Raw genomic sequence first — 288358 nt, 5'->3', positions numbered from 1 at the left:
ACTTAACAAAACAATAGGACACATGTCCTACTCTTTAAATACCATCCAACCTGCCACATGAGCCTTTAGGCCGTAACTTAAGTGTGACTTATAGCAATTAAAAAGGAAGGTTTAAGCCTGACAAAAAGTTTATTTTTCCAGGTCAAAATAGCATCTTAAAACTGCTCTACAGACTGCAGTGGCAGGCCTGGGACATGTTTTACAGTGTTACTTTAGTGGGTGGTAAAATGAGTGCTGCAGCCCATTCTATCATTTAATTTACCTGTATACCCATATACTAGGGAGTTATGTTTACATTAACTGTGCCAATCAGGTATATGGTGATCTTGCCAGGTTTTCAAGGTAAAGCCCAAGTGTTGTACACCTAGTTAGCAGAAGTAAAATGCACAGAGACCCAAAAGCCAACAAAAATGGAAAGCAAGAAACTAAGTTGACCCTGCAAAAGGAGCCCAGTTCAACACTATTTTTGGCAAAATTAATTAGAATGACAAAACATGTTTCTTGTGTGCATAACTTTTAAGTGGAACGTCATGGCATGTTGAATCTATGTACATTACATGACAAATTCCCTTTTATGTGCGTAAATTAAGAAACACACAATCAGGAAGTAAGTTGTAAAAAGTGAGGCAAACATTAAGGCATGTTTTTAAATTCTGCAAAAAAACACAAATTGTAGACTATTGTTTGTGCCAACAAAATGTGCTACAAGCATACAGCATAATTTAGAACAATAAAAAGGTCTCATATATACATTAGTAACAATCATTTGCAGTCACATTTTAAGTTAGGCATGAGATAATCAAGGCATGATCCTACAAATCTTTCTAAGCACAGGTAAATTTTAAAAGTGTTTAATATTTTATATTTTCCTGCAACCTTCTGAAGATAGTACATGTCCAAACCATGGCAAAAAAAAATAAACTGACCACCATTAAACTTTCTAATGATGAGGACTTGATGTTCACCTCCTCTGCATTACCCCTGGGATGGTTAGGAAGTGAACATCTCTTCAGAAAGATTCCCCCCTTAAAAACGATTACGGAAGAGTGTCCCCAACACCTTAAGATAATTTTTTGGTCACTGTGACGCACAGAGCTTACATGGCACTGATGTCACAGAGACTGACTTTAAACCAGCAGGTGACATTAAGATCTGATTGGTTTCACTTTGATCGGTACTCATGGGCATAACTCTGCCTTCCAAGCGCTAGATTCTAAAGATAGGTCAATAAAGGAAAAGGGGTAGGGTCAACTCTGCCATGCATTGAGCCATGCCGCAGCCCAGAATGGGTCTTCCAGCCTTTCAGCCCACAGGCAGGGCTAAAAGTCTACTAAACATCTTGGAAACAGTTAAAACAAGAAAGGATAGGGACGACCGTCCTCAGCATTGGGATGGGCCCCATGCTAGTAGAGGCCAGAAGTCTGTTGGCCCAGTTAAGGTTGCAGATTGGGTGGATTTATCCCCAGTCTGGTCCCCCTGGAGAGGATGGAAAGCCCAGCAGACACCAGGGAAAAAGTACAAAACAGAATAGAGGGTTGCCTGGCAGGCTTCGGGCTGCACCTCCACCCAAGAATCAGCAGCATAGTCTACTTGCCACCCACGTTGTGGATTGGGGGTTTTTATCACCAATCTGCCCATGCAGGCACAAAACCAGTAGATATCAGAGGGAAAAAGTAAAATAATCAAAGATGTGGGGGCAGGATAAGTGTTGGAACGCTGGGCAGTAGGAATTATGTGTGTTTGCACATCCTAGAACTTTCACTCACATATATGTGAGGAAAAATGTGTGTGTTCAGTCAAATGTAAGGGTGCCAGGGGTAAAGAAATGTAGTGGGATCCATGCAGCTGACACCACCCTGGACTCCCGTGGGTGTCCAGTGTTCATAAATGTCTGTGCTCAGTCGATTTTTCTTGATGGCGACCAAACTCGGCCCAAACTCCTCAAGTTCCCATATCACCAAAATGGGCCATATTTCATGATAAAAATTTGATTTCTCCACGTTGTGCTTCAGGTTGTTTCTGTCGTGGGTGATAAGCCAATCCACAGAAGTGAGATACCATTTTTATCGGAGCAGTGTGGAAACACAGAATAGTAAAACATTTTTTTTTTAAATTAGCAATTGAATTTCTCTCCATGTTTGGCTTTCAAATGTAAGCTAGTGTGCAAGAAAGAGCGCATTTTGCAAAATGCTCTCTGAATCACATGGTCGTATGTGTAACCCCAAATTCAGAAGTGTACAAATACCCACTATTCCCAAATCCAATATTTTGTGCACATTTATGCATAGCTTTCCTTCATACCAATTTTTATTCCTTAGTTTTTAACATTTTAATTCTGCACGGTACGTACCTAATGAAATATCGTTATATACAGCACCTGAGTTTTTGCCTCTGGGTAGCACATGTTTTGGACCATCAACAAATATGTATTCCTTTAATCGAAAGGGTTTGATGGATTTAATTGTATACTAATGTGCAAACCATCCTTTGGGGCAAAAAAATATTACAGATGAAAATGTTGTCAGCTATTTCTATATTTTTACCTTTGTTTATTTAATTTTTATTTCAATTGTTACTTTTTTTGGATAAACATAATCTCCACACACGACCCCTTTCTAAATTCAGAATTTTGTCTAGTTTTGGGAAACACGTATTCCAGGATTACCTAAGAGTTTCAAACCTCTTTCCACCATAAACTGCAATTGGGTTGAACACAAAAAGGTACAAACACAGTACCACTTATAAAAAGTTGAAAAATTGTGGTAAAATGTTGTACAACTATGCTTGTTCCATAAAGCTGGGTAGATAGTGATCTTAGGAAAGCAAACCTCTGTAGATTCCAAATATAGTAGAAGAATAAATACCCATTCTTTGACGCCACATTTTTCCATTTAAAAAAAAAAACAAAACATTTTGCTATATTTTTTTGCTTTTTCTCGCTTCCCTCCAGGGAAATCTACGTCAATGGATACCTCTGGAATTCCCAACATGTGTGGAAAAAGTACACACATTTGTCCTTGATGACTTTATTGGCAACAAAAGCTTAAGAGTGAAGTGTCCAAACATCAAAAAACGGTGTTCAGCACTAGGGCGGGAAAGTGTCAGCAGCAAAGGGATTAACCAAGGGGCATATTTATACTCCGTCTGCGCGATTGTGCGTCAAAAATTTTGATGCACAATCAGCGCAAACGTTGCCCCGTATTTAAACTTTGACGCCCGCGGACGACAAAATTCCGCCGTGTGCGTAATTTTTTGGATGCGGCAACCCGCCTTGCGTTAATTATATGCAAGGTAGGCGTTCCCGTCCAAAAAATGGCTTAAACGGCAGGGAGGCGGAGCCAGAAAATGACCATAGCCCGATTTTCTTCAAAAATGAACGCCTGGGTCAGGGCAGGCGTTAAAATGGGGCAAACACACCTGTATTTAATCAGAACACACATAACAAACAGCAGAGCAGCAGAGCAGCAACAGGGAGCCATGGAGGTGATTCTAATCCAGCGTGCACGCAGACGCAGAGCCCAGCAGCAACAACACCAGCTACAATAACACCACAGGGACCCCAAAGGCAGCGCAGAAGGCAGGAGAGGATATTCCGCCCAAGAACAACCCTTCAGGGCCACAGGGAACACAACATTATACAGAGGTACCGGTTGAACTGGCAGGCCGTTCAGCAGCTGCTGCGAAACATTGAACAGCAGTTGGCCCCCACTTTGGTGACACCTGCACCATCCCAACAGAAACAAAGCTGCTTGCCGTACTTCACATGCTGGAAAGTGGCTCTTTCCAAACAACTGGTGCCCTGGTTGGCGGAATATCACAACCATCATTCTCCGCCTTTTTGCTTAAAGTACTGGATGCCATCATTCGACTGACACCCGACACATTTGCTTCCCTAACACACTGCAGAAGCAGCAGGAAACAAAACAGGGGTTCTACGCAATCAGTGGCTTCCCACACGTCCTTGGTGCAATCGACTGCACACATGTATGCCTTGTGCCACCCGCTGCAACTGAACACCTCTACCGCAACAGGAAGCACACACATTCCATCAACGTGCAGGCCATTGTCGATCACCAGGGATTGATCACCAACATTGTGGCTAAATATCCTGGGAGTGTACATGACTCACACATCTTCCGTCACTGCACCATCAATGAACACTTCCAGGATGGACGGTATGGCAATGGACTACTTGTTGGTAAGTAAAAAAACCTACTTATATACACACTGCACAGCAACCCTCTAGGACACACAACACATACACCACAACAGCAACATGTGAACAGGAACACACTGAGGTCGTGACATCACTAGCCATGTTTCTTAAGTCACCACTGAACTTGTCACACATCGGAAATTACTGTACAGCCTAATGTGAAGACGTCAATGAGTGTAGTTGCCTAAATGTCACCTTGCAAATTGCAAGTGTCCCAATGACCTTTACATTAATACATTGCATATGTGTCAAGGTATGGGATGTCCAGGGTACTTTGATATGAACGTGTTAACAACACTTTCAATTATAACTGTGCATGGAACTATCATCTCACCCCTAGTGAAGACACACGGACATCTGTATCACAAGTCACAATGCTAGGGAGAGCAGACTGTACTGCAAATCCCAAAACATACTGCTGACAAACGGTTAGCAGACAAACACTCGTTCAGCCAAGGAAACAACACAATGCAGATGGTACAGCCTACAAGCATAGGATGTCACATTAGTACACAAAAGAATCACAGACAACACAAGACAACTACTGCCATTAAAGGTCTTTTCAATAGTGTCAGCTACATCAACATGATCCCATTCATTTTCTCTTGCAGCTGATCAGGGGTATGGCATCCAGCCATGGATTATGACACCATTTGGCAACCCAAGTACTGCTGCAGAGCGTGCATACAACGACGCCCATAGGAGGACACGCAGCATTGTCGAGCGGACCTTCGGCATCCTCAAGTCAAGGTTCCGCTGCCTCGACATCACTGGTGGTAGCCTCCTATATTCCCCCGAAATGGTCCGTAGGATCATCCTCACATGTGCAATATTGCACAAAATTTGTATCAGAAGAAACATTCCCCTCCTGGAACCAGAGCCACACATGCCTGAAGAGGAGGAAGAGGAGGATGCTGGCCTGCAACAGGAGGGGGAACTACAGAACACAGATGCTGGTATACGCAGGCGGCAACAGATTGTAAATAATTTCTTCTGAATATAATCACCTTCACCACTTTAGTTAACTAATTTAAATAAACACCTATTCTAATCACCATATCATGGTCTGGCTATTCCTTTTTGCACACCTTCATCTCTACTTATCAGAATAAGAGTGTTGCCTCATGGAGCATTGCTGAGATACTGAGTAGGATACGGAACATCCCAGAGCTAATGTGATGCCTAAAATACAATGGTCACATACACACACACTCTTAATGACATATATCATGGACATATCTCCTTTGAAGGCCAATAGCAGAGGACCACAACTATTTCACACATACATGTTGAAAGCAAGGTCCAACGCAGCATATGGGACACAACTATGACACCATCACTCAATAAGGGGAAAACTACCCTCATACATGAGGCAGTCAATGTGCTTTGGCATCACTAACAGGAATGTTTGACAAGACCCTTGACAGCAGTTAGTCCAACTGCATCCAATATTTGCAAGGAATATCTGTGACCAGAGTTCCATAGAAGCAGAACATAGACAGCACAAGTGCCACACATATGACATGCATTGCGCACATGACATTCCATGCACATGTCAGCCCATTTCCTAACTCCTGACACACCCATGCACTTGGTCACAACCCACCTGTCGGAAGAGGTCCCTGGAATACTAAGATGTGTACCCTGATAATACCTCCTCTACACACACAGACCAACATTAGCAAACCAGTGTCCTACACCCTTTCCTAAGGTATGCCATTGTCATATAACATCTTACTGCATGGACATCAGGTCAATTTATACACTGTCTTCTAGTTTCAAAGCCCTGTTAGCACATGTAGATTGCTTCCCCTTGTGAAAATGTCTGTTGGCCCTTAGAATGCAAGTCTCACCTACAGGACTGGTGAGAAACAGATGCAGCCCACACCTGTGATCACCTCCATGCACACCACCCATTTCAAAAAGCACTGCCTCTGATGATGCCTGGAACAGCATAGGAGTTGCCATTATGTCAAATACACCGTCAACCATTGATACTAACTAAGCCGTGTAACACAGCCCTTGGGTCACCTTCAAAAACACAGGACGTACACAGTTTGACATGTCAACTGTCTAGTTTGTCCTCCAAACAATCTCAGTCAGACCACTGATTATGTAACTTGTCCAGTAGCTGGCTCCTGAATCACCTTGCATTCTGTCAGCCTGACTGGCAACTGTCTGTGCGTCACACTAAAGTATCCCTGTGTCTACATATGTACCACACTTGCGTTAGCAAACTTGCCATTCATCAGGGGGCATTGGGCATGGCCTTCTTCCATGCATACCCAAATACATTGTATAGCATCATTTGCCTTTTAACTGTACCATTTGAGTTACATCCTCTTGGAAAAGCAAAATTCATGGGCCATCCCTTGTCTGGGTTGCATATATGCATGAATGACAAAGTGTGACAGTGTCCCAGGATCATAGGCAGGCAATGGGTACCGGGCTTTCAGCACAACCAGCAACATCTGATAATGTACATGAATAATACACAAATGTCAGAACCATGACAGTTCACACACAGCATCACAGTGCGCACAACATAGTGATGGGCCGTGTGTGGTGAAGAGCTGCGAGAATAAACAGCACAGAGGCTATAATGTTCCCAGATGCAGTGGGAAGTGCAGAGGCCAACCTGTGTACAAATGTTGTAATGACACCTGCTGGAACATGACAATTGAGACATTATCTCACTCAGCACACCAAGGTTGCCCTGTTGACTGTCTCATTACACGTCTTTAGTGACAGGGTGGGACCATCCACATGTTGGTTCACATGTCCACATCTACTTTACTCACATTGATCAACAAAGGATACTCAGTAGTTACAGGAATAGCTGCCACTGACTCATGATGAGTCCTGGTCCGAACTGTGACAAATTACACCCCAAAAAATCTACAGGATCATCATTGGACCACACACATGAACAAGACACCTATGTGCAATTGATCACTGGAAATATGTGGACACGTGCTGTCTTGTATGCTGGTCCACCACAGCCACTTGATAGTTGGGGCTTACTTCTATGGCCTCAACTGTGGTGTCATCATACATATGAGATTGACCCTTGTCTGTCTGTGCAAACAACATGGTACCCACTTCCTCAATGCATGTGTATGACTCACTGTGGGATTCATCAACTAGTGCCTAGGAAGCTCTTACCAATACTCTAGGACATAGGATGTAGAAAATGTGGACCATTGACATGAACATGCGTCTGCCATCCATCTGGTGCATGCTATGTCACATGTGGTGTCTACGTGACCCTAAAACCTGGAAGTATTCTTTACGGGTGTTGTTACATGTATGACTAACACATGCCCTTGCTCATTCCAAATTTGACTTGCATCTTATGATTGAACACATGGAAGTCACATTCATACAACCATATGTACAATAATGCTTCATGTGAAATACACACACACTTGGTCAACTAACAAATTAGTTGTCAAAGCACACACTTTGAGCCAAAGGCATTTAGGTATTGTACATATGTGCGTCACATTGCTATCCTCTCCTTATGACAAACATGCACAATTTGTGCCACACATATATGAAGGTCACACTTATGACCATCTATGACGTCAGCCAACTGTAAACATACTGTGAAGGGTGTAGTGGATGATGTTCCGCTGCAGTATGATGTCACACATGTGAACATACACAATCAACACCATACTGTCTTCAATTAGCCAATCTCTGATGTGTTCCAAATGTAGAATAACCAAAAAAGAAGTAAAAATGCCCCAAACCAGTTAATGCACTGTAATTTTGACATCCCTAGCGGTGTGCATCATTTTTTGTTTACCAAAACTGTATTTGCGTCATTTTTTTTTGACACTCAGGAGTGAAATTTAGCCCGCATCCAGATATTTGTACGGTCCATGTATCATTATGTGAATGCGGGTTAATATTCACGTCTGTGCGTCAAAAAAATGACGCAAATACAGTTTTGTGCAACAAAAAATGACGCATAACACGAAAAAGGTGGGACTTTTCATACAGGAAGTGATGTAATAGGATATCCTGTTTACAGATCATGTACAGTGGGTGTACTTTCACTTTCACTTTGCAGTCTATGATCCTTCTAGACTGTGTGGCTGTGTAGAGAGTGTTGTCCAGAGATTTTGTGCTGTATTTGTCCTGTGTGCTATCTGTAAAGTCCTTTTGTGAAATAAATATTGTTTGTGTATACTGTAGTACTGTGTTTTGTCTACATTTGTCCATTTATCTTGTGTATTTCTTGTTTGTGGGAGTCTGTTGTGGGTAGTGTTAGTTTGGGGATAGTTGGGCTCTTTTAGTGTTTAGGTTTACTTTTTTTCTGTCTTTTTACCCATGCTTTCACCCATTTCCCCTTTCTATTTCTTTTACCCCTATTCCTTATCTTCAACTATAAGTACTGTATGTCTGGTAGGCCACGTCTCGGCATGATGGGGTAAGAGGAGTTGGGGGGCTTCATCTGGCTGGTGACACATTTCTTGCCGCTCATAATCCAGGCAGGGGGCAGGGTCATGCAGGGGTACCCGACAGGTGCGCAGAATCCGGTGGGGAAAGGTGCTGCATCACCTGCAGCGTGTGTATGCCAGCCAGAGGAGTGACCACCAGCTGAAGCACCGGTGGGCTGACCTCATCACCAGGGAGCAGGATCTCTTGGACCACCTGGGAATCATGATTGGTGGCACTGTTGGTGAGTACGACTTATGTTAATGTGCACAATTAAATGCTCTGTAGTGACATCAGGGGATTAGTGCAATGTCTGCCAGCTAACTTGCTGACTGTGTGTAATGCTGGGGAAATATAAGGGGATCATTGATGCACTATGGCAAGGATCACAATTGCTAGCTGTCAGGTAGCACGTGCTCAGCAAACTTACAGTTAACTTTTCCATGAAGGAAATTGGTGCGGCCTTTTTGTCAGCACAGCTAACAAAATAGGAGCCAATCATGTCTATATAGGGTATTATTGACAGAGAAGTACAGATGTACCAACATTTAGGCCAACTATGTTGACGCAATTGCTAGACTGACTTTAGAATCACTACATGATGCTGAAAATGAGTGCTGCCTTCACGTCAATTAATAATAGCAAAGTGGCTCAAACATTGGTCTCATGTTAGTCTGGTGAGTGTGGAAGGAAAGCGTTCACAGAAGTACTATGAATTTGTGGGATTATTTGGTTTCTTGATCTTTTTGGATACATGTCAGTTCATGATTTGAAAACATCGTGAAAAGGTGTAAGGCGCCCTCAGCTAACATCTTAAGATGTTTGTTGGAATTAGTTGAGCCACAATCCAAATATGGATGGCAGTCCAAGTGTATGCACATGGCTTCACATCTCCATGGTTGGTGCAAATCACCATAGCTGGGCCACATCAATTGACTATACTGTAACAACAGGATGGCTTACAGGAGTCCCTGCCCCTCCCTCTGTACATTGGGCCTATGTGCAATAAATGTGTCATGGCCACAAGGCATGTTTGACTGGTAATGCAGTCCTCAAGTAACCAGGCGTTGGATGTTTCTCTTGGATGCACATGATGAGACGATTACACTCCATATTTTTTAGTGCTCACCAATTATGGGGCAAGTTTGCAACCACATGATATTTCTGGCCAATGTATGTGTGCAGATATGTGTGTAACTGTCACAGGAGACCCATGCTATGTACAAGTTGGCCGTGAAATATCAGATGCAGTACCATCATGTCTGAATGGCTGCCATGTCCTTATTCAGCCTACACATTCTAAATGATTATGAAATTGTTGCACTGTGCACAGATTTTGAGCACATTTCTTCCTTCCATACCTTACAGGTGGGCCGGCACCCTACTCTGTGGGAGAGGTGACGACATTTGAGGACCCAGACCACTCCAGTAAGTGTTGATATGTCTGTTATGTGTTGTGTTTGCTGGTTATGGACTCGTGTGAGTTGGATGCATAGCAAGGTGGGATTTTTTGGGCAAGTTTTTCACTTGTTCCATGAGTGGGAATGCAGTTCTCACATGTTTTGAGTTTGCCAATGCGTATCCAATGGTATCATGTAGGGATTGTAGGACATCCCTGTAGGCCCCACTGTGAGTACAGGGGATAGTCATGTGTATGACACTTGTATTACCAAGAGTCGCAATGGAAGTCAGCCCCTATTTAGTCAGCCTGTCAGATCCACATTCTCTAAGATTGGTGGAGCTAATAGCTTCCCAATAGACATCTGCTTCACTATTTACCTACGCAAGTTTGAAACAGTAGGTAGAACCTCCTAGCAGCATGTACTTCCACATGTAGTGCATCAAGTCTGTGGAACCTGAGTGTAACGGCCTAGGTGTGCATGCAATTCATGATCATGGGTGTTCTAGCAACTCTGTGTCTGATGTAAGTCAGGCCTCACTGTAAGCATATGTTGTGTACTAAGTTCTGCATTTCCTGACATGTCTGACCCTATGAGTGCTCTAGGGTTTACTGACTCCAAATTGTAGATAGACCTTACCTGTGGTGTGTCTGTAGAGACAAACATGTGTGGAGTTGCCTATACACTCCTCGGTGTACATGTTGTTGGCAAATTATAGTTGTGTATCCACCGCCCCCCCCTCAAACAGGGCCATGGGTTTGTGAATAGGGTACCTAGTATTGATGCTACCAGTATGTTACACATACCTGTGAATAAGTGACGGTTTGGTTGTATACTAGTATACACACTCAGGTTTGGCACTTGGTACCATACTGGAAAGTCCAGTTACAACTTGCAGACCATGTGGCTTTAGTTTTGCTTTCCATACACTGACATTTGTAGCCCAGCTCTTGGTGGAGGATATGCAGCATGATTCTTAGATGTTAACTGTCAGAACTCAGATTGCAAGTCAAAGCCAGTTGTTACCCATCTTGTGGGTTATGGATGTGCTTTGTGTGATGTCACCTTTGTTGTCTGGCCTGCCATATACTTCCTCAGGGACATTCAATGCTCTGTATCGTGATATGAGCTGTTACAAGTACAGTATATGTAATGTCTGATTAACTTGCTGTGCCGTTTCACACAATGCAGTTACTAATGTAGCATATCTGTATTTGTCTTCACAGCAGCTAACATGACTCCAGACCAGGTCCGTGAATTTCAGCGTTGGGCCATGTGATACCAGCACATCCTGCTGGTGCAGTCGGGGTTCCGGAGGATGGCCCGGCGATATCGCCATGAACGTGCCTCCGGGGCATGGCGAGCCTTCCCACAGGGTGGGCCTACTTTGCCCACCACAGCCACCACAGAAACAACCACCAATCAGAGCCAGGTGGCCCCACCCACAGCTGCCACTGTTGATCCAACAAATGCTGGACTTCCTGGCCCCAGAATTGCCACCGGTGCAGGACAGCCCACACAGACCTCCTCCACCGGTACCCAGACTGCCACTGCTCCAGCTGTTGACCCTGCAGCCTTCAATAGACTTGAACATAAGATGGACAAAGTGCTGCGCAAGGTGAGCCACCTGAGCCGGGACGTGCGGCACATTAAACGGCGGGTCAAGGATATAAAGAGGACCCTCCGGAGGGCCAACCTCTAGACAGTTAATTTGATGGACATGATACCCTCCCCTCCCTCCTCTTTCCTTGTTCTTATAGTTAGTGGGCTTAGGGGGCTTAGTGTTAGGTTAGTATATGCTTTTAGGTTAGTTAGTGTTAGTGGGTGGGGGGTCCTGTTTGTTTCTTTTTTTACTTATTACATGTGTGGGTGGGTGGGTGGGGGGCTATGTTGGGGTTCTTGTGTGTAAAAAACAAAAACAAAAAAAAAACGTTTAAAAAAAAATACCAAAAAAATATATATTTGTTTAGGATAGTATAGTATGTGTTTAGGTTAGTATGTGTTGTCCTCAATGTGTCCCGTCTCATTAGGGGGGTGGGGGTAGATGTTTAGAACGTTTTGTTACATGTGATTAGTAAGTGTAGCTTAGGTTAGTTAGGGACAGTTGTGGGTAATGAGTAGTCAGGGTAGATTAGGGTAGGTAAGATTTTTCCTTCAGTTTCCTCATCTATGGTTAGCTTTTAATAAATATTTGGTTACCCCTTAATAGTATGTTTTGAATGGTACTTGATCGTGGGTTTGGATTCAGTGTACATCAATTTTGTACTATAACATCTGTGTCCAATGCTACAAACAAATCCCAACTGAGCTGTACGATTGGCAGCTAACCCAGAGCTACCTTGCAAAGTGTCTACCCTTTGTTGCAACCACCAATTACAGTTAATATGGTTCCCAATGTGTTTCTGTTGATAAGTGTGTTTTCAAAGTCACTAACAGTGCTTCCAGACTTGATATTGGGGAAACAGTTTTAGGTCTGACTGCAGTGTGATGATCATGCACACCCTTATAAGATGAGTTCTCATTGGCAATCTTGTATTCTTGTCTTCATGACCCTCATACATCATTTGTGACACAGTTTGGCATGATTACCTATTTGTATGTTAACTCAGACACCTTCATTTGTGCAGTTTTTTTGTTGTATTTACTTAGATTAGTGTGGCATGTTTATTGTGTTATTTCTGCATGTTGACAACATTTAGCGGCCACTATTTGATGACTTACTTATCCCCTGAGAAAGCATTCTTCTGTCCTACACAGCATGGTGGTGTATGGTTTCTCACTTCATCAGATTATTCCCTCAGTTGTGTAAGTGCTATTTATTGAAAAGTGCTGTAGTGCTATATGTGCATTGTCCATGATTGTGAGTCCATTATAGTGATATCTTCCATTGTGACCCAACACAAGGGTTTACCAAAATGCTTTTGTCATGCTGGGGTTGCTGTTTCAGACAGTGCAGAGGGACAGACTTAGCCAATGAGTAGGAGAGAGACAATCACTGGGCTGGGTGACAAGATATACAGTGGTTAGCAGAACAGTGTTTGAGTACAGTTGTTGTAAGACTGTCATGTTTCAAAACGCAGGACTTTGGTAATAGTTGGCCATGTGGCAGGTACTAGTGCTTCCGAGTACTTTTCCTTGTGAATGTGATCTGTTCCATGTCTTCTTCTTCTGATGTGTGTGTTGCCTGCTTTGTCCTTGTTGTTGTTGGTTGTGAAGGGGCAACACACACCTCAGTGTTAGAAGACGTGGAGTCAGACATCCTGGTCGCTGCTCCCTGTGAAGGTCTTAAGGGCAGTACTGCTGCAAGGAGGGCCTGCTGGTTCTTGAGAATAGCAGCCACATCACGATGGTAGGCAACCAGGTCGGCCCTGAGGGGTTCAATGTTGCATTCATGCACGCGTTGACAGGATTGCTGTTGTGGTGATTTCCTTCTGGGTTTTCTGCAGTTCCTGCAAGATAGATGTTAGGGCTTGCATAGCTGCTGCCTGATCTGCAAATGACATCATGCACAAACGCACCCCCTCAAGACTGGCTGCCATATTTTGCATCCCCACCCGCACCTCCTTGGCCAGCTCCCGCTGTACTCCAACTACAGTTCTCTCAAAGCTGGTGCCAGTGTTGTCTGAGTCCTCAGCTGTATTGGAGCTGGCAGGTCTTACAATTGGGGTGGTGGGTGGTTCCTCTGCAATGGCTGCTTGTTCTGTGCTCCTCCTTGTGACAGAAGGTGGGGTCTGGAGGGTTTCAAGGACCTTTTGGATAGTCTCCTGGGGAATGTTTATCGGCTCGTCATCCATGTCATCAGGGAAATCTGGGACAGGCATATCGGCAGGAGATCCATCTTCCTCTGCAATGAAACAGGGTACAATTAGTGTGTCTGTGTTGTGGCAATTTTGATGTGACATGCCTGCCTTTTGATGAATTCACTTTGTGATCTTGTTTTGTGTTAATATCTGCAGTCCTTCAGATGGGTATTGTTTCAGGCCTATGGCCCACCTGTGTGTCACATGTATGTTCTTGAGTTATTAGACTTGTCAGCCTCATCGCCTCTAGGTGTTGATTATAGCCAAATAGAGAATTGCCACCTTCTTTTCCTACTCGACCCTCTGTGTACATCCATTCTCATGGTGAGACCTTTCACTGGCTGTGGGTGTTCTGATGGCCCTGGCAGCACACTTAACAATCTGGACCTGCCCCAATTCCTGATCGTTCACATCGACTTAAATGTAATTGACATGTGGCATATCCTATGCATGTCAATGTTATGATCCAATATGGATGTTGACATTGTTAATGGGTCCTGCTGATGTTGGGTAATGTGTGTTACATTAGATTGCCCTGATAGTCGTATCAGTGTCCTATTTCCTCCTCTGACTGTGCAGGTGTATTTCAGTGACCAGTTACATGTGTCCCCTCCTCTATGCTGTTGTCTGAGCAGTATGACATTTGGGATGTTGCCTTGTTACCCAGGCACAGGATGGACCCTGACATATGCAGCATGGGTGTGTCCTTAGTGCTGTGTAGCTCCTATTGTTGTTTACTTTGGCTGATGTTTGCGACAACTATGGGCATTGACATTTGAGTGTACTGGGGCCTTTGTCTTGTTTCTGGGGATTGTTGCAGATGTCATCCTCACCCCCTAATTTAGGTGTGTATGATCCATGGGAAGGTTACTGCCATTAGCTACTTGAACTGCACACAGAGCAGAGGTGGTAGTGGCAACTGTTGTCGCAGTTACATTGCAGTTGTCGGTTTGGCTAGAGGATTGCTAATAGGGCCCTAGTTAATGTAAGAGGTATGTTGGCTGACGAGTGCCAGGATGTAAGTTTGATGTAGTGGCCTTCCCTCCTGTCGTGGCTTTCCCTTTGCTTCGTCGTTGGCATGACAGCATGCTCCCATGGGACTGTTGTTGGTGTAGTGTAATGGTGTGTCCCAGCTTCTGTCTGTGCAGGCCATGCCCCGATGCCATGCCCCTTTACCCATGCCACTCCATGTATATGTTGTCTTCCATGCATTTTGTGGTCGGTATCCCCCCCCCCGCTTGCAGTTAACATTTGTGCATTTTAATTCCCCATGCAACTTACCATGCATGTGCCTTGTCTCCTGGTAGTCTGCGCTGTCCTGTCCTTGAATCCCTGTTACGATCTCCTCAGGGATGATGGCTGCGACCATCTCCTTCATGTGGTCCAGGGCCTCCTGGTGTGCTGGACTCCCCCCTCCAGTCTGCAGTGCTGCCTTCCTGTTCCTTGCCATCGTTTCCTCTGTCCTGCGTTTGCAGTCATGCTAGCGTTTCTTGCACTCGATGACTGTTCTGCGTACTTCAGCCACACTGTTAATCTTGTCGACAATTTGTTGCCATATAGCCTCTCTCCTACTGATTGGCAACTTTGATGTGACAAACAGTTGGTGCTAGTGTTCCGTCACCTCTTTAACCAGGATTTCCTGCTCCTCTGCACACTTTCTTTTCTTCTTAAAAGTGTCCTGGTTCTTGTGTGGGTCCTCTTGGCTGGTTCCTGGTCTGCTGTCATCTTCCTGGGGTCTGTAGTGGCGTCTGGGTTCCATTTTGGCTCTCTTCTGGTGAAATGTCTGTGTTCGCTGTGTTTTTTGACGCTATTGGGTAAAAAAAACGGCGCATATCCAGTTTGCGGTGTCGTAAATCGACCCACAGTCATTTCCGCCGCGTTAACGTCGTTTTCCTTTATGACTTGACGCCGCGGTGTGCGTCAAAAATAATGACTCCCATCTGTTGTTTGCGCCACCGTGCGTCAAAGTATAAATAAGATGCCCGCACGGCGCACCAAAATGGCGTTAGCCGGCGGTAATATTTTTGACGCAAAACTGCGCCGGCGCAGTTTTGCATCAAAAAGTATAATTATGGGCCCAAATGTTTTGAAGTTTGCGTTGAAAGCAAAACAGTTCAACCTCCCTGTTACTGTAAATCGCAAATGATAGTAAGATGGAAATGGAAAACATCTGTCAGGTTTTATAAAGAAATGTATGCCTACCAAAAACCTTTTGCGAAATAACACATTTTCTTTATAAATCTTTTGAAGTTTTTATATTTAATGGAGCAACACAAAATATTCAGGCAGTTAATTCATTAAATCTAAAATAATCCTAAATCAAGAGACAGTTTACAGAACAAAGTCCATTCTTGTATCCTGTTAAGCAAACTACTTTTCTACTAGGACCACTATGATGACCACGTAAAAGTCGGAGTACCTTTTATATAAAAGCGTTACTGAGATTTGAACGTGGACACAGGAAAATGGCAAAAACGGCCGTGGCACTAGTTTGCTAAACTACCTAATTAAGGTGGTCAACATGGGCAAATGCTCTCTGTGTCATCTGTTCTTTAATCTTTAATAGCAATCACTTTTTTATCCGGAAGGAGGAAGCAGTGAAGCATCCTATAGGAGGCTTTGGGCCTTTTCCAAAAATGTCTACTTGGGCAATATGATTTCACACATCTTTTAAAATGTGTATTACCCATTGGCGTCGCTCGGACTCTCTGCCAGCATGCACCATTGTTTCAATCCATGAGTCAACCATGAGTAATGTGGGTATACAGTGGAGTTCATCATGAATGTAATCAAGCACGTTGCTCATGCCTTTTCAAATTTTTCTCATGTTATGTTAAAAATGGGGTCTTTGGTTGACAGTCAGGTTACCCCCTGCTCAAGCAAGGACCCTCACTCTAGTCAGGGTTAAAGAGAATCACCCTCAGCTAACCCCTGCTTACCCCCTTGGTAGCTTGGCAGAGCAGTAGGCTTAACTTCAGAGTGCTAAGTGTAAAGTATTTGTACCAACACACACAGTAACTTATTGAAAACACTACAAAATGACACAGCACCAGTTTAGAAAAATAGGAAATATTTATCTAAACAAAACAAGACCAAAACGACAAAAATCCACCATACACAAGTCAAGTTATCAATTAAAAATCAAAAAGAGTCTTTAAGTAGTTTTTAAAACACACTAGCGCTGCTAGAGTGAAAATGTACCTGGTGTGCGTCAAAAATAAACCTGCACGGGCAGGTGTTCGTCAAAAATAACTCCGCACAGCGGTACTTGAGTCAAAAATCCAGCCGCACGATGATCAAAAAATCCCGCAGCGCAGGTTGTGATCTCCCAGCTTCCGTCAGCGATGCTGCGTGTCATTTCTCCTGCTCCGTGCGTCGATTTTTCGGTCGCGTTTCCTGTGAGCATCGTTTCTCAGCTGCGAAGCCGGCGGCGCGTAATTTTTTCAGCCGCAGATCGGATTTGCGTCAATCTTTTCCCCGCTCGGCGCTCTGTACGTCGATTTTCTTGTCTTTAGGCTGCCAGCTTCTCCTTTCAGGGTCCCAGGAACTGGATGGGCACCACAGGGCAGAGTAGGAGTCTCTCCAGAGACTCCAGGTGCTGGCAGAGAGAAATCTTTACTGTCCCTGAGACTTCAAACAACAGGAGGTAAGCTCTAGATCAAGCCCTTGGAGATTTCTTCTCAAGATGGAAGGCACACAAAGTCCAGTCTTTGCCCTCTTACACTGGCAGAAGCAGCAACTGCAGGACAGCTCCACAAAGCACAGTCACAGGCAGGGCAGCTCTTCTTCCTCAGCTATTCAGCTCTTCTCCAGGCAGAGGTTCCTCTTGGTTCCAGAAGTGTTTCTAAACTTTAATCATATTTAAAGGTAGCCCCCATATTATCCTATGAGAGAGACAGGCCTTGCAACAGTCAAAAACGAAATTGTCAGTATTTCACTGTCAGGACATATAAACCACATTACTATATGTCCTACCTTATCCATACACTGCACCCTGCCCTTGGGGCTACCTAGGGCCTACCTTAGGGGTGCCTTACATGTAAGAAAAGGGAAGGTTTAGGCCTGGCAAGTGGGTACACTTGCCAAGTTTAATTTACAGTGTAAAAATACACACACAGACACTGCAGTGGCAGGTCTGAGACATGATTACAGGGTTACTTGTGTGGGCGGCACAACCAGTGCTGCAGGCCCACTAGTAACATTTGATTTACAGGCCCAGGGCACCTCTGGTGCACTTTACTAGGGACTTAACAGTAAAACAAATATGCCAATCATGGAGAACCAATTACATACACATTTTAAACAGGAGCACTTGCACTTTAGCACTGGTTAGCAGTGGTAAAGTGCCCAGAGTAATAAAAACAGCAAAATCAGAGTCCAGCACACATCAGTAACCTGGGGAACAGAGGCAAAAAGTTAAGGGAGACCACGCCAAGGATGAAAAGTCTAACAGGTTAGTGCACACGTCACTTGTTGGCATCGTTGGGTGTATACTGCAGCCAGCATCTTCTTTTTGTATGGATGCCACACCCATCCTAAAGGCACCAAACTTTCGTAATTGCATTGTAAGCCTCCAGCCTTTTGAGAACGCTTGTGCAAGAGCCTATTGTGTTTACTCGGTTTTAAATTGCTGACTCAGCACCCATTATTGCATTTATGTCTTGCAAAATGTGTCTTATCTAGAACATTTCCCTGTTCTTCTTGAACTCCTCTCTCTTTAAGGAGCCGCCCCATACAGTTAGAATAGAAACTGATTTATAACAAAAATGAACTGATATACTTTTTTAAAACATTATTATCCCGACCAGCCAAGCACAGTTAAAAGGACTCCCATTCCTTGACCCCTGGGCTCCTGGTTGGGGTCCCTTGCCTTACCCAACCCGAGAGTGAGACACACTGCTGGTCTCCCCAATCTTACCTGGGGTCCATGGTTCACCAGCTCCACCTATATTTAATGGTGTCCCCCCACACCCCTACCACCTGATTAATTTCTACAATTCCTTTAAGAAAAATGCAGCTTTAAAAAAAGTTTATTAAAAATTCAATTCAATTAGATTTTGTAACGCGCAACTACTCACCCATAATGGTCTCAAGAGGCTGTAGGGGTTCGGTCCTCTGTGAAACAGTTGAAGAGCCAGGTTTTAAGGTCCTTCCTGAATTGAGGTAAGTATGGGACTGCCTGAGTTGTATGTTCCAGCTCTTTGCAGCAAAGGATCTTCCTCCAGCCGCAGTCTTCCATTTGCGGGGTATGTTGGCCAGTGCCTGTTGAGCAGAGCAGCGAGGTCTGGCGGGGGAGTAGAAGGTGATGCAGTGGTTTATGTAGGTAGGACCTAAGTCATGGAGAGCCTTGTATGCGTGGACGTGGAGTTTGAAGTTGATCCTTTTCTCGATGGGGAGCCAGTGGAAGTCTTTCAGGTGTTTTTGTCATGTGTTTGCGGCACAGGGTGCTCAGGATGAATCTGGAGGACCCATTCTAATTGTGCTGTAGTTTCTTCATATTTTTTCCAGGTGGTGCCAGCGTAGAGGGCGTTGCCATAGTCCCAGACGTGGTAGGCTGCTGATGCTTTCAGGCCACCATCCTACTGATTGTGTCACAATTTGCAACCTACCTAATGAAAACTAATTATGTAGGTGGGATTGTGTAAGAAATTGAGTTGTCAGTTTGGGGTGTGAGCCCTTCCCAAGAAACAACAACGATCCTTTTCTGGGGGAACCACAAAAGTCACTAAATTAACCAGTGCTTAACCCTCTGGTAGCTTGGGACAAAAACAGTCAGGCTTAACATAGAGGCAATGTGTAAAGTATGTATTAAATGTAATAAGGTAAACCAATGTTTTAATATGGGAGACGTGGGCCGCACAGTAATGAAATATAAATGTGTACGTTTTTTACTACCAGGACATATAAAACTTAAAAATACATGCCCAATCTTTTAAATACAGTGCACCCTGCCCTTTGGGCAGTTTAGGGCCTAACCCTAAGGGTGACATATGTATTGAAAAGTGAGTTTGAGGCCTGGCAAAGGGATCATTTTGTCAAATAGAAATGGCAATTTATAACTGCACATGGACTACATTGGAAAGCCTGAAAATGTTTAAAAAGGCTACTTAAGTGGGTGGCACAATAAGTACTGCAGGGCCACTAGTAGCATTTAATTTACAGGTCCTGGGCACATGTAGTTCCATTTTACTATGGCCTTAAAAGTAAATTAAATGTGCCAATTGGTTTTAAGCCAACTTTACCATGTTTAGAGGAATGAGCATCAACACTTTAGGACTGGTAACATATGTATCAATCAGAATTTCGGTCACAAACCATTAAAAAGTTATTGAATCCCAAGTTGGGAGTGGCAACTTGTTTACAAAAGGGAGGAAATCGCCTTTGGGTCTATTCCGCATTATTTATTGAAGGTTAAATTTCAAGGGGAGTAGAGAGTGGTCCAAAGGACCGCTGCCAACCCTCCCACTGCCTACTCCCTGTGAAACTTAAGAAAAAGCATTTTCTTAAAAACAGCATTGTTTCCTTTAAGGAAATTGGACTACTTTAACAGCTTTACTTTCTTTAAAGTCAGTCACAGGCATGATGATCTGCTGTGATAGCAACATCATAGTGAGCCATAATGTACAGTCTACCTATTGAATATTAATTAGGTGGGTCAGACTCCGACTCACTTGAATCCTTATTGTACAAAATGACTTCTAAGTAGAGAGGCCAGGTAGCAAAGTGAATTTCAGGTCACAAAAACACTGGTTGCAAATTGTGAGTGCTTTTTGTGGCCAGAACAGAAGTTCACATGGTCCATTGGTCGGCTTGCAAAATTCCATATTGGTTGTAAATTGCAGCCAGTAGGGTAGTATAACTGGCCCTAAATACATAAAATGTGTATTCCTCCTTAGAAAAGGTACCAGAGCTGTTTCACAATTGCCAAACAGAATATAATTAAGGCTGTGTGGGCAGCTCTGCTCCGCTGGCGGAGCTAACAGAGTTTTTGGAACTCTGTGCTCCTCGTGGTGTAAGGCCCCACCACTTCCTGTGTCAACTTAGTTGGAAGTAAGTTTCAGATGTGCTTCTGGGACTACCGCTGAATAAGCCTATATGTGTAATTGGACTGAGAAGCCAAAGGAGGAGGAAAAACTCATCAGTTACTCCTCTGTGGTCATTGGAATGTTTTACCTTACATGCATACAGAGGGCTGACAATAGAATATAAGGAGGTTGTTCTACTGTTCGGTCGCATGCATTTGTGATTATGTTCCTGGTCATGCTGTGAGAAACGTTAGGGGTTTGTCTGTACACTAGCTTCTGTTTTTGCTGCTGCCTACCAAACAGTGTTGTGGGAGTCTTGTGTGGTATTCACACTAATTTGGGCCACAGATCCATGCCTCTCATATCCTATCCCTGATGTCCAGGAGGAACTGAGTAAAGTGAAGATGCATGGAAGGCTTTGTGTGACAGCCATGGTCTCCATGACTTACAACACAAAATGGAGAGCCTAACAGGCATGAACAGATATATTAAGTAGATGATATTGGGCTAGGCAAGGCTAAGCATCCATATCTGAAGCTATGTAGGCACTTGATACCATGATCTTATCATTAATCTTTGCTGGGAAGGAGAAGAACATTAGCATGTCATGAAGATGAAAAACAAAAAGGAAAACAAAAAAGTGATAAGTGGAATGCTGGAACTCATTGGCAGGAGACCCGGAGGAACCATTTAGAACCAACGAAATCCATCCTCCAAAAAGGGCTACTAAAGTACTCACTCTGGAAAGAAAATTGCTCACATTTAAGCTGAGTCTGTAAAGGCTTTACTGGGAAAAAATCTGATTAATAATCTGTGACTCACAAAGTCATCCAACAAGGGGATACCTTCAAACAGACCGCATAGACAAGTTCCCTGAAGGAAGAAAAGTATTGATCACATGACTAAATTCTCACTAAGAATACAAGCGGGTGCTTTAAATGAGAACTTGAAAATGGCCTTAATAATCGAGAAAAATGAAAATAGATTTGGCTGAATAATCTAATTTACAAACTTCTCGTCTCAGGTGCCAGATCTTCTCCGTGTCAGAGAGTGGCATATCCTTTCAACTCAATGAAACAAGTAAGTGCCTTTAAGTGCTTATGATTACACCATCTAAATTTGAGCTGTCAGGTGCTTTGAGGGCAGCCACATATAGGTTTCCCTTGGGAGCAGGTTTCTTGTCTGCACTTAGGGGGTCATTCTGACCCTGGCGGTAAAAAGCGCCAGGGTCAACGACCGCGGGAGCACCGCCAACAGACTGGCGGTGCTCCCATGGGCATACCGGGTGTACCGCCGGTTTTCCGCTGCCCTGGGGAATCCTCCATGACCCTCCATGGGATTCCGACCCCCATTACCGCCATCCTGTTCCTGGCGGTCGTGGCCGCCAGGAACAGGATGGCGGTAAGGGGTGTCTTGGGGCCCCTGGGGGCCCCTGCAGTGCCCATGCCAATGGCATGGGCACTGCAGGGGCCCCCGTAACAGGGCCCCACCATGATTTTCAGTGTTTGCCATGCAGACACTGAAAATCGCGACGGGTGCAACTGCACCCGTCGCACCCCTTCCACTCCGCCGGCTCCATTCGGAGCCGGCATCCTCATGGAAGGGTGTTTCCCGCTGGGCTGGCGGGCGGCCTTCTGGCGGTCGCCGGCCAGCCCAGCGGGAAACCCAGAATACCCGCGGCGGTCTTTTGACCGCACATCAGTATTCTGGCGGTCCCAGCCAGGCCGGCGGCTTCTGCCGCCGGCCGGGGTCAGAATGACCCCCTTAGTGTTTTTGGAATAATTAACTAGTTGAGCCCTGTGATCCTGAATTCTGCTGCTTCTTTTTCTACCCTGACTCTGAGTCTATTACTGTTTTCCCAGTACAACGTTCTGGAGAAATCTCCTTTTCTACTCAGATAATTCCAGCGTGATCCATGATCCACTGGTGGGAGTATTTTTGCGCAAATAATATCTCTGGAGACATAAGTTATTACACATGTTAACCACAGTTACCTGGTCATCTTATTGGGAAAATGCCTGCATGTAATTAACTCTGGACATTTACTCGCCACTTGTTAAGTCAGTCCATTAACCTCTGAAATTGAACACGAGCTTCCTGTTAAGAAGGAAAGGGCCATAATGAATATTTTGGTCTACTGCAGCCCAGGATTGATTGCAGTTAAATCTATTCTGTTTTTGCACAAAGGCTGTGTTTTTGAGGCATGCTGGAAACTATATAATTTCTTTTGGATGCATTAAGAAACAACTATTGGAATGATGCAATTGTGGTATAACATAATTTTCTTACAATCCTCATCACTGTAACTGCATGGGGTTACATGGTAAAAAGGGTGTTTCATTGGGGAGGAAAGAGGTATACCTGCTGGTAGTAATTATACTTCATTTTATCTTTACAGAGTAACATGGCTTTCATGGGTATAAGAGGGAGGGTGGTATGTAGTAACTAAGGACACACACTCACCAGTTTTTCTGAATTTTCTAGTTCTCTTAGGCATGTTGAGGCACGGCTCCTTATAGAGCTGCTTTTGCTGTGTTGATCGATGCATGAAGATTTCCTGAGAGCCACTGACTTAATCCCTAGAGTCGTCACTGGCCACAGTCCCTTTGAAGCACACTTTGAAACACCATATTTGTGTTTTGTTCATCCACTTCCCCTTTCCTTTGGGTGCCGTTATCTCTTGGGGTGCTATCCAAGTCTCCAGTGGTCGTAGGGCTCTAGGTGGCATTGGGACTTGGCTTCTGACATTCGTGTCTCACCCCCATAAGATTGCACATACCTATTGCATTGGTTGTGTCCAGTCTTTACAGGCCACAGATGCCTAGTTCCTAGGAAAATCGAGAGCTATCAAATATGATGCCAAATTTATCATCCTTGTCATTCAAGTGGTTACTAATCTCACCCACATCAATATTTATAAAATAAGCACCAGAATCACTTGACAGTTCCAGAGCAGCTAGCTAAACAGGAGGGGGAAAGTACACTTTAAGTGAATATCACCTATTCAACGTCAAGCGAGTGATAACATAACATCTACTACTACAGTGATATAGCACGCCTAGTGAGGTCACAAATAGGGATAGGTGACGAATTCTGCTCCGCCAGTGGAGTTTGCAGAGTTTTGCCCACTCCATGCTCCATACAGAGCATGGACTTCTGTAAAACTCCACGGAGCGGAGCAGAGATTTTTCTCTCTTGTGGCTCTCCAACATTAGGTTGGGGTGCAGGAGTGAGAAAAATCACACTAGCTCACCTCCTGGTGAGATTTCTCTACACGGTTGGTTACAGCAGGCTGCAACCACTCACACTGAGGAAGCTGCCACTTGAGTAGAAAATCTACTCGAGTGGCCGGAAGAAGCAGCACCCTCTTGTGCTGTGCATTATGCTGTTTGCACAGATTTTACAGCAAGGGAGAAACTCCCTGCGCTAAAAAATAGCACCAGCAGCACAACTTTTCAGTACTTTGCGGATTCCACATAGCAGACCTTTACGAACTCCACCCAGACCGAGAAACAAACTCTCACTTGAAATGCTATTAAACACGATAGCTTCCATGACATTTTAACACTGCCCTGTTGTTGACATATCCTTCATAGTATCCTGTTCCAAGGCGTGCCCATGCAGAAGGCTGGGCAAATCGGGTTCTTTCCATGAGCACCATGTTCACATGAGCACCGTGTTCACAAATTGTACACCCATTATTTTTCTGATAGTGCTTCGTGATCTTGTGATCGTTGGTCACATATGCAACAGCCATGCATTCTGAATACAGGCCATTCAAAATTGATGAAGTCTTTGCCCTCTGCTGAGCAAAAGAAATGAACGTTTTATCTCTGCATGCATTTAATGCTGAGATCATAACATGGGTTGCAAAGTATTGAACTGGAACACATTCTTCTTTCTACATTTGACTATTCTTTATAATAATTGCTCAAACTTGTGTCGGGACGGCCCTGCTCCCCTAGACTGTACGTCGGATTTCTTGCCACAGATACGCATTACAGGGGGGGATGAGGCAGCAAGCTGTCATAAAAGCACTTCACAGCAGTTAATGTCCCATGCCCCGAAAAAGATAAGACCTTGAAAAAATGTACATTTTTCCAAGAAAAAGGTAGGCAAATGGTACACTTGGAGGGTATGAGACAAGCAAATGGTAAGGAACCTCAGTCATTGATTCGAGAAGGTTTGAAAACATACCAGGGTTGGCTGCTCAATTGTCTATGCTTCTGTAGAGTGGTTAGGTTCAGGGTTGGGCCGAGATTCTGAATGCCAACTTAAAGTGCATGTATGGGGTTAAAAATGATATAGCAATATGGGTGCTAGAAGTTGGTGGTTGTGGTGGGGGGGGGCAACAATTTCCGAGGAAGAGTCATCTTGATGGATGGAAATAACTCCATAGTGATAGAGCCTGAACAAAAATGAATAAGACTCTTAAGAAATTAGATTTTATTTGGGGGACTAGGATCCTCTTGAGTAGGCATTTCATTTTGCAGGTCACATACCTGGTATCACTCTTGTTAGGCTTTTGAGTGCCATGCAAATGATTTTCTATGTATTGCTCATTGTTCTGGGGAAATATGGTCTGTTTTATTAACTGAATTTTAGGTGTACCCAAACAGTTGCTTGGATGCCCAGTATATATTGCATTAGGATAATTCGCCAAGTATTAATTGTGCTACCAAACTCAAAGTTGTGTTTTCTGGAGAAATGGTATACAATAGAGGTTTGAACCACAAGATGTTATAGACCAACTGGTAGCAAGCATGTCTACCCCTAAAAATGCCCATTAGAAATGGGTTTTGTGGCTGTCAGAGTATGCATCCTGTACAAGATAGAACCACCAATCTAGCCAGGGTAAGCTAGAACACACTTAGAGATAACCTGTGCTCACCATCTGGTAGCTTGGCACAGAGCAGTGAGGCGTATTTAAGGAGGTAGGCCCATATTTATACTTTTTCTGCGCTGCAATTGTATTTTGTAAGTTTGCGCCACTTTCGCATCAAAAAATTAAGCTAATGCGGCGCAGAAAAAGTATAAATATGGGCCGTAATGTGCAAAGTATTTTGTGCAACACACACGCACACGATGAAAACACCACAATAAGTACTCCACACAGTTAGAACAATATATTATATTTTGAATGGTTAAAACAAGACCGAAATGACAAAACTTCCAATCAGTGGAAGTCAAGATATCAATTTTTAAAGAATAAATGAAAAAATAGTGCTTAGAAGTCAGTAGCTCTAAAAGACTGGAGTAAATCTAAAGTTCAGGCCATCTGAAATGGAGGACAGGCCAGCTACAGGATCCACACAGGGTCTGCTGAGAAAATACCTTAGATGGAAGAGGCACTGACATTGAGGACTCGATGTGCAGAGCAGAGGACGTGTTATGTTTTTGTCGTTTGACTAGATGAGGGCAATGCATCAATTGTGAGCTTCGCAATGTCAGGGATGTGTTGAAGATTAGGCAGTATTAGGCATCAAGGTGATGCATTGTTGAAGAACTGCTGGACTGGAGCAAAGAGTCGGCGTCGTGCCGTGCAAAGTCGAAGATGAGTCTGAATCCGGGGACGATGTGTCAAGCAGTTGGCAATGCAGTATCTGCAGCTCTGGCAACAGCAGTAATGTGTCGGTATTGAGTGCAAACACGCCAGTTCCGATCTGTGCAATGTTGTCAATGCTTTGGTTTTCTTGCGTTGCAACACAGATACTAACTTCAAAGGGCCAAGGACTGGATTGACACCACTTGCCAGAGCAGGACTCACAGTAGACATAGTCCAGGGGCTGGTTGCAGGTTGCAGGCAGTCTTTGATGTCCCTGAGACACAGTGGCCCTTTCTTCCTAATCCCTGGCTCTAGAGTATCATAGTATCGATCATTACTATTCCAATGGTGTGAAACATGATGCAGCAACTCCTTTCTGATCAGGAATTACAGCTTAAAAGTACCTATGAAACGAGAAGGCGTGACAGAAGTGAAAAATGACTTTGGGACTTTTTCACTACTTGGACATGTGAAACTTAAAAGTACATGCCCTACCTTTTAGTTACATAGCCCCCTACCCTATGGGCTACCTAGGGCCTAACTTAGGGGTGCCTTATACGTAATAAAAGCAGAGTTTAAAGCTTGGCAAGGGCTCTTAAATGACAAGTCAAAGTAGCAGTGCAATTGCACACACAGGCTCTGCAGTAGCAGGCCTGAGACATGTTTAAAGGGCTCCCTAAGTGGGTGGCACAATCAGTGCTGCAGGCCCACTAGTAGCATTTAATTTACAGGCCCTGGGTATATGGTATACCACTTTACAAGGGACTTACAAGTACATTAAATATGCCAATTGTGGATACACCAGTGTTACCATGTTTAGGGGAGAAGCACATACACTTTAGCAGTGGTCAGCAGTGGTAAAGTGCTAAGAGACCTAAGGCCAAACAAGATATAGCAGAAATGTGAAGCAACCCTCTAATAAGCTCGAGAACACCACATAGTGGCCAAATGCTTCATGAGGCACCTTTGACACAGTCAAGGGAAATATTCTGTGAATCTGATCACTACCCTTCTAGACCCTTGTTAGACCTGACAGCCTTAGGGTAGTCACCCCTAACTTTTTGCCTGCCTCCCTCCACTTTTTGGATACTGTTTTTGCTGGTTTTTAGACTCTGCGCACTTTACCACTGCTAACCAGTGCTAAATTTCATATGCTCTCTCCCTTTAAACATGGTAACTTTAGATCATACCTGATTGAACTATTTATTCTACTTATAAGACCCTAGTAATGTGCACTACAGGTGCCTAGGGCCTGTAGATTAAATGCTACTAGTGGATCTGCAGCACTGGTTGTGCCACCCACTCAAGTAGCCCCCTTAACCTTGTCTCAGGCTTGCCATTGCAAGACCTGTGGGTGCAGTTTCACTGCCACCTCGACTTGGCATTTAAAAGTACTTGCCAAGCCTAGAACTCCCCTTTTTCTACATATAAGTCACCCTTAATGTGTGCCCTAGGTAACCCCTAGAGCAGGGTGCTGTGTGGGTAAAAGGCAGGACATGTACCTGTGTAGTTATATGTCCTGGTAGTGTAAAACTCCTACATTCGTTGGTACACTACTGTGAGGCCTGCTCCCTTCATAGGCTAACATTGGGGCTGCCCTCATACACTGTTGAAGTGGCAGCTGCTGATCTGAAAGGAGCAGGAAGGTCATATTTAGTATGGCCAGAATGGTAATACAAAATCCTGCTGACTGGTGAAGTCGGATTTAATATTACTATTCTAGAAATGCCACTTTTAGAAAGTGAGCATTTCTTTGCACTTAAATCCTTCTGTGCCTTACAATCCACGTCTGGCTGGGCTTGGTTGACAGCTCCTTGTGCATTCACTCAGACACACCCCAAACACAGGGTACTCAGCCTCACTTGCATACATCTGCATTTTGAATGGGTCTTCCTGGGCTGGGAGGGTGGAGGGCCTGCTCTCACACAAAGGACTGCCACACCCCCACTGGGACCCTGGCAGACAGGATTGAACTGAAAGGGGACCTGGTGCACTTCTTAGCCACTCTTTGAAGTCTCCCCCACTTCAAAGGCACATTTGGGTATAAAACAGGGCCTCTGCCCTACCTCATCAGACACTTGCTGGAGAAGAAACCTGAACCAGAAACTACATCCTGCCAAGAAGAACTGCCTGGCTGCTCAAAGGACTCACCTGCCTGCTTTCTACAAAGGACTGCTGTCTTGCTGTTGCCCTGCTGCCTTGCTGAACTCTTGTCTGGCTGTGAAAGTGCTCTCCAAGGGCTTGGATAGAGCTTGCCTCCTGTTCCCTGAAGTCTCAGGACCAAAAAGACTTCTCTTTTTCACTTGGACGCTCCGTGCGCTGAAAATTTCGACGCACAGCTTGTTCCGCGGCGAGAAAAACGCCGCACACCGAAGCTGACCGTCGCGACGCTCTGGGGGCGATCGAAAATCCGACGCACGGCTTCGCAAGGATAACGCAGCCCGACCTCTAGAGAAATCGACGCGACGCCTGCCGTGAGATCGTAATTTCAACACGCAGCCCCGCAGACCGACGTCTAGAGGAGAAATCGACGTGACGCCTGCCGTGAGATCGTAATTTCGACGCACAGCCCCGCAGACCGACGCGCAGCCGGAGAACAAGCAGGAAAATCCACGCACAGACCCGGGACATCTGGCAATCCCTGCGATCCACAGAAAGAGACTGTCCGCGCGTGGAAAATAACGACGCGAGTCCGTGTGTGCTGGGGAGAAATCGACGCACACACCCTTTTTCCACGCACCTCTTCCTTTGTGGCCCTCTGAGGAGATTTTTCCACGCTAAACCAGGAAATTGTGCTTGAAAGAGACTTTGTTTATATTCTAAAGACTTAAGACACTTTATATCACTTTTCAGCGATATCTCTACAATTTCCCATTGCAACTTTATTCTTTTTGACCTGCAATTATCCTGATAAATATTATATATTTTTCTAAACACTGTGTGGTGTATTTTTGTGGTGCTATATGGTGGTATTGTATGATTTATTGCACAAATACTTTACACATTGCCTTCTAAGTTAAGCCTGACTGCTCGTGCCAAGCTACCAGAGGGTGGGCACAGGATAATCTTGGATTGTGTGTGACTTACCCTGACTAGAGTGAGGGCTTTTGCTTGGACAGGGGGTAGGGGGTAACCTGACTGCCAACCAAAAAACCCATTTCTAACATTGGTGATCAGCGGTGAGGATAGGACTTGTATTTGTGCAGTGACATACAGTAGCTAAGTATTTCACTACCTACCCACAGTTGAAGGTCAACTTGGTTTTTATCTCTTTTTGCAAATCCGTTTTTTTTTCCTGACAATTTTCAAAAACTAAATCCTCACTCAACATGTCTCTGACTGGGTCTCAGACAGGGGACTTTGACCTAGTCCAGTTGGATACATATACGGTCAAACAACTAAGAGGATTCTGTAGGGCATTGAGGGTACCCACCCAAGGGGCCTCTAGAAAGGAGGACTTTCAAGTGGCGCTGAGGGCCTGGGCAGAAGCCCATTTAGAGGATGATGAGAAAGAGGAGCCAGAAAATGGCCCCTCAGAGGGATTTTCACTATCTGTGGATTGTGTTACCACTGCAATTGTGCCCCCTTCCAGACCAGGGAGCAGTGTCTCTGTGCAAAGCCTGACCGCAGAGGAAAGGAGAGAAGAAAGGGAGTTCCAATTGCAAATGGCAAAACTGAAAATTGAGGCTCAACAGGAGGAGAGAAGGGCAGAGAGAGAAGCCAAACCAGCTGAGGCTGAAAGAGCAGCCAAACAGATTGAAGCTGAAAGAACAGCCAAACAAACAGAAGCTGAAAGAGCAGCCAAACAGGTGGAAGCTGAAAGAGCTTTGGCTGAAAAGAAACTATTGTTGGCTCATGAACTGAGTCTCAAGGAGCTGGAGATCAAGGCGAGACAGTCTGAATCCAGCAATAATGGTGGCAGCATACAAACAGGACCTGCTGGAGAAAAGAAGGTTTATATACCCAAAAATGTGGTGCCCAGTTTTGTGGTGGGAGATGACATAGATAAATGGTTAGCTGCTTATGAAGTTGCACTAAGAGCTCATGAGGTTCCTGAAGGGCAATGGGGGGTAGCTATGTGGGGTTATGTGCCGCCATTGGGGAGGGACACACTTCTCACATTGGATCAACCTGATCAAAACACATACCCACTTCAGAAAGCCACTTTACTTGCCAAGTTTGGGCTGACCCCTGAGGGATACCGTCAGAGGTTCAGGGACAGCAGCAAACAACACACACAAACATGGGTAGATTTCTTTGACTTTTCCAGTAAGGCACTGAATGGATGGGTGCGGGGCAACAAAGTAAATGACTATAAAGGGTTATATGACTTGATTCTGAGAGAGCATATGCTTAATACTACTTTTACAGAGTTGTGCCAGCACTTGGTAGATAGTAAGCTGACTGATCCCAGGAAGCTTGCTGAGGAGGCGGACCTCTGGGTTAGCACCAGAGTGTCCAAAAAGGTACCTGGGGGGGACTCACACAAAGGTGGTCAGGGTTCCCAACAGAAGAAAGAGGGGGGAGATAAACTTACAGATAAGGAACTCTCAAAAGGCCCCCAAAAGAATTCCCAGGGAGGGGGTGGCAACCATTCCTTCTCTAGATTTGGGAAGAAGCCAGGGACATTTGATAAGTCAGGGAAATCCAACCCCAAATGTATGGAGTGTTACCAGTATGGTCACTATAAAGGTGATCCCCAGTGCCCCAAGAGGGCACCGTCCACTACCGGACAGGCACCTGGGTTGACTAGTGTAGCGCTCGGGGGGAGATGGAACCAGATAGCTTTGGGGAACAGGTAGAGATTTCCCTAGTGTCCCTGGGAGAAGGAGAAATGGTGCCCAAGGCCCACATGCCCAAAAATACTTCCAAGTACCGGCAGTGGGTCACCATTGATGGGCAGAAGGTGGAGGCTCTGCGTGACACAGGAGCCAGTATGACTACTATCAAGAGTCAACTGGTGTCAACAGAGCAGATAGTCCCTAATACATTCCACCAGGTCATAGTCGCTGACAATCGCGAGAGTCACCTACCGGTGGCTCTGGTTCCCTTTGAGTGGGGGGGGGTCTCTGGTACTCTGAAAGTAGCTGTGAGTCCTGCCATGCCTGTAGATTGTCAGTTAGGCAATGATCTTGAGCATACTGCTTGGAAAGAAGTGGAGCTCAAGTCTTACCTGGAGATGTTAGGGTTACCTGAGTGGGTCTGCATGACCACACGGTCCATGGCTGACCGAGAGGGAAGTCAAGGGCATCTGGAGCCTGGAACGATGGCCCAGAGAGCTGCCAAGAGAAGGGACAAGGGGCGCGGGAAACCGGCCCCAGAAGTTCCCGCGGTGGCTGATGGGGCTCCTGAGGAGGAGGCTCCCGAGCCAACTGGGGAAGACATTGCCACCCTAGGTGACTTACCTGAGCTTGCTGGCTGGCAAGTTGAGGGTGGACCCACCAGGGAGGAATTCTGCAAGGCGCAGAAAGAATGTCCCACTCTGGAAGGTTTGAGGAAACAAGCCTCAAACCAGGCAGCAGGTGACGCCTCTGGCAATCACCACCTATATTGGGAGAATGATCTCCTCTACAGTGAGCCTAAGGTTCCGGCCTTTGGGGCAGCACGTACGCTGGTGGTCCCCCAATGTTACCGAACCTTCCTACTGGGTCTGGCTCACGACATTCCCCTGGCAGGACATTTGGGGCAAGGCAAGACCTTTAACAGTCTTGTCACCCACTTTTATTGGCCCAAAATGAGGACACACTCAGATAAGTTCTGCAGATCTTGTCCTACCTGCCAGGCCAGTGGTAAAGCAGGAAAAAGGGTTAAAACCCCCCTGATTCCACTTCCTGTCATTGGCACCCCCTTTGAAAGGGTGGGCATCGACATTGTTGGTCCCTTGGACCCCAAAACTGCCTTAGGCAACAGGTTCATCCTGGTTTTGGTGGACCATGCCTCCCGCTACCCAGAGGCAATCCCTCTGAGGACCGTAACTGCACCGGTGGTGACCAGAACTCTGATGGGGATATTTACCCGTGTGGGATTCCCCAAGGAGATAGTGTCTGACAGAGGCACTAACTTCATGTCTGCATACATGAAGTCTATGTGGGATGCGTGTGGTGTAACCTACAAGTTCACCACACCCTATCACCCCCAATCTAATGGTCTTGTGGAGAGATTCAACAAGACCCTGAAAGGCATGATTGGTGGCCTCCCTGAGGCCATGAGGCGTAAGTGGGACGTCCTCTTACCATGCCTTCTCTTTGCTTACAGAGAGGTCCCCCAGAGGGGGGTAGGGTTCAGTCCCTTTGAGCTTCTCTATGGGTACCCTGTCAGGGGACCCTTAAGCATTGTCAAGGAGGGATTGGAGAAAGCTCCAAAGACACCCCCTCAGGACGTGGTCAGCTACATTTTGGCCCTCCGCAACCAGATGACCCGCTTCTGGAAAGAGGCCCAAAGTAACCTTGAGGCCAGTCAAGAGGTAATGAAACACTGGTATGACCAGAAGGCCACCCTGGTAGAGTTTCAACCTGGAGACAAAGTGTGGGTAATGGAGCCAGTAGCGCCCAGAGCTCTCCAGGACCGCTGGTTGGGCCCATTTGAAATAAAGGAGCGGAAAGGGGAGGCCACTTACCTAGTGGACCTCCAAACCCCTAGGAATCCCCTAAGGATGCTCCATGTGAACCGACTAAAAGCTCATTTTGAGAGGTCGGAGATCAATATGCTTCTGGTCACAGATAAAGGAATGGAAGAGGAGAGTGAACCTCTCCCCGACCTCCTCTCTGCCCAAGAAGGTGATGGGTCAGTAAGCGGGGTCATTCTGTCTGACTCCCTGACTCTAAACCAGAAAGGAGACTGCTATGAGCTGTTGGAGCAGTTCTCCCCCCTGTTCTCCCTTACTCCTGGACTGACCCACCTCTGTGTTCATGATATTGACACCGGTGACAGTCTCCCTGTGAAGAACAAAATTTACAGGTTGTCGGATAAGGTGGAGGCCAGCATCAAGGAGGAGGTCTCCAAGATGTTGACTCTAGGGGTTATTGAGAAATCCAGTAGTCCCTGGGCCAGCCCAGTGGTGTTGGTCCCTAAGGCTACTGCCCCAGGTGCAAAGCCAGAACTCCGGTTCTGTGTGGACTACCGGGGTCTCAACTCAGTCACACGGACTGATGCTCACCCCATCCCCCGAGCTGATGAGCTCGTTGACAGGCTGGGCGCTGCCAAGTTCCTGAGTACATTTGATCTTACTTCAGGGTACTGGCAGATCGCCCTGACTGAGGGGGCTAAGGAAAGATCCGCATTTTCAACCCCTGATGGCCATTACCAGTTCCGGGTGATGCCGTTTGGATTGAAAAATGCCCCCGCTACCTTCCAACGGTTGGTTAACGGGGTTCTAGCTGGCAAGGATGCCTTCTGTGCAGCCTACCTGGATGACATAGCTGTCTACAGTTCCAGCTGGGAGGAACACCTGCTTCACCTCAAGGAGGTGCTTCAGGCCCTGCAACAGGCAGGCCTGACCATCAAGGCTAGTAAGTGCCAGATTGGGCAGGGTTCCGTGGTGTACTTGGGACACCTAGTGGGTGGTGGCAAGGTGCAGCCACTCCAGGCCAAGATTGAAACTATCAAGGCCTGGCAACCACCTCGAACGCAGACTGAGGTGAGAGCCTTTTTAGGCCTCACAGGATATTACCGCAGGTTTGTCAAGGGCTATGGTACCATTGTGTCACCCTTGACAGAACTCACGTCCAAGAAACAACCTAGGTTGGTGAATTGGACAGAGGCTTGTCAGAAAGCCTTTGACGCCCTGAAGGAAGCCATGTGCACGGCCCCCGTACTCAAGGCCCCTGACTACTCCCAGGAATTTATTGTGCAGACAGACGCTTCAGAGCGTGGCATAGGCGCAGTTCTAGCACAGCTAAATGAGGAGGTCCTAGACCAACCGGTAGTCTTTATTAGCAGAAGGCTATTACCACGGGAACAGAGGTGGAGTGCTATGGAGAGAGAAGCTTTTGCTGTGGTCTGGGCACTGAAGAAGCTAAGACCCTACCTGTTTGGGACTCACTTCCGGGTTCAGACAGACCACAGACCCCTCAGATGGCTCATGCAGATGAGGGGTGAGAATCCAAAACTCTTGAGGTGGTCCATTTCCCTACAGGGGATGGACTTTAAGGTGGAACATCGCCCAGGCGTTGACCACGCCAATGCTGATGGTCTCTCCAGGTACTTCCGCCTTAGCGATGAGAGCTCCCAGGAGGTCGGGTAGCTCTCCCCACTTTCAGCTGGGGGGACACATGTTAGACCTGACAGCCTTAGGGTAGTCACCCCTAACTTTTTGCCTGCCTCCCTCCACTTTTTGGATACTGTTTTTGCTGTTTTTTAGACTCTGCGCACTTTACCACTGCTAACCACTGCTAAAGTGCATATGCTCTCTCCCTTTAAACATGGTAACTTTGGATCATACCTGATTGAACTATTTAATCTACGTATAAGACCCTAGTAATGTGCACTACAGGTGCCTAGGGCCTGTAGATTAAATGCTACTAGTGGATCTGCAGCACTGGTTGTGCCACCCACTCAAGTAGCCCCCTTAACCTTGTCTCAGGCTTGCCATTGCCAGACCTGTGGGTGCAGTTTCAGTGCCACCTCGACTTGGCATTTAAAAGTACTTGCCAAGCCTAGAACTCCCCTTTTTCTACATATAAGTCACCCTTAATGTGTGCCCTAGGTAACCCCTAGAGCAGGGTGCTGTGTGGGTAAAAGGCAGGACATGTACCTGTGTAGTTATATGTCCTGGTAGTGTAAAACTCCTAAATTAGTTAGTACACTACTGTGAGGCCTGCTCCCTTCATAGGCTAACATTTGGGCTGCCCTCATACACTGTTGAAGTGGCAGCTGCTGATCTGAAAGGAGCAGGAAGGTCATATTTAGTATGGCCAGAATGGTAATACAAAATCCTGCTGACTGGTGAAGTCGGATTTAATATTACTATTCTAGAAATGCCACTTTTAGAAAGTGAGCATTTCTTTGCACTTAAATCCTTCTGTGCCTTACAATCCACGTCTGGCTGGGCTTGGTTGACAGCTCCTTGTGCATTCACTCAGACACACCCCAAACACAGGGTACTCAGCCTCACTTGCATACATCTGCATTTTGAATGGGTCTTCCTGGGCTGGGAGGGTGGAGGGCCTGCTCTCACACAAAGGACTGCCACACCCCCTACTGGGACCCTGGCAGACAGGATTGAACTGAAAGGGGACCTGGTGCACTTCTTAGCCACTCTTTGAAGTCTCCCCCACTTCAAAGGCACATTTGGGTATAAAACAGGGCCTCTGCCCTACCTCATCAGACACTTGCAGGAGAAGAAACCTGAACCAGAAACTACATCCTGCCAAGAAGAACTGCCTGGCTGCTCAAAGGACTCACCTGCCTGCTTTCTACAAAGGACTGCTGTCTTGCTGTTGCCCTGCTGCCTTGCTGAACTCTTGTCTGGCTGTGAAAGTGCTCTCCAAGGGCTTGGATAGAGCTTGCCTCCTGTTCCCTGAAGTCTCAGGACCAAAAAGACTTCTCTTTTTCACTTGGACGCTCCGTGCGCCGAAAATTTCGACGCACAGCTTGTTCCGCGGCGAGAAAAACGCTGCACACCAAAGCTGACCGACGCGACGCTCTGGGGACGATCGAAAATCCGACGCACGGCTTCGCAAGGATAACGCCGCCCGACCTCTAGAGGAGAAATCGACGCGACGCCTGCCGTGAGATCGTAATTTCAACGCGCAGCCCCGCAGACCGACGTCTAGAGGAGAAATCGACGCGACGCCTGCCGTGAGATCGTAATTTCGACGCGCAGCCCCGCAGACCGACGCGCAGCCGGAGAACAAGCAGGAAAATCCACGCACAGACCCGGGACATCTGGTAATCCCCGCGATCCACAGAAAGAGACTGTCCGCGCGCCGGAAAACGACGCACGACTTCCCCGCGTGGAAAATAACGACGCGAGTCCGTGTGTGCTGGGGAGAAATCGATGCACACACCCTTTTTCCACGCACCTCTTCCTTTGTGGCCCTCTGAGGAGATTTTTCCACGCTAAACCAGGTACTTGTGCTTGAAAGAGACTTTGGTGGTCATTCTGACCTCGGCGGTAAAAGGCGCCTACCGCCGGTCAGAAATCCTCCATAATTCCGCCGCGGTCGCGGTAATCCGCCACGGTCATTCTGACCCGCAGCAGCCAAACCTCCGAAAATCCGACAGCCACAACAGACCGCCAGACCAGCGGTCGGCGGAAAAGTGGAGGTGACCAAACCTCCACCGTCACGCCAACAGAAATACGCCCATGCCATTACGACTCACGAATCCACGCGGCGGTCTTTCAAACGTGGTTTTCCATTGGCGGTACACCCCGCCGCGGTCCGAATACACACAAACGAACAAAACTCAGCCACATTGGACGATTTGAATTCCACACACCTGATACACATACACACACCACTCCCACACACACAATACAATATAAAACACACACCCACATCACCCACAAACCCCTTCGACCAAAATCCAAAAAGAAGCACTGAGAGACACAGCAGCGATCACAGAACACCATCACACAGAGGCACACTACACCATCACCCACACAATATCCACACACAAAACAACACACACCACCACACTCAACACACTTAACTACACATACTCCACCCCACACATCATACACACCACTCCATGGCACCCCAAAGACACCCCCGCTTCTCAGACGAAGAACTCAGGGTCATGGTGGAGGAAATCGTTCGGGTAGAGCCCCAGCTCTTCGGCACACAGGTCCAATACACCAGCATTGCCCGGAGGACGGAGCTATGGCAGAGGATTGTCGACAGGGTCAACGCTGTGGGACAGCACCCCAGAAATCAGGAAGACATCAGGAAGCGATGGAACGACCTACGGGGGAAGGTGCGTTCCATGGTATCCAGGCACAACATCGCCGTGCAGAAGACTGGCGGAGGACCCCCACCTCAACCCCCACAATTTACAACATGGGAGGAGGAATTCTTGAACATCCTGCATCCTGACGGCCTCGCAGGAGTCGGCGGAGGAATGGATTCTGGTAAGTTGAAGCTTCAATACTGCTTCCCCCCCACCTGCATGCCAAATCATACCCCAACCCTCACCCCCATCCTCGAACCCCACCCTCACCCCCACCCCCATCCTCACCCCCACCCTCACCCCCACCACCATCCTCACCCCCACCACCATCCTCACCCCCACCCCCAGCACACCTATTCCCTGCCAATGTCTCACCATCACAACCCACACATCCCAAAACCTAGGCCTGCATGCGTCCACTAAGCATGGACACCCATCACCAAAGCATGCCCAATGCATATACACATCCCCCCCACAAGCCACCCTCACCAAAGCCCCCACACACGAATGCCAGCACTTGGGGACACGGGAACCCACAGATACACCCATATGGCACACATTTAAACTATAACCATACCTCTATACCCCTGCAGGACCCGACCGCCAACACACCGCCACGGAGGGCCCAGAATTCTCCACACCCCCCACCCAAGAGGCCGTCAGCGATGACAGCAGCTCTGTCGACCTGGACACTGATGACCAGCCCGGACCATCGGGGACCTCTGGACAGTCGGTTCCCCTCAGACAGCCACAGGCCACTACAGACCCAAACCCCTCCGGGAACACCAGCACAGCTCCCACCCAGCAGGCCCATGCCTCTGTCTCCAGGGCGCGTCAATCAGCGGTGTGTCTACCACTACAGGGCACCCAGGATAACCCACCACCCCGACAACAACAGGGACCTGGGGGCAGTGGTAGTGGGCACACCGGCCAGGGGGCAGAGGCCCAGGGAAACAGGGGAACTGGGAGGGCAGCTGTGCGACAGGGGGGGGACGGGCCCAGGGAACCCACTCTCCACGAGGCCCTCACCACCATCATGGGAGCATACAACCGCTCCCAGGAGACGATGGCGACGGTACTGGCCAGGTTCCAGGAGATCCAGGTACTGCAGGAGGAACACTATCGGGGGTACGAGGAGGACATCAGAGCCCTCACCTCCACCCTGGTTACCATGGTAGGGCTGCTGCAGGAACTCATCAACACCAGGACGGACACTCAACAACAACAAAGGGCCCCTGCCACTAGCCTGGACCAAGAACAGCCAACCACCTCCGCCGGCGCTAGTGGACAGGAGGCCCCCGCACAACAGCAGCCCACCAGACCCCCACCTCCTGCAGGAGAAGAACCACCCCGCAAGAGGGCCCTGAGATCTCGCAAGAAGACAGAGTAGGATGTCAAGACCCCCGCCAGCAAAGGATACCACCTGATGTCATCCCACTGTCCCACATTGTCACCCTGTCCATCCTTGAACTGCCCATGCTCCATCTCTCCACAGGCCTATGGACAATGCACCTGTGTGACTGTTACTCTGGACTCTGCCATGGACATTCCTTCACCATAGCCCCCACCCACTTGAAACCACCCATCCCATTTTGAGCACTGAAATAAACACCTAATTTGCACAAAACTATCTGGAGTCTGGCTGTGATTTCAAAATATTGTAATTGACATGACAGTGCAAATATGTCCTTGTACATAGTGAAGTCAACAAACAGCTGCCACAAAGCTGTAGTCCATGGGGAAACGAAGCACAGGACTCGTAGTGGGGACCCCAGTTCTGAAATAGGGAGGGAAAAGCCACAACTCAGTCATCATACACTGGGGCAAATAGACAGGCAGCAGAGATGCAGGAGAGTAGTTCACATTTACTAAATTATGTTTGAATTGTTACCTGTGTCCTATTGGAAGTACTGTTCAATGATTCTGTCCCTGTTGTCTGTTTCAGCCCCGTCGTCTTCCTCCTCGTCACTCTCCACAGGTTCCACAGCTGCCACAACACCACCGTCTCGACCATCCTCCTGCAGGAAAGGCACCTGGCGGCGCAAAGCCAGGTTGTGAAGCATGCAGCAGGCCACGATGATGTGACACACCTTCTTAGGTGAGTACATTAGGGATCCACCTGTCATATGCAGGCACCGAAACCTGGCCTTTAGGAGGCCGAAGGTGCGTTCGATCACCCTCCTAGTACGCCCATGGGCCTCATTGTACCGTTCCTCTGCCCTGGTCCGGGGATTCCTTACTGGGGTCAGTAGCCACGACAGGTTGGGGTACCCAGAGTCCCCCAATAGCCATACACGGTGTCTCTCTAGCTGTTCCATCACGTAAGGGATGCTGCTATTCCTTAGGATGTAGGCGTCATGCACTGACCCAGGGAATTTGGCATTTACATGCGAGATGTACTCGTCAGCCAAACACACCACCTGGATGTTCATGGAATGGTAACTTTTTCTGTTCCTGTACACCTGCTCCCTGTCTCTTGGGGGAACCAAAGCCACATGGGTCCCATCAATGGCACCAATGACGTTGGGAATATGTCCAAGGGCATAGAAATCACCCTTCACTGTAGCCAATTCGCCCACCTCAGGGAAAAGGATGTAGCTCCTCATGTATTTCATCAGGGCAGACAAGACTCTGGATAACACCTTCGAAAACATGGGCTGAGACATCCCAGAAGCAATTCCCACTGTTGTCTGAAATGACCCACTTGCCAAGAAATGGAGTACTGACAGGACCTGCACCAGAGGGGGAATCCCTGTGGGTTGGCGGATGGGGGACATCAGGTCGGGCTCCAGCTGGGCACACAGTTCATGTATAGTGGCACGGTCAAGCCGGTAGGTCAGGATAATGTGGCGTGCTTCCATTGTCGACAGGTCCACCAGCGGTCTGTACACGGGAGGATTCCTCCTTCTCCTCGCCAAACCCAGCGGACGGTGCCTAGGAAGGACAACATGGAGCACACAGTCAAGCAACCCACAGGTACGTACTCACAGCTTGCACAGTAAACGATTCTCTATGCAGTGAATGGCGTGTATGAGTGGCTATGCAAGGCCTAGGCCTGTGTGACGCAGTTGAAATTGAGCCATGTGGACCCTCGAAATGGCGGCTGCCTGACCTGTGAAGTGTGACAATGGGATGTGAGGTCAATGCGCTGGCGTGGCACACCGCGGCGGTCGGCGGTCGAAGACCGCGGCGCGAAGCCGCATTGGTTAACATTGAAACCTATGGGTTTCAGGAGCCAATGGCGAAGGGCGCCGGCGGTGGCGGTACGCACCGCCGCGGTACGCACCGCCGCGGGCGTGACCGCCATTTTCTATCTACTTATTCACTCGCGACTTGAACTTTCACAGGAGAGGACCTATACTGCAAGTGTTGCTGTGACCTCGGTCTGGAAGGGACAATGGCTGCTGCGCCTGGGGAAAGGGCCCCTGCCTTCACTGGAGAAGAGTTGGAGAAACTTGTGGATGGGGTCCTCCCCCAGTATGCGCTACTCTACGGTCCTCCAGACCAACAAGTGAGTTTAATTCAATATGGATTTGGGGCCACTGGCTGGCTTGGGGGCCTGGCGGGGGGCATGGTGGGGATGGCGGGGGGCCTGGCGCGGGGCATGGCGGGGGGCATGGCGGGGATGGGGGGCATGTTGGGCCTGGCGGGGGGCATGGCGGGGGGCATGGCGGGGGGCATGGCGGGGATGGGGGGCATGTTGGGCCTGGCGGGGGGCATGGCGGGGATGGGGGGCATGATGGGCCTGGCGGGGGGCATGGCGGGGGGCATTGGGGTGATGGGGGGCATGTTGGGCCTGGCGGGGGGCCTGTCGGGGGCACGGCGGGGATGGGGGGCATGTTGTGCTTGGTGGAGGGCCTTGCGGGGGGCATGGCGGGGGGCCTGGCGGGGATGGGGGGTGTTGGGCCACTGGCAACGAAAATGCAGACAAACTTGAACGTGGTATTTCTCCCTCCCTGTACGTGTCACATAGGTCCGCGCCCATGAGAAGATCGGGATTTGGCGTGCCATCGCCAAGGAAGTCCGGACTCTGGGGGTCCACCATCGACGGGGCACCCACTGCCGCAAGAGGTGGGAGGACATCCGCCGCGGGACCAAGAAGACCGCCGAGTCTCTGCTGGGGATGGCCTCCCAACGTAGGCGGGGTGCCTGCCGTCAACTGACCCCCCTGATGTTCCGGATCCTGGCGGTGGCCTACCCTGATTTGGATGGGCGCGTGAGGGCAGCACAGCAGACACAAGGGGGTGAGTACACGCATAATCTACTCTGTTGTCGCGCAGTGGAGGTGTCTGGGTGGGGGAGGAGGGCTGTGGGTCCCCCTAGGCCAGGGCGATATCTGTAGGCTGGGCACCCCCGTAAGCCCCTGTGTCCCCAGCCACCACCCTCAGTAGTGTGCCAGTACAGCTATCCCTGGGCCGTGTCATCCATGGGTGCAGTTGTCAACTCTAGGCGTGTAGGGCATGTTCCACGGAATGCGTAGCGGACCCCAAGTGCGCAACTTAGTGCAGGGGGCATCTGTGTCTGTCATGTCCGCTAACTGTACCGGTGATCCATGTACTCAAAATCTCTTTATTTCTCTCTCTCCCCCCCTTTTTGTTTGTCTTTCTGTGCTTGTGTGCATCAGCATCATCAGGCGGAGGAGAAGTGGCATCGGGGCAGGAGGGAGCTGCATCTCACATGGCCCAGGAGGGCCATGCCACAGAGTCTGACTGGACCAGTGAGACGGAGGGCGAGGGGAGCTCCACAACGGGGACGACTGGACCCTGCAGCGACACGGACACGTCCTCGGAAGGGAGCTCCCTTGCGGGGGGGCAACATCCATGCCCCCCGCCATTACAGGTACAGCCGCCACCCAGCGCACCATCTCCGCCCTCCCAGCAGCCCCTCAGCGTTCGCCCCGTGCCCGCTCTGCCAGGAAGCCGGGCATCTCCTTCGCCCCAGGCACCTCAGGCCCTGCCCCTGTTACCCCCGCTGCCCTCAGTGAGGAGGTCATTGACCTCCTCCGAACGCTCATTGTTGGGCAGACTACCCTTTTGAATGCCATCCAGGGGGTGGAGAGGGAGGTTCATCGCAGCAATGCGTACCTGGAGGGCATTCATTCGGGTCAGGCTGCCCATCAACGATCGTTCCAGGCTCTGGCCTCAGCACTGACGGCAGCCATTGCCCTGTCTCCTGCCTCCCTCTACTAACTCCCTCCTCCCAGTCTCCTGTTCCTCTGCCTGTCCCACCCACACCATCAGACCAGCCTGCACACACCTCAACACCCAAGAGCAGCTCATCCAAACATAAGCACCACAGATCACGCAGACATTCACACAAGCAACATTCCGATGCAGACATGCCAACAGTCACTTCCACCTCTGTGACCCCCACCTCCTCGTCTCCCTCCTCCCTCCCTGTGACGTCTACACTCACACCTTCATTCACCTCACCATCAGCCAGTGTTTCCATCACCAGCACACCCATCAGAACAGTCCGCACACGTGCATTCACCACCCCACTGCCATTTACACGTCCCCTGTGTCCTCTCCCACTGTGTCTGTCACCCCCTCTTCCACACCACACAAACGCAGCCACCCACCCACCCAACAGCCATCCACCTCACGACAGCCTATCCCTCCTGCACCTGCACCCAACGACAGCAAACGTGACTCACCTACAACCACATCCTCTCCCTCCACTCCCATTCCCACTGTACCTATCACTCTCCATTGTCCCAAGAAAATCTATCTCTCTACTGCTACCTTCTTTCCTGACCCTGAGCTCCCCCCTCCTTCTCGTCGGGGTAAAAAGAGCACCTCAGCCACCACTAGCCCTGCAGCCCCCTTGACAAGGGTGCAGGGGTATTGGAGCCCACCAGCCCGCATGTCTGGATCTTCGCCCAGCAGCAAGGGGACAGGCAGCCCACCCCCTGGGAAGAGGAGCAGAAGGCGGAAGGGCCACCGCAGGAGCCCGGGTTCTATATCCCCCCAGGACACTAGCCAGCCACCGTCAACAGCCACAGCTCCAAAGGGAGGAAAGGGCCACAGACTCCCGACTAAGGAGGGCAAGGGCAGCAAGGCGGAGAAGTCAGGCAGCAGGCCTGCTGCCCATGGAGGACCCGTCACAGCTGCCCAGGAGGAGCCCACAACCCCCATAGCCGCTGCCCAGGGAGGAACCGTCACAGCTGCCCAGGGAGAGCCCACCACCCCCATAGCCGCTGCCCAGGGAGGACCTAGCCCAGCTGGCCAGGAGGGCCCCACCACCCACAGCCCAGGTGGGCATTGAAGGAGCACCATCCCCGCTGCCCAGGAGGGCACCACCAGGCAATGAGCAGTTGGCCATAGAATGGCCGCCGTCTCCAGCACCGCTCCGCTGGGGACCGCCGTCTCAAGAACCGCTGAACTGGGCCCTTCAAGGCAAGAACCGCTGAACTGGGCCCCGCTGGCTCCAGCACCGCTCCGCTGGGGACCGCCGTCTCAAGAACCGCTGAACTGGGCCCTTCAAGGCAAGAACCGCTGAACTGGGCCCCGCCGGCTCCAGCACCGCTCCGCTGGGGACCGCCGTCTCAAGAACCGCTGAACTGGGCCCTTCAAGGCAAGAACCGCTGAACTGGGCCCTTCAAGGCAAGAACCGCTGAACTGGGCCCTTCAAGGCAAGAACCGCTGAACTGGGCCCCGCCGTCTCCAGCACCGCTCCGCTGGGGACCGCCGTCTCAAGAACCGCTGAACTGGGCCCTTCAAGGCAAGAACCGCTGGCCCTTTGGCAGACGTGGCAGGGCAGGATCTGTCTCGGGCAGGGCTGCAGGATGTCCTCTGGCCAACATGCCTCCTCCAGTGGCAGTGGAGTCTGTTATGGACTGTTTGGACTGTGGCTTTGCACTCCCCAGGATGGCCCAGTGGGCAGGCCACCCACTGTATGGACTGTATGGACTGTGGCTTTGCTCTCCCCAGGATGGCCCAGTGGGCAGGCCACCCACTGTATGGACTGTATGGACTGTGGCTTTGCTCTCCCCAGGATGGCCCAGTGGGCAGGCCACCCACTGTATGGACTGTATGGACTGTGGCTTTGCTCTCCCCAGGATGGCCCAGTGGGCAGGCCACCCACTGTATGGACTGTATGGACTGTGGCTTTGCACTCCCCAGGATGGCCCAGTGGGCAGGCCACCCACTGTATGGACTGTATGGACTGTGGCTTTGCACTCCCCAGGATGGCCCAGTGGGCAGGCCACCCACTGTATGGACTGTATGGACTGTGGCTTTGCTCTCCCCAGGATGGCCCAGTGGGCAGGCCACCCACTGTATGGACTGTATGGACTGTGGCTTTGCTCTCCCCAGGATGGCCCAGTGGGCAGGCCACCCACTGTATGGACTGTATGGACTGTGGCTTTGCACTCCCCAGGATGGCCCAGTGGGCAGGCCACCCACTGTATGGACTGTATGGACTGTGGCTTTGCACTCCCCAGGATGGCCCAGTGGGCAGGCCACCCACTGTATGGACTGTATGGACTGTGGCTTTGCTCTCCCCAGGATGGGCCAGTGGTCATGGAGTCCCCTCGTGGATCTGGCGTCGTGTACTCAAGTGGCTGAGGTGCCCCCCCTTCCCTTCCCCCTGAGGTGCCTGTCCTTTTTTCTTTCTGATGCCCCTGCAGTGTTCTCTCCGTGGAGTTCTTGTCGTGGGACTGGGCCTTGCCCCTTTGCTCAGGACCCCTGTGGTCCACGGACAGTGGTTGGACTACATATAGTTGATGTATATATTTTGTACATAGTTTATTTATTTATTTGGATTACTGCTGTCCATTTTTCAATATATCTGCCCGTTTAGGATCTCTTCTTTTGGTCTTTGCATTATTTCGGAGGGGGGGGTTTGTGGGTTGTGACAGTGATCTGTGGGAATGCATTGATGTGTGTGTTGTAGTGGGTGTGGGTGGGTGGGTGTGTGCCGGTAATCTTTTCCCTCCCCTGTGTCGTAGGTGCAGTACTCACCGATGTCTTCCGCGCCGCCGGGCGTGCTCCTGGTACAGGAGCAGGTATAGGAGTGCGGGGATGACCTGTAACTCGGGTTCCATACTGCCGTAATCTCGCGTGGAGTATGTGGAGGTGGGCGTTTTCCCGTTCGTAGTCTGTTTCCGCCGTGTTTTTATCGGCGGTGCTCCCGCCCCGGAAAAGGTGGCGGATTGGTGGGTCGTGATAGGGTGGGCGGTACATTGTCTGCCGCCTGGCTGTTGGCGGTGACCGCCGCGCTGTTTGTTTGTTCCGCCGTAGCGGTCGGAGTGTTAATGCGGCGGGCTGTGTTGGCGGTTCCCGCCAGGGTCAGAATTGCATATTTTGGACCGCCGGCCTGTTGGCGGGTTGGCCGCCGCTTTATCACCGACCGCCAGGGTCAGAATGACCCCCTTTGTTTATATTCTAAAGACTTAAGACACTTTGGGGGTGATTCTTACCTTGGCGGGCGGCGGAGGCCGCCCGCCAAAGTACCCCCGCCAGAACACCGCACCGCGGTCGTCAGACCGCTGCGGTGATTCTGGGTTTTCCACTGGGCTGGCGGGCGACCGCCAAAAGGCCGCCCGCCAGCCCAGTGGAAAACAACCTTCCCACGAGGACGCCGGCTCCGAATGGAGCCGGCGGAGTGGGAAGGTGCGACGGGTGCAGTTGCACCCGTCGCGGTTTTCAGTGTCTGCTGAGCAGACACTGAAATTATTTGTGGGGCCCTCTTACGGGGGCCCCTGCAGTGCCCATGCCATTGGCATGGGCACTGCTGGGGCCCCCAGAGGCCCCACGACACCCCATACCACCATCCTGGAACAGAATCAGCGAGCTGCGCCGCCATGGAGGATTCTTTTGGGCAGCGGAAAACCGGCGGGAGACCGCCGGTTTTCCACTTCTGACCGCGGCCAAACCGCCGCGGTCAGAATGCCCTGCGGGGCACCGCCAGCCTGTTGGCGGTGCTCCCGCCAACCCTGGCCCGCCGGGGTCAGAATGACCCCCTTTATATCACTTTTCAGTGATATCTCTACAATTTCCCATTGCAACTTTATTCTTTTTGACCTACAATTATCCTGATAAATATTATATATTTTTCTAAACACTGTGTGGTGTATTTTTGTGGTGCTATATGGTGGTATTGTATGATTTATTGCACAAATACTTTACACATTGCCTTCTAAGTTAAGCCTGACTGCTCGTGCCAAGCTACCAGAGGGTGGGCACAGGATAATCTTGGATTGTGTGTGACTTACCCTGACTAGAGTGAGGGCTTTTGCTTGGACAGGGGGTAACCTGACTGCCAACCAAAAACCCCATTTCTAACAACCCTCTTGTGAATCCGGTGTAGTAAACTCTGGTAAATCCATACCTTCCAAGGAATCTTCACTGACTGCCCATTAGATGAGTCTCCTATAGGAGAATTATGTGTGGTGCATGTTTCTTAGCATATTGCATCATGGAGCCTCTTCAAATGCTATTATTTAACCCATTCACATTCCAGAAGACTTCTTAAGCATCAAGTTGTGGTCCCATTCAGGTAAAGGTACATGTCATGTGTATGCCTTTTCTCCACACCCCTGCCCCTCAGTGTGCTGTAACCTAACAACAAAAAGATGGCCCCATTCCCCATTTTCACCCCCATACTTCAAATTGTTAGAAATGGGGCCTCTTGTTGGCAGTGGTTTGCACCCTGTCCAAGTAGGAACTCTCACTCTAGTCAGGGTAAGGGAGTCACACAGCTAAGATAACCCCTGCTCACCCCCTTGGTAGCTTGGCACGAGCAGTCTGGCTTAGCGCAGAGGCAATGTGTAAATTATTTGTATACACACACACAGTAACACAGTGAAAACACCACAAAGTACTCCACACCAGTTTAGAAAAATAGCCACTATTTATCTGAGTAAAACGAGACCAAAATGACAAAACATCCAACATACACAAGCAAAAGTATGAATTTTCAAAGATTAAATGTAGCATAGTGCTTAGAAGCACAATAGGTCCAACTGGCGCTATCACTACGGCTTGACAGCAGTGAACATTGCAACAGTACTGGCCAGGGGAGGCTCAGCACTACCCATGCCAAGTCTCCGCTAGCTTTTTTATGGTGGTGGTACCGCCAGGAAATCACTGGCGGAGAAGGGGGTAGTAATCCCCAGGGCAGCGCTGCTTTCAGCACTGCCAGTGCTGCCCTGGCGGATTAGGACAGCCATGACCGCCAGACTGCTGGGACAACTAATCTGGTGGTGTTGGCGGTCCGACCACGGTGCAACTGTCGTGGTCATATTGTGGTGCTCGGACAGCACTGCGAGTCTGGCAGTCAGTAAACCGGCAGACTCGTAATGATGCACTTTGGCTATGAGTACCTTGTGAATTACCGAGGATTCTGACGGTTTGTCATCTTTCCACGTATGACTTGCTGGAGAACATGTAAATCATGTACTCGCTTTGTGGGTCACAACTAGCAATGACCTGAAGAAGGCAAAACTGCAAAATGCGACTTCTACAAACAAATTAGCAAAATTAAACAGTAGAACTCTCTGTCTCTCTTTCTTGTTCCTTTTCACTCTCCAAATATGAATAAGTCCTGCTTTACACTACTGAGCCCAGGATTTTCTACAGAGGAAACAAAGTCGTATGACTTTTGTAGAATCCTTAACTAGCCCCAAAACTGAATCGGACAAGAAGATTCAGCAAAACGGAAGGGCTTCCATGACTCACACACCCAAAGCTTACAGGTCAATTTGGTAACCTAATCGTTCGCAGTGGCCCATGGATCTTCACCAGTTGTGAAAGCAGATTTGCGGAGCTTAGCAAAACACATTTTTCAGGAGGTGTCTGTCAATTTTTTCCATCTTTCCTTAAGATGAACAAGACTTATTCGATCCTGTCCAATAAGGTCAAACACAGCATAACAAGTATACTCATTATCTCTTTTAAGGGAATCTGTTTTCAAGGCACAGATGGCTGAAAAGTGAAACCCAGTCCAATGAGTGCACATCTTTTGGCTCAAGTGATTCCTCTCGTTTTCTAATATTATTAAAGCATTTCTTTTTTTTTTTTTAAGTTTTTTGTCTCTCTGTTGTAAACGTGTAGCTGCAAAGAGATACTTCCTTCTCCCTGTAGGACAGGGGTACACGTACGTATCAAGGTCATATTCCAAGGAGACCAGGAATGCGGTCTGTTGAGAAACTACCGTACACTGACAGACAGGCAGCTCTGCCGATTGCATTTCCTAGCACTGGCACAGGTGTGCAAACAAATACACAAATATCCACTCAGAAGAATGTCTGTCCAGGATGCTTGTGCCCTTTATTCTGTCTCAGTAATCCTTTGAGTGTTTCACTTTTAATTATACTAAAGCATGCGCGTAGATGAACTCTTTTGGCAAGAATATGATTGTGACAATACAGCGGGCGGATTCACCGGTTTAGAGGGGAGGAGTTTTAATCTTGAGCTCCCTGTGTGATCTTTTAAAAGGCACTGTTTGCCTTACCGCGCTGCCTTTCTGTGAGCAGTTGTGAAAGAGCTATCAATCGTGGCTTTGTGCTTAGGGTAGGAATGATATCAATAGGTTAAACCTGCTATGGAACGCCTCAAATCGAACTTGGTAGGAGTCATTCGTGCAGACAGAACCGCGCTTTCCTCCTTTCAACTACTGCATTTCCTTTATACCTCTTTCAAGGTTAACAATAATACTTCATGTTGAAGGAAAATATTGAGAGCAGCTGGACAATAGAAATAGATGATTCTTCTCCGGTTGCGGAGGCAAAACTAACCCATCTCAAGGTTGTACTCGTCTTAGTTGGTTGTCCTGTTCTAAGCTCTAGTGGACAATGGCGGCCTCCCTCGTCATGGCTACCTTCTCTGTCTGGGACTATGTGGTTTTGGCTGCAATGCTGGTTATCTCTGCCTCTATTGGGATATATTACGCCTTTGCTCAAGGTGGGCAAAAAACAACTTCAGAATTCCTCACCGGAGGAAGGAGCATGAATGCCCTTCCGGTGGCACTGTCTCTCACCGCTAGTTTCATGTCCGCAGTGACCATCATGGGCTCTCCTGCAGAAGTGTACCGCTATGGAGCAATATTTTCTATTTTTGGTTTTAGTTATGCTATTGTGGTCATCATTAGCGCTGAGATTTTCCTCCCTGTTTTCTATCGACTGGGAATTACTAGTACCTATGAGGTAAGAGTGTTTGGAATTTTGACATGCCATTATTTTCCCCAATATTTAACTATTCAAGCATAGCATAATATGTATGTCAAAACATTTTCATAAGATGTGCTTTATTGTACATTCAGACTGGACTAAAAATGTTTTCATATTTATTGGAAGCTAACAGGGACTGTTCTCAAAATCCAGGGTAGTAACAAACATGTTTTGCAAGAATCTATTTTCGGTTTCAGACTGTTACAGAATTCCTAATGAAATGATGTTCGAAAGTATTCATCTTAGTAGTTTTCTGAATGTGAATAGTGCTCTATTGTTAGAGCTTCCTGACACGAAGATGGTGTCTGTTGACAGCAAATAATGATGAAGGAGAATTATAGTACTGTCATTTTCAGGACTTTGTGTAAGTTACAATAAGTGAAAAAAAACAACTAACACCATGATAGAGAGGCACACCTACATACAAGAGGGCCTATTTGTTCCAAACATCCAAATAATTAATTTTGATTCTGGAAAGTGTCGTACCAAATAATTGAGGGGGACAGTGTTATAAAGGGAGTGCCAAAAATAGTTTTCTAATTGGAACTATTATATAAATTACTGCTCAAATAGTTGGCAAAATCTACAGGACCGAATTACACCAGACACAGCAGACAGAATAGTTTGCTTTATCTTTAAATCCCTTTATGATTCAGTAACCATCTTATGGCACACTAATCATTTAGTTCATAAACGTATTCATGAATTGAATTTAAATTAAAGATGAATCCTGACTGGCTGAGAAGCTTTTCAGCTCACTGTATTTTGCAAGAACTTTTGTCATCAATATATCAAAAAGAACTATAAAGGAGGATAGACAGAGAGTAAGAGGGCTTTGTGTAACCCTCGCAAACAATTGCTTTTTTATTTTTGGCTGCCTGTCATGGTGGTTACATCGTTAAAATGCTCTAAATTCTATTCCCATTTGTGTTTGATGAAAGGCTCATGTAGTAATTTCAAAGGCTGGGGTTTGACAGGACAGACATCAAACAGAACTACTATCTTTCATATACTCACAGTGGGTTTTGGGTCCACCTTGTTCAACCATTGGCATCTTTTAATCAGCCTCTTTCAGCCACTCGTGTGAAACATTGTTGATCAAGTCTTATCTTTCCTCAGTGGAGTATTTCTCAGTCACGCATTTCTAATGATTGTTTAGATTTATCTTCCACCTCCAAATCAGTGTTTTAATTGAATGGCACGAGGGAGTATTTTCGTGCTAGAGCCATCTTTAACCAAGATTGATATATCATACTATATCTAATCTGTAAGAAATGGGGTTTCTGGTTGGCTAGGGTATGCACCTCTGCCAGGCAGAACCCACCCACTCTAGTGAGTGCAAGGAAGTTACAAGTCGAAGATAACCCCTGCTCACCCCCTTGGTAGCTTGGCACGAGCAGTCAGGCTTATCCCAGAGGCAATGTGTAAAGCGTTTGCACAATACACACAACACATGTGATGCAATATCTCCATCACAAAGGAAACACAACACCAGATTATATGAAAATATACTGTATTGTATACAAAGCAATTATTAGACCAAACATCACATATTAGTACTATCCTGCCACCTTAGCAGTTGTCAGAACGTTACACATTAGTTACTCCGCAAACTAGCAGTAGTCATATACAACACACAGGTTACTCAGGTATTCTGCAACATAAGCAGTAGTCAGGAAACACGTTATTACACCAAGACACTTGTCATAAGAATATCATAAAACGCCCATATTAGGAACATTAGAAACATATGGCAAGTCATAGGAATACATATCAGCAAGTCATGCCCATAAAAGCAACATCTGCACACATATGTAAAAGCATCATCAAACAGGCAGGCAATATATATCAATCAGCAAGGTCTTTAGAAAGAAATTTAGATTGTAAATATATTGGTCCTTTAGGGAATACCTGTAAAAGATGAAGGCACCTCTCGTGCCCAAAGAGCGAAGAAGGGGCCCCTGGCGCTCCTCTGCTCAACGTGGGGTTCTTCCTGACAATTCTGGGTGATAGTGGGGCGGCACGCACCCCCTCTGTACTCCTAACGGGCCCCTCCCAGGGCCTGCGATCGTTGCATGCCCCCCCTGGGCCTTAACTGGCCCTCCACGAAAAGGGAGGGGGTCCAAAGATCAACACTGGCCCACACAAGGGCCAAACCAAGGACTGGCGGCGCAGGGGAGACTCCGATGAGGCTTCTGCCCCGCCCGCAATCCAACAGAGAGCCTTTCTGGGCTAGGCAGGGCAGGGAGAGGCTTCCTCCTCTCCTGCCCGTCTCCAGCATCGTTCCGGGCCCAGATAAGGGCCTTCTGGTGCCCCGGGGCGCTCCTCAGAGCGATCCCTGCCCCAGGGGCGCCGATAGGAGCACGCTTGCTTCAGGTTTTCCATTTTTCGTTTTTGTTGGTGCCCCGGGAGCACAATGAGCAGCGCATCCTCGACACCAGTAAAATGATTAGCACCCGGGTCGCAGCAGTGAATACCACAGCAGCAAAAGCACGTGCTCACAGCACTTTAAGGATTTAAAGTTGAAGCGCTTTCCGAAGCGCTAATTTTGGCAAGTATTGAAGCACTCTTTAGTGCTTCACAAGGTGACAGGGGTCAGGGGCCACAGCACCCTGCTCCTGGGGGACAGAATCCAATCCAAAGAAAAGGCCCACAGGTGGAGGGGCCCAGCAACAGGCCAGCACAAAGAAAAATGCAGCAAGTGGCAAGTCCTTCACAGTGACCAAGCAGGTCACAGGTCAGCACAGCAGCAGAAGTCCATGGCGGTCCCAGGTGAGTCCTTTCAGCATTTCTGTGTCCAGTTCCAGGATGTTTCAAGAGACGCCAAACTGTGGGCAAAATTCCCCTGTACTTATACTCAGTCCTTACAATGTTTTGCAATGGCAGGGAGAGGAGGTTCCAGCCAGTTACAACTTGTTCTGGGAGTGCCCCCTCTCTCCTTTCAGCACAGGCTCCAAACATCAGTGGGGGGTTAACGACCATATTATGTGAGGCCAGGGCACAGCCTTTACAAATGTAGGAGTACCCCACCTCTCCTTTCTCTCAGCCCAGGAAGACTATTCAGTATACAGGTGAACCTCTGTGACACCTCCACCCTCCCTGTGTACAGGCTGTCTGAAAAAGTATGCACAAAGCCCCAACTGTCACTCTGCCCAGACGAGGATTGGAGTCAAGCTGAAAAACACCAGAGTCATAAGCACAGATAAATGCACACTTTCTATAAGCGGCATTTCTGTGATAGTAATAAAAAATACATCTACACCAGTAAGCAGCATTTATTATTACCATCACAACCATACCAAACACGCCTACGCTACCCCTATAAATCAGACAATACCCCTTACACATAAGGCAGGGTATTTCTAATGCAATCCTATGAGAAGGCAGCAATCACAGCAGTGAGACACCAAGTTAGGCTGTTTGTCACTACCAGGACAGGCCACGCAACCTGGCACATGTCCTGCCTTCTACATACATGGCACCCTGCCCATAGGGCTAGCTAGAGCATACCTTAGGGGTGACTTACATGTAGTAAAAGGGGAGTTCTGGGCCTGGCAAGTAAATTTAGATGCCAGGTCCCTGTGGCAGAAAACTGCGCACACAGGCCCTGCGCTAGCAGGCTTGACATAGGTTTGAAAGTCCACTTCGGTGGGTGGCGCAAGCAGTGCTGCAGGCCCATTGGTAGTATTTAATTTACAGGCCCTGGGTATAGAGATACCACAATACAAGGGACTTATAGGTAAATTAAAGATGCCAATTAGGTATAAGCCAATCATACCAACTTTAGATGGGAGAGCACCTGCACTTTAGCACTGGTCAGCAGTGATAAAGTGCTCAGAGTCCTATAGCCAACAGCGAGAGGTCAGAAAAACCAGGAGGAAGGAGGCAGAAAGACTGGGGATGACCCTGCGTAAGGAAAAAAAGTCCAACATAATCTATCTTACCATAACTTGCCTACCAAACCTATAATACCTAACCTGCCACACCTAACATACCATACCCAACCCACTGCTATACATTACCATTCATACTCAACTGCCATACCTGCCTCCCATATCTAACTACCATACTTAACTTATTTTACCTAATGTAGATATCATAGCTAATCAACCATGCCTTCCATACCCATCATATATAAACTATCATACCTAGCATACTTAACCTAACATAACTATGAGGTGACCTAATGTTATGCCATGGGAGTGATCAAGCTTGTAATAGTGAAAAATTAATTTAGGAGTTTTTCACTACCAGGACATGTAAAACGTAAACCCACATGTCTAGTTGTTCAATACAATGCACCCTGCCCTATCAGCTTTTAAAGCCTACCATTGTGGTGGCTTACATGTATTCACAAAGAAGGTTTAGAGCTGGTAAAAAGTTTATTTCGCCAGGTTGAAATGGCAGTTTAAAACTGCACTACAGACTGCAGTAGAAGGCCTTAGATGTTTAAAAGGGTATTCTAGTTGGTGGCACAATGGGGGTCGAAGGCCCATTAGCAGCCTTTAACTTGTGGCCCCTTTACTATGGTCTTACATGTAAAAGAATGCGCCAATTAGGCAAAGATTGATTGCACCATGTTTTAGGGAGAGTACATGCACACCTTATCAATGGTCAGCACGGGTAAAGTGCAGATAGAATTAAAGCCAGCTAAAACAAATTCTGAAAAACGGGGGGTGGGGGGGAGGCAAATGTTTTAGGGGACTACCTTCCAAGAGTGTCAGGTCTAACAATACCAACCTACAATACCTATCAAATCTTCCAGGCAAATATTTAAAAAAGAAATAAAGAAATGCACATTTCCACCTAGCTTTGTGACTTGGGATGAAGCAAAAATGGTATCTGGAATGAGCAGGAATGGCAAGGGCCTCAGCATAGCACCGAAGTTTTGCTACCACTCACTGATTTAAGCCAAGCTGTGCAACCAATATTTGACCGGGTGGGAGATTTTTCCCTAGGACTGTTATTTGTATTTCTACACAATCTCCCAGACTCAATGATGGACCCCAATAGCATCCTCGATAACCTTGTGTCCTGTGCAAAACTTCTGACGTACAGGAGGTGTGTGTAAAATTTGGACCCCCCCAGGGGGGGGGTCAACAATTTCTACCTTCCTTGGATGGGGCTTTGGCCTGATGTGTCATTATGCCAGCCTCCACCAAACAATGTGGGAATTATCCTTTATGTAGAAAGCATGGCCATACGCAATGCAAGCTGATCGTTATTCATAATGGGGACTTGCTATACCAAATATTGCAGATTGGGAAGGGGCACATTTTGTGTAATGATGGATATGGTCTTCTTTTCATCCATAAGATGCTGATAACCTCGCAGTGCAGAAAGGCCTAACCTGAAGGACACTGTGTAGTATATCAATTCTAGGGACTTAGAGTCTGGAATTGGAATCTATTAAACTTTCCAAATTCATAAAATTCATATTTTCCCAAATTCCTGGTATCATGGTGCAAACATTTGCTTTACCCTCCTACATCAAATAATGACTAAGGAATGGAGGAACTTCATTGAAAGGGTGAAAGAGGGAACTCATCTACCAATCCATGTATTATTTACTATCTCCACTGAGGCATAGGCTAGAGCTGTTTTCCAAGTCCCAACATTGTGGAGAGTTTTTGTGATGGGGGCACAATAATAGAAAGAGCAGTCAAATCAGGCCATCAGGGACCATGCAGAGATCTAACATAGCCACACTGGATCAATCACTTAATTTAGTCAGGAATCAATGTGTACCCTTAGAGATGAAAATGATACAACTCAGTGATATTTTGGTCCATATTTATACTTTTTTAGCGCTGCATGTGCACCACTTTTTGATGCAAAAATTGCACAAACTTTCAAAATACAATTGTATTTTGCAAGTTTGTGCCACTTTTGCGTAAATAAATGACGCAAAATAAGGGCCTTTGGTTTAATTGCTGAAGCGCCCAGACTTAGGCGAGTTATTCCTTACGTGCACTTTAGATATTACAATGTCAAAAATATTTGAATACATAAACGCTATTTTTTTAAAAATAGTTTTGGAAGACTATTTGCTAACCACTTAACATTTTAGTCTTTTACCGAACCACTGCAACCTACTTGTAGTCTCCATTGCTCAAGGCAGCACATTCTACACATTTCTGATATTCTTTGTGTGATAGTTAGGCAGCACCCTCTCATGTTTGACACCAGGCCTCTGGAATTACCTATCACTTAAATCTATTGTGAATCATTGTCACTTTATATCAGAATTGAGTATGTGTTGTATTTTATTGTAATTGTATTGTAATAGTATTCATATAGCGCTTACTACCCCTGAAGAGGCGTCAAAGCGCTTTTCGGCGAGTAGCACGCTACTCCGGAACCCAACAAGAATTAGTGATGGATTAGTATCGGGAAATATGAATACAGTTTTAGTATTATTATGAGTTAATGTGATCCCCAGATATGAGAGTTTGTTAGTTAGATTGACTGGAGTAATGGAGGGGTGGAGGAGGAAAGAAATCCAGAAGTGTTAATTGGGAGTATATCCCTCATTTACTCATCCCAAAGGCTTGGTATGAGTAAAGGGGGATGGAGGAGGGAAGAGTCTGTGGAAGGGTTAGGGAGTTCATAGTAGCAGGGTGAGATAAATGAGGGTGAATTTTGTTTGGGAGGTGATGGTAGTACAGTGAGGTTTGGCGAGTTAGTTGTGGAAGCGGAGGGAAGAGCTTAGGTAGAGTTATTTAGGAGATGAAAGTAGTAGAATGGATTTGGGATGAGTCAGAGTGGGAATGGAGGATAGATTGCTAGAGACATGACATATGATGATGGGTAGATAAGTGTGATAAGATGAGAGCAGGGATTCATAGATATCTAGTATAACAACCCACCTAGGAGCCATGCAATGACCCACGAACATGCCAAGCACAGAATAACATACACACATACATACACATATATATATATATATATATACACACACACACAAACACACATATACACACACACACACACACATACATACACACATGAATACACACACATATGCACACAAATATGTACATACAATACACAATTAGAACCATGGGTAAATATACTTAGTCAAACAGGTTTAAAGAGTGTGTGTGTATTTTATTGTTATGACATAGTAGTGTTACATATTTTCTAAAGAACTATACATAACTAGAAATAGACACATAATCAGAAAAAATATTTATCAACATAGGCATATGCAGTCCATAGTTATTTCAATATGGTGGTTATGAAGGAAAGAGCCAACTCTTGAGTAGTTTTCTGAAGACAAGAAAGTTAGCTGTGGCTCTTATAGTTGGGGGTAATGAATTCCATAGTTTGGCTGCTTGAATGGAGAAGGATGTACCACCTATAGTCTTTTTCTTGTATGGTGGTGTTCTAAGGTGGGGTGCCAATCTTGAGCGGAGGTTTCTTTGTTGGATGTATTTGTTTATTTTGTTCTGATAAAAAGCGGTCCTGTTCCATGTATAGCTTTGTGGGTGATACAAAGCAGCTTGAAAGTGCATCTTCTGGCAACGGGTAACCAGTGTAGTGCTCTCAAGACAGGGGAGATGTGGGCTTGTGGCTTTACATGTAATAGTAGCCTGGCTGCGGAATTCTGAATATGTTGTAGTTTTTTCATAATAGATAGAGATGATCCATGGTAGAGGCCATTGGCATAATCCAGTTTGGATAGTACAAGCGAGATAGTAGCTTGCACCTTGTGTGGAAAATCAAGGTGGGGGAAGATGCGTCGTAGAGTCTTCAAGGTGATAAAGCTTGTTTGTGCTAATTTGTCCACTTGAGCATTCATAGTTAACTTGGAATCCATGGTGATTCCAAGGTTTTTAACTTCCTTGGATAATTGAGGAGGTGGTCCGAGATCGTCAGGCCAGACGCACAGAGGGTCATAGTCATAACTTTTCCAGTCACCACATATGAGTATTTCTGGTTTGGAGATATTTAGTTTGCGATGACTCCAGGTCATCCACTGATCAACAGCACTGAGGCAACTGAAGATTTCTGAGTATTCAATGTTTTTGGGGCATTCTAATTTGAGTAGTATTTGTGTGTCATCTGCAGAGTTGTAGCATGTGATATGAAAATCATTGATCAGTTCTGGTAATGATATAATGTAGATGTTGAAAAGCAAAGGTGAGATGATTGATCCTTGGGGGACCAGGGCTATTGTGAGGTAGGGTTTGGATGAGAAGTGGGTCGAGTAGGTGATATTAGATCTTTTTTGAAGATAGGAAGTAATCCAGTCAAGAGCAACCCCTTGTATGCCGGCTTCATGGAGTCTTTGAATTAGGGTGTCATGGTCAACCGTATCAAAGGCAGTTGAGAGGTCCAAGAGAAGTAGTGCAGCAACTCCATTGCGGTCGAGTGTGTTTTTAAGATCATCCCAGATTGCTATGAGTGCCGATTCAGTGCCTCTTCCTAGGCGGAATCCAGTTTGGAAGTCTGAAAGTATAGAATTGTCTTCAATGAATTGTGACATCTGGGCGAATGCTGCTCTTTCTATCAATTTGCCCAGGAAAGGTCCATTTGTGATTGGTCTGTAGTTATTGGGGTCCTGTGGGTCTAGGTTTGTTTTCTTTAATAACGGTCGGATGTATGCCTTTTTCAGGTCTACAGGAAACGTTTCTGTAGTTAAAGAGTTGTTGATGATTCTTCCTACAGGTGTGGCAGCAGAAGTAGATAAAAAAATGTTCTTGAAGATTTGTGGTGGACAAGGGTCAGAAGGGCAACCAGAAGGCCTGCTTGCTTTTACCAAATCCATAAATTCACCTTGGGGTATTTGTTGGAAGGACTGTAGAGGCTGGGTTGGTTTATTCTCAGAGGGTATTTTAGGAAAGGGGTTGGTGCTGATGGTTTTCTTCTGTTTTAAATAGGAGTCCAATGTGTCTGCCTTGGTTGTGTAGTGAGTTGCTCATTTGTTTGTGAAATATTGAGTAGTGGGATGACTTCCTTCCATTCATGTAGGTTTTCGAAATTCATTGAGGATTTTTTTTAAATCCTTGGTTGTAGATTTAGCATTTTGAATTCTGTCTGAGTAGTAGCTTTTTTTAGCTTTTTTGATTGATGATTTCTATATTCTGTTAAGTTTGTGTAGCTGCAGTTTGTCTTGACTGTTGTTTGTTTTGAGCAAGGTCCGCTGCAACTTTCTGATTTGTTTCTTTATCTTTTTAAGTTCTGTGTTTCTCCAAGGTGTTGGTTTTCTTTTGTCGTGTTTAGTTTTTCTGAGTGGTATTAGGACATCAAAAGCTTCCTGTAGCCACTCAAAGTTTTGGAACAGAATTAATTGTATCTAGATCTGTGTTGGCTGTTAGTTGTGTTTCTAAGTCATCTAAATTGAGTTTGCTCCATGGCCGATAGGTGCATGTATGTTAGTGGTTGTGGGGTGTGTTGACTTGTGGAGTTTTATGTTGGAAAGTTATCAAATGGTGGTCTGACCAAGTGATTGGCGTGTTGCTATGAACGGTAACTAGTTCAGGCTTAGCAAAAATGACATCTAGGATGTGTCAAGCGATGTGTGTGGGATTGTGTACAATCTGATGTAGGTTCAATGCGACTAGGCCAGTGGTGATAGCTTTTGGATGGGGCATATTGGGTTTGTCAAACCAAATGTTTAGATCCCCAAGAATGCATAGGTTGGAGTATAGTGAAATAAGGTTTGAGCATGTATCTAGAAAAGCATCTGGGAATGTGGAGTTGTTAAGTGGAGGTCTGTAAAGGAGGAGAAAGTTACAGGAGGAAGTTGGAGTAGGGTGGCATCTGGTGAGGAGGGCTTCACAACCTTGTATGGAAATGTCTGTTTTACTGAGGCTTATTGCCTGTTTGAATATAATAGCTAATCCACCTCTTCTCTTGCCTATACGGTTTTGTGTGATGGCTTGATAGCCCGGAGGAAGGGCTTCGTGCAACACTGGGGCCATGTCATCTCCCAACCAAGATTCTGTTATGAACAGTAAGTCAGGTTGTGTGTCTATGAGCAGGTCGCAGATGTGGTGCTTGTTTATTGAGAGTGATCGAGCATTTATGAGCTGGAAGTTTAGAAAAGGTGTGTTAGTGGTAGTGTTGTTTTGTTTAGGAGAAGGGTAAGTAGTAGGATTATATGAGCTTGAAGCAGGAGTGTTGTTAGTTGTGATAACTGTGTGAGGCTCACAATAGTCTTGTGACGCTTTAGGTTTTACTTTTAATTTTACCTATCTTTAGATGTGCCCTAAAGCGTGATGTGAAGCTTTTGAAGCTTTGACATGGATGCTACTCATGTTTTCAGTTTCAAACATTATTATTAAAAGCTGGTTTCCTTTATGCAAATTATAACCTATTAAGGAATGTGCACACCCTGGGAGGCAAATAAGGACATTTCAAGATCTGATATCATCCTATTATTATCATCCTCTCTTTTAGCACTTCGACAAAGGCCATTCTTGAAATACTTAAGATGTAGTCATGCCTTGAATTATGATTCCACAATCACCCCGATCAGTAATTCAGTAACTTCATTTAATGGAAAAAATCTTTGCAAGAACAAAACTTAAGCTGAATTTATTGTAAACATCTTAAAGCACCTACTTTATTTAATAGGGTTTTAATAAAACTCATATCCCAGGTGTACCTAGCACGACTCTGACACTACCTCAGCCCCACTTATCTTTCCCAGAAGTGCCTGACGTGATGGATGAGGCACCAGCCCCTTGCTGTGTGAATGGTGGAGCTGAGAAGTAACTGACCTTCGCCCTGTGCTAAGGGTCTACCAGAGAGGCAACTAACCTATGACTGGCACTGACTCATCATCAGTCCTATTTAAGGTGCGCCAGGCCTGTGACTGTCTCTCCTTCATTTGAACTAGTCTTTCTGATTTTTGTTTCTGACATGACCTACGCTGAATCAGCCCTGTTGGCATTGCAGAAGCAAAGCTGACATGTGACTAACTACATACTGACTTTACAGGGATAATTTGTTCTTTTCCTTCACAAGATGTCATTCTCGACCGTCACTATTTGCTTTTATTTTCAGTGCTCTCCTCAATCTTTATTTTGAAGGGCGTGTTAGGCACACTAGGGCTCTCCGAGATTTAAATCCAAGAAAGATGTGCTTCACAGTTCTGAAAGGGATTGGGTGTCTTTTGAACTTTATTTACCTAGAGATATAAGCAGATTTTAACAGCTCAATTTGTCAGGCTGCCTGGTCAAAGGAAAACATATTCCATGGACAGCTGCAAAAGTGGCAGTCTTTGGCCAACCACCTGTTCTGCTTGTGAGAATGCGTTCTTTTAAAGCAGCAAACAAAACCAAACCGCTACACAAAACAAAACAAAATATTCCAGCCCACTCTATGTAGACACTTTTCACTACCGCATATATATAGGTGAAATGTCGATCTGCCTGTGCAACAGCATGAACAAGAACTAAAACCAATAGCCAATAAATTACATTATTGTTGCTCGAATGTGAATTTACCTTTAAAAATCAAAAGACAAGAGGGGTTTGGCAAAACAGGAACAGTTGGTTTAATTAAACACTACAGCTATGAGAACATTTACAGAAACGGGGCCTGAGAACTGTCTCAAAATACAATCGATCTGAGTGGTGTTTTATACATTGCTCTGAGCATGTTTCCGTGTTTCGGTGGCCGAGCACAGAAAACACCACATTCCTAAAACATGAGCATGATGAAAAAAATAAAATGAGCATAAATCAAGATTGAGTACATGTAATAGGGCCAGTCACCATGAGAGGGAACCAAGCACACAAAGGAGGGACAAATACCACCAATGCAACAAAGAAAAGCCCGTATTTCAGAACGGCACACAAAATAACGGATGCAAATCGATGTGTGTGCCAAAAGCCCAAAGAGGAAACACAGCATGTTGAGAGACAGCGCAGCCGCGCTGACTAGACTGGATCTAAGCACAACACAAAAAGTATCCCACACCAGGTTAGAAAAGTAGAGTATTCGTTAATAAATAAAACATTACCAAAATGACAAGACATCTAATTAGAACTGGTGATATGCAATTTTAAAGATTTTAGTGAAAATAGCGCCAAAAAGCTCAAAGCTCTACGGGTATCTACTCACGCCAGACCGGGTAAAAGTCACAAGCTCAGGCTGACTACAATGGAGCCCGGGCCAGCTGCAAGGACCCAGTTAGGTCCAAAGAACAAACTATCTCAATCCTGGTTTGTGGAGTGTTGCGAAGATCTGCATTGAAGGTGTATCGCTCAGCAGTAGCAATGCATTGGTTCCAAGGGTCAACAAAGCTGCGGTGCAAGGTCCTGTGTTGTCACTGTGGATCCCGTTGACGGGGGCTTGTAATGCAACTTCTGGCTTTGATGATGCGTCACACAGTCAGAACGATGCTTCAGTTCTGAGGAACCTTTGAGGCTGTAATGAGAAGTGTGACGTCAAGGCTGCCGTTGACAATGGATGTGAGGGCCTGCGCCTAGGTTGATGGCTTTTTCTAGTCTATTAACATCCAGACTTTACATAATTTACATCATTTTTGTGTATCTACAAGTCTGTGAAACGAGCCCCATACCTTATGGAGACTGTTGTATTTTCCAGTGTTCCTCTTTTCCTCTACAGTTAAATTCAGGCAGTTCAAATGAAAAAATTAGCTTGAGCAATGGCAATGCAAACATCCAAGCATTCTTCTAGCAATCCTAACATCCTGCATTTCTGGGCCTGTCATCACACCTGATTTAACCTTCATGATATCGAAAGGTCTTTCCAATATTCTTGGTCTTTTTTCATTGAAATCGAATATTAGAATGCTAGCAGGCAAATAACCACCTTGCCCCAGCTTCATCCACAATGTGAGGAAAGAAGGCAATAAGCCTAGAAATCCCGCTGAATCACTTTCTTGTTAGTGTGCACCCTAAATTGCGATTCCAGAATATGGATGGTACACAATATCAAGGACAAAATAGCGAAAAGAATGTTGACAGTTACATCTTGATTTTCTATATCCAACTCCACCTACATGTATCTATGCAGTATACATGTCTTCATGTGGCGTTAGGAATAGTAAATCTGCACTCCCCTAAATGTACTTACCTTTTGATATCTTCTCCTGCGAAATTCTGTCCTCGGTGTTCTTGCATCATGATATTCTGGTGATCGATGTTCAGTAGTACTATCTTTCTTACTTGCTTAGATGAATTATATAATCCATATTGATTTTCAGCTTTCCCTTGAATCCATTTTAGGCATATCCATTGAACCCAAGGAGGAATCCAACTCATTGCACAAGCCTCACAGGTAAACACATAGAAACAATATCCCTCCAGGCAAATTCACTTGAGTCATACTCCTTATGCAATCGGCTTCAGCTGTGGGAAAAAGCGAATATAACAGGGCTATAAATCACCTCTGACACATTTAGACGCAGACACCTTGCACATTGCATAATTGGCAGAAAACCTACTTCTTTTCATTAGAACTTGTAATTCAAGTAGGCATCATCAACAGACAATGTATATCTGCATGGGAATCTTTTATGATCCAGAAAGCAATCAAAGCTTTTTGGATCATAAAAGATTCACATGCAGAGTATTAGCTCCGACATGCACAAGCCACAGAAGGCAGACCCTTTACTTCGGCATCCACTGATATCCGAGGAAAGTCACTTGCACAGCAAGAGCAAGCAACGTGATTTTTTGGAGTTCACAGAAAACAAGAATGCTTTGTCTACAGTTCTGCAACAGAAACAGAAACCATTGACTGATCGCATTGTCCTGAAGGAACTAACTGTACAGAAATTCCCAAGCCACTTATACCTGTAAATCAACAGGTGTTTCTCACCCCAACAAACAAATCAGATCATTACTACAGCCAGCATAAAAGGATCGATGCCAAGCACAATGGAAACATTTTGAAACATCGCAGGAATCTAAAATAAAATCTCTAATATAGAAACTGTCAAGATCTTGACGAAGTTCCACATCATTGCTAAGCAGGAGACCTGGGCCAGTACTCTGTGCCCTAAATAGACATTCGGAATATATCAATCCAGCTACCAAAACCATCTCCAGGGGCAGACCAAAATGAGCTCTCACAATTTATGTCCCAGCACATCTAAATGGAAAGGTATAATAGCTACACTCCCAGGAACCCTGGCCGCAGGTCGTCAAATTAAATAATTGTACATGCAGTGGCATATGACCACTTACCCCGATCAACATATATATCGATCCAGCATTCAGGGAAAAATGAGTTGTCATTTCAAAATTTGAAATAGTCATGGACAACCTGATGAAGGACCACAACACATCCCATATGATAATCACAGGGGACATTAACTTAAATCTTTTGCTAACGCGCACCACAGAAGAAAACGTCACTAAATGAAGAATAGACTATCCCAGTACAAGCAGCTCTGGCTTTATGGTGAAACAACTTACAATGCTCCCACCTATCCTCCCTTCTAACTGTGTAGAATTGCATGTGCTAAACTGAAGATTTCTAGGGTGCAGGCCCCCTGTCCAGACATACACCTCGCAAAAGTTCGCCTTTATCATAGACTACACCACAGCCTCATTAGCCTTATTCAAATTCATTAGAGATTTTAGGATCGAAGACTGGAAGGAGAGCGACCACAACCGACAATCCATAAGTATGACCTGCGAGTACACTACTCGTGACTCAGCTAATATATTTATCTCTGATTCAAAATCAGAAAACCTGTAATGATTGGGATGGCAAGTTAGGTCACCGGAAAAAATACTGGATAAATGCACAACCCAGTTGGAGGATATTTATTAGGCTTAACGCAATCCGGAACTGGGAGCAATACCGCTTTTGGATCAGTATAGTAGAAACAAGATTTCTGCTTACCACATCACAGCTAAGGGGACCCCCCCCCCCTTTGGGGGTCAAAACAACTCCGCACATTGAAGAAAGAGTGATACAGACAGTACCATCAATTAAAAAACTACTACCCTGATAAATCAGAGTTAGCCAAGGTATGGAAGCTTCAAAAGATCTATAAAAAAGCAGTATGGCAGGCCAAAAGCACACACACTGACAAGTTTTGGGTAAAATTACTCCACAGCTGCAAAACAGCAAATGTTTCTGAAAAAACATGATGACAAGGACCATACTGCTTCCCTAAATGCAAACATACCTGAGGAGGTTGGGGTACAGCACCTAGGGTCATATATTACCAAATCACCTCAGTGCTGCCAGTCCAGAAAGACAAATGCCATGATGACTGTGAAGAGGTTAAATAAGAACAGCTGCCAGAGCTACAGAATTCCCCTGGGCCTTTGGAACAGGCCGCCCATCAGAGCCCGCAACAGCAAAGAAGGGTAGAGCCGATGGCACACCAGGTCCCAATGGGCTTCTGCTAGCTCTCTTCAGGTTCAACATTGAGTTTTGGGCAAAAATACTCTCAAAGCTTCACACTGTTGTGAGTCTGCAACAGACCATACCTGATTCCTGGTGTGGAAGCATAATCCATCCAATCTTTAAAGGAGGGGAAATGAGCGATGCCTCAAACTCACAATTGATTACATTGTTTGATGTGAAATCAATATACTTTGCCAGCCTGGCACTACAAGAACATAGCTGCCTTAGCAATCTATTGGATAAATCGCTTAGCAGCAAATCTGTCTTACACAGCTGCTTTAATAACTTTAAGGCTGCATTTTACAGGGTCTCACGTGATCTCCTCTGGGAAAAGTTGATAACAGCTGGGATTCGGTCATCACTACTTAAGGCCATTTAACTTTTATATGCTAGCACCTGGCTGCATGTGAAGATTGCCCATGGTACAAAACTCTCCTACAAGATTCACACTACAGTTGGGTTGAAGCAGGGCTGTGCTCTTGCACCCCTGCTGTTTAACATCGATATTCCATGCCTCTCCATAGATCTTGATTTAGTAAACACTGATCCGTCAAATTTGGGGAACACACCCTCACCTACATCTTATATACTGATGACTTGCTATTAATCAGCCATACCCCGGTGGGCTTGCAACATCTTTTAAGCAAACCTTCTGCCTTCACAATACAAAACAAATTGGAAATCAGCCTTAAGAAAACTTAGATTGTTGTTCGCTCAGCTTAGAAACTGTTTTAATTTTTTAGCACAATATTTTCACTTTGTGCTTTGCTCAAGGCTGTACACAATGATGTTGTAGGTACAAAGTAGAACATCATATTCCCTGCCACTTCATGGAATTACGTCTGTTTTATTAGAACATCAGATGTTTTATTATAAAACACCTCTCTGCCCACTTTACGCTGTGGGGAATTCCAGCCAGAAGTTGCCACTGCATGCTGTTTGCTTCATTGCAGCTGTCTGGTGAGACTAGACATCTTTTCTGCCTACATGGGAGAAGACTCTCAGTAGACCAACAGCCCTCTTCGCTACTACCACATTCAGGTATGGGGGATGGTGTCTTCCCGGGGTCCTGTAGGGTTGAGTAGGGCGAACACTGCTGTGCTCTACTACAGAACTTTAGTGGTGTAGGTAGGAATTCTAAACACCTAGCAATGTGACATTATGGTGGGACTTTTCTTATGTTTCTCTTTTTTTTGTCACTGCTCTGCTATTATCATGTTTCATTATCCTTATCAGTGCATTACATGCCTTTTTTTCTAGAATGCAGTTGAATCCATAAGATTCATTGAACTAATTCCTGCTTCTGTTTGTCTTTGAATGTGTGAGACGAATAAGGGCAAGATCTGTTCCACCATGATTTCCCTGAGAAATCAGAATGGCATTCACACAACTGCCACAAATCACCTCTACTCTTCGGTACTGGTGAGGTACTGCCAGCTAGCCAGAAGGGCTAGGCCAACAGTTGTCACACTGTGTGGAATTGGACTCAGTTTCCCACAATCCGATGGTGCTGCCGCCCCAATCTTGCAGTTTCATTGTTATGATGAGAGCCAACATGACAGGGCTAATTTTCAACACAAGGGGATCCTTTAAGCTGCACCTGGAAGCAATAAAACACAAGGCTGTTCCCCTGATGGCAGGATTCATGACCCTTTTCACGTCACTCAATGACCTGATTATGGGGTAATTGAAGAGGGCAATGTCTGCCAAACTTCTTCTGCCTGACACACATGGTTGGAAAATTATTTTGATAAGTTCGCCAGACAGTTAGACCAATCACTGGCTAGAGCATACAGGATTGTGTCAGATGAACAATTCTTCTAACTAATACAATCCAGAAATTAATTTATTTTATACTTGAAATAGCCAAAAATCAAAAATCACATAGGTCTAATATGCTAAGTCAATAGTGTGTATTTCAAACCAGAATATATATAATTAATAATTGCAATGTGACCACAGCACACAGATATGAATAGTCCAATAACGTGGCAAGGATATGTATCCCTGGTAGAACGCTTCAGGTTGGAGAAAGAATATGTGAAGATCCCAAGAATATTGAAGAAAAATGTCTTTAATTATAGGCACAATCTGCCTCAAGATTATGTGTTCTTCAAGAAAACAGACAACACGTGTTTCGTCACTCTGGTGACTTCATCAAGACTAGGCCGTCCGGCCAGCTAGAGAATCTTGGAGAGCCTGTGGAAAGGCAAAGGAGTAGAACTTCTTGCAGAGTAGACGGTTAATAAGAGGTAGTGACTTCCTATATTACCATTTGCCCCATTTCATATCCTCCTGCATCATAAATAAGCATGCTACCAAATACGTTTTTTTAACAGACTAAATTAGAGTTTGGCTAAGAGAGTACTCTGGAGACAGAGTACCTTATCTACCAAACTCTAAATCTACTTGCCCTATTTAGGGGTGGAGATTCTGAGTATTTTAACCATTACTTTGCAACTATAACTATTAATTAAAAGCTATGATTACCTAATTATTCCTTTATTCAATATTATTACCATAGCATGGAGCTAAACAACACTGGAATACAGTACAATAAGGATACAGTAAAAATAGGTGTGATTTAGAGTTGTGAGTCTTCAGAAGAGGATTGAAGGGGAGGCACAGTTGTCAAGTTACGGAACAATGTGCTTTCCGAAGTTTTCAGAAAAATACTAGTTCAGGTGACTGCCAAATTTGTGGATAGCAGGTGCAAGAAAAATGAGGGTTCTTAGTGTTGTTTTCAATTACGTAATGCAAAAACAACATGGTGATGGATAGAATGCTTGAATTAATCTCAGCCACTGGCAATCGCTCAGGCCGCATCCGAATCCATTGTTTTATTGTCCACAATGCCACCCCAGTTTGGACTCAGCCATGTGTGAAATGTGCAAATTAGTCTCAACCCTGCTTCGCATGGGAACAGTGAAGCCAGAACTGCGATGCTTGGTCCTCCCTGAACAGGAAACAAGCATCCAGTTGTATAATGGTCAGGGGGTTTCCACATATTGTGGCATTTCTTGATTTTATCTACTTGCATCCTAGTTCATGGTTATAGCGTATCCCAGCCCTCCAATGAACATGTTCAAGCGCACTGTAATGCCTTTCACAGACCAAGTACCTTCATCAGGATCTAATCCTGATGTTACTGCTCATGCTTACCTAGCTATGGACTTACAAAATTTTGATCCTCTTGAACATCAGCTGTCATATGGAGTGAGTTGTATTGATTATAACACAAATTAATGGTCTAAAGAAGGAAATATCACCACTTCAATTAAAAAAATAAATATATCTACAATTATATTTTTAAAAATGTTCCATTTATAAAGTACTGTTTCCCACTCCAGAAGGACCATCACTTATAGGTGTATGTTAGGGTTTCATTATGAATTAAGAATTAAAGTCAATTGTTCCATCAAAACTAACCAAAATGTGGTTGGTACCATCAAACATTAGTTCTTTTATGTGCCTTAGGCAGTGGCAGATGGGGACCATTACAAGTGGTAGGGTGTAATCATTGGCTTGAATTCCAGTGAACAAGACTGGCTCTCTTGGAAGGTTTGGGGGTTTGCTCAGACTGGTTGCAGTCAGTCTTAATCTTTCGCTCATTCCCACTCAGACTTAGGGCCAGATGTATCAAACGGTTTTACCCATTCTGTGTCTATGGGAAAAGGTGTTAGTACATATGGCCCTTAGTCCTTTACGCTCAATCACACTTGCAGTCACTTTTACTTACTCTAACTCAGTTTCATTGACTCATGCAGTCTCATCCATCCTCACTCTGACCCACTCATTTTAAGTCATTCTGATTGACTCAAAGTCACTCTGACTCACTTAGGACCTCATTATGATTTTAGCGGTTGGAAAACTCCGACCGCCAAACTCGCGGGGAAGAGACAGCTCTCACACTGGCTGCCTATCCCCCAGTCATATTACGATGTTCCCGCCAGGTTAACGGGCAGCAACAAAATATTACGGTGACCGGAGGCAACAGTGCTACGATATTGGTCGTGGCTCTCTTAAGGAAGCCGAGGCCAATACCTTAGCACTACAGCATCCTCAGAATGCGCACTGTCTTCAAAGCAGATAGTGCGCATTCCAAGGGTTCACGGAGGCCCTTGCACTGTGTTTCTGCCAGGAAACAGGAGTTTTGATCAGAACAGCAGCGCTGAGTTCAGCATTACAGAAACTGACCATGAGTCAGACCACCGTCAGCCCCTTGGGAAGCTTGTTCCCGGCGATAATGGTGGTCCCCAGGCAGTTCGACTGCCAGCGTCATAATCTGGCGGTCGGACCACCTGGAGTGCAGCGGTCTGACCATCACTGCGAGTCTGGTTGTGCTTGGACCGCCAGACCCGTAATGAGGCCCTTAGTCTCACCTAGTTTTACTCAGTTTCACTCTTTCTCACTCTGACTCACTCATTCTCAATCAGGCTCACATATTCTCACCTAGTTTCACTGAGTCTCCCCATGATTCACTTGTTCTCCCTGATTAATTTAGTCCCACTCATTCCGATTCACTCAGTTTCACTGTGACTCACTCATACTCAATCATTTCCACTTATTCTCACTCAGTCCCACTCAGTCTCATTTATTCTGCCTAACACAATGTCACTCCAATTCACTCAGTCTCACTGAGACTCACTCAGTTTCACCCTCACTCTCAGTTTCACAGTCTCACATTCCTGCTCAGCATCACTCATGCTTTTCTAATTTCCCTGATTCTCCTCATAACTCACATGTCCTCCCTGATTCACTCAGTCCTACTTATTCTGAATTAATCTCACTGTGACTCAATCGTCTCACTCAATCACACTCAGTCCAACTCAGTCTCACTCATTTTGACTCATTCAGTCTCACTGTGACTCAGTCTTACTCATTCATAGTCAGCCTCAGTCATTCACACTCAATCTCACTGATTCGCTCAATCATACTCATTCTGATTCACCCTCACTCATACTCATTCATTCACACTCATTCTGACTCAAACTCACTCAATCATTCTGACTCAAACTCACTCAGACACAATCATTCTCACGCAGTCTGACTCCGTCTCTGTCACTGACACTGACTCACTATCTCAATCATTCTCTGACTCACTCAAACTTGACTGACTCAGTCTCACACAGTAACGTTTATTTAAACTCCCTGTCATTCTCCCTCCCTCATTCGTTCTCACTTCTAGTCACTCTTCTTATCACTCATTGCTATCACTTTGACTCACTTCTTTATTGACACTCTCACTTTCACTCACACATATGCACATAGGCCCACAGACGTGCTCACATAGTCACACACTCTCTCATGGACACACACTTTCACACATACATGCACAGTATTTAAAAGCATTTTTTACTTACCTTGCTGTCCGTGCAGGTCCTGCTTGGACTCCTGCTGCTTTTTTGAGCTTCAGTCACTTGAAACTGAAACCTCAACCCTGCACAGTCATAGATTTGAGTTTTCAGTCCCTGCTCACTCCCAACTCTCTTTCCCAACTCTGTGTTGAGTTGAGAAAGGTGGGGTGACTGGCTGAGTGACATGTAGCCACAGGCACTGCAGGGACTGAGCCTGCAACGCCTGCGGCTAACTTTATCTGTGACGCTTTAACATGTCACAGATTGGGAGGCACAGAGGCATGCCAGGGGTCTGATCCCAGGGCTGGGGGCCCTGAGTAAACTCTGATGGCTGGTGCAAGCACCTTTGTGCGCCTGTGCCAGACATCAAACATTCTCTCTAGCAGAGCTGTTTTTAGCATTTTCTTTTTATACCAAGAGTGAATAAAAGATTATATTCATTCTTGGTATAACAAAGCAGAGGAGTGTAGTCTTGGAGCCCTAATTGGAAAACCGCTACTGACCTCAGGAAATCTTGGTGTCCCTCAGATAGATAAGTATGTGGACATCAGGGGTCTTAAAACTAAATCATTGTATTTTAAAAGAGGTTCTAGAAGTGCCAGTGTGTTGTGATTTCAGTTCATTTGTAAGTTCAACCATGATATTTGTGTGGCTGCTTTAATCTGAGGTAAGCTCCTGAGCATCAATTATGAGGGGTGTTGAATTCCTATAGTCCAGCTCCCAGAACATATTTTTTTGGGTCTAGGACAACAGGTTTCCATGTTTATGTCCTTGGGACAAGTAGGCCCAACCCCCTGCAGAACAATGCCTTGTGCTGTCAGTTTATATTTCTCTATTACAGATCAGGGAACGGCAGTGTCTGCAGCTAAGGTGGTATGTGTGCCCATATGGTAAAGCTCTTAGAACTTGTATTTATGGTTAATTAATGCAATCCCTTTATTATTAGGGTGGGCGCTCTAAGGAAATGTTGTAAGCTCGGACTGCACTGCTGAAAGTGGTCCCAGTATAAAAATATGTACACGTGTTTGCAAAATTTAACAATATGAGGCTAAGTATAATGCTGCCAGAATTCTCCCTGATTTGATGCAAATATTTGCAGAAGCTTGAACGCAAGGTTGATGAGTCTTTGCTTTCAAATTAATTGTTCACAAAAAGGTCAACTTGGAAAAAAAGTTGTGCAAAACTACTGTGAACTTTTAGGTATAATTTCTTTGAACCATAATCTACTAAATGTGCAATCAGTGTCAAAAAAATTATGGGAAACCTGAAAATAAACAGCAATTGGTAAAGCCAATAGGTCTGACATTGGTGGTCCGCCTTTTGGTTTTGTCAATGCATGTCCTGTTTTGGCATTGTTTTTGCAAAACTTTATTGGTCTGGGAACTGGCAGGCCCTCAACATTATAACAAGCGTGGCAAAAAGCAATAAACTTTTGGTCTCAAAAAGCACACATTGCCATAGTTTTCTCTGGCACTGAACAAAACTACTTTGTGTGCTGATATGCTCCTTGTGAAAGAACAGAATGCTGTCATTCAAAGTGAAGCCAGTCTATATGTATATATCGAGAGAGAAAGAGAGAGAGAGAGAGAGAGAGATAGAGAGAGAGAGAGAGAGAGAGAGAGAATTTTAATAAAAACAAAAGGTCTTGGTTAATTCAAGACCTGAATACTGGCCCAATAAAGTCACAAAGGGCATCCATGGTATATGGCCTTGCATTAGTGCAGATTATAGTTTTCACAAATTCACAATATTTTACAGAAATAGTCAAGGAATTTGTACTTCTAAAAAATATTTGTGAACTCCATTTTAGCATGAGCAGATATACATGTGTAGATTTCACTCATGAGAAAATCTATTGAGTGTTTACCAGTTCACTTTCCCTCCAACTACTTTTTTGAAAGAATTTTTATTTCTGCCCTTGCGAGGAGTACATTTCCAACCTTTCTCAGTATGGGAAAAGATTAGAAAAGGCTGGTGAAACCCCTAAAACATGCACATTAGTAAGTTTGCCCAGACTCCAAAGCGCATCCCAACCCTGGAACTATTGCTTAATGCTACCCCCAGCCCCAGTATGTAGATCTGTGAAAAGGTGGCAAAATGCAGGAATTACTAGAATTCAAAGCCTACTATAGGATGAGCCAGGCATAGTCAGAGAGCCTTTTTTATCAGAGATCTTATATAATGAGATTGCTGCCATCATTCATCAGTGCACTAAGTGGCACCAGAGCGACAAGTGGATTTTTTTCCAGGGCAAGTAGATTTATGTGGCAACCTGTCCCATGGACAAGTAGATACAGCTTTAAATTCCACACCCCTAAAATCTTCATGTCTATTACAATGACTGCACCTCCTTTATCTGGTGCTTTTTATTAATATGGTTTTTGTTCTTTAAAGGGGATATAATGGTTTGGTTTGCTGCTTTTGAAGTGTTTTGAAGGTTTGCACATGGACCTTCTTATTTTTCTTCTCCTGTTTCTTTGAGGTTTTCTCAAATTTCAAAACCTCAGTAGACACACCCTTTGGATGTAGGGGATAGTTTATGTAGGCTGCCTCAGAGTTTGTGGGAGAGGGCACTCTCACAATTGTGACGGAATAGCCTCTCCTCCAAACTCACAGTCTGCTTGCATGATTTAGAAGTAGGTGGACTTACAATATGTCAATTATGGAGCCTTCTCTGGCTCTGTCGTGGATGTACTCCAATTTAGAGTAGACAGTAGGATGGCTTTTTTGCTGTACGCCAACAGTGACAGTCAAAATAAAAAATACTCCACAGTATGGGAGAAAATTCCCAGATCGTGGGGGTCATTAGCTTTATTTTTTCCAAAGACAAACTCTTGCTTTGGGAGTTTGTTTTTGTTTTTGAAAGATGTAAAACTTTGTAAAGGTTTGATGGCCGGCTGTCATGTTTGACGTAGCTGTTTGTCAAACTTTTACAACATTGACAGGAACCTCCATGACTGCTGTTTTTGCCAATGTTAAGAGATGCCCACAGGGCCAGTGAACATGTTTAAACCTGGGAGATCGGATGTCCGTGAGGGTGAAAGAGTGATCTACTCTGTTGCTCTGATGGATAATACTCTGTTCTGCAAACCATAAATGGCACTCTTTGATTTTAAGCTTGTTGCATTTTCGGAGAGGATTCTTTCCCAATCTTTGATGTAGTCTCTAGGTTGACCTTTCTTGAAAAAGGAGTTGAAATCTTATCTAATTGTAGAAGTTTCATTACTGATAATAGACAAAAAAAACTCAAGCCTTTACTCATGACTGGTATCTAAAGCGGTGTTAATTCATACTCCAAAGATTAGCCACTAATTCTAGTGCTGAAACTGGTTCTGGAACTGACTATGAAAGAGGTCCCTTTCATTATGGCTGGTGATGTGCTAGTTAACTGTGTGCACCGCTTCTTGTTGGGAACATTGAGAATGACCCCTGCCCAGACCCTGGCCCCTTCGTAAAGCATGCATTGATAAAGGCAATAGGGCTGGTCTTGTAAAACTGGTGCAATGGTCAATTCCTTTAAAATCTGTGAAAGCATACAAGAAACCAAAAAAACATGGCATTACCTATACAAGACCACCAAGTGCTTGCAGTTTAAATTTGAAAAATATTTTTGTCCAGTATTACTTTTCAAATAACAGGCCTTTCACCTGTGCCATGCACTGTGATTATTATTATAATCTGTGAAGGAAACAAATATAATCACCACCTAGCCAAGCACTGCGGGCTATTATAATCTTAACATATCACTTAATATTTTATAACAGTGTAAAGAAATGTGGTTATTTTTTTGAGGGAGTTGGAAGCCCCACTAAGGCAGCAACCACAATCCTTGTCAGGGTGTACCACAAAAATCGCTAAATTAACCCGTGCTTAAGCCTCTGGTAACTTGGCACAAACACAGTCAGACTTAACTTAGAAGCAATGTTAAAAGCATTTATGCAGCACAGAAACAGCAATAATGTGAAAATACCACATATGAGAAATCCCAAACCAAGTTAGAAAATTAGAGTAAATGTTAATGAATAAAATGAAACCAGCATGAACAACATCCAATCAGTGGAACCTGGTGATAATGATTATTAAAGCTCTTAGTGAAAATAGTGCCAAGAAGCACAAAGTGCCACTTGTGGTAATTTTGTCAGGCTAGACAGGGAGAAAGTCATAAGTTGAGGTCGATCATGATGGAGCATGGCCAGATTCAGGCACCAGGTTAGCCTCACTGAAGAGTTACCTTTTCAAGTCAACAGGAATAGTTCCATTCTCATTGGAGGAAGCGTGAGGAAGAGGCTTTCAGCGTGAAGAGCAGGTTGAGCATTGCAACGGTTGTCACTGTAGCGCAAAGAAGTGGTGCACGAGCTTTAAAGTGGTGCATCATCCCAGGCTATCGTTGCTTAAGTGAGAAGTGCAGGTCACACATTGCCGGTCTTCAAAAACGGTCTCTGTAGGCGCAAGAGTTCCCAGTTATCATGTGTGGCAGAGTCTTGGAGGGAACTGGCCTGTTCAAGCAGAGCCCAAACTTTGGGGTTTTCACCTTTTTTGTGGTGGAGCTCTCACTTATACCAACCAAAGATCCAGGACCTGGGGGGTCTCTTGGGGATCAGGTTTCACTCTAGCAGAGGCTAGCAGCAGGGCTCAGGCAACTCAAGGCAGGTCCAGTAGCAGCTGGTCAACTGGGTAGTTGCAGGAAGGCCTCTATTAGCACATTGTGCTCCTGTAGCTCTCACAGAAGGTCAGCTAACTGACTCCTAGAGTCCCTCTGGGTAGCATGGAAGCAAGGCAAGCAGGTCCAATCTTCCTTCTACAGACAGCAAGGCTGTATTTCAAGCAGCAGAGCAATCCTTCTGGCAGCAGAGCAGACCTTCATCTGGAACATTCGAACGGTCCAAGAGAGCTCTGATGAGTGGTATTGAAAGTCCTCTTTTTAAACCTGGTGCCAGCCTTTGTGTGGAGGAATTCACTGACCTGCCCTAGAACTGGTTATGGTCAGTTCTTCCACATCCCCTAGATTTCCATCCAAAATGTCCAGGGTAACAAAAGGCAGGGCCGCCTGATGTCAGGTGCCTTGATGTGTGCTTTGGGCAAGGTCTTTGAAATGTAATCAAGGCAGGGCACTGCGCCTGCCCATCTATCTTGGCAGCAAGCCCCTCTCCCAGCCCTACGTAGGTCCAGTTGTGCACTGTCTGAGCCCAGTACATGTTCCTGATGGGGCAATCATTAAAATGTCCAGGCAGATTGAAACACATAGAAAGGCCTCTGAAACTTTGGGCAGGGACATGTCAATATTCTAAAAGTGGCATTTCCAAAATTATAATCTAAAATCCAACTATACCATTGAAGAGGATTATAAATTACAATTAATTTGAGTGCCAATAGGTATTTCGGGCCAAATGCAAAACTACCTTTTCTGATGTACAAAGTCCAAATTGCGATTTCTAGCTGGCAGAAATCGCAATTTGCGATCCCCAGAATAGGAAATTGCAAATAGGGATTACCTATTTGCGATTCTTATTCTGATGTACAAAGCATTTCCTAAATGCGATTTGGGTATTTAGGAAATGCAATTACCATCAACTTAAAGTTGATGGTAATCATGCACAATTTTTAAAAAAGCACCCCAAAATGCTTTCTTAAAATTGCAATAGAGCACACACATGTGCCTTGGGCATATGTGTGCTCTAGATGTGCACCACTATTTTTGGGGTGCAACAAGGGGAGCTTTTTACCCATTGCCATCCTTGGTTTTGCATTACGGAAATAGCGATTTCCTAATAGGATATTGCTACATGGGAAATGCAAAACCGCCCATTGTCACAAATGCAATGGGATCCCTTATTTTAGATTTCCTAATAGTGATGCATACCAAGAAGGAATCGCTATTAGGAAATCGGTATCTCTATATATAGCACTTTGCATTTCCTAAATAGTGAATTCTATGAAGTTGCTATTTAGGAAATGCAAAATTACATTTTAGTACATCCGGCCCCATGAGTGTGTGGAAGCAGGAGACAGAGTCTACGTTGAGGTGGTTGTCAATTAATATTTAGAGCTTCTTTGAATGGGCTGCTTGGAGGGGTGTAGGTCCAAGGTTGGCAGTCCTCCTGGTGGATTCCAAGAGCAAGGTGTCCATGATGAAGATTATTGCTTTAGCCTTGTCTGTTTCAGTCATGCAGGTGGCAACATTGGTCTGGGTGTTTGGCATCTTGTCTGAGAGGAAAAGTATGGGCTGAATTGGATATGGCAGATCCTGGAAAAGATATGATTCGTAGATAAGATATGATGTTGCTGATGTGGGCACAGATAATGCTGGTGAATGGGGTCATGAAAGTGTTGAATAGGGTGGGCTGAGTGAGGATCCTTGTGGAACTCCACACATGAGGCTGACGTCTGCGGTAAGAGAAAAATGGGAGCAGAGGTCTTGAGAGAGGGTTACAGTGGTGAAGATTGTTACCATAGAGGTTAAGTCTTTCACTATGACAAAGAGTTCTTGGTGGTGTTGGTGCTGTTTTTGTTGCAGTCAGTGAGCGTGCAGCTTTTTGTGGCTCTAATATGTTGATAGTAGCATCTTATTAGGGGTTAGTAGCTGCTCTTGTTGGTGTTGTCGTGATTTTCTCTCCATCTGTATTCAAGTTCCTTGCAGTGGTGTTTGGTGAACTTAAGCTCTTCCATGTACCAGCATGCTTGAGGGTTGGTTCTTGTGGCTTTGTTGGCTTTGAGAGGAGCCAGGGTAACTTTGCAGGAGGTGATCCAGGCGGTGAAGTTGGAGACGGATTTAGAGAGGTTGTTGTTGTGTTGAGGTCGGTGGTGGTGTAAAATTTTGAAGACAATGATGCTTGTGAGATCTTGTTACTTTGTCATCATTAAGATTTGACAATGGTGTTTCTGTGGTTGAGAGGGATGATAATACTCCAGTTGAAGCGGTTGTGCTTGGTTGAGTTAATCGATGTTGGCTTGTCTGCTGTGAAATGCTGAGGCTGGGGTAAATGAGGTACAGTAGGTGTCCAGCAGCATGTGTGGGGTCTTCCACTTGCTGGGTGAGTCAGAGGTTGGTCGGGTCCACAAGGAGGTTGGTTGTGTTGAGACCTGTAAGGTGTTCTTGTGAGTGGACCTCATCTTTCTTAAATGTCAAGGGTTTTTGTTCATGGTGAACTCATGTTACTGTGCTATATTGTGATTAATCTCCATAAGTCTTTTTATGTTCAACATTATCAAAAGGAGGGTCTTAATGCTAACTTTTCTTTCTAGAATCTCAGCGAATACTGCATAAATTTCCTTGCTGGCAAATAAGTATATGTCAGCATTAGATAGTCCCTCATGTATTTCTTGCAAATGTATCTTCAATCTCTTTTGAAAATTCGTTGCCAAGTCAATTTTTCATTTGTTCTGCACTATTAAACCTGTTGGGACTCTCTTATCCAGTAGCTACTCTGTCATCGTTACTCAGTGGAAGACTGTTCTTATTTTGTTATTATTTTGTTGAGGAGTGTTTGCCCTGCTTATCTAGATGAGACTGGATGTTCACTCTCAGAATTCCCATTGCCTACTAGAGAGGGAGCAGAAAGGATCTGTTTGATGATATTATCTCATATGCAAAGCAGTTTGCCTTCATCATAGCGCTGAATTAATCCGACCTTTCACTGTCCATTAAGAATTTGTTGAAGACATTAAGGCCCTGTAGCAGGATAGGAGTGTAATGTTGGGTGTTTACCCTCCCTTTTGCTAACTATCTACATCTCGCACCTGGACCTAGTCTATTTGTAGATTTGTTTGTAACATGTTGTGTTGGCTCTCGAAGTGTTACTAAGTTGTTTTGTTTGAGCATATTGCCTTTTGTTTGTTTGTTGAGTGTTAATCTGTAACTATTCGAATAAGTGTTATTCTGGTATGTTCTTTATTTTGTCATCATGTTGATGATAATGAGGGAGATTTGTAAAGCTCACAGATGCTCCTAAGAATACTCTGGTGCTAGTCCATCAGCAATTCAGCTACTACTGGGTAAAAGCCATATTTTGAACTTCTTTTTGAAAGTCTGCTCTGAGCTCTCCTCCTGAAGGTACAAAAGAAGTGTATTCCACTCAAAAAGGCCAGGCAAGGAGAATGAATGCCCCCTGGTCCTAGCCCGTGAAATTCTAGGGACCTTTGCTAAGGCCCTATTTGAGGACTGGAGTTTTCTAGCAGGGTAGTAGAAATGGATTCTTCTGGACAAGTAGCTTGGGCCAATTTAATGTAGAGCATGAAAAATTAACACCAGGGTCTTGAACAATATTTGTTTCCTAAAAGAGAGCTAATGCAGAGCATGGAGGTGCTTAGAGGCCCAGGTTCTTCGAGGAATATTAAGTACTAGTCTGCTGCAGCCATTCTGGACCACCTGTAGTCTGTGGATGACATAGTCCGGCAGTCTAAGATACAGAGCATTGGTGCAGTCTAACCGAGAAATAACAATGGCCTAAACAACAGTTTTCCTGGTTAGAAAAGACTAAAAGAACAGGCACTGTTTCAGTGCTCGGAGAAGCCCAAAAAACGTTCCAACCACAGATCTGATCTGTGGCTGGAAAGATAACTGATTATAAAACTTAAGTCAAAGATTCTTGACACTTGACAACCTCTGCTTGAGAAGCTGGAGGGGGGCTATTTCTGGCCAACATGGTGGCCAATTGATAGGAAGTGGCCTGCCAAAGAAGAGTATTTCTGTTTTGTCAGCATTACACATCATCTGTTTTGAGATGCACAGCTACCAGGTAAGGCCTAATTGAATCAGGGGCAATATCTTCACCTTCACTCAAGGAAAAGAGAATCTGAGTATCATCTGCATATGATGTGATCTTGGCACCAAATGATTTGACCAAGAGGGATAAGGTAGATATTAAATAAAGTGGGGCTGAGGGCAGAGCCCTGGTGGACCCCAACTGTTATCACCTTATTGCCAGGCGCAAAAGTGGGTGTCATGGTGGCTCCTGTCATAGTGCAAAACGTTTAGTGAGCAGATCTGCATTGGTACTTTGCTGACACCGAGGACCCAAAGCACATCATTTTAGGCTACTGAATAGTGGGATGCCAAAAGGTGATCCACAAGTGAAAAATTAATGGAGAGAAAAAATATTTGATGACGATTCTTTAAAAAAACATGCATCCATCCACCCTATCTATCCATCCTACTTTTATTCCTCACTCTCATTTACTAATAATTAAGGGCCTGTTTTGGAGGCTGTCGATATCTCACTTCCTCCATCCCATTTAGAGGCGGTGGACCTGTAGGATTTATGACAGCATAGATTCAGCTGGTCCCACCATCACATGAGCTGACGGTCCCTTCCCCTGTGGACTGCCAGGTCATTCTTTTTCCCTGCCCAAGACAGCTGTGCAGGCAGGGAATACAAACAGAGGCTCAGGCATGCCTGGAGAAAACTCCCTACATGCCAGGGCCATTGCTTTTGTTCTACTAAAACATGCTGCTGTGTTGCAAGTTTATTTAAGCAAAACAAAAAAGCATTCCAATCATGGCAAAAAAATCCATGGCACTGGCTGACCATATTGGTTTGTTCTGCCTACAAGGAATGTTCTGCACCGATGGATGCACTGTATTCCATGAGATTGTTGGAGCACTAGGTGGGAATGGCAACATCTGAACTGTGGTATTTTGACTTTGCAGGGGAGTGCTGAGCATTGACACAGGAAGCAGTGGTGGGGTGCACCGCCAGAATAACTAGGCTGGAGTTCAGATGCATGAGTAATAAATATGCCTTTGAATTTTGTTTTTATATTGTCACAGAGGTCAAATGATCCACTCTGTCTTGTGACAAGTTGCTGCTTATTCTTTTAAAATGGAGACTGGTGTTTATTTTTCTTTCTCTAAGTGCAAGAGAGAGGATTTTGTAACGTGAATTATGTGACAATCGGAAACTCAAAACCAAGAAAGGGTCAGTGTACCGGAGGGATAAATTCATAAAACAACATTCATACCACAATGAAATAATTGTCACTGGGAGATAGACTCAATCTAGCAACAATTATTTTATCAATTTGTTACATAAGCCTATCTGCATATTGGTTAAAATTGAGTCATCTTTGCCCAGGTCTCTGGACAGAAAGTAATAGGACAGCAACACAAATTACAACATATGACGATTAATCAATCAAAGCAAATATAGACACTTTGGGCCAGATGTAGAAAGGGTTTTGCGCCTCGCAAAGAGCGAAAAACGCCATTTGCGAGGCGCAAAAGCCTCTCCGGTATGCAGAAATGCATTTTGCGAGTCGGATCCGACTCGCAAAATGCATTTCCGACTCGCAAATAGGAAGGGGTGTTCGCTTCCTATTTGCGACTCGCAATGCTATGCAATTCCATTTTCGGTCGCAAATGGAATTGCATTTACCATCCACTTGAAGTGGATGGTAACCCAGTCACAAAGGGGAAGGGGTCCCCATGGGACCCCTTCCCCTTTGTGACTGGAATTAAAAATGTTTTTTCAGAGCAGGCAGTGGTCCAATGGACCACTACCTGCCCTGAAAAAATCCGAAACTAAAGGTTTCGGTTTATTTTCAAAGTGCAGCTCGTTTTCCTTTAAGGAAAACGGGCTGCACTTTGAAAAAAAAAAAACTGCTTTATTCAAAAGCAGTCACGGACATGGTGGTCTGCTGTCTCCAGCAGGCCACCATTCCCATGAGTGCCCAGACTCGCTATGGGTTCGCAAATTGCAACCCACCTCATTAATATTAATGAGGTGGGTCTTTGAGACCCCATAGCGAGTCGCAGAAGGTGTCTGAGACACCTTTCTGCATTCCAAATTGCGAGTTGCAATTTGCGAGTGGCAGGGACTCGCAAATTGCAAGTAGCAATTTGGAGTTTTGCTACATCTGGCCCTTTATTTGGTGATGTGCAAATTATAAATATTCACTGAAGCCCGATTTCCAAACATTATCGTTTGTCTGCTGTATAGTTTTGTGAGTGCAACTACATGTATGTGCAAATTTATTAGCCATTTTATGGGAAATGAGCTGTCTGTAAATGACAGTGTGCTGCCACACCATGCTCTGATAATATATTTGCGGCAGTGTGCTCTAAAATGCACCTCAGTCTACTTACCACACCTTTACCACTCCCCTAATGAATGGGCATGGCTCATTTGCTACACTTGCTCTTTCTGTGCGTTTTAGTTTTTTTCACAATCCCCTTTGACGTCAGTGATGTAACACTGAGGGCAGCACCCCTCCTCTGAAAACTGTTCCATCAACACTGGGGTTGAGACGAGGGCGTCGGCCTCAATGGTGGTGGGGGGGGGGGGGGGGGGAGTGGGGAGAGAGCATGTCACCTGCAAGGAACTGTATGAGGCCCTACACATTTTTGAAGTGAAGGCAAACGTCGAAACACCCGAACCTCTCAAGAGTGATTTCTGCCCCTTTCTCATCACTCCGTTACTGTCACAAGTTGAAGTGTCTTCCTTCAGCAGGCCCAGTGAGGAGCCAATCCTTTGTCTGTTACTGAGTCAATCAATTGATGCTGAGAAGTGCGTGCAAGGGGCATTCCGCGTTTTTTAAGCTAATTTTTGCTTTCGTAGTAGTAAATTATTACAATCTATAATTACTTTGAAACAGCACAGTGTACATTCAAGTTATTTTTGCAATTATTCTACGCTGATTATCTGAGTCTCCTCATTCAGAAATGAAGCATTTTGTACTGCTAGGTTTCTGCTATTTACACTGTTTGTGGCTTCTGTCGGAAATCTCCATATATTGTTGGTTCTGGGCTTTTTTGGTGGTCTGTTGCTTCTGGTTAACCTTTAGCATGTAGAAACTATTTGTGTGGGACTGTCGTCTCTAAAAATGCAGGCATTCATTCGCTCATTCAAGCACGGCGAGCGGTAGGTCACACCAACTCGTGTGCGTGTGGGAAACAATCACATAGGGTACGGGTAGCCATTTCACAAAAAAACTGCCACGAGTGAAATGGAAAAGCCCAAATGTATATGTCCCTACTCAACCACAAGGAGGGTGTGCTTGGCATCCAGAGGGACTACAGCAAGAGGATCACCTATTGTGCGCTATATTTGTTGCCAGGTACCCAGTAATTCTTCCTACAATTAAAATAAAGTTGGTGAGGGGAAGAATAGGAAGGTTTCAGAGAACATTGTTTTCAATCTGATGTTGAATGTATCTACTAAACATGTCTGACCCCATCAGTGAGAGTAGAAGTAGCCGGTTCACACTAGTGGTGTCACAAGCATATTAAGCTTCACAGGAAGGATGAAGGTCGTCCTCTGTTGTCCGCTTGTTAGTGTTTGTGTCATTTTTCTACATCCTTGCTCATCTCCACCCAGTGCCTGGTGTCTGGTCCTTCAGGAATCCGACCTTACCTTTGATACTCTTCAAGCTGTCAGAATTAACCCACTAAGGATTATTGAAAGTGCTGGAGCAGCCCAGGTTGGCTCTGTTCCCTTTCTTTGGCGATAGAGGCTCCTGTTTTGGTCTCTAGGTGTTTTCATTATTACAAGTGGTGTGGAGCAGGTTCCAGCTAATATCGTTGCTTTGGTTTGAGGGGTTTACTACTTTTTGTAAATACTTCCTGTATAAAGTTTTCAACTTGAAAATGAGACATATCGTTCAGAACTGGTATTTAACAAACTTAATTTTCCAGGCCTTGCACCTCAAAAATTTTGGCAAGCTTGACCTGCAGGAATCCATCACAGGAAAACCAAGGGTGTAATAACTCGCAATTGTGCACTCGCGTTTGCACAGGGATCTGAACTGAGCCCTGAACCTCTTACTACGGCGCATGTGTTTTCTTGATACTGTGAGACATGAGGTCGGAGGATATATTTGATTGCCATTCTGCGAGATATAGTTGATGGCAAGGTCCTGCAGGAAGCAGATCTAAGGAAGGTGGCATGGTTTTCCGATTTCTGTGTCCCAGTGACTGATAGCTGATGTAGAAAACACCACCTTTGACATGGAACAGTCACATTCTTAGGCTGGCATTTTCCTATACTAGTATGACAGGTCCACGTTTTTATTCTATTTTATGTGTTTATTTTATGTCCGGCCAGCTTACCATTTCAACACAGCTTTAGACCACATGGCAAATGGGACAAGTTTATAGGAGAAAAAGTCCATTGTCGAGGGGATTTGGACCAGCCCCGCTTACAGACAGCTGGATTGATTTTTAGCACTCAACACAATTCAAGAAAATCAGGTTCAGGTCTTAGACTTAAGGGTAGGAAGTTCCGGAGATAGCGGCTAGAATGTAAGGGAATGTTGACCTTAGATGTCTGGCCAGCTCAGCTGTCAAACTTGGTGGTCGCTGCTCAGTCTTTCATCCTCACAAGTCCGATAAAGTGAAAGAAATTGTTTTGGTAACCCAAACGTTTAACTTACTGTGCATGAAGAACCAAAGGCTTAAGAGTTGCGTACATACTATATAAATTGATTGCAAGATTTCTCCAAAAAGAGCTTTGTTCATTTACATGGTGTCTCACATAATTACCTATAATTACCTTTTGTAAGCATAGTCTTATTGTAGACCACATATACTGCACTGCGTAAGTCCTTTTTGCAATAATATTTGCCTGGGCAAGTGCACAAATGACTTATGCACCAACGGACCCGTCTGAAAAATATATTTTGCAGTAGTCAGTGCAAATGTCAAATAAAGACTGATATAAAATTGTCTAGATTCAGTTCACAATTGTAACTGTGATAACCCTTCTATAACAACCATCGGCAATTCCAGTAGGTCAGGCTTATCACTGAAACTCCCTCTTCAGACATCGGTGAATTAAGGTCGCAATACCTCATCATAAATGCATTATGGTACTCATCCTTGTACTCAAATATTATTCACTTAACCACTAACTCATTCTTGCATCCACCCATTTATCCATCCACGTTAGAACACACACAAACTCAACAAGCTTCTGCAAGATAAAAAATATTGGAGGAAAACAAAACACGGTGTTACCTAATAAAATGCAACATAAATATATACTGCAAATGTCAGCAGGCTGTTGTCTTGCAGTGATACTGTACATGGTGAATTATTGTTTTAAAGTTCCTGCATGGCCGTCTGTTTAGAAGCAAAGCGTTTGCCTTCGCAGAATGGTAAAACAATAATTAATTATATAGACACTACCTTTCCAAAACTTCTCCTTGATTTGGAGGCAGTGGCCACGTGGGAACAGTGCAAGGCAGATTGAACGAGCAGTCGAATAGCCCAGACAGCTGCAGTATACGCTACAAAAATCAAAATAAAAAAAGAAAAGTGAAAGGAAAGAAATTGAAGAGGACCTTAAAATGACAACATGGAAAACTAAATGCTTGACCCACAGTCCCTGGCACTGAAGCACATTCATTTTCAGGTGAATCTGCACATGTGATCAAGCAAAATTCTTTCACTCATGGGGCAATAGCGCCAATGGCTAAATTGGCAGACCCATTGCCTCCCTCCATGACAACATGCAGCATGGGGCAGAGTGTGAACAACGCTTGAACAGACGAATTGCAGAAGAGGAGTGACCCAAAGCCCCTATGTATGTATCTATACCTTTCTGAGTATACACCTTTTACAGATTTGCTTTGATCAGGTCTTCCCAACAGGGTGTAGCATGGAATATTACAGTGCTAATCTTTTACCTTCTTGGTTTGTCAAAGGGATAATCAACACCAAAATATCCTTTCCTACTAAGCTAAACAATGTCATTCCATGTAACAAAATACCTGTCTGTCTAAAGCCTTTACAGTGGTGCAATAACAAACTGCCCTAAATAGGCTACAATAGGCTTTAACATATGCTTTTTATGATATATAAGTCAGATCTACTGCCTTTGTCATAACAATTCATAATAAACAGATCAGACCTGTAACTTGCAACATGCATTTTCCCAATCAACCAAACAGGTCTGTAGCCTTTATTTTTGGCTTTGTCTCCATAATCAACTGAAGCTTCTGTACTGGGGATATGTATTCCCACAAGGCTGCCCAAAAGGTATACAGTCATAAAATTAAAAATATGTACAACATTCAAGTTGTTAAAACAATATATATATATATATATATATATACACACACCCTCTAAAGGTTTTAAACTAAGATTATCAAAGTACAAATCTTCTACCCCTACGGTTTTTCTGAAAGTGTGAACTTTGCAAATATGCTATCTGATCTGCGAGATTCCATTTAACAAAATACGCCCCTACAGGCTTTAACACAGTGTAATAACAATCCATCAATAAATGCTCATTGCCTTTAATGTCACTTCACAATAAATATGTCAGGCCTACTCTCTTTCCATAATACACAGATCAGGACTACGTTCTTCACTATCAAGTTCTCCATCTCAGTCCTGCTGTTTTAAGCTTAAGTTTTCTACAAGGCAAAACGTGCAATGCAAGCACTCTTTTTCAGTGGAAGCATTCATCTTCTGTGCAATCAAATGCTGTACTCAAGTTAATTAGCATGGGGGTGAAGCTAAACTCCTGTATTCAGCAGTAAGGCTGAAATCTCCTTTTCTGTTGACCACATAGGGTCTGGCAACAGCTGTGTTGTCCAGCTAGACCTTAAACGTGTTTAAAAACTGTCTTGCATAGGTGAAAAATTACCCAGCATGGAATTGTATGATCTCTGTTATGATGTTTTGTGCAAGGTATCATAGCCTTTACTTTTCATGGTTTAGAGTTCATATTTGCCCACTCTGATTAAATTATACAGAAATACTGTCTTCAGTGACTGGTACACTGTAAATGTACTTTATTGACCCGTTTGGTGCTATGAAATAGTGTGCTCCGTATTTCTGAACTTCCTGGTCCTTTCATTCCACCAGGAAACAAATACACATTTCAGCAAAGGGTTTGTCATTCGGGATAATTAATAACCTTGTGGTTTCCCTGGAGCAATGTTTGAGGGAGCACATTGTTGTGAGAGTGCTCTGAGCTTAAAATATTGGCACAAACAAAGCTCTGCACTGATGAGGTGAACCCACTGCTCTATAGAGAAAGCAAAACATAATGCTGTCGCCTTGTTTGAGAGGTGAGATGAATCATCCTTTGGCATTTGTAAATCGGTAGCTCACTAAGCAATTCTTTATAAGTCCGCTGCAAGTACTGGCGGCTAAGCATGCCCCTCCCTTACATATGGCTTAGAGGCGCTGAGAGGGAGAGCGGATACATTCATTGACAATGCCATTGTAGGGACATATGGACGCTTATTTAATCGCCCCATCAAGCTTTGCCAGCCAAAATTCACTTAGAGCTTGGTCTTAGAAGGTAGAACCTAAGTAGCCTGGGTTCTAATTGGACATTTTGTTATAAACTATGGAATGACGCAATACTCACTTTTAAGTTCTATTGTGTGGAAAGCAATAAGTGATTCAAGACACACCAATGTGATTATTATAATTTGGCCTTAATTACATACAAGGCAATGGAGATCTGGGCTTTGACCATTTCCCAATCTGCATTTAACAGAGTTATAAATTCAACTGGAAAAAATATTTCATCCCTACTGGACAAAACAGTGCCGTCTAAAAGAGTTCATGCATGGATGGTAATGGGTTCATATGGACCTCTTAAAACTCAGCCATACTTAGTGGATTTGCATGGTCTAAAACCCAAGCCAAGCTTGTGCGTCTTTAATTGGACAACTTACAAATGAGTATCAACTCCCCTCTTTGGAGAAGATCGACAGGCGAGTTAACATGTCAGCTTTGAAATTATCAAAAGGAAGACATTTGTCATATTGCTGGCACTTGTCCAGCACTCATAGCAGAATGGAAAGGGCTGTTGATACAGTGCTGTACTAGAAAATCTTTACGTATGTATATGCAAGCAGTTATAGCCAGTATCTCAGGGGATGATGTGATGCTCTGGGGGAAATTTCTGATGTGTATGTGTATTGCAGAGACAAAGCTCGCAAAGTTTGATGTATAAAGGGTTTGTTACCATTAGCGCTTGCTCTTAAGTGGGTGATGTATAAAGAATACACATTTGTTCATGTTTAGTTTATGCGAGTATTAAAACTAAACATCGAAGTACTACCTCAATATACTTGATTTGCCAGGGTTAGGCAATTAATTTTGAAGTTCCATCTTTTTCACTGAATGTTTTTTTACTCCTAAATATAATACTTAGCAGAAATTTTCCTTTAATTCCTAATTTTTGGTTAAAAATCATTAGGTACATTTGATAGGCCAATATATATAACTGGTACTTTTAAGATCAGTAAATAAGCTAAGCACTAGGCACTTTATCAAGAGTCCTCTATGACTGTGGATCACAATCTAATTCGATTTTTAAGACACTCATCTCTTCTATACAACTATGTGGGATTTAAAGATTTTAAAATTTTAGAATACTTCAAGGAATATTGTAATGTGATTTATGGCTTGTGTTAGCAAGTCATTGCTAAAGTTTAGAAATCTGTATGGCGGTTAAAGTGGTATTCTTATGTGCTACAATGGTATTTCTTAACTGATATTTTATTTTTGGATTTTATCTTGCTATTATTGTAAGTTTTAATTAACTGAACAATAAAGTATTTCCTTACCTTACCGTTACCTTACCTTACCTTGTAAGTCGGTAAACAGTATTGTCCCAGAAGGAATTGGGGATAGTGTCATGGGCAAACCTGGTGCGAGAGAGGTCTTGCGAGAATTTCTCCATATCAGTATGACCCTGTCTTTAGAGGCTAAGAAGGAAACATCCAAGTTGGGGGATTTTAGGGTTGCCATGGACAAATGTTTATAATTAAAATTGCTAAGGGCAGTGTCATGGGGCCAGCTGCATGTAGTGGACCTCTGTTCAGCTTAGAGGAGATGATGGCAAAGAAAATGTTGAGGTCTGAGACCTTACATATGGCAAGGAGAGTGAGGTTAGTGAAAGTGATATTGAGAAAAGTGGGGACGATAGGAGAGAGAGAAGGAGAGAAGATTCAGTGAGAATTAACAGACATCAGAGAGAGGAATCTGGAATTGCAATATCATGAAAGAGAGATGTGGAGAGGTCTGCATACCAGATTGGTGGCAATGGAGGCAGTCTTTAGGGGTGGGTGCTGATATATAGTAAGCTGGTTTGGCTGTCAAAAGGGAGACATCAGTTTTCCCTTTGGTATCTGATTAGTCTAAGGTTGCTATCAGATCTTTGGATCATATTTTTCCATAATTTTAAATGGAAACAGACACCACAGGCCGGTTTTTCTTCTCCAAACCAAACTAACCGTCATTCTATGACTGTTTAGCCCTCTTTGGCTGCCTTGTAGGCAATGCAGTAGGTATGGTCATGTATTCTTTTATACCGCAGAAGTGAAGTAATGTGAAATTAATTTGGCATTCAACAGAGTCATTTCAATTCATTTTTTCTTTATCCAGCATCATGTCTATAAATGAATCTAGTGCCTTGTGGAATGCCTGTTTATTTTTCTCCCTGTAATCTCTGTCCTAATTTGCTTTAGACTGTGCCCTCCAGCTAATCACATATGGAATAGCTAGGTTATTAGACTTAAAACATTATAGCCCTCATTACAACATTGGCGGTAAAAGCCTCTTACTGCCGTTGCGAAGACCGCCAACACATCGTCACGGCCGCGGAAATCCACCACAGCTATTATGACCCACAGCACGGAATCCGCCAAAATTCAGACACCCACACAAGTCCGCCACACCAAAGGTCAGTGATAAACTGTCGAAAACAAAACCTCAACCGTCACGCCAACAGAAATACGCCCACACTATCACAACACACAAATCCATGCAGCGGTCTTTCAACCGCAGTATTCTATTGGCGGTACACACCGCCGCACTCAACATACACACACACATACAAAACACAGCCACATTGGACAAATCGAAATACACACACCTGATACCCATACACACCACTCCCTCACACCCAATACAATATAAAACATACACCCACATTACCCACAAACCCGTAAGACCAAAAATTCCAAAAGAAGCACAGAGAGAGACACCACCTTCAACAATACTAGCATCCACAGGCACACAACACCATCACCCACATAACTTCCACGCACCTCACACAACACCCCACTACATATCAGCACACCTTTCACCACACACACCACCACACACATCACCCACACCACCCCATGGCACGGCAAAGACACCCCAGGTTCTCGGAGGAGGAGCTCAGGGTCATGGTGGAGGAAATCGTCCGGGTAGAGCCACAGCTATTCGGATCACAGGTGCAGCACACCTCCATTGCAAGGAAGATGGAGCTATGGCAAAGAATAGTGGACAGGGTCAACGCAGTGGGACAGCACCCAAGAAATCGGGATGACATCAGGAAGAGGTGGAACGACCTACAGGGGAAGATGCGTTCTGTGGTCATAAGACACCACCTTGCGGTTCAGCGGACTGGTGGCGGACCCCCACCTCCTCCCCCACAACTAACAACATGGGAGGAGCAGGTCTTGGCGATTCTGCATCCTGAGGACCTCGCAGGAGTAGATGGCGGACTGGACTCTGGTAAGTCAAATCTTAACTATTACATCCCCCACCCTACCTGCATGCCATCACATACCCCCACCCTCACACTCACCCCCATCACTCCAACTCCTCACAGATGTCCCACTATCACAAACCACACATCCCAACACCAAGCCCTGCATGCAACACCAAAGCATGGACACCCATCACCAAAGCATGCCCACTACACAAACCCATACACCCCCCTAAACCATCATCACACAAGGTCCCACACAGGAATGCAAGCACTGGGGTACACGGTCACCCGCCCATTGCACACCATGCCACACACAGATGTAATAAACATCCTTTTATACCCCTGCAGGACCCCTACCCAACGTCACCGGACAGGAGGGTCCACACATGTCACACCACCAACAGAAGAGGCCCACAGTGATGACAGCAGCTCTGTCCAACTGGATCTAGATGACCAGCCCGGCCCATCGGGGACCTCGGGACAGTCGGTTCCCCTGACACAGTCACAGGCCACCACAGAGCTTCCCCCACTCTGGAAACACCAGCACAGCACCCACCCAGCGGGCCCATACCTCTGTCCCCAGGATATGTCAATCAGCAGTGTGTCCGCCACTACAGGGAACCCAGGCTAACCCACTACCCCAACAACAACAGGGACCTGGGGGCAGTGGCAGTAGGCACACGGTCCAGGGGACAGAGGCCCAGGAACACAGGGAACTGGGAGGGCTGCTGTGCGACAGGGGGAGGACAGGCCAAGAGAACCCACTGTCCACGAGGCCCTCTCCTCCATCATGGGAGCCTACCACCACTCCCAGGAGACGATGGCAACGGTACTGGCCAAGTTTCAGGAGACCCAGCGCCTGCAGGAGGAACAGTATTTGTGCTTCAGGGAGGAACTCAGATCCATCAATTTCACCCTGGGCACCATCGTAGGGGTGCTGAAGGAAGTGCTCAACACCAGGAGGGACACTGTGGCACAACAAGGGGCCCCTGACACTAGCATGGACGATGAACTGCCCACCACCTCCGCCGGCGCTAGTGGACAGGAGGCACCGCCACAGGACCACCACACCAGCACCCACCCCCTGCAGAGGGAGAACCACACCACAAACAGTCCCTAAGATCCAGGACAAAGACAGAGAACGATGCCAAGACCCCCGTCAAGAAATGAGACCACCCTGAATGTCATCCTTCTGTCCCACTTTGTCACCCTGTCCATCCTTAAACTGCCCCAGCTCCACTTCCTATGCCCATTTGGGCAATGCACCTGTGAGACTAATAGACTGGACACTGCCATGGACATTCCTCCACCATCACCCCTCAACCCTCCCCAATATTTTGCACTTAAATAAACACCCTTGAAGCACAAAACAATCTGGAGTCAGTCTGTGATTTTGGAATAGTATATTAGAAATTACTGTGGCAAAAAGCTCTTTCAATTGTAATGTCAACATACTTATGTCACACAGCTCTAGTACATGAGGAATCAAAGCAGATGTCACACAGTGGGACCCACATCTGTGAAATCATAACGGAAAGTGACAACTCAGTGACCATACACTGGGTGAAAACGACAGACAGTAGAGAGGTAGTAGTGTTAAAGTACATGTAGTAGGCAGGTTTGTATTCTTACCTGTGTCTCACTGAAAATATTGCAGGATCACCGAGTCCCTGTTGTCCATGTCCTCTTCTTCTGCTTCCTCGTCTTCACTGTCCACAGGCTCCACAGCTGCAACAACACCACCATCTGGACCATCCTCCTGCAGAAAAGGCACCTGTCGTCGCAAAGCCAAGTTGTGAAGCATACAGCCGGCCACGATGATCTGGCACACCTTCTTTGGTGAGTAGAATAGGGATCCAACTGTCATATGGAGGCACCTAAACCTGGCCTTCAGGAGGCTGAAGGTCCGCTCGATTATCCGCAGTGTTGGCCCATGGGCCTCATTGTACCGTTCCTCTGCCCTTGTCCTGGGATTCCTCACTGGGGTCAGTAGCCATGACAGGTTGGGGTAACCAGAGTCACCTGCAAATGGTGAGGGACAACTGTTAGACACACACTAACCTGTAGGGATAACCCCAGACCCAGACAGCCATTCCCACTGTCTTGTTTCCAGGTGCTCACCTAATAGCCACACACAGTGCCTCTGGAGTTGATCCATCACATAAGGGATGCTACTATTCCGCAGGATGTAGGCGTCATGCACTGAGCCAGGGAACTTGGCATTCACAATGGGAGATTTACTGGTCTGCCAAACACACCATCTGCACATTCATAAAATGATAACTCTTCCGGTTTCTGTACACCTGTTCACTGCTGTGGGGGGGACCAAAGCCTCATGTTTCCCATCAATGGCACCTATGATGTTGGGGATATGTCCCAGGGCATAGAAATCACCTTTTACTGTAGGCAAATCCTCCACCTGAGGGAAAACGATGTAGGTCCGCATGTGTTTCAGCAGGGCAGACGACACTCTGGACAACACGTTTGAAAACATAGGCTGGGACATCCCTGATGCTATGGCCACTGTTGTTTGAAATGACCCACTTGCAAGGAAATGGAGCACTGACAGCACCTGCACTTGAGGGGGGATTCCTGTGGAATGGCGGATAGCTGACATCAGGTCTGGCTCCAGCTGGGTACACAGTTCCTGGATTGTGGCACGGTTAAGCCTGTATGTGATGATCACATGTCTTTCCTCCATTGTCGACAGGTCGACCAATGGTCTGTACACCGGAGGATGCCGCCATCTCCTCACATGTCCCAGCGGACGGTGCCTATGAAGGACAACAGCGAGCACAGAGTCAAACAACTCAGAGGTACGTACCCACAGCTTACACAAAAAATGAATCCTAATCCGAAAAGTGGCCTGTATGTGTGTTGAGTCTAGGCCTAGGTATGTGTGACTCACTTAAAAATGAAGCCATGTGGGCCCCTGAAATGGCGGCTGCCTGACCTCTACAGTGGGACAAAGGGATGTGAGGTAACTGCGCTGGCGTTGGACAACGTTGCGGTAGGCAGTTGAAGACCGCGGCGCAATGCTGCATTGGTTAACATTGGACCCTATGGGTCCCAAGAGCCAATGACGATGTACGCCAGGTGTGACGGTACACGCCATTTTCTATCACTCAATACCTGATCTTCGACAGGAGAGGACCTACGCTGCAAGTGCTGCTGTGACCTCGATCTGGAAGAGACAATGGCTGGAGTGTCTGGGGAAAGGTCCCCTGCCTTCACATCGGAGGAGTTGGAGAAACTCATGGACGGGGTCCTCCCCCAGTACACGCTACTCTACGGTCCTCCAGACAAACAGGCTGGGAGCATGCTGTATGGGCTATGCCTGTGTGGAGTGGGGTGGATGTAAGAAGGGGGAGGGGGATTGCGGCGTGCATGAAACTACGGTGAGTGCATGTGCCACATGGCAAGGGTAGGGATGGGGGCCAATGACTGTGACGGTGCAGTTGGTAATAGCTTTTCTTTTCCCCATGTACAATTCATGTAGGTCAGCGCCCACCAGAAAAAATATATTTGGCGTGCCATCTCCAAGGATGTCCAGACCCTGGGGGTCTACCACAGACGGAGCACCCACTGCCGGAAAAGATGAGAGGACATTCACCGCTGGAGCAAGAAGACGGCGGAGGCTCAGCTGGGGATGGCCTCCCAACGTGGGAGGGGTGCCTGTCGCACGATGACCCCTCTGATGTTCAGGATACTGGTGGTGGCGTAACCGGAGTTGGATGGGCACTTGAGGGAATCACAGCAGCCACAAGGGGGTGAGTACACTCTCATCCTGCTGATTTTGCGCGCGGTCAAGGTGTCTGGGTGGGGGAGGTGGGCTGTGGGTTTCCCTAGGCCAGGGCGAGTTTAGTGGGCAAGGTCCCTCCGTAAGGCAGCCCATGTTGCACCCCACCCCATCTATGTAGAGTGCCAAGTACACCTAGTCATGCCCCTGTGTCATCTATGTGTGCAGATGTCGTCCATAGCCTTGGAGGCCATTTCCCAGGGATTGAACAGTGGAGCCCAAGAGCGCGGCTTAGTGCAGGGGGCTTCTGTTCTGTTGTGTCCGCCAACGGTAGCGGTAATGCATGCACTGAACATGTCTTTCTTCTGTCGTCCCCCCCTTTTTGTGGTCTCCCTCTTCTTGTGTGCATTAGCATCATCAGGCGGAGGAGCAGTGGCACCGGAGCACAAGGGAGCTGCATCCCACATGGCCCTGGAGGGTGACACTACGGAGTCTGAATTCACCATTGGGACGGAGGGCGAGGGGAGCTCCACGGCAGGGACAGGAGCTGAGACCAGTGACACACACTCGTTCTTTGATGGGAGCTCCCTTGTGGTGGCGGCAACATCTGTGCCGCCTGCATCTACAGGTACAGCCGCCATCCCCCTACCAGCACTGCCCTCCCAGCAGCCCCTCAGCCTTTGCCCCGTGCCCGCTCACCCAGGAGGGTGGGCATCACCTTCGCCCCAGGCACCTCAGCCCCTGCCCCAGTCACCCCTGCTGCCCTCAGTGAGGAGGCCATTGACCTCCTCAGGTCCCTCACTGTTGGGCAGTCTACCATTTTGAATGCATCCAGGGTGTCGAAAGGCAGTTGCAACAAACCAATGCAATCCTGGAGGGCATTGATTCTGGTCAGGCGGCCCTTCAGCGAGCTTTTCAGACTCTGGCCTCAGCACTGATGGCAGCCATTGTCCCTGTCTCTAGCCTCCCCCTCCAACTTCCTCCACCCAGACCCAATCCCCTGTACCCCAGCCTATCCCAAGCACACCTCTCAAGCACACCTTCAGACCAGCATGCACACACGTCAACACACAGGGAAGCTCAAGCAAACATAAGCACCACACATCCCACAGGCACTCACGCAAGCATCAGACACATGCAGACACACCAACATCCACTGCCTCCACTGCGTCCCCCTCCTCCTCGTCTCCCTCCTCCCTCCCAGTCTCATCTGCACTCACACATGCATGCACTACATCTACAGCCACTACTGCCATCACTAGCACACCCACCACCACACCCGCTCACTTGCAGTCACCATCCCCACTACCATTCACACGTCCCCTGTGTCCTCTCCCAGTGTGTCTGTGACGCCACCTCCCAAGATACACAAACGCAGGCACACACCCACCAACAGCCATCCACCTCACGACAGCCTCCAGCTCATGCACCTTCACCCAAAGTCACCAAACGAACACCTCTTACAACCACAACCTCTTCCTCCACTCCCAACCCCCTCCAGTTACCCGTCCCAGTGTCTCCAAAAAACGTTTCCTGTCCAACCTTGACCTCTTTCCCACACCTCCCCCACCCTGTCCGTGTCCTAGGGCCCGACTCTCCAGGTCCAAACCTAGCACCTCAGACACAACATCTCCGGGACCAGTGGTGCCTGTAGTCACCGGAATCTGGAGTGCACCGGCCACCAGGGCAGCCAGTGTGGCACAGAGCCACAGCACGGACAGTCCCCCACCTGTCAAGCATCAAAAGTTAGCCAGTGCCCGGCGGGAGAAGGGGAAGACTCCAGCCACCAAAGCTGCTCCCAGGGGTACCGGTGGGAGTGTGGAGTCAGCTGCGACACCTTCCAAGGTGGGGAAGGGCCACAAGAAACCCGGAAATTCTGGGAAGAGCAGCACGGCGGAGGAGACCGCCATCATCCCCGCTGCCCAGGAGGCCACCGCCATCATCCCCGCTGCCCAGGAGGCCGCCACCATCATCCCTGCTGTCCAGGAGGCCACCGGCATCATCCCTGCTGCCCAGGAGGCCACCTCCAGCACAAGCCCCGCTGGGCTAGAGAGGACTGCCAGCACAAGCCCCGGTGGGACAGAGAGGACCGCCAGCAAAAGCCCCGCTGGGACAGAGAGAATCACCAGCACAAGCCCCGCTGGGACAGAGAGGACCGCCAGCAGCTGAGTCACTGCAAAGGAGGCCGCCGCCTCAAGCACCACTGAACAGGGCACCGCCGCCTCATGCACCGCTGAACAGGGCACCGCCGCCTCATGCACCGCTGAACAGGGCACCGCCGCTACAAGCACCGCTGAACAGGGCACCGCCACCTCATGCACCGCTGAACAGGGCACCGCCGCTACAAGCACCGCTGAACAGGGCACCGCCGCCTCATGCACCACTGAACAGGGCACCGCCGCTGCAAGCTCCGCTGAACAGGGCACCGCCGCAACAAGCACCGCTAAACAAGTCACCGCCGCTACAAGCACCGCTGGCCCATGAGCGCCAAGGGCACTGACGCTACTGAGTCCGTCACGAGCAGGATGAAGCACTCTGGGCATAGAGCCCCCTCCAGAACCAGTGGATATTCCCATCCACTACCTCTGTCCTTAGCAGGATGAAGCACTCTGGGCACCATGCCCCCTCCAGAACCAGTGGAGACTGTCATCCACTACCTCTGTCCTTAGCAGGATGAAGCACTCTGGGCACCATGCCCCCTCCAGAACCAGTGGAGACTGTCATCCACTTGAGAGACTGTGGCTTTGCACTCCCCAGGATGGCACAGTGGGCAACCCACCCACTGTATAGACTTGAGAGACTGTGGCTTTGCACTCCCCAGGATGGCACAGTGGGCAACCCACCCACTGTATAGACTTGAGAGACTATGGCTTTGCACTCTCCAGGATTGAACAGTGGGCAACCCACCCACTATATAGACTTGAGAGACTGTGGCTTTGCACTCCCTGGGATGGCACAGTGGGTGATCCACCCACTGTATATACTCGAGAGACTGTGGTTTGCACTCCCCAGGATGCACAGTGGGCAACCCACCCACTGAATAGACTTGAGAGATTGTGGCTTTGCACTTCCCAGGATTGAACAGTGGGCAACCCACCCACTGTAGAGACTTGAGAGACTGTGGCTTTGCACTCCCCAGGATGGAACAGTGGGCATGTGGCCCCCTCGTGGATTTGGCGTCGTGCACTCAACCGGCTGAGGTGCCCCCCCTTTCCCTCCCCCTGAGGTGCCTGTTTTCTTGTTCTCTGATGCCCCTGCAGTGTTCTCTCCGTCATGGTCGGGGATCTTGTGTGGGCCTCGCCCATACCGTGTGGGCCCAGTGCTCCACGGACTTCATTGGAGCACTACTTGGACTACTAAGCTTGGTGTATATTTTGTTTATGGTGTATATATATATTTTTGCTTACTTGATTTTAATATATTACAATGGTTACACTCATTTCCTTTTGTCTTTGCATTCTTCCGAGGGGGTTGGGGGGTGTAACTATAATGTATAAATATGTATTAGTGTGTGTGTTGCAGTGGGTGAGGGTGGCTGTAGGGGTGTTGCGTGTGTGTGTCCCTGTTTTTCCCTCCTGTGTCGTAGGTGCAGTACTCACCGTTGTCTTCGCCGCCGGCGTTCGTACTCCTGGTAGAGGAGCAAGAAGATGAGGGCTGGCAGGATGTGCAGCTCGGGTTCCATGGCGTCCGGATTCCTCGTGGGGTATGTAGAGGTGAGCGTTTTCCCTTCGAAGTCCTGTTTCCGCCGTGTTTTTGTCTGCGGGGAATCCGCCCCGGAAAAGGTGGTGGATTGGTAGGTTGTGATACTGTGGGCGGTACATTGTCTTCCGCCTGTCTCTTGGCGGTGACCGCCGTGGCGGTCGGTGTGTTAATGTGACTGTCTTTGTTGGCGGTTTCCGCCACGGTCGTAATTCCAATTTTTTCACCGCCGGCCTGTTGGCGGTCTCACTGCCGCTTTAACACCGTCCGCCAGGGTTGTAATGACCACCTATATCTGGTGCCTGGTACAAGTGGCCATGTCAGTACAGATTTCCAAGATGTGCATCTAAAGCTCACTGTGCCTTACAGGCTCAATCTGATAATGCGTATAAGGCCAAAACATATCTATTGTAGCTAATGTTCCTGATCAGAGATTGTGTGGCCTAGCAGCTTGGGCTGTACGGCCCCCTTTGGAACTGTCCAGTACAAAAGTAATGCTGCAGTGAATCAGGAACCAGTGGTTAAAAGTAGGGTTGTATGTTGTCATCACTGATGTTGTGATAATGCCATTTTTAATGTCATATATGAAATCAGCAAAGATAGTTGCAAAAGCACCCTAACTGCTGAATTTTACTAGGGGCTTGAAGGTTTGGGTTCTAATGTTAAAATAACTATAAACACATGTATTTCTCTAAACTCCTTGTGCTTCAGAGAAATGTGTTTGCAACTACCTCCAGCACACATGTAATTCATACTTAAATAAGGATCTATCAGTGTAAAGATATGTAGTGGGTTATTGAACCGTCATTTGTTGATGGCTCTCCTACCGCTCTCAACTAGTGATTCCCATCCCTAAGTGGAGGAACTGCAGAGATTCAACTGGTGTGAAAACCCTTAACTTTGCAACCCTCCTGCCACTGGGCCTCCAGGGCATATTGATGATTAACCTGTCCTCTACAAGGTGGGGCTACCAACACTAGATGTATCTGGTGGTCTCATACAGGGAAATCAAATATTGACTCTGATGCACATGAAATAAAACTCATTGACCATGAAGGCCATTGTGTCTTCTTTTAACATTTGTATTCAACATATCAATACATTAGAAAGCATATGCATAAATCAACATCTATTACGAAACCTTTGTAGCCACAATAACCTCCATCCCATTGTGAAGGCCAGGAATTCCAAATGAAGTTTCACAATGGCCTGCCTCAAGCAGTCTCCACCCTTCCCAGCCTAAATTCGTCACTACTTTTGTATTTCTTCAGTTATGCAAAGAGCCATAGAACCCTCCATCTAGAAGGCAAGATCATTGTCAGGAGAGCTTCCTCAATAGAGGGCCCCATTTATCCTCAAAGGAAAGGTGTATCCACTCCTAATTGGCATATTTAACTTTCCTATATGGCCATTGTATATTAATCAGGATGCAGAAATACACCCATGGCATGGAAAGTTAAATGTCACATGTGTACTGCAGCCCTTATTGTGTAATCCACTAATGTAGCAGAAAAACATTGCTTGGGGCCTACCAGTGTAGCCTGACTGGTGCAGTGTGAACTTGCAGTCAAATCTGTCAAAATAGTCCTTTTTGACACACAAAAACCTCCTGTTTAAATATTACTAAGTCCCCTTTTGTAGGGCAAACAGCCCAGAAGAGGGAGTGCATAATATTTAAAAGTGGGTCATGTAGATATGTAATGTTACCATGTCCCAGCAGTGACAACGCCTCAAAAGCTATTCGAACTGTGGAAGGCTCTGGCTGTCCTGAAAGGACAACTGCAGTACGGATTAAAATAATAATTCTGCTATATCGGATTTAGTACAAAAACAAGAAAAGTAGTTAAACCATTATTTGTAATATTTATTAAAACCTCATTTCAATTTTACTACTTCTAATTGCTTTACAGATTCTCTTTAGGTTAGGCCTGAATGCTCCTTGCCATAGCTACCACGTCAGAGCTCAGGGTTGAGCTCTGGATTAAATTATTGAAACCTTTGACTGTATCTAATAGGATAGTGACTTTTTTACTTGTGGTGGACTTCAATCCAACCCTAATTAATAATTCACTTGCTAACAAGCATCATATACCAATCTTATTTTGAAGCACCATTATACCCAGGTGGTCTTAGCCCTATTACAGAAAAGTCAGGTTTGAAAGGCAAGGGGAAATCTAAAACTTGTTTGAACACTGCAGTGATCTCTGTCCATTATGGTAGAATCTTGGTGTGCTTACACCAGATGTAGAGTGTGTCTTCTGTCAGTCCATATCCTCCTTATCATAGTAAGGGAGTATGAAGCAAAATGCAGCATATCTGCATTGGAATGTGGTGCCAGTCGTACATTATCTGAAAAGATGGGACCATCATCTGCTGATTTGAAAGGCTGCCAGCCTGCTGCCAGAGTCTTTTTAGAGCACTATGATGTGACTTTTTTAAAAATCATCTTAATTTTTCTGTATTGACATGTGCTCCTGTTGACCCATTTTAGTAGGTGAAAATATTTTTTTTCATTAATTTCCTTTTTTTAAAGTGAATGATAGTGACTGAATAGATACCGTTGTGTGGTGTGTACTGTATGAAAATATCCAGTCTGTATATGCATGTGTGTAATCCCGAATTAATATTGATTCCTTTGTTGACATACACTTTGTGCATGTTTAGGTGACCCCTGAGATTGTGTTCCATATTATATAGATGTAAAATTGCAGCTGTTAATATATGTTTTTAACTTATTTTTATTGAGATTTTCAACATTTTAAAACCATGGCATTCTACAAACATATCCTCCACAACTTTCTCTATGTCCACATCCTATGTACCCCAAAGCCGAAGCATTTCAGGAATATGGAACAGGTGGAAACTGAAGGACCTTGGTTTTCATCTCACCCTGGAAGTGCCCCTAGTCTTGCCAGTTTTGGGTTGCGGTCATTCGGGATCCCTAACACTGCCTCTGGCTAATCAGAAGTGGTATCCCAATATGTTTGGATAACTGGGTACTCCTACCCCACATGCAACAGGGCGCCCCTGGTCTGCCTACATCAGAAGTACTATAGTCCGGTTCCTTTTCCCATCCTCCATAGTCTGTCAAGGGTGTAATGGAAGCTGTAGAAAGATATGAATTAGGTCAGCTTCAGCTGAAGGAAACGACGCACCAGCAAAGACACAACCAATAAGACCGCCTTCAAGACAGTCATTCTACCACAGACAATTGAGAGAAGCAAAGAGAAAGGCATTAGCCACACACATTGAAGCAAGCTGCAATAACAACAAAAAAACCTTCAACATCGTCAAAGTATTCTCCAACCACTCAGCTGCAATAAACAACATTGCCCGCTCACAGGAACTCTGCGACAATCTTGCAAACGTCTTCCACGACAAGATCGCCAACATCTACAGAAACTTCAAACACCAGCCCAAGGCCACAGACTTCTTTAAGCAACACAACGTCCCGGCTACCTCCACAGACATCCAACTAACTGAATGGAGCCAGCTCGCCCCACAGGATACCACCTTTATCATAAACTTGTTTCAGTTTGGTTCCCCAATCAACCCATGCCCTCACCACATCTTCAACCTAGGTGAAGCCAAAATCAGCCACATACTCACCTCCTTGTTCAATACATCAATTGGCATGGCCACCTTCCCTGAGGACGGAGACACACAGACGTCAGTGCCCTACTAAAGAAACTATCGGCAGACCTCAGTGAACTCAACAACTACCGACTGTTCTCAACCAAAGTTTTAGAAAAAGCCATCAACCAACAACTATCCTCATATCTGGAATGGAACTGCCTACTCAACTCCTTCCAATCCAGACTTCGCAGCAGCAACAGAAATGAGGCAGCCCTTATTACAGCTACCAACAACATCAGAGCTCTACTTGACAGAGGCGAGACTGCAGCTCCAATCCTCCTAGATATCTTGGCAGCCTTCGATATGGTCTCCCCCACATACTTATCACAAGGAGCTGCTTTCAGATAGATCACCACTTACCTCACTGTAAGTAATCAGAAAGTCTGTCTTTCCCCCTCCACATTTGAACCCAAGAAAATCATCTGTGGAGTACCCCAAGTATCCTCGCTCAGCCCCATTCTCTTTAACACTTACATGACACCTCTAGCCAGCATCGACAAAACCCACAGACTCAACATCATGTCCTACACTAACGACGCACAACTCATCCTCCTCTTCTCCGAAGACACCCCCAACATCAAAACCATCTTCCACAACTGCATGACAGATGTCACCAACTGGATTAAGGACAACTGCCTGAAGCTCAATACATACAACACAGAGGTACTGATCTTTGGTAGCAAAAGCTCCCCATGGGATGCATCCTGGTAGCCCTCAGAGCCCAGACCTACCACTGGCCATGCTAGGAATCAAGAGATCATATTGGACAACAAGTTAACCATGACTACTCAGATCAATTATATTTTCTCTTCCTGCTTCTTTTTTCTTCACTTTCTACGTAAGATATTCAAATGGCTACCCCAAAGAGCACAAGCCCTCAGGCCATCATCTCCAGCTGATTGGACTACTACAATGCTCTCCACGCAGGGATCTCAGATCACCTCCTCAGACAACTACAGACCATAGATATTGCCTAGCCAGACTCGTCCTAGATCTCCCTAGGCAAATCTGCATCACCTCCTACCTCTGGGAACTGCACTGGCTCCTTGTACAGAAAAGGTGCCAGTTCAAGTTTCTGACCCATGCATACAAGGCCCTACAAAACTGCGGACCTGCCTACTTGAACAACAGCCTAGACGTCCATCATCCCACCAGTCACCTCGCTTTTCTAACCCTCACCCCCTGCATCCGACATAACAGATGTGGAGGTCGCCCCTTCTCCTACCTAACAGGGAAGACATGGAACAAGCTACCCTTTCATCCCTGGACCTCCCCATCTCTTTCAGAGTTCCGAAAGTCCCTGAACACCTGGCTATTCGGCTAATCAACTGGACCCTGCCAGGGCCTGGATACCTTCATGGTTGACATGAAGCGGTCTACAAATCTCCTGATTGATTGATTGATTGATTGATATATCCAACTCTCTAACCCCCATCTTGGCCTTGATTCAGTCCTTTTCATAAATTGTCCCCAGATCTGACTCCCAACATTTGCTTACTTTTGTCATTGGGTCTGGGACATTAATCACCAGTGTTTTGTACAAACACAAAATACTATTTTCCCCAATAGCTGCCATGGTAAGTCTGACTTCCAGGCAGCCATAATCTGGAAGTGCAGCAATGTGTGCCTTATAGATGTATAACACATGTCTCAATTGTACATAAAGGAAAAACTGGGTCTGTACAGCTCGTATTCCACAGTCTGTTGGTCACAGGCTATCTATGGTCCTGTGGCCAGACATCAACCAACTTGCAAATTCCCAACCTACCCTAGGACGTAAAGCTCTGCAACCTTGTGGTTTCAGACCATCCTGTACCCATCTACAGTGGTGTTTCTTTAGTGAGCAACTTGTTCCACCTCATCCACTGCAGTGCACCATGCCGGCTTTTTATAGGAGTTGCCATTATAGCTGGGAACACAACACATATTTTCTCACTATACGACCAGGACCAAGGGGCCCACCCATCAATAGGTACCAGTTCTAATCTCATGACAGGATCCTCCCATTCCCCAAATATCCAATAATTGATTGGAAACAATTGCTTGGTCCAGTAGTATAGCCTCAAGTCAACAGCCCCTATCCCTCCATCAAATGTAGACTGTATGCATTTCTCATGTGAAACTCTTGGAGGGGCCAGTCCCAATATATAGCTGTTTACACAAGATTGATATTTTTGAACCACTTTGGGGTGATCCTTTGTGGGTAGTTCTGTAGAACATATAACATTTGTGGCAGGGCCACCATCTTGAATAGAGTGCTTCACCCCAGCAAGTTCAAAAGGAAGGTCCTGCAGCATGACATGTGTTCCTTGATCATATGAACCATGGGAGCAATGTTCCTATCCCAGCCCATCCTGGGGTCCGCAGAGATATCCATACTCACATTTTGAATGCTCCCTGCTCACATCTAATAGCAGGAGATTCTGGGGCAGCAGCAAGGGAAGTCCCACCAATGGGACTCTCCCAATGCACACAAAGCCAAATGCATCCCCATAAATCTCAAATATACTAATTAACCTTGGGATAGACTAGTCAGGGAGTTTGACATAAATAAGAATATCATCCGGGTCGTGCCCCTCCCCATACAAGGCCCACACCTGTGCATCCCTTCTTATCCAATCAGCTAATGGGTAAATAATAAGAGAAAATAGAAGGGGGAGAGGAGGCATCCCTGATGGGAATCCCTACCTATGGGGAAGCACTGGGACAGGATACTGTTCCCACTGACCCTTGCCCACAGCCAACAATATAATAGTTTAACATAGCTCCAGAAGATGGGTTAAACATTTATCCTCTCTAAAATGTCATGTAACAACGGCCATTCGACCAAGTTGAAGGCCTTCTTGAAATCCCCCAGTATTATAGCAGCTCATTCTGAAACGTTGTTTAAATGTGCTGACACCATGTTTAATCTGTGAATACAGTGCCTAGTTCCCCTGGCTGGCATAAAGCCATTTTGGTCATAATGCACCAAAGACCCTACACATTTTACCAGTTGGTTGGCTTGTGCTTTGGCCAACAGCTTGGCCTCAGTGTTAATGAGGGAGATCAGCTTGTACTAAGAACAGTCCATCAGAGGTTTATATGCTTTGGGGATGACCACCACAGTGGCTCCCCTGAAGATCTAGAGGCAGTATTCTTTTGTGTTTCACCTCCTCGAGCATGGTGTGCAGAGGTGGGACAAGAGTGAATGCAAACTTTTTTGAGAAATTAGACGGGATACTCATTCTGACCCGGGGCTTTTCCAGTTCATCTCTTTAGTGCCAAATACAGCTCCTTCTCTAAAATTGGTAGATCCAACTGCATTGTCCCTCACTGTCTCATACCTGGACCTTTTGACTCTCTAGCAACCTTATCTGTTGTTCGAGAGTATTGATGTTCCCTGTATTTTCCTACCCACTTGATAAACTATAATTTTACCTTTGACAACTGCCTTCTTAGGCTCCCTTAAAGTGAGGAGGGAGATGTCTGGCAAGGAATTTAGGGCCTGATTTAGATGTCAGTGGATGGGTTACTCTGTCACAATGGTGATGAATATCCCGTCGGCCGAAATATAAATCCTATAGAATATAGTGGGATTTATATTTCAGTGGACGGGTTATCCGTCACCTTTGTGATGGAGTAACCTGCCAATCCAGATCTAAATCAGGCCCTTAGTCTAAAGTATTCCTTTATATCCACATAAAGGAGTTCCAGAAGCTTAACATACTGTAGCCACCCAGAGTGGAGGCCCCAGTGAATGCTAGACCTATGTGCCACATTTCAAAGGGTGAGCTCAACAGGGAATGGTCTGCTAACACCCGTGGATGTATTCTGACTCCAGTTAACCCCAGAATATCAGTGGCAGGCAGAAAGAAATAGTCCAACCACAAGTAAGAGCTACACAAATAAGAGTAATATGTGTATTTGCAAGCCTTCAGGTTTCTGACCGTCCAAAATATCACTGAGTCCCAGAGATTTTACCCAAAGTGTGAGGTTCTTCTATAGCTGGACCCATCTTTAGTGTTGATGTGCAAGTGCATTATATTGTTAAAGGCTCTGCCCACAATGATCTCATGCTCTGGAGCCAAGGCTATAACTTTCATCGATTCGGTCATAGTTCATGCAAGGTCAAGGGGACATATACATATACCATAGACCAAGCATTTCTGTGCAAGGAACTGGATATTAAGATGCAACTCCCTTGCTTGTCTGGAATTACTTCTGTGACCACCAAGGGGGAATGATCTGTGAAGCAGAGTGGACATCCCCCTGGAACATCTAGTAAACCCAGCATAATATGCTCTGTGAAAGCCATGTCGGGCCAAGAGATTGCAGCTGTTGCCTATTAAGTGTGTTTGCTGAATTAGGAGAACTGCAGGGGACATTTTGTGTGTCTGAAGCATTATTGCTGTCCTCTTAACCTTATCCAGCCACCCATTAATATTTCAGGATAGTAGTTTATAGTAAGTGCCATCGCCCCCTGGGGGACATGGCAGGTCATAACGTAGGAATGCCTGGACCTCTGGAGATGTATCACACACGTGTGTGGAGGTACTTAAAATAAAACTTTCTGTCCCCAACTTCTCCCACCCAACACTTCTAAACTTAATGCATCTGTTGCTCCAAAATCAAATATACCCATTTGAACAGAAACAAGTATAGAATCAACCACACATCTATTGCATTTGGGGATGGAGTATTTCTGTTATATCAGCCAGTTGTGGATTTGATATCAAACTCCCCTAACAGCAGTCAGTGTGGCTGTTACTTACTGAAGAGTTCCACCGACCCATCTCTCTAAGACTGGCTTGAGAGTGTCCAGCACAAGGTCCTTTTGTTTGCATCCCTTTGTGGTGTGATGGTTGTGATCGTCCATCATCACTGGAGCCCTGAGAGGAAGAGCTCCCCCCCCAACAGTTTTTGTCCCATGTGAGTCCTGCCTTCGTCTGTTGAGTTGCTTGAGGTTTCTGGCCCTCTCTGGGCACCCTGAATGCCCCACTCATCCCCCATAGCCCTGAGTTCCTCTTTACCTCCAGGAAGGATTTGCATTGGAGCTGCACCTTGGACACGTAGTCTGGTAATATCAAGACCTTAGCATTGGCATAGTGGATGTCCAGTTGTTGGCGCACCGGCTGAAATAAAATGTGTCTGTCCATATCATAGCCTTATAATGATATGCTTGAGCGCGGCCCCTAGCAGCGGGCATTGAGGCAAGTGCCCTGTGGGCCCTCTCCAATAAAATACATGGTGACAGCTCAATGTTCAGGATCCAAGACTTAAAACAGTCAGTGAAGAATTTCTCTGGTCACTAGCCTTCTGCTCCCTTAAGCAATCCCACCAGTCACAGGTTGCTTCTGCGTGGCCGGCCTTCCGAGTCCTCTACCCATCTCTCAAGAATGGATGTCAGTTTGCGTAGCCATTTGATTTCCTTGCTGGAAGAGCCCACCTTATCTTTGAGAGCAGTGATGTTCCCCCAACCTTGGTTGTGTGGGAGAACAAATTTCTCAGGTCTTGGTTGAAGAGGGCCACCACCCCTACCTCATTGATCTTCATGACTCCTCATGGTGGTCTGCCTGTGAACACCCTCCCCCCCTTTACCACATCCAGCACAATTGTTGGTTTGGCAAGCTTGTCAATCGGGCCTTGGCCTACAGCTGTAGTGGCTTCATACTTCATCGTAATGTGTGAATCTCTGTTGTCTCTCTGGTGTATTGTCCCCCAGAGAAATCAACCTCCTGCCTGAGCAGGCAGCACTGCCCCATCAACAGGAGGCAGACTGCCAAGTCATCTATAGTTCCAACCAATCGGGCCACCTCATTGATTCTCACCACTCCATCTCTAGCTATCATTTGTCCAGCAAGAGGGAGGGGCTGATAGTACCTGAATTACCTACATATTCTCTGACTATGACTTTGTCATATTGAGTAATAGTAGGAATATTTAGTTATAAACATGCAACAGTGCCAAATTAAGTACACTTTCTAGACGCATATAAAACATTACAAAGCAGAGAAACCTAAAACATCAAAAATAATAATAGAAAATGCATTAAACAAAAGATCACTTTTTAAAAGAGGACCAGTTAATTCAACTTTTGTTTGGTCAGCAGAAACGATTTACATTTCCACTTAATACAGTGATCATTAGACCATGGGTGAAGAGTTGAAGGAAGAGTAATCCACTGTTGTTTTCCACAGTGGACAGTATCCCTCAACTAACCGGCATGATTGAGATGAAGCACCCAATGTGTGGTCAGGGTTGATGGTGTCCTTAAGGATGGATGAGGCAATGTGTTCCTAAAGATAAGGTTCAAAATAGCATCTCATAGACAGTCAATAAATAAGGACCGGCCTAAAACGGCTCGATATCAGTAAATTAGAAAGACCATGAGTGGTTATTAAAATATTGAAGTCCAATACTGTAGGCAGAAATATAGTTATTCTCAATAAATCACTCTGGGGGATTAGAAATCAACTGCCATGAAGGCTCATTTAAAAAAGATGTGACAATGAGCAAAATCTGAAAATTACAGTAAATGCAAAAAGTTCTGTGAATAAATAGAGAAATGGGCAGCATTACTAGTAGAAACTCAAAGGAATGTGGCTCACCCCCAAAATATTGCCTTTATACACAAAATGTCACCATAGAAAGCAACGGATATTGCACAGTCAGCAGAGGGTGAGCAAATGTAACCTCACCTTGACAAATCAAAATACAGTATTACAAAATGTCGTACAGTGCCACCATCCTAGCACTATACCAGTAAATGAATAAAACATGATCCCTTTGACCTAAGGTCATAGGAAACACCAGTATAAATCTGGTTACATAAACAAAGTAAGGCCTCATACAACATGTCAATACAAAGCAGCAGTGCACATTTCAGTGCACATTTTGCTACATGTAGTGTCAATGGGGCATGTAAATACATAGTGAATATTATGAAGCAGCAATACTAATACAAAATGGAGTAGAGGCCTAGTTGAGGGCTAGTTTGGCATAGGCCCGAAAAACACAGTTCTGTACATCATAGCATTATCTCTTCAACTGCAAAACGTTCATGTTAGTAAACAAATCAGAAAATAGATATAACACCATCCACCTTCAACATTCACCCACCAAGGCTTGTGTGTTTCTATTTGGATCAGAGTGGTTGTAGGTCAGAATTAGAATGTAAAATTCTTGCAGATTGATGCAATTGATTGTGATTTGTCTTTCAGGTGGTCTAGAGCAAGTCTGCTTAATATTTTCCAAATGATGGCTAGTGCTAGAAACAGGATCACATTCTTGATGGTGAGCCAACCACATACACAGTGGTTTGTTAGATAATCAACCAATCAATCAATTGAATAATAACCTAGAAAAAACAATGGCTTGGATCAAGGTGCTATGGTGTATGACATCAACAAGTGGAGCAAGCCATGTTAGCAATATTGCACAGGTGAAAATAAGCAGATTTTACAATACTTGAAATCTGAGTATCAAAGCGTAAAGCCTTGTCAAATATAACTCCCACATTTCTAGTTGACTGAGATGCTGTTGGAACCAAGCCAATATTGAAGCCATCCTTAACTCCTGAGTAAATTTTCATTTGGCTCACATTTAGGCATAAATGATTATTTAAAATTCAAACTCTGAGGTTCTCTAGGCATATTGTGGCCAGTATTCTTTCAGTACAATGATCATATAAGTGTACAAGAATCTGGTTGTCATTTGCATATATTTGAAAATGTAGAAGGTTGGCAGCAATCAATTTAGGTAAGGGAATGATATACACACTAAATAGCATGGGGTGAAGTTGGAGCCCTAGTGGGCCTTGCAAAAAATGTTTTTAGGACTTGAGTTGAATCCCACAGGAATGCATTGTGATCTGTCAGTAAGAAAGCAGAATAACCAATGTAATATGTTACCTCATACACACAGTTCAATGAAAAAGCAGCACATAGACTACTGTGTCAAATGCCATGGAGTGACCCAGTAAAATCAGAGCCACAGCATATAGTTTGTACTCTCTAGTGTACATTTTTTTCCTCATTGTCGAGGATAGCTGTGTCTGTACTCCACAAAGGGCAGATCCCAGATTGAGAGATAGAATTGAATTTTCTTCTAGGTAATATTGACTCTGATGTGTCAGTGATGTAGCTGGTACTGACAGAAAATGCTTGCAATCATTTAACAGGCAACCCACTCAGATATTTTTGTGAATGTTTGGTCTTATCATGAACATGAGAGTTTGCACACCTAAATCTGCATGGGTAGACTGGACCAGACATGTAGTGAGATGTGTGTGTGGGATTGGTGCCCCTTAATTGATGATCGATACAACAATCATCAAAGTACAAAGAAGCTCAGCTCCCAAGCCAGTGTGAGTGCTGATGCCAAGTACTGCTGGTCCACACCACATCTGCTACATCTGGAGGTTGCTCAGGGTCTGGATCTGCAGCTATGAAGCAGCAGGCAGCAAAATCCTCTGCCACCCTGAAGGTGCTTACTCCATCCACCAACCTCTAAATCAGGCCCTTAATGCACATTTCCGCCTATGGTCAGCCTGCTGACTCCTTTAAAGAATCAACTTCTTAATAGGTAAAGACAGCAGTGTCTGGTGAGTGAGGTCAATCCCTTCAACTGCTGAAGGCTACAAATTATAATTTGTCCCTGCCTCTTAGCATCATCAACAATTATCAATTTTCCCCAGGACAGGGGTGTTAATAGATTAACCATATCCTGCCAGCCTGATCTACTTATTTCACACAATATTGCAAGGTGTAAATATTACAAGAAAATGTTAAAACCGTTAGTAATGCAGCCCCTGCAAAGCATCATCTCATCTTGAATGTGAATATTTGAAACTAAACGAAGTTACATTTTCTACGATGTGAAAGAATTATACTCAAACGTTCTGTTCTTAGGTCTGTCCTCCTCACATCTTCACCTATCTAGCAACCTCTCGTAATTACAAAAATAATTCATCTGATTCTTCTTCTTAAATAAATTGTATTATGATCATTATTAAGAGTGTTATTATGCTGCAGAAATCTGCATTCTATCTACAGTCATAGGTTCAAATCCTAGTGAATCTCCTCAGCCTTGCATCCTTTAGAGGTCAATGAAATCACAATCATTGAGTTGGGTAACAAAAAATATAAGCGCTACCTCAGCTGCAAGGAGTTGTCTTGTGATGTATGAGTGCCTTTTAAAACAGGGTGTTATGTAAAGAGATGAAGTATGGTGCTGAAGATATTACAAGCTACCTCAGAGGTACACATCACTTTATAATCATGGTACTCCTCATCAATTGCAGTATATTGTAGGTACTGCATCCCGTACATATTGTGATTGCCTGATTATGGACAATTATAGTGTAGACCAGCAATAACACATTGTATCCTGTTCAATGGCCACACTTTTACTTACTTTTACTACAGTTATTAGCATTTAACAAATTCATATCCATCATACTGACCACCACGCTAGGGTAAACTGGTATCACATGAGTATGGAAGGTGGGGGTAGGAGAAATGCAAACTATTTGAATATCTATCTATATCTATATCTATATCTATATATCTATATATAAATATACACATACATAATCGGTTATAAGATAGCCCTGTGGACTGCGGATCTGCCCTGAGTGCGAACCTACAGATAACACTCCTAAATGCCCTTTGTGAATTCCCAAAGTTATAAACTGAGACGTTTGGGCTAAGTTTCGACAAAAGGTCTAAGTTTATCTTTGTGAATCGGCACTACCTATATTGGGCTTAGTAAGGCAGTCTTTCCCCCATACGCAGTCCGCTGTGTGTGCTTCTGGGCATTATACTTTCATTTGTGCAATAATGTAATCATGGTCTAAAAAATGCATGAAAAATTACAAATACACAAACCTACACTGAAAATACTATTTAAAACAATCTTATACAAGTGTGCGGCAACAGGACACTGTCTTATGCATGAACCAAGAGATTGTTCTTTTCAAACGGTGTTCCACAAACTATGCACATACAATAATCTTAGCTAGCTAGGATAAAATAAAATGTCTAATTTTTTTTTTATGAACAGTGTGAGGAGAACATAGAATATAGAGCGCATCAATTTCCTTTTAGTGTCAAAACAATACTTTTAATGCATCAGAGCAATTACAAACGAATTATTTCAGCGCTCTACTGGTTTCATTCTCCAATATGTGTTGTGACTGCTACTTCCCTAGAATGCACTTCGTTCACAATAAAGCACACATTACACAAGGGCTGAGTGCCCGTGTGTAATTAATTTTGTAATGTGTGCTTTATTGTGAAGGAAGTGCATTTTAGGCCACATTACTAGTTGGCTGGTGTCGTACCCCTGTGATGCTGCTAGGATACTGCTCCGAGCTACTAGGAGTGGTCCGGTATTTCTAAACCTAAAATTACCAGGCCCAGAAACCTGGATCCATGGTTGTCCCGTGCGCAGATTGTAGTTCCGTACCCAAGGAAGCCAGCGCTGGGGAGGGGCAGAGGCTGCGGGCACAGCTCGGGCCCCACCTGCCCCATCACGCATCACAGGGGGAGAGGACAATAGGCCCCTCCCCCCCCCCCCCCCGCCCAAAGTCAGGCCACAGCCTGATTTGCACCTTCATACACTAATCCTCAGTACATACTCATATTCACATCGTCACTCAATAATACTGAGTGCATGCTGATATTTACACCATCACTGAGACATATTTAGCGTTTGCCAGTTTTGCATCATCATCCAAAAATCTTGAGTCCATTCCCAGATTTACACTTTGATCGTTTTGCCGTAAAGCAGTGCTATCGTGTGTGTCTTTCCAAAGGCTTCCTAGAAAGTGGGCAAGGTTGGTTCTGCTCACTGTAGGAGCTTTTCATTCTCTCCCGTGGCTTAGAGTCGGAGCCGGAAGTTTACAATCCCGAATGTAATAGCTCAGTGAAACCCTCATCTGGGAAACAATTAGAGGATGCTAGCTGGGCAGACTGACGGCCGATCGTGGCCACCCTTTGAGCTGACAGACGGCCTGTTTCCAGGCTTAGCTGCCACCGGTGCCCATGAGCAGCAGCTGTAGCCCAGTCTGGGCCACCATAGCACACTACGCCACAGGCGGAGCTGGAAGATCCTGGGGTGGCATCTCAAGGTGAGTGGCATGGCACAGTGTAGTCTGGCAGGATTACTGCACACTCTCCCCGCACGGCCACGAGTCAAGCAGCTCAATGTTTACCTTCACCAGCCTCACACAGTGCCAGGTGACGTTTAGGTATCTGGGCCCGATAGCGCATGCATCTATCTAAGCAACAGTGGGCACCTTCAAGAGAAACCGCTGTATTATTGGAGCAGCTGCACCACAAAGAAGAGGTAGGGTTCGGTTTGCAAACTATAAAACGCACGGTGCTATGGGAATGTGTAAAATGAGAAGACGCACTGAGCGAGTGGTTTTCACGTATTCAGAATACACATCTTTACAACAAAGGACAAGGAGATAAAGTGATTTGCCCGAGCCAAAGTTTTAATGTAAAGTGAATTGCTGCGTGCAGGGATTAGAACTCAGTTTATATGGTGGGCAATTTAGCGTTCCAAAGAGATCTGGATTCAGAATTGTTGAGCTGCGTTTTGCCCCTTTAAGTTTTTAATAGATGCGTGTCTATGATGACTTTGTGCTGCTTTTATTGTGTGAAGCAACCGTTAGATCACACCAAACCGACAGTACTTACATAGCATTACTGGGCCTTCCGCTTAACAAGGTAATCACATTTTCCTTCTTGGTTCCAGTGCTGTAATCATGTCCCTCACTGCACCATCACGATATACAAGGTGATCAACACGCTTGACCTAACGGCGTCAGGATAGTATTGAAACGCCCACACGCGTGACGCAGGAATGGCGTCACAAGCCCTCCTGGTCCACTGATAGTATTCAGCTGCCCTTATGGTTCCGGGGAGTTAATCAGATGCCGCTTGGCTCTGCCTCGTTCCTCAGGAGTCATTTGTTTGGATATATTCCACCCGGAAGTCATTCATGTCAGGCGGCTTACAGCCACCCATCTCTGCGGAGTCTTAGAGGGTTGTGGTGGTAACCCGCTGCCCTCGTGATGCGGGCACCACTCAGACCCGACTGTGCCCTACTCCCCAGGAGCCTGCTGGACGGGTGTATTCTGAATGTGAGCCATTTCATGTCACGGGGCCTGCACCCACCCATCACTGCCCAGGCTTGAAGAGCTGGGAGAGCGTCATCTCCACATTCTATATAACGCGTTTGTGTCACCACGAATTATCATTTGTTGTTATGTAACACGTGGCGTGGAAATGTGCTAGGAAGTCATGATAAGGCACTCCTTGAATCCACAATCAAAGTTGATATATTTAGCCTAGAACTGAAACGAAGCACATGCTGCAATGACGCTTGATACACAGGCCTGTGGGTAAACAGCTACTCTTAACTACAGGGCAGCTAACAGAAAGCTTAGGGGGCTCAATGTTAAAATGAAAAACTTGACAGGTAGGCAGATTCTGCTTGGCCAGACAGCGTACCTATCTCATTTCCATTGCCAACCTTCCATTCATGCCTATCCCTACCGCCCCTGCTTCACTGTCCATTGATGGATGCCCCACCAGTGTGCACCTCCAATCCCTGCAGCCTATGGCAGATACCCTTCTACTAAATTGCAACCCACGTCAAATTGACATATCTCCTTTACTTCCTGGGTATCCTCCCCACCATTCACACCTCTGTTCAAAATGGCGGACTTTCCCTCTCTCAATGGCAATCTCTACCTTTCCTATTTTGCAGTTCATCCTTGATGCCAGGGATGCCTTCAATAAGAATCCTCTTCATGGTAGGCACTATCATCTATGTGTCAGCCTCTTCTCGCAGTTTGTGGCAGGCACCCTTCTCCTGCATTGCAGCCACTCTCTCCAACTCATGACAGTCTCACCCTTATCTCTGTGACAGAATGTATCAGACTTCCACAGCAGCAGTCTATGCCTCTCCCTCAGCTCCATGACTGGCTTCCCTTTCTTCTGTGTGGCAGCCCCTCCTGTAGGTTTCCCTGAGTGAAAGCCCTACTCAACTGCACCTCTCTTCCATGGAAAGTGCCATCCTGTCACTGAAAGACTCTCTCCAGGGTGTTGCAGGCACTCATTGCTGACAAGGCAGCACCTTCCTTCCCTCTATGTCAGCATCCCTCCCTGTATGACAGGCACACTCATTCTAAGCATCACCCTCTATCTCACATCATGACTATTTATCACTTCCCTCTTTGGTAGGATCGCCTTAATGGCGGCCATCCCTTGTATTAATGCCCAGCTGGCCCTGTAGTGTAGCCATTTTTATTATAGCCTTTGCGTGTTTGCTTAAAGCATTAGGCCTCTGTGCACTTTGTTCTAGATGCATTTTATTCAGCCTCGCACTGTTATTTTTCAATAACCAGTTTCACGGTCTTGTTTTATTTTCTTCTATCACACTGTTTAGCCTACTTCAGCACCGGAGTTCTCAAATAATACATTCTTGCGTACTCTGTGCTTCAGTCAAGGATACAGTCTGGTACATTGCCGATAGACGTGGTAGGAGTTTAGTCTTTTGGCGTAGACAATACACATTCTTACGTAGTGATGCTTCTAAGCACGACATGTTAGTTATAAAAACACTTCCTAGTCCTAATACACGTAAGAGGGAGATTCCGACCAGGGAACCACAACTAGACGCTGACTGCCCTGTTGCAGATGCTGATCCAGATCACAGGCCTTTGCTCAGGTATGAGGGTTGATGTCCTCCCGGGGAATCTGAAAGGCAAGCTTAGAGCTTAACATGCTGTGCTCAAAATAGAACTTAGTAGAGAGAACGTAATTTGATAACACTATGATAGCATTATTTCTATGTTTCACTCTCCTCGTTACTATTTCAATCCTACTGTGTTGTATGGTTCTGGTTATTGCGGCTCACGCCTTATTATCTAAAATGCAGTCGTTTTATTAAATCAATCTGTAAAACTTAAACTGCCTTTGTCATTTGTATATGAGACCACACTTGGTATGAGAGAGCTGGTTGAGATCTGAGTGACCACCACTTCCCTGAGAAGCTCTAAGATGTCATGTGCTCGGCTGCCCAATCATCCCTTCCCTTTGGGAGAGATGAGGCACTGCTAGTTAGCCGGAGTAAAACCAGATTGAGGATGACAGGGATCCTTCTCTGTGGGTTAGACTTAGTCCCCCACACTAAGAACGACCCTGATATCCAAAAATCCAGTAGTCTCATTTAGGATAATGAGAGCCAACATGACAGCCCGTTTACCTCCCCTCCTTGTCGCATAGATTGTGATAAGAGGACTGGTCTGGTTTGGATGCAAACTCTGCAAAGGATACCAACTGTGCAGAAAAAATACGAATCTGCAGCAAACAATAAGCAACAGTAACAGCCTAGCATAAATCCACTTGTCCATGCTGGTAGTCATTGGACGACTGGCACAAGTAGCATTACCAACCAGTGCCAGATCGTGCATATTTGAAAGGTGACTACAAGAATAGGGGCTGGATATAAGTATAAACTGGTTGCAAAAAGTGGTCGCAATTTGCACACTTTCTGTGGCGAGTATGATATTTTGCGACCTGACCAATGTAGTAATAGTCTAAAACATGTTGGATCACAAAATAAGGGATCACAGGAATTACAGAGCAATCTGCCTAATTGAATGTTATTAGGTAATTTGCACCCCCTGCCCTTCTGCAATCGGCTACAAATTGTAAATAACTGTTAACACCTATATTGTATTTGGTACGGGGTGAACCTTGAAGTTTGAAAAAATATTGAGCGACTTATTCATAATTCTGTGGTAGATGGACCACAGTGTCTTGAGTCTCTGTTACCATAGCGGCTGGGGCTTCATTGGCAGAAATCCAGCAGTTGCCCCACTTCTAAATGGACTCATGGATCCCGAGGGTGGGAAACATGGCATCCAGCATTTATGTCGAAATGTCAACTGTCGAAATGACCCAGAGTGTTGTATGAGGCCCTTTTTTCAGGGCAAGAAGGGATAAAGAGTATTTCCAAGGGCTTGGTTCAACAAGTTAGAAGGAAGATCTCTGTGTACAAGGGAATATCTAAAATATAATTTGCGAGTTTCTCGGTCATTCCGTTGTTCACCCTATATTCAGACAAACTGAAGGCACTAATTACCAAAGAAGCTGTCGAATACTCAGGACAGCTTTGCATGTTCAAGTTTGAGGTATGGCCCTTTCTCTGTTTAACTGCTTTCTATTAAAAATCCCTCACTCTTTCTAAGTTTCAATCACCCATCCTAAGTTTCAGTGCGGTCCCACTAGAGCCCTACAGCTTCCTTCCTTTTGGAATCCTCTTCTGAATCCTGTTCACCAGTGGCAGATGCTTCACTAGGCGGCCCCAGAGTGAGCGTCCAACAGGCCCTCAGGGTTCCCCCCGCTTGCGGGGGAAATGATACACTTGCATCAGTAGTTCAGTCTGGTATGCACTATACTGGAACATATAAAGTAGTCATTGAACAAATAGGTTGGGTATTTCTGGGTGTTTCTTTGTTAACCTGTAACCACACAATTGTCACAGATTTTACACATTGTTTCTATTCTGTTGCATCCCTGTAACCATGACTGTTTAAATGACTAGGCTAGTTCTACGTCCCAGCAGCATTTAATGCTGCATTATAATACTAGGCAAAGTGCAGATGTAATTTAAAGTGCGATGTTCCTTCATCTTTCTTGTAAACATATTTTGTGTTCACTGCAGTTTAAATGTTCGTTATTGTGAAATACCTGTGTGTTACTGTTTTCATTCCTCACTGCAACCTCGGATTGTTAAAATCTTTAGTTTTAAGTTGGAGCTTCTGGTATGGCTATTTAGTTCGTACCATGAAGGTTTAAGGTTGAATCAAGGAGCTTACAAAATGTAAGAGTCAGCCACAATATGGATTAGTCAGTTACTTAAAAGTTTAAATGGCGGGCTATTAAAATGTTGATTCCTATTCATCTTCAGTGATGCAATAAAAATCCAGACAACTGTCTTTTGTATGTCAAAGTTGTTACTGTGCTGTTTGCAATTGGTAGATTTAAAAACAAATGTGAGCAGCATTGCATTTTACATACATTGCAAAACGTGATAGCTATAAACATAGATGGGGCTTATTAATGGGGAATTGGCATAGGGCAGCCCCTCAAGTCTTCTTGCTGTGTTACCCTATGCCAGTGTGAAAGGGCAGGAATGCACCGTATTTATGCAATACAGTGCATTCCTGCCCTCTCCCCAGCACTGGTGCACAATCAGCTGCCTAGTGCCAACACAGGCACACTTGCACCATGGTGCAAGGATGTCTGCATTGCATCAGGATTGTTTTTGTCCAGGAAGAAGCACCTTCCTGCACAAAAACAATCCCGATAGGCGTTTTCCTCTTTCTTTGTGTGCTGCAAGGTTATTTCTACTTGTTACTCCTCACCTCTGGAGGTGTAAGGTTTGGGCGCGTCCCTAAGTTAATATGTTGTTGTAAATCTGTGGAAGCCTCAATATCCATGGGTGTTGCATTGGAACACCCACTGCAACACCCATGAAACACCTCCTGAGTGCAGAGTAAGACAACTTGTGCTGCATTGTCTTACTCCATATCTATGAGGCCATTTAACACCACACAAAGTGGATTTGCGTGGCCGCATAGATATGGTTGAGAGCAGGGCCGGCTTTAGGACTGGTGGCACCCCGTGCAACAGTTTATTGTGGAACCCCCCACCCCATGACCTCCTCCTCGTTTTCACTCACTACCACCTGGCAAATGTGCCTCTCCATCGCTCCCCTTTCACATACATTCACATGTTTTAAAGCACTTGCAAAGGATGGCTTTACTAATCCACTCAGCTAGCCAAATAAAATATAGGGGCATATTTAAAAGCCCCTAGCGCCATTCTAACACCACATTAGTGTCATTTATTTTACGCAGATGTGGTGTTAGAAGGCCAAAAACACTGTGCCATATGAACAAAGTGGCACAATGCATGCATTGCGCCACTTTGTATCCCTTTGCGCTACATTAGGCCTGTGCCAGGCATAATGTATGCAAATGTGGGAATCCCCCATTAGGGAGGGCCTAAACAATGGCGCAAAGAAATCCGACAGATTTCTTTGCGCCATTTTTTGTGGCACTTTTAACGCCTACTCAGAGCAGGTGTTAAAAGAAGGCATCTGTTGGTTACAGTGGGCCTCTGGGTGCTTTGCAGTATTAGCATAAATTTGTTTTACGCTAATCCTACAAAGCGCCGGAGTAGCATAAAACATTCTGACACTAGTCCCCTAACTACCGTCATGTTGCACCAAATTTTTAATTTAGCGCACACATGGTGGCGTTAGGGGAGCACTAAGGGGCGCAATAAAAGTGGTGCAGCACTGTGTGCAGGGTCACTTTTTTCAAATATACCCCACAGGGGAATATTTAAGAGCCCCTAGTGCCATTTTAATGCCACATTAGTGTAACTTTTTTAAGCTAGTGTGGCGTTAGAAGGCCAAAAAGGCTGCCCCATATTTACAAAGTGACGCAACGCATGCATTGCGCCACTTTTTAACCTTTTGCGCTACATTATGCAAGCGGCAGGCATAATGTATGCAAAGGGGGCATCCCTCCGTTAGGGGGGACAATAAAATGGCGCAAAGAAATCTGACAGATTTCTTTGCGTCATTTTTTTCCACCACTTTTAATACCTGCTCACATTAAAAGGAGGCTTCCATTGGTTACAATGAGCCCATGGGTGTTTTGCAGGATTAGCGTCAACAATTTTGATGCTAATCCTGCCAAGCACCATACTAGCATAAAACATTCTGATGTTAGTCCCCTAACTACCGCCATGCAGCGACGTATTTTAAATATGATGCACGCATGGTGGCGTTAGGGGGGGTGTTAAAGGATGCAAGAAAAGTGGCGCAGGACTGTGTGCAGAGCCACTTTTTCCAAACATGCCCCATAGGGCAGTGCTTAATTTGTAAGTAAAAAGGTGCCGGTGCCCAAAGCGCTCCTGTTAAACATGCGGCTGCTGCAATTAAATGTGTGAACACGGAATACAGAGGCAGTGTAATCCTGAAGCCATCTCTGCCCTCCTCAATCCATTTACAGGCACTCCCTGCCCCTTCAGCTCACTCTAGAAGATTTCTGCTTTTTCCCATTGTGATGCTTTTTTGTTTTTCTCTTCCACTGTCTTTCCCATATGAGTCTTTTTCTCGCAGTAAATGCTTGAGGCAGAAAAATAAGTGCCGGTGCTCCACACTGGAAACAAAAAGCACAAATTAAGCACTGCCATAGGGGTATATTTAAGAGCCCCCAGTGCCATTCTAACACCACATTGGTGTCATTTTTTTTACACTAATGGGGCATTAGAAGGCGAAAAACACTGCACCATATATGCATGCACTGCACCACTTTGTAAGCCTCTGGCTACATTATGCCTGTGCCAGGCATAATGTATGCATAGGGGGACTAAATAAATGACGCAAAGAAATCTGTTAGATTTCTTTGCATCTCTTTATTCCGCCACTTTTAATGCCTGCTCATAGCAGGCATTAAAAGGAGGCTTCCATTGGTTACAATGGGCCTCTGGAGCTTTGCAAGATTAGAGTCAACATTTTTTACAATAATCCTGCAAAGCGCCGGACTTGTGTAAAATATGTGGACGCTAGTCCCCTAACTACCGCCATGGTGCGCTGTATTTTAAATATGACGCACACATGGTGGCGTTAGGGGGGCGCATAGGGGTGCAAGAAAAGTGGCGCTGCACTGTGTGCAGCGCCACTTTTCTTAAATATGCTCCATACTTCTGTTTTTCGCACCAGGCATTTTAACCCTCTATGCTACTTTATGTTGAGTCAAAGCTGCCACTAGGCAAAACTCCCATCTCTCTCCCTAGCAGGAACATTAATCACAAGAGGTATCTTGACATTTGAATTGTTTCTTGAAGTATAAACGCACAAGGAACTTTTCAGCAGGTGCTTTTAAATCGCAAGTCTTGGAAGTTATTGATAAACACAGTGGCCCCCTGAGGTCAGCGCCCGGTGCGGTCGCACCACTCGCACCGCCCAAAGGCCAGCCCTGGTTGAGAGGCTTGTGCCGCCGGAGCGTCTAAAAAGTGACTCTCCTGCAGCACAATCCTCTCATAAATATGCTTCAGATAAGTTTGGTCACATTGCACAATCTGACAGTTGCTGACATTTTCAATATGTTCACGCACAGTATAGTTTTATGTTTTGTTGTTTTTAATTACTATTCCTAAGGTTAGCCTTACATTTGTTCAGAAAATCCCAGTTTCAATTTAATTCCTTTCCTATTTGCTTTTGGCTCAGATGTTCATGATCTTAAAATGTGATACCCTCAATATATTGGCAGAAGTAAATATTTTGCTTAGTCTTCCAATGACCTTCCATTTCGACATGTACTAATATTTTACTTTGTGTGATAGTCAACAATTTCTAGAGGTCACCCACTCATCAAATGTCAAGGGAAATACTGTCTGTGGTACTTATAAATACAGTACTCAATATTTATTACATTGTATTTTAGTATTTTAATTCTGTAATACTTTAATGAGATTATGTCTTCTATATTTTGCAGTATTTAGAACTAAGATTTAATCGATGTGTTCGCATCATTGGCACTCTCATTTTCATAATTGAAATGGTAAGTACAATTAAGTATTTTTTAATGTTATGTTACATCTTCTTACATGTTTACAACATTTAAAATGTTTTGGCCTTTAATTAAAGCTTCAAATTTATGGCTCAATATTAAAATATGCAACTATTTTAAAAGTATGTTTTGAAATATCAATGGGTATTTTAGGTATGATGAAGAAATCTGTTTTCCTTCTTTTCTATCATCTTTGATACCATATGTAGCAAGGAAAGATGGGTGTGATAGTCAAATATTTTGTCTTGGTTGAGTACAAGCTTACGGCACTTTCCTGATTAAATTCAATCTTGATCCTATTGGGCTTGTTTAAGAAGTTCTTAGGAAAGTCTTAAAATTCCCTTCATGGGATCCTGACAGTATTGTAACTGTCTTAAACAAAGGGAAATGCTTTATAAATCAGGCCTGTTGTTCTGTCTGGACATAATTTGCATTGTATTTCCAAGACTATGCCTTCAACACCCACTGCCTATGCCTACTGCCCCTACTCTAGATGTCACCTATGAATCTGGAATACTTATAATTAGTGGAACTTACACACTTGGAAATCACATCTCTTCACATACAGCTAAACCAATACAGTTCTTGAGCATCTGTAAAGGGTTATATATTTTTTTTTCCGTCAGCATGTCTCACTGACATATAAAAAAGCTCTGAGCTTCATGTCCACCGACATTAAAGTGCATGCACATATGAAATTCACAAAGCAGAGTTTGCATTTTAGTTCACAATTCTTTGTGGGAAGATTTGTTTTTTTGTGTCAGGAAGTGAACATGGTTAGCTTTGTATTGATTAACCAGGTTAACCAGGCTTTGTTGATTTGTTTAAGCTTGCACTTTGGAGTGTTGAAAAATGTGATCTTCTGTCCCTCCACAAATATTATACATCTTTAGAAAGGATCAGAATGCACAAAAGTAAAGCTAGCTGACATGCTTAGAGAGGATTTTGCATTATGGACTGGATTATTTTCAGTGGTGGCTGATGAAATTTGAAAGTGGTGGGTGGAAAACTTTTACCTGAACTGCAGTGAAAGTAAAAAGGTCCATATATTGCAAGGGAGGTACAGGGAGTTCTCTGCCTAAGACATTTTGAAAAACAGAGGTAAATGAATGCTTTTACACCAATTTTCTAAAATAAACTGAAGAACACGCTGTAGATTTAAAAGCCAATTCTGATGGGGTACTCTTGGAATATCCAAATACTCAACAGTTTGCCCCAGAAGATTTTTTGCAGCAGTAAAAATTACTCCAGCAGCCAGGGGGTGATAATTGAATGTAAAAGTACATCATGCAAGACATCTGCCTTTCTTCTATTCCCGTGGTTGCAAAAATATTGTTTAAAGTTAATGGAAAATCTTTTCCCACTCTCAGGTCAATACAGGATTTACCCAAATTACCCCTGTATTTTACTTAACGCTCTCCTTTCAAAATAAACGTGCAGGTCTTGTCAATGAGGTCTTTTCACTGCTTAGCTTTGATTCAGATGAAGATTCATAACCTTCGTCTGAATCTATAAGGCACATGCTCCTTGTTGCCACAACACCATTTGTTATACTCTTAAAAGATGCTATATTTCTAAACAGCGCTTCTGTACTTTGCAAGCGCCGTGAATAGCAGATGGCACGTCTAACTTCTCAAAGCTGGAGTCATTCAAAGCAGAAAGGAACCCTTTCTGCCATCGGAGAGCGCGACTGCCAGGACAGTAATGAAACGGCTGGTGTTAGTCCATGCGTGTTATAAAATGCCAAGAATGAGCAATGAGGGCTTGTGCAGGAGTTACAGTAACACTGCCTAGTACTTGATGGGAGCCGGGACCCGGGAGCGAGGGCTAGGAGCAAGGGAGTCTGGCAGAGAAAGACTAGCTCGGGTGGGGCTGCGTTTGAAGGGGCTGCCAGGGAGGTGGTTGTGAAGGATGGCAGCTGGCAAACACCCAGTAAGGGGTTGTAATGAACTGCGAGACACAGAGAAGGTGGGAGCCTAGCGGTGAACTGAGACACAGGGCAGGGAATGTGGCTGGCCACGTCGCACGTAGGGTGACAATAAAGGGGACAGCTTCTTAGCGTCGCTCCCCTGTTAGAGGGACAAATGGCCAGGAGGGGCCTCCGTACTTAGGGAGGGTGGTCCACCCCCTAAAGGTGTGAGGAGGGAGGAGTGAGGCCGGGAGTTCCTTTTAAGGGGTGACCTCGCAGAGCTGGGCCTCTTTTGGTGTAAGGCGAGCAACCATCCACCCGCCCCTACGACATGGCAAACAAGGTCATGCATTCATAGATGAAGAGATGGTCACATATGTGAAAGAGGTGTTTACAACATGAATTTCTCTACAGGAACCTCAAAAAGCGTCGCAAAGCGGAGTTACAGGGCGATCCGAAAGCTTTATAAATGATTAAAAGATCTCCAGATGGTGATTCCTGGAGCCAAAAGCTATTTCTCAGGCTACTTGGAGCCTTTACGGCGGGGCCTGGGATGACGTGACGGCGCTCCTTAATCCCGCAAGGGACAGTTGGAATCCTGAGCAACTGTGGAGACTGGCCGGGGTCTCGCTCTGACTTGACAGGAGCATGACAAATTGATAAAGTGGTAAAACACAATAAAGGAACGAGCCTTAAGATGCTAAACGTGTTGTTGCGGAGAACACCAGACGGAACAGCTCTAGCTTTCTCAGGATGGGTGTCGGCCAATGTTTAAGAAACTCATCTCCGACACCAGGATCGCCCGTAAGCTAACCCAACCTGTGTAAATAATAAACTTGCGACATATTATACCCACAAATGTTGTCCTAGCATTTATTATGTCGCATGCATGATATTGTGATAAACGCCAATTGCACACCCACTAAGGGACTAGGGGTAGCAGCGCTAAGTAACTGTGGAGACTGGGACGTAATGCCGATCCTTGCAGGGGGCCCCCCAAACCACCAGCGGGGCTCTAATCATGCAAAGAGGCAACGGAGGCTGGTGACATTTTAAAGTGGTGGTGGGGCGGAAGCAACCATCAAGAACTGCTTTGAGCGTGAGAAGTGTGCGATCCCGATTTTACTCCGTTATGAAAATTTCCCGACTCAGCCTGTAGCACTTTTGTGAAAACACCCTACTTTATTCACACAGTGCTTTTTCGTGCGGTACTTTCACCTCCATGCTTCCCATACAGCCTTGTGTGTCCTGCTGCAGGGAGGCAAAGAGCATACTGACAGATAATGTCCTTGCATTACTCCAAACGGACCATTTGGTAGAACTAATTAGAATCTTTATCATGTCTCGAATTGCAGCTCTCCAGAATGCTTCACTTTGTACCTGATGCTCAGGTACTTTGAGAGATTGCATCAGCAAACTAGACATTTGATGCCACAAGTCACCCAGATCAGATGCAGAAGTGGCTGACACAGCAGCCAGTAAAGCTTGCTCACTTGTACTTCCACCTTTACGCCCCCTGGTATCCTCGAGGTCTCCCCTGTCAAGGTTAAATTGAAGCACCAGCTACATGCAAGGGAAGCTGGACTCGAGTCCGACATGGAGCTTCCCGGCAGTAGCGAACATTGAGCCTTAGAACCCTGAGGCACACTAAGGAGATTGAGCAAGGCCGGACTGAGACATAGCAAGCATTTAGGAGAGTGAGCCATGACTGCGTGGCTCAAATCGGGGCAGGGGCAAGCAGAGTAGTGCAGTTCAGGCCTAGAGATAAGGCAGAGGATGAAACCAGAAAGGGATAGCTGGTAAGTCCAGGGCGCAAGGTTTTAGTCTCCACGCTCGGCACCCCACACCATGCAATTTGATGCAGGCTTGCAGCAAAACGCATGTACCTAGTGTGTATATATATATACCTCTCCTGTTCTCATACCTAGCTCACTGGTCTACCAGTGCTTGGATATCTGAGGGCATGCTGAGAAGGTTTATCTAATAATTAATTACACTATTGGAGTTAATGACAAAGCTGTAGAGACGTGACCCACAAAACCTAACCTACAGTACAGCGGGCATCGGATTGAAAGATTAAAATTAAATTAGCCATTGAGATTGTCTCACATTAAATTTGAGGGTGACTGAAAAGGTGAATTAAAAGGAAATTGACCACGGTCCTCTGTTAACACTCCACCAAAATCAGGCACAATTACCAAAGTTGCTTTGGCCACACAACAATTGGCCGCCTGGCTCATTGGAAGTAGACATCAGCATGTCGGAAAGTGGCAAGGTCACACAACCAATTGTCCCACTATTCACAAATGATTCAAGAGTCCTCTCAATCGAAGAGGAGGTGCTCCAAAATGCACAGATCCTGGTGGTTACTGAAGAGCTGACTCCTGACATGCCTCATGTTAAAATGATTAAAATCACATGCAGTGATAAATAATCCACCAAGTAGAAAGGGGAAATATTTAATATACACTACTACAAAGAAGTGAACAAACCAATTAAGAACAAGAAAATGAGCCAAGGCATCGCATATCCTCGGCCCAGGTCAAGGCCATGGAGGACCCAGAGGAAGCAAGGCATACCTGTCAAAAAGCAATCACATTTTCTATCCATATAAACTTCCACAGAGAAGCACACCATATCCTTTGCATCAATAAGGTATCAGTCCTAGTAGTAAGAAGACATCTTGTTCGCCTCTCCCTCCAAGAGCTCGAAATCTTAGATGGGACTCCAGTAGGAAAATTCAACTTTATGGATGTGATAAGTGACTGCGCAGAAGCAGTAACCAAGCTGAAGTTCGCAGACGCTTTAAAGCTAGGAGAACTGTAGTAGAACAGGGCAGACAAATATACGACTAGCCAAAGAGAGTGTTTTATACTAAATCCTTAATCCAAGTCATTTGTCTTAGCTGCAGAAACAAAAATAAATGCACAAAGACTAAAAAGAACACAAACGAGGACTTGAGAATTGAAAATAGAGCATTACCGGATGATGTCATTAATGCCTCTGAGTCTATGATGTTTTCCTACATATATGGATTTAAACTGAAATAATATAATATAATACAGTTGAAGAGTTTACATGGAAAAACGAACAACAAATGAAACACTTTACACAATTTCTGGATACAAATTTATTGGATAACATTGCAGCGAAAAAACCTCTACGTTTGAAGTGAGTCTGAGAGCTGAGAAGAGGGTATGCCTGCAAGCACGAGTTGATAAACAAGAGTTACACACACAATCATGGAAGAAAAAAACCTACGCGTAGCACAATACAATCATGATGCAAGGCCCCTAAGAATCATCTCAGGGGTGGCAATCACACAAGGCCCCTCCTGAGTCAAAATATTTAGTCATACATAGGCATACATCGTCAGCAGATCAGTGCATTGGGTCCAAAAGCCAGATCGAAAATGTGCAGATACATTGTATCTGTTTGTATCGCTTGTTCCCGAGACAGCCCAAACATTGGCTGAGACTGACGTTCTTGGTATTCTAACATTCGTTGGGTCAAAGGTGTAATGTAATGCAAATAATTCACTTTCAATAAACACGGTCACCAGATCAGTGGACTAGATCAAGCGTGCATGGCCGAATCATTCAATGGTATTGAATGTATGCCTAAAGCGTGAACCATACTTGATGTCCCTACTGATTGACGTTTTACTACGCCAAATTATTCAGCTACATTGGTCACTGCTGTACCTTACTGGTGTCTCCAACCTAAACGTTTTTCTTTCCTGATGATGACCCCAGTGGAAATAATCTCTGTTAGGAGTCGAAATTTTGAAATTGTTACAATGGGCTGTTTTATCAATATCAACTCTCCTATTTAGAGGATGGTACTTACACCCATTATCCTGATCATTCACATGTATATGTAGCTTTGTATAGCACCTGCCCACTCCCACTTTACTATAATCATCTTTTACGTACAATGCCACACACTACTGCTTGGAGAACCTTGTATTTGAAAAAATGAAATAATTTTGAAGCATAAAATGTATCAAAAAGAATGGTGTTTGAATCCCAGTCTGAGCCAATCGTTTGATGGTTTGCTATGCACTTTGCCAAGGAAGTTGAAGCTATCACTTCACCCTTAGAGACCTTTGTTCATTTAATAATTGTTCTACCCTGATCCCAACGTTACAGGGTTGCTACTTTTTTCTTTAGAAAGTAACCTAAACCTGAGGTAAGAAAAAAGGCAAATGAATACTAGCAACATCCAAAGATATTGACACCTACCAAAGCGCTCCTAACGAAAGGCAAGGCAAGAAATTGCAATAAGAACTCTAGATGGCCATGAAGAAGAGTATCCCACAACACAGGAGAACATATCTATCATCTCACATACCCCGGGACTAAAACATCACACTAAATCAGGCTGACTAGAAACAAGCCACGTTAACCAGGACTACTTACTCAGTGTAAGGAAATCAAACAGTTCAATCATCTCCTGAAAGGTGGCGGGAATTCCTCAGTAAGGGGCATATTTACAAGACAGTGCACATCAGTCCAGATGCACCACTTTTCTTGCGCTGCACCTGCCCCACATTCCAACATCATTGTTGCGCCGTATTTACAATACGGTACACCATTGCGCACATTATGAAAGTAGCGTCTTCATATTTGATGCTATTATGGTGCTTTGCTGCTCTAGCGTAAAAAATTGTGATGCTAGAGCAGAGAAAGCACTGGGAGGCCCATTGATGAAAATGTCCTCTTAACTCCTGCTCTGAGCAGACGTTAAAAATAATGGAAAAAAAGGCACAGTGAAATATTGTATATTTCACTGCTCCATGTTTTGGGCCTCCCTGCATTGGAACACACCCCTTGCATATATTATGCCTGACGCGGGAATAATGTGGCACAAGGGTTCATGAAGTGGAGCAATGCAAACATTGTGCCGTTTTGTAAACACAGTGCGGGAGAAAGGCCTCCTTAATGCCACCTTAGCATGAATTAAAATGATGCTAGGGAAGCACAAACTGAAGCTAGCAGCTTGTAAATAATCACCTTAATGTGCTACAGCATCATTTTAAACTACCTCACATCTTTCGATGCAATATTACTCCAAGAACCACAGACTTGAACACAGTGAAACTTACCGGGGTATTAACCATTCAAAATGTGAAATGGTGTTGGAGAAAATGAGGAACAGTGGTGGTTTGCAGGTTTACTGTAGAGCTGGCAAATGCACTAAAGCCTGAGACAACATTAATTAAAAACCTACAAGTTGTCCATATTTAACTTTTGAACAAAACAATCCTAAGAATAATAAACATTCTACTGGCAACAGAAAAAGATGGATGGTTTCACTCATCTTCTAAGTTGCATCCAGGAAGCTATATTAAAGTCCTGCCAGTCAAAAGTACAAATTCTAATCTGCAGCAATTTCAACTGTCAGATGGGAGAATGGGGGAATGATGATGAATCTCTAATCAAGCTGAAAACAGTATGAGACATCCTGACAATAAGACATGCGTTCACAAAGAAAGATGCCAAATGTAAATGCTTGGCCCACTTCTGCTCAATCAAAGGTTTCAGTTCAGTCCTTAATTCTTATGCCAATTAAGATTTTAATGTGCCAATTTACAACACCCAAAGAGCACAAACCATAAACAATTACATTTTGATTAAGATCACCGATTGGTCCAGGTTTAAAAACTAAGGATCCAACTGAAACTGGAAAACAAGCATAACCTCCTAGTCTTGGATATAAAATACGACATATCATCGGAGGCCAGATACATTCTAAATCTAAAGAACACTTAGGACTTTGGTGGCCAAATTAGAATGAGGTGGAACCCGAACATAGAGGATTAGAAATAGAGTCTTCTGCAGTTAACCTTCAAAAACACATACTGAATGGACCAGTCGAATATATTAAACTACCTCTTTATGATTTGTACTGAAAACTTTGACTCCAGTTGTATCAAGAATAAATAATATCTTTAAAGAGGGATGGCTCTACAAAGAATGTAAGGCAATGAAAACAGAACTACACACAATAGTTTGTAGTGACGCTTCAAGGCAGTAAATAAGGGCCTCAAGATCCTTTTATAAATTTTTAGTCAGGAAGAAGACGTTTGATTTGTCAAATAGAAAGTAGAAGAAGTTAGGAAAAGCTGCTCTGGAAAAGGACATATATGCCTTTTGGTAGAAAATTAGGTGAAAGTATTGGAGCAAGAAGACATTTCTTGGAAATCAAACATCACAGACAAAGCATGGGTATAATTCATCGCCATCTTTAATACCAAGATGACCTTTCAAAAGAGACACCCCTCCAGATCTTTTATTTGGGAGCAATAGATAGGGAACAAACTGAGATCCTGTTAGAAGTCTTTTCAAAAGACAGAGTGAAGGAAGCAATATTAGACCTCCACCAAGGAAAGGCCCCTGGACCCAACTTGATATCAATGGAGATATTCCTTCTGGACCCATACTGGTGGTTGGAAATACGTTCAAAAATATGTAAAGGGATTGTATTCGCAAACTAGTGCCCACATTCTTGGCAAAATAGCATAATCGTGCCACCATATAAGAAGGGAAATAAAGAGGACCCAAAATCCTTCAAAACAGTCAGTCAAATTTATATAGACTGCAAAATATTTTTGAAATTTATTCTCAAGGCACTAGATAAGTTGGTCATAAATGAAAACATCTACTCACCCTTACAAGCAGCCTTCAGAGAACGACTATCAATGAAAGGCTATATTTTCACCTTCAGTATATAATTCACACATTTAGAAGTGATGGAATGCCCCTCTACATTGTATTTTCTGATTTTGAACAGCTTTGAACTTTGATTCAGGAAACCTCCTCTGGGTAATTTTTTGGCATCGACCAAGGTTTTCTGACACTAATTCAACTGCTGTACACTGGAACCACCTCCAAAGTGAGACTCAATCAAAAAGGGAGCATCATTGAAAGCTGATTAATCCATATAGGGCTCAAACAAGGTTGCCCTTTGGCACCATCTGGGTCTCCCTCTTTACAAAGTATCTTGATGAAGAAGTCTGAAAAGCATCGGATGACATTTCAACTATAAACAGCCTTAAGATCCCGGCCCTCCTCTATACCAATGATTTTATTTTCATGTCCAAAACCTATAGAGGCCTGCAAGACTAGTTTACAACTATTGAAGAAATAATAATCAATAAAGGGAACCCAAAAATCATGACTTTCAGGACAAAGCGTCAAACAAAGTACCCATTTTTCATAAACCAAATAGGACTAGAATAAGTTGAATCCTTCAAGTATTTTGGGGTAACAACTGACAACACTAAAATGGAAAACTCATATCCAAACAACAATAGGAAAATCTGAAGTTGCTGTAAATGCCATCTTGAGGATTGTGTGGAAACACAGTTATATTTTTTCTAACCACATCTTTCCAGCAAAAGTTTGAAGTAAAATCTCATAGGAAGCCATATTTTGGGGCCTGGATAAACTCACAAATCAAGTAGACTGCCACAAGAGGAAGTTCTGGGAATCAGGGCTAGAAAAAAAGCATGATGTTTTCCCATGGCAAACAGTGGCTAATCCTATTTGGAACCTAGTTGCCAGGTGCATCCTATAAAATACAGGCAGTTAGATCTGTGAGACTTAGGGTAGTCTTCCTGCAAACAGTTTGCCTTCTTCCTCCATTTTTGCTGATCTTGTTTTTGCTGGCCTTAGGACTCTGTGCACTTTACCACTGTTAACCAGCATGAAAGTGCATGTACTCACTCCTTAAAATACGGTTACATTGGCTTGTCCCCATTTAGCATATCTTATTTACTTATAAGTCCATGGTAAAGTGGTGCTATATGTAACTAGGGCCTGTAAATTAAATGCTACTGCTGGGACTGCAGCACTGATTATGCCAACCACTTAAGTAGTCCCTTCAAACATGTCTCAGGCCTGCCATTGAGGCTTGTGTGTGCATTTTTTAACTTCCATTTCAAACTGGCAAAAATAAACCTTTTGCTGGGTCGAAACCTTCCTTTTCAATATATATGTCACCCATAGGGTAGGAACTAAACAGCCCACAGGGCAGGGTGCAATGTATTTAAAAAGTAGGACATGTAATTTTAAGTGTTTTGAATTACAGTTTTGAAAATGGAACTTTTACAAAGGTGGCATTTTTCTACCTTAGCCATTTAGGCCCATATTTATACTTTTTTGCACTGCATTTGTGTAATTTTGTGATGCAAAAGCAGCACAAAGTTACAAACTACAATTACATTTTGTAAGTTTGTGTTGCTTTTGCATAAAAAAATGACACAAATGCGCCGCAAAAAAGTATAAATATGGGCCTTAGTGTCTGCTGCCTGTCTGGGTCGGCAAACTGGGTGTAGTTGGCAGTTGGTATTTGTGTATTCCTCCTAGACAGACACAACTACACTAACTGGTTTATATCTGAGGAAAAGTAGGGACATTGGTACGCACAAAACGTTTGGTTGTTTAAAACCTGGCAAGAAACAGAAGAATTTCACTCTTCATGCTAAAGAACTTTTCTCGGAATGCAATTTTAGCACACCTTGTAGATATCGTACCTATTTGTTTGCCCTTTCCCTTCTTTTCCTCCTAATTAATTTCCTGAAATTCAGCTATGGTTTGCGGTGTCTGCTAAAAGCACTTTCAATAAATTCAAATTCATCATATCCCACCTGGACTATTATAACATCATCTACACTGGCCTCCTCAAAATACTCATTGCCAGGCCACACAGGCAACCATAATACAGCAAAGCCCCGTAAAAAGCATCATGTCCAGCCTGCATTGAATCCCTCCACTGGCTACTAACAGAATATGAATCAGATTCAAGGTCGTCTTTACCGTCCATAAAGTTGACTGGAGAAAACACCTAAAACATCTTCAGAAATGTGCTCCACACTACACATCAGCTAGAACCCCTCATTTATAATGACATAATTCATTCATTCAGATGATTGAGGTAGATCCCTGGGAGGCAAAGTCTAAGAGTGTGGAACATCCTCATACCCTTAATGATATCTGTACCTGTCTCTCAGGAAGCTCCCGAAAACTGAAATATTTTGACTCTCATTCTAAGGAACTTCTGCACTACCAGAGGCAACAGTTCCAGATCATCGCTTATGTGCCACCCTCTTTAATTGAATGTGTCCTCTACCTTCATTGCTTCTCTTGTTATTGATCATTTGCCGATTCCTCATCTTGTGCTCCATAGTAAATTTGAGTACGGTTGTACTCTCAGAAATTAACATAAAGGCAAGGAATGTGTTAGGAAAACATGACTGCAATCACAAAACCTCATTGAAAGTAGTCATATTCCACTAATAGTAATTCTAACTTAAAATCTTTTCCTGTCAAACCAAGCCAGTAAGAGACCTCCAAAAGAGATTTTTTTGCACAGGGTGTAACATGGGCTTCCAAAGAAAAAAAGAGGAAATCAATAGTTAAAGAAAGGCACTTAGTAAGTGAATCAAGATGTAATTGCCAGTGCTCTGAGGAAACAGTGAATCCAGCGAAGCCCCTGTTTGCGGTAATGGCTGTTATAGTAATTTCTTGAATATGAATAAAATGAAAAAGTTATGGACAGTCCCAAATCGATCTTCTATGGATTTAACTGTACATATACTTTTGTTGTCAACAAAATACATCACATGCTAGATTTAGACAGCACCTCAAAGCATATTATAATACTTCAATTAAAAAAAATCTATATTACACAGTTGGACTCTCAGAAATTCACATAATGGCAAGATGTGTATGAAAAACATGGCTGTAATCCTAAAATCTCCTTGAAAGTGATCACATTTCCCCATAAGTCATTCTTCCTTAAAGCTCTTTCCTACCATGCCAAGCCAGAAAGAGAGATCACAGTGTCAGTAGTACGCTCGCCTAGAGTTCTCAGTATCATATAGGGATAGCAGGCTTCTCTCCTTACCAAGATAAATTAGGCTTTATACCTTGGTTCATAAACATATTTGTCACCGAGTTTGATCAGAATAACATTTGTTATGAGTGTCTTGAGTCCTAGGAGCTTCAGAAATACATATAAGATCACTTGGGTGATCATATATGGAGGTACGCCTACGCAGGCTTATAGGTCCGCTATGCAAGAAAATGCAATAGGAAATACAGTCATGTTTATATTGTATACCAAAATCAAGGAATACTGGTAGATCTTGAATCTGCTGAAATTGATTTTCCTGCATTTCTTTTACAGATTTTATATACTGGAATTGTTATTTATGCTCCAGCTTTAGCCCTAAACCAAGGTGAGAAAAGGCCAATTGTTGTTTTATTAACTTCTTGCAGAACGTTGTGCGAATACAGTGTGTACAGAGCTATTAAGAACACATTTGAACATATTTAGTTTTGCCAGCGTTGATAGCTATTTTCCTGATAATTTTAAAACTGAAATTCCCTTCATTTTCGGGACATGCAGAAACCCAAGATTCCGTATCGTGCTCCGCCACAATGCATAGGTGTGACTAGTCAGTGTTGTATTCCCTAATCCTCTGTGTGTGGTGAAGTGTCTGTCCGTTGTGCATATCAGTTTCTTTCAGTCCAATGAGTGGTACAGTTACCTCCAAATCTATAGTAAGGGACTTACATATCTCCATTCATTCTGGAAAGTGCACCTCTGAGACCTACCCTGAGGTGTCTGCCTGTAGAATCGTTGAAAGATCATGGCTGTTGAGAGTGGAATATTGCCAAAGGCTATGCCTTATATTCTAAAATACTTCTCTTGACCAGTAAAGGTGACCTAAAAAGCAGCATGTGCCTTTCTTTGTTTTGGTAATTGGTGTTAGACCTAGCATCCTTGGCATGTTCATCCCTGTCTTTTTATGCCTCTACTTCCCATGTGTTGACTGTGTGCTGCACTCTGTTTTTGCTGTTTTTGGTATTCTGAGCACTTTACCACTGCTGACCCGTGCTAAATTGCAAGTGCTCCCTGTGTAAATTGTATGTGTAATTGGCTTTCCATGATTGGCACATTTGATTTACTAGCAATTCCCTGGTAAAGTGCACTAAAAAGTGGACATTTTCTTGCTCAAACCATTCTGTGACTCTGCCTGCTTGTGTATTCCCTGTCTGGGTCAGATTGACAGTTGGGCTGTTTGTGATCCCCTCTAGACAGTGACACAAAGAGAGCTGGGATATAGCCCACATATCCTGATGTGCAATCTGAGCTAGAGTGGAGGGAGGAGTGGTCACTTATACCTGAATGGGCTGTGCCTTCCCCCACACAATGCAGTCTTCAATCCCCTGGTGTTAGACTAGATCCAAGCCTGAGCAAGGCAGGATCTTGTGAACAACAGAGACTTTCCTGTGAAGTTTGCCAACTTCAAAGGCTGAAAGGGGTATAAGTAGTGGACCCAAAACCCCAGATTTTTAGATTACTTCTGGATTCAAGAGGAACCTCTGCCAAGGAGAAGAGCTGAAGGGCTGGAGGAGGAGGACTGCCCCTTTGTCTGTGACTGTGCTTTGCTGGGTTGGCTTGCAGTTGCTGCTTCTGCCTGAAAGAGGACAATGATTGGACTTTGTGGTATATTCCTGCTTGTGAATAATCTCCAAAGGCTTGGACTAAGCTTGCTTCCTGTTTTGAAGTTTCAGGGCCATCAAAGACTTCCTCTGCCAACACCTCGACTCTCTGCTGAGGTTCCTACCTTCCAAGGGCAATGGCTCCTGGGAGGCAACAGATGAAGCACCCCTCGCCTTCTCCTCGACTTACATTTGCCTGCGACAAAGAAGCACATCCAATTCCTCCTTCAGGAAATGAAGAAAGACATCACAGCCATGAATGCAAACTTTACCAAAGCACTCATAGAACTCGACCAGCAAGTGAAGAGAGCTGAGTCCTGCATAGATCTGGTGGAGGCGATAGTGGCACAAGAGGACCAGGTACAGGATGACCCGGTTGAGAGGGTGTCAAAACTAGAAGCCCAACAATGACTCCTGGGCAACTCTGTGGAAGACTATAAGAACCCCTCCTGCTCTAATAACATATGGATCAGAGGTGTGAGTACCACTATTTTCAATGCTGGTCAGGAAAACTAAGTGCAGGCACTGTTTCGTCATATCCTCCAGGACTCCAATGGTAAGGAGCTCACCCTCAACCGCATCCATTGTGTTTTCTCCTATTGTAAGCAATGGCACCATCTTGTAACTGATGTGCTCAAGAGTCCACTTCTGGCAGGTCAAGGAAGATATCCTGATAGCAGCACAAGAAATGGACTCCATCGCCTTCAGGGGCGACACCCTAACATTCTTCCAAAATATTTCATTCCTGTCCTACTTATGCAAAAATAAAATCCTGTACAGCTATGGTTTCCTGCTGCACCTAATCTTCACAGTCAATAACAAGTGGGCTGCCTCGTGAAGACTAGACAAAGCTCGAACTCTGCTGCACATCACGTGCCAAATGAAAATGGCAGCGAACCATTGATTGCCCCCAGCTCTCCAAAGGTAGATGGATGGTGACGACCACCCTTGAGGTCTCCAAGAAAATCATGTGCTAGCAAGACCAATGGATGGACCTCCCTGTACTGGATAATGACTGACTACCCACTGAATACTTGCTTTCTTTGAGACATCCTCCTAGCCCAGTGGTCTGTGGCTTGACAAACTACCTGCACCCCAGCCCTGTGAGACTGATGTGCTGCTCCGTTGGCCCTTCCTGTGGTGGCCACTCCCAGAATTGCACACTGCCCACAACCTCCCAGGTTACACTCTGGCAAGTGCTGCCCTACACTCCTGACCCCTACAGTGGGATAATGTGCCTTTGTTTTTAAATGGCATACCACCTTAATAGTCCCCCTGAATACTCAGGAGCTCAACTCTCAGATGAAACAGAAAGCAATCCTTAAATGGCTCCACACAAAGGAAGTAGACATAGTCATTCTTCAGGAGACATATTCCCTGGTGTCTGATACTAAGAGTCGCCTTTTGTACTGGTTTCCGCTCCAGTTCTTTGTGCCTGGCCCCAACAAGACTAAAGGAGGGGTCCGCCTATTTAAGCCAAGCTTGTTCATAACTATAGACTCATCACATGTTGATAGGGAGGTCAGGTTGGTGGATGTGAGAGCCCGGATTGGCACCTGGGTCATCACGTTCTTCTCCATCTGTGGTCCCAATAACAACAAGAGTTTTAGGGCTTCCTACTCCTGTTCATTGAAAATTTTACCAAGGGTGATTTAATCATTGGGGGTGATTTGATTACAGTCTTAGACTCTACACTGGACTGCTTTGTGGCAAGCTACAATACTTACTCTAGCACCCCCCAACTCTGACACAAGATATCCAGGATCTTAACTGACCCTGTCAGACCATGTCCCAGTGTTTTTGTTATTAGATTCAGGAACGGTCCCCCAGTGTATGACCCCTACATGGCACAATAATGAACTTGCATTCTGAGACGCAGCACTGCAAAAGTCTTTGGAGCACTACTTCAAGGAAAATGACACTGGAGAGGTGTCTTATGCCACCTTGTGGGACACAGCCAAGGCAGTACTGAGATTTGAACTAATAAATCACACATCAACTTTTTTTTAAATTAAACCTATACAAAATCCTAAACAAACCTCCTGTGCCGCATGCGGAGAAAGCTAGAGAGAGATGGAACGCCGTTCTCCCTGCCCAGATCGCACTATCCGAGTGGCAAAAAGCCTTGCAGCATACCAGAGGAGTATCAAGGAATCCCAGATTCAGATATACCCAGTTTAACTATTTGCATCAAACATACTTGTCACCTGCTAGAATAAAACGCATGTTCCCAGACTCCAACCCAGTTTGCCCTAGATGTAAAGCTCCACTAGCACACTTTTATCACATGGTCTGGAAGTGCCCTAACATACAAAAAGCTTGGACGGAGGTGGTACAGGAGATCTCTGAACTGACGGGGCTGACATTGACGGCAAAACCCAAATCCTGCTTGCTGGGGATTAGATCAAGATCTAAAAAACAGACACTTGCATAAATTTGCAGACCTAGCATGCTTAATGTACAAAAGACTAATAGCCATGCACTGGAAGGCACCCACAGTGCCCGTTCGACAAGCATGGAGTACCCTAACACTGCGCTGGGCCCGCACGGAATACCAGGTATTAAAGAAGCTGGAGCGGGAGGGACAACAACACACAGGGTGTACTACCTGGGAAACACTGGTAGCCAAACTCGAGGCAAAAAACGATGATAAACCCCCATGAACCGATGAAGGAAAGACCTGTATAGCCAGCCTACATTCCTTAGGCCACCCAACACACGTGCACAACTAAACGCGCAACATTTCAACACTGAACTGGCTCGCACACTCCCCCATAGGCACACTGGCAGTATACCAATTTATAGGTATATGCACAATTACTATACATAGGGCCAACACCTATTCTCCGGTAGCATTCATACTGGCAGGGCCCACAGTGTGCCCAAAAGGTGATGGGTAACACAGCTCCGGCAACTAGAGGATCCACACCAATCATACGCGTGATCCATAAGCGGATACTGAGTGGGAGCTGAGGATTACAGCTAATGCAGCATATAAAGATTCTGAAGGATAAAGAGTGTTTCTTGGCGTGTGTTGTGTGGGAGGTTTGGGGTTATTAGTTATTCGTTGTTAAGTAGTCAAGCGGAATCCTGCGGACGTTAATTGCTCTACATGTAATGTGGTCCGAATACATAAAATCAATAAAATCAATTTTTTTAAAAAACACTTTTTTTAAAATTAACCAAAGCCAAGAAGGAACTGAGATGAGTTTAAAGAGAACTGGAACAGCTCCATGTGACCTATTCAGCATATATCAATCAGATGTATTATGAGAAGTGGAACAAGGCCCACAGAATGCTGTAGTACAAATTGAGATTGAAGTAAACTAGTAACCATGAGCTAGATGTATCAAATTTTTTGTTTGCGACTCGCACAACCGTATATAGTATAGTGTCATTGACACTATTTGCGACTCGCAAGGGGGTCGCAAATACCCACCTCATGATTATTCATGAGGTAGGTCGAAATTTGCAACCCCCTTGGGAATGGCGGCCCTCACAGGGATGGTGGCCTGCTGGAGACAGCAGACCACCATGTCTGTGACTGCTTTTAAATAAAGCAGTTTTTATTTTTGTAAGGCGCCCGTTTTCCTTAGAGGAAAACGAGATGCATTACAAAAACAAAAAATGAAACGTTTTTGTTTCATTTTTTCAGAGCAGGCAGTGGTCTGCAGGACCACTGCCTGCTCTGAAAAAATATTTTCAGTGACATTCACAAAGGGGAAGGGGTCCCATGAGGACCCCTTCGCGTTTGCGAATGTGTTAGCACCAGTTCGCGGTCACAAAACAATCATACATGGGACTGCACGTCGCAAACAGCCCTATTCGCTGTTTGCGACATGTAAAATTGTTAGTACACGTGGCCCCATGTCTCTTCTATCAGGGACGATGCAGGGGCGTCCCACACAGACACACCCGACACCCTTAACCTTTTCAAAGCCTATTATTCATTACTATACCAGGCCCACCCTCCACCAACGGCTACCCAGGACCGTTATTTGCAAAATGTTCCATACCCCACATTGACCCCACACTACTCCAAGAGCTGGAGAAGCCTATCCTTCTCATCAAATCAGTAATGCCAATCCACAGTATCACTGCTACTGAAACACACAAGGACCCCACTGCCCGCACCTCCTATAGGTCCATTGCCCTGCTAAATTTTGATGTTAGAATATTCACCTCCATCTTGGTCTTTTGCCTGCATTGTATCTCACTGCTGTTGCTATCTAACTGCAAGTCAGGGTTTATCAGGATTAGACAGGCTTGAGACAACATGCGGCTGGCTGTGAACGTGGTCGATGTGGCTGAATGGTCCAAAACTACAACTCCCTTCTCTTGCTAGACATAGAGAAGGCTTTGAGTGTATTGGCTGTTTCTTCACATGGCCCTCTCAAAGACTGGCTTGGGCCCCCTAATGATGACTTAGTTGCTGGACTATTTGAAAATCCAGACCTAATGCATTAGAGTCAATAGCATCCTCTCCTCTCTGATACCACTTTGCAGGGGTACCAGATAAGCATGTTCCCTGCCTCCACTAATTTTTGCACTCACAATGGAGCTGTTAATCCACCCCATCAAAACAAATCCTTGCATCTGAGGACTTCAGGTAGATGGAGAACACTACAAAATAACACTTTCTTGTATGTCCAGTTACGTCACTGCCACTGCTGTTGGACAAATTACACCAATTAAAAGTGTCCTCAGACTTCAGCATTAATTACACAATTTCTATAGGGATTGGGGTAGCGGATCTCACTCATATGACCTGATCCTTGCTCTCCACTTTTGGCCTGGTATGGGAAGCCCCCCTCCCTGCATTACATAGGGAGCTCCTTGACCAGCTCCATCTGCACTCTCTGTGAACACAACATACCTTTGGTGCTGGAGGCCCTGTTTACAGATCTCTAACACTGGGGTATGCTTGAGATCTTAATGCAGGGTCATATTAATGGTGTTAAGATGAACTGCCTACTCTATGTGACACACTATTTGTCCCTCTGGATCCCTCACAATATTATTCAAAATAGTTGCTACAAATTGTGTGGTATAATTCCATGTCCTGACTGCCAAGAGCAACTCTTTATAAGAGAACATCTGACAGAGGGCTGGGGTTTCCGAATATATAATACTACATTCATGCCTCCCAACTACTGTCTGCTCTAGATTGGCATCAGCTACCTTATACCAAGACATAGGTGCTCTTAGAACAGGGATGCTTCATCATCCCTCTAGGCCATTTTATGTGGATGAGGTCCCAAGACAATTTTTCACCCTTGAAAACCCCACTGTATGCTAATGCTTCTCTCCTGAGACACTGAAGTAGAATTAAACGTCACCAGACAGCCACTACATATCCTTCCCCACTCTCTCCTATTTTACACAACCCAAAGTTTATGCCGGACACACTGGGTTCTGGTTATGCAGATTAGAGGGAAGATTGCCGCCACTTTTGGGGGACTTTTTCCAAGATGGGGGTTGCATTGAATAGACAGACTTGCAGGCTACGTTTTCATCTGATCACTGAAGATGAGTTTCATCTCAGCCAACTTGTGCACTGGACAAATACACCAATGTGAAAGATAAAGGTAGTAGAGTCAAAGCATCTCTAGAACAACTCTTTACACAGGTGTCCACTTAGAAAACTAGCACTCTCTTTTCAGCCTTTTGTGTCTTTCTGAACTGTGGCGACACCCATACCAGTCATGATGGGAACAAGATTTAGGTATTACTGCTGTTGATGACACCTAGCAGCAGTTCTGGTTGTGTGCAGCCAGGACTTCTGTCTGTTTACAGCATAATGCCATTTGCTACAAAATCTTCACAAGATGGTATTTCACCCCCGTCTGACTCCTTGCCATGTTTGGAGCCTCCGATCTCTGTTGGAGGGGCTATGTAGCCAGATGCACCTATTTACACATGTGGTGGCACTGTATACATTTAAAACGCTTCTGGGTGGAGGCTTTCCTCTTGATCCACCAAATTTGTTTGGTGAGCCTTCCAATGGACCCTCAGGTGCTTTTGTTGAGAGAGGCTGGGGAAAACTCAATTCATCCATACACTACCCCTAGGGGCAAACTACTGAACTTTTTCCTCCTGATGGCAAGACTAACAATAGCCCACACCTGGAAGAACCCTCTCCCGCCGAGCCTTTCATTATGGTAGGCTAAGGTGTGGCATATATATCTCATTGAATCTTTGACCGAAGTCTTGATTGACAGTATGCACACGTCTGAATGAACTTGGCTGCCTTTCAAAACCTACAAAGACCTACATCAAGAGGGACAGGGCAAGGGTAAACTCAACTACAATGTAATGAAATACACTGTTCCAAAAGAGAAAAAGAAAACCAGGGAGAACACTAGAGAGTCCTAATTAATAGGAGCAAGAGTCCTCACACACCCTATTGGGTGTCATGCTTCATCATCGGACATGCTCCTCATCAGACCGGCGCTGCAATGTCTGACGGGCACCCCCGTAGGGGGGCTCTTTGCCAAAGATCTTTTCTCGATGATGCCACAGACCGCAAATGTGGGTCAGAAGAAAAAGAGGAGAGATCAACAGAATAAATAAAATTGGCTCAAAACCCTCTCTAAGTACTCATTTATTCGCCGATGTTGGGTGATGGCCAAGATTAAAAAATATAACAAGGGCGTGAGATAGAGATAATGCTCAACCATTCACTAACAACTTTTTAAAGAGGAGATGAAGTCAGGAATTACCAGACATTCCTCAAAGTGAGGTCGACATGTTTTGCGTCTCTTTGGTCTAAAAGGATCCTCTAACGCTTCTTCAGGACCTATTACATTTTAAACTTCTCCAACAAAAAAACTATATAGACTCCTGCAATCCTGCAATCTGAAACTGACAGTAAAAATTTTACCAGTCACTTACACGAGTCCACTCTGACCCGGACTTGCTGTTCCTATTAGTCAGCCCTCCCAAGTCGGGATCGGGCTTCATGGGATCACGCCGGCCTGTGGCCAGGCTTGCAAAAACTTTGAGCAGTCCTGGTGAGGCGAATACAACCTACCCCTGGCCGCGCTCCCGGATGTAAACTCAACTACAGCCATGCAGAATACCTTACAATGAGCCAGACTAAGGGACTTTCCTTGTCTGTCAGCGTGTCCGAGGAGGATGAAGATGAGTCTCTAGGACGTGTACCTGATCACATGTCCCTGTGTAACGATGATGTGCCTGCTTATGACATTGCAAGCTGCTCAGGTTGCTAATGTGATAGTATTATGTCTGTCTTTGTTTCCTCTTTTCTTTCCTCTTTTGCTGCGACCACCCTGGAACCCCCACTAGCCTACCTCTTTCTAAAATCCTATAAATGAATGTTTAAACATGAACACTTATTACAGTATGCAAATGAGAACCACATTTATTGCAAATGAAATAAAAATAAAAATGTAAGTGAGGGTAAGTGATTTTAATTCCAAAATATATATTAAATCATTCTTTAAAATATAATTCATACATTTAAACTTGATATACCAAATAAAATAAAATTAAATTTGTAAATTAAAGCAAAGATAATATTAGTTATTGTTTTTCTTTAAGTAGTCCTATGAGACTACAATTTGTTAAAAAATATTGTACATTTTTATTTCACATTAAATTATTATTATTTTTTTTAATGTGACTACACTTTACTATAGGGAGATCATATCCCCGGTAGTGGAGATCTCCACAAACAGATGGGAAATTATTAAAGCTCACATTGCACTAGTACATTCACTCATGGATGTCTCCGCCCCTTAAGTTGACATGGTAAACACTCTTAAGTCTATACCTAGGTGTAACTCTCCACCCAGAAATTGTGATTAGCATAAAAGTGGAAAGTATCACTTAGGTGTAGAAATGGAGCTAAACATTAGTGAATTTACATATGCAAACTCACCTTTGAGTCCATTTTCTCCAATCTGCATATCCACACCTGTTTCAGAATACTTTCTGGTGCCCCGGCTATGTGCATCAAACAAGGAAATAACCAAGGGAAATTATTTCACACACTGACGCACAAGGCTGGGCTCCAAGCACCATTGAACTGAGTGTGTTGAGTAGAGAATCAATATATTTTTAGGAGGGACAGCAAGGCACCTTTTTCTAAAGAACATTTGGAATCATTAACTATAGGGTTCAAAGTTCAAAACACGGAACTTGCCAAGGTGGAAGAAGTTTCCTCTTTGAATGCATTTTATGAGTTCATGATCACACACCATGGCCCTCATCATGGCTCGATATTTGATCTGGACAATACCAAACCTAGTATTACATTGGGATGATTACCTATTGGCCCGTACAGAATGTGGAATAAAGTGTGCACATTTCTGAAAATAAACCTGTAGTTCCGGACCTATTTCTGGACAAATATTCCACTTGCTTTTAGCAGGACGATATGTACCTGAAATTCCATGGTGCAGTATTGGTCCCGGGAATATGGGGTGAAGTAATACCGCACTATCTGTAGTGGCAAACTGGCCGAAAATAGGCGTCTTCACTGAATCTGGGCTATCAGGCCATGCTGGCACATATCAGTATTGAGCTGTTGGGCTTTTTCCTCTGCCGTCCTAGTTCTGCTGACTACCTATGTACATTATTCAGTCTTACTAATCAAAGGAACACATGAATGCAGCACTCCTGTCCCATTTAGTTCCCACTCGTTATTCTGCATGTTGCCCATCTCTAGGGCCATGGGACACAACTCCCCTGCTTATATGGAAACTGCACTGTCCTGCACCTGTAAGAACTAGTATTTTTAATCATAATTAAAGATGTTTGGCTGTTGACGGTGAAGGTCTCTAGCAAAGACCTTTAACCTGCTGCTCTACAGGTGTATGGAAGTCTTCCATTCCCCCCATTCGCCTTTTTTAAATATAATTTTCTTTGGTTGGACCCTTAAGCCAAATCTTTTAAACTACTAGCCTGTTTATATTGTCGTAATTTCTTTACGTTGTTTTGAGGACGGGCGCAATGTAGCATATTAGCAGACGAAATAAAATAAAAAGGAGAAATATGAAATAGTTGTAGGTACTGTTTAATTTTGGAGGTAGGTACTGTCGATTAAACGATATCTTAGGAACGCCCAATGCTCTTTGCCTCTCACACCCATGGACGTCATTTAAGGGTCGCCAGGGGTCGCGGTTGCGACCCCAGGCACTGCCTTTGCGACTCCTGACCTCAGAGGTGGCAAATTCAGTGCCGGGAACACCGTGGCAGCTCGTCCTTACGGAGTCAGTTGGGGCTCCACTGTCGTTTTTTTTGGTCAATTTTTTAGTACACTAGCAGTGAATAATAGTATATTATTCACTGTTAGTGTAATATAAATGGAATACAATTAGCTGGAATATGCGCTACTATGGCAAATGAGGTGAGTAAAAAATGCTTTTAAATGTATATTGTGTCTGTGCTTGAGTGAAAGTGTATATATGTGAGGCAGTGTGGATGTAAGTGCGAATTTGTGTGTATGTGTGAGTGAAAGTGGAGGTCAAAGGGCATGTGTTGTCACTTCCGCTACCCCTGGCATTGTGGTGAATTGACGTCCATGCTCACTCCGACGACACTTTCTATTACTTACTGCTCGATGTCCATGGCATCTCCTTGTATTGCTTTTTTCCTAGACACTTTTCTTTGCTCCAAAAAAACCGAGCCATACGCAGTTCTGTCCGACCAGCCCGTCAGGCACTGCCTGATTGGCATTTAGGCCAGTCCAACCTTGTGAATGAGGTATGTCGTGTTAAATGCAAGTGGCATACCTCTTGGCACGCACCAAGTTCATGTTTTTGCACCACTGCAGGTTTATCCCCAATGCATCACTCACGCATTTTCAGTGTATGTGTTCTTTTTTGTTGAATTTGCGCATGCACAAAATGCGTTATATGCTACAACCTCTGTGTTTTTTAAGGCAACGTTATAGGATGAAGTTGGCTGGGATATAATATTGAAGGTTATGACATTTTCAGATTTATAGATTCCAAATTTCTATGTATATTTGTCTTCAACACTGAAGGAATTGAAAACTTTCCCCATTTCCAAGGGATCTATCTCTACAGAGACTCCAGTGCTGGAGGGAGAGGTGATGCACATAACTTGATTTGAGCCAGGACTGTCTTCTAAGATTGCCGTGTGCTCATGCAATATCTTGGAGCTGGAGTAGTATCTGTTTTGATTTTACTAATTATAATTAGTCTTAATCAAGTCCATGAAATTATTGTCACCAAACTTGAAGTCGTTTAAAGTAAAATACCTATGCTTCTGCCACAATATAAGTTTCATTGAGATACTTCTAAAAAACACAGAAAATGTTTTTAACACTTTATGAAAAGGTGCTTTTCTGTTAAAGTGAAAGATGGCTGATTATTGTGGTCTAATAGAGCGAACGCCTCATAAATCACAAGTGAGCACATCTATGTTTTAATCTATGCAATAGTTTGAAAACTACCCATTTCTTTCATGTGCAGCTTAAGAATGGATAAGCCAATTTTATCACGTCCTTCAAAACACGTTGTGCCCCCCTCCCCCTAGACTTCAAAAAACCCAGGAACACTGATGAAGCTGTGAAAGCAATATTTGCAATACAAAGAAATGCTTATGTGATATTCCAGAGGTAAAGGTGACTACTCTTAGAACTATACATGTATAATATATTCTTCGATTGGAAGGGATTTTCCACTTGATAACTCGTCCATATCAGTTTAGGAAGACATGACCCCTGGGGCCATGATCGAGATAGTGGTATTCCGTGACGTGGCTGTCTGTGCCCAATCACAAGTGGTTTGCTGTTCCTGCACCTGGATTTGCGTGTTGCATGAACGACAGTCCCAATTGTAGGGATCACCAAACTCGAGGTGCTGATCAAGCAGGGTTTGCGTGCGCAAGTGAAGCCCGGCTCCACCGACCCCCTACTATGGCGCAGGGGGTGCACGGACGGCCCCTCATGCCTGGCAGCAGCGTTCATTGCCTTGAAGAATCGAACTGCCACCCCCGCCGTCATTTACTCACTGCTAAAGCGGGGGATGGCCGCAAGTGTTGAGCAGGTGCAACATGGGAGTAGACAAGAGCCCACTGTTTCACATGGAATAGGGATCTGTATGGACAACTGTTATGCCCCATTCTCAACAGAATAACTCATAATTGGATGGTGCAGGGAAGGAATTACTAGACAGGCACTGCAATTTCGGCCCCAAATAGTTCGACCCCCTCTGCAACACGCAACCCATAATCAGGGCCTTCGCATTTTACATTTAAATTTGTCAAATTATCGTTTGAGGAATATGTATTACTACATGAAAATTATTTCTACTTGCCAAGAAATAGCTTATATCTATGTGTCCGACAAATCTTCCAAATGAAGTGTTCTTTCTTGTTTCATGTTAATACAAAAGCTTTAATATTTTCCTTTTTTTACAGTTACTGGACTTAACCTTTGGGGCGCAGTGGTTATTACTGGAGCGGTTTGCACCTTCTATTGCACAGTGGTATGTCACCAAATAAATTATAGCATAATTGATATCTCACAATAAACTTTTTCCCTGTAGCAAGCCGCATAGTTAAAATATAGGGGAGAGAGGCTGCCATCTTATTGTGAAATGGGGTTAAATTCAAACTAAAAAAACAATCTAATTCCGATGAAGTAAACAGGCTTCTGTGAGGAATCTTTTGGTTACCCTTTGCTTGGAATATTTGTCACAAACAACATGGACTTCTTAGCAGAATACTGTCGGTGGTGGAAGGAACAGCAGCACCAAAACAACATTATATTTAAGAAATATATTAGAAGTTCCTAACAACTTCAGTGAATACATACAATTTAATGACAGCAAAATAGCAACATTTAGAGATAAGGATCGGGGTTAAAAAATAAATGGCTCCAAAGAAATTAAAAGGAACTCAAAATTGAATAAAAACAAGTGGGGTGCAGTTGACCCGACCTAGATACCATATGAATTCGACTCGAGATTTACCTGCGTTGGAAATAGGTTGTTGATTTTCCCTGTTCAAGAAATATAGAAGATCAGGACCCAGGTATCTATTGCACTGACCAGCAACGAAGTGTATTCTAGCAAGTGTTCGTGATTCATCCTGGTCAAGAGTTTTACCTTCACAATTAGGACACATTCTGCAGATCATAAACAAGGCTAGGTTAGAAACTGAGGCCGGACAGGACGTCTCCAGATTAGCATTTTTTTTTGCGTTCATGCTTTAGCCTCAACCTTTGCAGCAAACACATTTGACTGGAGAAACGAGAAATCTATAGCCAGCAAGAGCACATTGCTTTTGTGCAGTCTTGGCATCTTGTCCAGAGAGGAAGAAGAGTTTGAGGTACAACTTTTACAAACATTTCTTTCTCTACCTCCTTGGTGTTTCAAAATACTCCAGATTTGCAGGGATTTCCTCTTAGATGTCACACCACACACTTCCAAATTGTGAAAAGGCACATCTCCACTTCTTGACAGGTCTATAAACAAGTGTCGAGTTCGTTTTCTTCCATTGGAACACATCTTTGTTTATCTCCAGGACCTTTCATGCTCTCCAGCTTTAGTAAAAAGTTCCATCAGCAGGAAGGGTAATTTCTTCTGAGCACCATAATCTCTCAACAAAAAATAAATAAAACAGAGCGCAATGCAAAACAAAATAACAACACCTTCCCCTATGACCAGGCCATATATTGCCATCAAAAAACAATATAAAAATACACCTATCCCTCTCTCTCCCTACGTATAATATATATATATATATATATATATATATATATATATATATATATATATATATATATATATATATACATATATATATATATATATATATATGTATATATATATATATATATATATATATACATATAAGTAATTTAGTTTATTCGTTAATTAAAACCATAAACAAAAACAAATCAGGAATTTTAAAATCATACATTCAGTTTTAAAATCATACATTCAACTAGGGAACTAAAACCCACAAAAATGGACATAGATGTTCCCCATTGTTCTCTCATTTAAGAACGAAACGTACAGCAGAATTTAACAGTACAAGGGTGGTACAAGGGTGGTCACCATGCCTTCTGTGAGCAGTCTAAGCATGGCAAATCCTACGAGAGTGCATACTGCAAACATAGAGAGCAAACAAAACAGCACCATGCGTGTAAACAGTGCACTGTACAAACGAAGGAGCAATAATCAAAATCCAGCCTCTTTCCTGGACTAGGGGCACTGTGACATACTTGGATACCTAGGGCTAAACTACCTACATGATCGAAATAAAATTGAGTGTTCCTCACAACCAACCCCCACATATCATACATTCTAGTAGAAAAGAAACTTTTGCAATAAAAAACGTACCCTTTCCGCGACTGTTGATTCGTACTCTTGCATAAAAACTAGAAATATCTCAGGGTCTTGGGGATAACCTGCAATGGAGCGAAAGTGATAATTTGTGCCGATCTCAGCCTGACTGAGCGCAATCAATTATATGGAAGTCATGGTGTAATTGTGGAGTAGTGGTAAGCACAGCGAAACATTTAAAAAGTGCATGTGCAAACGTAAAAGGCGCGGCAACAATAATAAAAATTCTGGATCCTCTCTAAAGTGGGTACCATCTAACATACTCAGATACCTGAGGTTAAACTACCTACATAGTCGGGATAGGCAGGATCCATCAGTACAAAATTAGAAGACATGCGTGGTGCGATCATAGAAAACAGTCAGGCACCACATAACATATGGAAAGTGCATGTGCAACTTAACAAGCGAGACCACAATAGTTAAGAACCAGGATCCTCCTTAGTATGAGGGCCATCAAACGTACATAGATGCCCGAAGGCTAAAACTCCCTACTTTATCGGGATAGGAGTAAATATTCCATGTGACTAACCCCTAGTTGCCTTCCACAATAAATACTGCTTTTATCTGGTTGTTAAAGTACTTCACCAATTGAGCGTTCAACATAGGGTTCTGGGGATTTAACACCTCAATGGCCGCTGACCTGCAGGTACTTACACCGAGGGCTAAAAACTTTATGCAACAGGGCCTTACAGTATGCCAGTAACTTGGTATATAAACTGAGTTTAAGCACAAATGTCTCATTTCTTTGCTGGCACTAGCAGCACTGTTTGTTCTCCCATTGTCCATTCATCTGCCATTTGGGATTAAATCTAAGGAGGTAAGGAACCCAACCGTATTTTTATAAATTCCTTCTTGGTGATCAAAGTCAATGCTGCCTCAAAGCAGGCTTGTTCCTTGCGGGTTTCATACGAGTTTATCACTAGCTATCCATGGACTTGTTTTGCTAATAACCTTTTGTTCTCCAGAAGACTTTTCTGCTGGATCCTCCAGGCTGCGGACGCCACTAAGTAATTATAGTTAGGATCATGTTTCCATAGAAAAAGCGTTTTTTGACTTGCCCATATCGTTGTCACAGTTTGACAAATCTTCACAGAATTTTCCAAAAAAAGTGCCCCGGTAATTCTTGTTGTGCATGGAAGTGAGGGAGCAGAGAAAAAGGGGGGGGCAAAAATAGTTGTGTTTCCCATGTTAATTCACATAGGACCTTTAGACACGACTACACCCCAACAACTAGGCGGAATTACACCATATTTGGCAGAAAAATATCTTTCGGTACGCAGATTACGCTTTCACTTATTTGGTGTAAATTCATTCAGTCATTTTTGAGATATTAAAGGAAATCTGTGGCCCCCCCTCCCAATTTTAAAACTTGTTTTGACCCTGGGGAGGTGGTGGTCTCTGGGGCCTGGGGGGGGTGTCCCCGAGACCCCCCATTAATTTCAAGTTAGCCCTGGGGAGGTAGTGGTCCCCAGGGTTTTGGGGTGTCCACGCGGCTCCCCAATTTACTCTGATTCAGCCCCAGGGAGGTGGTGATCCCCAGGGCTCAGGGGGTGTGGACACAGCCCTCCATTACAAATATTTAGTCCTAGGTAGGTGGTGGTGGTCCCCAGGGCTTAATAAGCCTGAGGAGGGTGCCCCGTGCAGATCCTGCCTTTTTTTAAACAATGCCCCCATGGCCTGGTCCTCCTAGAGGATTTTTCAAAATCAAGTGCAGGAGCCCCCGCTTGTTTTTTTAAAAAAATTCCAGATCTGCTGCGACTCTCGGTTTTTTGCCCTGGTGGGGGTCCCCAACACCAGAGTTTAGGGGTCAGGGTGTCCCTACCCAACAGGGTGTTGATTGTTTTTTAGAAAATTTTGTGAAGATTTGCCAAGCGGTGCCAAAGATAGAGGGAAGTATAAACAGCTTTTTCTATAGAATCTAGGTCCTAACTACAGCTACCTAGTGCAAGATACATATATATATATATATATATATATATATATATATATATATATATATATATATATATATATATATATATATATATATATATGTGTGTGTGTGTGTTACGTAGTAGTTATAGTAGGACCTATAAGGGGGGGTCCCAAAACATGTTTTCCCCATTCATTTTTCCATAGGACCTTTAGACATGCCTACAGCCCAAACCGCGGAATGGAATTCACCAAATTTGGCAGGAAGCTAGATCCTGTTGCGTAGATCACACTTTTTGTGGCATGATGAGAATGCGTTCAGTAGTTTTGGAGTAATTAAAGGCCAGCAAATATAGCTATATAGATACGCAGATCCTCCGCAGATCCGGACCCGCGGATCTGGGTCCGGATTCACGAATCTGGGAGAAAAACAAGGCCCTGATTGGCTCCCCACAACCTGACAGAAAAGTTTCGGTTGCCATTTTCTTTTGTCTCATCGGTTTGGGGGTGGTAAACTAGCAGTGATAAAGGTATCCTTACCCCACAGGACACATAGTTGGGTCACTTAAGGACCCCTCATGGGCAAACAATTGGCCAATTTCTTTTTGCCAGATCCACAGATCCATGACTGGATCCGTGGAGCTGTGAATCCACAGGTCGGCAATTCTACAGTTGGATCCGCGGATCCAAAATAAAATGAAAAAAAACACACCAACTGCATCCAAGCTCATGTTGCGCACGGCCAAAGGCGGTGCGCAAGTTGGGTTTGGGTGCATGCAGGAGGGTTGGCTGCCGGCCCGGCGACCAACCTCCGCTTTGCACAGCCAAGGGCTGTGAGCAGTGCAGCATTTAGTTGTTACAGGATTTGACCACAGGGAAGGCCCTGCGGCCAACCCCTGCTGTGCATGGCTGAAGGCCGTATGCTGTATGGGGTAGGGTGGTTATAGGGGTTGGTCACATGCCAAGCTCTGCGGCCAGTCACTGCAGCGCAAGGTCGAAGACTGTGTGGGGTTGGGTGGTTATGCAGGTTGGCCGCAGGTCAGGCTCTGTGGCCAACTACTGCCACACACGGCCAAAGGCCGTGAGCGGTGGTGGTTGGATTAATGTATAGTAACTAAAATGACTTTATGTTAAAAGAAAGTAGAAATTTACTGAAAAAAACAAATTTTACAGGAACGGTATAGCTAGGAAATAGTATTTAAAAAAACAAAGAAATTCACTTAAAAAACAAATGCTACAGGCATGTTAGAGTTAGGCTCAGTTTTTAAACTGACAAAACCATGTAATAAATAGTTATTTCAAGTAACTATAACTCGTACCCAAAGGTAACTAGAACTCGCACCCTTGCTATGCACTTCTAGTTACACCACAAATTACAGCACTGATGACATATTTAATAACATAATTGATAATGTCACGGTAACATGCAGTACCTTCTTTGCTCACATACCTGTGCATGGCAGGGGCGCGAGTTATAGTTACCTTAGGGTTTGAGTTATAGTTACTTGAAACAACTCAAACTAGATCAGGTCAATTTCTATGCTTTTGCATGTTTAAAAACTGAGACTAACTATAACCTCCTTGTAACCTTTAGTTTTGTGCCACTCTAGGCACAAACAAAATGGAGCATCCAGTATAAGTCAAAACAATACCCTTTCAGGCTTAGAGGCTTTTGCCATTTACAGTTCTGCAAGGATGACACTATGCTAATCCTATGCCAAAAGACTTTCTGTATAAATGACAAAGACTTTGGGACAGATTACAACCTTGGTGGATGGGATACTCCATCACAAACGTGATGGATATCTGGTCCGCAGTATTACACGTTCTGATATATCCTATGGAACTTGTAAAACAACGTTTGTGACAGAGTATCCCATCCTCCAAGGTCATAATCTGTCCCTTTGTTCCTTTGTAGCTCCCTGTGGATGGCACTGTCCTAATCCTATGCTTAAAAATTTTGCTTGAAAAGTAGACATTTGAGGTGAGCAAATTTAGAGTGTCGCTGGTGTTTTAAGGTGCTCTATACTGGAGCTGCACTCCATCTAAACTTGGGGAATACCAGAGTTCTCTCTTCCTTTTTGCGAAATTTATGCACCACTCTATGCCTAAAAGGGTATTGCTTTGACTTATACTGGGTGTTCCCTTGTTTCTGGACAAAGCTAAACCACTATGAAGAGCTATATTGATAAGGAAACACATGTCAAGGGTTGCTTTTGCACATTCCAGGTTGGCTTGGATGGTATTTTACCAATTCACAGCTATAAATATGTGTCCGGAGTGGTGAAAGGCTTTTGTCATTTACAGCTCAGCAAGGATGGCACTATGCTTATCCTATGCTTAAAGACTTTGCTATATAAATGGCAAAACACTTTGCCCCTTTCTAGCTCAGCGTGGATGGCACTGTGCTAATCCTATGCTTAAAAACATTGATAGAAAATCAGACATTTGAGGTGACCAAATTTAGAGTGTCACTGGTGTTGTAGGGTGCTCTACACTGAAGCAGCTCTTCATCTAAACTTGGGAACTACCCAGAGCTCTCTGTTCTCTTTTGTGTGTGTGTGTGTATATATAGATACTGCATTACTACAACAAAGCTGCTTCTCCCAGTCCCTTTTCCATGGAGTGGCACGTGTGTGCTGCAGCAGCACTCAGCATAAAACATGAAAAATTATTATCCAAAAGGAAGAAGTCAAGAGCTCTCGGTATATCTAATTGTTTATTACGGCATACAAAAATGTCCAGCTCCTGCAACATGTTTTGGCATAACTGCCTTGCTTACGCATGGGGTGGCTGTGTTACACATCCAAACAAATGCCAGTTGTGAGCAGTGAAAACAGAAAGAAGACTGATCTGCAATGACATATTATCCATCCTTCAGGACCCGCCATTTTGGAACATGCAAGTTTGTAGGTAAAGTTGGTAACATTACTGCATACTACATCACTATAAAAGACAATAATACTTTATAACATCCCTTGGTACAGAGTTGTTTTGTAAATTATTTTCTTGATTATTACCATAGGTTCATAATAAACAACCAAATCCACATTTTCTAAACCAAAGTTGTAGTTCATAAATAATGACCACCAAGGTTCTATAATTTCTCTGCCTACTTATACCATACTACTGCATGAGACAAAATCAATTATTCATCAAGAATAGTGTCCTTCAACAATATCATATATCTCTATATCTCTCCCTCTAATATATTGACCCCTTGGGTTCCATAAGAAAATACTTAATTTGTAAAAGTGTAAACTCTTGTGCCTAATTATTCATGTAGATGCTACCACTATGTAGACTCGTAGCAATCTAAGAAATCCTAGTATTTACGCCCAAAAGGCAATAATCTTACCACCTATATACTTATTCCACATATATGGTCATACAATGTATAAGAAATTACATAGAATTCATTTGTTACAAAATGCATTTGTTGGTAGCTCAATAATAATCTGTAACCCTGTCCAATTGGCAAAAAGGTACAAATCTCGAATTTATCCAGATTGTCATTGCTACAGTCTTGCAGTGCTAAAAATATGTTAAATAGTGTAAATATCATCCAAGTGTTGCTCATGCTCTGAAAGAAAAAGGTAGGGTGCTCCCGCTGGAGCTTCCTCTCAGACCACGCAGATGAGAGTCCCTTCCTCTCCTCCCCGAAAATTAAAACCATTACATAGTTAAAACACATTACTGATAGAGTGCCAATATTAGCATAGGAAATATTGTCTTCCAATCATTGTGTTGTTAAGAGGGGAGTACGGTTCCACATTGTACTTCCTTTTTAATTATTCTCAATCTAAATGTATATATAATTCCTCATCGGAATTCAATCCCTGTGGCACCTTAGTATTGAGCTCAATGATCCATTTAGATTCCAGCCTGCGCAATGTACCAATTCGATCTCCTCCCCATGGGTTCAGTGGAACATGATCTACACCTGTATATTTAAGTAGATTCCTATCACTATAATGGGGTATTTTAAAATGCCTGGCCACTGGATAGTGTTCATCATTCTTGGCTATTGCTGTGAAATGTTCCACTATTCCCTTGCGTACGGGATGCACCGTGCTGCCCACATATCTTATGCCACACGGACACTCCAAAATATGCCCTGCAAACGCAGTACTACAAGTAATGAATTTAGTAATGTATTTCACTTTGTTGGTAGGGGTTCTTATTTTTTTACTATTTCCTGAATATCACATGCCTTACGTGTCCCACATACAAAAAAAACCAACAATGGTCTGCCCCACATATCTTGTCTGGTGGTTTCCAAGCCAACATCTGTTTTCATAAGTATGTCTCTACAGGATCTATATTTCCTGTATGTTATTCTTGGTCTTTCCTCAATGATATTGCTTAAAACAGGATTACATAAAGACTCCAATTTTTTGGGGGAAATTCTCCGTACATTATCAGACCAATATATATATATATATATATATACACATATATATATAGATATGTGGCCGCCACTAGGCACCACCTATCTACATATATATATATATATATATATATATATTACCTAGTGGAGGTCATCTCTCTCTCTCTCTCTCTCTATATATATATATATATATATATATATATATATATATATATATATATATATGTATATGTATGTATATATATATACAGCCACAAACACGCTAAGGGCACCCAGCCTACGGCTGTGGATCAGGCACAGGGCGTCACAGCCGTATATAATCCTCAGCTCCCAACAGCTTCTCGCTCCAGTTAGGAAAAAACAAGCCACACCAACAGAGTCACTTCATGTATGTTTACATGGCAGATGCAAATAACACAATGGGGCAGATTTAGGAGCCCCTAGCACATCCTTGTGCCACATTAGCATCATTTTATTTGACGCTAATGTGGCCCAACAAGGCCAAAATCACAGCTGCAAATTTACAAAGTGGCGCAATGCATGCATTGCGCCACTTTGTAACCCTTTGCCCTATATTATGCCTACTTCAGGCATAATGTATGCAAAAGGGGCATTTACTGTTAGGAGGGCTGAAAAAATGGCGCAAAGAAATCTAAGAGATTTCTTTATGTAATTTTTTTCAGCACTTTTACTGCCTGCTCAGAGCAGGCGTTAAAAGGAGCATGCCATGCCATTGTTTTCAATGGGCCGAAATGGGCTTTGCAGGTTTAGTGTCAGAATTTTTTACACTAATCATCAAAGCTCCGAACTTGCCTAAAAAATGCTGACGCTAGTTCCCTTAACTACCGCCATGGTGCGCCGTATCTTATATATGGCGCACACATGGTGGCGTTAGGGGAGCACTACGGGGCGCAAGAAAAGTGTCGCCGCACTGGTTGCAGGGCCACTTTCCTTAAATCAGGGCCAATGTGTTTCAACAAGTCATGGCCTTGATCATGTGACATGTAGTTTTCATCACTGAATATTTAAAGTACTACCTCCTTGATAAACATAAACAGAAGACTTCAAAATCGTAATGCATACAAATATATAAATTGCGTTTAAAATTCACCACTTTTGAATAAACAAATTACAATCTTATTTTGCAAATGGTAAACGCCATAAATGCATACTTTGAATTATATGGGAAAAAGCCTTCATCTCACTAATATTATGGACCGCGTCTAAAGTGATGTGTGTTGTGATATGCACAATCTATGTGGGATACTGATAAATTCACAACAATTCATTGGGAAGCAACAGTGCTCTCAAGGTAGGCTGAAGTAGCCAGTTTCCTTGGACGAGTAACCCAACAATGATATAAAATAAATCACCTTGACATGTGCATAGCGGGTACAATAATACAGTAAACAAAAGAAAAGTGTACTGTCATTGTCAGGCTAAAGTAGCAAAATGCTCCAATAATTAATTGGCATGCTTCATAATATTTGTCTAATCATTATAACTATACATAATATCAAAAGGAGACAGCCCTTATTGCTACAGTTTCAGAGATGACCATTTCGTAAAGCATATCCATAATCAAATTTCTCTTACACTTGTAGTTCGAGACTGTCTAAAGAGGGGAAACAAAGTAAAAAGGGAAAAATAAAATATATGATAAACAAAACAAACCCAAATAACCAAATGTATACTCATCTAAAAACAAAATACAGGTACTCAAATCCCTTTTCAAATAGCTGGGGGGAGGGTGGCGTCTCTAAAATCAGTTGAGATTCCAAACTTCTCAAAGTGACCAATCTCTTCCCACCCCTGGGATGTTTAGGTACGGTGTCCAAGCCAAAGAATTTGACCAACTTCCAGTCACCAGAGTTTTGTTAGTTTAAGTGTTTGGCTGTGCTGCATGCTGTGTCATTATTAGTTATTGCCCGCCAATACTCAAGGATGTGCTTTTACACCGGAAAAATAGTAAACCCAATGTACCACTTCTTGCATGGGCAAACAATGACATATACAATATAGTCCATGTTGCAAGTGATAAACTTAGTGATCTTGCATTGTTTGTGTTACCAGCTATTGTCACCTGCTCCACATTGATGCTAAATTTATATTCTTTGCAATGATCGCAGGTTTTAAACCCTTTGGGTATATTTGGCGAGTGAAGTGACAAGACTATGTACAAAGGTGCACAATGTATAGTAAATTGAAGGTGACGCATAAATTATAAATTTGTTATAACTGGTAGTGCATAACATAAATTTAAATTATAACTATAACTTTACAATTTCTAACATTTGTATTGTTTAAGTTGGGTTTGTATAGAAAGAATAAATGAAGTTTTTCTAACTATAACTTATCATTAACATTGTTTTTTTTAACTGAATTTCAAAGTTGTTAAATTTTTTTTATGCAATGGTGTTTCAAAACGTACATTCTTGTGTCAGTGGGCAGAGTGTTGTTATGTAGAGTATTGTAAAATACAGTGGAGGAGAGCGTCATTCAGTGGAATATAAGGACTCTAGTGCCGTACAGTGGAGTACAGGGGAGTGCTATAAGGTAAGAGTATTTTGTGGTAGAGTGGAGGAGCATAAAGTGCTGTTCAGTGGTATACAGTGTTGTAGTTAGGCTAGAGTGGAGTGGCATGTAGTGGAGTGGGGTAGACTGGAGTGTTGTATAATGGAGTGGGGTAGAGTGGAATAGCATACAGTGGACTGATGTAGAGTGGAGTTGCATACAATGGAATAGCATAGAGTGGAGTGGCATACACATTTTTAATGAAATCTTAAATTTTGAAACTTACGTGGCAAACACAGTAAATGCATAGTTATGGGGTACACGCTGCAGGATCATAAAAATCTTCTTGTCCTTGGTGTTGTCCATTATATTATCTGTAATCTATACATAAACATTCTAATTCCAATCAGCATCCATTCTCATCTGCAACTTAAAGAAAACAGCCTTTTCAACTTATTTACACAAAATAACCATGTAATCTAAAACGATATACAATGAGTAACATGTCATATGGTCCTATATTATATTTCAGAGATCTGGTGTATTTACAAGCAACTCTGCCTTTGGCCTCTTGGTTTATGATGTCACCACAACCCCTGCATGGAACCATGGAACATACATGAATGGATTGAAATGTTCTGGTGACACAATAAACTGTAAAACTGACAAAATTGCAGTTTTTCACTCTTATTGTATTGTAACAACTGTGAATCTGCTACCAGGGGCCACCTTATTCCTAATGGCTTCACTACTATCTCTAAATTCAAACATGCCACCTTATTAAGACACTATGAAAATTTTTGAACTCACACAGACCCTGCATGGTTGCAAGCAGGAGTGTACTAAATTAAACTGATGATATAGTTCATTGTCTGATTAATAAAAATAATTACAATGTCTATAAAACGTCAATAAAAAGTTAACAAGGCGTAAGATATAGCTATAAAAACATTTGCAAATCAAAAAGAATAAAAACCCATAAAACATTATTAGCTAAATTCATGCAAAGCGACCCTAAGTGCTTCAATGATCCCAGTCCCTACTAAGCATACGTAACTATATGCTAAAGTGTTTCAATGATCACGATCCATACTAAGCAATGTCTGCCATTTGTGCAAAATTGATGCAAAGTATCACTAAAGCGCTTCTATAATTACAAACCATAATAATGTAAAAGGCCAAAGGACAGCTAACCGATTTCATACAGTAGATTCAACAATACCTAAAATAAATCTGGCTAATCGTAATAAAGCTAATACATTTTATTGCATCATAAATAACACCTATTATAAAGATTGCCTTCAACAACTTTCACCCTCACATAATGTTTGTAGTTATTCTAAATAAAAATAAGCATTGATTTATATTCTAATTAACAGTGAGAATAATGAAAATATTGAAGTATACCTCTACCCCATGGTAGTCTGCAATGATTTTAAACCTGTTTTCAACTGATTGACCACCAATAGCAAATACCGGCATTATAAACAACAGTGAATTAGTAAAATGTACCACTACCCAGTGGTAGTCAATGATGGTTTTAAACCAGATTTCAGCAGTTTGTCCACAAAGAGCAAGTACTTGGTGAACAGACTAATCAGGAGGATTGATTTTCCAGATAGACAGAGTATAAAAGGTTGCAGACATGTTTTTACACCAAATTTGACAAACAAAGGTATCATCTAGGTTCTTTAAGACACAGACTATATGCAATAGAGATTCTTTTGGAAAGTCACAAAGTCTAAAGCCATTTGTTCGCCATTGTTGTACCCATCTTGGGGTGCCATCCTCTGTTGCATACCTTAACTTCAGAAACAAATCCCCTGTATGTAGTTGAAGATGGGCCTGTGGATAATGCTGAACTTCAAGATTTTCAAATGAATTGATAACTCTCCAGGCATGCTTTTTTGCTGCTAGGGCCTCGTTATCCATTATCTGAATTATAAATGACAAATTAATTTTAACTTTTGCAATGTCTGGGACTTTGTCCAGCGTTACATAAGAACAAGGCTTTCTAGGCTGAAGTGACATGTGAGGGAGAGTCCTCAACCTTCAGATTATTTTTACCTGAAAAATATGTTTTTTGCTTCAGAACCCACTTGAGCAGATTTTGTTCATCTGCTATTTTTTTCTACAGTTTGCCGACTTTTTAAATTTGAGGAAGTTGAGACGTTTTTTAAAAATTCAGAAGTGGTGTAGGTGAAATTTCATAACTCTCCCAATCCCTTGATGCAACACCCATTTGAACCATATGTGTTAGTTTTTGTCATCATTCTGTCTTAAATTTAAAACTTTCATTAATTGCAGTACATAATATGTAAAATATAGCTTTGGAAAATACTTTCCGGCCTTGGATCCTCAGAGCAAAGGCCTATGAATACAAAGTTAAATTACTTTTTTTATTGCTCATCTTCAAATGCATAGTTGAAAATACGTGAGTCTGTTGAAATCTCTTTAGCTAGTTTATGCCCACAGCTTAGTCTTACGTGCCATTCTGTGACACTTGGCTAACACAGAGGAAAGAAAGGAGAAAAAGCTGCCACTTATCTGGGCAATGTTGTTTTCGTCAATGTTTGCGTACAATTTGTGGCATGAGAAAATTTGGTAAAGATTTGAAACAACATTCAGTTTTTGCAATGATAAATTGACTTTATTCAGCACTAATGATACCTCAAAACATTATGTTTCCTAGGGTGGCATAAAAGCTGTTGTTTGGACTGATGTTTTCCAGATCGTAATCATAGTAGCTGGCTTTATATCAGTTATCATCAGAGCTGTGGTGGTGCAAGGCGGAATCAGCCGCATAATAGAGGATTCCTACCAAGGAGGAAGACTGAACTTTTGGGAGTAAGTTTTGTAATACTTGAAATTTGAAAGTGCATGTAACATGACCTGCATGGAACCAATCAGAAAACAAAATACATTTCATATGTCAACTGTTTCAAGAATATTGTTATTGTTGAACGACCCGTGGGATAGAATTGTTAGTGAATTACTAAAACATAAAGTAAGTATTATGGACTGCTTCCTGCTTCTAATCACACATGCGATTGTAAACATTTTAGCATTATACACTGATGGCAATCCATCTGACTCGAACATGCTATGGGAATTCTATTATCATTTTAGTAGCATTAATCTCGACCATGCATTACAGTAGAATGAAGAAAGAACAAGTGTTTCTCTGAAACGTTCTTCATCTTCTCTAATGGTGGTAAATATTAATTTCAAGACTTATGTAATCAATTTTATTAAGTGGGAAAGCACATATTTTACTTGTAATTGTTTTTTCAAGCCAGGAATTATATTATTCCAAGAACACGAACTGAATTCATAAATAAATATAAGAAATACAAATCTAATATAAATTCAAAGGCAGAAAGAATTAAAAAATGGACAATGTTATTATGAAAAAAATAAAATAAAGCAAATACAATCACTACAAACTATTTGTTGTAAATAGGAACAAAACCTAAAGTGGATGCACTCAAGCATTTTCGATATCTAACAATTCAATAAAAATACACGACATTTCCACTAACACACATTTTGTTCACATATGTTTTCAAGAAGGAACAGGTTGGCGTCTAAAACATTGTTTCAGCAGGTTGTATCCCTAAAAAAGCTTCAATCATGTCTGAACTGATTCATCCTATGTACACCACATTCTTCAAAAGGTAGTTAATTTGCTTTCCTTTGGTGGATCACATGATATGCTTGTGGGTCATTACGAAAAAGACCTCACAGAGCTTCCAGCACCTTTTCCAACTGTGCAATTTTTTTAGATTTTCAAGCCACTCAGTACCCAAACTTAGTTTTCTTTCTTTGGTGATATATCTAATAATGAGGATGGCCTGTGGATCAGCTGACCTTGAATAGTACAGATCTCACTCCTATTTCACATTCATACTCTTAGTCAAAATGTTGCAAAAACAATTCATCTTGTTCTCAAACATCACCAGTCATAATGTGACCTGTCAGAGCAGTGATAGGCAATTGCCGAAGCGTCTGCCTACTCACACTATCACACTGTAACCATGCACTCCCCATGGTTGTGTGCCTGGGAGGCAGAGTTTGGAAATTGTCAATCTCCTTTCTATTGAACGGGAAGCAAGCATCTCCAATCTCCATGTTGCATCTTAAACATTCACCTCAAAGTTATGACCGAGCATAAGAGTCTGACCCATTGTTGCTTACTAAGATTATATGTATGTCATTTTTTCTTATGCAAGCATTTTGAGTATCTGATATGACTTTGGCTCTTGTGGAACAATGTTAGGCAATCCAAATCCTAATAGGTCGTCCAAGGCAATTTACCTTTGCCATGTTTTTTATGCTAAGTCTGTACCCACTGGCGGCCTTGATGGTGTCCAGCAGGTCCCTTTTCTAAATATCTTCCTATTCTACCAAGATTATGCCATGTCTAGGAGGTGGGAATCATGGTGCATCACATTGATAGCTCTATTATTATAAGGGTTCACTTCAGTATAGTGTCATAGTTCTGATCCAAAAAGGTCTTGTCAGAGAATAGTGGTATTTGGATTAGGCCAGGGCTACCCTGATGTCCATTCTCTGTTGAATATCCAGTTGGCATCACAAATCGAACCCATATACTAACTTTGTTGTAAATCCAGGCTATTCCATTCCTCAACGTCTGTAGGAGACTCACTTTGTCCCCATGCCGATATCATGTAAATTGATATATTCCTGCCATCCAAAGTAGATCTCTGAATGGTCAAGAAGTCAACTGCATGACAGTGGATAATCGTGAAACATTTAGAACACATTATCCCATGTTTTTGTGTACTGTTGGAAACTGCATTCTGCCTAGTGCATTACATTTCGGATGTTAAGATCAGAAGTTTGGGGCAGCTTGCTTCCATATTCGCAAATAGTAATGATTCACAATCTACTTTAGAACCTAATAATTTACTTTAAAAATGGTTTTCCACGAAACTGGGATACAAATAACGATTGGTGCGTTGAGATTTTGGTTTCTGTATTTGTTGATTGCTGAAATTCAGAGATGTCGGCCCAATTTTAAGAAAACTGTGTATTCTGTAGGCTATATCGCCACATTTATATATTACTTGTTTATTTATGCTAGATTTTGTGTTTTGAGGCCCAAAAAGCATTATTTGCAGGCTCTACTTTTGGAGCCTGGCGTTAGAACTGTTGAGGAGGCACTAAATGTTTGTTTTTCTATTAAAAATCTTTAATTGATACTCAGCTTGATTATTGTTTTTGGGAAGAAACTTTTTACATTTAAAAATAAAATAAAATACCTTATACATATAAATGTTTGTCGTTTTGATTGCATCATGTTTTTATCTAAGCTGAGGTGGATACTTACATGTTATATAAAAATAGTTTGTCATATTTATTGTAGTGTTTTTCAATAACCAAGCAATGAATGACTGATTGCATTTGCAGTACAAATTACATCTTCTGCTTCACTAACATTTTATCCATGATCGATAACATTTAACACTACCAGGCAATTAATTTTCTCACATCTTTAAAAGGTAATTTTGTCAAATTCTGGCATTCTGTCATACCAAGAAAAATGGCAGAGAATTTAAGTACAAGCAGCCATAATTTACAAATCCCTCCCCCATGAAATGAAAACAACAGGGAATGATGTTCACTTTCATAATCCAATGAATACTAGTAGACATGGGCCTTAGACTCGGGCCTTCAATCACTGGCATGATAAGGTGTTTGCATTGAAGAGCAGTGTGAAAGAAAGTTATATTTTAGCGGATTTTGGAACTGCATTATGGAGTCCAACGTTCTGAGATTGGCTTAAGGGTTGTTTCATAAATGCTTACACAAGGTGAATAGGGGGTGAGCTCCCATAGTGAATAACTTAAAAGAAGCTCAACAGCAAATGTTATGCTCAAAGGACGTGAATGGCAATCAGATTTTGAAGATTATTTTGACCATCATCGGAATGGGATTTCCAGATCTAACAAACGCATTTCAAAGTCACTCTATCAACAGCTGAACCAATGAAGCTGCATTGAAAGAACATGATTTATCTTCCGTAGGTCAATGATGTGCATGTTGATGCTTAAGCAGATTTTTACTAGGCGTGCAACATTGTTGAAATAGCTTACTTGTGAATTACCAGTAACGGTCAGATTGAATTATGTTAACAATTTACTGAGTCTGGAAAGGATCCGGAAGATATTTCTGCATATGTAGTTGACTCAAGGGGCAATCTTCAGGAGTTTAACAAGGAGAAAGCTAAGATTTCAGCACAATACTGAGCAAAGGTACTTTTTTCTCAGTAAATTGCAGATGGAATGAATATGTATTCCTCTCACAATACTGAGATTAGGTGCAAGAAAGATAACCACTGTCTTTGGAACAATATGCTTTAACCAGCCTGGTGATTCTGAAGAAGATACTCAACTAGACCATTGAATTGCCCAAGACCAGAATTATCTTCACCAAGATTTGCGTGTCACAGGCATAAAAATGAAACAGAAGGCTATAGTGCAGAATGCCAATGTTACATTACATTGAGATATAAGGTCTTTTTTATAAATAAAAAGCTACTACTTATCAAATTTCCATTTTTTCATTGCTTTTGACACAAACCCAGTCCTCTGTGTGAGCTGGAAAACCACTCACAGACACCAAAGCCTCACCTGCAAGATGACCCAACTTCCTAAAGAAATCACTAAGGCAGCTTTTACCTTAATTGGAAAGACAAAACTCTGTCCTTAGAATAATTTAAGATAAATTGAAATGAGAAAATAAATATGTTCCAGTTCATTGAGTTTTACTTCCCCGTATTTATTTTCGAAATTGTGATATAAAACATTGGAGATGAAGGTTTTGATGAACCTACTTGTCTTGGTACAGTAATACACACAACGTGGGCTATGACAATATTTAAATGAGTAAGTGCATGTCCGAAATGGAATACACAGTGTAACTTTAATTGCAAATTATAAAAATCCAAGCATGTTTATTTCTTTTAGAAACGTGTGCTAGCACCATCAGACAGTTGCTGCACAAATCATTAATCTGATTTCAGTAGTCAAATGATACAATCACACATTGTACACATGATTATATTTTAGTATTTTCTCGAGGCACGGGGGCTCGACAATGAGTGAAGCCATGTGGATCATGGTCATACTGTTAAATAAAAAAAACTACAAATCACCAACGGCCTGGAATTTCTAAACGGATGTTAATTCAGCAAGGACTATCCAGCCTGTGTCGAATTGTGAATGACTTCCTAGAGTTATTAACTGTAAAAGATACTGAGCGGTAATGTTATATCTACATATTTTTTTTTTACTTTCAAGCACCTCGTTTTGAGGAGGGGGGCACTGCTATATATTAGCGGTGCTCTCACTCCCCAATTTAATGGCTCCCTCCCTCACTCAATTTCTCGTTAGGGGTTTTCCCGTGGCAGAACCTCTGTTCGCTCAAACATTGGAAATTTATAACCTGAGAGACCGTTCACCGGATGGCTATCAGGTCGCAGAGAGTGTCACAGACAGCACTAAGAAATGAAGGCAGGGCAATTGCTCTACGGCCCCTGCGCGCAGGGAGAAACATCCCTGTGCGCCAGGGTCATGGATTTTTTTTGCAGGAGTTCATTTTTGAAAATAACTTTACAAACAGGTGCCTCAAACATGGTGCCCACTCTGCACAACATCACTGCCTTCAGGTGAGTGGTAGCTCCACTAAAGGGATCAAGGTTCCTGCTCAGCAGTGGGGACGTCTAAATATGGTGGGACCTCCTCTGCCAGCAGACCTAGTTGTTCTAATATTTTTCTAAACCAGGTTCTTAAACACGTATTTTGCCCATCATTAGGCCAGTAATTAGAACTAATCAGAATATGAACACTGCTGTTCTCAAACAGCACAATTTGGTAACATGAGGTGTGCCTCCTCAATGACGAATCAACAATATCAATGGGACGGAAAATCGAGGACAAAATATCAAAAATAACATCTTGACAGGTAAGTAGGTACAGATTGTCTATACCTAACTCTACATATATGTACCTACGTGGTAGATATCTCTTCACCATGTGTAGATGTGGAGTAAGGGAAAGTAAATCTATACTTACATATATGCACTTACATTTAATATTTTGACCCTCAATATTCCGTCCTCGATATTAGTATGCCACAATATTGTTGGTTTTGACATTCAGTAGCACAATCGCAAAGAGAAGCTGTTTGCTTAATGTAATTAAATATTGGAAGTACATGGTATACTTAAAACGCTTATTGCTATTTGAAATGCACACATTCATCTCTGCGCACTAATACATGTTTGTTTATCTTTCATTTAGCTTCAATCCTAACCCTTTGCAGAGACACACCTTCTGGACTATTATTGTTGGAGGAACCTTCACCTGGACGACGATCTACGGAGTGAACCAGTCTCAAGTCCAGCGATACGTCTCCTGCAAATCCAGATTCCAAGCCAAATTGTAATGTTTGTTCATTTTCTTTCATTCTTAGCTTTTTTCATTTTTATTTAGTTTAATCTACATCTTTGTATGTATGTATGCCTGTAGAAACCTATGGAGCGTGAACCTAACTACAAAGCAATGAGGTTATATACACAGTGAGAGTATTACCCTGGATTGTCTAGAATACAAGGGAGGTGTGTGGGGAAACAGCAGCAAGGGAGCAGGGTTACAATAGAGATGAGAGGTTTGCTGAAGACTAATAGACAATGGGAGACTCAAAAGTTGTGAAGAAAAGGGGGGAAAAATTATAGGGATAGGCGCTAACAGAATATCACCAAAACATTTCTTTAACAATAGATAGTAAATATGGTGCTCCCAAACGGAGGGTCCTCCCAGCACCTCCAGTGTTTCTCCAATAGGAAAAACCAAACTGATTCAAAAGGCCAGGGCACTCATATGAAATAAGAGTCTGTGCAGTTAGGTTCTTGGTCTTCGCAGAATCAATATATAATCCACACAGAGTTAAAGTTCAGTGTCTTTATTCTTGTGCGAGGTTTTCATACATGTTCATCACATCAGAAAGATTCCATATGTGGTCATCACAACAACATCCAACAGCCAACACGTGTTTCGTCTCCGAGAAATTTATCTCATTGACTTCCTCAGGGCAAAGTATAAGTAAGGTGTTAACATGAATAAATGGCTTATCCTAATCAAGGAAAACTCTTCAAGATACTGTACGATCAAGAGAGAAAGAGTAGTGGGAATCACATGACGGGGGCAAAACACTATTATCCCCGAGTCTTCGTGAGGGAGTACTCATAAGTCAGCACTTATGGATCCAAAATCTTTTACGGTGTGATCTAGAAGAGAAGATCGCTATAAACAAAACAGTTCTTTGGGGTAAATTCTTGTGCTGGGGCGCTGTGTCTTGCTCCCCGATAATTAAGCTGGCGTGTATGTAGAGAAAAAGGACGTGTAAGCCCTCCGTCTCATCTAGAAGTATAAGGTATAGAAGAGACACAGAGTAAGGTCTCAGGAGTGTGTGTGAAACTCCTCGGCATGACGGGAAACTGTTCACTGCAAATGGCTTAGGATCTGGCTCCCTAATAGTAATACTCCCCAACACTTCCTGTGCATTACATTACCAGGCAAAGGTATCTCTGACAAGGTATGTTTTGTAATTGTAGATCATCTAATTAATGTCTGTACTTCCACTCCAAAGCTGGCCTAGTCCAAAACCATACCTACAGAAATTAATATATTTTAAAGGTTGGGTATTGGTAGAGGTAAGTATGCACCTACCACTAGCAATAAGGCCCATAGACAGTGTTCAGTCCAGTAAAGGTCTCAAAACATCAACCCCTGGCTCAACTCCTGGTAGCTTGGCAACGAGCAGGCAGGCTTAACTTCTGAGACAGGTATGTAAAGCATTTAAATACACCAATACAATAAATAAGTGAGACATAAAATACAATAAAAATCCCACACCAATTTATAAAAATATTTACATATGTTTAGCTTTAAAATGACACCAAAACACCAAAAATCCAATATAGGGAACCAGAACCAGAGATATGAATTTTTAAAGATTAAATTTAAAAACGTGTTTTCTAGAGCTTAGATATCAATAGTGCCAACTGGAGATATTTGGTTGCACTTGACCAAGACCAAGTTAAAGTTTGAGGCTGAACGCGATGGAACCCTGCTCGGATACTCTGAACGGGAGGCCTCGGTCAAAATGTTACATTTGCATTTAGGGATGTTTCTGGAGCTTTTCTCTTCTCGTCTTGTGGTCCTCCCCAGCAAGCCGAGTTCAGAGCAGCGTCGTCAGATTGCTTTTCCGCGAGGCCCCTGTCAAATCCTGGAAGTCTGGAACTTTCACTGGGACAAACCTGAAATCCTTTCCGGGTCGCAATTGAAGGTAGTCACATTGATTCACAATGGCGAGTCGGTCCACTTAAGAAGCATTTTCCAAAAGTGAATTCAATCTTCTGGATCTTCTTCTAGAAGTTCTCCTTGGGGTCTGAAAGGGTCCAAAACACAAATCCATGGGCCTAGGAGCCCTGAGATGTTCCTTGGAAATTTGGGACTTCAATTTTCACAATGCACCTGGCCAAATCCCTAAAGGTCCACTAGACGCTCTCCAGGCTGGGAACGTTTGTGATAGTTGGTACAGGAAAGCTTTGTTAACCTTTTACCTTCAGGGAGTCTACTCCTGAGTCCTTTTTGAAGCAAGGCAAAGTCCTTAGGGCTGTAGTTCCAGTGTGCAACTGGATCAGTACTTCAGTGTACAGTTCTCCGGGTTGCAGAGCAGGGTTCCAAGTCTCTGTTGTTTACAGGATCCTGCTTTGGCTAGGCCTGGCTCCAGACGCACACCAAGGGGTTGGAGACTGCTTTGTGTGAGGGCAAGCACAGCCCTTTCAGGAGTAAGTGACCAATCCTCCCTCCAGCCTAGCCCAGATGGCCCATCAGGATATGCAGGTTACACCCCAGCACCCTTTGTGTCACTGACAAGGAATCCACAAACAGGCAGAGTCACAGAATGGTTTAAGCAAGAAAATGCCTTCTTTCTAAAAGTGGCATTTTCAAACTAACAATCTAAAAACCAACTAAATGATGTATTTTTACATTGTGATTTCAGAGTCCCCAAACTCCAATTTCTTTCTGCTCTCAAAGGGAAACTGTTCTTAAAAGATATTTAAAGGTTAACCTATGAGAGAGATAGGCCTTGCAACAGTGAAACCCGGATTTGTAAGTATTTCACTGTTAGGACATGTAAAAACACACCAGCACACATGTCCTACCTTTAACAAACACTGCACCCTGCCCATGAGGCTACCTAGAGCCTACCTTAGGGGTGCCTTACATGTATAAAAAGGGAAGGCTTGGGCTTGGCAAGTGGGTACACTTGCTAAGTCGAATTGGCAGCTTACACCGGCACACACAGACACTGCAGTGGCAGGTCTGAGCCATGTTTACAGGGCTATGTATGTGGGTGGCACAATTAGGGCTGCAGGCCCACTAGTAGCATTTGGTTTACAGGCCCTAGGCACCTCTAGTGCACTTTACTAGGGGCTCACTAGTAAATCAAATATGCCAATTATGGAAAAGCCAATTAAACATACAATTTCACATAGGGAACACTTGCACGTTAGCACTGGTCAGCAGTGGTAAAGTGCCCAGAGTACCAAAAATAGCAAAAACCGAGTCCAGCACACAGCAACAACCCAGGAAGCAGAGGCAGAAAGTTGGAGGCGACCATGCCAAGGATGCAAGGTCTAACACGTGTCCCCCCAGCTGAAAGTGGGGAGAACTCCCCAACCTCATGGAGTTCTCATCAGTAAGGCGGAAAAATCTGGACAGACCATCAGCATTTGCATGTTCTATTCCAGTGCGGTTTTCCACTATAAAGTCTATTCCCTCTAGGGAGATGGACCACCTCAACAGTTTTGGATTCTCACACCTCATCTTCATTAACCACCTGAGGGGCCAGTGATCGGTTTGAACCTGGAAGTGAGTCCCAAACAAGTAGAGTCTTAGCTTCTTCAGTGCCCAGACCAGATCAAAAGCTTCACGCTCAATTGAACTCCACCTATGTTCCTGGGGAAGTAACCTCCTACTGATAAAGGCTACAGGTTGATCTAGACCCTTTTCATTTAGCTGTGACAACACTGCTCCTACACCATGCTCTGAAGCATCAGTCTGCATGACAAATTCCTGACAGAAGTCCTGCACATGGCTGCCTTCGGGCATCAAAAGCTGTCTGGCAAGACTCAGTCCAGATCACTTTCTTTGGCTGCTTCTTGGAAGTTAACTCTGTTAAGGGAGCAACAATTGTGCCATACCCCTTAACAAACCTCCTATACTAACCTATGAGACCTAAAAAGGCTTTCACCTCAGTCTGGGTCTTGGGGGTTTCCCGAACCAGAATAGTGTACATCTTGGGTTGTAGTGGTGCCACCTGGCCACTCCCCACCTGGTCCCCCAAGTACACTACAGAGCCATGCCCTATCTGGCACTTGCTAGCCTTAACAGTAAGGCCTGCCTTCTGCAGGGCCTCTAGCACTTTGCAGAGGTGCTGCAAGTGGTCCCCCCAAGTGGAGTTGAACACAGCAATGTCATCCAGGTAGGCTGCACGGAAATCATCCAATCCAGCCAACACCTGGGTACCCAGCCTCTGAAAGGTGGCAGGGGCAATTTTCATCCCAAAGTGCATCACCCTAAACAGGTAGTGCCCATACGGGGTAGAAAATGCAGACCTCTCCTTAACCCCCTCAGTGAGAGAAATCTGCCAATATCCAGACGTTAAATCAAATATGCTGAGATATTTGGCAGCCCCTAACCAATCAATGAGCTCATCAGCTTGGGGAATGGGGTGCACGTCAGTCTTCGTGACCACACTGAGTCCCCGGTAATCCACACAGAACCTGAATTCTGGAGTTGCACCAGGAGCAGCAGCATTTGGGACCAAGATCACAAGACTGGCCCAAGGGCTACTGGAAGACTCAAGAACCCCAAGAGCTAACATTTTGGATACCTCATCCTTAACGCTGACTCTAACCTTGCCCTTCACCCTGTAAACTTTATGTTACACAGGTGGACTTTCGCCAGGGTCCACGTTATGTGTATACAAATGAGTGACCCCTGGGATCAGAGAAAACAATGAGGCAAACTGTCCCAACACCTGGCAACAGTCCCTCTGTTGCTCTAGAGTCAGTGAGGGGGACAGGCTCACACCCTCCACTGAACCATCTTTCTCTTTTTCAGACATGAAGTCAGGAAGAGGCTCACTCTCTTCCTCCACTCCATCATCTGTTGCCAAGAGCATAGTCACTTCTGTCCTCTGAAAGTGAGGCTTGAGGCAGTTCACATGTAGGACCCTCAAAGGGTTCCTAAGAGTATGCAAGTTCACCAGATAGGTGACATCACTCTTGCACTCCACCACCTCAAAAAGGCCCAGTCCACTTATCCTGGAGAGCGCGAGGCTCTACTGGGGCCATCACCCACACTTTCTGTCCAGGATGAAACTCAACCAGAGTGGCATTCTGGGCATATCACATCTCATATCTTTGTGACGTGCTTCCAGGTTCTCTTGGGCGAGCTCCTGATGCGGGAAGTCTTGTTCCTAAAAGGCGGCATGTAACTGAATACATGCTGGGGGGGGGGGGTTACTGGAGGCCTTCTTCAAGCCTTCCCTAACCAGACTCAAAGGTACCCTGACAGGGTGGCTATACAACAACTCAAAAGGGCTAAATCTAAGACCCTTTTGTGGCACCTCCCTGTAGGTGAACAGAAGGCTTGGCAAGAGGACGTCCCACTTATGCCTCAAGGGCTCTGACAGGCCCATAATCATGCCCTTCAAGGTGTGGTTGAATCTCTCAACCAGACCGTTTCCTTGGAAATGGTAAGGAGTGGTAAACCTGTAGGTTACCCCACAGTCCTTCCATAGAGACTTCATATATGTAGATATGAAGATGGTACCCCTATCAGATACCACCTGCTTCGGGAACTCCATGTGGGTAAAAACCCCCATCAATTCATGTCCCACCACAGGGGCAGTGATTGATCTCAGAGGGATAGATTCTGGGTACCGGGTGGCATGGTCCACCAAGCCCAGGATAAACCTGTGGCCCATCGCTGTCTTGGGATCCAGAGGCCCCACAATGTCAATGCCAACCCTTTCAAAGGGGGTGCTGACTACAGGAAAAGGTTGGGAGGGAACCTCACATTTCCCCCCACTCTTGCCACTTGCCTAACAAGTTTGTCAAGACCTACAGAGCACATCAGAGTGCCTGCGCATTTGGGGCCAGTAAAAGTGGGTGAAAAGCTGTTCAAAGTCCTTGTCCTGCCCCAAATGTCCAGCTAAAGGCACATCATGAGCCAGCCCCAGTAGGAAGGCTCTGAAGCACTGAGGTACCACCAGCACACAGGCTGACCCACACTCAGCAACCTTAGCCTCACTATATAGGAGGCCGTCCTCCCAGTAGATCAAGTGTGATTCAGACTCTTTGCCAGACGCCTGGTCTGCAGCCTGCTGCTGCAAACCCTCTAGAGTAGGGCATACTTTCTGTGCCTCACAGAATTCTTCCCTGGTGGGTCCCCCTTCCTGCTGCCACTGAGTCAGCTTGGGTACCTCCACCAGGTCAGCCACCTGTTCCCCTGTAGGCTCTGGGACATCCACCTCAGATTCAGGATCCTCCAAGACCGTGGGAACTTCTGGATCCCGTTTCCCACACCCCTTGACCATACTTCCTTCTGGCAGGCACCTGGGCCACCCTTTCAGGCTCCAGGGCCTCCTGATCACCCTGACGGGCTGCCATTGAGCAGTTGGACACACACACACACACACACAGGCAAACCCAACATCTCCAAGTGAGACCTGTGTTCCACCTCCTTCCAAGGGGAATCCTCCATGTCACTGCCAAGCAGACAATGGCATGGTTGGACTCACAGTTACTCTCAGGGCACCTGAGACACCCCCTCCATTCAAATGGAACCTGCACCACTCTGCACAGGTGCTCTGTGTTGTCTACCGAAACTACATGGTGAAGGACATGGGGATCTACCTGCTCTTCAGACACCAGGTGACTTTTACAGTAGTCCCTCAGAGCCTCCACCCTATGTCCATTGAGGGTCACCCACTTCCTGTACTTCTTAGTGTTTTCAGGCACGAGGGTCCTCTGGACCATCTCACTGTCCTGTAGTGAGACAAGGGTCATCTCAGCTGGCTCCCACCCACCTGGAACCAACTCCTTCCCAAGCGCTACACTGGCCAAACCCTGTGACTGAGCACCAGTGGGTGCAGGTGTCCACTTGGGACATTTGGGATCCCCCCTCACATGACCCACCTGGTCACATGTATAACACTTATGGGGACCCTTCTCTGCAGGTTTCCCTCTAGAGACCCATGGCTTCTTTCCAATGGGGGACTAGGAATCCTTACCCTGGGAACTAGGTTGGGGCCCTTTGGAGAACTCCCAGTGTTTACCCTTACCCCCCACTTCTTCTTATGGGGACCCTGCACACCCTTCGCGTGGTCTCCCTCATACCGCTTTTGGACCCTGGTGCTCTCCCAATGGTCCACTTCCTGCACAAGCTTCCTGGGGTCAGTCAGCTTGCTGTCAATCAGGTCTTTGGGAATGTGCACCCTCCTTTCAGGCTGCACTGCGGTACTGCTGTCACCATCTCTACCAGACTTGCTCCTCTGATCTAGTTCCTTTAAGTTAAGCTCATGAGCCCGCAGAATCTTCTTCTTCTCCTCAAAGGCCAGCCTCCTTTCCCCATCTCCATTTTGAGCTTCTCCAACTCAAATCGGTGCACCCTCTCTGCCTGTCTGTCCTGCAACTCTTCAGGAGTCAGACCCTTAGAGGACACACTGCTACCCACCCTGGAGACCCTCCTCCCAGGCAGTACAGATACCTCATGGCTGTCTTGCACCTACTCACCCTAAATCTCCTCCTCTGTGTGCCCCCAACCTTTTTGGTTGTCACCTAGGCCCTCAGTGCCTTTTACAGCTCCTCCTTCCTGGCGAAGCTCCTAATGGGACAGGCAAGATCCTTACTAAACTGTTCAGTTGGGCTACTGTATAACTCTCCAGCTTCTCCAACTCAAAAACAGCTCCAGCAGGTGCATCTCCAGATTGAGACGTAATGGCAATTCTAAAGTGCAAAGTTCCAAGGCAGAACAAAGAGTTCCCAATGAGAAATTCAAAAGTCAAAAAATGGAAGCAGATGAAGTCCAAGAAAGGAAAAAAGTAAAATCACAAAAACAAGTGGTATGTGGTTACTGCACTGAAAGTAGTAGTGTACGCCTAATCATTGTATGTCAAGTACAAATACAAGTTCAATCTTCACCACTGATCACCAATGTTACAAATGGGATCTTTGGTTGAAAGTCAGGTTACCCCCTGTCCATGCAAGGGCCCTCACTCTAGTCATGGCAAAGGAGACACACACCTGGTTAACCTCCGCTCAACTTCTTGGGAGCGTGGCACGAGCAGAAAGGCTTAACCCAGAGACAATGTGTAAAGTATTTGTACCAACACACACAGTAATATAGTGAAAACACTACAAAATTACTCAACACCAGGTTAGAAAAATAGCCACTATTTATCTGAGCAAAACAGGACCAAAACGACAAAATCCAACATACACAAGCAAAGTTATGATTTTTTAAAGATCAAACTTCAATATAGCGCTTACAAACACAAATGCTTCGAATTAGTGATATCATGGCGTCGTGATGGAGTTATTCCCACAATCCGATGCTAATGGCACAGGTCACAGAGTAACACGGACCCCCAGGTACAGTACCTTGTGTAAATGAGGAATCAAATCGGTTCACGGAGTTGGGGATCGCGGCATCGATGGATCCGGTGCGGCGTCGGTTCCAGTGATGCAGAGCGGAGGCATCTCGAAGAGGTGTCAGGTCCTTGCTGCGGAGCAGTGGAGGTGAGGCGGCGTCTTTGCAAAGTGCTGGATCCGTGCACTTCCGGCGGGGTCAATATCCAGTGGTCACTGCGTGGTGCGGCAAAGTAGTCTGTCACAGACGTCGGTGACACAGCACTTCAGGACTCAGAGAGTCGCGGACTTCAGCGAGGCTACTGAGGCGGCGGGCCTGCGGTGTCTTCGCACTCCAGCTAGGTCCTCGGCTGCAGAAGCAGGCGGCGTTGCAGAATCTGGCAGCTGCGTCAGTCCGGGGTCATCCGAAGTCGGTGCACTTGGTTTTTCTTGGTTTTCCACCAGCTTCTCCTTTCAATGGCCCAGGGACTGGATTAGGCACCACTTAGCAGGGCAGAATTCTCAGCAGAGTGTCCAGCTGCTGGCAGAGGACGTCTTTGATGGCCCTGAGACTTCAGAACAGCAGACAAGCTCAATCCAAGCCTTTGGGGATACCTCTCAAGTAGGAATGTACCACAAAGTCCAGTCTTTGTCCCTTTCACAGGCAGAAGCAGAAACTGTAGGATAGCCCAACACAAGCATAGTCACAGGCAGGGGCAGCGCTTCCCCATTAGCTCTTCTCCTGGCAGAGGTTCCTCTTGAATCTTTGAAGTGATCTAAAGTCTGAGATTTTAGATCCAATAATTATACCCCTTTCTGCCTTTGAAGTTCCCCAACTCTAAAGAAAAGTCTCTGTTATTTACAGGCTCCTGCCTTGCCCAAGCCTGGCTCCAGACGCATACCAGGGGGTTGGAGACTGCTTTTTATTAGGGCAGGCACAGCCCTTTCAGGCGTAAGTGGCCACTCCTCCCTCCAGCCTGGCCCAGAGGGCCCATCAGGATATGCAGGTTATACCCCAGCACCCTTTGTGTCACTGTCTAGTGGAGATGCACAAACAGCTCAACTGTCAGTCTGACCCAGACAAGGAATCCACAGGCAGAGTCACAGAATGGTTTAAGCAAGAAAATGCCTACTTTCTAAAAGTGGCATTTTCAAACTAACAATCTAAAAACCAACTTCACTTAAAGATGTATTTTTACATTGTGAGTTCAGAGACCTCAAACTCCATATTTCTATCTGATCTCAAAGGGAAACTGCACTTATAAGATATTTAAAGACAACCCCATGTTATCCTATGCCAGAGATAGGCCTTGCAACAGTGAAAACCGGATTAGGCAGTATTTCACTGTTAGGCCATGTAAAAACACACCAGCACGTCCTGTCTTAAACATGCACTGCACCCTGCCCATGGGGCTACCAAGGGCCTACCTTAGGGGTGCCTTACATGTATACAAAGGGAAGGTTTGGGCTTGGCAAGTGGGTACACTTGGCAAGTCGAATTGGCAGTTTAAAACTCCACACACAGACACTGCAGTGGCAGGTCTGAGTCATGGTCACAGGGCTACTCATGCGGGTGGCAGAATCAGTGCTGCAGGCCCACTAGTAGCATTTGGTGTACAGGCCCTAGGCACCTCTAGTGCACTTTACTACGGACTTACTAGTAAATCAAATATGCCAATTATGGAAAAGCCAATTACACATACAGTTTCACATAGAGAGAACTTGCACCTTAGCACTGGTCAGCAGTGGTAAAGTGCCCAGAGTAACAAAAACAGCAAAAACAGTACAGCACACATCAACAACCTAGAAAACAGAGGCAAAAAGTTAGGGGAGACCTCCAAGGATGCCAGGTCTAACAGGAGCTAACTTTCTACAATGGAGGAAAATGAAAGGTGCAGTTATTTCCTCTCCAGGGCATATAATAGGTATTTTATACTGGTCTGCTTTTAGTTGTGTGGCACCCCACCCCTGGGGCATCTAAGGGAGACCTTGGGGGTGACATATGTAAAAACAAGGTAGTTTATCACTTGGGAAGTACCTTAAATCCCAAAGTCGAATTTGCACACTTTTTACTTTTTAAAGACAGTCTGCAAGGCAGGGCTGCCTTTACAAATGACATCAGGCAACACAGCAGTGCACACTCCGGAGCAGGAAATCTACTGCACCGTTACATTTCCCTATCCTATTATATACTGGGGACTTATAGATAGTTTAAATCCTCCTTTATCTACCAGGGACTTACAGGATCTGTCATTGCCAATTGTAATTGTGACATTTCACCACATACCTTTAATTCAGAGCACTGGCTCTGGGCCTATTTAGCAGAGCCAATGGCACAGTCAGGATCAGATACTACCAGTACCACTCAGAAAACATTGAGGTGAACTTACTAAAAGGATGGCTTCCTCACATGGCCCCTTCCCAAACAAAAGGTGATGGGTAACTAGCCTACACCCTAGTAGTCCTCATCAGCTAAGTGAAAAAACCTGGACAGCCCATCTCCATTAGCATGGGCCATGCCTGGTCTGTGTTCCACTGTGAAGTCCATCCCATGTAGGGAAATGGACCACCTCAACCATTTGGGATTCTCACCCCTCATCTGGATGAGCCATCTAAGAGATATGTGGGCAGTTTGAACACAAAAGTGAGTACCAAAACAGTATGGCTCAGCTTTTTCAGGTACCAAACCACAGCAAAGGCTTCCCTCTCAATGGCACTCCATCTTTGCTGTCTGGGAAGCAGTCACCTTCTGATGAAGGCAACTGGCTGATCAAGCCCTTTTCATTTACCTGTGCCAACACTGCCCTAATTCCATGCCTGAAGCATCTGTCTGAATCACAAATCCCTTTGTGTAAACAGGGGCCAGCAACACTGCTGCTGATCACATAGCATTGTTCAGAGTGTCAAAGGCCTGCTGACACTCTTTAGTCCATATGACTCTCTTTGACCTATTTTTAAAAGTGAGTTCTGTCAGGGGAGCCGCAACGGTCGCATAATTCTAAACAAATCTTCTATAATCCCAAATCAGACCAAGGAAGGCACTGACCTGTGTCTGGGTGGTAGGAGCAGTCCAATCCAATATGGTTTGGATATTAGCCTAGAGAGGGTGTACATGGCCTCCACCTACAAGGTGTTCCAGGCACACAACTGAACTATGACCTATTTTACACTTACTCGCCTTAATACTCAGGCCTTCCTGCTGCAGGGCCGGAAGCACTTCCTTCAGGTGGTTTAAATGATCCTCTCAGGTGGAAATGTACACAGCTATATCATACAGATAAGCTGCACTGAACTTCTCCAGCCCAGATAGGATCCTGTTCACCAGCCTTTGGATGGTGTAAGGGGCACTCTTTAAGTGGGTCATTACTTTAAACCGGTAATGACCCTCAGGTGTGGAGAATGCTGACCTCTACTTTCCTCCTTCACGTAGGGCAATCTGCCAGCAGCCTGAAGTCAAATCAAAGGTACTTAGGTACTTAGCAGTCCCTCACCTATCAATGAGCTCACCAGCTCTAAGTATAGGAAGAGCATCAGTCTTTGAGGTTGTATTCAGTCCTCTGTAGTCCAGACAGACCCTCAACTCTTTTGTTTCCCCCTGGGGATTAGGTTTGGGTACCAGCACCACTGGGCTGGCCCATGGACTGTCAGAAGGCTCAATTACCCCCAATTCCAACATCTTAGCTACCTCAGTTTTGATAGTGGCTGTGACCTAGTCAGACAACGTATACAGCTTGCTTCTGACAGGTAGGCTGTCGCCAGTGTCAATGTCATGGACACACCAAGTGATGTGTCCAGGGGACATGGAGAACAGACTTGCAAACTACTCCAGCACCTGCTTGCATTCTCTATGCTGTTGGTCTGCCAATGGGAGTACAACTCCCTCCACTGATCCATCTTGCACATTGTAGGAGAGAAGGTTGGGCAGTGGCTCAATTTCCTATTCTCCTCCTTAATCTGTTGCCTTCTGCATGGTCATGTCTGCCCTGTCTTGGTGGGGGTTACAACCTGTCGACGTGCAGGAACCTGTTATTCTGGGGGTGTTAAAGACTACCAAATAGGTAAATTCACCCTTCTTCTCTAGGAATTGATAGGGCCCAGTCCACTTATCCTGGAGGGCTCTAGGAGCCACAGGCTCCAAAACCCACACCAAGTGTCCTGTTTTGTACTCAGAGATAGTAGTTCTCTGGTTATACCAGAGCTTCATGAGCTCTTGGCTGGCCTCCAAGTCCCTGCTTGCTTTGTACATGTACTCTGCCATTCAAGATCTCAGGCCTAGTACATAGTCCAGCACATTGTCCTTGGCTTCCTTGAGAGGCTTTTCACAAGACTCTCTCACTAAGCACAATGGGCCGCTTACACAGTGCCCAAACAACAATTCAAAGGGACTAAAGCCAACTCCTTTTTGTGGAACAGGCAAACAGTAAGAATGGTAGGAGAACATCCCATCTTCTCATGAGCTTGTCAGACAAACCACTGATCATTCCCTTCAGGGTCTCATTGAACCTTTCTACCAGACCATTAGTCTGTGGATGATATGGGGTGGTGAACTTGTAGATAACACCACATTCATACCACATCGCCTTCAGATAGCTGGACATTAAATTTGTGCCCCTGTCTGAAACAGCCTCCTTTGGGAAACCCACTTTTAGGAACACACCTAATAGGACCGAGTCACTGAAGGAGCAGTGACTGTTCTGAGGGGAATTGCTTCAGGGTAGCTTGTAGCATGGTCCATTGCCACCAAGATATACCTGTCCCTCATGCAGTTGGTGAGTCTAGGGGATGTACAATGTCTACCTGACCCAGTGCCCTTTCTCTTGTCTTTGGATACTTGGCCCATTATTCCACAGTCCAAGTGTCCCGCCTTTCCCTGCTGAGCAGCCTGTGATCTGCTCACAGTACATACCCACTCAGGGAGATCAAGCATCCTTACATGGACCATTCTCTCCTCCCCTGACCAGTCAGAAGCTTCAAGATCATTTCCCAGTAGACACTCCACTGGGAGTGCAGGATACATAGCTACCTGCTTAGGGCCTGTCTCATCCCCATTCCAAACTCACCATAGCCATGAGATGAGTTCTGCTGTCTGCATAGGTTACCTGATGGTACACACCAGGTATAATCTGCTTAGGAGAAACCAGCTTCTCTGCGACCATAGTCACACTGGCTCCTGTATCTCTCTCAGCCTCAACCTCACCTCAACCTCGGTCCCATTGATTTCAGACCTCTGCCTTTACCTCTTCATGCTGGGAGGCTAATGGCCCATGGCTGCAATTTTCAACCCACCCAGGGACACTAAGGTTGCATCTCTTAGCCCCTTCCCCATCCCTGGGACAATCTCCAACCCACACGTACACTAGCAATCCCTGTGGACTGCCCACCAGTGGAGAGCAAATAGCATCTCTTCTTTTGTGTCCTGGCAGGTGATAGTCACCTGCACTGAACCCTAAGCTCAGCCACTTTGAGTTTGTTCAGTTTAGCCATATCACGCTCCATGGTATCCTTAGTTTTGGGTTACACAAACTTCACATTCAGAAATTGAACAAATTTGGAAAAATCGAAAGAATGGATCAAAAATCAGTTTAGTCCAAATCTCAAAAAATCCAAAATCAAAAGTTTTGTTCCAAGTCAATTTAGTGGACTTTTACATATCGTAACTCACTTCATTGTAAGATGGAATTCAAGCGCAAGTCCACATCCACACCACTGAACACCATTTATGTTGGAGGCTGGTGATTAGTAGCGGTAAGTACGCACCTACCACTAGCAAGAATGCCCCTAGATAGTGTTAGTTCCAGTCAAGGTCTCAAAACATCAGCCCCTCCCTCAACCCCTGCTAGCTTGGCACTGAGCAGGCAGGCTTAACTAAAGAGACAGGTATGCTAAGCATTTGTATACACCAATACAGTGAATGAGTAAGACACAACACACAATAAAAGTCCCACACAAGTTTATAAAAATAGTAAATATTTTTATCATTAAAATGAAACCAAAATGACAAAAATACAATATAGGGAACCAGTGATATGAATTTTTAAAGATTAAATAAAAAATTTGCATTTTACTGCTTAGAAATCAATAGCGCCAACCGGGGACATCTGGTCACGTTTGACCAGGACTAAGTCTAAGTTTGAGGCAGACAGCGTTGGAGCCCTGCTCGGATACAGTGTAATTGTGACACTTTACCACATACTTTTTATTCAGAGCACTGGCCCTGGGCCTGTTTAATAGAGCCCTGGGCACAGTTGGGGTCAGTTACCACTAATCTCAGTTAGAAAACATTGGGGTGAACATGCTAAAAGGATGACTTTCCCACAATATCACACAGTTTTATATAATACAACATGTAAATAGGGACTCATAGTCGGGTTGCACAGAGTATGATCAAATTTAATGAGCTACCTGCCCAAACTTTTTGCTGATTCACTTTATTGTTGATGGTTTGGAAAATGCCTACTCCTTTGTTTGATAACACAATTAAGGGTATGCGTAATGCAGTGCATCCAGTCTAACTTTAATTTATAGAGAATGTTTGTCAGAGCCCCTTTCAGAGGACCACGGGGTTAACAGGAGCTACTGGGCCCTACCCTGTGGGATGTGGCTTTTTATTCCATGCGTCCTGGAGCGACCTACTATACATTCTGAGCAATTGGACCAAGCTCCCCTCCAGCGCTTGACATTCAGGAGTAGAGTGGTCCGAACAATCCAAGGCTATGTTGGAGGGGTATAGGTAGATACAGTGGGTGAACGCAGGCTTACAACAAAAACTATATGCACCAGCAACAATAAATTATTGTCCAGCCAAATACTTACTTTTATTTTAAAAAAGTGAAGTGTTTTATTTTACCTCTATAAACACAAAGGCAAATAAGATATTCACATACAGTTACGCAGCCCCCCTTAGGTCAGGGCTCTAGTGTTTCATAAGCAGTTCCCTGTGTCCCACTCCCTTCTCACGCTAGTGATCATGGTTATTTCTCATTCACTTTAGGCAACATCCAGGGTAAGCCCCTCTTGAGGTCCAAGCCTCAATAGTCCACTCCGACTCTATTATCAAAAGTCAAAAGTGTGCCAGTGCCAAAGTGCTATTTGGAAAGCAATTTCTCCCAGGGCCGGCTTGTCCCACATTCAGTCTTACCTGCACCTGCCGGAACGGAGCATTCAGAGTTCCTGAGTATGCCTCCTCTGCAGGTGCTAGAGCAGCAGCAGCTGGTTAAGGTAAGTTTACTGCACACAGCTCAGGAAGGCTCCACTCGGTGATCCCCGAGTTCCTCACACGACGTTGCAGTCCTGCAGCAAATGATATCTCCTTGTGGCTCCTCCTAGTGGGTAAGTATTTGAGTCCATCCCTCAATAGAAAGAAGGTGACGTAAAGTTCCTGATCTCGTGTTCTACTGTAGGTGTGTAGGGTCTCCCATGTTGGCCTCACTCCTCTGGTGACACTTCCAATCAGGTTGCACTTCCTGCTAGTTCCAGTGACCGTCTCTGGTATACGGGCTCACCATACCTCTCCTATACATAAGCTCTGACCCAGTCACTACAGGAGATGCCTGCCTGATGGTCCCTCCCGGCATAAGGGGTTGCCACCTCTTCACTGCGCTAAGGCTACAGTCCACTTCACACTGTAATCCATCCATAGCAGACCCTCCTGGCATACGGGATTTCAAAATCCTCACTGCAAAGGGCTCTAGTGCAATCAGTACAGCCTTTGCAGCGACCCCTTCTGGCACACAGGGTCGTGATGCCTAACTGCACACGGGCACTGGCCCATTCAGTACAGCAATATCCACAGCTCATTTTATGGTGGCCTGCAAGGGTCACCCTGTTTATCCTGCATATGGGCCATGGCCTGATCGGTGCAGCAGCTGTTCATCACACCCTGTTCAGAGAGACCATTCAGCAGGATTCCCCACTGGACCTCACTCCCTTCAATGCTCTCCCTTTCCTTACACGGCACACTGGTCTTGGCAAACAGGCAAGCTCTGGTGCTGCAGGCTCCAGAGCAGGTGGTCTTCGATTCGCTGGGTGGTGTAGGGAGACTACCTGGCTTTGGACCACAGTCCTGGTCATAGACAGACTTCTCTCAGAGTTTCTTCTCCTCACAAAGCCTGAGTGACTGCTTGACAGTTGACAATGTTTGCAGTCATAAGCTCCCCTTCTTATAGTCCATTTCCAGACACCAAATGTAAAGTCTAAGGGGCATATTTATACTTGTCTTGCACTGAATTTGCGTCATTTTTTTACACGAATTCGCTGCAAAACGAACTCCATAGTTATACCTTGACAGGTCTTGAGTTAGTCATTTTTTGGACATGGAAACCTACCTTATGTTAATGAGATGCAAGGTAGGCGTTCCCGTGCCACATTTATCCCCTGTGCTAAAATCAGGCAATGGAGGAGGAGGGGTCAAAGCTTGCTTTGCACCATTATTTAACGCCTGGGTCAGGGCAGGCGTTAGGGGACGTGTGGCCCTATTTCCATGGTGGAACACCATGGAATAAGCCCAGATGTGCCCTCCCCAGGCCTCAGGACACCCACACCCACACCAGAGGGACAGTGGAGGACGGGGGACCCCATCCCAGGTAACTATAGGTAGGTACAGGTAAGTATATATATTTTTTTTTAAAGTGCTATTCGGGCCCTGAAATGGTCCCCCCTACATGGCACTGGGTGCAATGGCCATGCCCAGGGTGCCCTGGTCCCCTGTGCTGGCCATTGGGGTGGTGGGCATGGCTCCTGTCTTTTCTAGGACAGGAGTCATGTGATATGGTTGGTTTTGCATCTGAAAATGATGCTAGGCTAGTTAGAGTCATTTTGTTTTACTCTAACTTGCCTAATGTCATTTTTTCGTGCAAAAGCCCCTTCTCCAAACCGCCAGCCCCACCCGGCTAACGTCATTTCTTTTTTTTATGCTAGCCTTCCCTTTGTACTGGCATGCACCATTCCATAAATATGGTGCCTGGCTGGTGATCAGAAATGGTGCAAGCCAGTGCTAAACTTTTTGGTGCAAAACTGCATTAGTGCACTTTCGCACCAAAAAGTATAAATATGCCCCTAAGTCTTTAAAGTTTATGTTGGGGTATGCTTCCTTTTGAAGTGCCCTCTCTGCCCTCCCTTCCTCTTAGAAGCAGTCTGGTACAGCAGGGGCAACTCCAAAGCGGATTTCCCTACAATGCCGGTCATTGGAGTGACTAAAGTTCACAAAGGGATGTCAGTCACAGTGACATGTGTATTAAACAGTTAGCCCCAGGTCTCAGCCATACTCTTTATGATTCACTTATCAGCCTCATCTCTTTCCTGAGATGTCCCCAGGCCTGTTCCTTGTGACCACTTCCTAAATCAGAGAGCACCCCTTGAAGTGTATGGAGGAAGCCTGGTTCTCCCTTCTCCAGTATGTCTCACTTAGCTTTCAGGATTGCAGCAATACACTAATTTGTCTGGGGAGATTCCTCTACCTCCTCATGTTTTACCATGCAGGCCTGAGTCGCCCAAAATGGAACTCAAATCCTGCCATGTATTGTGCCATTTAGAGGCACACATACACACAATACATGCATTTAGTATACACACAATGCACAGGACTGATTAATTTACGTACTGTACCACTCACAGGTACACATACACCCAGGTCACACAATTATCATGCAAGCACTGCACAGTGCTAAACCCTTCATGTATTGCACCACTCACAGGCACACATACATCCAGTACATGCATTTACCATGCACAGACTGTCCAGCACAGCATTATCATTCCCAGGCACACATGCACCCAACACAGAGATACCAGTCAAGCACTGTACAGCATTTCACAGCCACTGGATGTACACCAAGAAGTGAGTTAAGCACACAACAGCAGATCTTGAAATGGGTGAGCCTGTAGGCCTCACTTTAGTGACAAATGTTAAAGAGACCTGTTTACTCCTACTGTTCACTACACAGTATGCAGCCACCATTATGCTTGTGGTAACTCCTGGTAAAGGCAGTAGCCTTTCACTGCTATGAGGGTAGCACTTTGGGTGCCCGTGCCGGTCCAACAAGAATGATATGTGTGAGACAAGCGTATGTCAGTGCACATGCATGATCAATGCTTGCATCTGGCAAAAAATGAGCATTAGGGATCCAGACATCAGTACAGCTAGGGCACTCAGGGCAGAGGTCCAGGTCCATTACCATGCTGAGAACTTTTCCACCGAACAATGTTACAAGTGAAAATAGTCAAAAATAGGTGCATGAAGTGTAATACATGAGGCTTTGAAAACAGGTGCATGAAGTGTAATACATGAGGCTTTGAAAACAGAGGCAGGGAATTACGTAAGGATTGGTGGGTGTATTGCAATATCTCATAGTCATAATTAGTGAGCGTGGAAGGTGTGAGGAATTGTATTACATTGTCAAAAAAGAGATACGCATTGAAAAAGAGATTTAAGAGAATATAAAACTCAATATTAAATAATCTATATATCCTTACTCTACTTTGTGCATACCTTTATTGTGAAAGAGATCAAAGAAAAGAGCAAAATGTCCAGTATTTGACTTCGGGCATAGTTATTTAACTAGTGTATTTTAATTATACATAGCAAACCTTGGCTTAGTGTCCAGTCTTATTCTACTTCCTTTGTTCTTGGCTTGTGGGTATGGAGGGGTGGCAGACCTGGTAGCGGTTTCTTTTACTTCAACTGTTGGTGTTTTTTCTGGCTGGGTGGGGGTTAGGTTCAGCAATCAAAAAACCTCTACCTCTGCTGGGGTACCACTGCAGGCAACTTCTAATTCAGGCCTCGGTGGCAAAAACGTATAAGATTTTCATCTCTGTCAAAATGGGGATTTGCTCTGCCGATACAGCAAAGTCCACTGATATGTAGCAGCTCAATGTGTGCATGTGGCGCACATTTATGTGTGATATCTTTGTTTTGGACCTTCTTGTGCTAAACATGACTATGTCATAATGACCCCATTTGTAGAAATCACTAGGACCACACCTTCACTGACTGCATCAGGTAAATGCCTACAAACAATCAAGTCTTGTCCCAAACTATTAGGGCAGCATCTGAGACAGGAGTGTCAAAAGGGGTAGGTAGTTAGGTAACTTTATTATATTAGTTAATGAAAACCATAAACAAAAACAAATCAAGAATTTAAAAATCATACATTGAGATTTAAAATCATACATTCAATTATGGAACTAAAACCCACAAAACAGTGGACATACATGTTCACCGTTGCACTCTCTTTTTAAAGGTACAGTAGAATTTAACAGTACGAGGGTGGTCACCATGCCTTCATCGACCAGCCAAGCACAGAAAATCTAATGAAAGTGCATACTGCAAAAGTAGAGAGCAAATAAAGCAATTAACAAGCATTTGCAAAGCAATAGGTCTCGTATTCGCTTGAGTTAGAGCTATAGGCGTTGTAAATGCATAACTGGACTTTTGTTACCACATGAATTGATCAACCCTGCTGCGTAATTTGGTCCTTTCTGCCACATAATGCCAGTGGCCCTGCATATAACTAAACCACTTCCATTTACCTTCTTCCTCTATCTGCAGCAAAAAAATTAAAATATTGCCATTATTTATTATAATTATTTTGGGGTCCCCTCAACCTAGTGCGGGGACCCAGAAATGATCTAGACAGAAAGAGCATGCCATGCTGACCATTTTGATGGTGGTCCAATTGTCCTAGGACCACTATACGGTGGGTTATGTGCAAAAATGTTTTGTAAAAAGACACTGAATGGTGGGTGGGGTTATTATTTTGGGGTCCACCCAACCTAGTGTGAGGACCCAGAGATGACCTAGACAGGTCCCATTGTCATAGGACCACCAGAGTTATGGGACAAAGGCGGTCATTCTGACCCTGGCGGTCAAAGACCGCCAGGGCGGAGGACCGCGGGAGCACCGCCGACAGGCCGGCGGTGCTCCAATGGGGATTCCGACCGCGGCGGTAAAGCCGCGGTCGGACCGGCACCACTGGCGGGCTCCCGCCAGTGTACCGCCGCCCCATTGAATCCTCCAAGGCGGCGCAGCTTGCTGCGCCGCCGAGGGGATTCCGACCCCCCCTACCGCCATCCAGATCCCGGCGGTCCGACCGCCGGGATCCGGATGGTGGTAGGGGGGGTCGCGGGGCCCCTGGGGGCCACTGCAGTGCCCATGCCACTGGCATGGGCATTGCAGGGGCCCCCGTAAGAGGGCCCCTAAATGTATTTCACTGTCTGCTGCGCAGACAGTGAAATACGCGACGGGTGCAACTGCACCCGTCGCACAGCTTCCACTCGCTCGCCAGCCCAGCGGGAAAGTCAGAATTACCGCCGCGGTCTTTCGACCGCGGAACGGTAACCTGGCGGCGGGACTTTGGCGGGCGGCCTCCGCCGCCCGCCAAGGTCAGAATGAGGGCCAAAATGTTTTGTAAAAGGAAAGCTCATCAAATCATTATGGAGCGAGTTTATCAAGTGCAGTGAATATTGTGGTCTGTGTTTTTTCTGTTTAAAATGCGCAATTTTGAATATTTTTCAACTGCTAAACTTGTACGTAAGTGGTACTCATGAAAAGCTCTCTCTCGATGGAGTTCGCTCTATATGAAACTTCCCCCCCCAAAAAAAAATCAACAAAAAAGAACACCCCCTCACCACAGCTTGCAGCCTGTGGGCCCAGACACCACAAAGAAACAGCGGAATGCCTAAAGACAAGGACAAGGAAAAAACAACATACGAACACGGAGTGCGAAGTCAAGAGGCAAAAGAAAAAAGTAGTGTGCCACGCTAAGGTATATGGCCGATCGTCCAATAATTCATGTAACAGGGTTAGTCTCTAAGGCAGTAACAAAGCAGCACCAATGTGGGACAAACGTAAAGCATTTACCTACAAAATCAAGGGAAATTTGAAAGGCAGGCCGAGGAACTAATGAAAGTGATGAACGTGAGATGGGCATGGTGAAAGCCCACAGAAGTACATTACAACATATTGAAGACAGCGAATGCGCATTGCCTAGGCTCGATCTAAAAACCAGCCCACCAGCTGGCCTTTGCCTCACACCTCTTGGGCAATGGCTGATTGCCCACCCTGCTAATACGATACTGAGGCAGGCATTGCACTAATTGAAGCAATACAATAGCCAGAGCTGCACTGAGCTTCATTTTTCAACCCTAGATGGGTGCTGTACTGAGCTCTGACAGGCTTTGAACAGCATTGTATGCACCTAGCTCAGCGGTGCACTGAGCTTTGCACAGGGCTTTAGCAGGCTTTGAACCACAATATTCAATTTTTGCGTACAAGTGCTCTGAGTTCTCAGCACTAGTCCAGAGCTGCAGAGTGCTGCGAGTCTTTGCCCAGCATTGCTCAGCTCTAGCCCAGCATTACATTGTGCTCTCAAAAGCTTTGAGATGCTTTGCTCAGATCTCACCTAGAGCTTCATGCAGCTTGCTGCACTAGTTCAGGGCTGCACTGAGCTCTGAGAGTATTTGAATTACATTGCTCAACTCTCACCCAGGGATGCATTAAGCTTTTGGTACTACTCTTGTGCTTCACGGAGCTCCTACAGGCATTGACAATCACTTCTCGTCCTCAGCTGTAGGTTTGAACTACAGTTAGCTACAAAATGCTTATAGCCACTAAAATCAGGTACACTACAGAGACACGTTGCAATCAGTGCGCTATTTAAGAGCTACACAGATCTCTTATAGTAAAAGGATAGTGCCACGGGAGGAGTACATAACTAGCACAGAAACTGGTGTCAGGCTGCGCACATAAGAGTTCTTCTCTAGTACAGGTGAGCGCAGACAAGAATGAGCCCCGATGATATCACATCTCGACTGACAGCATCACTGCACTGTGCGCAAGCAGACGTAGGCAGTACCCCTCAGCGCTAGTTCAAGAACACAAGGGAGAGCGCTGCACTGTGCACTGGCAGATGAGGGATAGCTCTGCGCAGCACTGCACAGCAGTAGCACAGCAGCACGCCGAAGTCAGACAGGTGCAGAGAGGAGCTCAAACACAGTCTTAAAATCTCACCGAGGTCACAGAAAGACACGGGCTCCGGCGCATCTCAAGAATCGGCTGCATATGGACCACGCTAGCATCTGACAGTGACAACTGAGGCAGCAACTGAGCCCAAAAGCGCCCCCCTCAAGTAAAAAAACTGGAGCAAGTAAAATATTTTGAACAAGTTAATTGTTATCTTTTGAGAACAGCGCCCAGGAGCATAAACAATAAAAAAAACATGAGTGGAAATTGAGAAAAGACAACTTAACAAAATAAAATAAATGTAACTTTAAAATACAAAACTTTGCAATTTTTTTGACCTGCTGGGCATCATCATCATCATACAAAGCTTTATTCAGTCACTAAACCATCAAAGCAGCCAAGCAAAGGACACCACATAATTTACATTAATAAATACAATGGATAAAGAACCAGGATAAAACACGAGCAAGAAAATAAAACCATTTCAATCCCCAAGCCCAGGCCACTAAGCGTACATAATTTCATACTTGTTAAACATGATTCATTTAACATTTTAGAAATTAAACTAGCACATGTGTATCTTACGTGTGAAATTAGCCCAAGTTATAACATAATTAATTTACTGTCTTTTAAAAAACGAGTGCGTATGTACCATGCAGCCTCAAAGAACTTGCCAACTGCCAACACCATAGCAGTAGAAGTATCACTTTTGAGCAGTAACATATTGTCTAGTGCCCAGGTTCCAGCAAATGGGTATTATCCACTTGCGCTGAGGAAAAACGTAAGCGGTACAAAAAAACAAGAAATGTTTGACAGTCTCAGGGGCTGCACCACAGGCTGGGCAAATATTTGATGCAGATGTTACCCTCCACATACTTATCAAAGACATTAGTGGCAAACACACATAGCGAAAGCGAATGTATAAGATCTTGGCAAGGGGATCAAGAATGATATCTAAAAAGAACAGGGGGTACCACTTAAGATCAAGAAATTAATTGGTCAATCGCCCATGAATTGTGATAAAAAGACAATTGTTCCTAACATAGGCCCAATACGCTGATTTCAGGGATAAGATTTGGGCTTTCCCTAATCCCTGGGGATTCTCTCAGAAACTCCAAAGACCCAAAATATGGAACCAGTTTGACACATGCTTAAACCATGGAATGGAGGCTACATTAGGTCCTTTTAAAAAAGCAAGAAGTGAGTTTCTGTAAGTACTAATTTCTTGGGTGGTCCACATCCTTATCCAATATAACAAGGGTTTTAAAACTAACGTATCTAAAATCCGGTTAAGACCAAGATCAAGATAAATAGGAAAAATAGTAGTACTGCATGGACATGTAAGTAATCCTCTGACAAAGCTACTCTCACTCACACACAATCTATGAGCTTCCCAATAGCCCCACACCTCTGCACCATAGGCAGCAGCATTCTGTGCTTTTGCTGTATAAATCTTTAGGGCCGGGGACACAGTTCTTGCGCTGGTACTCTTATACAAATGCAAAATGGCACCTGACCTATGTTGTAAAATAAAAGTGCTCTTACTTATCTGATCCTCCCATTTAAAATTGTTTGAGATCCTAACATCAAGATAGTCAATGGAGCTAACCCTATCCAAGGGAACACCATCTATAAAAATTGTGCATCTCTTGGCTGGCCCAGGACTAAGCATCATCAATTTTGTTTTACTAACATTCTATTCCAGCCCATGGTCTGTGCAAAGAGCTGTAAACCTATCCACAAGAATCTGTAACCCTTTCTGGGTTTTAGAAATAAGGAGAGAGTCATCTCCAAAGAGTAATATGGGAGTTTTTGGAGCATCTAAAATGGGGGCATCATTCTGACAAGAAGACAGGGCTTGCACCATCTCACCTGGGCATATGTATCTTCATGGAGCCGCACCAGAATGTGAATTAAGTTCTTAGGTATACCCACTTTGTCTAAAACCTCCTATAATTTCTATCTGGGAACCAAATCAAAAGTAGACCAAAGGTCTACGAAGGTGACATACAAACTTTGTTTAGCAAGTGATACCTATTTCCAATATAAAAGAGCCAGCCGGAAGACTTGATCTACAGTACCAGTTTTGGGTCTAAAACCCGCCTGAAGGGGGGACAACACATGATTATCATCAACCCACTCTAAAAGCCTATCCAAGACCTGCAAATATTTGCAAATATTTTTTGTAAGTTGTCAATAAGGCTGATAGGTCTATAGATAGCAGGGGAGCTCACGTCACCCTTTTTGTAAATAGGTATAATTTCAGCGCCCTTCCAGGTAGCAGGGATAGACCCCCCCGGGTGCTATAGCACTGGATAACATGTTGATGTAACTACACCAGATGTCCAGCTCATATTTGTATAGATCCCCAGATATTTTGTCAGGACCAGGGGCTTTGGAAGAAAAGGAAAGAGAGGAAAAAACAATGCTGTCATCAGGGCTACTAAAGCCCACTCTGGGCTCTCCTAACAAGGGGTTCCATTCGATCTGCCTCAGAGAAATAGAATCGCCACTAATTTTTCCACTATATAGGGCATAAAGGTTGGAAAAGTGGTCAACCCAACTCTTTGGTTGGATGTGATAATGGTTGAGTCTGCCTTCTTCGTTATGACTTTAGGAGAGTAACTTCCAAAAAGTCCTATTATTTAAACTAGTTACTTCAAGCAAATTCTGCCAAACAGCATCACCCCAGTTTTTCTTCACCTGCACTAAGGTTTAATTGTAGGCAGCTCTAGCCGACCTAATCAACCCCTGTGAACTAGAACAACCACTATCTTTATTGCTGATTTAGCCTTTGAGCAATCTTTGTTAAACCACTTATTATTGTGTTTTGTGTATATGGAGGCAGTCCTCTTGGTAAAGGTCTTACTATAAAAACAAATGCCCTGTAGTTTAGGAACCAGGGTCTCCTGAATACCAAGAATTGGAATGTTTTCAGCCTCAAACTCCTCATAGTTAAATAAAGCATCAATAAATAATTTATAGATCTCCTTGTACAGATAGGGGTTTGACATCACCTTCGGCAAGGTAACACGTTTACAATCATTGGCCTCTGGTGGCTCAGGCACAGGAGTGGAATGATTATTCTGTGTTCTCATAAATACATCACTGCATAAGGTAAGGAGTAAAGAATTATGATCGCTGTCATGGTGAAAATCAACCTTCATATCGTCCAGCATAGGCCACAGTCTAACATCTACTAACAAATGATCAATGACGCTGGGCAACTGGCCACGCTTAAAGGTAGAAGCGTAGCATTGATCAGAGAGCGTGCGGCCAGTACAGGCCCTGAGCCCTTGCTTAAGACAGCACTGTTAGCTAAAGGGAGGCACGCAAATAAATAGGCATTCGTTTCACCATCAATCGTGGGATACCCCAATACTCATCCTTATCTGCTGTCAAATCGCTGCTATAAGTAGAGGGTTCAAAGGAACAGTTAACATCCTGCTGGGCATGTTTTTGCTAGTCACAAGCCTTCTGTTTGTGAGGCACTGGAAGTTAGAACAAAACAGTACCTCGATCACATCGCCAGCAGCGGATGGGCACTAATTAAGTTTAAATCAATTAGTGCTTGATCCCTGCTCCACATCAAGGAATGGAAATGATGCCAGACATGCCTTGACAAATTGCGAGGCTGTAAAGAAGAGTTCCATGCAAACCAATAAATGGTGAGTGACAGGTGGGCTCCAAGCCCTTTACTGAACACAACAGTGTCTCACATAAGAGACGCATGCACTCGCAGGCTCGACCCTATAAATCAGGATCCTTTCTAAAGAGGGGAACATCTACCATATTCAGATGCCCAGGGCTAAACTGCCTACATATTAGGAATAGGCAGGATCAATCAATACAAAATTGGAAGCCATGGCCATTGCAACCTAACGGAGTACAGGAAATCATAAAAAAATGTATGATGTAATCATAGTAAACAGGCAGGCCCAACAAAACATATGAAAAGTGCAGGTGCAAACTTAAATAGCGAGACCACACAAGTTTCAGAACCAGGGTCCTCCCTAATATGGGGGCCATTAAAATGTACATAGATGCCCAAGGCTAAAACTGCCTACATTGCCCAATAGGAGTAAATATTCCTCATGCCCAACCCCTAGCAACCAGTCTGCAATATCCAATGGGCGGGCCAGGGCTCAATTCCTCATACTCTGCCCCCAACAACCCGGCCTGGTCAATAAATCATAATAACCTCACTGGCCCAAGCAACACTACCCACTATTTTAGAGGTTGGGTCCTTCAGTTCCCATTATTCAATACCCTACCAAGATCACAGATACTGCTTTTATCTGGTTGTTTAAAATTGCTAAGTATTTCACCAATCAAGCGTTCAACATAGGGTTTTAGGGATTTAAAGCCTCATTGCCGCTGACCTGCAGGTTCTTCCACTAAGGGCTAAAAGACTCTTTAGGTAACAGAGCCCTGCAGGATGCTAGTAACTTAGGATATAAACAGAGTAAGTTCCTAAATATCTAATTCATTTTCTGGCACAAGCGGCACCAGCTGTTCTTCCATTGTCCCTTCATGAGCCACTTGAGGGTGAAGCCTAAAGAGAAAAAGAGACCAAATAGATTTTTCATAAAGTGCTTCTTGGTGTCAGAGTATGTGCCACCTCAAAGTAGGGTTGTTTATTACGGGCTTCATACAAGTTTATCACCAGTCACCCATGGGTTTGTCTTGCTATTAACTTTTTGTCCTCCTGACAACTTTTCTGCTGGATGCATTTATTCATGGCCTTCTTAAAGATGGTATCATGTACGTTCAATGACCATAGGTCAGAGAGACCAAAGTTCTCTTTACTATTCTGTAAGTATCGGGCAAACTGATTCCCCCCCCTCTTAAAATTAATTTCAGCCCGAGACATGAGATGTGCTAGTGTCTCTTCAGGCGCACTCCTTAGACTATGATAACACCTAAAAGAGGTCCCTTGTCTGGCTAGTGATTGTTTTACCAATACGAACTCGAGCCTTAGTTGAGCGGGGGAGGCGGACTTTGGTAGAAGAAACACTCACTTATATGTTCGCAATATGAGTTTCTCCAGGATGGCTGCGTCCTCCATAAATTAAAGTGGGGGTAGCTTAAATTATATCACCAAAATCAAGGCCTTGAGGTTGTGATCCCACAAATGTTTCCTTAGGTTGCAAAAAAAAGCGAAGTTTAGAGCATCTGCTTTGGCTGTTATAGTTTTTTTTGTGGGGCAAAGGGCCCCTCAAGTCCATTTTAAACCCTAGGTATGTATATGATGTTTCATTGATCATGGACCCATTAAGATGCCATTTTCTATTTTTGGAAATCCGGCAGTTGAATGTTTTAATATTGGTCTTTTTAAGAATGATTTCCAGCTGGTTGTTACCCGAGTACTCTGCTAGCCTTTTTTATCAGTCTTTGCAGACCTACTTGGGTGTTGCTTAGCAGTAGCAGACCGTCATCATATAGATTATTACACAGCTCCTGTCCTCCAAGACTCAGTGCATGCGACACCACCTCAACAGGGGAAGATGATAAATCTGAGATAAACAAATTAAATAGCAATGGGGATAATACATATCCCTGCTTTAACCCTGAGGATATATTACTTCCCCAGAAAGGTCCATGCTGTCTCCTTCCTTGATCTTCACCCTGATTCTTGAATGTCACAGCTGAATTGCCCTAAGTAACTGTTGCGGGATACACCAGCAGCATAGCTTTTCCCAAAGCAGTTCCCTGGGGATGCGATCAAAGCCCACTTTAAAGTACATGAAAGACACAAACTATGGAGAATGGGTGTCTCTTGCTCTTTTCATAATAAGGTCCACTGTCATCAGATTGGAAAGTATCCCTTGCTTCTTGGGGAACCTCGTTTGGTTCATCCGCAGCCGTCCAGCCTCGGTTGCCTATTCCAAAAGGTCCTGCAGGAGTAAGGTTGAGAAATATTTAAGATCTATGTCTAGCAGAGATATCAATCGGTAGTTGCTTGGCATTGCTGCTCTCCCTCCTTTGAGTGTAGGGTGTATAACTGACCCTCTCCAGCATTTTGGCATCTTTGCGGTCTGCAATATGTGATTGAACATTTCAGTCAGAAAAGCTGCCCAGAACGTAATGTTTCCTTTAAAGAGAGCTGGCGGTATTCCATTGGGGCCCGGTGCACAGTTGGTGCATGAATTTTCATTTACTTTTATCAATGCAGCAGACGAATATTCATGGGTATCTGAGATTTCGTTTTTGTCATTTTCTATACATACTGAGTCTGGTGGCCCATGGCGAGATCCTGGGGCGGAGACAAAATCCGTGCTGCCTTATCGTGCTCTCTCAGGAAGTTTACCCATTCTTCCTTGCTTACATTAGCATAATTAGCTGCCCTGAGGCCCTTATCCAGCTCATTTATTAGCTGCCAGAATTGCCCATGATCATTTGTTTTGAGGAATAAAGCAGTTTTGCTCTTAAAGATTCAAGTTACACCTTCATGTACAGCCAGACTTCTCTTTTCAATCCCAAACAATCACGTTGGAGACACTCTAACAGTACTTGATTCTGTGAATCACGCCTCGGCTGTCAGAGCATTTTGTTAATCCGTCATCTAATAAGCTGGATTGTTTTCAGCTAATTGATGTTCCTTTTATGACTAATGCTTGAGCCCTTGTGCAAGGTGGTGACCGGATACTTTGGTGTTAAACAATCAGAAAGGCATTCATAAGCCTTTATTGGGTTCTGTTTGCTGGCTGAAGCCGCTTTCAGTATCTCCACCAACACACTTGCTAAGTCTTGAATATCATCCAGGCTCCATTTAAGACTTTTTAAGTTCTCAGTATGAGCATCAAAAGGGACTCGAAATAGGCTTGTGCAAAAGAATCTTGTCAGTGCAAGAGTGCTTGCCACATTCCTTCATTTGTGAATTGATTTGCCTATCATAGCATAGGAGAAGAACAAAGAGGGACAAATTGTCCAGTAAAGATTATGAAAGAGGAGCACTGCCTGTTTCCTAGCGATTCATCAAACAAGAGACATATAGACAGATACAGGGATGAGGGTATATATAGGTGCAGTGGAAGGTGAAAGGAGTAGCTTCCACACAGAGAGTAACAGATGGCACTAGAAGTAGCACTACTAGGTTACGGCTAGGTATAAGGTCATAGATTTTATGTTAGCTATGGCTGAACCTCCACACTACCCAAACAGCTGGACTGACACTGAAAAAATGCTTCAGTTTGGGTAACATTGGCATATGATGGTTTGAGCTGGACTGCATGGATGCCAGAGGGTGGACTTGCTTCAATATCTTTAAATCTAGAATAAATACTGATTTAGGCCTCATTACATGTACATTGGTCCATGGACTGCTGTACCCGAGGTGGCTGTCTGACCACTGCATGCTTGGCAGTCCAACCACCAGATTAGGATGCTGGTGGTTGGATCCCCACAAGACCGCTGCCACCGCCAGGATCATGGATCCCCAAGAGTAGGTGGTGGGTCAAGTCGTTGTCAAGTATGGTGGTGCTGATGTCGGCCCCCCTGTCAGCACACTCGGAATGCACACTGTCTGCATTGGCAGACAGTGTGCATTCCGAGTGTGTTGGCGGCACCAACAGTGCCAATGCTGCCACACTTTTTCCGCAAGCCAGCCCAGCGGAGAGTTCATAATACGACAGTAGGGAGGCCGCCGGCTTGGCTGTGTCCTCCCTACCACCATTTTGGAGGTCCGACAGTTGGACCGCCAAACTCGTACTCAGGCCCAAGTAACTTACCTTTCGTCTGGAGAAAGATCATTTGAACACAACATGCACTTTAATATACAGTCTGCACTTTCACTTTTTGCACTTCTACCTTTGCACTTTGTCTTAGACATATGGGAGTGATAACTTAAGGAGTTTGTGGTGTACGCCAAAAAGCGACAGAAGGACTTAGGGCTAGAAGGACTCTTGACTTTTATGTCAAATACTGTTTTTTAGAAGCTTATTGTTTTTGTACTCTCTATTTTTATCTTTTTTGTAACAGTATTGATATTTTATAACTGAGCTTTCTTGTAAAATAGTTACTTACTGCACTCCCACAACACCACTCATGTGTGTCACAACTGGCTAAAACAGTAGCTGCATGCACAATTCTCATGCCACATCTTTGGATGGAGGATGGCAGTCACCAATGCTGACAAACGTAATTCAGCTGTGACACAACAGCTTATGCAAATAGGTGGGTTGTTAAAGTGTGCAACAACAAATACTGTGGTACATACCTTGAATTAGTGATACTGGGGCAGTGTTTTTTATGCAACTGTTTACAGTGCTCATACACGTTCACCCAGTCATCGAATCCACAAATGTATTGTGTGTACATGGATGTTAATTACCATAACCAGTCACTTTCATCCTACTCTGCCAAGCTGCCCCAATAACCTTTACTGTGGAATTACTATTGTGCAAGGCATGTCCTCTGACCAGACTTCTAGTGGGTCCCTGTACCCAGTCATGCTGGTAAACTCAGTGGAGTGCTATCATCTCAACTGTGCTGAAACTAGTATGTTACCTGGTCCTGTGCATCAATTATGTATTTTCTGGACATCTGTATTTTTTCCGCTGGTGCTTTGTTATTTACTTCCATAAAAGGAAAATACCACTCTGTTCTCCAAGGTCCACATGGAAGCCATTACTCTAATGTTCACATGGGAGACAAAGGTCAAAGGATAGCAATAGCAAAGAATAGCACCTGGTTGATCCTACCAAAGCTGAATAAAGTAGGGTCACGTGCCAGCCATTGGGTTAGCAGGAGGCTAAATTCTGTAACGCACTGGCCCCAAACTGGCCCCAAACTATCACAGTGGTAGAACACTAACAATCTAGGAAATCTCTTAAAATGGTTCTTTTTATGAAAGGATGTGGTTATCTGCTTGCCATATTAGGTTGTGCCTGAAGAGCTGAGGCACATCTCTTGAATGAGTCTTTGTAGTGTAATACTACCTATGATATTTTTGTTAGCGTTGCTAAAAATATTTTCTTTTCTAGGGCCCTTTACATAAATCTTGTAGGATTATGGGTGATTCTTGCCTGTGTGGTGTTAAGTGGATTGTGCATTTACTCAGTCTACCGTGATTGCGACCCATGGACAGCAAAAATATTGTCAGCACCCGATCAGGTATAGTAAGAATAACTTATGTTGGGCGATTTATGTTCAGAAGTTGCATTGTAAACCTATGTTTAGTTCATAGTATGCACACTTTGAAAAATACATCTGCTGTCACCTTTGTCACATAAGGGGTTGCATTGGCTTATTGAAGGATATGCCTGAGGTTATCACAAACATATGGTCTAGCACTACATAGCTCCTCAAAAACTTGTCATAATCGAAAATCTGTGTTTGTATCTGACAAGTAATTGTTTCTTCCCTCAAGTATCGCCTTTTGCTGGATGTGTGTTCTCACAATTGTCTATATCTTGTCCTCTGAAAATCACATTTATTGCACAAGCATCTTTAGTGGTAACATTATATCTAAATTGGCCCTTAAATAATGTATGACTATCCTTGTAAACTCTGTCTCTGTGGGTGTATCTTGAACAACACGCACCTATGCAAACATTTGTTTGTGCACTTCCCATTTCGCCGTTGCTTCTGTATTTTGATGATTATAAGCCTAATTAACAGTTTTCACACACACCGTCTGTTGTGATTAGCTCATGAGCTCAAATTGTAATTTTCATGAATTAGTGCGCATTTTATGAACCTGTTTCTAACTGAAATTTGTGTAAAAGCATGTTTTGCTCTGTTTCACCATATCTCATTAAAGGACAGTAGTGACTCTCTAACATTGGCGTTAGAGCTCTACCTTCCTTAATTTCTGCTCCTCTTTTAGGTCTGACTACAGGCAGCTCATGTCACCACACATACACACACACACATCGTTTTTTATTTTAAGGATAGTTATAAAGTCCAAATGGACCCAAACAAAGAGGGCCTTCTTTAAAGTGTGGTGGAGGGGTTGCCCCATCACAATGGTGATGCTGCTGCTGTGGAGTAAACAGTGCAGTTCCGATGCAAATGGGCCTGCTCACAGTCACGAAGAGCCCACAAGCTTGATTTCAAGAGTACGAGAGCCACACCAAGGATCCAGGATCTGAGAGGCACCACTTGGGGATAAGGAACCCACTGAAAACAGGTCCAGGTGCTGTTGGGGATCCTTTTCTGTCCCTGAGGATCAGGCCAGGAGGCTACTAGACTAGCCCATTGAATCACTCTTGGGTCCTGGATTCAAGATGAAGTTGCAGGTCTAGTTCTTTTTCCCCAGGAAGAGGCAGCAGGTCAGAAGAGCAGGGAAGCAGTTACTTCAGAGCAGCAGTCCAGCAGAGTGGTAGTCCTTGTAGCAGCACAGCAAGCCTTCTTGCTGGCAGAGTATTACCAGGTCCAGATGTGTAGTGAAGTGGTGGTGTCTGAGATCCTTCTTTTATACACAGTCGTGCCTTTGAATTGGGGAGGAGCTTCTGGTGACATGCCTTTGAAGTTCACAGATGTCCTGCCTTTCCTGCCCTGGCTCCAAACTAACTACAGGAGTTATGCAGCCATTTATATGGAGGCAAGACACAGCCTATTCAAGTGTAAGTGGGGCTGTGTCCACCTTCTCCCTCCTGTCCAGCCAGTGCCACCTAAGCTCCCATTCTGTGTGGCTGTCTTGGAAAAATACACAAAGCCCAACTGCTAACTATACCCAGTCATGTGACCAGAAACAGGCTGCAGGACCCAAATGACTAAGGCAAGAAAATGCCAACTTTCTAAAAGTGACATTTTCAGAATTGTAATACAAAATCCGACTTCACCATAAGTTGGGTTTTTAAATTAGCATTCCATAGGCACCAATCATTGACCTTCCCAATTTGAAATTACACTTATTTCATGTAATAAGGCAACTCCAATGTTATCCTATGGGAGAGATGGGCCTTGCAGTGATAAAAAATGAAATTAGAAGTTTTTCACTACCAGGACATGTAAAACGTAAAGGTACATGTCCTACTTTTTAAATACATTGCACTCTGCCCTTGGGTCTGCCAAGGGCCAACCTAAGGGGTGACATGCATATATATTTAAAAGGAAGGTTTAGGCCTCGCAAAAGGTTTATTTTGCCAGATCGAAATGGCAGCTCTGCGCACACAGGATCTGCAATGGCAGACCTGAGACATGTTTAAACTGCTATTTAAGTGGGCATTTAAATTACAGGCCCTGGGTACATGCATTGCCACTTTACCAGGGACTCACAAGTAATTTCAGTATACCAATTGCATATGAGCCAATCTAACATGTTTTAAAGATAGAGCAGAACCACTTTAGCACCAGTTAGCAGTGGTAATGTGCACAGTCCTAAGGGCAACAAAAACAAATTCAGCAAACATTAGGAAGAGGAAGGTAACAAGTTTGGGAGTTACCCTGCAGGAAGGGCCAGGTCCAACAGTAAGGAAGGTCTTTAGAGTATCAAAGTGCTGAAAGTTTTAGTTTCACTTGCAGTTAGAGTGTGAATGATAAAATAGGTTTCCAAAAAAGTGTTGAAGTGTTGGCGTCAGGCGTGGAGTTGATAGAGCGAGAGATACGTTCAAGCATTAGGTTATCTGTAGAGATGCTTTTGAAGGATCTGGAGATTTGGTCATCTCTTTTGTGTTAACCTTAGTTTATTGGTAGGACTCTGAGCAGTGAGGTAGGGATGGGAAAGTTGTCCGTCCACAAATATGGATGGTATGCATTTCATTGTTGGTGAGGTGAAAAAAGACAAGGTAGAGGATGTGGTCTTTAAAGTGTTTGTTGTATGAGATGAGTGTGTCAATGAGGTTAAAGAGGGTTTTTGTTAATTGAATTGATTTGAATTGGACATTTTTAAAGCACAAACTCTCACTTCCAAAGGAGCCTGCAATTCTGGTCAATATGTGACAATCACACCTGAAACACTGCAGTGCTTACAAAATAGAGGAATAGCAAAGGGCATTAGGGAATCCAGATATCCAAGTTTTTAATTTCTTTATGAAAGTAGTTTCGAAATCAATGAACCTTAAATGAGTAGGGATAATATTTTAGGCATTAGTCCCTAAAACAGTAAAAGATTTGCCCTCTCTGGTTCCTAATCTAAAAGCAACAGGTTTAAGCAGATTTACAGGGAGGACCTAAGGGTTCTGCTTGTGGTGTAATGGGTGAACCTTGATGTTAAGAATGTAGGTCCATTTGCTTTGAAGGCTCTAAAAGTCATCAGAATATTTTGAATAGGACCAACCCTCTTATGCACTGGCAGCCAATTCAGAGTTTTTAAGGCTGCAGAGGCGGAAGAACCTCTTGGTAATTCAAGAACTAGTCTAGAAGCTCCAAGCTTTTTTATTTGAGATTGTGGTGTCTGGGAGGTAATAGTCACCCAAGGGGGTTGTGTGGGCATGATGTGTGGAGATCTGCAAACATGAAGTTACATGTATACCTGTGTAAAGACCAGCTTCCATATGTGACTTAGAAGAACTCTGATATCTTAAAGGCCTTACTCATCTGAAAACCTTTTCAAATATTTCCTGATGCTTATATTACTCTTTTGCCACTTCTGGTTCTGCAAGGTCTTGGTGAGTGATGGCAACCTTTGGTGTCACATCAGGCGCATGAGTTTTATTCCGTGTGTTTTTGCGTAATGCTGTAGCAAACGGTTTCAGCTGTATTTCAAATGAATTTGTTTAAAACTATAGTTGAAGTTTGTCATGAGAGAAATGAAATGGCACCTAGAATCCTTGCTATAGCACTGATCTAATATAACACTCATGTACACCCCACACAAGAAAACCTTAGACAACTTTCTCACTGACCTGATGCACACATTCAGTGGCTGACCCTTGGTGACAGGTTCAGTGAGTTTTTATGGTAAGGTAGTGAGAGTTGCATGCTAAAGGTAAATAAACACATATAGGTAATATCTGTGCAAGCTGTTCATTCAGCGCAACATTTTGGCCCTATCTTCCGTCTGCCTCTATTCTTTCTTTGCATTCTATTACCTGGCTCCTTGTTACCCTGTTAACAGTTTAATGATTAACTCTGGCTTAGCTGCTTTCCTCTTCTGCTCATAAAATCCCTCTGTACTTTCAACCTTGGGCTTCTCTAGAGCGCCTTAGGGGTTGCCTTACTTGTAAATCTCTAGAGGACTCAAGATAGGAGTGAAGTGGGTAGCCTATGGTTTATTGGGTGGTCTATGATTTATTGGGTGATCACTTTCCCATGTCCACCTAAAAAAATGATACTACAATTGATGTTATCTTATGTTAAATACTCTTGTAAAGCGCAAACAGCTACCCAACCCATGGGCATCCCCGTGCTGAAAAAAAGCACAGAAACCTACCTTATCTAAGGGCATTGTTCTAGCCTTGTACAAACAGGTGTGTTTTTAATTGTTTTCTAAAACTCAGTAGGTTACTATTGGACTGGAATAGGACTGGGGGAGCATTCCATAATTTTGCGGCCCTGTAGGCAAACAACCACCCCCTCCTCTTTCTCTCTTAATTCTAGGGACAGCAAGGAGGGAGAGGTTGTTAGATCTTACCACTCTCTTGGCCACATGTTGAGTGATTAGAATGAGTGCTTACAGAGTATTTCAGTCTATATACAATACACTGGGCTTTAAAGTCAATTCTTCTTTTAATCGGCAACCAGTGCAATTGAGCTAATGCTGGTCCCACAGATTTCCTCTTTGGCACTCCTAGTAGTGTGCGTGCTGCAACATTTAGAATAACCTGCAACTTTTTTATAACTTATGATGAACTGCCCAGAATTAGCGAATTCCCATAATTCAGGGGTGACAAAATCAGGCCCTGGACGACCAACCTCCTACAGTCCTGGGGGAGCCATCTGATTTATTTTCTGAGAGATCTTAGTAGCCCAAAACACACAGCAGATAGTTTCTGGGCCTGAGCACCCATAGACAGCTCCTTATTCAGATAATATTAGCCAAGCTTTTTAATTCAGGTTTGGGGGCGGGAGGCTCCCTCAAATAGGGGGGCATAGGCAGTGGTCCCATAACAAAGGTTTGTTTCCAACCACCAATCCCCTGTCTTGTCCCTGTTAAGTTTTAGGTTGGTTGCCGCCATCCAACTGGCCACCTTTTCCATAAATGTGGTCAGCTTTTTTGTAGAAGATTTGGTATCTCAGATAGAGAGACGATAATCTGTGTGCCGTCTGTATATGAAATCATTGTAAATCCTTGGGAACAGATGATGTTGGAGATTGGCCTCATGTAAACATTAAACAATGTAAAGCTCAAGGAGGAACCCTGAGGCACCTCACAATTATTTGTACGTTTCTGACATGAAAAGTCCCTCGCATACCTGAAAGCTCCTGTTTGTCGCAAAGGAAGTTAGCCATTTAAGGGCTAACCCTATTATCCCAAATGCTTTAAACTTTTCCACCAGGGCTCGGTGTGAGACAGTAACAAAGGCTGTGCTTAAATCCAATAGGATAAGCACATCCAAACCTCCTTGGTCCAACGTCCTTTTTATATCCTCAGTAGCACAAAAAAGGGCTGTCTCGGTGCTGTATCCATGTCAAAAGGCAGTTTTGGTATGGTGCAGCAATTCATTAGTTTCCTGAAATTTAGAGACCACTCCGTTAAGGATTTTCTCAAGATAGGTCTATAGTTCTCCAATTTATCCTGGTTGTGAGAGGATTTTTTCAATAGTGGTCAAATTACTGCATACTTCCACTCATCCAGCAACTGACCTGATTCCAATAAGGAGTTATACAAAGTCATTGAAGAAGAGATTACATCATCCCCACCTTGTAACAAGATATTTATTGTTGAAGGATCAAGTGAAGAGCCTGATTTTATTGACCTTGCTTTGTCTGCAAATGTCTCATCTACTCAGTATCGGCAAGACCTCTTTCTCCAGAAGGCTTCCTTTAAGGGGAGCACCACTCCAGTCTCTTCTGTTATCACAGCCCCCTGGTGGTCTGCACTCCTAGTGTGAACCCCAGGGCAAGAACCCCCAGGATCCTTCCTCCTGGCTCAGTCTTCCCATGTCCTCAATAACTACACCTGAGATTCCGTGCCCTCACAGTCTGCACGCCAGGATGAACCCCCTTACCCAATGCCCCCAGTGAGGCTCCCTCCTGGCTGAGCTTCTATAATGGGATTGCCTGCACCCCAGAGGGAGTGATCTCTGCCCTCGCCCCAATTCACCCATGATGCTTCCTCTGGGTACAATCCTCCATATCTTCTCTAAGTACAACCTCAAGTTTGGTGTGCTCATATCCTGCATCCCACAGAATGAGAACATATGCCATGATGAGGCTTCCTCCTGGATCAGAAATTCTATTTGTTCCATAAGTACAACTCTGGATTCTATCTTCTCATAGTATGAACCCCAGGATATAAGCTTCTATGCTGCTTCCTCCTGCCTCAGACCCTCTATCTCTTCTATAAATACACCCTTAAGTTTACTGCTGCACCACATGGAATGTGTCTCTACGCCCGAGGCTTAGTTCTTGCTCAGACCCTGCATCGCTTTATAACTAGAGTCCCCATATTCTATGCCCTCATATCTCGCACCTCAAGGAATGAACCCCCTCATTTTATTGAGGTTCTTTTCTGGTTCAATCTTTTCCATAAGTACACCCCCAGGTTCTCTGATCTCATAGCCTAAGCCCCAGGGAATGGACCCCTTGCCCAAGTAAGGCTTCCTCCTGGCTCAGCTTCTCTGCTTTCATACCCTGCGCCCCATACCCTGCACCTAGAGCAAATTGTTCTCCAGGAAACAGTGAGGCTTCCTCCTGACTCAGAACCTGATCTCTTCTAGTACAGCTTACAGGTTCTGTGTCCTCGTAGGCTGCACTACATGGCATGAGCCACCGTGCCCCAGTGAGGCTTCCTCCTGGCTTATACCTCCCTATCTCCCTATCTCTTCCTAACACAGCTCCTAGGTCTTGTATTCTCCCACAGTCTTAAACACCAGGACATTACATCAGTGGGGCTTCCTCCTGGCTCACAGCCCCAGTGTCTTTTAAATGTGCAGGTCCTGGGTTCTGTGACGTCATGGGGCATGAGTCTACGTGTACCAGTAAGCTTCTGTTATTTACTAGAAGAAAGTTCCTTCCTTGTTTACAGTTCAGACTATAGGACATTATATATTTTACTTTAATACATATTTTATTTTTTAAATAAAGGTAAACCCAATTCTCATCCCTACATCTATAATTATAATACCTTCATCAGCTTTATCCCAATTATTTTCAGGGAGAAAAATGTAATTATTCCTGAGGTTGGGCTTACATTCCCTCACCTGCCAAAAAATAGTAACGGCCTACAATTAATAAAGCTTCGGCCAATGGTCAGTAGGTCAAGGGAGCATCGGGATGACAAAGTTTAGGAACCACTGACTTATAATGACATCAATAGAAGGGGATTGTAACACAGCCAACCTAGCAGATCTGACCCTCTTCCCGCTCTCATCCCGCTCTCATCAATGCCTGTCCTCGACCAAAAGATCTCAGTGTGGATGGTCTTCAGCTGAACGAAAACTGAGTGAATAGACAAGGAAATCATAATTGTCATAACCTTACCTGCAGAGTTGATCAAAGCTGCCAGCATACCATAACCCATAATATCTATCTCTCACACTTCTTCATCCATCACACTGCTAACCGCTGCATCCTCTAACACAATAATCTAACTTTGGAGGTTGTTAAAAATTTCATGGAAACACTGCCCACAAAGGATTTAAAATGAATGCAACACTCTTCAAACCACATAACCTATACGGGGTAGCATGCTACCTGTGCAGGTAAGTGTTTCAACTCTCCTCATAGGGATAGTAAGCACTATATAAATACAGGTGCACTCTGGCCTACCAAATACCAAGCGTTTTGCTGGGCTAACAGGGTGTTGGCTGTTCTCTGCTGGCGGGGGCCCATTTTGTTGCTGGGTATCTTCCAGTTATGTGCCTACTTGCAGCACTTGTAAATAAACAAGGCAAAAACAAATAATTTTGAAGTAAGCTTTAAGCACACTATTTCTTGCATGTAGCACTAAAGGAGCCTTACCCAGAAGAATAAAAACAAAATAAGCATTACAAAGTCAATAGTGGATAGCTGCATGCAAGAATAAGTAAACGGGCAGATGAATGCAAGCTTGACTTCAAGTCTGAGTGACAGTGCATGCAGGATGAATCAACACCTCGTCAGGGACGTTAAGGGCTATATAAATGTAATTTAAACACCAGGGGCCAGATGTGCAAAACTTGTTAAGTGCTCGCAAACAATCGGATTCACAGAATCGGCCCATTTGCGACCACTAAAAAGCTATTTGGCATGTACAAAGGCCCAATTTACAATTTGGTAACCTAGTTGATACCATTTGTAATGTGTAACAGGTAAAGGTAACCCTGGGAGCTTTACTCTTCAGCCCATAGTGCCTGGAGCTCCATGTCAATCAACCTGTTACCTTAAACTTTCCCATGGTTTCACGTGGTGGGGTGGAGTCAGTGGTGCTTGTTGAGTAAGGAGAGGCTGGGGTGGAAAAGCAAGAGGATGGCTTTCAGTCAATAGAATTCAAAGAATATCAAAGAAAATGGTTAGCCCAGCTGCTGAAGAGCCTCTTTGTGTTGATGAATTCTAACCTCGTAGAAGTGACATTGCCTGTTACTTTGGAAGCTTTTCAGAGTCATGTGGGGTGTTCTAATACTATTTCAGTAATTATAATTTAAAATACTTGGTACCTTATAAATTTTACATTGATGAAATCCATTTTACATGGATGACATGGTTAGAGTTCATATTCGCTACACCTAGTTCTCTTTTAAGATAATGATTGTGAAATCTGAAGACAGCTCCAGGTGACAAATAAAGGTCCACGTTTGATTACAAATATGTTCCGCATGGCGTAAATAGTTAAAAAGCTATTTAAAAAGGTTATGTAGCAGGATAAGGACACTGGACCTTCAGAACCCTTTAGATCAACTCTATTGGTCAGGAGATATGCGCTGTATGGTGCTTTAAGTGCATTGAAGAATACTGTTTGATGCAGACCTCACGATTTTGGGTTATTTCGTAGGAAGTACTGCTGAAAGTTCTACAAGCATGACCCTTCGGTACTTGGAGTTCCTGTATTTTGTCCTGGATTGCTTTCTGTAGTATATGGGGCACTCTAAGGCATGTTCAGTGTAGATCACAAAGCACTATCTCAATAATGATTACTCTGTAAAAGCAACTAGATTCCAAGGCTAAAAGACCTTATACATGTTGTAGTTTGCTAGACAATGATCAGTTGCCGCCACCAATTATGGAACATACTTCAAAATGGCTCTGCATGTAGCAGACTCATTTCAGCTGAGTGCCTGGCAAAATTCTGAGTTTTGACACAAACTCTGCATATCTGCAAGTATTGAAGAAGGAATTAATTAAGCGTAAGTACAGTTAGACCAAACGCCAAGCTTTAAGGAGCAATGGTTCATGTTATGTCAGAGTCCAATTTTAATGATTTAGATCATGTTGGATATCAACAATATTTACAATTATAAATTTCAGGGCAAATCCTTAAGAATTAGTATGCGGCTAAAAATGATAAAAAATACTACAAACTATAATAAATTAATTCATTAGGAGTGACTATGCCAAAACAACCAATTTATCAATTTTACATGTTTTAAATTTAAGACCGAGGTTTTTAAAATCGATTTCTAGCTTCCTTCACCATCAGGCTCGAACAAACAGAAAGAACATGCATAATATCTCGAATCCCACCACTGCAGAAATCACACATTTCAGTCTTATTTCCTTTATCGGACTAGTATTTTTAAAAAATTATTTAAGGGTAAAATGCCCAATCTTAACATAAGTAAAAATTGTCTAACTCTGTGTTCCAGGGCTAACTTTACGTATTCTTGAATCTGCTTAAAGGATATACTGCCAGAGTAAGCCTTATATATTTCTAGCACTGAACAGAGACTAATATCACTAGTGTAGCTTATTCTGATAGAAGTATTTTTTAGAAACAATTTAAGTTGTGCGGGTGCCCACATCTGTTAGTGGCCAATAGTGCATTGTAATTGTGCTAGAGCAACCTTGAGATTTTTATTGAAGGTGTAGCTATTTACTTTCCATGAAATGTTTCCTAAACGTCTCTCAAGGTGCTTTCAGGTAGATGTAATAAGTTGTAAGCCCATCTCATTACATTTGACAGAGATGATGAATAGACACTAGTAAGGGTAAGTTCTAACCGTAGAGCTTGAACAGGAATTACTTGACTTAAAGAAATTACCATCCAGAGAAACTTCTTTCGAATAAACTTAGACCTGACCATTTACCTATTGGGATATATTCATGGGCATAAGGCAAAATAGGGGGTATCTTTGCTCGATAAATATCCACAAGGGCTTTGAAGTGTCATCTGCCAGAAGAACTATAACATTTTTTAAAACACCTGTGTGAGCTATTGCCTTGGTACCTATATGCAAGAAATGTGGCGTGTTTTCTAGAGACTGGAAAAAGATCCTTCCTAGTTATGTGTGTGTTTTTGCTATGTCCAGGAGTATTCCACCCAGCCTCCAATTAAAAGCACAATACCACTTATTTCCTCTGAATGGCAGCACCTGGTTTCAGCAACATTTCTTTTCAAGTAACTAAATAGGACATCAAAGTTATGCTGAAGACCAATGGAAGTAAGGTCAATGATTACAACATCATCAGCATGCATCATGTAAACTAATTCATCCACTTCAGGTGGATACATCTCTTCATATTTCGAAGCAGGACGAATAGCAGTGGTTCCTATTGGTTGCAGCTTTTGTCCGAGGACAGACATGCAAGACATAAAGCAGTCCAAGAAATTGACATCCAGGTATAGTGTCTCTGCTCTAAGTTTATACTCTTTGCCAATTTCAACCAGCCAGGCAACCAAAATGGTGCATATTCCTGCTGTGGCAACTGGCTGCTTTCGCGTGTAGAATGCTTTTGGTCCATGCCTCACCTCTGTTTCACAAAGGAACGGATGAATATCTTCAAAGTATGTTTCAGAAGAAATCAGTAAATCAGTAGCTGATTCAGAGTGTTCCTGTTTGATCTTGTGTTAATTTGTCAGTTTCATCTACCACTTGGGACTGGGAAGACGTGTCTGTCACCACAGGCGAACGAGATGCAGAAACAGAATAAAATAATTGTACTCAGCACTTGGATCCAGAGGTGGTTTAGAAGGCTCTACAGTAGCGACATTTGTCCTTTTCACCTCTTGGCTCATCCACATAGATTGTGAAACGCTATTTATTGGGCAGACATGTAGGAAAGTTATTATCATGGACAGGTATTACATTATCAGCCCTTGTAAAAATGCAACCGATGGTGCACCTTGGAAAAATGCATGTCTGAGCTTCTCATTCTCAGTCAGCATCTCCAAGTACAGCTCTCTCGTGAAGTTGTTGAGGCAACAGGATCGGCTGAGGTACGTTCTCCTTCGTTATGGCAAAGAGCAGCTAGGAGTTTTGCTGACCATACGAGGTGGCACTGAAGAACCTATTTTAGGAAGTGGTACAACACAATTTTGGGGCACAAGATTAGATGGCAAGGTGCTCTGGGTCTGTGCGGCTGGTGAGCAGGCAGACAGGCAGGGATGGTCTGGCCATTATTACCTAAAAAGAAAAAATCCTCAGAACAATCTCCTAACTCCTGAAATATGCCTGATGCGAGGCTAAGATATGAATTTAGAGTACCATTTGTGTTAAAATCTGTTGCCAGTAAGCCAGCCCTTTTTGTGCAAGGACCTGGTCAACACTGTGGCCAACTTACAGGGTTTATGGAAACGTCTGCCTTGCGACCATATGTATCGGGCACCAAGGGGAGAGTCCAGTAACATCAAAGGCTATGCCAGCTTTGGATGACCCAATAACCAATACTAGTGGCTCTGTGAACATCAGGAGAGCAAGGAAATGGGTGAAAAGGACAGCACCATATTAATGGCACATACTGTCACCAGTTAGGTCCCGACTACATGAGCGTCAAACCCACCAGGATAAGAGAAGGATATGTTGATGTTAAGATACAGACCTCTGTATGAAACCTTTATATAAAATGTGAACCAGATGTGTTAATTCTCAGGTGTTTTACAGTTATATGGGCTCCTAGCAGTGGAGGTTTGTGTATTAGTTCTGACAGAGATAGGTAAGGTGAACTGCATTTTCGATACTTAAGTCCTTCGTATAAAAGTCGGAGAAGCAGCTTTCGTGGCCTGCTGCATGAATAGCATACTCAGGGGGTCATTCTGACCCTGGCGGTAAATACCGCCAGGGCGGAGGTTGGCGGTAGCACCGCCAACAGGCTGGCGGTGCACCGCCGGGCATTCTGACCGCGGCGGTACAGCCGCGGCCAGAAGCGGAAAGCCGGCGGTGTACAGCCGACTTTCCGCTGCCCATGGGAATCCACCATGCTGCGCCGCCATGGGGATTCTGACACCGCATACCGCCATCCTGTTCCTGGCGGTTCGCCCGGCTGGAACAGGATGGCGGTATGGGGTGCCGTGGGGCCCCTGGGGGCCCCTGCAGTGGCCATGCCAATGGCATGGGCACTGCAGGGGCCCCCGTAAGAGGGCCCCACAAAGAATTTCAGTGTCTGCTCTGCAGACACTGAAATTCGCGACGGGTGCAACTGCACCCGTCGCACCTTCCCACTCCGCCGGCTCCATTCTGAGCCGGCGTCCTCGTGGGAAGGGTGTTTCCCGCTGGGCTGGCGGGCGGACTTTCAGCGGTCGCCCGCCAGCCCAGTGGGAAACCCAGAATGACCGCCGCGGTCTTTTGACCGCGGTACGGTCTTCTGGCGGTTCCCGCTTGGCGGGCGGCTACCGCCGCCAGCCAAGCTTAGAATCACCCCCTCAATGTCTTTAGACTGTATAGAGGCAGTGATAACAGGTTTCTGTTTTCTCAAGTTATAATTATTTATAGAATGTGGCAAATACGACCTTTTTTAAGTTGTATATGTAATTTCACACTTTTTGGGAACATTTATAACATGAAATAGATACAGCACCAAGTAAGTGACGCATACTGAGGGATCGACGTCTAACTGCTTCAGTAAATATCTCATCCTTTGCCAACTCGTGTGATTGGAACCTGAGGTTCACAAAATGAAAATTATTATCGGGAATACTTTCCAAAACTCACATGGTTCCGACTCCGGTGGATCCTTGTTGGGAACCCCACAACCAACAAATGACCTCTGAACTGATGCACATAGTAAATCAAATGTTCCTGCTAATGTTTCAGGTTGAAAAGGATGTGTGGATAACCTGTTGTTTCAATGCTTCAGCATAATCATTCAAATAGATAAAATGTATATGTTTTCTTACGAACTGCGGCAGAGACAAAAATGAGGCATCTCTTCAAATCTGTTTACCTTCAGGAAGAAGTGCATTTTGTGATGACTTTAATACAATTTGTATTTTTTCCATTTTTAGCTTTTGCCATATTTGGTAATGGACATTCTGCAAAACTATCCTGGTGTTCCTGGGTTATTTGTGGCATGTGCTTATAGTGGAACATTGAGGTAATTTTCCCACATTTACTTCTTTATTAACTTAGTGCAGACTTTAAGTCATCCAGCTACTTCAGAATGCTTGCTAAGCTGACTAGTAGGATTGGTATTGGTGTATGTATGGAACATGTGCTTGCTGATATGCGCAATAATGCATTTGGAATACTTCTCTGAAGTGCTCCACTGTTTGTTTATTGAGGTCTGGGGCCGTATTACCAAGAGTGCCTCCTTGGCACAATGGATCTGTGCACCTACTTGTTGCACCCATGGGGCACTCTGCAGATGCTTGAACGACCCCTCCTGTTTTAAAAAAATATATATTTATTGCAATTTTTTCAACGATGCAAGAAAATAGGAAATTACAGTTGTATTTCAAGATTACGTGGTTACACACTTATTTTCATGTTCCGATATTCATCCGTCATGTATTTGCGTTTTAAGTAATGCTATTATTGGTTTTTTATTTAAACGAGGCATTTTGATAACATTGTGTACTCAGGAAATACTATATGATTTATAACCTAGACATAATGAAAGAGGACTAGAAGTGGAGAGAGAGAAGAGACGCGTGAGATTAAGATAGGTTAAGGTGAGTGTCTGCGCAGAGGGGAGGAGGGGGAAAGGGAGGAAGGGGCGCAGCACACACCGTGCGCAAGCTTATCCTCCGATGGCACCCAGAGTAGGGTGATATATGCACTCTATGTGATTTCAATTCTGGGTATGCTGGGGCAATCCAACGAACATACACGTTCGGGGGGGGGGTGCCGGCTGTGCGAGCACGCATGTAAGTTGAGACCTCCAAGGGTGGGGTCGTCCCAGGTAGCTGGAGCATTTATGTGCTTCCCTCATATGATTTAATTTATTATCAGAGTGCTGCTGTATTCCGCAGTAACCTACGTCTTGTGTTCCTGCAATTACAATTATTACAATTATGCTCGCTGTGTGGCTCCGTGCTGCATTTACTAGTGTAATTGACTGTGCCACCATTTCAGGTATGTTCTATGGATTATTCAACGTTATCCATCAGTATTGTTTATTCATGGGGGTAGTTTATCGTCTTTGTTTTCCAAAGTTATCAGAAAGGAGTTCCAGGTTTCTACGCCCTTGATCTGTACTCCTTTGTCCTGTAGTGATTGCAGTGTTTGTGCTTCCGCTTTTGCCCAGCGTAGTAGCTCGGTTTGCCACTGATAAATGCTTGGCGCGCTGGGCGCTTTCCAATGCATGGCTATCAGGCGCCTATACATCACTAGTGCTAACGCTATGCATCTGTGTGTCTGTTTACGTTTTTTAGATCTTACCCCTATTCCTAGTAGGCATAACTCCGGGCTGGGAGACATTGGAGTGTCAGTCCACTCATGCGCAGAATTGGCGGGCACTCCCACGTCATGTGAAAAAAGGTGGCTTCTGTGATGCCACATCTAGGGCACATCTGTGGTGTTTAGGGAAACATACGTGCCAATCGATGCGGTGACAAGTATGCTTGGTGTACGTAATTGAACTGGGTATAGCGGAATCGGGGGTTAAGTGACACTTCATATATCATTTTCATAGCTTGGTTCCATGTTTGTGTTGGGATCGGTTCTGAAAGTACTTGATCTCATCTGTTTTTTGCTTGTTCCTGCCCATGCTCAGCATGTGTTGTCAGAATTCTATATATTTTCGATACATTTATTGGGATGGCTACATTATCTAATAAATCATGTAGTATAGGGGACGTTTTTGGTTCATTGTGCCCACTGTTCCAGCTTGAACGTACTAAGTGTTGTAATGCGCTGAATGCTATGAAGCTTCCTTGTCCCAAGTTAAGAGCTTTAGCCAGTGTCTCGTATGTTAGGAGGCGTCCTTCGCCATAAATATCGCCCACTGTTTGAATGCCCTTTTCGGGCCACGTATTCAGGCCTACCTCTACTGCTATATCTTCGATTTTTGGAATGGCCAATAGTGGGATCTTCGGGGAATACTGCGTTTTTTTGTCCCCAACTAATGCAATGCGTCCCCAGACCCAATAGGCCATATTCAGTAAAATGTTTTGTGTGTGCATTGATCTGGATCGGTTCATCAAATAATGTAGTATACTGGTTTGACCTAGGTCTATGAGTACTGTCTGTGTTTCTTCACTTGTAGGATTTCCAAGCCATTTAAACACCCATTGTAACTGGGCGGAAGCATAGTATAGTTCAAATCTTGGTGCCCCTAGCCCTCCCGATGTAAGTGGTTGTTGTATTTTCGTTAACGCCACACGTCGGCGGCCTTTGCCCCATATTAAATCAGTTAGTATACTGTTCAGTGGTTTAAAAAAATGGAGCGCCATAAAGAAATACAGCAGGCGCAGTAATATTATCATCTTCGCTATGGCCACTCTTCCCATGGGTGAGAGTGGGAGCGAGCACCAGAAAGATAGTGAGCCCCAAACGGACCGAATCACTTGTCCCAGGTTACCATCCTTGAGGTCCTGTGGATCGTGATATACATTTATTCCCAAGTATCTAAAAGTCGTGTAACACCATTTCAGGTCCCCCGGGCTGGAGGTCAAACGGTGTGTTTCCGGCACCGGTCGCATTGGGAATAGGCAGGATTTTGGCCAGTTCACTTTTAATCCGGACACCAACCCAAATTGGTGTAGCAGTTTCAATAAGCCAGATAGAGATGCAGTGTAATTTCGTAAGAATATTAATGCGTAGTGACACTATGTGATGTGTGTGTCCGTCCAGAATGCCCCATACCGGGGCTAATGCTCATAGCCGGGCAGCTAAAGGTTCAATGGCGAGAGCAAATAATAGTGGGGATAACGGGCAACCCTGTCTGGTGCCTCTTTCAATATTGAACTTCTCGGATGTCATGTCACCTGTCTTGACTCTCGCTGTTGGTTTAGAGTATAGAACCCTGACCCAGCTGATGTATGTCCTGCCAAATCCTATGCGGTTTAGCGTTTCTATCAGGAAGGGCCATCCCAGCGTATCAAACGCTTTTTCAATATCTAACGATACTGCTACTTGATTGTATTCGCCCTCTGGGGTGTTTGCCAGTAGTCGTAGTAGATTCCGTATGTTGATGAAAGTGTTGCGGCCAGGAATGAATCCGGACTGGCCTTGATGGACCAGGTCCGGCAACCCTGGGAGCAGACGGTTTGCAAGTATTTTGCCTAGCAACTTACAGTCTGTGTTCAGCAGCGATAGTGGTCTGTATGAGCGAACGTCTAATGGATCTCGACCTGACTTAGGTAGCACCGCTAACAGCGCCTCTCTCAGAGTGTCAGGTAATTGACCGTGTTTTAAGGCCTCAGTTAGCATTCCTAGGTATGGGGTTAATGTTTGTGCCGAGAATGCGCTATAATACTCTATGGGGATGCCATTGCTGCCTGCTGCTTTGCCATGTACTAGTTGTTGCAGAGCTTGCTGTATCTCTGCCAGATCGATCGGTTTCTCTAGGTCCGCCACCTGTGCGGGAGTTAAGCGATTTAAGTTTATCCCACTGAAGAACTAATTTAACTGTTCTGTAGAGGGGGGGGGGTGGAGCCCTGTATAATGTGCAGTAGTACTCTCTGAAGGCGCTATTTATTTCTGCTTGGGAGTTTACTATTGTCCCTGTGTCAAGGCGGATGGCCCCTATGGGGGAGTTCCATCGTTCGTTCTTTAGCAGCCATGCCAGAAGTTTACTTGATCTATCGCCTTCTGAGTGTGTACGAGCCAAATAGTGGCAGTAGTCGTATTGTCTTAGGCGCCGATCCGCCTGGTTCCATTCTGTTCGTAGTCTAGTGAGCTCTGTCTCTGCAATTATGCTCTTTGCTTGTTTTTGATCTGCGGTGCGGACATCCTGCTCCAACTGACGGAGCTCTTGCGTCAGTGTTTTTCTTATTCCCAGTGCCATCGAGATACATGTGCCCCATGTGCCTTGTGTGTGTCCCATTCATTTGCTCTGGAACTCGTTGTCTCATTGTTTAGGGTGAAATATGAGGCAATGTGAGTAGCTATTTATTTTCTGAACGGGGGATCCTGCAATAGTCGTGGTTGGAGACGCCAGGTTGGAATGCAAGCCCGTGGTCTGCCCCATGTAATGTGGGCAATGAGTGGACAATGATCTGATATTACCTTTGCAGTATATTCCGCGCCCATGATTCTGTGTGTCAGGTCCTGTGAGCTAAGTATTAAATCTATTCGGGTGTGTAGTAAATGTATGGGGGAGTGGTACGAGTATTCTCTTTCTAGAGGGTGTAGATGTCTCCATACGTCTATTAGGCGTCGATCTGTTATCCATGACTGTAGCATCTCTGAGTTTTTCCTCACTGGGGCGGGCACTAGTGGGGGGTGTGATCTGTCCATATCTATTTGTGGGACGCAGTTCATGTCCCCACCCCAAATACTGGGCAAAGTTAAGTCGTTTGATAGGTGTGAGATCGTGTCGCGTAGGAATTCGCCCTGCTTGACATGCGGGACGTATATCCCATTAATTATTAGCGGTTCACCGTCCAGTGAGCCCACTAGTTGTATAAACCTGCCTTCTTTATCCGTTATGCTGCGTTCTACTGTGTATGGGACCCCTGGGGCTATCCAAATCAGTACTCCTCTTGCAAAGGTCGATGTCCCTGAACCATATATTTGTCCCACCCATTTCTTCTCTATATGTTTAATATCTTCTGGTGTGACATGTGTTTCTTGTAGTTTGGCAATGTGTATGTGGTGGCGTTTTAAGTGTGCGAAAATTCTATTACGTTTGGACGTTCCCGCCATTCCCTTCACATTCCAGGTTAATATGTTATATATAGGCTCTTGGTGCATTATATTTTATGGTATTGTCTCTTCCTGTCAGGTTCACCTGAGGGGCTATTGGTCCGATCTTCCTGCCTTCACCGTGGCCCTCCTCCGAGTACCCACACCCATCGCCGTCTCCCCCCATCCCGAGCCCCGCGCAGGGTGACACCGACCTTAGAGCATTGGGATAGACCCCGATATAAAAAGGAAAGAGTAAGGAGAGCAACAAAAAAGGATATATGGGGCAGTGCCCAACTTTGAACGGTGTGGCACAACTGGTGCCTAAACTTGAGTCTGTTCAGTTCAGTTCCATTCAGGTACGGTTCAGGTGGTGGGGGACTTGGATCATGGAGGCCGGGCACCTCGTTGGCCCACCACCGCGATGTTTTTTTTTTTTTTTTTTTTCCTGTGATGTCCAGGGATGTCATCGTTTTGTCCGGCTGTAGGTTCTTGCAGTCTGTAGTGTCCGCATCGGGTCTGGTCTTGTTATGGAGTGCCCATGTGTGTCAGTTTCCACATATGGAGGGGGGGAGTTCAGCTCTGATGGCCCCGGGTCGACGGACCCTTTCAGGATAATTTCTGTGAGTCTTCAGATTTCGTCTGCCAGGCGTGGAGTGAGGTTGGGGCCACAAAGCAGTTGGGAAAGGGAGGAGCTAGAGCCACTGCACTGTGAGCCGCTGTCATTTATGTCTGCTTCGCTTTTAGTGTCTGATAGCGATCTTGCAAATGTACTAGTGTCTCTTACGGTTTTCGCCTGGTCGGCTGCCATCTGTGACTTTGTTGGACGCGCTGTGGTATTTTTTTTTTTCTTTCTCCTAGAGCTAGGAGTGATCCATTCCTCTTTTGCTGTGTCGTCATTGGGTGACTCAACTAGGCCCTTAGCATGGATCCATGTCCATGCATCTTCAGGAGTGGGGAACATTAGTGTTTTTTCGTCCACTATTATCCGGAGACGAGCTGGGAACATAAGTGAGTAAGTGATTTTGTGCTCACGCAATAATTGTTTAATTTTGACATATGATGCTCTTTTACGCTGTACTTCGATTGTGTAGTCTGGATAAGCAGTGACGTTGCTGTTCTCCAGACTGACTGTGCCTGAGGTTCTGAAATGTTGAAGGACTAGGTCTCCGTCTCTGTAATTTAGGAAACGCGCTATCAGAGGGCGAGGTGGTGTGCCCGGTCGCGGAGGTCTACCAGGAATCCTGTGTGCTCTTTCCACCACTGGTGCCCTAACGGAGTCTTGCTTTTTCATTATATTTTTCAGCCAATTTTCTAAAATTTCCTCAGCATTTGGTGCTTCTGTACGTTCTGGTATTCCTAGGAATCTGATGTTATTGCGTCTGGAGCGACCCTCTGCTTCCTCAGCTCTGCGTTGTAGTTGCGTCATTTCCATTTCCATTTGTTGGATTTTAGTTCTCATATTTGCGATCTCCGGTTGGGCCGTTTTTGGTGCTAATTCAGTGTTGTGGACCCTGTCCGTTAGCTTGCGATGATCTGCACGTAGTAGTGTGACCTCCATGACCGCCATGTCGATTTTACCTTCAAGTGAGGATTTAGTGTCCATTATTGCTTGTAGGAGCTTGTCGAATTGCAAAGAGTGGGTGCGCAGCTTTTCGTTCACCTGAAGGAGTGTGGTAATTTGCGTGTCGGATTCACCAGCGGCGGGGGGGATACCTCCGTCCATGTGGTTCCCTGGTTTGGGCTGTTTTGGCTTAACCATTATGTCCTGCGGCAGTAGGCACTGCTGATCTGTTCGTTGAGGCTGGTTTTGGTTAGGATTACCAGAGGGGCGTAATGCGCACTGGTGATTTAAAGACCACTTACATCTGAGTGACTACGTAGGTACAGGCTACATGGAGGGCTGTATATGCCTATTATGGTTGTGCCTCCTTTGGAAGCTCCAGGGAACTTGATTTGACAAGATTTCTAGCGAGATTCTTGATCCGTTGTGATATCTGATGTGAGCTCATTCGCCGGCGGAACAGGATTGGAGAGCCCTCAATCGCTGTTATCGGGGTGCTAGAGAGCCAACCCCAGGATGCGCATCGTTTAGTCTTTATGTCTGGTGGGTTGGTGATTTACTCAATTTCAATTGTGAGAGTGATCTGTGAGGTCCTATTGTGCCTCCCGTTTTTTAGCCACCTTTGTGTACATTTACCTCATGGCTTGTTTCCTTCTGCAGGTGTTTGAGGGGTTACACATAGACCCCACCGATCCACGCAGTGAATTGGCAAGGGGTAAGCAACTAACAACAGTTCTGTGGTCTCTTTGCGGCCCTCTCACATTTCCATATGTTGCACCCCAGGGGAGTTGAAAGGGCCTTGTTACTCTGATCACGGTCACTTTACAGTGGCTAGTATCTTCTCCTTGCTTGGTAGCGTGATTATTTGTTCATTTCCATTTATTTATTGATTTTAAAAAAAAAAAAAATGTTATTCTTCTTTACTGTTTCCTGGCAAAATCCCACCCTGAATCCGTTGATTACTCCGACGGGACGACCTTCTTCCAGGGCTCCCGCCCACCTGGTGCCGCTCCTCTGCTGCTCCGGTGCAGTCTGCTGGCCAAGGTGATCCGAGCACAATTAAGTCACGGGGGGAGCGGCCGCCCCCCGAGCCAGCGTGTGCGGGCGAGGCCGCGACACGCCTGTTGATTTTCTTCGGGAGCCCCGGTCAGGGCGCCCACGGTAGGGAGGCACAACTCCGCCCGCGACCGCCCCGAGAATAGGCCGGCCGAGGAGTCGGGCAGCAGCGCCTGGCGACAAAGGGCATCCGCAGCCCCTCCGGCCCGTGTGGCCCAGGCCCCCTGGCCTGTGTAAGTCCAAGCGGTCTGCCTCCCGCCTCCGGGACGCCGAGCAGGGCGCACATGGCCCGATGGCCCAGCTCGGCCCCACTCTGCCGCGGGGATAGGCTCGACCAGAGACCCGGGAGGCTCACGCACGGCAAACTGTCAGCGCTCACCTTCTCTCTGGGGTCCGCGGCCCAGGCCCGTCCGGTGCCAGCATCGATAATCGATCCCGTGCGGTCTTGCTTGCTTCGTCGACAAATTGGAGAGCCCCTACGTGTAAAGGGGCCTCCGTGCGTTGCAGGTATGAGTGTAGGGCATCACATGGGTCAGCATTTTAGCAGATTTTCGGTGGGCCGTGAGCGGAGCTCTGAGTTCAAGCGTCCGCTCCGGCCGCCATCTTGTCCACCGTACGACCCCTTCTGTAATACAGATTGGACCAGTGCATATGCAATACTGGTGTGATTTCAGGGGTATGTTTCTTTGCCTCCAAGCAATATTAAGGATGGGAGTGCAGAGGAAAAGAGGCTATCTGGATTCATACTGACTGTGTGTCACAAACAGGTGTCAAAACAAAACATGAGGGCTACACTTGGGACAGGGGAACTGGGTCATATGGGTCCTCCATGCAGACGAGTCACTTACTGCACCTGCTTGCAAGAGGATGTCTGCCCCCCTTTCAAATGCAGACTGGTTGCTATATGCACAGGTAAAGGCAGACTGCTAGCTTCAATCAGCTGGTCCGCCTTTCACTAATGTGCTGCCCCAAGGTAAGTTCATGGTGATAGGGCACACTGACTTAGTCTGTGCCCGGCATGCTTAGTTAAACATGTGCTGTGGTGCAGACCCTAACTAAACAGCAACAGTGGTTGCCTAGGCCAGAGGCATCTTGCCAGTCACAAGTAGCACATCTTGTAGCCTTTTGAAAAGGATGCCCCAAAAAATAGCCATTACTGTCACTTCTGATTTGTCAGAAATGTACTGGAATAATTTCAGGCCATATGCTATTGTGTCTCGAGGAAGCTACCATAATTTTTTTTTGCCCTCATGAAAACCCTGTAATTAATCAAAATATCAACATATTTACTATATTGACTGAACATTTAATCTATACAATTAGGAGCCTGAACTCGGGTTTGAGCTCCCCTAAAATCTGCTTTATATATCCAATATTGCCTTTTTCCTTTATTGTTCCGCTGTAAACATTCACATTTTCATCACTGATCACATGGACTGCATCTCCACATGGAACACCTACTTTGACCAAATGTATATTCAGTTGAGCTGCATTCATCACAAGTTCCACTTGTATAAAGCATTTTTTGTGTCTGTTCTTTGGGGTTTGCACAATTTGTCTCCAAGCTTAAGTGATTCAACTTTCTACTTAGTTATAGCCGAGGCAACCATTCTTCTTGTTTAACACTAAATTACCGAGGAATACTGAGAAGCTCCTTGTTTCTTTATTGTGGTGCAGACTACGGCAATGACCCGTTTCTGTGATATATGGCCTTGTTTCTTTATTATGGTGCAGACTAGGGCAATGACCCGTTACTGTGAAATAGGCCCTTGTGTATTTGGTTTACAATATTGAGCCCATCATCTCAAAATCACAAGCAAATGCATCATATCAATCCCTCAAATCGTCTGAGAATCTGTAATCAATCAATGTGTGGTGTACAATAAGGGTAACAACAGACAAGAAACAGGACCTATCATTAGATGTTTCCCACAGGTGTCTGCCACATGTCCCCGCTACTCCTCTGCATGAGCATATTTATCACACATGTTCTGGTCTTGCCATTCCCTAAGGCCTTATTAAACTTGCATAACAGATTTAATATCCACCATTACAGCTAAACCCATACCACATAATTGGAGGTCAATTGCACTTAGAGTCTACAAGCGGTATCAAAAAGACTCTGTGGCATTACGTTTTGCTATTTTTGCCCTTCTCATTGTGAAACCCACTATTACTCCATACTGAAAGGATAAGTCCCTTCCATCCCTGGGTTTGGAGAGTCAAGCCCTATTTAAATGCTTTAGGTCTAGAGCAGAGAATTATGCAGACAGGGGGCAAGAGACTATGCAAACAGCCGATTGCCTGAACTTGGGAAGTGCTCCTGGAATCCCTAAAAAAACAATTCTAACTGTGAATGCCTCCTGCCGCCAAGGGTTCCACACTATCCATTTCTACAAGTAGTAACTATACTTACCCTGTAATCCATTATTTGAACAAAGTGAATCAGCCCCTTGCCTTGCACTCTCCAATCCAACTCAGCCTTGCTCTGGACTCTTGGCTATCCCTACCATATTGCAGCCTCCTGAAAAAAGCACCTTCTTGAAACTTTTAGCCTTACTCATACTGCTGGCCATCTTGCTGGGCCGCCAGTGTGCAAGTGAGCATGTGAGTGAGTGAGCAATGGAGCTACTGAATTTTTGTTAGCAAGCCCTGATTGCACGTTCTGCTCTGCTCTTCCAGCTGGCTCATTAAGCCTAGTTTAATTCCCCAGCTCTGGAAAAATGCTTATTTGCATGACAACGCTCAATTCCACAATAGACTCTTAACAATTAATTTGTCCTTCACCCACTATAGTGATTTTTTGCTGCAAGAAGAACTCTAGTCAATCCAAAGTGTGCTTATTGCTTTGAGCGATCAGTGCTGAGCATGGTCACGGCATTAGATCTGCTGCCCCAGGGTCGAGCCAGAGTGGCACTGAGGCAGTCATGCTAGGTTCCGGCGTGGCTTGCTTTACTCTGTGTGCTCTCCCACCACCCCCTACCTCACTTGCTTGGTGTGTTGTTGGAAGAGCCTCTTGGAGCATTTGTTCCTGCAGTGCTGTCTTCATCTTCATCCTCAGCGGCCTACCAGCCCTGGCGTTCCATTCATCCATCACATATCCATCTCTCCCTACTTTTTTCCCCATGATAATTCTATGAAGCCACCTTGATGCCTCTTCTACACGTCCTAATAAGCCAATCTTACTTGCTGGCAAATTTCATTGTCAATGAGGTCAGGGAGACCTAGGGGTAATCCTCCTCTGATACAGCACAAAAAAGGGTGAAAAAGCACCAAATTCAGGTCTTGAAATGCTTAAGCCTGCGCAAAGCCTTACGCAATCCCCATCTTCACCTTCAGAGGTCAACCTATTTGTATTACCTTTTACTACACAGTCAACAAGTATTACTTTTTAAAGGTTTAAATGAGTCACGTTCCTTAAGAATCAGTGGTTGTATCCTTGTAACACACAGTACCTGGGATGCTTCAAAAATAACAAGGGCCGCAGAGGAGGCGATACGTTGAAAAATAAGGTGTTGTGTTGGATTTTCCAGCATGGCACAGGTGATGCACCGTTTCCCTCCATGCTACAAGGTGATGTGTGGATTTCCAGTTGAACAGCCTTGGTTCCTCTCTGCGATGCAGGGATATTTTGACATCCAGTGATGATGCGTTAAACATCCAAGACGCGTTGGTAAAAAGGAGCAGGGGCTGCATCGATCCGTTAGGCGATGCAGCAATTTTTTCAGCCAGCGAGGCAGACGCTGCTTCAATTTCTGCAGGCGTTGCGTCGGCTTTACGACGCAAGGGGATTTTCTTCTCTTTGGTGAAGTCTTTGTGGCCCTGAGACTTCAGAACAGAAGGCAAGCTTAATCCAAACCCTTGGAGAGCACTTGTGTGGGAAGGCAGAGTCCTTCCAACAGAGTCGGGGCCAGCAGGCAGCAGGGCAACAAGCAGCGCAACAGTCCTTCCAGCAAAGCAGTCCAGATGAGTCCTTTGGGCTGTCAAGCAGTCCCTATGACAGAGTCCAGTTGTAAATCCAGGCGTGTCTGATTTGGTGGGGTCAGAGGCCCAGTACATATACCCAAAAGTGCCATTGAAGTGGAAACTTCAAAGAGAGGTTTTGAAGTGCACATGTTTCCCTTTCAACCCAGCCCTGTCTGCCAGGAGCCCTGGGGGGGGGGATTATCTGTCTTTTGTGTCAGGGCAGGCCCTGGTGTTTGAAGTGTAAGAGAAATGCCTACTTTCTAAAAGTGGCATTTCTGAAATAGCTATGGAAAATCCAACTTTACCAGTAAGTAGGATTTCTTACTACCATTCCAACCAAGCCAAATATGACAAGTCTATTCCTCTCAAATCAGAAATTACCACTTCAAAGCATATCAGGGGATCTCTACTGCTGGCCTGTGAGACGAGCAGGCTTCACAGTAATGAAAATGACTCTGGTGTTTTTTCACTACCAGGACATGTAAATCTTACAAGTACATGTCCTGCCTTTTACTTACATCATAGCACCCTGCCATACAACTTACTTAGGACCTACCTTAGGGGGTGACTTATATGGAGGAAAAAGGGGAATTTCAGGCTCAGCAAGTAGTTTTAAATGCCAAATCGAAGTGGCAGTGAAAACGCACACAGAGGCCTGTCAATGGCAGACCTGAGACATGGTTAGATGGCTCTTTATGTGGGTGACACAATCAGTCCTGCAAGTCCACTAGTAGCATTTAATTTACAGGCTCTGGGCACATCTAGTGCTCCTTACTAGGGACTTTTAGGTAAATTAAGTATGCCAATTGGGTATGAACCAATGGTAACATGTTGTAGAGAGAGAGCACATGCATTTTAGAACTGGGTAGCAGTGGTAACGTGATCAGAGTACTAATGCCAACAAAAACAAGGTTAGAAAAAGAGGAGGAGGAAGGTAAAAAGTTTGGGGTGACCCTTCAGAGAGGGCCATTTTCCAGCAGTTGACAATTACCTCAGGAAGTCAAACTGATTGAAAAAAAACAGTCCCCTCCCATCAACACTCAAACTATCTTGCCCCAAACGGTTTTGTTAAGCCCAGTTACCCAGACAGCAATGCTGGCCCAACAATACTGACCTTGAATAAGGTTGTGGACCTCAGCATGGAAGTTCACCCCATTTTCGTGCATCTTCAAACACTAGATAACAACCACAAGGCAAAAACTAATGTAGACACAGATACAATTGTGTCATCCAACTCTGCAACCAAATCATCAACAAAGGTGGACCATGCTATTACGAGTGCATCTAGCACTCCTTCTCCCCCAATTGTCGAAGTGCAAGAGAAAGCATCTTAAGAAGTAAAATAAAAAACAGGAAAACATTTTGAGAGTGGCAGACCAGTCCTCTAAGATCAAAAATATTGCCCATTCTATACGAAATAGCCCCAGGCCGAGCCGGTTTAAGCTCTGAATTCTGACTTATTGAGAGGGTATAATGGATAATGGAGCACTCACTCAGCCCACTTTCACTCCATCAATGCCTCAAGAAATTACTCAAATATGATCTCCAGTGAAGTCAGAGGCCAGCATCTTAGCCGTAACCATCCCACAGGCATTTTTGGGGCAAGACATCCATCCTAAAACTGACATTCCACCTAATGGGGTAGCCCCCGAGAAATTTCCTGCCATTGGGACCTCTAAATTGGAAGATCTCTCCAATAGAGCAACTGGTCACACCATTACCCGACAACTAAGAACTGGGACCTCCAATCGACAACTCCATGTCCAGCCCAAGCCTTCACCCCATTCTGGCACCTTCTCTGCTCAAAATAACTCAACTCAAGACACCTTCATGCTAGCAACAATTTGGCACCCAGTGCATATTTCTCAAGGATATAACAGCATCTTGAGCCAAGGAAATATTGTCAAACTTCTGGCCTCTCACTGAAACCTTTGCCACTTAAACTCTAGCAACATTGGGGGCATACAGTTTATTCCTTCAAATATATTGTCCCAAAAGGAAGCAACAGCTGTGACTTGGACCATTCATTCAGCAGTCAATACAATATACGAAAATCACAAAATATTAGAAGAGTGGGGTATTCTGATAACACTACCAACAAAGCCTCGATATCCTTCAGCTCTCATTCAACAAGAACCTGAGTGTGCTTCTTCCCAGCTCCCCCTTAAAAGTAAAAGATTTTGCAGGCAACCTAAATCTTCACTAACTTCATTCCTACTATGAAATGCAATAGCCTCCCTTTACTCAAGTGCCATCAGCAGTAGGCAAACTTTAACCATCTCTACTCACAGTCCAGCAGGAAGGCTGTGTATGTTTCTTACATCTCTAGCAGAAATCCATCAAGATGACTGGGGTTGGCTTGCTGCCAATCTAGCTAGCACCTTATCCAAATGACTTACACTCAAAGGGCGTCCAGCCTCAAAGCCAAGCTCAGAGGAAAAGCCCAAGCTTATAAGTCTACTTTCCTGTAACGCGGCTTGTCTTGAAAATCTCTTAACAGACTCGGCACCATGTCTTTCTTCACATCACATGACATTATGGGCCAGATGTGGCAAGCCGTTTGCATGGCGCAAACTGCGAAAAACGCAGTTTGCGCCATGCAAACGGCCTCCTGCGATGCTCATTCCCAAATTGCGAGTCGGTACCGACTCGCAATTTGGGAATGCGACTCGCAAATAGGAAGGGGTGTTCCCTTCCTATTTGCGTCTCGCATCGCGATTGAGAGTTGCTTTGTGACCGCGAATGCGGTCGCAAACCAACTCGCAGTTACCACCAGTGTCACACTGGGGGTAACACATTCCCCACATTCCCCCATGGGACCCCTTCCCCTTTGTGAATGTCGAAAAAATTATTTTTTCAGAGAACCCTACTCTGAAAAAAACGAAACCAAATGGTTTCGGTATTTTTTTCATTTTGCAACTCGTTTTCCTTTAAGGAAAACGGGCTGCAAAATGAAAAAAAAAACTGCTTTATTTACAAAGCAGTCACAGACATGGAGGTCTGCTGACTACAGCAGGCCACCATCCCTGTGAGTGCAGGGACTCGCTATGGAGTCGCAAAAAGCGAACCACCTCATGAATATTGATGAGGTGGGTCTTTGCGACCCCATAGCGAGTCGCAGACGGTGTCTGAGACACCGTTCTTCATCCTGAATTGCGACTCGCAAATTGCGAGTCTCACTGACTCGCAATTTGCGAGTCGCAATTCATCGATTTCCTACATCTGGCCCCATATGTATCCAGGAATCGTGGTGAGATGTAGAAACTCCACTGGAAGGCTACCAGGAGTTCTTCTCCCTCACCACCAGACTATCCACCAAGGGCCATGCAATGAGCGGCCTGTCTATTTTCATATTGTCAAGCTGGGACTTTATGACCTCTGTCCACGTCACTGGTCATCATAATCCCTTATGTGTGGAACTCAAGAATTCCATGTCTCACGAATCCATGAATCTGAACGTCTCAATGGGCAGATTATTTCTGCTAAATGTGTACATCCATCCGGCAGCCTCCGGGAAAGAGCAAAAAGTTAAGGAGCTGGAGCTCCTTATCTCGGACATCAGGGCCTCTCACCATAAAGCTCATCTCCGCTTGACTGGAGATTTCAATTTATACCTACTCCATATTCCCTTATGCAGCCTTTCTACTGAAATAGCAGATTCTCTGTGGCTGATTCCATTGCAGGCAACATCTTCACAAAGATCTGATCCTATAGGACATACTTTCTTAGCTACCTTAGAGGGCATGTCCTTGCACCACTGAATGGGCGCTATCCTGGAGATAAACCATCCCAGTACATACATTTTTCTCTGAAAGGATCTGCAGGCTTAGACTATGCTTTCTGTTCAATTGCATTGATCAAGGCAGTTAAATCTTCCACCATCACTTTGTGCTGCAAAAGCGACCATATGCCCGAGAGCTTGACTATAGAAAATTGTAATAATGCACATAATACTTTACGGACTGTTGGTTCGAGTGGCACTCACCAAAGCTGGAAGATAATAAAATGGTCCTTAGAAGTTGCAGCAAAATACATGACATGGAAATCAACTTTGGTTAATCAGAGCATCCCGTTGCAGCCTACAATTCATGACTGGGAACCCTTTCTGCAACATCTTCTCACTGCCCTTGCTGGTACCCAACAGCCCTGTCCAGGCCCAAGGACTCCAGGACCGACATCATTGCCTCTCTGGTTTACAAAAGACCTTAAGATCCTGAAAAGCTCTTTGAACAAAATGATCAGATCTCTGAAATGTGTGTCTAACGCTGTTTCCCTGGAGAAAATACCCAACTACGTGGCTGCTACAAAAAGCAAATCTGGCAAGCAAAACGGAGACACAAGGAAGCATTTCAGCTGGAGCTGTTCATGGCTTGTCGAACCAAAAACTCAAAGGATTTCTGGATTATTAATAATCGTCTCACTGGAGAGACTGAAACTGTCAAATTAAATGGAAATAATGTCACTGCTGAAAATTGAGCCACACATATCAGCACCCTTTATAAAACCAACAGAGAAAGCTATAACTCGCTAGCCTGCTATTGCAAACCCAGCCAGACACAGGGAAGGTCTGAGGCTGAAGAAGTTCAAATCTACCAATATTCGTGAAACTTTACGGCTAAAAGAATAGCATCCCTGATCGTGAAAAGCAGAGCCGATGCTGTCCCCAGTCCAAATGGTGTCCCTGCCTCAGTATATAAGCAGGACATTGAGTTTTGGTCCCAACTGATGGTAAAGCTGTTCACAATCTCTCTCACCAGGGACTCCATCCCCCTGTCCTAGCAATGATCAATATTGCATACCATTTACAAAAAGGGCCCAGTTGCAAGCCCCAACAGCTATTGTCTCATAGTCTGCTTGGATGTTGAAGCGAAATACTTTGCCTCCTTATTACTGGAAGAGCTGAACAGACAAGCAAATTAAAAAAGAAAAACGGATCTCCCTCAATCAAACCAGTTTCAGGCCTATGCTGGGTACTACCGACAACTTAGTGGCCATTAAGATGTTGGTGGAAAAGCAGATGAGGAAAAAACAGCTTCTTTACTGTTGCTTTGTAGATAACAGTAAGGCCTTCAACCATGTCAACCACCAGCTGCTCTAGTCAAACCCCAAAGCCCGGGACATTCCTGATCATCTTTTTTGTTGCATTCAATTACTTTACTCGGACACATGGGCTAGAGTAAAACTAGGTAATAGCTCATTAGCCTCCAGCAAGATAAAAATAGAACAAGGTGTTAAGCATGGGTGTGTCCAAGCCCTTTTTAACCTGCTCAGGTGTGACCTGGTACCTGCGTTAGATTCAGTAATCAGTGATGCACTAAAACTGGTGAATCCCCCTTCACTTCCTTGCTCTACGCTGATGATGTCATCCTTTTAAGCCAAACAGCAAAGGGGCTTCAAAGGCTGATCGATGTCCTACACCAGCACAGTAGCGCAAACAAAATGATGGTGAATTTTGAAAAGACGAACAAGGAAAAAAAGCGGCACATGGCGTTTAATCAACAGCCGCTCGGTCACAACAACCAAATACAAATATTTAGGATGTTGGCTGGACGAAAAATGAGGTCAGTTAATTCACCTTAATTCATTAAAACCAAAATCTGCCTCATTACAACTCGCCCTTCAAGCCATCATCAAATGAACAAAACAACCCACCCTCGAACCACTGTTGAAGATATTGAAGGCCAAACTCATTCCCATACTGGGCTATGACTTGGAAGCTTTCCCAGGGAAATTAAGCACTTTTTTGAATAAGAACCAGAGCTGTTTATACATCACTGTTCAAGCTCCCTCATTACGCCTCTGCAGCCCAGATCAGATTGGGATTCATGTTGTTTAATCAGCCTGTAACACAGAGAGCCAGCCTCCTCAAACATATGCACTCAGCGTGTGCCACAAAAGAAGGCTCACCGAAAAATCTATTCTGGCTGGAAGTGCTATCAGCGAACAACTTGGCACTTCAAAACCCAAGGAAGCTTGCCCTCTCAGAAGCTTTGGAGCTCAAAGGTGCAGCAGCTCTCTGTAACCAAAATCTCCCCCACCAGCAATTCAAATTAATATCAATCAAAGCAGTGCAAAAGGAATCTTTTGAACTGGATCATCAAACATTCAGGAGCAGAAAATATGTGGACCTTGTACTGAGGAGCTATGTTAAAAGAGGAGTGCAAAAATACATTACTGATACATTCTCTTTGTACTACAAAGCAAAGTGCTGCCTTATTCGAATGGGAAGCTTGTCCTCATTAGATCTGGCCACCCATATAGCAACAAGGGCAATCTCTGTGGGTTGTTTCAGGAGTCTCTTCCTGCCTACTCTGTATCTGCCCTGTGTCAACCAATGATCCCAGAAGACTCCTTTGTCATTTTCTGGTTAAACAACAGACACGGACAATACAGGCTTTCTTCTGAGTGATGCTCACCACCAAGCAATTTCCGCTGTGAATAAAATTCTGGACAAAGTGGATAAAATGTTAAGAAATGTAGCCTTACTTTCATACTCCTCAGTGTCTTAGAATTATGATCCTGGAACCCGTCTGTGGTATGACTGTGTTTTATGAGTTTTGAATGTACAGATCTAGGTTATGTTTGCTAATGATAAGAAAGGCTGCTAGTTGAATTCCGTCAACACAATTTGGTAACAAGCCACGTTCCTCCACCGCTGCTGGTTGACCGAGTGCTGAATTTGACCTATCCTGTCCCTCAATTTTCTCTCCTTGTCCAGCACCCGGCACAGGTAATGGTGCTTTTTATAGTATTTCCACAGCGACCACTTTGCACTTTTTTTACTTTTAGTATGTGGTACTTTTGATTCCAGCACTTTAAGCTCAACCTCTGGCTTCTTAGCAACTTTTTATCTTCAATTTGCTCTAACAGCAGTATTTCTTATTTTATACCTTGACATAGATGGTTTAAACCACATATGAACTGATTGCATTGTCTATGCTGTCTTCTGTTTTTTTCATATTATGCATTGCATCTATTTTAATATTGTTAGTATACCCTACCCTGTTTTTTGCTTTGATGGACTTGATTGTCTCAATAAAGTATTTTAAACTTGAAACTTGAACCTGACTTTTAATACACTTATGCTTTTACCCTAGTCTAACTGCTCTGATTAGAGTTATCTGCTTTTTAATGTCAAAATTGTTTAAATGACAATAAAATATGTGTTTTAAAAGATCAGACAAGAAACAGGTCTTTATTAACGTTTGTTTACTAAGCTTCACCTGCACTACCTTTAATAGGTATTGATACCCTTTTTTTCTGGCAAAAAAACCGCATAAGGCATATTCTGATGCGTAACATGTATACCCCGTATGTTCTCTTCAAAAATAGTTTTTACACCGATTAGTAGAATCTTTGCTCTTAAAAATCCACTAATTTGATTATTATGTCTCTAGCACAGTGTCCTCTACGATCAACGCATTAGCTGCTGTAACAATTGAGGATCTCATTAAACCCTGCTTTCCTTCACTCACAGACCGGAAGTTGGCATGGGTTGCGAAAGGGACAAGTAAGTCACATACTACAATAATACAACATTCACATAGAAGACCACATATCGTGGATCAGCAACGTGTGGGTAACTCAATAATGATCAGAAACGGAGTTTGGTTCGAACGGAAAAAGCTCCATGTGTGTTTAGAGCAGGCATACAGAGTGAACAGGCTGTGTGCGCCAATAAGCATGCCTCTAAAAATGAGGGCCTCAACTGTCCTGTTTACTGTACATCGGACTCATGGTATTGTAGAGCTTCACCAGTCAATCAGAATGTGACTCTCGCGACAATTGCTACTGCTGCTTAACTCATCTTAAAGTGTGCTGCCACTGTACACATCCAGTCGCCATTGCTTAGCTAGTACATTAGGCAAAAGCACATGCATCTTGTTAGCTTTTTCAATTTAAGACTGAAAGAGTTAGCTGAACCTCGTCTCATGTTAGCAAGAATTCCAAAGCAACATTCACTAACAGTCTAAAGTATTGTATTATTGAGAGAACAGCCCATCTTCTTTGTTGTGCACCCCCACCTGTAGCACAGGAAGTGTTACCCGACTAGCATGCAAATATCTCAAGATAATGCCCTAAAGCCTGTACATTAGGGCTATACCGGAGAGTTCGACCCAAAGTTGAATAATCTGAATGCCAACTTGAATTTGACGCTATATGATTTTTAACAAATAAAAAAAGCAACGGTTTGTTTTACAACACTAATACCAAAATAGCATAAAGGGATTATTTAGAAATTAGTCAAATTAACCATTTCAGTCCGATATTCGTCCAGCGCCCTCTATGAAAACCTTCAATTGTTCCAGTTCTATTAACGCCTTGCCAGGCTAATGTTTTAAGCATGCAAAGCAATGGCGGCAAAGTGTATACAAGTGCAAATTAGCTGTAGCCATTACAAGCACAAAAATACTTGCACGTCAAATTTGCCCAGCGTTTTGGACCATATTTACACACTTCCTGGGTCCTTTGCCACTGTCACCTCTGCCTTGCAAAAAATAAAGGTCACTCGCTGTAGTATAAACCCCAGGCCTACCAAAAAGGCCATCGCGAGCCAGAATGTGGCAGAACGCCAGAGAGTTACCATCCGAGGCAGTTGTCTCTCCTCGTAGCCCACTTGCATCTTTTAAGACCCCCTTGACCTAGGATCACAATTTGCGCATCAGATCAGAGTGACCTGTGACCAGCTTCCCCTTTTGAGGAGTGCGTCTGGGGCACCAAGGGAAGCAGATATTGCTTTATTTGTAAACGACTCCCCCGCAAAGAAGTCATTAGTGTTTTCAATTGAGCATTTTTTCCAATATCAGCTGGGCCAGCTGAGGGTGGAATCCGCACAGTCAGCGCCCCGTCCCCAGAGTAGGCCTTTATTTTATTTGCAATAGATGTGGGATTCTGTTGCTCTTGCTGTTTAATCCCATAGGTCATTATAATGTGATGGCCATAACTACAAACATCTAGGGACGCCAGTTTTACATTACAATCTCTCAGTGTTATGTGTAAATGGCTTTTGCAATTGTGCCAAAACTGTCTCGAATTTCTCATGCTTTTCTGGAGGGAATTCCACTTAAGTTGTATTTATAAATGTCATTTCCGGTTTGGGGTGTGTTTTACTGTTTCCATGAAAGGTCCATTTAACAATAACGTCGGTACTCAGAACCACAAAGATGCAATTCATGTGTTTGGATACTTGCTGCTTTGTTGATGCTTTTCAATCCTCAAAATACTTACATTTGTACATACATTTTCTTTATTATGATTTGCTTTAGCAACATCTCCATTAGATTTTTCCTTTTATTTTTTACTTTGGAAAATAGAGATGTGTGTTTTTCTGTTAGTTATAATCCGTTTGCAATATCCTTTGCGCTATTAATTCCATTCGCTGTCACATGATGTCCGAGTCTTCTTCCAAACTGAAAGATATACATTTTCTGTTATTTATAGGTATTTTCTCCACAAGATTGCTTTAAGATTAGACACCTAAATTGCATGTTATAGCTGTTTGCAGGTTGCTACTGTCTGAGACTGGGTACTTGCTACTCTCATGTTATTTCACTGATTTATTTTCGTCTGGCCACCGCGGGACGGTTCTCTCCAGCTTTATTTCTCAATTGGCGCTGCAAAAGCAGATTTCTGGACGAGATATTCATGCCTTGAAAGGAAAAGTCCTATCTTCCTGAAAAAGCTACTGTAATCCTAGACCTATACACTGAAAGGATTTCTTTTTTTGGGGGATTAGGACAATCTGTACTCTCGTGCTTCATTTTCTTGTGGTTCTTTGCTCATATCTTCTTGTATAGAGCCTTCCTTCTTTTAGCTCCTTCGTTGTCTAATGAAATTTGTATGACTTAATTTTCTGTAATGTTTGACCTATATTTTGCGATCATGTTCTTCTATTTTGATACCTTAACACATGTCAATGGTTTTTGACGGATTCTGTATTTTCTATAGCATGTAACTGCTATATTTCCACCTTATGTTCTTATGACAACAATTTCATCTGTCAAGTATTGTGTATGCCACAAGCTATATTTAATCCGATTTTCTTTTCATTAGAATGAGTCTGTTATTTGATTCTGAGTTTGTACTAACCAAGAGTTTTAAGGTGACAAAACTGCATAGCTCTATAGAGTGGTACTTCTCACAGAAACACATATTTTACAATATTCACGAAATTCACGTTTTGCCTCAATTTCATTCAAATTGACAATGCCTTTGATATAGTGTTTCTTATACTTCATACTTGTTGTTTTTTCCGTCTTTTTCTTTATCTGATTGTATCACTCTATCTTCTAAGGGTCTTTTAAATATGCACATTTTTTTGAATTCCTAATTGAACAAAAGTGGCCCTCCCAGCAGTACAGTTGTTGGTTTCTTTCTCCTGTCTCCAGACGCTTGAGTGTGTTGGAATGCTTCTGTTTGGTCCATTTTGCCTGCACCGGAATGATGGTCTATTGAGTGTTGTACTTCTTACTCGACATATCATGTGAACAGCCACTCCTTAGAGTTATGCCCAACCCCTTTTATCACACCTGTAATGGTGGCCTTCTTTCCTGCCTCTTTGTCTTGTAATAGCCCCACACTCCCAGGATTTGCTGCCAGGACTAATTTTGTAGATAACTGAAATCGTAGTTTTAGGAGGATGTTCCAATGGCAAGGATTTGACCTAGCACATCTTTCTTTCCTTTATAAAACAGAACTCAGGCCCTCAATAGATGTCCCATATCTTGTTCTCCTGCTCATGCTTTTTCTTTCTCTTGTGAGATGTTATGAGACAAGCAAATATAATGAATTTAGGGCACATATAGAATTGGAATCAGTGCCCTCCTTATATTGTGGATACGATATCTACCCCATTTTGACGGAGGTCCCACATGCACCAAACTCTGAATAAGGCTGTTACTGCTGACAATTAGTACTATTGAATTGGGTAATTCTAACATTGTATTTCTCTGCACTGCTATGAGGTGCCTGTCGTAATAACATGAAAACATGTGCGATGCAAAAACATTCATATCTGATTGTCCTGCCTTGGATTAATCAACCGCTCCCTCATGTTCTTTCATGCTCCACTTCCCCCCATGTCGAAAGAGTTCCTATTATTGTTTATACAATAGTCTGCAGTATATATTTATTCAGATGTAGATTTAAATGAATCAGGCACAGTGATATGTGGATTTTGTCATTCAAATTATTTCTGTAATTAAAAATAATCCAGCCTTTTTGACAGGTGGCCTAAGTTTTTCCTCAGACCCCATTCCGCTCTCAAATCACAAATCCAAATTTGATCTTGACAAAATGGATTTCTATACATTTTTTTCAATGAAAGCGATAATCACCAAGCACAAGCCTCCAAAAACACGTGACCTTCCTCTAACACTGAAGATTATTGACAAGCAATGACATATGGCTTCCAAAATCTATTCCTTACTAACACCCATGACTTCTTCCCTATCCCATCCTATCCAATTCAAGTGGGAATCTCACTTAAAAAAAATTAACACCACACAGAACCAACCCCTGAACTGGGCATACATTTGGACCAATCCATCATTGAATAAAATCACACCAGTACTAGCCCAGTGTAGACTATGGACAACATACATGACCCACTGAACCCCTAGCAAACAATTTAAATTAGGACTTTCAGACTCTGTCAAATGTTGGCGTTGCAATGAGCCAACGGGTGACCTTCCACACATGCTACTCCATTGTACCCACTCCCACAAATTCTGGTCAGAACTTGAGTTCATCATATTGAAGATCCTTCAGATGGAGTGCCCACCTGACCTCACCTCCATAGCGCTAGGTAGTATTCCCCCCCAAACATCCCAAATGCCTAGATGCTGTGTGTCACATTTTATGGAGCATACTAATATCAAGAGGCCTTAAAGCCATTCTTTCTGAATGGAAAGACTTCTCCAAACTCTCTACCCAGGCATGGTGGGAATGGGTCTTGTTTATCAGGTGAGCCGACAACTCTCTAAACTCCTTCTTAAAGACTCCCTCAAAGCAAAAGCAAAAAATCTGGCTAAAATTAAACTCTTACATCTCCAAGATCACTTAATCTTAGATGTCACCCTTTGCCCATTTTCCCTATTATACTCCCCTCCCCCGCCCTTGAAAGCCCTCTGCCAAAGGGTTCCCTCACTAGCCCACTCCCCTAACTGCATTCCCCGTTCCCTGCTATGCTCCCTGCTTTCCTCTACCTTCCTCTCTCTTGTTCTCTCACTTTATAATTTACCTTCTTTCTCTAGTCTCTCTGCCTTTTCTCCTTTCTCTTCTATCCTCTGTCAAAATACTACCCTGGGGTATCCTACTTCACAATAATGCTAACATTTAACCCTACAGTTCCAAAATCATATCTAGTCTCCACATCAACACAGCTCCAAATACACCAGAAACTACTGCAATAATATGCCTTTCTGTTACCACTCCTCCAGTATTAACTGAGTTTGTTGCTATTTGTTCATCATATCCTGCTATGCAATGTCTTAATCTCTTCCCCCTCTACTGTACTTCTGTTGTATGTTGTATAAATTCTCAATAAAAAATAATTTGCACAAGAAAAATTATCCAGTCTAATTATGTATCAACATTTTGTTCCAAGTTAGGATTATATTTATGTGGAATCTGTACCAAAGAAATCATCTAAACATTTCTGACCTATCATGATCTGCTCTATTGAAAAAACATTACCATAAGAGTACATTTGAGGAGCTAATTTACCATGTTAGAAATTGTACATTTCATCGTTAAATTACTTTTTGCAACAAGACTAAAAACATGATTTCTGCAAACCAATCTCTTGACACCACAAATGTTGCTGTTGCTCTTTAAAAAGGATGGAAAATATTACCTGTCCAACAACTGTGGTGAAATCCCAAGCAAAAGATGAAGTGACAAACCAGCACACTCATTCAGAGAGGAGGGTGTTTCCTCACCTCACAGACAGCTGGAGGTACTTTGATGAGATGTGGAGCTGGAGGTGCATGGTATTTTGGAATTCCCACTGAGCAGATGGAAAGAAGAGTGATATGCAAAGGTCTGCTGCCCAAAACTCATTTTCTCAAAAGAGTCCTGTTACAGGCACTCCAGCCCCTTGTAGAGAACAGTCTGACTGAGCTCTTCTATGCATCACAATACCAAAGTCAATTTTCAGCCTGAGCCCTACTACTTGACTGCGGTCTGTGATAATGAAGAACACCACTGCCCAGTAAACAGAACTAAAAAAATAAACATTGAAGGAAGCATTCTCAATTGGATCTACTTCTTCCACAAGGACAAATCAAGGATTATCCTAGTACTTCAATTCACTCTCCCACGATACATCAAGGCCACAGTAACTCAAAACTTAATAATTCCCCCCTCTTCTTCAACGTATACCTTAGGTCACCACCAGAACCTGACACATCGTTTAACCTCACATACCATAACCAAGGAGATGACACACCGACTGTCCTGAAATTCCCAAAATCCTAGCAATCTTGACAGCTCAAGAACACCTGTGAGCCATTGAACAATGGATGCTCACAAACCACTTAAACTCAATGCATCCAAATCTTAGATTCTCATGTGAAGAGACTACAAAACAAGGAACCATTTGATAACCTAGCCGCAGGAACATTGTATACCATCAACAACATCAACAGAAGTAATACATTTAGGAGTTACAATGGATATTGTTTTCCAGCTTCTGGGCTGTCAAGTGAAACGTCAAGATACTTCCTCATTATATCAAAACTGGATAATGCAGTTGACTGTACGATAGGGTCCCAATACATTTGTGAGACTCCTACAAAGAATTCAGACTGCTGTGTGGGGCAACTGCTACACGTAAACCTGCAGGAATTCATCTCCACTGCCTTACAAGCTCTTTCTTCACCCTTATGAGCTGAAGATGTACTTTTTAAAATCCTCCACATTGGCAAGGGCCCAGTTTCCTACAGGTCAACCTCAGGATGCATCCTCAGAAAAAAAGCTCTGTGATTAAAGCTGGCTCCAAAGCTAATTGTACCACCTCACAAGAAGAAGACTGAAGGTGGTACCTCTGTCTCCAGGCAAGCTGCAAAACAATGAAACCCATTTCCAGCAAGTATAAGAGCCATTGACGACCACCTGGAATTCAGGAGCATGGAGAAGAGATGGACTTCCCTAGGTAAAATTCAAGAAATGGGAACACTAAACCAAGTCAATACTACCCTTTACTGATAGGAACCTTAGTGACCTATATCATTATTGGTGGGAACAGTGCCAATCACATGCTTCAGCCCCTCCATAATCATCAAGCCCTTAGGATGGAAGAGGATTCAAAGAATTTTTTAAGCTCAAGCTTCCATGAAGACATACCCAAGGAGCAACACCAGACATGGCTGAAATAGTCAGATTCAATATGATCAGCAGCAGCAGAACCAAATGGATGACATCAAATAATGGTACTTGCTATGTTAGAAAAATATATGCCATAATTGAAATGCAATACAATTCTTCTGTAACAGCCATTGAATAACATGTCCAACTGCATGATGACCTGTACACCCAATTACACCATAGTATGAACTATAGCTTGCATGTCCACATGAATCATTAGCTCTGAACTTTAGGATATGTTACATGACAGTGTGCCTCGGGTATATTTGAAAGCTTATAACAACCATATAAATTCCATTGCATGGCAGTTCGTAATATACACATGTGAAAAACTGCATAACAAATTGCATGATTAATTTTGAGAAACTACAGGACAACTGTGTAATAAACATCATAACAAACTGCATTTCTTTATGCATGACAAAGTATCAAGTAGTTTCTAATGGTGTGAGAATCCAAAGAAGTAGTGTGCTACACAGCAGCAAAGCATTTCAACGCCTCATCAGGGGTAGAAAGTGCTGTATAAAAGCCAGTACTCTACCATTCCATATCATGACATGTGGTTCCTTGCTAGAGGGGACTCCAAAGTGCAATTGGCATCAGTGAGAGAATCAGTCCTTTATTTTGCTTTTTCCATTGAAATGCTGAAGCAAGCAAACACACATGCACACATACACCTGCCTGCTTCTAGCAGCATTAATCACTTCCTTCCATAGGACGAACTCCACCCTTCCCACGAAGGGTAGGACAAGCTGCAGCTGGAAAGTGGTGACTACACTACTCTGCACCCGGTAGAAGATGCAATGAAGAGAGGGGTGGGAGCCCATAAAGGCAGTGGCATTATGAATCTTGAGGGGGTTCCCTGCAAAGTACATGCAGTGGGGGGCACCCTCCGGAACCAGTCAGGAGCTCTCAGACCTGCTGCCTGTGCACAGTGTTGGAGGGCACCCCTGGAGTTAGTGCCCCCCTGCACTACAGATGCTGCGGGGGCTATTGTTACACCACTACATAAAGAGGATCTTGTGGGTTGGAGGGGAACAAGTGACAGGCAGGAGACTTTGACATGTGCTGAGGCTTCAAGCAGTGGGCGGTGGAGCTGTTGAATGCCCCAAAAAGGCAGAGGGGAACAGTTGCCAAGTGATGACCATTAAATCATCACCACGAATTGAACTCAACACCTGTGCCAAGGATCAGTAAAGTTGTATTTTTTTTTTTAAAGAAAAAAAAGTAACTTCACACTTTACAAAGCTTGCAAAATGTTAACATAAATATGCAGGATTACACTTTAGCCAACTATGCAACTTAGTGATATTAAGAAAAACTTGCTCACCATTCGTAATTAGATAAGCCATTCAGGATTCAGGTCCTACCCCTTGGGGTCTAGCAGTGTTTTCTGGTTTAAAATAGACAACTGCTTTTCCTAGATTACGCACGGAACACATGCTGTTTTTGTGGACCTCCAGGCGATCATTGTGTCTGTTTCCCATTTTGTGGTTTCTGTCTTGTGACAGTAATGGGGAATTATCAGCTCAGTGTATTGTTATTACCTCAGTCCACCTACCCTTAAAACAAACTGGTGCTTTTTTTTCAAGCATATGCTGGAATATGATAGAATAATTTATAAAACAATATGTGAAATTCAGGTGCCTAAACCTGGTGGGAATATGTTTGTAATGTAAAAAAAAAAATAGGTTTGCATCGGCTGGTAATATAACTCATCTTGGAAGATAGACTATGAAGAATATATTTCCAAGATGGCAGCACAGTTATGGCTCTCCAGTGGGCTGGGTCGAACATTTACCACGAGGCTGATGGCTGACGAAGGTTGAGCAAATGCCCTATTGTATGTATTTTGTTTGATGAAGTGAACCAATAGGTGAATGGCACTCTGTTGGACCAATGACTTAGTGGCCTGATTTAAAACCCATTTTCTGTAAGTAAGCTTCTCCATTCCATTATGTAATTTGCGAGAAACATGAGGGCGGTGAGACATGAAATGCGGGTTTTCACTTAAATTTCTGGATTAGGACAGTGGCTGATATACTTACACTATCCCTTGTTTAATTAAATCCTTCGAATCCCACGAGGCGGAGGCACACCACCAACAATTTATTAGCAATATTCCCTGATTATCGTGGCTAGCAGGTACCAGTGGGGACTGGTACAGCAGTTGGGTAACTTTTTTCCTTCCCGGGTATTAACAATTTAATCAGGTTTTCGGATATGAACAATTAACATGTAGGGGACGCACTTGCTTTTAATTCCACTGAAGGTTTTGTACATACTTCTCTGAGTCACACTCAAAATTTACCGAATTTTATTTTGTGGTGGGTCAGCAAGCTCCGCTGTATTCCCTCAGTGGGGTACACACTTGCGAACTGTAGTGATTTGCATGTAGGTTTATGTTTTTTCGGAAATACTACAACTCTGTCAGCGACGTTCTACTGCTTTTGTGAAAGCTGCGGGTTGTAACTGTTAAGAGGTAAACACAGCTCTTTCCGCTTGATGGGAATTCCCCACAAGTCTCTAAAACCGATTTACTGGCATCTCTGAACTCCGTTTGCTGATGTACTAACGAGATTACAACGGGCCACCGTAAACAAAGCTCTATAATTTTTGTCATGACATTTCCTTTTCACGGTGCCGTCTCGGTCCTGAAGGCAGAAGGAGAAATAGAAGGTCAACAGGGTAATTGTCTTGTTTTCTTACCTCCCTCTTATCCTTGCTCCTGAACAGGGAAAGGGGACAACCCTCTGAAAGCTGTGTGGGTCAAAGGTTATGCGACATCTCTCGCATGGCCCCTGGCATTTTGTTGAAATACATCCATGCACAGGACTAATGCTATTAAAGACCAGGGTAACTACAGATAGAAATTACAGCTTTAGAGAAGGAGTAGTTCCTGCCCCCTTTGTTTATAATAAGGATTTGTCTCAGGAACATTTCTACAATTGCTTTATTCTTTCTTATATGACACTCAGTAACTGCACACAGAGGTCAGTTTCTATAAACAATTTGTTGCATTTGTAACATAGGTACATTAAGATTCAGCGAAATAATGCATTGTTTGTCAAGGTTCATGCACCAGTATAAACCATTGCCAAATTAGTTATATCAGAATGCTGCATAAGGTTGTTCCGCTTCTTCCGGTGGATTGTCGAAAGATGATTGATTCAATGAATGAATTCAAAATATTCAAACTAATATCCCCTCTAGTTTTGATTACTCTAACTCTTTATAGCTAGGCCTCCTGATGTTCTGGCTTACTAGGTGGGGACGTCTTCAAAGCACTGCGGCTAGGTGTCTGTTGAACCTCCCCTCACGCTCTTCTACAGCCAGTCATTTAAGTGCGCTCCATTGGGTTGCCAGTGAGGCCCTTCCCTTTCTCCGCCTTACTGGTTCACTTCAAGGTACTATATTAGCAACAGGGCGCTCTTTTTGAATAGTAGTGCTCTCTCTAAATGCATAAATAAATAAATGCAATGAAAGAAAATCACTGTCCATCCCACGAACATGTAAACTGTTGTATCATGTAACTAAAGGGTGCATTGCTGCATAATGTAAAATAAAATACAAGATATTTCCGTTGCTACCAATTAGATAAAACACAGCTCTATAGCTCTATAGATTAAAAAAGCTAATGTATAATTTATTTCCATTTAGGTCTACTTTTTGGCGCAGTGTGCATTGCTATGTCTGCTGTGGCATCATTCATGGGGAGTGTGATTCAGGTTGGTGTTTTAAACTTGTGAAAACATTCCTTAATGATACTTTTCAGAGGGATCTTAGTACTTTGTTTAATTTGTATGGCGAGCTTCAGCAGAACAACTGTGCAGCAATAGGGTTCAGCTCATCACAAGGGTGTGCTGGAGCAATTACGTCCAACCAGTAACCCCCACTCTTCACAGTTTAAAATGACACTGATGATGCAGTCTGGACCGGAACATTCCCCACTTGCACATGAAATGATAATTACTTCCCTAGGAACCAGCCTTAATATGGCATTGAATCCTTGCTAGCCACATTGAAGCCCAAATACAGGTGGCACAGCAGATTATGGGCCAGATGTATGAAAGCTTTTTGCATTCGCAAACGGCGCGAATGCCCGTTTGCGAATGCAAAAAGCCATTTCAGAATGTATCAAAGGCATTCTGAAAGCAATTTTAAGGAATCGCTAAAATAGTGATTCCTTAAAATTGTGACCCTGTTTAGAGAGTCGCAAATTGCGACTCTCTAAATAAGAAATCGCAAATAAGGAATCCTTTTTTGCGATTTCTAAAGCAAATGTAAGAAGCAATTCCTTAATGCGAATTGGGCATTAAGGAGTGGCTATTTACCACCAAGTTTAACTTGGTGGTAACCATGTGCAAATTTTAAAAATGCATTTTTAAAATTTACATGTAAAGCACACATGCCCTTTTGGCATGTGTGCACCTTACATGTTGTAAAAAAATATTTTGGGGTGCAGCAGAGGAGGCCTAAGGCCCCCAGCACCCTGTACTTTGCATTTTCCAAAATTGCAAATTCCAGTTAGGAATTCGCAATTTGGGACAGACAAAATATTCGCAATGATGGGCCGACAGGCCCATAGGTGCGAATGGGGCCGGTAGCACAATTTGCGATTCGGTAATAGCATTTGCGATGTTTAAGAAATCGCTATTACCGAATCGCAAATGTGATACATTGCATTTTGCGAATCAGAAATAGCGTTTTCTTAAAAATCGCTATGTCCGATTCGCAAAAGGCCTTCTTCATACATCTGGCGCCATGCCTTTCGGTGACAGCCATGGCATGTTCTTCCTGCCGTTTGATGCAGGTTACATCACCACTAGTTGCATTGCTGCTGATGATAGTCAACCTGATGGTGGCCTGCAATGCTACCAACAACATTATTTGGCAGGATCGTCTTAGAGGAATGGCATATATGGAAAATTAGTCCATATCACTTTTCTTGTCAGGGGTACTTTCTATTACCTCAGGTCACATCTTTTTGAGTGGTGCAACAGTGTTCACTCTTGCCCACTTTTCTTTTTAGTATAAATATTTGTGCCTCCTAAGCTTCAATGCTAGTTTCACATAATGCCCAGAAGCATGCACATATATGCTTATTAAAAAATACAGCTTTAAAATGTTCATGAAAAATACATTGGTTTCTCTGTGTCGTTTTCACATGATCAGTCATAAGGTCCACCTTTCCATCCTTTCATTACTCAGAGGGATTGACATTCTAATCATCAGGTTTTCCTCCTTTCTCTTCAGTAAATCTCTCTACAGTTGGGTGCCACCAGAATTGGCCTCCTCACAGGCATTATTGCCTTGACCCAGTTACTGACACTATTTCACATATTTGTGAGCCACTAATGATCTAGTGTTGGGCAACGGTATCTCTCACCACCAGCTTGCTGAAGATACTCAATCACGTGTTAAAATGCCCTCTACAGAGGCAGTCCAGAGCCTAAAGGACTGAATCAATGTTGGATTAGACAGTGGGTTCTCTAGCTCCTGTAATCTGAATCTTTGCTGTAAGAAATTGGAGTATTAGTTGAGGGAGGGTCAGAACCCACCTCAAATAATAATCAAAATTGTGTTTCAGATGAACCACTAAAATAACTAAATTAACCTGTGCATATCCCTCTGGTAGCTTGGCACAAAGCAGTCAGGCTTCACGTAGAGTTAATGCATAAAGTACCCAAACAGTAATAAGTAAAACAAAATAAAAATCTCAAACCAATTTAGAAAATTAGGCAAGATTTAAATGAATATAATGACATATAATGACACTAAAACAACACAAATCCAATAGTAGAACCAGAGATATGAATTTTAGAAGTTTGAATTAAAAAAAGCACCAGAAAGAACAAAGCTGTAGCCATGTTTTCCTGGTCACTGGGTCAAAGCCAAAAGTTAAGGCCAACTGTGATGGATTGCTGGTCTGATATAAGGAGTAGATATGTCCCAGGGGAAAGTTAACTTTAACACTTGCAAACTTTTATGGAGAAAAAAAGTTTGTAAGCGTGTCAGCAGCGGAGTAAGCTGCCAGCTAAACCTTAAGCGTGGCAATGGTGGTCTGTGGTAGCTGGGGGTCCCAGTGTGGATCTTGACAAAGTTCTGAGTCCGTGATCAGGAACCAGCAATTTGATGCAAACAGCTGCAGCTTACATGGCAATCCCAGTCTCTGTTGCTTCTCCAGCCACAAAATTGGTAAAAAGTTTCTAAGTTCCATTACTTGCAGTTCGGGGGACAGGAGGAGTACATTATAACACCAGCCAAAGGTCAATGACCTAGGGGTGCTACCTGGAGGTTAGGACTCCCATCAACTGAGGCCATTAGCAGAGTCCAGGGCAGGTCCAGTTGGTACTGGTCAGCAGGTGCAGGGTAAGGGCCATTGGAAGCTTATTGTGTCCCTGTAGTTCAAACAGGAGGTGAGCCAGCTGACCCTTGGAGTCACCTCTGGAGTCCTGGGTTCAAGGCAAGCAGGTCCATTCTTGCAGGTCCAGGGGTGTTCTTAGGACAGTTATGTGGAGTTCTCTTTTATGCCTAGTGCCAGCGACCCTTTTTAACTCCCTAAACCAGTTCTAGTCAGTTCTTCTACTCCCTCATGGTTTGGTGCCAGCATGACTAGAGAGACAAAGGGAAGGCAGGCCTAGATGTGACCTTCATCTGCCAATGACAAGTAAGCATCCTTTGAAGCTCAGGAAGGGGCTGGGCACAGCTGCCTCAGGCCTTCCTGTCAAGAGAGGAGTCACCCATCCAATGCAGAGAGCCCTTTGTCACTTGCCTTGGAGCAATACATATGTCACCACAGGGGAGCCATCAGCTAGATACTGGCAGGAAAACATGTGGTTTTAGGCAGAAAAATGAAATCTTTCTAAAAATGTAATTTCCAAAATAGTAATGTGTAATCTAACTTGACCATTAAGTTGGATTTTTAAATTACTATATAATGAGTCCTTGATCCATTTTCTAGCTATTCTCAAACTGAAATTGGAACTTCATATGTTGAAGGGCCTGTCTTGTCACAGTGAAAAACAGCTTTGGGGCTTTTTCACTGCCAGGATGTGTAAAACAATAAATATGCATGTTCTACGTTCTAAATACCAAGCACCCTGCTCTATGCACTATTAAGGTGCACCTTAGGGGTGACGTATAAGAATTTAAAAGGAAGGTTTAGGCCAGTCAAAAGGTTTGTTTTGCCAGGTAGGAATTGCAGTTTAAAACTGTACACACAGGCTGCATTTAATTTGCAGTCCCTGTGTACGTGTAGTACTTTCTGCCAGGGCCTTACAAGTAAATATAATACACCAATTAGAGGTATGCCAGTTCTAACATGTTTATAGCTGAGAGTACAAGCATTTTACCACTGGTTAGCAGGAGTAAAGTGCACCGAGTCTGATTTCCAGTAAAAACAAGTTCAGCAAAAGAAGGGACTTTCAGTAATGTTTGCAAGAATGCAGTGTACTGTGTGTTTTTTTTACATGTTCTCCCCTATCTGGTTGTACTGATTTCACTTTAATTGTGATCCTTCTCTTTTCCCCTCAAAATCAATGTGGATGAGAGTGAACCTTGAAGTCTACGGAAAGTAGTGTTGGCAAGGAAAATCACTAAATGAAAGCGAAAAATCAAACAGTCTAATAGGGCTTGGACAATTGACACGGTGAACAGTTATGTTAGTTTGACCTATTTATGAAGGTCATCTCTAACTAGCTGAAGGGATTACAAGCTGCACTTGTTAAGCACCCACAAAGTTTCACAGGCCAGTTGGGTCAGCACAGTGAAGCTGAAGAAGGTGAAAGAACAATAAGGTACAGGCAGTGCAAGGTGCTCTGATGAACCATTGCTAAATACAAGATCAATGGATTCACTGGACGGCTTCTTTCAATTGGCTTCTTCTGAGTTACTTCCTGTGCTTTTTGGCTCTTTAGCACAAGCTTGGCAGCTGAAACTGAGCAGGCTCCGTTGGCTAAGGGTGGTGATGTACTTTGGGGGCGATGAGAATGTTCCTGCTACTCTATGCACACACAAATCAGTACTTCCATGCATCTGTTGAATGAATGCTATCTCCGAAAGGGCCTATTCCATAGCCTTTCTGCTCGCTCTGATTACATCCAACTGTACAATGGGTGGTTAAGTTTAGCAAAAAAATGCTTATTTGAAGATGAGACTGATGAAGGTCCATATTTTTGGGAAAGTGGCACAGCGCACTTTGTAAGCTTGCTGCGCTACGCTGGGAAAGGGCAGGAATGCACCGTATTTAAGTCATGAGGTGCATTCCTATCCTTCACCCCTGCTCTGGCACACTATAGGCTGTCTAGCTCCAACGCAGGTACCCCTGCACCTTCCTGCACAAAAGGTATCCTTAGAGGCATATTCCTCTGTCTATGTGTTGTGCAGAATGCAACACACACAGAAAGAGAAAGTAATGAGGAGAAATTAAATTATGCCTCTCTTGGGGAGGTGTATCTTTTCGGGGCATTTCCAGGTTTACTATGCTTGGTAAAGCTGGAAATGTGTCAACAACCGTGGAAGACCATAGAATGCATCCCTCGGGCACAACAGTGCAACGCAGAGATTCGCACTGCATTGCTTTACTCCATATTTTTGGAGCAACTCAAAAACCCACAAAGTTATAAACCTCCAGGATACTTGTCATCATTCCCAATGCCTTTCATGTTAAATTTGGACACAACTTTAGTTAAAAAGAACGGTTGCAATAAGTATGTTGATTGTGAAGAAAAACGTGCCCATATTTTCTCGGAGTTCCTAGGAAAAAAGAGAGTATTTCCATTTGGAAAATATTTCACAGTATCTGATAGATGTACAAAGAGAAAAGTACAATTTTCGTGGATTACGGTGCATTTGTGCTAGGATTTGTGTTTTTGTCAAATCCATAAATCTAGTTAAAGGAAATCAGAGACGAATGCATACCACTCGTGGGTGTACTACTTTTTTGTGAAACTTGCCCGTTGTGAATTTTTTAGGTGACTGCATACCATCTCACTTACTTTACTGATTATGGATAATCTTGTTTCTAAATTGTATGTTTTTTGATTTTGTTAAATTGTGTGGCCATCAACTGTTAAGACTCGACATACATGAAATGTCTTTGGTTCGAGGTCTATTTAAAAACTATATTAGCCAGGTTGATACCTCAGAAAATAAGTCAAGGTGGTCTATTTTGCATGTCATAGCAATAAAAAGAAATCTACTGCTCTTAGGAAAAATTGATGATGATTTAGGTGAATTGGAAATGCAATAAATGTACTTTGTCTGTCTTTAGGCAGCGTTGTCAATTTTTGGCATGGTTGGTGGCCCACTGCTTGGACTCTTTTCCTTGGGTATATTGTTCCCCTTTGCCAATTCAACAGTAAGTAAAAACGTCCATATGAAAAATGTAAGAACTTTTGCTAAATTGAACTAAAGTGTAATGTTTATCACTTCCTGGTGAATTTCTCTTTTGTCATAAGTGAATTGGCCTTATTTAATATGAAATACTCTGTAACCTTTTGTCTATTTCAAACTCTGTTTTTACCTCCGCAGTATGTTGGTCACAGGTGTAGTCACACCGATCTGCTCAGACATTATTGTCTTTACACTATCAGCAGCACTAACTGTTCATCACTGACCATCTATCCAACTTCAGAACACTTTCATCACTTCCATATTTTCAAGCTATTTCAGGTTCACTCGCAAACTGGAGAGAAACGCTGCAGTGATATTGATGGCATAGACATACACTCAGAGGAGAACAGTTTCAAACAAGGGAAACGTGATCTTATATTAAGTATTCAGTGCATTTTAATAGAACAATTGTAATCCTCGTAAATATAAGAGAACTGATTAAGACATTTGATATCTGCCTATTCCAAGCAGGTGAAGTATACCTACCATCAGAGTCATTACTGAAGATGACATTCATGCTGGTTAACTTACCTCCCCAATACTTCATCATTACTGTGGTAATTACACCATTAAAGATTCTTCTGGTATGGAAATCTTGGAAGGGCAGTGGCGTCCATCTGGTCTCAGATGACCTTTTGGCAATTGCTGCCACTCTCTCTTGCAGGTAGAGTTGCTCTTCTGAAAATGATTGTATTACCACGATTGCTATATTATTTCTCCAATCTCCCATACTACATACCGGTCAATTTCTTTAGGGAAATGGAACCCAAATTGCGGGAGTTCATTTGCAATAAGGGACGCTGTAGAGTTGCGCTTAAGAAGCTCTACTTGCCTTTGGAGCAGGGTGGCCTTTCAGCGCCCAATCTAGAGCATTATTACTTGTCCTCTCAGATCCAATGGGTGTCCAGATGGTTGGCGGGACTTCATCTCTCTGACACAGCGACTACCACAGAGCCCTGGTCTCTTGCGCGATTAACACACCTCTCCCACCCCCTCACTCACTCGGCGCCGCCGGAGGAGCTTTTCCTTAACGTGGCACACAGCTGTTTCCGCTGATCCTTACAGCTCACAAAGGGAACCGTCCTGTTCGCCCCAGCTTTGGCGCTGCTGGGCACACCTCGTGGCTCTGGAACCACATCTGTGGTTGAACTCCGGACGTGGCATCCTGCAGATCTGCATACACTGGACGATCTGTACAGGGACGGCAGGCTGACTCTGTTTTCCACCCTGGTCGCCGATGCAGGCCTCCCAGTTGGAAAGTTTCTGTTGTATAATTCATTATTGCGATTATTATCGAGCAGGTGGGGGGTCATAACAACTGCTCCTCCAACCAATTTGCTAATACAATACATGCAGGTCACGGGACAGGGCAGACATCTGATCAAGTGGTTTACAGAAGCACTGCGAACTCATATCTCTCATGAACTCGGTACGTTGCGTGCTGTCTGGGAGAGAGACCTGGGCGCGCCCTTCACGGACATGCAGTGGCCATCTGTTCTATCCAGCGCCACAACCATTCCCCGCATCTCCAGATTTCGACTCATACAATTCTACATTATCCACAGGGCATATCTTACACCAGCTCGTATTCACAGATACTTATTTCGCTGCGTTGAAGCCTGCCCCCGTTGCAAACATTTGGACGCAGATGTCCTGCACATGTTATGGTCCTGCCCCCTATTGCATAGTTATTGGGGAGCTGTTGTTGCTTGTCTGTCAATATGCACATCGCTCACACTGTTACCTACATGGGAGGCCTGTGTGCTGGGTTTGCTTCCTAGAAACCCACGCCACAGGGCTACCGCCTGATTCATAACAGCCAAACGGTTAATAACCTGCAGATGGAAAGCTGCTGAAGCACCAACCGTGCTGCCCTGGAGACAATCCTTCCTGACCTGGGTGGGAGCTGAGGGAGTGGCGCTGAAATTGGAGGATGCGTTAGGCTTGCGTAATTACCCCCTCTCAGACAGTTGGGAAATGATGTTATCCTCTCTACATACCCCGGAGACGGACTCTGACCCAGCGGCCTCTTAGAGCAACCCAGTGATCATAAATCACTGGAGATACCTTGTAAATGATACTGATGCACTTCACATTTACTGTACTTCCATACCAAACATTTGGATCGGGGCAAAGACGATGCTGAGCACGCAGATCTAACTTACATGTTATACGCGCAGATACTTCTGCACATCATTCGGGGAACTCCACACACACGAAGGCATTGTAATATTGATATTGAATATTTAAATTTAAAGTACTACTTTGTTATTATATGTTATTGTTTCACTTGTTACTATTCTAGGATCAGCATTTATATGTAAGTATACAATTGTGTTCTCTGTCGCACAGAGAAACAACAGAATAACAAGATACTTGGTGATCTGTGTTTAGACCCAGGTGACCAACCAATCACTACAAGTTTCACTGATGTTACAGCTTCAATAGGTATTAATGATTGTATTGTGTTGGGCACAAGTTTGGCTAATTACTATAATAAACTTCTATATTTGATGTTTACATACATACCCTCGCTGATAAGGCCCACAAGCTTGCAAAATGTATAACAGGTGTACTTATCTACCGTATCACAACCAATACTGTATTAATCTGTCATGATATTACTAACTAACAATAAAAAGACTCAGGAAAAAATCAATGATTCTTCTGGTAGTGGATTTGCTATATCTGCTGGTAATCAGAGGGCTTTGCATTACTGTCCACCTCTGAATCACAGACTAAATATAATGTCTGTAGGATATTTTGATAAACCTCGAAAATGAAGCCACTCTCTCGGTGGTGTGGGCTGTATGTTGGAAGGAGAGCTGGAACCCCCATCCCCACCCCTATTTAGGAGTGACCCTTATTGTCTTCAGAGAGTTTGTGTTGCAAAAATGTGAATACAGTGATCCCAACCAAATGCTATGAAGACTACAGTGGATACCTTTCAGTGTGTATCCAACCTACTGCAACGTTCATAGTGTGATAGTAAGTGACAACTCTGAACACTTAGAAATAGACTCACTCAGACTCATACCATTATCTTTATTAATGAGACAAACAGCCCGATCCTGTGGGTAATTGGCATAAGTCACAGGCTTTGCCCCCATTCAACCCTTAATTTCCTCACCATTAGAAGCAGAAACCAGACCGCTAAACCCTACGATAGTGATATGGAAAGCATGCCCATTGCAGAGCAGACTTTTCCAAAAACAAACACCAGCTTCACCAAAATATGTTGAGTTAAAAGCAGGAAAGGAAGAAAGATGCCTTCTTTTAAAAGTAAAAACCATTACGGTTACGCAATCAATTAGACAGGTCAGTGATGCAACCCTAACCAACTAGGGGTGCATAGGCAGGAGTTCCATGGTCCTCGCATCCACTTCTTGGCACAAAACATCTTGGGACCTGGGAGAATATATTAGATGAGAAGTATAATTCTCCCAGACTTGGAGAGTTAGACAAAATAGACGATTGTTAGACCTGTTAACCTTAGGGTGGTCCTCCTACAATCTTTATGCCTGTTTTCCTCACATTTTTGCTGTATTTGTTTGTTGGCCTTAGAACTCTGACCACTGTACCACTGCTCACCAGTGCTAAAGTGCATGGATTGTCCCTTAAATGTGGTAACATTGGTGTATACACAATTGGCGTATTTCATTTACTTATAACTACCTTGTAAAGTGGTGTACCCTACCACTTTAGGGCAATCTAGAGGGCCTGCAGCACTGATCGTGTCACCCACTTCAGTAGCCCTTAAACATGTCTCAAGCCTGCCACTGCAGTGCCTGTGTGTGCTGGTTCATTTCCACTTCCGCTGGGTAATTAAAACCTCTTGCCAAGCCTTAAGCTCCCCTTTTATTACATATACATCACACCTAAGGTAGGCCATTGGTAGCCCATAGGGCAAAGTGCTATGTAAGTAAAAAGAAGGATGTACTTTTAAGTTTGACATGTTCTGGTAGTAAAACATGTCTACTCCTCTCATAGGGGAGCATTGGGATTTGCTCAATACACCTTTAAGCTGTAATTCCTGATCAGAAAGCAGTAACTTTGTCATGTTTCATATTTTTCTTTACTGGCAAAGTTGGATTGAACATTACCGTTTTAGAAATACCACTTTTAGAAAGTGATCACTTTCAGAAAGTGGGCATTTCTCTGCTGTTGCTGCTCTGTGTGCCTTGCAGCCTGTCTCCAAAACACGTCTGCGGTTGGTGACAGCTACACTTTGTGCATTCCCCTCTAGAAAGCTGCAAACACAGGAACGGTGGGTGTGACAGAGAACACATCTGCATTAATCTGCATTCTGATAGCTCTTCCTGGGCAGGAAGAGGGAGGTGGAGCTGACACTTAAACTTCAGTAGGCAATGTCCTCTGTCCCACACAAAAGGCTGGTTACCCCCTACTGATAGTCTTGAGCCTGGGCTGGGATGAAAGGGAGACCTGTGCACTTCAAGGAGCTGCTTTGAAACCATCACCACTTCAAAGACACATTTGGGTATATGTACTGGGGCCCTGACCCTACCAAGACAGAACACCACTGGACTTATGAAGAACTCTGCTAGGAGTAATGACTGCTGTGCTACAAGGTTTGCCACTCTGATTGACTGACGGTTCGAAAGGAACTGCTTCACTGCTTTGCTGAACTGCCACTGCTGCCTGCTGAGGACAAGGACTGGACCCATCTCACTTGACCCAGAGTGACTCCAAGGGCTTGCTGGCTTACCTCTTGGTTCTGAAGTCTCAGAGCCATCAACGACTTTCTACAACTTTGCTTCTGCTGCTGGACTATTCCATCTGTGCGTCCTCCTTTACCTGAGGTGTCAATCCAGTCCGAGGCCTCAGAAATGGGTTTTGCAGCTATTTTTCTGCAAGAATCGATGCATCCAGGACATTGCGCTGATTGGAACGGACACAGTGACCATCGATGCCAATGCAGTGCCGATTCGATGATGGCACAGGACCTGACTGCGAGGTTCAGCAATGATGCAATGCGATCCAAGGACATTGCTGTGATGCTTGCTGGAGGTGCATCTACCCGACAGGGTGGATCGGAACTGAGTCATCTATCCTTCAACAAAGATGATTGCTCCATACAAGGTACTCTCGCAGCTGCTCTGCGTGAGTCCTGTAACCGGCCTGCCCTCCATCATGTTCGACCTGAATTGTGGATTTACCCCAGTCTAGCGTGACCTCAAGTAACCTTTTAGCGCTATTGACTAAGCACTATTTTTGGTTTATTCTTTAAAAGGTAATATTTCAACTTCTAACAATTGGACTTTTGTTGTTCTGGTCTTCATTTACTCAGATAAATATTCTCTATTTTTCTAAACCTGTATGGAGTCTATTTGTGTTTTTTCCATTGTGTTACTGTGTATTGCACCAATACGTTACATATTGCCTCTTTAGATAAGCCTGGCTGCTCTGTTCCAAGCTACTAGAAGGTGAGCACAGGTTATCTCTTAGCATGTATCTAGCTCACCCTGACTAGAGTGATGGTTCCTGCTTGTACAGGTTGCTTACTCTGACAACCAGAAACCCCTTTTCTAACAAAGATAAACCAGCATCTGGATTCTTTCAGGGATGAACAAGTAGGTCAATTATTAGTAATAGGTATATAAAACTTCTTTCAGAGAATGACCTTCTCTCGCAGAGACTTAGGTAAACCAAGAGTGTCATCACCCACTAAGGCATCAGCTTAAAATAATCCTTTTCAATTACTCTTGTATGAAAAAGATCCCTATGTCTAATCTAAAGTTGACTCATCTCAGGCACCCACAGAATCATCAACAAAAGGAAGCATGGTGCGTTAAACACACCTATGACCAACAGGTATGCTCTCATAACCCCACATCTTAGGTGACATTTCATTGTTTTCCAGGTGGAACATTTTCATATGGTAATGGTGTGTTTCAGGTGCAACCAAGTTACCTATGATTTCTCCATATGCATGTTCTTGACTTGTTGTATATCAGCTACACAGATGTGTGTGTTTCATGCTGAGTTTGACGTGGATGCGTTTATGCTGTGCCAGTGTGCAATTTGGAGACTGCAGTTAGTGTTCTAGCGCTGAGATCAAAGCCCTGCTTTCTCATAGCTTGCATGACTGTAATGTGATTGGATGGCCAGTAAGAGCCATTTTAGAATCTTACTGCCAGTTGAATCTCTGCAGTTAACTGGCAGGAGTTCAAGTGATAGGAGAGAGAACAGGGACAGAGACGAGAGGCTGTATATATCCAGTTTCGAAATCTGAGATATCAGACTTTCATACAATGTCGAGGACCATTCCTCACTCATTGGGCCGAGGGCGTCCGTCCTTCATACATTACTCACATACTCTTAAATAATACTGCCTTCTTGTTGCTAAAACCCTGTGAGAGATTGATGCCCAAACATTTAGACGGGAAGAAACACCAGATTCCAAATAATCACACTGAGAGTTACACGAGATACTAACATGGTGCAAGAATGAAGACATTCTCTGATAAAATGAGATAGAGAGAGAGAGAAATAGAGAGAGAGAGAGACAGAGAGAGAGAGAGAGAGAGAGCAAGAGAGAGAGAGAAGTTATGGGGGATCCTGTTTCTTTGATGAATTTTTAATACCCCAACTGTAGCTCAGAATTTCTTTTTTTGACAAATGACTTCCGGAATTTTATCTGTGAACAACTGGGACCACTAAACAGCCTTAACTGCTTGTATGTAGCCTTCCATTACACTTTACTTCATATATCTGACGTTTTTCAAAGTCAGGTGAGAGTGAGTGTCTAGGGAATTTCACTTTCTCAGGTAAAAACATAAAAGTGTGAAATGGACATAGAGTAATAAAGAAGTATTCTAGACAAACCCCGTAATTTTGTTTACAGGGGATGTGCAATGGGACAATGCAGCTCTTACCCACGCCACTTAACCTCAGCCACACTGAGAACACTGAGCGCTCTCTCTGGTTTACCTCATCTACACTAACATGATTCAACAAGGAAAAGGGGGGTAACACACTGAGGGCCTGATTTATATATTGGCAGATGAGATACTCTGTCACAAAAGTGATGTATATCCGGTCCGCAGAAATCTAAATCCCATTGTACATAATGGGATTTATACCACTTATATCAACAAATAGCCTCATTTAGATATTGCCGGGTGAGTTACTCCGTCACAACGGTGATGAATATTCCGTCTGCGAAATATAAATCCCATTATATCCAATGGGATTTAGATTTCAGCGGATGGGATATCCGTCACCATTGTGACGGAGTATCCCGTCCGTCAATATCTAAATCAGGTACTTTGTTAGAAATAGTCATAAAATCAGGATGGTTTTTAAGCCACTGAAGTCTATAATAGACTAAGAGTACAGATAGACCAAGGCACACAGAAAGGTAAAAGTTCTTCGATGTTTCTGGGACGTAAGTAAAGCCCAAGTATTGTAAATCCAGAGGTGAAGAGTAAAAGCGATGAATCCAAGTTGTTGATATGTTAGAGTCTTTATTCGCAGGTATAGGTTTGTGTCGTCTTTACAGGAAACAGCCAACACGTGTTTCGTCACGCAAGTGACTTTATCAAGGCTGGGCCCGTCCGGCCAGGTGCAGAAGACAGCAGTGAGTTCAGAATGGCAAAAAATACGATGGTCAGTCCCGGGTGGGACTGCCGCGGGTATGCGGTGATTCCAGTAGTCAAAAGGCTGGTGCTATCGAGGCCCTGATACGCCCGAAGTATTAATCCTGAAATTTAGTAATGTAGCGTCCAGTCCATCACGCGAGGCGAGTCTATAATAGACTAAGCAGGTTGTGCTGCACTCACAATGAATACACCTATGTTCACATTGGCCTGCATAACAATCCCAGCCCCTTTATATACTGCTGTAACAAATTGTTGTCCAAAGATTTTCATTTTTGATTTGTGTTTTTGGATCATAAGAGAAGTAATTTAGTAAAGATTACTGATCCGGGCCGATTTTTTCTGGATGACATTTTTAAAAATGGCAGATGTGTTGCAGAGATTATGTGATATTTCAGGAATCATGAGACCTATGTACTTCATTTTGGTCTGAAAACATAGGTTTTTGGGGTCAAGTACTCTCTTAGAGTCATAAAATAAATCCTCAGAGCATCCCTTCTGCCATTTTCCAAAAATGGGGTTTCCTTGCTGCTACATGAAAGGAAGAAGGCTGTCAACAAGTTTATTAAAACGTTCCCTTCTTTTTCCCACAAGTTCGTGGAGAGGAACGGTTTCACAATGGTCCAATAATTTTGAATTTTTCATCTCTCGGAAAACATTGTATATTGGAAGCACTTCATGGTAAGCTAGCTGCCATTGAGCAACATATTCACTTTTACGTGTCTGACCAACAATTCCCTTATAGTTTTACTGTGATCTCTGGATCGTCTGTTCCAGTTTCACATCTGTAACCACAGCATTGAACCTTCCCTCTATGTTTTCCACCACAAAATGTCCTTGTAATGTAATGTAATTCGAGATTTATAAAGCGCGTTCCTACTCAAAGAGCATCGAAGCGCTGGGAAGAAAGCACGTAGTAAAAAATAGACAGAGGATAAGAAAAATAACAGAAATAATAAAGATAGAAAGACATCCAATAGAAGAAACTGATACAAACTGAATCAAAGACCCTGATCTTGATGTACCAAGAAATTAACGAGGAAAGAGCCAAGTTTTCACCATTTTCCTAAATTTCATATAACCTAATTCTTGCCTAATATTCTGTGGGAGAGAGTTCCATCCTCTGGCAGCAGCTACTGTTAAAGCTTTGTCTCCCCATTTGGCTTTATGTGTGCGAGGGACCTGAATCAAGTGAGCTTGGGAAGACCTCAAGCTTCTTTTAGGTACATGCAGGAGGAGTCTGGAAGTCAGGTACCGTGGTCCTATTCCATGAACTGCCTTAAAAGTAAGACAGAGCGACTTAAACTGGATACGCTGCGCCACTGGTAACCAATGTAATTTCCTGAGACTCTCTCTAACTGATATAAATCGTGGGAGATTAAGAACCGCTCTGACAGTGGAATTCTGAACTAATTGGAGTCTTTTTATCAGCCCCTTATCCAGATTAAGGAACAGTGCATTACAGTAGTCTATCTTGGACATTACCAATGCCAGGATAGCAGATACTCTCCATTCATGTAACAGATAGGGGAAGATTTTCTGAGCATTTTAATTGACCATAAACTGATGTTTATCACATGATTAATCTGTTTTTTAAAAGACAGATGTTCGTCGAACAAGATGCCTAGGTTTCTAGTAACAGTAGTGGGCACAGGGCAGTTACCACATTCAGAGGGCCACCACCGTGAGTTCCATAAATTCTTTCCAGGTCCAAAACATAAAACTTCAGTTTTGGTGGCATTCAATTTTAGCCAATTGGTCTTCATCCATTTACTCACTTCCACCATACAATTACTAAACCGATCTGCAACCTCCTCCCATGGCTGATTAATAGGAATAATAAGCTGGGAGTCATCAGCTTAGGAAGATGGAATGAAACCAAAAGTACGAATTAGACTAGCCAAAGGCGCTACATACACATTAAACAATGTGGGGCTGAGGGAAGATCCCTGCGGGATCCCACATGGTAGAAGACGAGGTCTAGATTTGAAATCACCACAGCTAACTGTGGTCCATCTGTTTGTAAGAAAAGACTTCAAAAGTTTAAGCTCCTTGTCCCTCAAACCCACATGATGCAAACGGGACATTAATAGTGTGGGAGAGATAGGATGAATGTTCTGTAGTGGTATGGTTTTTCCACACCTTCACTCTTTACCCTTTCCAAATACTTGCACCCGTATTTCAGGTGGTTTTTGCAATCACATTCGCAAAACACAATAATCAGTGACCTCACAGTCTTCATGTGCAGCTCTCAATCACATTCATAATCAGCATGTACCAAGTTTTTCACTAGAGCTATCATGTGCAAAACATTTCCCCATTACTTGCAAAGTTCTGATTTTTCTTCATATTCGTTGACAAACTTAATGGATAAATGCATCATCCATGCCTCATCCACTGAGATAACTTCCTGCACACCGGAACACAGCTTTTGCCATGTGTAAAACACCCATCATTGGATAAAGATCATCAAATTCTTCTGGATTGCTCATAAAAATGTCAGGAACAATATGGAAAACACCTTAATCACAGAAAATTGGCAGGTAGGCTGGTCTTCAAGCTCTGCATGCAGACATTGTGGAAATTGGGTAGAGCTGTGTATACTGTTGCGTAGTTTGTGTCTGGAGATTACTGGGAAAAAAACCAACCTTCTTCAGTTTGACGGTATTCTGGGAGATCAGAGCATGAAGAGCTGTCTTCAAAATCAAAATTATCAAGAGCAACAATTATATATCCTTTACTGGTAAAGTGACTTGGAAGTGGTGTGCTGTCGCAGTGGTTCCCAACCTTTTGACTTCAGTGGACCCCCACTTTATCATTACTGGAACCGGGGACCCCAATTGAATCATTATTGGAATCCGGGGACCCCCTACTGAGTAATTACTGAAAGCTGGGGACCTAATCTGTTCATATTATTTAATTTTCCAAGCAGTCGCGGACCCCCTGAGGAGACATTGCGGACCCCCTGGGTCCCCTGACCACAGGTTGGGAACCACTGTGCTGTCGGATTCACAAGATTTTACAGCATGAGCTGCTAACAAGTTCCTGTTCCATACTATGTCATTATAATTCGTTGATACACCAATCCTATTCATTGATGTGATTAGCTCTCTACTTTGTCACTTGTCGTAGATAGTGCAGGTAGTCGTTATGTGTAGCAGAGTTTTCTTTTTACCGTGATGTAATTCATAAAACACAATTTGGAAAAGACAGTACATTTGCACAGCATAAGCCTAAGCTTCTGTTCAGAACGCAAAAACTTTAATTTGCAATAGTTTTGCTTTGTTGATAATAAACAATGTTTAAAAAATGTTAAGATAACATCAAGCATTCTTGTTGACTCCCATGATTTGCAGAGCTCTGGGGCATCATAAAATTTGTCATTACGTCAAAAATCTAAATCTTTCAGGACATTTCTTAAAATGGATCCTGATGATTTTACTGCATCCTGTGATTTTATTTGGCATCAAGAACTTCAGGAGTCAAATCAGCTGAGGACACCATAAGTGGATCATTCTTTTTGTTAGACTGACAAAAACTAATTCTGTCATTATTCATTCTCACCAGAAAAACCTTAGATTCATTAATATGGTTCAATACAATTTCATCAATGTTGACCAGCATTTCTATGATCTCACTGAGTGTGAACCCGTAAAGAGCACTCAAGAGTGGATGAAAACTTAATTTGCTTTTTCAAAGGTTGCCAACTTAACTGAAGGCTGACGGTTATGTTGCTGCTGGGATCTCATTGTACATTCATATTTTCTAATGTATGCATGCGTGCAGATCAGGTTGCCACACAAATACATCACCTCATTGTTGAAATCAGATATTCAGCTGAAAACTTCATCTTGAGAGAAACTAGCTGCAGATAAAACATGTTTGCCTTTTGAGACACACATACTCTGTACTTTGTTCTTTTGTCATTCCCTTTGCCCTTTGTTCTGGCTAAACCACAGATAATACATTGAAGATCCTCTACTTTCTGATCAGTTGTTGGAGGTGGTTGAGGGATAGCCATCAACCTTCCTAGTGGATGGGCATTGGGTTCGGTTGTGCTCGCTTTCTCAGAAGATTCAGATTTATTGTTGCAATGTACTGTTTTTTGGCAATTTTTTTCCAGGCTTTTTTCATTGTATACCACTTGTAGCACTTGTTGTAATAATGATGAAATATTTAGTCCTCTTCCCCCATCAGTTTCAATCTTTGGTGAACTTCGTCTTGTCGTATTTTTGCAGCATCTCAAACTCTCTTCTGTCCAGCCGAAGTTGATGTTAGCTTTTCATTCAGATTAGTTTGGCATATGACCCATTTTTCTTTGTTAAAGGAGTCCTCATATTTTGTAGTTAGCAGCACTCTGTCAGGAGGTAAAGATCCTCTGCTACCACCTACTTTGTTCATGTTTACGAATTTAAATCAACAGAAAACTTGAAATGAAAACAATATTAAAATAAATTACCAACATGATGGCTAAAACTAAAACACGTATTTTTAGAAAATGGCGGAAGGGTTGTTCTGAGGAGTTATTTTCTGTCTCTATAAAACTACTTGACCCCCAAAATCTATTTTTTGACACCAAAATGGGGCACACAGGTCTCACTCATGGTTCTTGAAATAGTACATCATCACTGCAACACATCCACCATTTTTAAAAATGTAGTCCAGAAATAATCGCCCCAGATTAGCAATGTCTACCCAAGCTAAATTACTTCTCGAATGATTCAAAAACACAAATCAAAAATGAAAATCTCTGGACAACAATTGTTTCAGAGGTATATCAAGGGGGCAGGACAATAAACAAGCATGCAGCTCATACCAGTCCCCACACTGTGCTAAAGTGCTCTCTTCTGAAATCCTTCTATTATACAAATACATATCTATTAACAATGTCACCAAACTCTTCTTTTTAAGACAAAAACCTAGAAATCCATTCCTTATAAATACACTACTTGCACTTCTGAAAGGCAAAAAAATACACATTCACATTCATTCAGTTTTATTGCTCTAAGATGGCTCACTGAGGGAAACTGTTGCTGCAGCAATACCTCTGGGTGAAATTACGCCACCAACAATTCCAGCTCTCTCTGGGACTGGAATTACAGTGTCTTTAAACTCCAAACAGCAGGCCTGTGTTTATTGCTGCAGGTCATGGAGCTTTGGGTAGCAGCACAGCCCCCATCCGACCCTTCAAGAGCCTCGGGAGCAGACAGTGCTGCGACCTGGACAAACCCTTTTCCTGATTTTTTTTCCACCTGCAGAGAGCTGGCAGTTGAAAAAAAGCTGCAGTAGCTTGGAATATGTAGAAATGTGCAGAACGATTCTAACTTTTCTAGAATTATCTAAGTAAAAAAAAACATGTTCTTTCTGCTTGTCACTGTAAACTAGAAAGAACAGAGCAGAAGAAAGAAAAGCAACATTTCTTTTGTGTTGCTTTAAACAGCTGCTCTACTTATTGTCCCTGATCTGACCTTTCTTTTCACTTTGCTGCTGGCTATGGCAGCAGGCATTGAGATGTCAGAACTCAACTGTTATAACTTATTACAGATGACTACTGATGTGATTAGTGACTTGTGACACAACAAGTTGTGATAATAAAGAAAAACATCAGAACTTGACAATTATAAGTTATTACAGTTGAGGTCTGACAGCACAATGCTTGTTGCTGGAGCCAGTAGTCAAGGTGATAAGCAGGTCAGGTTAAGCAGCATAATTAAAGTAGCAGTTTAAAGCAACAAACAGAGTTGCTTTTCTTTTTTCTTCACTTTATTGATAGCTTAGAACGACAAGCAGAGAGAATATGCTTATTTTTTACACTCCTTAGATAGAGAAAAGCTTGAACCGTTCTGCATGTTTCTTCACATTCTGAGCTACTGCAGTTTTTTTTTAAACTGACTTTTATTGAACTGTTTCTAATGTCTGTTTTAAGAAATATTTAACAGTTAGTGCTTAATTTTGCACTAGATGTTTTATTTTTATTCTTCATGTTTGCATTCATATGAAGAGCAACGCACCAAGGTTTTAAGTGGTTTGTGGGAGAGGTGATGGTGTGACCATGCATTATATAGGATAAAGTTCCTCTTGGTGTACATGAAAAGGTATTGTGATTCACCTCATAGTTCCATAACCTTATGAAGGAATGCAGCCTCCAGCCCCATTCCTCCATATGGTAATGGAACTCCTCTGTGACTTGCAGTATCCTTATAATGTATGGCAGATGGCAGGGTGTACTTTATCCCTAATATACTCAGCGACTGAGTGTGTGAGAAGTAGCCGATGAGAAGTAGCCGAATAGAAGAAAATTAGAGCTGGGCATTTATAGAGGGATTGCAGAATGCCATGTATTATAACGAGATTATGAGCTCCCATTTTTATAAAAGCATAACACACCAGTGGTCCACAACTTTATCTCAGGACAGTTATGCAGGACGAAGTGACCCAATTTAACCATAAACCAATAGGTGCCAGATATTGCTTCCTTCTCCATACTTTACACATTGACCAGTAAAGTGTGCAGAACATGATTACTTCATCCCATGCCATTTCTTTCTGTCTGAGCCACCTACAATTGATTAAATGCTGAATGTGGAACAATGACCCCCATTCATTTATATTTTGTCTTCTTCAGGGTGCAATTGTAGGTCTTATCACTGGATTTGGTATTTCACTATGGGTTGGAATTGGAGGTCAGATTTATCCTCCACTACCTGAGAGACGTTTACCATTGAATCTCTCCATTGCTGGCTGTAACTTTAGCCTTTATGATATATATACCAACTGGAACACAACTAACAACTGGACATCAACAACAATGACACCAACATTTACAACGTTGATGCAAAATGAAGCAATTGAAAGGTATGTAAATTAACTTACAGTTAAGGTTATCATGTTGTATAGTTCTGCATGTCAGAGGTAAGCCGGCTGTAATGAAGGTTGTAAATGGGAATGTTGTTGAGACTAGTGAAGATGGCAATGCAGATTTAGCATTTTCTCTAAAAGAAGAGTTTACATATTTTTTTCTGGGGCTCAGAGGATTGATTTCCTCTTTTATAGATATGTATATGTGATTTATAAAAGTACACACCAACCTAGAAAGCAATGGGGTAACGAACAAAGGGAGGAATGTACAAAAGGGAGAAAATGCCAAAGAGGGGCATACAGGGCAAGTAAAGGAATTCTGTGTGGTTTTCAGTAATGAATTGCACACAATTGCAATATGGGGGTAGGGGAACCTCATGGATGTTACAGAGGTCATAGCAGCTCCTGTTGTGTGGGGGAGCCTAAACATTTAAGGGGCCCCTAACCCTTATGCCCCCCCCCCCATTGAGCCCAAGACCAATGAATATTTGTGTGACCTGGGAGACTCCAGGCTACTCTTCACAGTCTGCAGCGGAGACTCATCATGTTGTGTTATGCCACTAAGGCTATGCTGGCTGAGATGAAGCATTGGGGATAGAAAATACCCTTCAGTGGGAGTCCATTGTATGATGAGGGTCTTACACCATTTACCAACGTGGAGAAAGAAAGGTCTCTGACAGATCAGATATTACATGGCATTACATATGTTTTGTTCATATCAGAACATTTAAGGGCATATTTATAAAACAAAATCACACAGCACAGTGCTGCAAGTCACCTTGTAGCACTGCACTGAATGATAGGGAAATCCTGTGTTGTAAGAAGGATTGTTTTTGTGGAATTTTCCTTTTTCTATGTGTGCTACAAAATCCAGCACACATAGTTAGAGTAAGTAACAAGGAAAAATAAAGATATTTCACCTGGTTAAGCCTCACCTGGGGAGGCGTAACATTTTGATGCATTCCCAGGTCTACCAGTAATGACAAATCTGGGAATGCGTCAACATCCATAGGTGAACACCCACGCTCCACCCATGGAACGCCTTCCTAGGGTAGATTAACACAATGCAGCAATTTACATACCTTTCAATCGCTTCATTTGCATTACTCTAAATTTATCAAGCCCGGCAAGGCCATGCAAGGTGGTGTGGCTTGATAAATCTAACTTAAGAGTTGTGTCGCTCTTGTGCCCCATTGTGTTGTGCAGGGGCATTGCAATTCTTTCATAAATATGCCCCTTAATGTTCTGTCTTGTCCTTTCTACAATTATTTATTCAAAGACTCTCGATGCTGATGCTGCAGCTGTGAGTGTTGCTCAGACCTACTTCCCTGAACATCCTGATCTTTCCTGCCCTGTTATGTTGCCCTGGTATGGTGGTGTGCTTGAGTCATCTGGCTTATAGACAGCACACTAGGTCTTAGATGTGCTGAAGATGGCAAAAGAATTTGATGGAATTCTTTGATGGGGGTTGTGAAGCACTTCTTGCTTCAACTACAGAGGAGAGTTAACTCGGGAATGCAGATGAGCAGAACATTGCTCCTGTTGAAATAATACAAAATCATCAGTAAGGTAGTAGTTCTAAAGACTGAGAATTTGAAATTGTTTCCATAAAATTTTCATCTAATGAGCAATGCAAGCTCTCTAATGTTGGTGGTTAGGTAAACAACCCAGTGATTTATTACTGTTGGGGAGACATGGAGAGGAGCCATCAATGTTAATCACAGATAACCCACCTTGAACTTGTTGTTGTTTTTTCACTGAAGACATTTAAAAGGTCTTTGTGGGCTTGAGGTGGATATAGCAACTGTTCTTCCTTGTTTCAAGAGCACGCTCTCCTGATTGAAAGCTAAAGAGCTTAACATGGATGTTTGTATAACATGATGTGGATATAAGATTTTGGAACTGATCGTGGAAATTGAGCTGAGTAGACCTACCACTGACGTGCAGAAGATGGCAAATTGTGTTTTATAAATTGAAAGAGATTCAGGTTTTAAACATTGATAAACTCATTTGAAGGAGAGATACTAGGTGCACATGAAAAAGAAAAACGATAAAAAAAATATTACTTTGCTATAAAGTCAACATTCATGTAAACATGGTTATTTTTAAAAATCTGGAGTCAACCATTTAAAAATGGTAATATAATAATAAACATTTTAATGGAACTGTGAAGTATTAAGTTTAGGAAGAAGTTGGCAAAATAGCAGATGTATATATTTGTGATGCAAAACTATAATGTCATCTGTGAAGTCATGAACGGTACTGGTTGCATAGCTACCCATAACTGGGAGACTGGAATAGCTAAGATTTGGAGCTTAACTGTAACTTCCATTCAACTAAAGATTTCTCAGAGAAGTTTCCGGTTTTTTCTTATAACCCCTCCATCACATAAGAATGTTTTCCCTGGGCTGACTGGTGGAAACATCTTATTATGACGTTTCCACTGGTCAGCTCTGTGCAACAGTGCAGCAGCATTGGCCACGGCTCCCTTACGAAGTTGAGGCCAATGCCTTTGCACACAAGCACCCTCGGAATGCGCACTGTCTGTATAGACATGGTTGTGGGCAGTGCAAGGCCTCCTCTGTTGCCCCGAGCACTGCATTTCCACCAGCCTTTCGGATGGTGGAAAGGGGAGTCGCGATCAGCACAGTGGTGCCAAATTTGGCACCGTCGTGGCAGACCACGACTCTGACCACCACCAACCCATCAGGATCCTTGATCCCAGCGGAGGGGGGCTGTCTCCTTTCAGTCCAACTACCAGGATCATAATCAGACTGTCAGACCGCCACCATATGTTTGTTGGGCCTTGCAATGCCAAACTCATTATCGTGCACTGACTTACTAAACATATAAACTGAGACTATTAGAACTGCCTTGAAAGAGTTTGAGTGTTCGCAACACATGTAAATTTACACGTTTGATTTTTAAAGTGAAAAGGACTGGGAATAAAATATATTTGTGTTATCAAGGCAACAAAACTAAGATGTTTGCACTATTTCCATATTTTCAGACCTGCTATCGCTGATTATTGGTATTCCATATCATATCTTTACTTCAGCACCATTGGAGCATTAGTCGTTATTATTGTGGGAGTCGTTGTTAGTCTATTAACAAGTAAGTGTATGCTTCAAATTTTCTTTTAGTTATATTGTTTTTTATAAAGCACAGCATGGTTGCCAATCAGCTTTTTGGTGCTCGTAGAGTCTGTATGTTTGTTAAGGAGTCCCCGTGGAATGAACATCACAGTGTTTAGGTCTAGATAGAGAGACAGCTGGATAGATAAGAATTTAGAGAAACCTTGGCTGTGACAGAAAATGCACAGAGCTAAAAGGTAGTTGATGAACATAAAAAAGGTCTGGGTAAGAAAAACCCGTCATGTTGGTAAACAAATTGTTGAGCAATGGGAAGACTCAGAGGTCAGAATTGTTTCTGAGCTTTGTGATGGTGTACACTCCCCTCCCCCCTTGCAGGGATCCAGTGTGCTACCACTCTGACAGAGGAATGCATGTGGTCATATAGACTGTGCACCTCATGTGTTTAAATGGTGAGGACAAAGTCCATGTCAAAAGTAAACTGCAAGTGCTGGAAAAAGAAAAAGTTGAAACACACAAAAGCTGATGGGAGGAATGCTTGCAAATTGTCTAATCACTGTCACTCTCTCTGGGAGCTTCGCAACCCATAGTTCAATTTCCTAAAAATGCCAAATAAGCCTGGACCCAGCCATATGCAAATCAGGCCGAACCATGCTTCTCATGGGAACAGTCCAGCCTGAACAGCCAGGCCAGGTCCTCCATGAACTAGAACACTAGCAACTCAGGACTGGTTTGGCTCTAGTTATGGATATCAGGATATTTCGCAATAGAGGTGAGATGAGTGCTAGCGTATAAGCAAACAGAACAGATCTCATAGCCTAGGAACTACTGAAGACTTCCAGATGGATAGACACAAAAACGTGGTAAAAATTATCTCTTAAGTGAGAAGGACGGAGGTCCACTTGTAGCACAAGTATTTTAAATGCTTAGTTGGTGAAGTGGTGGGAAAGAGTGGAAGAATGTGGAACAGTAATGTAGCTAACCTCAATACTGTGCAGTGGTCAATTGATAAAAGAGTAGCATAAATAATAAAATAAATAGGAAATAAAACCCACAATTATTGTCAGCCCGTAGAACAAAATGTAAAATGAAACATTAATCACAACGTGTACCCTAATATATAATCTGTATGAGCACTGTTATACAATTCCCTTGTATGTGTGGTATGAAGCAACATTTGTGCTATCCAATTTTAAATAGAGCCCAAAGGGGTGCTGTGGATTAGAGAAATCCACTCACACAAAAGTTGATGGGAGGAATGCTTGCAAATAGTCCAACCACTGGCAATCACTCAGGGTAGCATTCCAACTCATCGTTTTTCACCCATTGTTCTACTTCAATCAAAGGCCCACCTTATGCAAAACATTACAGACCCTGCTCTTCATGGGCACAGTCTACGCTGAATTGCTAGGTGAAGCTTCCTCCTGAAAGGACCACATGCATGTCGGTTTCAGCATTGTTGGGCCTAGTCAGTGGGTGTGTGGGTTAGAGCAAATTAAATACTTCAGAAATCCACAATAATCTCAATGCCAAAATGTCTACTAATGGACCATACCGATATTAGACGATCATAGCACGAGCTGCAGGAGAGGTTTTTAGAAGTTCCAAGAATATTTTCAGATTTTCTGTTTTGTACTGTTCCATGTTTAGGGGGGACAAAGCAACATATAGACCGGAAATTCCTTCTTTGTAGAGAAGATTTATCTTTTGACATCTTCACATGCTGTGCAAAAGAGAAAGTAAGTATATCTTTATCAAATTGCATATTTAATTACTCTACGCATATGAGTGTTATTTTTTTGCTGTGACAAGACAGCACTGATCTCAGCAAGAACTGGACAACGGTACAACCTCAAAGTATGTAATATTAAGCTAAAAAGTGCTATCTAGCATCACTCAGGCACATACCAGAATCTGACACTTTCGCATTTTACAACTGCCAACAGTGTCAGTAGGGTTTTTGGACAAAATATCAGTGTTAAAATATCAGGCGACAGAATTATCACAAAATAAATATTGTGACGCAAATATAATTGACAAGAATAACATGTTTTGGAGTAAGTGATATAATAAATAATATTGTGTTTTTATTATCTTTTTCAACACTATGGTGGTCAAAATATAGGACCTCATCACGGTTGGACTGCCACACTCCTTGTGGTCCGACCGCCAGATTATAACCATAGCGGTCGGACTGCCAGCAGACCACAGCCACAATCATGGAATCTGGCTGGGTGGAGGTGGTCTGAGTCGTGGTCAGCCATGGTGATGCTGAGTTCAACACTGTCATGTTCATCATGGATCCCGTATCCACCAGCCTTTTCATGGTGGGGTCCCTGCCATGAAAGGGCTGGTGGAAAGGCAGTGCTGGGGCCACAGGGGCTTCCCTGCCCAGCACCCTCAGAATGGGCACTGTCTGCTGTGGCAGGCAGTGCCCATTCCGAGAGTGCTGGGCCACCCTCTGTGTGACGGCATTGGCCTTGACTTCATGAGGAGCTGAGGCCAATGCTGCTGCATTGTTTCCACTAGGCTGACCTGTGGAAACCTTCTAATATGTAGGTTTCTGCTGGTCAGCTCAGTGGAAAGATCGTAATTGGGCTAGATGAGCGACCGACAGCTCCACAGCGGTTCCCTCCCCACGGGACTGGCAGGCCAACAGTCGGCCTGCCAGTCTCGTAATGAGACCCAGAGCTTTTTTTAAATTATTTGAATGTAGTTTAGTTGATAAATTATTTTATGTGTTACTATTGTTTGTATAAAGGTTATTTTGTTTAAATATAGCTTGTAATTTTAATTAACTTAGAATTTTTTAGTTCAATGCCGCCATGGCTGGTTACAAGCCTGGCTGCTGTCACCACATCAGGATCCATAATCCTGACGGGGACGGCAGTCTTTAGGCGGGTCCACCTGCCTCACTTGTAATTGGGAGGTCAAACTGCCCTGAGTGCAACGGGCCGACCGGCAACACAAGTGTGGCTGTCCTTGGACTGCCATATCTGTAATGCGGTATTTTACCAATCCAGAGCTGTAAAACTGTGCCTGAAATGGTAAAAGGTTTTTGTTATTTTACAGCTCGGCGTGGATGGCACTGTGCTAATCTTCAGCTTATAGACTTTGGTGTGGTATTTTGTTCCTTTCTAGCTTGGCCTGGTTGGCATTATGCTAATTCTATGCGTAAAATATTTTGCTAGAAAAACAGTGGTGAGCAGATTCAGAGTGTCACTGGTGTTGCAGGCTACGTTATACGTTATACAGGAGCTGCTCTCCACCTAAACATGGGAACTACCCAGGATTTTCTGCTTCTTTTTTGCATAATTTATTTACCACTGTAAGCCTGAAAGGGCATTGTTTTTATAAATATATATATATATTTATACGTATACATATATATATACATAAATATACAAACACAAGAAAGAACAGACTCAACAGATCAGCTCACCAAATCACAAAAATAGATTTCCACGACAATGTTTCGTCTTCCGTCCACCTCAGGTAATAGAAGATTGTTTGCTTATTGGATGCACAGCTGACACTGCTGGATCATTTGCTGTCAGATTTGAAGATTTTCCCTGTGGAACATGTCCTAAAAGAAGAACTACTAGACACCAGAGAAAGCATCTGGATGTAACATTTAAAATCACTGCATCCAGATGGACTGAACATCACTGACAATACCTCTGATTACTGGCTATCTCAACAGATCTCATGTTTTCTTGTGATCCTTCATCTTCATGTATATACATCCTTATAGTTTAGACCTAGTTTCCATAGGAAAATCGATTTTTGTTTTGCCAATAACTTTGGTGCTGTTTGATGAATCTTCTCAAAAATTTCAAAACAAGTACGCCACTCACTTCAGTTGCTGTCTTGAATATTTTTGGGTGATTCGTCAAGTGGGGGCTTAGTAAAATTTGGGGGGTTCTGAAACATGTTTTCCCTAATGCAGCTTCCCATCGGGATTTTAGATAGAACTACAGCCAGAACTGTTGGACTGAATTACACCAAATTTTGCAGAAATCTAGGTCTTGGTCCAGAAAGAACCCTTTTTGTGATTGGCACGCAGCCCCCTCCCCTATCACAATTTTGCCAGGCCTCAGGAGATGGAGTCTCTGGGGCCCAAATCAGGCTGGGGACGGGGTCCGCACGGCCTCCTCCCATTTTAGTAGTGGGGGGCTGAGTACCTAGGAGGGGTTGTGGCTAGCCCCCGCCGCGTACAGCCAAAAGCCGCAGGGCTGGGTGCCTATGGGGATTGGCCGCAAGCCAGGCCCTGAGGCTAACCCCTGACATGCACCACCAAAGACTATGCGTGGCACAAGGTGGGTTGGGTGTCACACATTGCCAAAGGCCTTGCATGGCATAGGGTTGCATACCTATTGGGGGGGTTGGCCGCAGGACCTGGCAACCGACCAGGACCTTTTGCCAACCCCTGTTGCACACAGCCAAAGGCGATGAGGGTTGGATTACCGTAAAATAATTTATTACTACTTAAAGATCCTACTCCTCTGCCATGCACAGTTTTCTCATCAATAATTATATTGCAACTGTTGCAGGTTATCAATGATGTTATAGCCTGATGTCATGCCTGATGTAATACGTGGGGTAATTAGCAGCGCATGGCAAAGGTGCGACTTATAGTTATTTTAGGGCACGAGTTTTAGCTTCTTGAGATAACTCTAACTGCTGAACTTCTAAGGTAGTGTGTGTATAAAATTTGAACCTAACATCCCTGTAACCAAGTGAGAGAAAACACTAACTCCAGTTCCAGCAAGTGGGAGCTGTAAAACTGTAGACGTCGACAGGCTCTGAGAGATGGAGACCCGGGGGCTGAAATCGGCCAAGGGGGGGTGTTTGTATGGCCCGCCCCCTTTTAAAACATGGCCAGGCCATGGGGAATGGAGTCCCTGGTGTAAACATCACCTAGGGAGGGGGGATTGCATGGCCCCCTCTTGCAGTTTATTTTTTTTAGGCTGTGGGGAGGGGTGGTCCCCCAGGGTTCAGGGGGTCGACAAGGCCCCATTTAAAGCACTTAATTTAGCCCCAGGGAAGTGGTGGTCCCTAGGGCTTTAAACAGCTCCAAGAGGGAGTCCGGGTGGCCTCCCTCCTTTTTCAAAAGAAAGGCCCAGAGAGGTGGTGGTCCCCCGGGCTCCTAAGAGTCCAATGGAGGGTGTTGGTCTGCACAACCCCCCCCCCACTAATATTATCATATACCTCCGGGGAGGTGGAGACCCCTAGGGCTCAAAAGAGTCCTAGGAGGGGGGCTGCGTGTCCCCCCTCCTTTTCTTTGATATGGTCACTGCTCCGAGGACCTGGTCTACCCGAGGCTATAACGAACAAGTGCCGAAGACTGCACTTGTTCTTTTGATTTTGAAATTTCCCCAGATTCATGTATCCATCCCGAATTTTACCAAAAATGCATTTTTGCCCTGGTGGGGTCCCTTGGGTACCCCAGTACCTTGGCCAGGGGGTCATGGTTTTCTTACTTTGCCCCCTCTTTTCTTTTCTTTCTGAAAGCCGTGCGTGCACACGTTTTTCTGCATGCACACCCAAAGGTTGTGCATGGCGCTGGGTTGGGTGCTTAAAGGGGGTAGCCCAGAGGGCCTGGCCTGACCTGCGGCCAACCCTTTGTACATGTGAGGTGCGGGGTTGGGTGCTTATAGGTGGTAGGCTGCAGTGCTTCAACTGTGGCCGGGCTCTGTGGCCAACCCCATACTGTACATGGCTGAAGGCTATGCTTGGTGTGGGGTTGGGTGCTAGGTGGTTAGCTGCATGATCTGCCCTTTGGCCAGGCCCTGCAACCATCCCCCACCATCCATGCCTGAAGATTGGGCATGGCACGGGGATTGGTGCTCATAGGGGGTAGGTCGCAGATGGTCGGATTAATTTAGAGTAATTAAAGTTAATAAACGTAAAAAAAAATAGAGATTCATTGAAGAAAACAAAGGTTACAGGGATGTTATAGTTAGGAAGTAGAATTTAAAAAACATAGAAATTCACCTAAAAACAAAGGTTACAGGGACTATACAGTTAGGTTCAGATTTTACATGCACACAACCATAGAAATTCAACTGTTGTAGTTAGAGTTATTTTATGTAACTATAACTTGTGCCCTAAGGTACCTATAACTCACACCCTCGCCATCCACCGCTAATTACCCCAGATATTACATCACTCATGACATCTTCTATTACATCATTGATAATATCACTGTAACATTTGCAGTGAAATTATTCATGAGAAAACTGTGCATGGCAGGGGTGTGAGTTATTGTTACCTTAGGGCACGAGTTACAGTTACTTGAAATAACAGCTGAATTTCAGTGGTTTTATGTATGTAAAATCTCAACTAAACTATAATGCCCCTCCTGTAATCTTTGTTTTTTTTAAGTGGATATACACACACACACACACACACAAATACACACACACATTTGTACATTTATATAAGTACATATTTATGTATAGTATCAATTAATTATGAGTTAAAATTATATATTAAAATATTTAACATATTTAAAATCTATTTATATAAAAAATGATGCTTTTTCTATTTTTGAATATATTAGTGAATATGATATATTTTTCAGATTTTATTGTCCTTACCATTAAAAGCATAGGAGCACGATATTGTATTAAACAATATTTTTGACATTATATTTTTGTCAATTATATTGTTTGCCATGATATTGTATCACTGATCCATCAGTATGAGAGTGGTGCAAATAACTTCAGCAGGGCAGTGTTTTGGTGTTAGAGTTGAATAAAGGGCACGTATAGCCAATTAAATAGCATTGTATGTGCAGGTTATGGCTGAATGCTGTAACTCAACCACAGCATGGAAAGGGGAGAACCATATACACAATACTTGTGATAGATTATATGGATTGATTTAGTGAATCTAACCAAGTGGAGAGATATGGCAGGTTCTGGATGCTGAAGTACAACTGCTTGCAGAAGTGCTGAAAGATGAGCCTTTGGGCATTTGAAAACCTTGTCCTCAAGGTAATCATTCTTAGTAAGCAAAGACCGTGCGGCAAGTAAATGCGGTTGCTGACAACATGCAGCATGAGTAGCAGTTATATAAGAGGTTGATTCCCCTACAGAAATGTTGTCACTGCTGTCATATCAGTACACACAAAAAGTATGATCCAGTCACATGATAGTAGAACAAGTGGGTCTTACATTTCAAATATGGTACTATGCCGAAATGAGAGGAGTACAGTCAGAGATGCCCAACATAAATTAGAATCCAGAGATGCCCCCTGAATGCCATGGCACATGTACAGCATGTAAGAAAGTGGGTTATTAGTTGAGAGGGGCTGAGAGCTTTACTCAAGTAAAACAGCAAAGTCCTTGTCAGGGTGAACCACAAAAGTCACTAAATAAACTTGTGTTTATCCCTCTGGTGGCATCGCACACAAGCAGTCAGGTTTAACTTAGGGGCAATATGTAAATAATGTTTGCATCACTCAAATAGTAATTAAATGAAAACATAACATAAGAAAACTCCTAAACAAAGTTAGAAAAATGTAGTTCATTTTAATAAATAAAATGACACCAAAAACAACAAACATCCAATCAGTAGAACCAGAGTTATGAATTTTTAAAGTTCTAGGTGAAGATGGTGCCAAAAAGTACAAAGTACCACTCATGGATATCTAGTCACGCTGGACTGGATAAAAGTTACAAGTTCAGGCTGACCACCATGGAACGTGAGTCTGATGCGGGAAACAGGTTTGCCTGGGTGAGTTTACCTTCAGAGTCCAAGTCCACACAAGGAGACTCGGCTGGAGCTTCGTGTTGGTTGTTGGTACGATGATGTTGTTGTCAGTGTGAGAGCAGGTCACCACTGGATCCTCCTGTTGGCAGTTCATATGGGTGGCTGCTGTTTGGCGTGAACAGCGTGATGTCACTTTAGCTTTTGATTTAGCTGGAGATGCAACTGTTGTTGCTGACATGGTTGGTTGCAGCTGTTATGAAGATCAGGATGTCACTGGAGCTTCACTTTGGTGGGCATCACACTCTGTTGTTCCTTGCCACGAAGAGTTGCTCATAGTCAGAGTTGTGGAGAAGTGTGGCACAGTGGTTAGAGCGGCAGACCCTCATGCAGAGATCTGGTCTGAGACCAGGGTTCAACTCCCACCTCGGCGGGTCTTGGGCTCAATTCCCTTGGACCAGATAATTCTCGCCTCAGTGCCTAATCTAATTAATGGGTCCCACTATGGGCAGTAGCTTGCTTAATCTCCACAACAGACCAGACAGAGCTTGGGTGCCTGGCTTTACCCTGTGGGTTGCCCAGGAGTGGGTGCATCATAGGGAAAAGCCAGGAGGGGTTCCACAGTGGGATGTGTACAGCTCCTTGAGACCCTAACAGGTGAGTAGTGTGCTATACAAGTGCGAAGTTTATAGTTGTAAGGAGCCCAAAATGTAATGATCTTCACCTGGAGTTCTGTTGTGAGGAAGAGCACACTCTGATGCCAGTTTAGGGTCCCGGACAACTCTTGGGGATCAGGTCTCACTCCAGCAGAGACCAGCAGCAGGGCTCAAGCAGGTCCAGTTGGTGCTGGTCACCTGGGCAGTTGCAGGGAAGGCCACTGGAAGCTTGTTGTATCTCTGTATTTCAAACAAGATGTCAGCCAATTTACCTTTGAGATGTTTCTAAAGATACTGTATTTAAGACAAGAAGGTCCAGTCTTCCTTCTTCAGACAGTAGGGTAGTCCTTTTGAATCTTCCACAGGTCCTGGAGTGTTCTTATGAGAGGTTCTAATGGTGCTATTTTTTACCTAGTGCCAGCCTAGGGGTGGAGAATGTCCTCTTTGTCCAACCTTCTTCCTTTCCTGGGTTTGACTCAAATCTTTCTAAGGGGACAGAGGCAAGTAGGCATCGGTGTGAGCTGCACTGGTCAGTGTCAGGGCAGGGCCCTAAGAAGTCAGGAAGGGGGTGGGCATAGCCCTGAGGCTACAATTTTAAGCTCAGAAAGGGCTGAGTACAGCCCGAAGGACATCCTTCTCAGGAGAGAAACACTCTGCTCAACCCTGAGGCCCCTTTGTCCTCATGTCTGGCAGGAATTCACAGCACACCACAGGAGAGACATTCATAGTGTTTTGACCCTGAATACGAGGAGATAGGCAGCTTTGATTTAGGCACAAAGTGCCAACTTGCAAAAAGTGGCATTTTCAGATTTTAATCTGACTTTACCATTAAAGGAGATTTTAAATTAATATATATGTAAGTGGACGAAAGATTTCCCTGTTTGTTCCCAAAATGAAGTTATAGCTTATTCATCGCAATAATGTAGCCCACTATTAACCTATGGGAGAGATATCCTCGCTAGAGTGAACAACAAATTTGGGAGCTTTTCACTGTCAGGACATGTAAAACATGAATACAAAGGTCCTAATACTTATAAGTATTAGAAAGGTATATTTAGGCCAAGTGCATGGGCAGTGCAGGCCTCCCCGCGGCACCCTGCACCTGTTCTCTGCCAGCCATTTAATGGTGGTGTTACTGCAATGAAAAGGCTGGCAGAGAATGAGGTTGTAATCCCCAGTGCAGCACAGCTTGCAGCACTACCCTGACAGATTAGGATCTCCTCCACCTCCACACCACCGGGGTCCAAGATCCTGGCAGAGCTGGCCGTACCCACCAGGGTTGTAATGTGGCAGTCAGACCGCCACATTGGCAGCAGTCCAGACTGCCACCATGAGTGTGGCGGTCTATAGACTGCCACACTCGTAATTACCCTCTTAGTGTTTGTTGGGAAGGATTTCCCCACTGTGTGGGGACGACTGCCTCATGAGTCCCTTGGACTCTTATTAAAAAGTTCTGAATATGATTGATTAGCCTGTAGTTTTCCAGTCTAAACTACTGCCCTATGTGTTTTTATTTCAGACTATGCTTCACTGATGGTGCTGCATGTCTTAAGTATATAATGTTTAAACAATTTTAAACAAAAAAAGTGTTTTTAGGGCAATGACCAGTGTGGCATACAAACTGTAGCTATCCCCAGCTAAGTGATACTGAGCAAATGCAGAAAGATAAAACAAAGTTGGTCCTTGTAAGGATAGGATATCTGACTTGAAAATAACTCAGTACATTTCCAGCTTCAAGAAGTTCAAGCAATAGGAAGAGCTATAGATGCAAGTGGTCAAGACAAATTGGGATGCATAGGTGAAAAAGTTTAGAAGATACGGATTATGAATATTTGAACAACTTAATACTTGCAGAGAAATCGGGTGAGAAGTGTCAGACAAAGCTCAACCAGTGCATTGTTGACCTGCAGTAAACAACTTCAAACATTTTGCTGTGGCTCCGTATCAGTGGGTAGCAAAGAGGGCTGTTCAGAAGGGCAAGAGACTTATATTTCCAAGCTCAAAGGAGACAGTTGCCAGCCGCACAGCCAGTCGTAAGCACTGCCTTGCTTCCAGACACTGTGGAGATAAAGGGAGAGAAAATCAGCCAATCCTAGAAATGATGCGAGCTCAAGGAACAAATGGAACAGTTGAGGGAGCCTAATGTACTCAACTCTTACAACGGCAGCGTTAGGACACTTTGCCCACCTGCTTTACCTGATCTGATTGCTAACACCTAGCTGTCAGGGCCGGACTGGCCAAATTGTCAGTTTTCCATTTTACAGATTCTGTCGCAGGCTGGGGCTGCTTTCAAACAGGGTTGAATGCCCTGATCAAAACATGCAACTATCATCCCATTCTAATTGTTATCTCCTGCAATGTGGGGCAGTTTGAATATTTTTCCTATGGTCGATTCTGGTTTTAAGCCTTGCTTTGGTGACTATATACATGATACAGACATTTGGGACATCCTATCTTTTTTGAGTAATATAGACAAGGGGGGTCATTCTGACCATGGCGGTAATTACCGCCATGGCGGAGGTCGGCGGTAGCACCGCCAACAGGCTGGCGGTGCACCGCTGGGCATTCTGACCGCGGCGGTTCAGCCGCGGCCAGAAACGGAAAGTCGGCAGTGTACCGCCGACTTTCCGCTGCCCGTCTGAATCCTCCATGGCGGCGGAGCGCGCTCCGCCGCCATGGGGATTCTGACACCCCCTACCGCCATCCTGTTCATGGCGGCTCTCCCGCCATGAACAGGATGGCGGTAGGGGGTGCCGCGGGGCCCCTGGGTGCCCCTGCCGTGCCCATGCCAATGGCATGGGCACGGCAGGGGCCCCCGTAAGAGGGCCCCAAATATTTTTTCAGTGTCTGCCCAGCAGACACTGAAATACGCGCCGGGTGCAACTGCACCCGTCGCACCTTCCCACTCCGCCGGCTCAATTCTGAGCCGGCATCCTAGTGGGAAGGTTGATTTGCCCTGGGCTGGCGGGCGGTCTTTTGGCGGCCGCCCGCCAGCCCAGGGCAAATGTCAGAATCACCGCCGCGGTCTTTCGACCGCGGTGCGGTGTTCTGACGGCGGTACCTTGGCGGACTGCCTCCGCCGTCCGCCAAGGTCAGAATGACCCCCAAGGTGTCAGAAAGCATCTGGAGATGCTGGACCTAAGCTTAATTAAGCCATCCTGTAGTCCATCGACCAGTTCTCTATGCTAGAGCCCAAGCAACAATTGATGGATCTGCCCTTTTCTCTGGACTACTAGAGCCTCAACATTGTCTCTAACACTGTTTCCTCCCCGACCCCCAAGCTGAAATGATAGTAGACATGCTGGGATTTAACATGAACCTCAGATCCATTTATCTTCCAGATGTAACTAGCGTGTGGCCTTGACATCAGAAGCTAAAGCAAAGACTGCATTCTCCACCCTAGAAGGCCTCAACTAATTTAAATGTATGCCTTTGGGTTAAAAGAGTGCCCGGGCACCATCATGAAGCACTTTTACCATTGCCTGGCTTGAAACAGTTCTTTGTGGCTTACTTATATGAAAATGATGAGCAAAGCAATTCCATGGAATACCACATAAGACAAGTCTCACCAAAGATATCTTGGTTGACAACTCTCAAAGCAGAAAAGGCTGGACGTTCCACCAGGTGCCACCAGGATAGAATGGCTTTCTGTTTGGAGCATTCTTCATAATTCAGTATGGTTACTGGTCGTCTATTTAGGTCAGTGCACACTGAATGATGTAAAATTCAAATCAAACACCAGCCATACATCTGATGGTAGTAAAATGCTGAAAACAGTGACAGTTGCTTTGTTGAGTCCACTATGCACTGCGTTTTATGGAAACACCTGCTGGCTCCATGCTATTATAGCCTTCTGAAATGCAAATAATCATGTCCCTTGTATTACAGACCAATTAATCTTGCCAGGATAATCTGTAGGTACTGTATGCCTTACATGTGACTCGCTTAATGCACAATAGTCACATATCAGCAATAATAGTGATTCATTCTTTCTTCTTGCAGTTGAGACCCATAAGTTCCATAGTCTCTCTGTTTGGCAGAATAAATAACCCTAGTGCAGTTGTTTTTTAATTATTGCTCTGATGTGTTCACAATCACAATCAGGAAGATGGCGTTTAAATTCCCTGACAAGGTCGAAACACCATCAGCTTGAACACAGTCAGTCTTTTGGACCCTCTCCTTCTGGTGCAAATTAGTTTTATGGGATGTTTTTCAGCAAAGTAAAATACCTTTAGCTCAGGTGACCAGAGTTAACTATTTTATTTGTGAAAACACACATTGCTTTTATGAGCACACAGAGGGCCTCATTATAACAGTGGCGGGCGCCGGAGGCAGCCCGCTAATGTCTTACCACCAACAGGCCACACGGGCGGCCTGAACCCCCCCGGCCCTAGTTTGACTTCCCCGTTGGGTTGGCGGGCAGAAACAGTGTTTCTGCCTGCCGGCCCAGCGGGGAACATTGCAGCCGGCTTAATGGAGCCGGATGCAATGTGGTGGTGCAGCGGGTGCAACAGCACCCGCCGTGCATTCCACTGCCTGTGTTTCGGGCAGTGGAATGCGTGATGGGGCTGTGCCTGGGGGGCCCTGCACTGCTCATGCCCTTGCTTTTGTCACCCTAAGTGCCCCGGGCATGCCCAGGCGTGGGTCCTGGGCTCACTATGCCACTGGATTTAAGCTTGTCTTGCTGATGAAGGGTGATATACTGAAACCCATCACAGGATGTTTGTTTCCGGTCCAGGAAGTAACTGACTTGGCAGTTCGGGCTAAACTGTTCCCATGGGGAGCAGGGTCAAGACTGATTTGCATATGGCTGGGTCTAAACTGGGGTGGCGTGATGAGCAAAATAATTGATGGTTTAAACCCAGATCTGTGACTGGGAGTGAATGTATGATTGGTTCCGCATTCCATCCATCCTTTGTGTTTGTTTGCTTTGCAGACAGTGCACATTCCGAGGGTGCTGTGTGCCATGATATTCGCCTTGGCTCCCTTGAAGGAGCCGAGGTGAATATCGTAGCACTGTTCCTGTCGGTCAGCCCAGCAGGAATGTCATAGTGCAATGTTCCCGCCAGACAGCATGGTGGGAAAATTGTAATACGACGGGGGGGGGGGCGTCACCAGTATGACAGTGGCGCCCCCCCACGGGTTTGGCATTCGGCTCTTTCGTCTGCCAAACTTGTAATGAGGGCCTAAGTCACAGCTGCTGAACCTCCAAAAACAATTTCTTTGGCATTTGAAGTTTATATTAGCGTATTTACACCGTATCGGTCTTCTGTCCAGCATATGGAAACAGAAGAAAGGACAGGGCTCATCTCACTATAAGGAGGTGCTTTTGAGCCCATTGAGATTTTTTTGCTGGATTCATTCTCTATTCAGTTCCTATCCAACGTCCTGTCATAACTTATATCACCAAGGGCCATATGTACAAAAATAGGAATTGCAATTTACTAGTTGGGATTGTTACTGAATCGCAATTAGGAAGTCACAGTTCCTAATGTAAGAACACTTGCAACCTTCAGATAGCGAATCCTAATGAGATCACAAATAGACCCACCTGATGAATATTAATGAGGTAGGACGAATTTTGCAACCCATTAGGAATTGCAACCATTACAGGGATGTTGACCTGCTGGGGTCAGCACGCCACCATGTATGTGGTTGCTTTTCGATAAAGCAATCTTTTGTTTTTTAAATGCAGCCTATTTTCCTTAAAGGAAGACTGGATGTGGTTAAAAAAAATAAAATGAAACATTTAAGTTTCATTTTTTAAGTACAGGCAGTCGACCCTTGGACCACTGCCTGCTCTTAAAAAAAATGTATTGCTACATTCACAAAGGGGAAGTCCTTTCCATTTGCAAATGGTTACCACCACCCTTGAGATGTTGGTAAAAAAATAATGTTTTCGACCTTAATTCACTCTCAAAACTTGCAATTCAGTATTTGGAAGGGGTGCCCTATACATGCCCCTTACAAATACTGAATCGCTAAACACATATTGTCTTCGATAACATACTAGCAAATCGTGATTTGTGTTTTGTACACATGAAAAAGCATTTTTGTGGTTGAAAATTCCCATTTCTGCAAATCTGGCCATTTCCAACTCCAAATACACTTCAATGTTCAGTGTGAAGGTCTGTGACCTTCACACTGAGCTATTGCTTTTGTGTTTGTTATAGCCCTTTCTGGTATATCTTGGACCGCAAGGGAATCCTCAAGGGCTCCCCCACAGACCCTACATATTTATTTACTTATTTATGTATTTTTTAATTTAATTTTTGAACAAAATGCCCTTTACAGGCTATCTGGCACTGCGGTGGAAGCCTTAAGGCTTCCCTCACGGTGCCATTGATTCAGCAAGCACAGAGCTGCTTTAACAGCAGCTCCCTGCTTGCTGAAACATTTCATCTCTGTCCCCTGCCCGTGTGCAGGGGACACAGATGAAAGCTTTGTTTTTTAACAACAGGACCTGCTTGACAAGTCTCTTGCTTTCGCTGCAGCCAAGCAATAGCACACAGCTATCTCCTGGGGGTGGAAAACCTGGGACATAGCAGGAGCCGGCCATGGGGGGTGGCAGTCCCCAGGGCCATCTGTGGCTCCACGAGGGGGGCAGCGCGTTCCCTCCCCAACATAGACATAGCCCCGGGGAGCTGGTGGTCCCCAGGGCTTAGGGGTCCGAAACAGATTCCCCTTACTTGTTATTGTTTGCCTGGGGAGGTGGTGATCCTCGGGTATGAAGGGGGGCCGATGGGCCTCCCAAACTGACTTAAAAAAAATTGCCCCAGGGAAGTAGTGGTTCCCAGGGCACTGGGGGACACGGGTCCCCCAGCACATATCAGAAAAAGTCGACTCGGGAAAGTGATGGTCCCTGCAGCTCTGAGGTGGCCAGGAAGCCCCCCACACAAAATTATGAATGCCCCCAGGACCTGGCCCACCCAGGGTTTTTTTTTTAAATAATTTTTTTGCTGCAAATTCATGAATATAGCAGCAAAAAATAATTTACAAAAATGCTCATTCTGCTGCGGTGGGGTTTCTTTGGGACCCCCACAAGAGCTAAGTGGTCAAGGTGACCCTAACCTGGCCCCTTTTCTTTTCCTTTTCTTTTTTTTAATGGGACTCAGCTGATGCTGCTTACCAAGATTACTGCTAACACTTCCTGGTTTGAAGTGTTGCCAGTGAATCAAAGGTGTACTTATCCCTGCACAAAATTGTCTTTGTTCGTGAATACTTCATGATCAGACATATACAAATTTGAATTTCCCTAAATTTCAAAAAAATCTACTAAACAGAGTTGCTCCAAATAAACAAAAACATAATCTGCATACCGAAAGCTAGTTTTCTGCTAAATTTTGTGTACTTCGGTCCAGTAGCTCATACTGTAGACATGTCTAATGGTCCAATTGGAATTAACATGGAAAAATTAACTTTTTTAACCCCTCCCCCCCTCATATTCTCAGCCCCCACTTCATGGATCACCTTGAAACTTTCTATGCGCAACAAAAATCACAGCAACACTTTTTTGGGAAAATGTTGTGAAGATTTGTCAAACGGTGCCAAAGATATAGACAAGTCTATAAACGCTTTTTCTATGGAAACATGGTCCTAACTATAGTGCCGGTCACCACTAGGTTATATATCTATATCTATATGTATATATCTATATCTATATCTATATATATATATATACATATATATATATAGAACAGTTTTTTCCCTTGTCACGCATCTTTCGGCGCACTTTCATAATTTTTAGCACTGCTGGTTCCTCTGCGGGGGTTGCCAACTTCAATCCAAAAACATCCTTTTCCTTCATTTGTTTTGCAGAGAAAAGATGAACCGCACTCCTGGGTCACTGTAATGGCACGATTATTACAAAAATGCTCGTTCTGGCAGCAAAAGGCTTTACGCGTTTCGGTCTCCCCGACCTTGTTCACACGCATGTTTTTGAGAGTCCGTCACCAGTGTTTATATACTATTACTACTACTTAAACGATCCACTCTGTTTCAAAACCCAATGTTGTGTCCTCTCCATTGTCTTCTGAACAATATTAAACAGGGGTAATTTAAAAAGTACAAAAGTTATAAAACTGCAATTGGATAACATTTTTCAAAATTCCCTATGAACAACTTTTCCTATTTGCGAGATGGCTCAACCTTTTCAATGTGCATTGTGGGTAATGTAGTGCCACACATTTAAGTTTCTGTTTCAGCCATGGAACAAAAATTAAACAAAGAAACCCCCTCCTCTCCAGGGGCACTTTTCAATAATTCCACATATCTTTCAGTTTCTATGAATTAATTATTACCGACACCAGTGCCTCATAGAAATTTACTGAGCTTTTTCTTTCTAATGCTTATGCCTACTGAATCCTTACACTTATTGCATGTGCATGGATTATGTCTTCATAAATTAATTGCTCCATCTTCCTTAAAATAAGCATTTGCCCCCCCCAACTGCTGAAACCGACCACAACAGTGCAGAATCTCAATATGCTTTTGCTCCCTGAACTTAGTACCTGTTACTCCATATGTGCTGCCTTAATTGCACCAATACTATTGTTAACATAATGCCAATTACATTTAAAAAACAAAACATAAAATTTTATTAAGTGACAGATCCTTACATAGTGAAAACCAAATGATTATTTTCATTCACTTTTCCAACATTTTATATCTGGAGAAACCAATAATAATTCCAATTCTGCACCTCATGTAACTCTTATTCTTTGCTGATCACAAATGTACGTTACTCTGCATCAGAGTTCAACCCCCAAAGGCACAAGGGTCTGCATCTATATTATATATCTTAATTCTATTTTGCCTGAGAAGTTTCTCAAGATCTCCACCCCATTCCATTTTCGGGATGTGATTAATTGCAAAATATTTTAATTTTTGCCAGTCACTCAAATGTTCCAGTTCCATATGTTTTACTACTGCGTAGCTTCTGTCCAAATTTACTGTTGCCCGTATGTGTTCCAGATCCTTTTTCTTGTTTCACAGACTGCACTCCCCACATATTTGAGTTTGCAGGGACACTCGATGATATATACAGTAAATTTACTCTGCATGTTATATGTTGTTTAATATGTTTAATTTTTCCCATTCCTGTAGATTATGCCTTTTCATTTATCTTAATCGCAGAGGCTTTACACTAATAACATTTCCAGGCTGTGCAAGCCATGATTTGCTTGAGTTGCCAAAATGGCTCCTCACCTAACCGGTCCTTCAGGCTTGGTGTTCTCCTATAGGTTATCTGTGGATGATTCCCCTATCACAGTTTCTGGGCTGTGGTCAGGCCCTGAGGCCAACCTCTATAACAACCCAACCACGCACTGTGCATGGGCCGAAGGACCCCATCAACAGAGCTAAGGGGTGAGAGGGTCCATACCCTGGCCCATTTTCTTAATTTTTTACCTTTTTTCAGGGACTCGGCTGAAGCAGAGTCCTAACATGGCTGCCAACACTTCCTTGTTGAAGTGCTGGCAGCCGATCAGATCTCAGCACGCGATCGGGAGGGACTGCTAATCCTTTGCATTCTTATACATTGAAATTGGGATTTATTTAATTTCTCAAAAACTATGGAATGGATTTACACCAAATAACAAAGATACCTCTTTCCAGACCAAGAGCTACCTTTCTGTGAAATTTGGTGTAATTCTGTCCAGTGGTTCAGGCGCTATCGCTGTTCAAAATCTCTATGGAAAAATGAATGGGGAACACGCCTTTTAGAACCCCTCCTTTTTCTCTGCTCCTGCTTGATGGTTCACACAGAAACTTTCCACACAGCAGCTGAAGTGAGCAGAAATGTTTTTGGGAAAATACGTCAACCGATGTCAAAGATATAGGCAAATCAAAAAATGCTTTTTCTATGGAAACTAGGTCTTGTTGAAATGTTTGTCTTCCATATTATGGCTACAATATTACGTTTTTATGACATTTCCTACTCGATATTGAGGACCCATGCCATTACAAGAACAAAGTGAGCAGCTTCCATGAAAAAAGGCCTGATTTAGGGTTTGGTGGACAGGATAGGCCTGCACAAATGCGATGAAGTACCCTGTCTTCCAAATTATCTGTCTGCCGACCTAATTTAGAGATGGGAGGATAGTAAACTTTCCGTCAATTGAGCACCCATTGGCTCAGTCAAAGGAGAGCTTCCAAAGACCACCCAATGAAAAAGAGATAGTCAGAGAATCAACGTTACGTGGTAGATCCTATTTAGGGTAAACCATGTAGTCTTTTTTCGGGTCCATCACTGAAAGAAAAAATCTAGAGGCGAGGGACAGGGAAAAAATTATCACCCTCAAACCTTAGGAGAAAACACCCAGGCTGTAGGGACCATTAGTTGTTTTGTTTTTCCACAAACAAACTCATGCTTTGGGGTTTTGTAAGATAAGCGCACAAAGGGCGGTATGGATCTACTATTCTTCTTAACTCCACATGTATGTATATATAAAGCATTTTTTGATCTTCTTCACCATTTGACAAATCTTCACAAAAAAGTGCCCCTGTAATTCTTGTTGCGCACACAAAGATTTGAGGTGATCCATCAAGCGGGGCTGAGAAAAAGGGGGAGTCAAAAAAGGTGGTTTTCTCATGTTAATTCCCATTGGACCTTTAGACACAACTACAGTCCAAACCACTGGACGGAATTACACCATATTTGGCAGAAAGCTAGCTTTCGGCACGCAGATTGTGCTTTCGCTTCTTTGGTGTGAATCCATTCTGTACTTTTTGAGATGTTAAAGGGAAAACAAACTTGTATATATCTGACCACAACAACTTTGCGAAGATTAGGAGCTCATGCATGGCAAATGCACTGCTCTGACTAACTGCCAACACTTCAAACCAGAAAGTTTTGGCAGTCATCTTTGGACTCGGCTTCAGCCCACTAAAAAATGTGAAAAAAAGGAAAAGGGGCCAGGGTAGGGACACCCTGACACCTTAGCTGTGGTGGTGGGGTCCCAGACGGAATCCCTTAGGGCTAAAAAGCATGTTTTCAAAAAGGAATTGCTGCAAATTCGCAAAATTCACAAATTTGCAGCATTTTTTTAAAAATAACCAATCATGGGCTCCTGTGCTTGTTTCTGTGAGGCCCTCGGGTGGGCCAGGTCCCGGGGGTATTAACATTTTTAAAGCAGCCCCAGGGACCACCAACTCAGCAAGGTATTTCTCAAATTGTGTGCAGGGTGCCTACGGCCCTCCTGCAGCCCCGGGGACCACCACCTCCCCTAGGCATTGCTCAAATTGTATGTGGGGGGGCATGAGGCCCCCTGGAGCTCCAGGGACCACCACCTTCCCGGGCCATTCTTCAGATTGTGTACGGGGGGGCTGCGTGACTCACCCCGCAGCCCCAGTTACCACCACCTCCCCTGGGCAAAGATTAAAAAGGGAAAAGGGGGTCTGTTGTGGACTCCTGCAGCCCTGGGAACTATCACCTCCCTGGGGCTCTCTTTGTTGAAGGGGGCCGTGCAGTCTTCGAGGAGTCACAGATGGGCCTGGGGATGGCCATCCTCCAGGGCTGGATCCTGCTATGTCCCAAGGTGCCCGTCCTCAGGACATAGCTGTTTGCTGTGGCTTGACTGCAGCTTTGACAGCCACAGCAACAGCCCTCCCTCACTGTGAACAGAAGTTTCCAAAGGCAGAGAGACAGAGGAAACTGCTCTCACAGATAGGGAGCTGCATGTTTAGCAGATCCCTCTCTGTGACAGCAATATTGGCTCCCACAGGAGGCGGGCAGTCAGCAGGGACCGTGGGAGACTTCATGCTCTCCCCATGGTCCCCAACATTGTAACTGCGTGCACTGGGGGGCACCCAGGTCACATGCCTGGGCCCGGGGGATAGGGCCCCCGGAGTAGAGATCAGTCCTTGTCCCAAAAAAATAGTTAGGCAAGGCCCCTGAGGATGGGATCCCGGGGCTGAGATCGGCCCATGGGAGGGGGCCAGGTGGTCCCCCTCCCCCCCAAAAAATATAATAAGTAGGCCATGACCTGGGGGAATGGGGTCCCCGGAGCCGAGAACAGTGTGGGGAGGGGGGCCACACAGCTCCCTCCCCCCCAAAAAATAATTAGGCCGTGCCCCAGGAGATGGTGTACCCAGGGCCAAGATCGGCCTGGGGAGGGGGGCTGCGTGGCTCTCCCTTTCCCCCCAAAAATGTAATATTTAGGCAGGACCCCAAGGGATGGGGTCTCTGGGGTTGAGATCAGCAAGGGGACGAGTGGCCACGCAGCCCCCCCCCAAAAAAAAATATTTTGGCTAGGCCCCGGGGGATGGGTTCCCGGGGCTGAGATTGCCCTGGGGAGGGGGACCCAGCGGGGTTGGGTTCTTATAGGGGTTGGCCTTGTTCCCACACCATGCACTGCTAATTATTACAGCAGTCATGAGAACTTCTATACCATCCTTAACAGTATAAATGAAACATTAGAAGTCACATTTTTGAAGAAAAACCTGTGCGTGGCGAGGGCGCGAGTTATAGTTAACTTGGGGAGCGAGTTATAGCTCCTTGAAAAAACTCTGACTATAGCTGCTGAATTTCTATGGTTTTATAAATTCAGTTTTGTACGAGTAAATTAAGGTGGTCATTCCAAGTTTGGCGGGCGGCGGTTGCCGCCCGCCCGCCAAACTTACGCCGCCACTTGGCCGCTCCGCGATCAAAAGACCGCGGGGGCCATTCAGACTTTCCCGCTGGGCCGGCGGGCGCCCGCCAAGGGAGCGCCCGCAAGCCCAGCGGGAAAGGCCCTGCAACACAGAAGCCGGCTCCGAATGGAGCCAGCGGTGTTGCAGGGGTGCGACGGGTGCAGTTGCACCCGTCGCGATTTTCACTGTCTGCTATGCAGACAGTGAAAATCATGCTGGGGCCTGTTAGGGGGCCCCACGACACCCGTTCCCGCCATCCTGTTCCTGGCGGTAAAAACCGCCAGAAACAGGCTGGCGGGAAGTGGGTCGGAATCCCCATGGCGGCGCGGCTTGCAGCGCTGCCATGGAGGATTCTCCCAGCCGGGGGAAATCCGGCGGGAAACCGCCGGACCCGGCTGGGCGACCGCGGCTGTACCGCCGCGGTCGGAATGCCAAATGAAGCACCGCCAGCCTGTTGGCGGTGCTTCCGTCAACATCCACCCTGGCGGTCTATGACCGCCAGGGTTGGAATGAGGGCCTAAGAACCTTAAAATAGCATCCCTGTAACCTTTGGATTTTCAGTGAATATATATTACCTACTGGAGATCAGCAGTAGTTAGTTATAATAGGGACATAGGGCCACATGTAGGAACATTTGGAAATGCGATTTCTTAATTGCGATTCTATGCGAATCGCAATTAGAAATTCGCAATTCCAAATGTAAGAAACTCCATTGAGCTTCATTTGCGAATCCCGGTGGGTCGCAAAAAGGCCTACTTTATTAATATTAATGAGGTAGGTCACAATTTGGGACCCACTGAGAATCGCAAAAGTCACAGTGATGGTGGCCTGCTAGGGTCAGCAGACCACCATGTCTGTGATTGTTTTTAAATAAAGCAATCTCTTTTATTTAAATGTAGCCTGTTTTCCTTAAGGGATTTTAGAACAAAAAAAATGAAGCATTTCAGTTTCATTTTTTCAGAGTAGGCAGTGGTCCATGGGACCACTGTCTGTTCTTAAAAACATTTTGGCATGCATTCACATTCCTTGGGACCCCTTCCCCTTTGCGAATGGGTTAACACCAATTTGAAATTGGTGCAAACTGCAGTTGTTTTGCGACCACATTCATACAATCCTACATTCCATTCAGATTAGGAAGGGACACCCTGAACACGCCCCTTCCTAATACCGAATTGCAAAACCCAAATTGTGATTCGGTAACAAGTTACCGAATCGCAATTTGAACTTTGTACATCCCGAAAAGCATTTTCCTAGTCGCTAACAGGCCGATTCTGTGAATCGGCCTGTTTGTGTCTAGAATAATGCTTTGTACATGTGGCCTTTAATTCCCATTGAAAAAGCTCTTTTTGACTTGGCTATATCTTTCAATCAATCAATCAGTCATTAGTTTTATAAAGTGAGGCTTGTCACACGGGGAGTATCCAGGTTGTTGCTGCAGCTGGTAGTTATTCCTCGAAGAGCCATGTTTTGAGCTTTCTCCTGAAGTCGATGAGGGTGTGCCTGCAGGTGAGGGGGGAAGTCATTCCAAATCTTGGCGGCAAGATGGGAGAAGGTGCATCCTCTGCTGTGGCTGCGGCAAAGTCTCGGGACTTGGGCAAGGGTGAGGGATGTTGATGGGAACTCCCTTGCGGGCTGGTGACGTCGTTTGACGAATCTTTATGAAATGTTCCAAAACAATGTGCCCAATGATCGTGTTGTATATGGAAAGTTTTGGGGTGATCCGTCAAACAGGGGTGAGAAAAAGGAGGGGCAAAAAAATGTGTTGAATATGTTAATTCCCATAGGGAAGTGGAACACAACTACAGCCCGAACCTCTAGACGGAATCACCCCTAATTTGGCAGAAAGGTGGCTTTTGGTCCAAAAGTGTGATTTTTGTTCTTTGGTGTAAATACATTCAGTAGTTTTGGAGTTACTAAAGGGAAAAGAAAGTTGCATATCTAGAGGTGCGAATCCTCCTCAAATCTGGAGGAAACGCAAGGTCCTGATTGGCTGACTGCAACCTGACAGAAAAATTACAGCTGCCATTTTGTTTCTTGCATTGGCTGGAGGGAGAGAAAAACAGTGTAAAAACTTGCATGCGGTCTGAATACAGGTATCCTGAACCCATAGGACATATGGAGGAGTCCCTTAGGTATCCCTCATGGGAAAAAAAAATCCTTTTTTTTCCAGCCAATTAGCGGATCCTAAAAGCCTCCTCTGATTCGTCTTTGATCCTCCTCAAATCCAGGGGGATACCAAGGCCCTGATTGGCTGGCTGCAACTTGACAGAAATGTTAACATGCGCATTAAAGAAACTATAGAAATTGACTGAAAAAACCAAAAGTTACAGGGACCTTATAGTTGGGTTGACGTTTCACCCATGGAAGAGCTATAAATCGTGCCAGAAAGTAACTAATGTTAAGAGGTGACTCTCATTTCTATGTTCAGTCCGGTTAAACTACACATAGAAACACGTGTTGTCATAGAGGGATTCTTCAAATAGACAAAGATATATTAGCTACTTTTTTGTTTAATGATTCCTTTGCAATATACCAGCTCCCCCTCTCAAAAGGTTGTATGAAGCAGTCATTGACGTTTCCTTTCTTTATGCACTATACTCTGCTGCCAGCTGTCTGATTACTCTCTTCCTAGAGACATCACTACATGGAGAGTAAACACTACAGACATTTGCAGTGCAGGACATGCCTAGGAACCACATGCACAGTGCCCTTGAAACCACAACTAAACAGGAACATTTAATTACATCAATGTATCGTTTTCTTTAATTGGTTTTTAGAATATCTATTTGTAATTTCATCTACAATTTTTGTTTATTTGATTATTGAAGCATATGTTAAATCTTGTTTCAGAAATATGCAGTTGGAGATTTACATTTATCACCATATCCTGATCAGAAGCAATTCGGTGGAAGTGACAACCCCGCCTTTCAACATGCTGAAGTAGATTTTAAATAAAATAGAATGAAACGCATTGGACAACTTCCCCATAACATGATTTTTCTCTTTTCTTAAAAAAACAATACATGGCATAAAGCAAAGTGATACAACGATCATTTGTATCATTAAATAAAAAAAGTTTTGTCGTCGTACACATTTGTTGATTGAATTATTATATTCTGCCAGTTATTTTGGCGTGTTGAAATACCTGCTAATGCACCAATATTTTCTTTGCGTGGTTCAGTGTAAAAATGATACACTGTTATTATTGTTTTGCGATTAGTTACATTAAAGGGCCAGCCTTTGATTGGTTACTTTTAAACCTTAATCTCTGACACCCAGGACAAAATGATAAATTTGACAATTTGTTGATATATAATTAAGTCCCTTTTAAAATTATTTATTATCCAATGGATTCCCACTAATGTTCAGGCCTAGTCCCAGTTAAAGAAAGAGGCAACGCGAAACAGAAGATCAGAGGCTCCATTATCATCACTCTGGCCTAAGTTTTACTGCTTTGAAATTCAACAAAATGTCTGAAAAAAGGAGGACAATCACAATTATATTGTCTGCCTTTGTGTCTTGTGTTGAAACTAATAGGTATGTTTAATTTTCTTTTTGTTGACTTACTACAGTAGACATCACACCTCATTTTCATAAATAATTTTACAGTCTTCATAATAATTCTTAGTTACTTTTGCTGCTGACATTTCATTATTTTGAAGACATCCACAGCATTCCATGGGCGGTCGCTTGTGCAACATAGCGTAAGACATTTCACTGCTTAACACAAGATTGAAGGCATTTGATAAAGTTTTGAATAACATAACACGTTTCAAAGAATAAAAAGAGGCAATATTTCAAGAGTTATTTGTTGAACACAAACAAATATAGCAAGTGTTCTAGTGTCACGGAGCCTCTATGAGAAATGTTGAACCTTGCATAAAACAGTCTCTGCTCACATTTTCCTTCCTACTTCAAATAACACCACCTTATCTCCGCCATTTTCTTCTCCCTTTATAAGCTATTCTGTGACCATACCACCTACACTTAGCTATCATTACCCTATATGAGTATAGGCCCGATTATGAGTGGATGGGAACACCTGTCTGCCAGACTCCTGACCGGTCAGCCCAGTAGGAAAGTGGCGGCAGCATTGTCACCGGCTCTATTACAAGCCGGTGGCACCAGCACCCTCAAAATATGCAGACAGTGCACAATTAAAGGGTGTTGGGCAGGGGGAGCCCTGCACTGCATATGCCATGGACATGGGCAGTGCTGGGGCCCCTCTCAGATACCTGAAGGAATTACACTTCCAGCCCAGCCTTATCTAGATGGACCCTCTTCACCACCACACTGTTAGTTGAAAGCCTTCAACCACCTCCGCTGGCATTATCTTGTCTCTCCCCCCAGTCCTTGGCCCTCATCCCATCTGCTGGTAGCCTATATACCTTGTGAATCAGCTGAGGGCCACTGAGCTCTTGCCTCGTGACATGTCGGGCATTGCTCATTTGACAGTTGGCGGTCCATTAGGTATCACATTGCTTCTGCATCTGACAGCTTCTGCAGGCTGGTCTCACATTCTCTTAGTGACACACAGTGTTGCAAGCCACAGCTGCAGAACTTGCACAACATTCCACGAACTGATTACTTTCACTCCTCTTCTGGCTGTTCCTGCCCCTAATTCTTCAAATGGAAACTCTCCTTCATCTAATCATAGCAGGCCCTGCTCCTACTTCAGTAGAAGGCCCGATTCATCAAATCCTTGGCACTGCCATAGCAGACGGAAGGTCTCATGACTGAAAACCCAAGGGAAATGTACGCATGAATGTCATGAATTGAGTAGGGTTTCCTTGGGTGACATTGGGCCTGCCGTAAGCCGATTGCAAAATGATGCTACCATTTCCCAGAAGGGGACTCATCGGCTAGGCCAACAATTGGGAATGTCCCAATACTTAGGTTGTATGCTACACAAATACTATTGCCTGCTGTGACAGCATTGTCTACCTCAGTCCCAAACAAAGGAAAAACTTTTGCAGGTCGTCCTTTCCCAATGCACACCACTGGCAGCACCTGGAAGGTGTGGTGGATATTGCAGAAGCTGGGTGTATTTATTAATAAATGCAACTTAGAACCATTACCCGATGATGTACAACATTTCAAGGCTGAACTACAGTGTATTTTCAATAGGTGCATCATTATTATTATTATTATTAGAAATGTATAGAGCGCGTGGCTACCCGAAGGCCTCCCAGTGCTAATGCAGGACCATTAAACAGACAAAGCTGACAGACTTAAAGGAAAAAGAAAATTCTTCAGCTTTTTACGAAACGAAAGGGGCCTTGCCTAAGCGGAGCTCCAATGGACGAGAGTTCCATAGGTTACCTGCTTTAAAAGCAAAAGACCTGCCTCCCCATCTTGCTTTCTTGGCAAGATGTATATTAATCAGGGAAGCAGATGAGGATCTAAGTGATCTTAGGGGAGTATAAGCGGTTGTAATCCGCCTAAGAAAGGCCAGCCCCTTATTATGAAGGGCCCGGTGGATGACACGATGGAGAGACAATGAAGAGAGACCAGAGCATATTTAGCAGAGTGGTATCTGGGAGTGCCCATTAAAAGGCGGGCGGCAGCATTTTGTGCCACCTGCAATCTCTTTAGGACATAAGATGGAGAAC

General features: G+C 44.1%; 1 protein-coding gene across 1 annotated transcript; it reads left to right on the top strand.

Moving 5' to 3' along the window:
* Positions 1 to 48803: 48803 nt before the first annotated feature.
* On the top strand, positions 48804 to 285827 carry LOC138288222 (sodium-coupled monocarboxylate transporter 1-like). The gene is made up of 15 exons (XM_069229605.1): positions 48804 to 49470; positions 120292 to 120357; positions 132470 to 132521; positions 145204 to 145271; positions 158642 to 158796; positions 164277 to 164417; positions 195623 to 195752; positions 209044 to 209132; positions 227810 to 227922; positions 238440 to 238507; positions 244054 to 244140; positions 258420 to 258649; positions 261663 to 261766; positions 263395 to 263483; positions 285597 to 285827. Exons 1-15 carry the CDS (start codon positions 49120 to 49122, stop codon positions 285699 to 285701), a joined length of 1848 nt encoding a protein of 615 aa, XP_069085706.1. The 5' UTR covers positions 48804 to 49119; the 3' UTR covers positions 285702 to 285827.
* Positions 285828 to 288358: the final 2531 nt, after the last annotated feature.

Source organism: Pleurodeles waltl, chromosome 4_1 (genome assembly GCF_031143425.1).
Source record: "Pleurodeles waltl isolate 20211129_DDA chromosome 4_1, aPleWal1.hap1.20221129, whole genome shotgun sequence".
Lineage (NCBI taxonomy): Eukaryota > Metazoa > Chordata > Amphibia > Caudata > Salamandridae > Pleurodeles > Pleurodeles waltl.
Note: the sequence above shows the minus strand (reverse complement) of the source record. Positions and strands in the feature narration are given on the sequence as shown.

Coding starts and splice junctions, on each gene's coding strand:
- LOC138288222 (XM_069229605.1), top strand. CDS start 49,120: ATGGCGGCCTCCCTCGTCATGGCTACCTTCTCTGTCTGGGACTATGTG. Junction 132,522..145,203: donor AGCTTTAGCCCTAAACCAAG/GTGAGAAAAGGC, acceptor CTTTTTTTACAG/TTACTGGACTTAACCTTTGG. Junction 227,923..238,439: donor ATGGGTTGCGAAAGGGACAA/GTAAGTCACATA, acceptor ATTTCCATTTAG/GTCTACTTTTTGGCGCAGTG.